General features: G+C 39.6%; 2 protein-coding genes across 7 annotated transcripts; both read left to right on the forward strand.

Moving 5' to 3' along the window:
* Positions 1-51,937: 51,937 nt before the first annotated feature.
* FREM1 (FRAS1 related extracellular matrix 1) lies at positions 51,938-231,523 on the forward strand. 6 transcript variants are annotated; one of them, XM_027549207.1, is made up of 37 exons: positions 51,944-52,503; positions 79,747-80,252; positions 87,751-87,845; positions 90,793-91,094; positions 92,470-92,666; positions 98,715-99,038; positions 101,693-101,801; positions 110,652-110,783; positions 114,029-114,373; positions 121,234-121,376; positions 131,426-131,622; positions 132,340-132,430; positions 133,929-134,096; positions 138,475-138,683; positions 141,048-141,141; positions 146,327-146,579; positions 153,074-153,268; positions 154,330-154,515; positions 159,304-159,500; positions 163,934-164,156; positions 165,313-165,457; positions 170,907-171,048; positions 173,842-174,037; positions 179,580-179,844; positions 187,598-188,012; positions 196,540-196,741; positions 197,420-197,564; positions 207,162-207,291; positions 210,182-210,254; positions 215,937-216,086; positions 217,557-217,795; positions 218,467-218,514; positions 218,869-219,033; positions 219,218-219,346; positions 219,788-219,903; positions 225,431-225,516; positions 228,639-231,523. In XM_027549207.1, exons 2-37 carry the CDS (start codon positions 80,016-80,018, stop codon positions 228,836-228,838), a joined length of 6,543 nt encoding a protein of 2,180 aa, XP_027405008.1. In that variant the 5' UTR covers positions 51,944-52,503; positions 79,747-80,015; the 3' UTR covers positions 228,839-231,523. The 6 variants fall into 6 exon arrangements, with proteins under 6 accessions (XP_027405012.1, XP_027405008.1, XP_027405009.1 ...); XM_027549208.1 differs by having other exon boundaries at positions 51,944-52,261; XM_027549209.1 differs by lacking the exon at positions 218,467-218,514.
* Positions 231,524-246,833: 15,310 nt separating this feature from the next.
* Positions 246,834-250,485, forward strand: CER1 (cerberus 1, DAN family BMP antagonist). The gene is made up of 2 exons (XM_027549214.1): positions 246,834-247,816; positions 249,739-250,485. Exons 1-2 carry the CDS (start codon positions 247,310-247,312, stop codon positions 250,051-250,053), a joined length of 822 nt encoding a protein of 273 aa, XP_027405015.1. The 5' UTR covers positions 246,834-247,309; the 3' UTR covers positions 250,054-250,485.
* The last annotated feature ends 10,644 nt before the right edge of the window (positions 250,486-261,129 follow it).

Raw genomic sequence — 261,129 nt, forward strand, 5'->3', positions numbered from 1 at the left:
TAGGCCGTGGGGTCACAAAGAGTCAGACACGACTGAATGACTAACACACTTTGGGTTTGACCTGGGATCCAATCCAAGCTCCATTACACACTAGCTGAGTGACATTGGGCGAGTTTCTCAGAGCTTCAGTTTTTTCATGACTGCAAAGGTAGCAGTAGTACACACCTGAGAGAGCTTAAAAAGGGGATAGTTTCAGAGCCTGGTTCCTAAAAAGATTTCAAGGATCATCCTTTCTGCTGTAGATGTTGCTTTTCTTTGCAAAGATGGAAAGCTAACATCCATAAAATTAGTGAAGACAAACTAAGAAGAGATGATTTTGTCTTAATAATTGTCCACAGTAAATGGCAGTTGGCTATTTTCTCAATGCAGGGAGCTTCATTCTGTGAACTCCCCTCCTAAATAGTCTTAAAGTAGTCTTTCTGATAATTTGGTGAGTCATGTCTCATAGAAACTAGTTTTAACAAAATACTAAAGTTTCCAATTGTGCTTAAGGGAAAGACAATGAGGAACACTGGGCATGTGCATGATAAATGGTTTCTTAGTTCAGGTTGTTAGGACAAAGTACCATGGACTGAATGGCTTCTAAATGGCAGAAATTTATTTCTCACAGTTTTGAAGGCTGGAAGTTTATCAGGGGGTCAGTGTGGTTGGGTTTTGATGAGAGCCATCTTTCAGGTTGCAGTCTGTGATTTTTCAGTCATATCTCACATGATGCAAGAGAGCCAGTGAGCTTTCTGGGGTTCCTTTTCCATTCATGAGGGTGTTGCTCTCATGATCCCATTTCTTCCCAAAGGCCCCCACCTCCTAACAACATCACACTGGCATTTAGGATTTTAACAATGAATTTTGTGGGGAAACAGGGTGGACGCAAACATTCAGTCCACAACAAATGGTAATTTTGTAACTGATTTGCCTGCATATGGTAGTTTCTCCCTGGAAAGGAAATCATCTATAATAACAGGCCATCTACTGCCTGCTAGATATTTTCATTATATATACCCTTTTCTGATCCGTGAAATACATACAAAAATTAATTCTAAACATTTGCCTGTGACCATTAGCAAGAAATACATTTTAATTAGGTGTGTGTGGCCAGGGGCGGCAAGCGGGAGGAGCTACCCCACGCCCCCACGCCCCCACGCCCGAGGCCAGGGGCAGAGGCCGGGAGGAGCAACCCATGCCCGAGGCCAGGGGCAGTGGCCGGGAGGACCAACCCCACGTCCAAGGAGCCGTGGCTGCGCGGGCCCAGGAGGGCCTAGAGGAGCTATCCCACACTGAACGTCAGGAAGGGTGGCAGTGAGGAGATAGCCCTCGTCCAAGGTAAGGAGCAATGGCTGTGCTTTGCTGGAGCAGCCGTGAAGAGATACCCCACCCCAAGGTAAGAGAAACCCAAGTAAGATGGTAGGTGTTGCAAGATGGCGTCCGAGGGCAAACACACTGAAACCATACTCACAGAAAACTAGTCAATCTAATCACACTAGGACCACAGCCTTGTCTAACTCAATGAAACTAAGCCATGTCCATGGGGCAACCCAACATGGGCGGGTCATGGTGGAGAGATCTGACAGGATGTGGTCCACTGGAGAAGGGAATGGCAAACCACTTCAGTATTCTTGCCTTGAGAACCACATGAACAGTATGAAAAGGCAAAATGGTAGGATACTGAAAGAGAAACTTCCCAGGTCAGTAGGTGCCCAATATGCTACTGGAGATCAGTGGAGAAATAACTCCAGAAAGAATGAAGGGATGGAGCCAAAGCAAAAAGAATACCCAGCTGTGGATGTGACTGGTGATAGAAGCAACGTCCGATGCTGTAAAGAGCAATATTGCATAGGAACCTGGAATGTCAGGTCCATGAATCAAGGCAAATTGGAAGTGGTCAAACAAGAGATGGCAAGAGTGAATGTTGACATTTTAGGAATCAGTGAACTGAAATGGACTAAAATGGGTGAATTTAACTCAGATGACCATTATATCTACTACTGCAGGCAGGAATCCCTCAGAAGAAATGGAGTAGCCATCATGGTCAACAAAAGAGTCCAGAATGCAGTACTTGGATGCAATCTCAAAATGACAGAATGATCTCTGTTTGTTTCCAAGGCAAACCATTCAATATCACAGTAATCCAAGTCTATGCCCCAACCAGTAATGCTGAAGAAGCTGAAGTTGAACAGTTCTATGAAGACCTACAAGACCTTTTAGAACTAACACCCAAAAAAGATGTCCTTTTCATTATAGGGGACTGGAATGCAAAAGTAGGAAGTCAAGAAACACCTGGAGTAACAGGCAAATTTGGCCTTGGAATACGGAATGAAGCAGGGCAAAGACTAATAGAGTTTTGCCAAGAAAATGCACTGGTCATAACAAACACCCACTTCCAACAACACAAGAGAAGACTCTACACGTGGACATCACCAGATGGTCAACACCAAAATCAGATTGATTATATTCTTTGCAGCCAAAGATGGAGAAGCTCTATACAGTCAGCAAAAACAAGACCAGGAGCTGACTGTGGCTCAGACCATGAACTCCTTATTGCCAAAGTCAGACTTAAAATGAAGAAAGTAGGGAAAACCACTAGACCATTCAGGTATGACCTGAATCAAATCCCTTATGATTATACAGTGGAAGTGAGAAATAGATTTAAGGGCCTAGATCTGATAGATAGAGTGCCTGATGAACTATGGAATGAGGTTTGTGACATTGTACAGGAGACAGGGATCAAGACCATCCCCATGGAAAAGAAATGCAAAAAAGCAAAATGGCTGTCTGGGGAGGCCTTACAAATAGCTGTGAAAAGAAGAGAAGTGAAAAGCAAAGGAGAAAAGGAAAGATATAAACATCTGAATGCAGAGTTCCAAAGAATAGCAAGAAGAGATAAGAAAGCCTTCTTCAGTGATCAATGCAAAGAAATAGAGGAAAACAACAGAATGGGAAAGACTAGAGATCTCTTCAAGAAAATTAGAGATACCAAGGGAACATTTCATGCAAAGATGGGCTCGATAAAGGACAGAAATGGTATGGACCTAACAGAAGCAGAAGATATTAAGAAGAGATGGCAAGAATACACAGAAGAACTGTACAAATAAGATCTTGACAACCCAGATAATCACGATGGTGTGATCACAGACCTAGAGCCAGACATCCTGGAATGTGAAGTCAAGTGGGCCTTAGAAAGCATCACTACAAACAAAGCTAGTGGAGGTAACGGAATTCCAGTTGAGCTATTCCAAATCCTGAAAGATGATGCTGTGAAAGTGCTGCACTCAATATGCCAGCAAATTTGGAAAACTCAGCAGTGGCCACAGGACTGGAAAAGGTCAGTTTTCATTCCAATCCTAAAGAAAGGCAGTGCCAAAGAATGTTCAAACTCCCGCACAATTGCACTCATCTCGCATGCTAGTAAAGTAATGCTCAAGGTTCTCCAAGCCAGGCTTCAGCAGTATGTGAACTGTGAACTTCCTGGTGTTCAAGCTGGTTTTAGAAAAGGCAGAGGAACCAGAGATCATATTGCCAACATCTGCTGGATCATGGAAAAAGCAAGAGAGTTCCAGAAAAACATCTATTTCTGCTTTATTGACTATGCCAAAGCCTTTGACTGTGTGGATCACAATAAACTGTGGAAAATTCTGAAAGAGATGGGAATACCAGACCACCTGATCTGCCTCTTGAGAAATTTGTATGCAGGTCAAGAAGCAACAGTTAGAACTGGACATGGAACAACAGACTGGTTCCAAATAGGAAAAGGAGTACGTCAAGGCTGTATATTGTCACCCTGCTTATTTAACTTCTATGCAGAGTACATCATGAGAATTGCTGGGCTGGAAGAAGCACAAGCTGGAATCAAGATTGCCAGGAGAAATATCAATAACCTCAGATATGCAGATGACACCATCCTTATGGCAGAAAGTGAAGAGGAACTAAAGAGCCTCTTGATGAAAGTGAAAGTGGAGAGTGAAAAAGTTGGCTTAAAGCTCAACATTCAGAAAACGAAGATCATGGCATCTGGTCCCATCACTTCATGGGAAATAGATGGGGAAACAGTAGAAACAGTGTCAGACTTTATTTTTCTGGGCTCCAAAATCACTGCAGATAGTGATTACAGCCATGAAATTAAAAGACACTTACTCCTTGGAAGGAAAGTTCTGACCAACCTAGATAGCATATTCAAAAGCAGAGACATTACTTTGCCAACAAAGATTCGTCTAGTCAAGGCTCTGGTTTTTCCTGTGGTCATGTATGGATGTGAGAGTTGGACTGTGAAGAAGGCTAAGTGCCGAAGAATTGATGCTTTTGAAGTGTGGTGTTGGAGAAGACTCTTGAGAGTCCCTTGGACTGCAAGGAGATCCAACCAGTCCATTCTGAAGGAGATCAGCCCTGGGTGTTCCTTGGGAGGAATGATGCCAAAGCTGAAACTCCAGTACTTTGGCCACCTCATGCGAAGTGTTTGACTCATTGGAAAAGACTCTGATGCTGGAAGGGATTGGGGGCAAGAGGAGAAGTGGATGACAGAGGATGAGATGGCTGGATGGCATCACTGACTTGATGGACGTGAGTCTGAGTAAACTCTGGGAGTTGGTGATGGACAGGGAGGCCTGGCGTGCTGCGATTCATGGGGTTGCAAAGAGTCGGACATGACTGAGCGACTGATCTGATCTGTGTGCATATACAACATAATTATATACTTATATATAAAATTAAAATGAAACTTTCAGGAAATAATGCTTACCCTTATGCCATGAAATTCACCCTTGATATTTTCTATCCTGTACCATTTCATTTGATTAAAATGTTGATAGTAACTCAAATGGTGTTATAACGTTCTCTGTGTACATGCATGCTCAGTCAGTAAGTCATAGCCAACTCTTTGTGACCCTATGGTAGCCCACCAGGCTCCTCTGTCCATGGGATTTCTCAGGCAAGAGTACTGGAGTGGGTTGCCATTTCCTTCTCCAGGGTATCTTCCCAACCCAGGGATCGAACCTGTGTCTCCTGCATTGGCAGGCAGATTCTTTACCACTGAGCCACGAGGGAATCTATGACTTGCTGCTGCTGCTAAGTCGCTTCAGTCGTGTCTGACTCTGTTCGGCCCCAAAGACCACAGCCCATCAGGCTCCACCTTCCCTGGGATTCTCCAGGCAAGAACACTGGAGTGGGTTGCCATTTCCTTCTCCAATGTATGAAAGTGAAAAGTGAAAGTGAAGTGTGTAGCAAATTGCATTTTGAAAAATTCTGCCCTGCATTCTAGGCACTGGTATCTAAGTTTGTTTTTTATAGCAGAAAAGACATTCCAAGAGTATGTGAGACTTACCCAAGGCCACATGGCCAGGAAGTGTCAGAGTATGGGTTTAAATCCAGAATTTTGAATTCCATGTTGTTTATACCATACTACGCTGCTTTTTGTGGAATTTTTCGTCTCTTCTTCTGTGTATGTATGTATATTTGTCTCCCAAACACACTTAGCTCTTCAGAGATCTTGAAACCATTTGTTAAGTCAGTACTGGAAGCAATTAAAATAACTCCACTAGACATGAAAAGTACAGCCTCTAGAAATTTTCTCCTTTGCAGGGTTCTCACTGAGCATGCTCTACACATAGAAGACCTGGTCTCTGTTCATGTGTTTAAAAATATTTTATTTTTCTATTCCAAAGTGAGGCACAAATTGCTGGTTGAAACTGAAAAGGAAAATATCTACTTCGTGTTTGCCTTTTATTTTGCACCCACTTGGCCTAGAAAATGAATAAAACCAAGACACTAACGTCAAGAGGGCAATGTTGCACTCCTGGATTCATTATGATGACGTTTTACTGACACCTTAAAGCAAATCAGAGAATAAGACACAGACACATTTTATTGCCTGTGATGTTATTTTTTGGAATTCTTAAAAATAAGTTTGCAAATCCCATGTAAAAATGCCTACTGTGTTTATTAAAAAATGTTTGAGGAATCTGAAAAGACTGTTAAATGGCCTTTCCCCACTTGCGGTTAGATGGAGGGATTTACCTTATCTGTGAGATTTTCCATTGAAGAGTTCCAAGAGTCTGACAAGTTAAAGCCCACCAATGCCTCACAGACAGCAACTACCTTGATAACTCTGCTATGTCCAGCCTGGAGCTAAGCCTTCTAAGTCAGGTATATATTTTAAAATTCTAATTCTAATTCAAGTTGCCAGAATGTATAAGTGATTACTGCAAAGAACTGCAATTTGTTTTGGAAAAAAAAAAAAAGAACAAAAAAGAAACAGAGACTACAGCCTAGATAAAAAAACCTCCATTATGACTGGTTATCCAATCAATCACTGAATAAGTATAAGGTGTTTACAATCGGCTCTTCATAGTCCCAGGTCCTGCATCCATGGATTCAATAAAATACGGATAGAAAATATTTGGAAAAAAATTGCAGAAAATTCCAAAAAGCAGACCTTGAATTTACTGCATGCTGATAACTATTTACATACTATTTTCATAACATTTACATTGTGCTTAGTATAATGAATAATCTAGAGATGATTCAAAGTATACAGGAGGATGTGCCTAGGTTATTATGCAAATACTATGCCATTTTATATGAGGAACTTGAGATACCAAAATCTGTGGATTTCGGTTTCCATGGGAGTCCTAGGATCAGTCTCCCATGGATACTGAGGGATGACTATGTTTTTGTTGGTGTTTAGTTGCTAAGTCATATCCAACTCTTTTGTGGCATCATGGACTGTAGCCCACCAGGCTCCTCTGTCCACGGGATTTTCCCAGGCAAGAATACTGTGGGTTGCCGTTTCCTTCTCAGGGGATCTTCCCAACCCAGGGATCAAACCTGCATCCCCTGCATTGCAGGCAGATTCTTTACCACTGAGCCTCCAGGGAAGCCCAAGGGATGACTGTACTATAAGCTGAATTCTGAGGCAGGCTGTTTATTATTAAAGGAGTACATTCACTGCAAAAGTAATTTCTTTATGCCTCTTCTATTCAGAAAGCATTTTGGGTGATTGGGAGCTTGCTCTGAGTCAAGTTTCTGCTTCTGAGACTTGATCAGTGCCTCTCAGAAGATCACTGGAGGCAGAATTGAGGATACAGTAGAAGTTGATTTCCTTGCATCTCATCTTGTTCAGTGAGTGGTTCCCTGTATGTGTGAGGATGAGAATAATGACTATAAAAATTCACTTTGCTCTGTAGAGTAAGATCCCTTTTCTTAAATCACTAAAGTTCAGAGAAATTTGGGATTGTAGTTATAAACCAAAGTGATCCTAATTACATATAGTCTTTGGGGTCTGTTTATGTGTGTATTTTTGTTCCTTCATTTATTTTTAAAATAGAGACAAATAAAATTAAAAGCTGAAAAAAAAAATCCCTGCCCTCAGGAGCATCTGTTTACTTTTGACATAGTAGTGCTTAATTCAGGGACCAGGTTTCTGGGGAAAACTAATTGTTTCATAGGCTTCTTCACAGAGGTCCCTCTGGAATAAGGAATTCCAGGAAACAATGGGCTACATGTCACAGAGCCCAACAGGGATTTTTATAGGTCCATTGAACCAACCATTATGTTGCAGTTGAGTTTTAGGAACAGGATTAAGAGATCTTTTTTAAAATAAAATTTTGTTGAACATCTGCTTTGTCTGAAATAGACCCTATGAGGGCATAATACCTGGAACACAATAGAAGCCTAATAAATAAGCTTAAAAAATTTTTTTTTCATTTATTTTATTTTTGGTTGTGCTGGGTCTTCATTGCTTTGTACGGTTTTCTCTAGCTGCAGTGAGCTGGGTAGCTTCTTTGCTGCAGTGTGCAGACTTCTCGTTGCGGTGTCTTCTCTTATGGTGGAGCATGGGCTCTATGTGCGTGGGCTTCAGTGGTTGTAGCATGTAGGCTCAGTAGTTGTGGCCCACGGGCTTTGTTGCTCCAAGGCATGTGGAATCTTCCCAAGGCAGGGATAAAATTGTGTCTCCCGCATAGGCAGGTGGATTCTTACCCACTGTGCCAATAAATATGTTTTGAAAAAATGGATGGTTAATTCTTGATCCTAATCTCAATGAAGCTTGAAGTCTAGTGTTATAAACAGACACTGATTTTGAGTGAATCATTTGTTCAATAAGTATTTATTAAATGTCTACTACTGATTGATACTTTTCTGAGTTCTAGACAATAAGATTGTGTAAACAATGACAAAAATATTACCTTTGGGACCATTAATCAGCCTTGAAATTGTGAGTTGACACCTCAGAGTCATAGTAATGTCAGTAATCAATAGCTCTTGTTCAGTGATTATTATGTACCAGCTACCATACTAAATGTTTTACAAAATTATCTTATGTAATCCTCATGACCCTCCTGGGTGGTACTGTTCAGTTCATTTCAGTTGCTCAGTCGTGTCCGACTCTTTGCGACCCCATGAACCACAGCACGCCAAGCCTCCCTGTCCATCACCAACTCCCAGAGTCTACCCAAACCCATGTCCATCGAGCCAGTGATGCCATTCAACCATCTCATCCTCTGTCGTCCCCTTCTCCTCCCACCTTCAATCTTTCCCAGCATCAGGGTCTTTTCAAATGAGTCAGCTCTTCACATCAGGTGGCCAAAGTATTGGAGTTTCAGCTTCAACATCAGTCCTTCCAGTGAACACCCAGGACTGATCTTCCTTAGGATGGACTGGTTGGATCTTCTTGCAGTCCAAGGGACTCTTAAGAGTCTTCTCCAACACCACACTTCAAAAGTATCAATTCTTTGGTGCTCAGCTTTCTTTATAGTCCAACTCTCACATCCATACATGACCACTGGAAAAACCATAGCCTTGACTAGATGGACCTTTGTTGGCAAAGTAATGTCTCTGCTTTTTAATATGCTGTCTAGGTTGGTCATAACTTTCCTTCCAAGGAGTAAGTGTCTTTTAATTTCATGGCTGCAATCACTATCTGCAGTGATTTTGGAGCCCAGAAAAATAAAGTCAGCCATTGTTTCCACTGTTTCCTCATCTATTTGACATGAAGTGATGGGACCAGATGCCATGATCTTCGTTTTCTGAATGTTGAGCTTTAAGCCAACTTTTTCACTCTCCTCTTTCACTTTCATCAAGAGGCTTTTTAGTTCTTCTTCACTTTCTGCTGTTATACTGTTTTAATTGTTATGTCATTTTGTTGTTGAGAAAACTGAGGCTTAGAGAGGTGAGGTAGGTAATATACCCACAGTCATAAAGTGAAGAAGCAGTGAAACTAGGGTTTTAATCTTTGTGGTTTTTTTCCCATTCCTAATTATTTTTTAACCTATAATCTAACAGTAACTCTTTGCAATTAAAAAAGTAGTCTCAGAAAAAAAAACAAAACCTAAGAAAAAAGGAGTCTCATATTTCTTCTCTGAATTCACACTGTAGGTGAGAAAGCAACACTTTAGTGGATGGTTGATTCTGATCCCCCTTATGGACACCGGATTCTAGGCCAATGCCTGTGTTTAGAGACCTTGGATAATATAGCATGAGGTTTTTTTTTATTACTTGAGTTTAATTAATGACTGCTCTTTGGTTAAACCTTAAGAGTCTGTGTAAATCTCATCACAAATGAGACTGAACCTTGTTTTGAAATATTTCTTTTTTTTCCCAAGTACTTAAAGGCTTCTCCTGCCAACTAGAGCTTTTAATTAAAAGTGCAGTGCCCTGGAAAGGATGAATTCTCTCCTGGGCTCTGCTCAGGACCTACTTTTTATAGTCTTGTTGGAGGAGAGAGAGGTTTGTGCAGAGGTTTACTCCGATCCTCAAACACCCACACCACTTGCGAGGGTGGCTGCGGTGTGCTGTTGGGGGTTGAAGTTCAATCAGATCACAGGCTGAAAAAGTTATGGTGCAACTACTGGGAGAGACTATTTGTGACTTTCAATAGTCATGCTTCACGAGAAACAGAGAGAGTAGATTAATAATATTTATCATCCTCAGTGCTGGGCTGATAATTATTTCCTTGGGTTTACACAATCTGAAACCATTTACTCTACCTCAATCCCTCTTTCCCTATCAAAGGTCAAAAAAAAGAAAGGTCCAGCTGAGTTATATTTTCTTAGTATATTTAAAATGGAAGTATTGTTGATGTACAGTATTATTTAAGTTACAAGTATACAATACAGTGATTCACAATTTTTAAAGGTTATATACTCCATTTATAGTTATTATAAAATATTGGCTACCTTCCCTGTGCTGTACAATATATCCTTGTAGTTTATACCATACATAATAGTTTGGACCTCTGCCTTTGTATTGCCCACCCCTCCTTGGGGATTGGTCAGAGTGGTACAGGTATCTCTGGCTCCGCCTCTCCATCCTTTTTCTCTCTTCCTCTTCCGGGCCTTCTGTTAGTCCCTTTCCACTATTCATGTAGAGCAAGAACTTTCTTTGTTTGATGCATAAATGTCTAGTTTGTGTAAGTATCTACCTCATGCAATCTTGAGAGTATGGTAAAATAAAAGAAATAATCAAAAACTTAAGAGTTCTGAAGATGTCAATCACTGGATTGACTTTGTGGGTGGACAGCCTGTGAATCTGACCAGAAACCTGAACTTAACAATTTGTATGGAAAAACAAAAAACCTCGAATAGCCAAAGCGATCTTGAGAAAGAAGAATGGAACTGGAGGAATCAACTTACCTGACTTCAGGCTCTACTACAAAGCCACAGTTATCAAGACAGTATGGTACTGGCACAAAGACAGCAATATAGATCAATGGAACAAAATAGAAAGCCCAGAGATAAATCCACGCACATATGGACACCTTATCTTTGACAAAGGAGGCAAGAATATACAATGGATTAAAGACAATCTCTTTAACAAGTGGTGCTGGGAAATCTGGTCAACCACTTGTAAAAGAATGAAACTAGACCACTTTCTAACACCATACACAAAAATAAACTCAAAATGGATTCAAGATCTCAACGTAAGACCAGAAACTATAAAACTCCTAGAGGAGAACATAGGCAAAACACTCTCCGACATATATCACAACAGGATCCTCTATGACCCACCTCCCAGAATATTGGAAATAAAAGCAAAAATAAACAAATGGGACCTAATTAACCTTAAAAGCTTCTGCACATCAAAGGAAACTATTAGCAAGGTGAAAAGGCAGCCTTCAGAATGGGAGAAAATAATTGCAAATGAAGCAACTGACAAACAACTAATCTCAAAAATATACAAGCAACTCCTACAGCTCAACTCCAGAAAAATAAATGACCCAATCAAAAAATGGGCCAAAGAACTAAATAGACATTTCTCCAAAGAAGACATACAGATGGCTAACAAACACATGAAAAGATGCTCAACATCACTCATTATCAGAGAAATGCAAATCAAAACCACTATGAGGTACCATTTCACACCAGTCAGAATGGCTGCGATCCAAAAGTCTACAAATAATAAATGCTGGAGAGGGGGTGGAGAAAAGGGAACCCTCTTACACTGTTGGTGGGAATGCAAACTAGTACAGCCACTATGGAGAACAGTGTGGAGATTCCTTAAAAAACTGGAAATAGAACTGCCTTATGATCCAGCAATCCCACTGCTGGGCATACACACTGAGGAAACCAGAATTGAAAGAGACACGTGAACCCCAATGTTCATCGCAGCACTGTTTATAATAGCCAGGACATGGAAGCAACCTAGATGTCCACCAGCAGATGAATGGATAAGAAAGCCATGGTACATATACACAATGGAGTATTACTCAGCCATTAAAAAGAATACATTTGAATCAGTTCTAATGAGGTGGATGAAACTGGAGCCTATTATACAGAGTGAAGTAAGCCAGAAGGAAAAACACCAATACAGTATACTGACGCATATATATGTAATTTAGAAAGATGGTAACAATAACCCGGTGTACGAGATAGCAGGAGAGACACTGATGTATAGAACAGTCTTATGGACTCTGTGGGAGAGGGAGAGGGTGGGAAGATTTGGGAGAGTGACATTGAAACATGTATAATATCATGTAAGAAACGAGTTGCCAGTCCAGGTTCGATGCACGATACTGGATGCTTGGGGCTGGTGCACTGGGATGACCCAGAGGGATGGTATGGGGAGGGAGGAGGGAGGAGGGTTCAGGATGGGGAACACATGTATGCCTGTGGCGGATTCATTTTGATATTTGGCAAAACTAATACAATTATGTAAAGTTTAAAAATAAAATAAAATTTAAAAGAAAAAAAAAAAAGAAACCTGAACTTAATTTAATGCTGTGTTGTCGCTGTCTTGAAATTATTAATATTTTTGAACTAGGGAACCCACATTTTCATTTTTAACTGCATTCCACACATCCTAGAATTGGTCCTGGTTAGTGGTTAAACACGCAAGACCATGCTTTTCCCAAGAGCTGTCCTTTAATGCAATGACTGTTGCTGACAATAACATGACTTAATATCCTAAAGATTTACCTTCGTGAATGTGTGTTAGCACACCAAACTTCCTTTCTCTCTGACCACTACAAGAGAGCTAAAAAGTGATTGCCTTGTGATATGTTTGACATACCTGGCTTTTACATACCACAGAGAAATTTGAGCTCCTTTAAAATCAAAGGATCAGTGTTGTTTGAGGATTTACAGCATTTTCAAAAAAACATGCCCTCAGGTTCACCTGCTTTTCTGATCCCCAGGACAGAGGAAATTCTGGGCAGAAGCACTATGAAAATATGAAACGAAGCACCATGGAAATATTATTCATGAATCCATAAATCCCACAAATATCTCGGATGCCTATGAGGTAGGTGCCAGACATTCGCTTGCCCACTGGAGTTCTAATCATGAACAAGACGCACCTGGCCCCTGCCCTCCCCATAGCCCCAGTCTAGTAGAAGGGATCCGATGTTACAGGAGGTGCTGTGAAGAAGAGGTATTAAGGGCTACTGTTGGCAAACCAAGCTTGGGTTTGCTCACCCACATGCGGTTGAGTCCATCTACTGACACCAGGGTGTGGTGAAGGAAAGTGCAGCTTTTATAGCAAGTGCCAAGCAAGGAGTCCAGGGCAGCTAGTGTGGTTTCAGAAGAGCATTTTTAAAGACTAGGTGAGGGAGGGTGTCTCCTAGGGTAGGTGATCAACTCGCGAACATTTCTCTGATTAATGATGAGGGAATAGAGCAGTGTCACAGGGGCTAACATTATCAATCCTTAGGTCTAGGAACTATGTGCCTGTGGTCATCAAGCAGTTAATTTCTTGCCTTTGGTGATGGTTTTAGCATCTGTAAAAGAACTCAGGAAATGTGCATCAGATACTATTAACTAGTGCTTCAGAGAGGAGCTACAGCAGAGGATGTGGGGGAGGGCTCTGTCCTGGAAAAGCCCCATAGGGTCCTGCTTATTTACACTGTAGGGGTACATTAGGTACCCAAAGCAAGTAGGAAATCAAGAAGACTCCTTGAGGAGGGGACTTCTAAGTTGATACCTGAAGGATGAAAGGAAAAGAGGAATATTATCTTCTTAGTGCTGACTTTAGGGGCAGCTGCCCAGAGGTGTGAAGAGACCTTGCATAGAGCTACACTAAAGATGGCTTTCAGGTTAGTTTTTCCTGAGTTTGAGTGTTCTTTTTGCTGCTAACAAGCTGTGTGACCTCATAGATGTGACTTAACTGCTCTGAGCCTGTATTTATCATCTGTGAAATGGGGATAATTATGATATCTACTTCACCTGGCTGTGATAAAGATTGAGGAGTTAATTTTCTCTGAAATCTAGCACAGTGCTTGGCAAAAGTTAAGTGTTAGATAAATATTGGCTGTATTGTTTTAAGACATATTAGCTGTTTTCCCGGCATAGCAGCTGTTATTTTTATGATTAAGACATGAAGTTCTGGAGCAGTACTGGAGAGATTGATTTACTAATAAGCTTGGTTTCTTGTCATGTATGGTTTGGGCACACACTGCTTTTTAGCACCTCACCATATCTGAGCAGCCTTTCTACTGTGATGAAGGAGTTTTCCCTTCTCAGGGGGGATGTGCAGTAGCCTGGGTCCTCAGTAAGACAGTCAGTCAACATATGAGATCTGCTTTGTCCTGGGAGAGCCAGAGGTCTGAATCCCATTCATTGTGTTTAGTTGCATTGGAAACAGGAAATGATGTGGTCATTCTCATAGGATTAAAACCAGGGATCTTTATTAATATTATGGGTATTCAAGATGTTGAGGTCATAGCCCTGAGCAAGAGCTGGGAACCCTTATAATCCCTTTGAACAGCACTGGTTGTGGGCAATTTAGCTGTGGTTTTAGCCGATAGCATCTAAAGGATGCTGAAAACATAAACGTCAGTACTCAGGTCTGTCACCCGGTCTCCTAATTATTACCATCTGTCTTCACTTCATTGATTCCCTGTGACATAGTCATACCTGCTCCACCATGGCCAAACCAGGTCAGCTGGAACAACAGCAAAATCCATGACTATTGTTTGTGGCACTCGGCCTAACAGTCTGCTCATCAGAGGGTTGATTCCTTCCCAGAAACAGGATGTAAGACTGTTTGGTTTTTTTGGTCTAAAGTTTAGAAAAGTTCTGAGCATAGGGCCAGGAACCTTTGGCTGATTTGGATCATCTACTTTGCAGAATTTGTTCTGAAATATCAGTTTCAGTTTCTTGAAGCACTTTGGACTTCCTGTCTGTAGCTGGTATATTTTTTTTTTGCTTCCTACTCATCCACTGATACATAATAAAACTTACATCCAAAGCACTCTAGAAAAAGGAAGCTCTAGTTTCTGCAATCAAGGAGTTACACTCTGATTGCTGAGATGGAACAAGCTCATATGATTGTTAATTTGTGCATCCGTGGCTGATATGTCAGCTCTTAAATCTCTCATTTAATATAATGGAGGGTGGAATTCATGCTGCAGCTTTGATTCATATGTAATTCAAAGGTTTCATTGGTCAAGAATCCAATGGTCTGATTGAGAAGTCTGATTTACCATCTTGCTCAGTAAAATGGAACGATTTAACAATGATGTTGCTGCTGGTGGTAATAACATCTGGGTTGTCTGTTACTTATCTGGTTACATATCTCAGTTATTATATATTTAATCTTCCCAACAACACACATACTATTATTACATTTTCAAAGATGAGGAAGTCATCTCAGAGAGGCTGAGCAATTTACTCAAGTCCACACAGCAAAAAAGTGGCAAAGCCAGGGTTGGAACTCATGTCTACCAGTCAGTGATTTGTGAAACGTGTTGGTTCATAGCTATGTGATGCAGGGCATGGTGTGGACACCTTGAAGTCTATATTTCCTTTTCTGTAAGATGGGCTACAAAGACAATTGGGTTACTGTGAGGATTAAAATTAATATATATATATATATATTTAATATATCTAAAAGGGCTTGGAAACCTGTAGAGTGCTATCAATATGTAACTTTATATTTTAAAGAAAACTTACAGATAATCTCCCAAACACATAACTGGGCTGTTTTATGCCAAAGCAGGGCTTGGCTCCCTTTCTTAGAATTTATTGGTGACAGCTCTGCACATGTTCAGCAACTTCTGTGACATTTGCACCCAGATGAATGGGTCACTCACTGGTCACATTTGAGAAAGTTTTATGGAGCTCATTGGTATGTTAAGCAAAATGCTGGGTGCCGATTACTTCTGCCTTCCTGGAACTTGTGTTTCCCTGGGGGAGGTATTAGGATCGAATCCATAAGCATCCAAGAGGGAAAAGTGCCATTTGGAGGGAAAACAGAGGATAGGCATAATTAAAAGAAAGAGGAGGTAACTTTTGAATAAGTGATGTATAAGCTGAAACTTGAAACTCATCAGTGGGAGTCAATTGAATGCAGAGCAGGCTGCACAATCTAGGCATATAAAAGAGCAAATTTGAAGGCCTCGTGTAAAGAAATACTAATAATACTTAATTATAGTCATTATAAAGCTAACACTTAGTGAGCTCTTTGTGTGCCAACCGACTATACCAAATGCTTTACAAGTATTATCTCATCTTATCCTCAAACACTGTCTGGGGTAGATGCTATTTTTATTCCTGCTCTACAAATGAGAAAACTGAGGCTAAAGAAATGAAGTAACTTATCCAAGGTCATATAGTATGTAGGTCCTGGAACAAGGGTTCAGATTCAGCCAGGATGATTACAAACTCACATTCTAAGCCGTGATTTTGATTCAACCAAATAATAAAAAGTTGGTCAGTCCATCTGCTAGGGCTCAGTTGCAGACAACAGAAACCACTTCAGCTAGTTTGAGGAAGAAAAGATTTACCAGGTACTCAGGGGTTTACAAAATCACTGAAGGAGCTGGAAGGGAAGCTCTTTGGGTGAAAGTCTAGACCAAGATTCTGGAGACAACCTCTTACTCATTGAACCACGGCATTACTTCTATGACTAGGAAAACTGTTGCTGCTGCAGGAAATCAGATCTGGAAACCAGTAACTGCAGAACCGAGCTGATTCTGGCCCAGTTTTGTACCAGCAAAAGAGATGCCTCATTTTCTGCCTCTCTCCTGCTTAACTGGGCTCCCAGGTCATCTTTTACAAGTGCTTGTGATTGGCAGAAGGAAATCACATGCTGGTTTCTAGCTGCAAGGCGATCCAGGAACTGAAGTTCTTAGCTTTCCCAACATGGGATGCAGGGAGGCATGCTAGATGGAAGCGGGCAGTCAGTCTACAGGCTCCAGCTTACCCCTTGGAGTTGGAGTGCAGGAGTCAAGCAGATGATAGATGGGACCATACTACAAAGGCCTTTTGGTCATGTTAAGGAATTTGTATTCTATATAGAATGCAATGGGAAGCAGGGGAGTGGCAAAGTCAGATACATTTTTAAAAAGATTAGCCTGACTGATTCGTGAAAGGTGGATTGGATGAGACAGGACTGGATGCAGGAAGGTTATTTACAGGTTGTAAGATGGAAAGAATTGAACAGATTTGAAATAGGTTTTGGTTATTAAATCAATGTGATATGGTGTTGAGTAAGATATGGGAAGCTGAAAGAAAGGATGACTCAGTTTTCAGGCTTGAAAAACTGGGAAGATTGGGAAGAATTTGCTGAAATGAAAAAGCCTGGGGAGTGCCTTGCTTGGGCAAGTGTTGGGGGAAGAATTGGACAATCAGGAGTTCTATTTTGTATATTTCAAGTTTGAGATTTCTCCTAGACAGACCAGTGGAAATGTTAAATGACGTCTCTGGAGTCCAGAAGATCAGGACTAGAGATAGAAATTTAGGAGTCACTAGCATATTTATTTGGCCTTCCCTTGTGGCTCAGCTGGTAAAGAATCCACCTGCAATGTGGGAGCCCTGGGTTCAATCCATGGGTTGGGAAGATCCCCTAGAGAAGGGAAAGACTATGCATTCAAGTATTCTGGCCTGGAGAATTTCATGGACTGTATAGTCCTTGGGGTCGCAAAGAGTTGGACACGACTGAGCAACTTTCACTTTCACCTTTTTCCAGCATATTTACTTAAAGTGAAGAAACTGGATGGAATCACCTGCTCATAGAGGATGGTTTTAGAGGAGAAGGGGTCAGAGGGTGGAGCCACTCCAGCAATTATAGGGTTAGGATGGAGGAGGTGGCACCAGCACAGGAGAGAGGATGAACCACAGAGGTGGGAAGAGAACAGAAGAAAGTGGGAGGAAGCAAAGGACAGTGATTCATGAAGGAAGAAGTGATCTTTTTATGAAGACAATTGTTCATTCAACTAGACAGAATGGAAAGCTTTGGTGACTTTTGCTATTTTGGGGAGGGCTAAAGAATAAGTTGAAAAGGTTTGTAGGCAACATTTCTGAGAGCCTTGACTGAGAAGGAGAACAGCTGATGTATAACCCAAACAAACTTTTTGGCTGGCCCAATACTTAGGGGACTATGTGGTTAAGGGCAGTTTTTTTCATATGTGTTTTGAACTCACTGGAGCATATAGATGCCAATGGGAATGATCCCATAGAAAGAAAGAGGAGTATACTGCTGGATGGGGAGCTGCAAGGTGAAAAAATGAAGTTCCCTGAGAGGGAGAGAGAGTGTGGGATCCTGGACCACCATCTGAAGTGGCCTTCAATAGTCTCTCTTAACAGGAAGCAATGACAAAGGGGGAAACACAGTCTTGAACAGGCTGGGGATTTGAGGGTAAAGGCATGTTGGAAGGTTTGTGTGTTGGTTTCTGTTTTTCAACTAAAGCAGGAGACAAGTCTAGGATATCAGTCATTTAAGGAGAGTATAATGGTCCCTCGGTCTGAAGAGGCAGAGCTTGAGGTCTGCTGCTGCTGCTAAGTCGCTTCAGTCGTGTCCAACTCTGTGCGACCCCAGAGATGGCAGCCCACCAGGTTCCCCTGTCCCTGGGATTCTCCAGGCAAGAACACTGGAGTGGGTTGCCATGTCCTTCTCCAATGCATGAGAGTGAAAAGTGAAAGGGAAGTCGCTCAGTCGTGTCCGACTCCCAGCGACCCCATGGACTGCAGCCTACCAGGTTCCTCCGTCCATGGGATTTTCCAGGCAAGAGAACTGGAGTGGCCATGAACATCTCTGAGCAGTCCAGTTGTGGAGTGCACATAAGGAAGTGATTACTGGCTAGCCCACTCTCTCCTCTATTGATTCCACCTCATCTCATTCGGGTCACCTCTAACTCCCTCCTCCCTCTTCTCTTCTCCATGTAATGCTGTGAACCTCTCTGGGTGACCCTCATGGTAGAGAAACTTTTCATCTTTAATGTAGATGTTTTATCAATGGTGCTGTATAGAAGGAGAAGTTTTGAAACTACTGTAAAAATAAGACCGATAACTGGAAGCAGGAGGCTTAAGTCCAAACCCTGACTCCAGGGAACTCCTGACTCCAAGGAACATTAATTGACAGGAGCTCATCAAATGCCTCCATACCTACACTGAAACCAAGCACCACACAAGGGCCAACAAGTTCCAGGGCAAGACATTCTCCAAGCAAATTCTCCAGCAACAAAGGAACACAGCCCTGAGCTCCAAGATACAGGCTACCCAAAGTCACCCCAAAACCATAGACATCTCATAACTTATTACTGGACACTTCATTGCACTCCAGAGAAAAGAAATACAGCTCCACCCACCAGAACACCGACACAAGCTTCCCTAACCAAGAAACCTTGACAAGCCACCTGTACAAACCCACACACAGCAAGGAAACGCCACAATAAAGAGAACTCCACAAACTGCCAGAATACAGAGAGGACACCCCAAACTCAGCAATTTAAATAAGATGAAGAGACAGAGGAATACCCAGCAGATAAAGGAACAGGATAAATGCCCACCAAACCAAACAAAAGAGGAAGAGATAGGGAATCTACCTGATAAAGAATTCCGAATAATGATAGTGAAATTGATCCAAAATCTTGAAATCAAAATGGAATCACAGATAAATAGCCTGGAGACAAGGATTGAGAAGATGCAAGAAAGGTTTAACAAGGACCTAGAAGAAATAAAAAAGAGTCAATATATAATGAATAATGCAATAAATGAAATTAAAAACACTCTGGAGGCAACAAATAGTAGAATAACAGAGGCAGATGATAGGATTAGTGAATTAGAAGATAGAATGGTAGAAATAAATGAATCAGAGAGGATAAAAGAAAAATGAATTAAAAGAAATGAGGACAATCTCAGAGACCTCCAGGACAATATTAAAGGCTACAACATTCGAATCATAGGGGTCCCAGAAGAAGAAGACAAAAAGAAAGACCATGAGAAAATACTTGAGGAGATAATAGTTGAAAACTTCCCTAAAATGGGGAAGGAAATAATCACCAAAGTCCAAGAAACCCAGAGAGTTCCAAACAGGATAAACCCAAGGTGAAACACCCCAAGACACATGTTAATCAAATTAACAAAGATCAAACACAAAGAACAAATATTAAAAGCAGCAAGGGAAAAACAACAAATAACACACAAGGGAATTCCCATAAGGCTAACAGCTGATCTTTCAATAGAAACTCTTCAAGCCAGGAGGGAATGGCAAGACACACTTAAAATGATGAAAGAAAATAACCTACAGCCCAGATTATTGTACCCAGCAAGGATCTCATTCAAATATTGAAGGAGAAATCAAAAGCTTTTCAGACAAGCAAAAGCTGAGAGAATTCAGCACCACCAAACCAGCTCTCCAACAAATACTAAAGGATATTCTCTAGACAGGAAACACAAAAATGGTGTATAAATTCGAACCCAAAACAATAAAGTAAATGGCAATGGGATCATACTTATCAGTAATTACCTTAAACGTAAATGGGTTGAATGCCCCAACCAAAAGACAAAGACTGGCTGAAAGGATACAAAAACAAGACCCCTACATATGTTGTCTACAAGAGACCGACCTCAAAACAGGGGACACATACAGACTGAAAGTGAAGGGCTGGAAAAAGATTTTCCATGCAAATAGGGACCAAAAGAAAGCAGGAGTAGCAATACTCATATCAGATAAAATAGACTTTGAAACAAAGGCTGTGAAAAGAGACAAAGATGGTCACTACATAATGATCAAAGGATCAATCCAAGAAGAAGATGTAACAATTATAAATATATATGCAGCCAACATGGGAGCACTGCAATATGTAAGACAAATGCTAACAAGTATGAAAGGAGAAATTAATAATAACACAATAATAGTGGGAGACTTTAATACCCCACTCAAACCTATGGATAGATCAACTAAACAGAAAATTAACAAAGAAACACAAACTTTAAATGATACAATAGACCAGTTAGACTTAATTGATATCTATAGGACATTTCATCCCAAAACAATGAATTTCACCTTTTTATCAAGTGCACATGGAACTTTCTCCAGGGTAGATCACAGCCTGGGCCATAAATCTAGCCTTGGTAAATTCAAAAAAATAGAAATCATTCCAAGCATCTTTTCTGACCACAATGCAGTAAGATTAGATCTCAATTACAGGAGAAAAACTATTAAAAGTTCCAACATATGGAGGCTGAACAACATGCTGCTGAATAACCAACAAATCACAGAAGAAATCAAAAAAGAAATCAAAATTTGCATAGAAATGAATGAAAATGAAAACATAACAACCCAAAACCTGTGGGACACTGTAAAAGCAGTCCTAAGGGGAAAGTTCATAGCAATATAGGCATACCTCAAGAAACAAGAAAAAAGTCAAATAAATAACCTAACTCTACACCTAAAGCAACTAGAAAAGGAAGAAATGAAGAACCCCAGGGTTAGTAGAAGGAAAGAAATCTTAAAAATTAGGGCAGAAATAAATGCAAAAGAAACAAAAGAGACCATAGCAAAAATCAACAAAGCCAAAAGCTGGTTCTTTGAAAGGATAAATAAAATTGACAAACCATTAGCCAGACTCATCAAGAAACAAAGGGAGAAAAATCAAATCAATAAAATAAGAAATGAAAATGGAGAGATCACAACAGACAACACAGAAATACAAAGGATCATAAGAGACTACTATCAACAATTATATGCCAATAAAATGGACAATGTGGAAGAAATGGACAAATTCTTAGAAAAGTACAACTTTCCAAAACTGGACCAGGAAGAAATAGAAAATCTTAACAGACCCATCACAAGCATGGAAATTGAAACTGTAATCAAAAATCTTCCAGCAAACAAAAGCCCAGGTCCAGACGGCTTCACAGCTGAATTCTACCAAAAATGTAGAGAAGAGCTAACACCTATCCTGCTCAAACTCTTCCAGAAAATTGTAGAGGAAGGTAAACTTCCAAACTCATTCTATGAGGCCACCATCACCCTAATACCAAAACCTGACAAAGATGCCACAAAAAAAGACAACTACAGGCCAATATTACTGATGAACATAGATGCAAAAATCCTTAACAAAATTCTAGCGATCAGAATCCAACAACACATTAAAAAGATCATACACCATGACCAAGTGGGCTTTATCCCAGGGATGCAAGGATTCTTCAATATCCTCAAATCAATCAATGTAATATACCACATTAACAAATTGAAAAAAAAAAACCATATGATTATCTCAATAGATGCAGAGAAAGCCTTTGACAAAATTCAACATCCATTTATGCTAAAAACTCTCCAGAAAGCAGGAATAGAAGGAACATACCTCAACATAATAAAAGCTATATATGACAAACCCACAGCAAACATTATCCTCAATGGTGAAAAATTGAAAGCATTCCCTCTAAAGTCAGGAACAAGACAAGGGTGCCCACTCTCACCATTACTATTCAACATAGTTTTGGAAGTTCTGGCCACAGCAATTAGAGCAGAAAAAGAAATAAAAGGAATCCAAATTGGAAAAGAAGTAAAACTCTCACTATTTGCAGATGACATGATCCTCTACATAGAAAACCCTAAAGACTCCACCAGAAAATTACTAGAACTAATCAATGATTATAGTAAAGTTGCAGGATATAAAATCAACACACAGAAATCCTTTGCATTCCTATACACTAATAATGAGAAAACAGAAAGAGAAATTAAGGAAACAATTCCATTCACCATTGCAACGGAAAGAATAAAATACTTAGGAATATATCTACCTAAAGAAACTAAAGACCTATATATAGAAAACTATAAAACACTGGTGAAAGAAATCAAAGAGGACACTAATAGATGGAGAAATATACCATGTTCATAGATTGGAAGAATTAATATAGTGAAAATGAGTATACTACCCAAAGCAATTTATAGATTCAGTGCAATCCCTATCAAGCTACCAACGGTATTCTTCACAGAGCTAGAACAAATAATTTCACAATTTGTATGGAAATACAAAAAACCTCGAATAGCCAAAGCTATCTTGAGGAAGAAGAATGGAACTGGAGGGATCAACCTGCCTGACTTCAGGCTCTACTACAAAGCCACAGTTATCAAGACAGTATGGTACTGGCACAAAGACAGCAATATAGATCAATGGAACAAAATAGAAAGCCCAGAGATAAATCCACGCACATATGGACACCTTATCTTTGACAAAGGAGGCAAGAATATACAATGGATTAAAGACAATCTCTTTAACAAGTGGTGCTGGGAAATCTGGTCAACCACTTGTAAAAGAATGAAACTGGACCACTTTCTAACACCATACACAAAAATAAACTCAAAATGGATTAAAGATCTAAACGTAAGACCAGAAACTATAAAACTCCTAGAGGAGAACATAGGCAAAACACTCTCCGACATACATCACAGCAGGATCCTCTATGACCCACCTCCCAGAATATTGGAAATAAAAGCAAAAATAAACAAATGGGACCTAATTAACCTTAAAAGCTTCTGCACATCAAAGGAAACTATTAGCAAGGTGAAAAGACAGCCTTCAGAATGGGAGAAAATAATAGCAAATGAAGCAACCGACAAACAACTAATCTCAAAAATATACAAGCAACTCCTACAGCTCAACTCCAGAAAAATAAACGACCCAATCAAAAAATGGGCCAAAGAACTAAATAGACATTTCTCCAAAAAAGACATACAGATGGCTAACAAACACATGAAAAGATGCTCAACATCACTCATTATCAGAGAAATGCAAATCAAAACCACTATGAGGTACCATTTCACACCAGTCAGAATGGCTGCGATCCAAAAGTCTACAAATAATAAATGCTGGAGAGGGTGTGGAGAAAAGGGAACCCTCTTACACTGTTGGTGGGAATGCAAACTAGTACAGCCACTATGGAGAACAGTGTGGAGATTCCTTAAAAAACTGGAAATAGAACTGCCTTATGATCCAGCAATCCCACTGCTGGGCATACACACTGAGGAAACCAGAAGGGAAAGAGACACGTGTACCCCAATGTTCATCGCAGCACTGTTTATAATAGCCAAGACGTGGAAGCAACCTAGATGTCCATCAGCAGATGAATGGATAAGAAAGCTGTGGTACATATACACAATGGAGTATTACTCAGCCATTAAAAAGAATACATTTGAATCAGTTCTAATGAGGTGGATGAAACTGGAGCCTATTATACAGAGTGAAGTAAGCCAGAAGGAAAAACATAAATACAGTATACTAACGCATATATATGGAATTTAGAAAGATGGTAACAATAACCCGGTGTACGAGACAGCAAAAGAGACACTGATGTATAGAACAGTCTTATGGACTCTGTGGGAGAGGGAGAGGGTGGGAAGATGTGGGAGAATGGCAGTGAAACATGTAAAATATCATGTAGGAAACGAGTTGCCAGTCCAGGTTCGAGGCATGATGCTGGATGCTTGGGGCTGGTGCACTGGGACGGCCCAGAGGGATGGTATGGGGAGGGAGGAGGGAGGAGGGTTCGGGATGGGGAACACATGTATACCTGTGGCAGATTCATTTTGATATTTGGCAAAACTAATACAATTATGTAAAGTTTAAAAATAAAATAAAATTGGAAGAATAAAAAAAAAAAAAAAAAAAAAAAAAGATGCTCAACATCACTCATTATCAGAGAAATGCAAATCAAAACCACTATGAGGTACCATTTCACACCAGTCAGAATGGCTGCGATCCAAAAGTCTACAAGCAATAAATGCTGGAGAGGGTGGAGAAAAGGGAACCCTCTTACACTGTTGGTGGGAATGCAAACTAGTACAGCCACTATGGAGAACAGTGTGGAGATTCCTTAAAAAACTGGAAATAGAACTGCCTTATGATCCAGCAATCCCACTGCTGGGCATACACACTGAGGAAACCAGAAGGGAAAGAGACATGTGTACCCCAATGTTCATCGCAGCACTGTTTATAATAGCCAGGACATGGAAGCAACCTAGATGTCCACCAGCAGATGAATGGATAAGAAAGCCATGGTACATATACACAATGGAGTATTACTCAGCCATTAAAAAGAATACATTTGAATCAGTTCTAATGAGGTGGATGAAACTGGAGCCTATTATACAGAGTGAAGTAAGCCAGAAGGAAAAACACCAATACAGTATACTAACGCATATATATGGAATTTAGAAAGATGGTAACAATAACCCTGTGTACGAGACAGCAAAAGAGACACTGATGTATAGAACAGTCTTATGGACTCTGTGGGAGAGGGAGAGGGTGGGAAGATTTGGGAGAGTGACATTGAAACATGTATAATATCATGTAAGAAACGAGTTGCCAGTCCAGGTTCGATGCACGATACTGGATGCTTGGGGCTGGTGCACTGGGATGACCCAGAGGGATGATATGGGGAGGGAAGAGGGAGGAGGGTTCAGGATGGGGAACACATGTATACCTGTGGTGGATTCATTTCGATATTTGGCAAAACTAATACAATATTTTAAAGTTTAAAAAAAAAAAAAGAGAACTGGAGTGGGGTGCCATTGCCTTTTCAACTAGAGCAGGAGGCAAGTCTAGGGTATCAGTCATTTAAGGAGAGTATAGTGGTCCCTTGGTCTGAAGAGGCAGAGCTTGAGGTCTAGTTCAGTCCAAAAGGCTGCCTCCATGTTCCCAGACAGAACTCTAATGTGTCTCTTTGTTTGGGTAACCAATGGATCTTTCTGGTATCTGGCCCCGATAAAAGGATTTCTACTCCAACGTGAGTTATCCTTTCCATCTCTAGAAACCAAAACTACTTAGCAAAGCTCATACAGTCATTTCCTTGCTGTAATAAAGGAATGTTAAGTTCTCTTCATTAGGCACATCAGTGCTCATGTTACATGTATTCACTGTGGACATCGGGTATTCACATTTGGATGGAAGAAATATGAATAAATAGAACAATACAATATGGAGTGAGATGAGAAATCCTGGAATGGAAGAGGGGTGAATGCCAGATGTCTAGGGAACAAAAAGTAAACCCAACCCATTTATTTGCAGGCGTATTTTGGCCTCCAGTTTCCATGTTCTTTCCAAAATCTTCAGCCACATTATTCACAGCTTCCTTCTTTCCTGATGGGAAAACTCTTTCTCTGAGAGTGTAGAGAAACTCACTAATAAGAAATATTAGCGTATTAAGAGCAGAAGACAAGCATTTCAGAGAATCTGTTTGCAGTGGGTCCTAACAGAAGAAATGCTTTATCTCCAAGTGGAGAATGAAGATGTCACATCCCCCGAAATACTGAAAAGGAGCAAGTAGGTGGAGGAGGCGGGGTGTGGGCACCCTGCCCCTGCCCCAGGCCAGGTGAAGAAATGGCTTGCAATCAGAAGTTCCCAAGATACTATGATTTAGTGCCCATTAAGAGGCCCCTGTGAGTTGTGATTGAGTGAAATAGGACACATGTTTTGCTTTATAATCCATCTGAAGCCCTTATAAAGGCCAAATGTTTTGGAGGATGTTTTAAGCTCTGGTGAAGATTGTAAGGCTTTAACAGGCAGGAACTTGATTAAAATAGCAGTTCTTGTTTTGCTTCTGGAACTAGAAGAAAAGTGCAACAAAGAAGGGGGGGAGCCTAGGTAGTTATATTTCTTTTGCTTTTTCCAGTCCCTGTCTTATTTATGAGTCAGTTTTTCTTTAGAAACTGTTTCTGCTAGTATGTTTGCAGTTGGCTCGTTACCTTAGCAATTCCTGGTCAGAAGACATCATCTAAAGAGATCTTTAAAACACAGTTTTACTGTGTTTCCTCCTTCCTCTCCTTCATAACATTGAACATCAACTTCTCTGCCCCTTTTCTGAAAATTTGTCATTATTTTATAGGTGGATTTGAAAAAAATCCTATATATTTTAGTGTTTTCTTCCTTCTGTCTATTTCTCTGATGATTGTTGTTGGACATCTCTCTGGGTTTTCTATTTTTTAATTTTCCCCTTTTACAATTCACTTTGAGTATGTTTCTCTTGAGCTGAAATCCGCAGAACCTGGAGACAGGTGAGCTGACGTTAGTTTAGCCTTTTATTAAGGCTAAACTAGGAACTGGGAAGCAGAGCTCATTTCCCCAGCCTCCACCAAGAATGGAAAGGGCTCCTGAGGGCAGGTGGAAGCTATTTTCCACCAGAAGACTCAAGGTCATTGGGATTTCTCCTTACCCTCTGAACCCAGGGCCTCATGACCCCCAAACATCGGGTTCAATTTTAAGAGGATATGAGGTTTCTGGAAGGCTGAATAGGTAATCCTTGGTCCTTTGACATCTGTGTAACCTTTGATGTTTGTGTAACTAAAGGCTTGGCCTTCAGTGAATTTTCTCATTGCTTAAACCTCTGGATGCTTATAAAGTGAGTGTTTGTGTGTATATATATGTTTTTATGATAGCAGTATTATACTTGCAAATTTTGAAAATTGAGTATCTTCATGGGTACAAAGGAAGGAACCCAGAATGGTGGTAGGTGAGCATTGCCACAGTCGAACTCCCTTCCTAAACTTGGTCACCTTTGAGAAGCCAAAGTTGGCTCTCAATAAGAGTTGAAGCAAAGGCCTTTGTTTTACTCTAAGCCCATTCCAGAAATTCCCTAAACATTCCCCCCAATACTCTGCATTTGGAAAAAAACAAGGTGGGTTGGGAATAAATACTGCTGGTTAGGAGAAACAGAGACCATCCTCTTCCTCATGAGGATGTGGTCATGTGAGAACTAATTCATTTTCTCTAACTGCATTTCTTTGAAGAATCTTTTGCTAGAGGTAGGGGTTGGAGGAGAATTTGCTAGTTCACCCAAGAGACGGAGTCTGGGGCTCTGGTGAACATGGCATTTGGCCTGGGCAGCCCTGGTTTAGGCTGTCGAGGCTTAGCTAGGGACACAGACTCCAGGGGAGCATGGAACAGGGTTGCTTCAAACATAGATGGTCATTCTGTGTGGTCTCTGTGACCAGCATTATCATGCTTGGAGCATTTAGACCCTTAGGCTGCAGGATGTGGTCCTCAGCCCTACCTTTGCTCCAAGAAGAAAGGAGTCCTGTCATTGCAGCAACTGGCATATTTGGCTCTGCTGGATCCTCCAGTTCACTCAAGGAGGAACTCTCTTTCCTTGAGTTAGTTTTACACCCAAGTGCCACTTTCTTCCTTAGAATGTGACCATAGATGGATGTTACCTTGGCCCATAGAAGCAACTCTAATATCTGGTAGGCCTGGGCTGGGCACAGAGGTGGCCATTGTTAAATTTTTGAGCTGTAGCTCTTCGTGTCCCTTCTCTTTCTTCCAAGGATGAAACCTCAAACAAATGCCTCCTGCTATTTTAAAATTTATTCTTTGATGGAAACTTGGGAGGATCTGACTGTCAGGTCGTGCTTTCCTTCCTACAAGTCTCTCCTTGAAGCTTTCCTTCCTACATGTCTCTCCTTGAAGGGCTCTATTTTTTAAGAACAGACTCTAGAAACTGATGTTGTCAGCCATGGTAGCCCTGGGACCTCATGGAAAGAAGAGATGAAAGACAACCCTGTAACAGCTGGAGATTGAATAGTAGAAACTTACCTTTTGAAGCTCCACTTCGTTCTTCCCGCCTCTGCATTGATGCCAAAAAACAAAATGAAAAACTGCGACCCAGTATTCAGTCTTCTCTTTGTAAGTAAGTAGAAGACATTCATTACAGGATGATTGATGTGATATTCATTAATGAATTATGTGACTTTCTGCATTGATTTAATTGTGCTCTGGTTCTTTCCATGCTATTCATTGCTAAAGGGATGAAAATATTTTCTACTGATCTTTCCTGGAAAATTCAAATGAAGAGCAGTTTTCTGCATGTGGTCCTGACTGATGCTTCAAACAGTGGTCCTCTACTGGAGAAAGACATGTCTTCAGGAACATGTCTGTTCCTTTCTATGGGATCTCGTCCCTTAATCCAGATGGAATAGAACCTAGTCAGAGGCTCTCAGGGGCTCAGCATTGCTCACAGATCAGCTTTAACAAAACGGAGAGTCTTGGCCCACAGACACCTAAGATAGGATGATGGCCGACAAGCCATGTTGAGGACCTGTTCACCTCAGGTATTCTAAATTCTGCTAACATGCCATTCTGTGGCCCCTAAATTGTGGTGTTTGGGGTTACTCTGGATTCCTCTGCCACATACAGGTGAATGATATGCGAGCTTTGGAAAGGAACCCTGGTCCCCATTCTTCCCTTTGCCTTTTCCAAGCTATTCTCCTAGACTAGATGTCCTCATTTCTCCCTGGTGTTCCCATTCCTGATGTCATTCTGTTTCAATGATTAGAGAAATGGGAAGGAAGCGAAGAAGGGAAAAAACTGAGAACCAGTCTATTCTGTGAGCTGTACCTAGAGTTCCTCTACCTGATTGGTATCATTTTTTTTTTTCAAATGCAGAATTTCACTGAATGTGGTAAAAAAGGCAGAAAAAAATCCCTGACCCCCATACAAAGCAAAAGTCCCAGGACTCACTGAAAGGGAGAGGAAACCAGTCAACACTTTCTTTCATCTGACATGTGTTGCTTTCTCAGGTCATGGGCCACAGGGAGTACATATTCTAGTCTGAGGTTCCAGGCCCCCATCAGAGGGCTATGGGTCAGTCACAGAGGCCTCCTGAGAGCAGATGAGAGGACAGCCCCTCTGCCCCCATCTAGCCTAGCACATCCTACCATCAGCTCGTGGCTGCTAGATATCTGCACCCTTCTCCGGTCCTTCCAGTTTTCCTCAGTATATTATATATACATATACACCCATCAACAAAAAAATTAATCATAGTCAATCTAAGAAAGAAATGGCAAATTTTATTTGTGCTAACCTGAGACTTCTAATCCGGAGACAGTCTTTCAGAAAGCTCTGAGGACCATTTCACCTGTTAGAAATCAAAGGACAGTTACATGAGTTTTTGAGACAAAGGGGTACATATCAAAGTAACGTATTGACAGTCTGCACAGTCCTACAAGGTGAGTAGTGGGTTACTGTGACCCCTTACAGGATTGAGAAAGGAACATTATCTCCAAGGGAGTTATCCTGCTGGTGTCAGGAGGAAATTGCTTTTGTTTTTGTTGAGTAGACTTTCCTGTGTCTCCTAAGGGGATCTAGTTAATGTGTAACACAGATACACATGGCACAATAAAGGGATGCCCCAACAAACAGAGAGAGGATTTCATGTGTAAAGGTTTTCCTTGTCCTGCCTTAAAATGATTTTATTTCATCCCATCTTAGTGCATTTTTCTCTTTACTCCATCTGTAATCCATATATTATCTGATTTCCCTTTACTCCTTAGAGATACAGACTTGAACACCACCATTTCCACAGTCTTTGGAAGTCTAAGGTCTTAGAAATTTTTACTAATTCTCAGGAAACTTTTTTTAAAAAACACTTTTTTTTTGGGAAAATATAATGTAGTTATGGTATAATCATATGTAGAATCTACCATATATTTTATTCGGAAATAGGTCCTACACATTAGATTTATAAGGATCTTGTATCCACCTTAATAATAACTGTTACTGATTTCCTGATCAAAGTCTCTTCTCACTATAGCAGCCACCATCTCCAATTCTCCCTACCTCTCCAAACTTTTCCATTCTCTGCATTTTTTTTTTTAATTTAGAAAGACAAAATACTTTCTTCCAAAATATTGAACTTCTCAAGGATTTAGATCTTGTTGCATTTCTCTCTCTGGGTTGAGGATAAAAGTAAATATTTGCAGGTTGTGCAAAGAACTAAGAATGGCTTGCTTGGTACAGATGGAGAAATGTCAAGGATTCATTCAGTTCTTTCTAGAAGAAGGTGGAATGCATATGTACAAATAGAAATACATATTGAGTAAAATGGGGACTTCTGGTGAGTCTACATTTCCTTTTCCATATGTTTTCTAACTCTGTTAGCTTGCAGACTCTGTTTTGCAATGAAGAGTATCCACCCAAATTCCATCAAATGCTAGCCGTTACGAGTGCCTGCAAACTCCAGTTAATATAGGAAATTGTATGGGATGGGAGAGACTCTGGATATCGCTCATTCAGGAGTTCAATTGGCGTATCTTCGTTTTGTTTTTCTTTCTTTCTTTTTTAAAGAATTTCTTCCTGAATGATAAAACAGGAGAGTACAAGCTCCTGGAAGCAATGAAACCTTGTATATCATGAAAAGGACTATGAGCTAAGATCACATCCTTCATCATGAGTAAAAGGTCTTTGATACTCTCTGTAATTCCTTCTGTGTAATTACACACACAACTCGGGTTTATGGCATATAGAGATTGAATTTGGAGAAGGCAATGGCACCCCACTCCAGTACTCTTGCCTGGAAAATCCCATGGATGGAGGAGCCTGGTAGGCTGCAGTCCATGGGGTCGCTAAGAGTCGGACACGACTGAGCACCTTCACTTTCACTTTTCACTTTCCTGCATTGGAGAAGGAAATGGCAGCCCATTCCAGTGTTCTTGCCTGGAGAATCCCAGGGACGGCAGAGCCTGGTGGGCTGCTGTCTATGGGGTCGCACAGAGTCGGACATGACTGAAGTGACTTAGCAGCAGCAGCAGCAGCAGCAGCAGAGATTGAATTACAATCCTTGGATACATGCTTAAGAGTTTTTGTTGTCTCTATCAGAAAGAAATTTTTAGAGCCTGTGGCTCATGAACTACAGATTTAATAAGTGCTACTAGTGATTCTTTTTTTTTTTCTAATTTTATTTTATTTTTAAACTTTACATAATTGTATTAGTTTTGCCAAATATTCTTTCCATTTGTTTGTGTGCAGAAATGGCTCTGACTAAACAGATTTTTTTTCAATTTCTTTATATTTGTTGAAATAGGCAATTGTTCCTAATTTAACTATAAGAAGAATAATTTCATTTGTATTGTATGAAAAATACATGTTTCTAGTTTTATTATAGCATGTTTCCCAATAAAAATTATTAAAACATGTAGATAATGCTTGCCAGTGGTAATTCAATAAGTTAGAAAATATTTAGGATTATCCTTAAGCTAGGATCTCTAAGTGTATTGAGCAATTTTGGAGGCTGCTCTGCTATACCCTTACCTTCTGTAATACCAGAAGCTATCTAGCTCATCGTAGGTGTCATAATAGATTTGTGGTGTAGAAAAGAGTTTGTACACAATTGTGTGATAGAATAACCTAAAGGGTAGTAAAAAGCTCAGAGAGTCAGCACAAAAATTGTATTAAACTTTTCCAGGAATTCTTTTACTGATGGCATTAAAAGAAAAAAAAGAGGGGGAGACCTGTAAGCAAAACAAACCAAAAGAATTCCTCCAAAGAAAAAAACAAAAATCACCCCATATATCCCCAGCTGCAAAGGGGGATAAGCCATCTGTTGGGTTCTGGCCACATGTTTTCAGTCTCTGCCTCTGTGGTCATGTCACCTGTCCCTCTTGGGTGTCTCTTCTTTTGCCTCTCTCTAGTAAGAACATTCATGGTTGCATTTAGGATTCATCTGGATAATCTAAATAATCCATTTCAAAATTTTGAATTGACCCACATTTGCAAAGTCTCTGTTCCCATATAAGGGAACATTCACAGACTCCAGGAATGATGATGTGGATATTTTTGTGGGTCTTTATTCAGCCGACCCCACCACTCTATCTTTGTTCTCTTTCTTGAACACTAAGTAGTTGGACTGACTCTTGACTTACCTTCTCTCTCCTATTTTCCTCAGATGTCTTTGTGTTCTATCTTCTGTCTTCTCAATTATATTTTCTGAAACTTCTTTTGAAATTTTAGCTTCTCTGGTCAAGTATTTAATTTCCAAACATAACTTCTTTCTTTCTTAATACTGTTTAAAATATAGCATTGTGTTCTTATTTCATGGATATAATATTTCCTCAAATGTGTTGTGGATCTTAGCTATCAGTTTCATTCATATTTAAGAATGAGGCATCTCAAGATCATTTCTGTCTAAAGTTTGTTGACAGGCAAGAATGTGCTAAGACTTTGTGGGTAGTTACTTTTTACTCAGCTGTTAATTTTTCCTGGAGAAGAGACCTTTATCACACATACAAGTTTTCGTCTACTTTTTAAGTCAGTTGTTATTTGTCCATTTGTTTGCCAATTTCCAGATTTTGTATTCATCTCTCATCTGGTATTGTCATCTTTAAAAGAATGAGATAAAATTCACATAACATCAAAGTAAACATTTAAATGTGGATAATTCAGTGCATTTTGTACACTAACAGTGTCGTGCAATCACCATATCCATCTGGTTCCAAAATACTTTTATGATCCCTCAAAGAAACTCCATACCAGTTCAACAGTCACTCCTCATTCCGCCCCACCCACCCCAGCCCTTGGCAACCACCAATCTGCTTCTGGTCACTATGGAGTTACCTTTTCTGAGTATTTCATATACATGGAATCATAAAATATATGACTTCTGTGACTGCCTCCTTTCACTTATATTTAAGTTCTCAAGGGTCACCCACTTTGTAGCATTTCATTATTTTTTATTGCTGAATAATATTCAATTGCATGGATCTGACCCGTTTTGTTTATCCATTCCTCATGAGCTGAGAGGCTCATCTTCTGTCATCTTACTATTCTGTTTGGCTGAGTGGACTTGTGCCACTTTATACTTTTACTGACAATTTTTTTAGGATTTGGAAAAGAAGCAGAGAAAAATATATGTTTACAATCTGCCATATTTAACTGAAAGTTATGCCATTGTTTTAAACTAACCACGCAGATATATTGTGCTTCTCTTGACTAATACATACATAAAAAATTGGGCTTGTACAAAACAAATTGGAATGGGCATTGTTCACTAACAGACCATAATCAGAATAATGTTCAGTTCAGTTCAGTTCAGTTCAGTTGCTCAGTTGTGTCTGACTCTTTGCGACTGCATGAATCTCAGCACGCCAGGCCTCCCTGTCCATCACCAACTCCCAGAGTCCACTCAAACTCACGTCCATCGAGTCGGTGATGCCATCCAGCCATCCCATCCTCTGTCGTCTCCTTCTTCTCCTGCCCCCAATCCCTCCCAGCATTAGAGTCTTTTCCAATGAGTCAACTCTTTGCATGAGGTGGCCAAAGTACTGGAGTTTCAGCTTTAGCATCAGTCCTTCTAAAGAACACCCAGGACTGATCTCCTTTAGAATGGACTGGTTGGATCTCCTTGCAGTCCAAGGGACTCTCAAGAGTCTTCTCCAGCACCACAGTTCTAAAGCATCAATTCTTCGGTGCTCAGCCTTCTTCACAGTCCAACTCTCACATCCATACATGACCACAGGAAAAACCATAGCCTTGACTAGACGAACCTTTGTTGGCAAAGTAATGTCTCTGCTTTTGAATATGCTATCTAGGTTGGTCATAACTTTCCTTCCAAGGAGTAAGCGTCTTTTAATTTCATGGCTGCAGTCACCATCTGCAGTGATTTTGGAGCCCAGAAAAATAAAGTCTGACACTGTTTCCACTGTTTCCCCATCTATTTCCCATGAAGTGATGGGACCGGATGCCATGATCTTCGTTTTCTGAATGTTGAGCTTTAAGCCAACTTTTTCACTCTCCTCTTTCACCTTCATCAAGAGGGTCTTTAGTTCCTCTTCACTTTCTGCCATAAGGGTGGTGCATCTGCATATCTGAGGTTATTCATATTTCTCCCAGCAATCTTGATTCCAGCTTGTGCTTCTTCCAGCCCAGTGTTTCTCATGATGTGCTCTGCATATAAGTTAAATAAGCAGGGTGACAATATACAGCCTTGACGTACTCCTTTTCCTGTTTGGAACCAGTCTGTTGTCCCATGTCCAGTTCTAACTGTTGCTTCCTGACCTGCATATAGGTTTCTCAAGAGGCAGGTCAGGTGGTCTGGTAATGTTATTCCTTATCAAAAATTTATATTCATATTCTTTAACATACTTGAGTTGGCTTTTCAAATAGCCTCTTAAAAATATTTTATTCTCATTTCTTTGTTTTTACTTTTCAGTTACATGTAGTTATACATTATGTCATCATTAATTCTTAAATTAGAGGATTGGCTCTAAAACTGGTTCAAGAAACTTCACTAACTGGAGGAATGAGAGACTAGCATAATTCTGGGTCATAATGGATTCTCGATAGAAACTGTTAGATTTGTTTAATTGGAAATATGACAATGACTTAAAAGATTTTATATATATTGAGTCTTTTATAATTCATTGTCAAAACAATATGATAACAATAATGAAAATCAAATAATCATAAATCAGCCACAGTCTCTCAATTACAACAAATTAGGAGTTTTTAGTGCTCTCATTTGTGGATGTGTGTGTTCACTCACTCAGTCGTGTCCGACTCTTTGTTACCCCCATGGACTGTAGCCCACCAGGCTCCTCTGCCCATGGAATTTTCCAGGCAAGAATACTGGAGTGGGTTGCCATTTCCTACGCCAAGAGATATTCCTGACTTAGGGATCAAACTCGTGTCTTTTGTTCTTCCTGCATTGATAGATGGATTCTTTACCACTGTGCCATCTGGGAGGCCCAGTGCTCCCATCTAGTTCTTAGTTATTGACATCCCTAATACTTGCTTAGTTATAATCATTTAGGTAAATTACAACTCAATATTCTGTTTTATTTCATATATATATCATAAGCATTTGTTTTTATTGCTTTAAAAATCTTCATAATCATCACTTAGTGGCTGAATTGTATTTCATTATATTGGCATACCATAATGTACTTATTCATTCTCCTAAGATTAGGTATTTGGGCTGCTATTAGTTTTGTAGAATAACTGTGAGACTTGAATGGAGGCAGTTAATACACAATTAGAAGGAAAGTGGTTCTACTTATAGATCTTAGGCTTTGTCTCAGACGAGCCTGGGTTCTGTTATTTTGGTTCAGTCACTAGCTTTTATTTATTTTTTAAGTACAGTACTCAATTGAGATCTCTTTTATACACAGTAAAATGCACAAATATCAAATGCATAGCAATGAGTTTTTAGATATGTTTACACCTATGTGACCACATACACTATATCCCCTTCCCCTGAGTATAACCACTATTCTGATTTCTGGCACTATGAATTAATTTTATCTTTAAAAATTCATATAAGTGGAATTGCACAGCATGTGGGTTGTTTGTTTTTCTTCGTATGTCTTCTTCTGTTCATTGAAATGTCTTTGAAATTTGTCCGTGTTATTGTGTATATCAGTTTAGAAGTTTGTTCTTTTTAATAGCTGAGTAGTTTTGCAGAGTAGATAGCCCACAATTTGTTTATTCTTTCTTCTGGTAATGGACATTTGTGTTGTTTCTACTTTGGGGCAATTATGGATAGAATTGTTCTGGTTGCTATGAATATTCTTGTAGAAGTGTTGTCTTTTAGAGACAGGCACTCAGTTCTCTTGAGCCTATCTAGGAATGGAACTGCTGTATTATAAAGTAAGCAGAGCTGGCGAAGTTCACAAGCATGAACAGCATGCTGCAATCACGATACTGAGCAGGATGCAAAACACGCCAAGACCTGACGAGTAAATCTTTTAATCTCTCTGAACTTTAGTTTCATCAACTTTAAAATAAAAATATCCTACCTTGCCTGAAGAGTTGCGAAGATATATACCCTTTATAAGGGTATAAAGTACCTGGCATAGAATGTGGGGTATAGTAGGGATTCACTGAATGGGAGAGGTACTGATGGTGGTGATGATGAAGAAGAAGATGATGGTAATACAGTCCCTGTATATGCGCTGATGGGTAGAGTTGTTGAGTTAAAATATAGAGCTGACCTCTTTCTCTAATCCTTGAAAGAAGTCTGAAAACTTTAAAGAAGGTCCCTTTTGACCTATGACTGGATCTATGGTTTTTAACAGGAAGCCCACATCCCATCCCTGAGATTCTAATTTATTCCTCTGAAGATGGGGCCCTGGCTCCTGTCTGTATTAAATGTTCCTCTGGTGACGTGAATCCACTGTCAGCGCTCAGATCCGCTGCTTAGCAAAAGAATTAATTCATAGCTCCCTGTGTGAGACTTTGCCATTCTTTAGTTCTTCGAGGTAACAGACTGGCTGCATTACTTTTATGTTCTCTCTGCTGACTGTCACCCTAGTCGCATCTGAGACCCTGAAACCATCTTTGAGATGTGTGTCTTATTGGTGCGCTTCCTCCCCTCCTTTTCTCTTGTTTCTCTTATGAATCTCTGGCTGTTGATTGCACAAGATGTGCTTTTGTTCCCCATTTGTTGCTTGGCTTCAGTATGCCGGCTCAGTCTTCTTAAATGTCACCTTCTCAATATTTTCTTCCTATTTCTCCCAGTGTTTTTACTTTTCCATTTAAAACAAACACAAACATGGCAACTCCTGCAGCCTCTGGCAGCTGGCAGTCTGCGTGCCTGGCTGCTCCCACCTTGGAGGTACAGATTATCCTGGCAGACTGCTGAAAGCTGTTGCGGCTTAAGGAGCAGCTGGTTTTTCTTCTCTCTCTCTTTTAAAAAATTTAAACAGTAGTTTACTTTCTCTTTTATTTATCAAATTAATGTATGTTTCCTATGGTAGAAAATTTGGAGAATTAAGTCTAAAGATCCAAAAAACAACTGAAATGATTTGTGCAACTTTCTCCTTTATAGTCAACAACCAATTTCAGCTCCAGCAATTCCTACTTGTATGGCCCTGGGTTACTTCTTTTCCCTGAGTCTGTAGCCTTATATGTTAAAGATGGATGATAACAAAAGCCTGATAGAAAAAATGGTGAAAGACATGAAGGACAACTCACACAAAAAATATAAAATGCCTGTTAAACATATGAAAAAATATTCAATTTCACTCATAAGATAAATGCTGCTGCTGCTGCATGGCTTCAGTCGTGTCCGACTCTGTGCAACCCCATAGACTGCAGCCCACCAGGCTCCTCCGTCCCTGGGATTCTCCAGGCAAGAACACTGGAGTGGGTTGCCATTTCCTTCTCCAATGCATGCAAGTGAAAAGTGAAGTCGTTCAGTCGTGTCCGACTCTTCGCGACCCCATGGACTGCAGCCCACCAGGCTCCTCCGTCCATGGGATTTTCCAGGCAAGAGTACTGGAGTGGGGTGCCATTGCCTTCTCCAAGATAAATGCTAATTAATGGCAAAAATGTAAGGCTTGACAGCACACTTTGTCAGTGAGGCAGGGGACAAGTAGGTGTTCTTCAATATTACACAGCCTTATAGAGGGGAATTTGACACTTCTTACACAGACTGCATTTTGTTTACATTTTGTTCCAATAATCCTGCTGCAGAGAATTTACCCTGAAGATGTATTTTCACAATATGATATATATATGCCCAATATTACTCATTGCAACATTATTCACAATTGCAAAATATTGTAAGTAACCTAAATCCTCGAATATAGGAGATTTTTATTGAACAAAACTATGAAATATTTATATTAAGAAGACCATGCAACTTTAAGAGAGTGAGGATAAATAGCTTCATAAACAGAAGAAAAAGCAAAGGAAAACTGTATATACAGTATAACACCTTTGTATAAGAAACATAGATAATAATAAAATATACATTGTAAGAAAGATCAATCAGAAGTGAATGAGATTGATTACCTACAAGGGATGGGTAGGAACAAGGTAGAAAATATAGGAAAGTGAGTATATTCTCTCATGTAGTTTTTTGATTTTGGGCATCATGCTAATGTTATTTCACTTTCAAAAAATTTGCATCAGTGAGAATATAGTGGAAAAAAACTTTAGAATATAAATAGAAGTAGATGAACCCAACGTTCAAATAAATTAACTCAGAATGGTAAAAAGGAGCTAAATTAATCATCTTTGAACATGGTAATTTTGCTATCATCAGTCAAAAGATAAATTTGAGTTATATGTATTAGGTTAGTTTTTTTGCATTATATGAATTTAGCAATTATGAAATTACTCTCTGTATATGGTAGCACTGAACAGGTGAGTAAATATTAATATACTGATTTTGCTGGTAGCCAGAATTCTCACAGTTAGGGGAAAGGGATATAGACAATTATCTATAGATGTTACAATAGTAAGTGGAAGTTTGATGAATGATGCATTTATACATACTCTCAAAGAATCATAAAAAGGTAACTATAGGGCACAAATCTGGTTGATACTACCTGACGGCTTCAGCCTTATTTAACATCTCCAGTTATGTGGTAAGCTGACATCATGTACCTCTTGATACGATGCACTGAGGAAGCAGTATCACATATATGGTGCTTCTGTCAAATATGAAAGAAAATCTGTGGGGAAATTTCCAAAGCATATGGCCCATGCGCTTAAAACATGTCTGTGCCATGAAAAACAAAAGTTGAGGAAATGCTTCAGATTAGAGACGACTGAAGAGACACAACATCTGAAAGCAGTGAGTGATCCTGGATTGGATCCTGGATTTGAAAAAAATTGATGTATTGGACATTATGGGGAGAAGATCTTGTATTGCGTGAGTGTAATTTCCTGACGTGAGCACTCTCCTGTGGGTGTGAAACAAAATGCCTCTTCTAAGAAAATACACAATGAAGTGCTTGGGAGTAAGGGGACATGATTTATACAAGTTACTCAGCTTGTTCAGAAAATGTATGTACATGTGTGTGTGTGTGGAGAGAGATACACAAAAAGAGAGAGAGAAACATGGCAAAATATTAATTGGTAAATACAAGTGAAGGGTACAGAGGTGTTCTTTGTAGTATTCCTGTAAATTTTCTTTGTGTGAGAAGTTATTTCAAAAGAGTTATTAAAGTTAAAATAAAGACACAATAAGAGTACTTAGGGTATTGGTATAAGGACTAAATTGAATAATCTAAAAAATATTTTAACACAGGGCCTGGCATAGAGGGGAAAACTCAATTAATTGCTAGATATTATTGAACCAAAATGAATAAATCACTATAGTAATATTTTATTACTATAGAAATTAAGTCACTATCAATATATTAACATCAGCACATGCATCAAAACACTTGTTATCAATATTATATTAATATTTGATCTACATATCATTTATTGATAATAGCATTTATACTTTAATATTAATTACTACTACTATCAATATATAAATATTTATTGTTACAATAAATGATTTTATTAAAATAATATACAATAATTATACTTTTTCACTTAAATTATATCATGAGTGACTTTTAATGATATGTGATATTGTTTGTACATTTCACAATGAAAATCTTTTCTAACTTTGAGTGTTTGTTATTTCTACTTTTATTTTTTAATTCTTTTATAAGTAACATTTTACTGATAAGTTTATAAAATAACTTATAAAAACTATAAATTTCTGTCCTTTTTCCTGATTGTATAGGACAAGGAGTAATATTGCAAAGTCAAAGGGACAAACATTTAAAAAACTTTGGTTAGCGGCTAGTAGTTTTCCAGAATGATCTTCCCCTTTCTCTCTTGTACTGGCGGGCTATAAATGTATCTGTTTTATCTGTCCTCATCAATATTGCATGTTATCACTTATTTTACTTTTTAGGAGGAGCTGATTCTTAGGAATTAAACTGGTTCTGAGTGGTAGAATTTTGTTAGTTTTTAAAACTTTCCACTTTATACTTTGTTTATGGTTTGGGGTTTCCCTAAGAAGAATTATCAAAAACATCCCAATGAAATAATTCTTTAAAAAAAAGATGAGCGTAGTTGGTCAAAGTAATAGTGCAACCAGTGTCGACTGTATGGTTTCTATATTCACTAGGAAAATCACCAGGAAAATTAGTTTCACAAGTGCTTGGACCTCAGATTTCCCAGGAGGACAGACAGACATGGATTCAAATCTTGGTTCTTTCATCTACTAGCTCCTGGCTTTGGGCAGTTTATTGGACTTTTCTAAGATTTTGTTTTCTACTGGCAAAGTAAAAACTAAACCACCTTCTTTATGGCGTTTTTGGGAGGGTTAAGGAAGGTAATACAGGAACCGTGCCTGTAACTTACTAAATGCTTTATAAATATTAGTTTTAAAAATTCTCATGCAATTGACAGTGTTTTCAGTTATAATCTTACAGGAAGTGAAGCAGTGAGTGCTGCAAGCTTATAGGTAGTTTCTCTTAATCTAAGTCAGGAGACTATTACCAAGGTGTACCTAAGAAAGGGCATTTTCTGTGAGGTTAAAAGTTGTCCTAGGATTTGGATCCATGACTCCAGTGATCTTAGTTTAATAATACATTGAACCAAAGGTCTGCAGGTCAGATGACCACATCCTAAATGCTTGATTATTATCCTGCACTTGCCCAAGAGAGAGACCACCAAAGAACAACTTTTGCTAATTTGATGCTGACCTAAGACTTTTAGAAAGGAGAACCTTTATTTGGTTTGATTCTGAAAGTAACAAAACTAACAGTTCTATTTGTATTTAAAAATGCTGTCAAACAGTACTTAGATTATTTAGGAATCAGACATGTTGGAAAAGATATGGCCACTTCCAGTTTCTTTAAATCAATTTTGACTTGAGATTAGAATGAAAAAATGTGCAATATATTCTACCACCAAAAGACCTTTTCACAGGGCAATTGTCTGTTTTTAACTGACTGGAAAGAAAATATATGTCCTCCACCGCTAGGTTATCATTGTGAAACTGGATTATCAGTTGTAAAAATGCTCTTAATTTAAGGTTTAAAGGGAATGGATGTTGAAAAATTAAGTTTCTATTTATCTTTCCAGGAAGCAGTCATCATAAAATGCATTCCCTTGCCTCTTGATAGTTAGCAGATGCTTCTACACCCCCACAAAATATGCCCCCAGAGCCTTAGCCTATGAAGTAGGATCTGCCACAAATGTCTGAGGATATTTACTTGGCCAAGATTTATGTTACACATTGAAATCAAGTCTCATCTTAAAGGAAATAATCTATTTGATTAATATTTATGCATACTCGTGAATAATTTGAAAACATATGCTACGAATTTCTAGGGTAGAGTGGTGAGACAATGTGCCAAAAATATGCATTGATGCATAGGCATAGAAATGGAGCTTGTTTTGAAAAAGAAATTCCATTCCTCTTTGGATGGTGGTTTTCTTTCTGAATTCCCTTTTCAATCTGTGGAATAGGGTTCCATTAATCTACATGGATGATAACTCCTTGTAAATGTCGAGATAAATTCAGCTATACCTGAAGATACCAAGGTGAAGGGTCTTTCTTTCTGGGAACTTATGGAAAGAGATGGGAAATTTCTTAGCTACGCTGGTAAATGGCCTCCCTAACTTGTGGTCCAGGAGTGCTCCATGTGGTGGTGGTTCAGGGAATACACCAAAGTGGTGCAGGTCACATTTGCAAATCTTGCTTTATCTTCAGATTCTCCAGTGATCACATGGCTCAACCTGTGACTGGTGATTGGCCTTTCAAGAAGGGAATTTATGATTATTTTTGTGAAAACCGAATTACTGCTGAAATGTTGTGACTTGCATGGAACAGAGTACCGCTTGCTGTTGACTGATCATTCCCATGCAATCTAAGGGCACTTCATTAGGAGACTGAGGGATTTCTCCCTTTCTACTCTTTTGTTTTGTTCTTGGCAAGTAGAGTGTTGCAGCATTCTGTCATAGAAACAGCTCCAAAGCACCAAAATTTGGCAAATTTGTCACCTTCCATTGTAATCATGATGGGGATGGTTTGGGATTACTCTAATTGAATATAAGAAGATCGTTTTAAAACAAAAATTCTTAAATCAATCTCCATTGCAGCCCTCAAACTTCCCTGCTGCTAAGTCGCTTCAGTCGTGTCCAACTCTGTGGACTCCATAGACGGCAGCCCACGAGGCTCCCCCATCCCTGGGATTCTCCAGGCAAGAACACTGGAGTGGGTTGCTATTTCCTTCTCCAATGCATGCATGCATGCTAAGTCACTTTAGTCGTGTCCGACTCTGTGAGACCCCATGGACAGCAGTCCACTAGGCTCCTCCGTCCACAGTATTCTCTAGGCAAGAATATTGGAGTGGGTTGCCATTTCCTTCTCCAAACTTCACTACTTCTCCCTAATTCCAATTTTAATTATACTACCAAAATGACTAGTACATCTGAATATTTTCAAATTAAAAGTTGGAAATGTACACTTCACATTTGACATTTATTGGGAGAAGTCTAAAATGCTCCATGTTAGTTCAAGGCATTGACATATCTTAAAAGTGATGGATAATTAATTAATAAGTGTTAAAAATTATTTTATATTTAGGAATATTTGAAGTCTTTCTAGCAACCTTATTGTTTACCTATGTTAAAGATTCTCCTTGATCCACCTAGTCCAGTTTTTTCAATTTATTGGTATTTCTGTGAGTATAGAAATAATAGAATTTGTCTTTATTGTTTGTATCTCTTATTCCAACTACCCCCAAACTGAAGCTAAGATCCTTGTCTGCTTAAAGTCAGATCACCTTAGTCAGCAAAGAGGATTCAATTTTGTATTTATATGCCATTTTAAATCATGGCATGCCATTAATCTCAAGTAGAAATAGAAGTGTCAGTCATTACCTAATCATCCATTTAAGAAATTAATAATATTATAGGGGAAAATTCATCAAACTGTGCAGAGCATTAGAGAAAAAAGTAAAATTATCAGAATACCACAAAACAACCAATGGTTGATCTCAGAAAATGATTGTAAAATCTGACTTTTAGAATTTAAAAACTCACTTGGGTCTCATAAAGTATTTAACTGCTACCAGTTTGCTGTGTTAAAGAGATGGCTTCTATTCTTTTTACCCAATATATAAGCTTAACATATAGTTCTGCCTCAGAGGATATATGTTTGCTTCTAATCCAAATTAGACCATGCTTACTTTTAGTGAATGCAAAGACAAAATAGACGTCTGACTTTTCTTTATACCCTTGAAGGATAAAGATACTTCCAGAGAATTAGCTTCCCTTAAGAGCCGTTCAGGTTCGGTGAAACTATGTTTTAGAGAGAAGATGATCTTGGTTATTTAGAGTATTTAGATACGATTCCTTCCTTCTGCTTCATGGAAAGTGCATTAGATAGGGTACCATAAACATCTCTATTCCAATCCTAGTCCAGCCAGTTGGACACGAATTTCTCTAGGTCTGTTTGCTCTTCGGTAAAATCGGAAGGATAATGCTTTCTCTATTCACCTCAAATTTTTGAGTATTAAATAAAATCATGAATGCAAATATGGAGTCATGAACCATAACACTATTTGTGGAGATAGGAGAAAGTATATGCTCTGTCATCTTTAATTTATCCCTTGCTTTCCAGAAGCCCTGTTTCCTTTGATTCAATCTTGGCTAATATAACCACAGCTAAAGCCAGACTATTGATCCAGGAATTGTTACATAAGGATATTGCGAATGTTTGCAAGATCAGTAGTTCTCAAACTTTTGGTCTCAGGGTTGCTTTGTACTCTCAAAATTTTATTGAACATCCTATAGAGCTTTCATTTATTTGAGTTAACCTATATTTAGTATATTAGAAATTCAAACTGAGAATATTTAACTATTTAAAGGAACAAAAGTAAATTTATTACATTACCATAAATATCCTGGTGGAAAATATCTATAATTTTGAAAGCAAGAAAACCCCCTGAGAAAGTGGTGTTTTATATTTTTCTGCAAATCACTTTAATGTCTAGCAATACAAAACAGCTGGATTTTCACAGCTGCTTCTGCATTCAATCTCTTGTAACATCACATAGCCTCTAGAAAACTAAATTTTATATCCATGAGAGAATAAGGAAGAGAATATCTTTAATATTGTAAAAATAATTTTGATCTCATGGAAGTCCTGAAACAATCTTGGGAACCCCCAGGTATTCTTGGCTACTTTTGAGAAGTGTTGGCTTAGAAGGTACTTAAAACATACATTCATCCTGCATTGTGCTGAGGGTAAAGCCTATTAGAATGATACCTTAATCTGATTTAGTAACCAAAAGTGTTTTTTTCTAGGCTACCTTTTAAAAACCTGTTACTGATAATCTCCTATGAATTTAATAATTATTCTTTTTTAAAATTGAGAGGTAGTTGAGATATAACACTATGTAAGTTTGTATATAATGTGTTGACTTGATATATTTGTATTTTGTGAAAAGATTACCACGGTAGTGTTAGCCAAACCCTTAACAGTTATTCTTATGGCTAAATATACTAATTTGTTTTCAGGGAACTGAGTTTTCTGTACTTCACTTGTATATAAAGGGACTAAAAATAACTTTTTTTATTGTCAGAGACCTATCAGTACTTCTCTGACAATGGTTTTTTGTATATTGGTAAAATAAGATCACAGACTTATTTATTCAACCAATTTAAGAGGAACACTTTACTTTGACACAAATGTTAAATGGTATTATTATTGTGAGTGAGACCCAGGAAAGTAAGAGATTTGCCTCAAGTCACACAGCTGCCTGCTGGGAAAACAGCAAATAGAATCTGATCTTCCGACTCCTTATTTAGTGCTTATATCATAACTAGTTCTTTACTTTATTGGAACTCTTTACTTTTAGTAGAAGCCAGGAAATGCCTCCACTTTCAGACCACTCAGATTGCTTATTGTAAATGCCTGCACTTTCCCCTCTTAGTACTCATCACATTCTAATTTCTAGCTCACTGTTCATCAGCCACCAGATGGTAAGCTTAATGCAGGCAGAACTCACACCTGCCTCGTTCGCTGGTATGTTCCTGATACATAGCAGAGTCTGGACAGATGTTTATGGAGTGAATAGTGTTGCAATGAATCTGCAGTGAATAATGTTGTAGAATTAGAGTTAGGCTAGGTTTGACTAGACTTGGAAGTTAATGTAATTATTTAAAATCCTGCTTTAAAATCTTATAGCTAAAATATACTTTATAACATAGAAATTTCAGACCTGAAATATACCCAAGAGAAAATAGTACATAGGTCCACCCAAAGGCAAATTCAAGAATGTTCACAGCAACTTTATTCAGATTGGTCCCAACCCAGAAAACCCCCCAAAAGGTAAATGTATAAATAAATTATTGAGTATTCATACAAATGGTATATTACACTATAATAAAAAAGAGAGAAACTATTGGTGAAAAGCATGGATATATCTCACAAAACTTATGTTGAGTGAAAGACACAAGATAATATATACTGTACGACTCTATGTATATTAAGTTCAAGAACTGGCAAAACCCATCTATAGTTATTGAGACCAGAATAGTGGTCACCTTTGAGTTTCACTGAGTGAGGAAGAGGGTGTTGACTGGGCGGGGAAATGAGGGAATCATTGAAGGTGCTGAAAATATTCTCTGACTTGATCTGGGTTGTAGTTACATGAGTGGATGTGAGCATGCACATTCATCATGCTCTATACTTAAGATGAATGTACTTATATATACTTTACTATATATGGCCGGGCATTCTGGTTCTTTCCATTTCTTGGCAACTGTGAGCAATGCTGGTCTAAATGTGTCTGTGCAAATATCTCTTTGAGATCCTGCTTTCATTTCTGGGAGGGGTGTAGATCTAGAAAAAGGATTGTGGGATTATGTAAGTCTATTTTTTTTTTAAAAGAACTTCCATACTGTTTTCTATAGTGGTTCCACCATTTTATAATCACATCAACAGTGCACAAGGGGTCCAATTCCTCCATGTGGAATTCTTAAAGACCATCTTTCCTCTTTGAGAAACTCTCTGGGAATTGTGACCAGAAGTACCATTTTTTACACTTTTGAATGTTAAAAATATACTTATTAGATATAATTTTTCAGAGAAATTTTAAGTTCACAGAAATATTCAATGGAATGTATCACCCCAAGTGAAACATACAGAAATTTTTCTTATACTCACTACCCCAGTACATGCACAGCCTCCCCCATTCTCATATCTCCCACCAGAGGGGTATCAGTACCATCTAGATTATATAGTCTATATTAAGGTTCACTCTTGGTGTTGTATGTGCTTTGGGTTTGGACAAATTGTGAGACATCTGTCTACTATACAGAATAGTTTCATTGCCTTAAAGCTTTTCTGTGCTCTATTTATCCTTCCTATCCCTTATTCCCTTATTCTTTTTTATTGTCTCCATAGTTTGGCCTTTCCCAGAAGTCATATAGTCAGAATAACCCAGTATGTAACCTTTCAGAATGGCTTCTTTCATTCAGAAGTATGCACTTAAATTTCCTCCATCTCTTTTCATGGCTTGATTGCTCCCTTCTCTTTTAAGTGCACCATGTAGTCAAAATAGAAAATAATTTTGTATTATAACTTGCTAAGAGACTCAAACTTAATTATTCCAACCACAAACAGGTAAAGATGATTATGTGATGTGATAGCAGTGCTAATTATCACTACAATGGCAATTAAATTGCAGTATATAAATCTATCAAATTAACATGTTGTACACCTTGAATTGACACTGCATTTTGTGTCAAATATATTTCAATAAGAAAGGGTTCCCATTGCTTTAAAGATTGAAACTGACATCTCTCATGGTGCCTAACTGTCCTGCCCACTGCTTTCCCATCCTTCTTCCCTGTTCCCATTCAGAAAACCTTTCCCCGCTCGATGTTGTCCTGTTGCGTCAACATTCATGGCTCCCTCTTCTTCCTTAGTTGCCCCAGGGTTCTATCTTCTGCTAAAACTAGTACAGAAGATGACTGTCTTCCTTCTGGATTGTAAGCCATAGGAACTAGGCCTGGGCTGCTGGTGGTTTTCTTTATCACAAAAAAGCCTCTATGTACCAGGAGAAAATAAGGTTAATATGCAAATTAAAGCAGAGACGAAGTTTATCAATAGAGAAACAGAGAGCTAATGCTGGATTTGAGCCCCAAGATCCATTCAAGGTATTAGAGTTGTCTAGGTCCAATGAGCTAATAAATGCATGTAAGTAAAAATGTACATTAGGTGGTACATGTTCAATAATTGTTAGTGATCCTTAATCACATCTCAGTGTACAGGCTATTTCTGTTGTCTTGTCGTCTCCAAGTGCATTGTAAGGATTTTGAGAGCAGGCCCTAGGTCTTAGTCATCTCTGCCCCTCCAGGATCAGCACAGTGCCTGGCATATACTAAGGTTCAATAACCCCGTTGAAGATAATTTAATAGATCAGCATGTTCTGATTTCTGTCAGACACACTCATGTGTGACTTCAGCCTCAGCTTTCTAAACAAGTCTGGGGGGGATTTTTTAATAGATTTGTGCCATTTACTCCTGAGAAAAACATCTTTTGCCTATGGGTGTGTTCTGTTACTTTCAGTGTTCACTTCTTGGACTAACCTACCATGATTTTTTTTTAATGTAGCAACTATTTTTACTTTTTTTTTTTGATGCAAAATACATTATCTTTTGAGAGAGTTGGATTTTTTTTTTTTTTTTTTTTTAATCAGTAAGCCAAGACTCCCAACTCCTTGTGTTAGGCCTGGAAAGATAAAACTGTCCTGGTGCTAAGCTTTGAAAGACCAAATCTCTCACAAAGATAGTTGAAATGTAAAACAACTCAAAACTAAATTGTTTATGTTGACTTTGGTATATTTCCCCCTTTTCCTGTAAAAGAAGGAGATAAAAAGTATTCTTGATTTTTTTCATGTTTTTAATTAGGTACATGGAAATCCTAATGTCTGTTTACTTTAATGCTAGTGTTTGAAGCTGTGTTAATTATTAATGAGAAAAGTGCATTCATTCATGCAGTGGAATGAAATGAGTGTTTATTCTGATTTCCTGCCTCAGTGTGGTGGACAAATATGGAAATGATAATGCTAGGAGTTTCCACTTCCACAACCAATAGCTTGGAGTGTGGAGGAGGGGAACCATGTTCGCAAATAGATTCTGTGAAGCACATGTGATTTGAGCATCAGTCCTCATAAAATGAGAGAACTTGAATCTTTCATTCTTTCAGTTCTCCAGCTGGACCATTGGCTCCAAACGTAAAACAAAGCGCTGGGAAAAGGATTTCTTTTGTTATTAACAGCTGTCTTGCTGGGTGTGTATGTGTGTCTATTTAGAAAAGGCTGCCCTTTCAATGTCTCTCCTGTCAGGACACCCTCTTCTGGCACCCTTATTTGGAAGATCTCTTTAAGATATTTTACAGGAAGATTTTTAGATATCTTTTAGAAATATTGAATATTTTTTAGATTTTTTAAAACAAAATCTTAAATAAAATCTTTTCGAGGTGAAAGTTTTATTTTCTTCCTTTCCAATCCTCATGCCTCATCATCATTATTATTTTTTTTACTGTATTGGGTAGGGTCTTCTACAATGTTGAATTGCGGTGATTGTAGCAGGCATTTTCTTTTCTTTCTTTAGTGGTTACTAAAATTTTGCTGTTAAGGATAAGATTTCTCATAGAGGTCTTTGATTGGGTAAAAAGATTTCCATTATGGTCTTAGCTGGCTAAGAGTCTTTTATGTTTGTTTATTTAGTGAACGAGTGTTGAATTTTACTGAATACCACATTTTGGCATTTATTAAGATGATCATATGGCTTTTTTCCGCCTTCAATATATTAAATTGCTAGATGTTTTTTTTTTGAACTGTCATTACAATCCTGAAATAAACCCTATTTGGGTATAATATCTTTAAAAATACACAGGAAGATTAGATTTGAAGGTGTGTTATTTAGAATTTTGCACTTCTGTGTAAAAAAGTGATCTTGGTCTACACTTTTAGAATTTCAAGCAGAGCACACAGCTCTTTTTTCTGCCTTGCTGGGTTTATTTCATTCCCTCTTATTCTATAGCCATCCCAAACTCCGAGGTCAGCAAGTCTCTGCCTCTACAAACTCCCACTACGTTGTGTTTCTGTTCTTTTCTCATACATAAGGGTGTTAATCTTGCTTTCATTTTATTTACTTATTTGCTTTAATTCGATCTATGTAAAGTGGACCCTTCCACTCCTAGCCAATAGTCTTTTGTGTTGCAGCATTGTCTCCCATAGCCACTGGGTTTTATAAATTCAGTGGAGGGACTTCCCTGGTGGTTCAGTGGCTAAGACTCCATGCTCCCAATGCAGGGGGCCAGGGTTCAATCCCTGGTCAGGGAACTAGATCCTGCCTGCTGCAACTAAAGATCCTGCATGCTGCAATGAAGATCAGAGATCCCTCATGTTGAAACTAAGACCCGATGCAGACAGATAAATAAAATAAATATGAAAAAAAAGAATTCAGTGGAAAACCATCTTCACAGTACGATGGATAATACTTCTGTGCTTGGTGTCGTCAGCAAAACTTAAAAGGCACACTATTTTTTTTTAATATAGGCTTTTGGTGAAAGTGTTGAGAATGCTATATTCTACGGCAGTTTAACAAAATTGTACATGTTTACAATCCAAAAAGGTATGGTCATTTCCAACACATGGCATTCTGTATTTTTCATATCACATCTAATCCTAGGGTTAGAAATAGAATGACTTCTTTAAAATGCATTTTGATTCAGTACAAAGTTCAACCACACATGCTTTTAAGGGAAGAATTCTTCATTGTTCCTTTGGCTAAGTTCTTTTAAAACATTCTGGCTTTGCATTTCAACTCATTCAAAGGATACTTTATTAAAGTTGATAACTATATTATTTCAACAGCTGCTATCCACTGGTGGAAGATATGAGAAAGAAGACTCACTTATTTGTATAAGTGGGTACCTCAGATTTCAAGATATTTTGGCTAAACTATAGTTCTGTTTATTCTAATATATGTTCAGCACAAAGTTAGGCCAATCATCATTTGTATAATTAATTTAATGAAAATTACATTTCCTGAAATATGTTGCAATCTGTTTTTGTTGTTTTTTGCTTAGAATGCTGAAGGTATTTTTTTCCCTACAGAAGTGGTATAAAACATTTATTTCTGTTTCCATATGGATCCACAAGTTTTATTTAGCCCAGATATTAGGAGAAGCACATCGATGCAACTACCTACACTCATTCCTTTCTCAACTAATAGCATCTAAAATCATCTTCATTTCTTTGCAGGTGAGATTTTCATAAGCTGGAAAAGTTTTAAATTTAGTCTGAGAACAGGATTGTCTATCACACTGTGTTTCCTGTCATCATTAAGGCTTTATTTCTTGGTTTTTTAAAGATTAGTACATGAATCATACATTGTCACTAGATTTTGTTTACTAATACTTGTGGGTAGTGAACACTGTTTACTTATAGAGAGCTTAGTGGTTCTTGGAGACATTTTCATCCTTTTATTCTCAGAGCAAGAGGGAGGAATAAAGAGATGCTTGAAGATTTTAAATTTTTGGTGACTCTGAGTAAGTGTACATGTACCTTTCATTGCTAAAGTATCCATAAAGCATGTTTTAAAATGAAATAATTGTTTTTGTCTCTCTTTCTTTGTATTCTTTTTCATTTTTTCTTTGCTTTATTCCTTCTTCACATACTTTTCTTCTCTTTCTTCTCCATTTTCTTCTTTCTCCCTCTCATTGCTTCCCAGAGAGAGGGTCTTATGTGGTGACCTTGTTCAGGAAAACCAGTCTTGTCTGAACTGGATTTTCAGTGCCTTGTTCTTTAGGCAAAGGTTTAGAATAACCAGACATATCTCAATGTAAACATTTTCCCCAAAGCAAGATAACACTCTAACTTCTCTATTTATGGTCAATTTAAAAGTTAGCCCAGATACTAATGCTACTATTTTATTTTTTTCTGGTGGAGATGAAACACAGGAAAGCATTTTATCTTGCAGTTGTTAAGGAACAAAGCTTTCACCCACCCACTGAATCCCGCCCAGTTTAACTGAATGCATCTCTGTTGAGAGGACATTTCTTGACCTGTAATAGGGTGGAATCAGTGGGGTCATAAACTATATGCTAATGAGATGAGATTTACAGAATTTTTCTGGGTTTTTAAAAAAGAGCCAGACACATGAAAAGCCTTATAAACTGAAGAACTAAGGTGGTACTTAAAAACAACCCCTAGAATCTCCTCTTTTCCTTTAAAGGCTGTGACTAAAGTTCAAAGAGGCCAGGTCCTCTCCCTCTCCCTCCTCCCTTCTGAATGCAGGACATCTTGTCTGAATTTGAAAAAAAAAAACCCTTTCAGGATGAAAATTTATTTCAGGAGAGATTCAGGAAAAAAATGTTTGAAGAGTTTGAAGGTTTAGGAAAAAAAATGTTTGAAGAGTTTGAACGTTTAGGAAAAAACTTGTGTGAGTATGAGTGTGGGTGGGTATGAGGATGTCTGTGTGTGTACCTATGCATATGTGTGTGCCTACACATATGTGTTTGCACACACATGGGTATGAGGGTGTGTAGATGTGTGTGCTTGCCTGTGAATGCCTTTGTCTGTGTGTAGGTGTGGGTACATGCACATGTGTGGGTGCCTGTGTGTAGTGTGTTGGGTGATTTTGTGGATGGGGTGTGGGTGTGTGCCATGTGTGTGTCTCTGAGTGTGTGTGCCTCTTTGCTGCAGCGGGAGAGGCAGCTTGGGCTCAGCCAGTGGCGGAGCAGTTAGTAGAGAACTAATAGTGAGAAAGGGAGCTGAGGAGAGACTAGGAAGAGACGCCACCGACCTTTAACAAAAGCTCAGTTTTGTCCCTGCGGATCCAGCCGGCAGAAGGGACTGGAGAGCTGTGGCTCTCTGCCAGGGAGGTCGGGCTCCCTGCAAACAGTTGCAGGCATCCTTCATTATGCCCTTTTCCCTGGGAGTCCTGGGCTTGGCAATCGGGAAGTTTTCAAAGCTTCAGCAGTGACTGCAGCCTCGGAGAAGACCAGCAAAGACTGTGGAGTGTGTATGTGAACTTCAATTCTATATTTTCTTATGGGGTGGGTTAATGGATTTTTACTACAAAGAGAGCTAAAACTCAGCTGACCTGAAAGACTGGAATTTCAGCTCTTCCCCTCGCTGGGCTATTTTTCCTCCCCCTTCCTCTCAAAGCCCTTTAAATCAGAGATTACCGGGTCAGTGACTCTTATCCTGCCTGCCTGCGCCAAGGGTTTCTAGCTTTTGACTTGGCAAGGAAAACCACTACCTGTAAGTATCTGCTTTATGTATTTCCTCTCCTCTTGACTGTAAACGTTCTGCTAGAATGCCCCAGAGGTTATTTGTGTGGTAGCATTAACTCCGAGTAATGATACAAGAAGTAGATCAAGTCTGCTTGCAAAAGTTATCATATAAGCTCACAAGGTGGCAAATTGCAGTGTTAAAGAGCCCTATGTCCCCAATGGGAGGCTCTTTATTACATAATACAAATTTATAACTCTTCTCAATCCATCCCCAATAGCATTCACCAGTGAAAAAACATTTTTACATTCTGAATTGTCCCCTTCCTCCGCCCCCCAAATCAGAATATTTCTTTTCAGCTAAACAAAATGGCAAAGAGAAAAAATGCAAAAATTAACAAAACAGATAATATCTTCATGGTATAAAGATACAAAAGTTTGGATGAGATGATTTTTGGATAGCTTTGCTTTAGTTTAGTTATATATATATATATATATATATTTAAAGTATGGTTTCTTTTTTTATGGAGTTGAAAGCCAGTGTTGGAGAGGCAAAGAAATCATATTGTTCTGAAGTTTCTTACTGATTTTTAATCTCTTTCTTCTCTTTATCTGGATTTGGCCTAGAGACTTTTGTGCTGTAGTAAATGATTTCTTTTAGTTGTCATCTGGATCCCAGAAATAATTTTCAAGGCATTTAAGTTTTGTTTCTCCTTTTTTTCAATGGTTGTGTGCAGTCTTGTTGTGTGGTTTGAATTACGAAGCTTAAAAAGAGCATTTCCGGGGGCTGGTTGGAGTTTATGGCCTGGGAATCTTGCTGGAGATATTAACCTCTTCAGGACTATTTTACAGACCTGAGCAGGAGATCCAAATGCTTTACAGGTTTCTGATCTGGAAAAGTGATGTCACCATATTCAGCGCTGCTTAAAGCTTGAAACTTTGCTTCTTAGTCCTCTGCTTTCCTTTGATAAAATTGCCTTCAGAAATAACACTAGGAAAATGTTAACTACTTTCCCTCTTTCTCTTCATCAGAGATCCTCAAAACCCAGTGTCCCTAAGAATCACTTGGGGTAAGGCAGGCACCAAGGCCACACCCCCAGAGGAGTTTAGACTTGGTGGGCCGGGATTGGGGGGTTAGGGGAGATAGGGGGTGGGGGGGCCTCATGCAGGCAAGATCACACTTGGATGAGTGGTGCTTTACATTGTCCTTGGCAAATTAAATTCTTGTCACGTCCTCAGTTAATGTTAAACCTCACACCTAAATAATAAGCTTGAGTGTGAGCTGCTGTTGAACACAGTTACATGAAGCATGGTTTTGCATGCTTGACTGCCAAACCAGAACTTTTAACCAGCTCTCCGGCCATTACATTTCCCATGAGTAAGAAAAGCAGTCAGGGGAAGGTACCCCGATTCCTTGTGTTGGACTGTGTGGTCTGACCTGCTCTGCATGGCCAAGCTATGTTTGTCTTGGAAACTTTAAGCCCAAGGCTATTCTTAGTTCTTTATCAACCTGCTGGGAATCCTCTGCTCGTGGGGACAGATTAGGCTGAGTGGGCTGAACTGAGTTGGATTATTTCTTGGGACCTGTTCAGTAGAAGTATAATTCCTAGAAATCTGTTTTGATTGGACAAACCCACCAGGATTGGGAGAAATAGGAAATGATTCCTCCATCATGTTGAGGTCCTCATTAGACAGCATATGAAAGGAAGATCTCAGCTTCCATCCCTGTCACCAGTGACAATGAATGACATAGTATATTTACAGTAAAAAGAAAATAGGATATGGTCATCAGTGCCCTTTTCTTTTTTTCCTCTCCTCATTCCAGATATTTGTAGGTGCCTGCTACATGCCAGGCTCTGGGCTGGTGCCAAGGATTCAGAAAATCAGTGTATATAATATGGATAGACACTTGGTCTTCATGGTGTTTCGTGTCTTAGGTGTTGCTGACCAATCTTATATGAGTCACCTATTCTTGCTAACCTTCACTTCTGCCATCAATAAAACAAAAGTGTTGCATACAATGCGCTTCCGATATCTTTCTAACTCTGATATTCTAACATTGATGGATATGCCTCAGTCTTCTAAACATAGATATAGAGGGATGAGAGCTTTTCAGTGTTTGCTTTGACCACAGGCCCAAAGATTTAGCTTACTGCTTTTCTTAAAATTTTCAAAAATACCATTTAAGTTTTCTTTCACGAAGAATCAAGACTGTTGATCTAGTGAGTTACAGACAAATGCTACCTTTTCAGAGCACACAGTCATTCTCACAATGGAAGCCTGTAACTCTCTGGAAAGGCTGTTCCCTGGGCTGGGTTACATGGGCCAGCAGCCTCTTATCTTGTCTGAATCTGGTGTTGCTCTGCCTTTGGAGAGCTGGGTGGTCTGAACAGGACTTGCTGGCTTCCATACTTGCACAGCTTGCTCCCTGACCCTTTCATTCAAGTGGTTTGATAGCTTTTGTGCTGCTAGGTGAGAGACTCAAACAGAGACCTTTGAGGGGCTGGAGGAAAAAAAAAAACAAGTCTTTAATTAAATCTAACATTTTTTGTATACTGCAGTTTCTTTTACTGCAGCGAATGGGGCAACATTTCAAAGGGTTCTAAAACTTGCCCATCAAGATAAGAATATCAAAATATAGGCGTGATCTATGTGTTTTTCTGACAAATGTAGCCTCCAGCTGTCTGAAGATACTGCATTTGGATGGGAAAGTGCTCACTGGAGGACAGAGTATAGGGATCTTGCAAAGTTAAGATATTTTTGACAAATCGTTCTTGGCCTCTTGTTGGTAAGTTTAATGGGGAGGGCAAAATAGGCTTTGGTTTCACTTTCATCCCTCTCTTTTTCTGAGTTGTTGATAGGATGTCAGAAGACTCCTTTAGTGCATCCTCAAAGGCTGCTAAGATAGTTTGTCATTCTTTGCTCTCAACTTTGTTCCTGAAACCTTCATATCTGACTTCCTTAGAGATAGAAGCAGATAATGCTCCAGGACTTGCTGAGCTCCAAGTCCTTCCATTGACATGGCCCACCTCCCTGGGATCCTATCTCTGCATCCTGTCAAGTATTACCAGCTGCTCAGTATTTACAGATGCTCCTTGAATTCTTCTCTTACAATAAACAAACCAGGACTTTATCTTATGAGGTTGCACTCAATACCACAGTATTTTCTTTCCAAGGTCTAAATTTCTTGTTAGCACAATTTTTTTTTTCATTTTGTAAATTATAAGCCCAAATCAATGAGTAGTTATGAGAATTCCAGAGGAGATCAGGATTCCCAGATGATTCATCCAAATGTTCAAATGTTTTTGAGTGTTTCTTATCAAATCCTGTTTATTGCCTAGATTTGATTTTATTTGCTTCCGTAAAAGTGATTCTCCTTGAAAAACAACACAGTAACATCCAAGAGCAGTGCTTTAGTTCTGTTTTATATAAATCTTCTTTTTTGCTATCATGTGGTAGGATGAAATATTTTGTCAGTAGGCATTAGTGGCTGTTGGGAAACCAAAATGTAGTGTTTGTAGAGAGCCCTTTTGAATATTAAATCAGAGTGGTATAGTAGAAAAAAAAGAATGGCCTTTGAATAAATTTCAATTGGGTTCCAATCCTAGGCTGTAATGTTCTTTGGTTTTATGATGTTGGCCAAGTTACTTACCAGTTTCCTTGGGAGTAAAATAAATGTGCTGATGCTTACCTTCCCAGGTATTTAGAAGGGCTAAATGACATTTGGAAAGCACCCATCATGGTGTATGACATACGATTGGTTCTCAGTAAATATTTCTTCTTTAGAAGAGGACTAACAGGTATGAAGGCTGGAAAGCATTGAATGTGTGACAAGCCACTCAATTTATAGGTCAAAGGGGAAATGGGAAATAGAGCTTTCTTCCAGGCCTCATAGACTGGGCACGACAGATATCTGTCCACCACTTCCTCAGCCTTTACCTCTGGGCAGCAGCCTTGTTCTCCCTTGATTCCTTCTTCCAGGGTAAGAAGAAGCATGAAACAGATTCATGAGCTCAGAGATCGCCAAAGGGATTCATAGGGAGAGAACAAAGGCAATGTGAAAATCATTCTGTCCTTTTCTACCAGACCCTTCAGAGTTAGAGACTTGTATAGCCATTTCAGATCCATATATAAGGAGAGGAATCACTTTGTTTCTCTGGGATTTTGCTCTATTGTAGCAGGCAGCCCAATCTCAAGCGGGAGTATTTGTTTGACATTTTGAAACTCTCCAGTTGCCCTGTGGTCAGCCTATGAGCTGTCACCAAATGGAAAGTCACGGCCATTCAAACATGTGGTGTGAGTACTCTCTATCCCTCTCTGTCTTTCTTGCTCTTCTAACCAGTTTTTCTTTCAAGTTCAAAGTTTAAACTGGAATAAGTCAGTCTCTCAACTTATATCTATGGACCTCCTCTGCGCCAAGTCCAGTGACCAAAACGAGATAATCTGAATGAGCAGAACAATCATGGTTGTCATCTTCAAAAAGCTTTCAGACTAAGGTCAAAGGCAGACATGTTTTCAGTGACTGCAAATAAACAAATGCCCGTAGATGTGCATTGTGTGGTAAGGGTATTGCGAGATTCTATGCAAGCAGTTCGGAGAAGGCGATGGTACCCCACTCCAGTACTCTTGCCTGGAAAATCCCATGGATGGAGGAGCCTGGTAGGCTGCAGTCCATGGGGTCGCAAAGAGTCGGACACGACTGAGCGACTTCACTTTCACTTTTCACTTTCATGCATTGGAGAAGGAAATGGCAACCCACTCCAGTGTTTTTGCCTGGAGAATCCCAGGGACGGGGGAGCCTGGTGGGCTGGCGTCTATGGGGTCTCACAGAGTCGGACACGACTGAAGCGACTTAGCAGCAGCACCAGCAGCAGCATGCAAGCAGTTAACCTAGTCTGGGAAGTTGAGACCTTGGAGGAGGGGTAGAATTTAGCCAAATGTAATGGTAGGCAGGAGAGGGGAAAGGGCATTCTAAGCAGAGGGTACAGCATGAACAAACCATGGAAAGGCCTGGAATGGGGCATGCCACAAGTTTAGGAAAGAAATGAAAACCTGAGTGACTAGCTTGTCAATGGCAAGGAGGAGGAGTTGTGTGAGAAGAGACGAGAGATGGCAGGGGACAACTACACAGGGAAATCCAGTCTCACAGTTAAAGGGACCCCAGAAAGTACCTAACCGACACTCTCCACTGAGAGAAAGAACCCTTCTGATGTCTGTACCTCAGCCCTTGCTGTTATTGGATGGCTTTGAAAGAAAGTTCTTTCTAAGAGGAACCCATCCTCCTGGTTCTGTGTATGGGAACCACAGAATAAAGTCATTCCTCTGGCAGGTATTTGAAGACAATTTTTTTCATAAATTATTGCTCAAGTAAACCTCTGTCCCATACATATGCAGTTGATGTTTTGGAATGTAAATTTATATGTTTGTGTTTGTTGAAAGTGAACTTGGTGGCTTCAGTTCATCATTCCTGCCTAGGATATACTTCTTGACTATGTCCTCAGTGATAACGGTTAACCTTTCTGGATTTTTGTGAATTGGATAAGCTAATCTCTTTATCTTTGTTTAGAAATTTGGAAAATTGTTGAACCAGAGGGTGCCAAAAGTGGAGCTATGGGCACCACCCAAGATGTTTCTCACAGAAATGTCCAAGTATAAATGAGAAGAACTCAACAGTGTCAATGTGGGCTAATATTCTTGATTTGACAAGAATGCTAAATGCACAGTTCAACTATAATCACTGATTTCATTTGTCAATACAATTTGAATTCATTTGTTGAGTGCATATCACACACAGCAGAGAGTTTGGTCCTCCTGCTTTGAAAAACATAGTCATACAATTGTGTAGGATGTGATACATGCCCCATGATGGGTTTAAGTAAAGTGTGACTTTTCTGCAATAGCAGAAAGAAAATCTTTCCAAATGGAATGATGAGGTCTTGGAACATCTTGAAGGAGGCAGTTCACAAGGCATTAACATGTGAGAAGGATTTTAATAAGAATGGAAGCAAAGACATTCCAGGTAGGGCAGACACCAGGAAGGGCATACAGGTGAGAATGTCCAGCAAGACCCAGTGATGTATAACTGAGGTTGCAGGAGGGGGAGGGCTGTGGTTTGGGGATACAGAAACCTAGAGGTGATGGCCAAAGACCATAGAAGCAGCGATGTAGTGGGAAGCCAGACGAGGTCAGATTTTAAAGAATAGTGTATTTTCAATGATACTATATGACCAAGAGAGAACAAATCAGAGGATGGAAAGAAAAGGAAGAGAAGATAAAGGAGAAAGAAGCATTTGTGAGGTAGAAAGGGAAATGGGAAGTGTATTGAGTCACAGAAGCAATTATGCAGACCGTGTGGGTGGAGGGCATTGTTGGGCACTATAGAGATCAGAATGGACTGTCTGGAGATCGACTGTTCAGAGAAAAGTTCAGTTTGCTGTCTCCATTAGGCAGTCACTGGCAGCCTTTGAGACAGTTATTTCAGTGGACTGGTAGTAATTTCCTTTTAGGAAATACAAGGCTGGTGAAGGAGTGGGTAGAGATATGTTTATTTGGTTGTGCCAGGTCTTAGTTACGGCATGTGGGATCTTCAGTCTTTGTTGCAGCACACAGGCTTTTTCAGTTGCAGCATGTGGAATCTAGTTCCTTGACCAGGGATCGAACCTTGGCCCCCTGCGTTGGGAGTGCAGAGACTTAGCCACTGGACCACCATGGAAGTCCTGAGACAATGTTTCAAGGAGATAGTATCGTTGGTCATGATGAGGTATATAACAGGAAAGGGGAAAAGTAAATGTTTGGTGACTATTATAGCAATAGTCATAATAATAGTGGTAGTAAAAAACACTAACATTTATTGAACACCCACTATGTGCTTAGGTGTGCCCATCGTAATGACCTCATTTTATTACCTCCTTATAGACCCTTTCTCTAAATACAGTCACATTCTGAGGTCCCGGGCATTAGGATTTCAGTATATGAATTTTGGGTGAATGAAATTCAGCCCATAACACCATACCACCATATCAAGGTGTCCTCCTTGCAGTAGTTAGCTGGTCTTCCAAATTCTTCAGATATTACTGCAGCCAAAGAAAATAGAATAAAACCTGTAGTCTCATAAACCCACATTTAAAAATCAGTTTATAATGCACTCTGGATTTCGAGTTTGGCTTCAGGATGAGGTGACTGGGAAAATTCCTCAAGCAGGACTACCTTTGCATTTTCAAAAATCCCGATGGCACCCATTCTGCCTTTTCTTATTTGGCCATAAAGCCACATGGTGCTGATCTGTTTGTGTTAGGAATGAGCAGGCTGCCCTGTGTACCATTTTATATTACAGAGGCTATGTCACTTCAGTCATTGATTGTTGCTGAATCGCTGTATTGGGAACTACTGGTCTTTATTTACTTCTCATGTAGTGAAATTCCCTGGTCTGTGGCTTTATAAGTTGCTTTGATGCTAGGCCCTTATGGTGTATGTACATCACACGCTACGGAATACGAGGGTAGAGTGACTCTGGAGGTCCTCAAGTATCTCTTCCTGCACCACAGTTTGCCTACATTAAGAATACCAATTGATGGTAACTGTGAGCTGATGGAGACATGGCCAGAGATCGTATGGCACTGCATAGCAGCCTAGCTGTCAAGGACAGCTCCATGCTTACAGGTGCCACATCTGAATTGCTAGCTCTGTGGCCAGAGAATTCTGAAATGAGGACTTTAAAACCTAAAACTTAAGACTTCAGCTTTTCAAGATTAAGACTTTTCAGAATTTTTAAGACTTAGACTCAAGACTTTAACATAATAACATGGTAAGGAGCACATGTACCTTTGATGTGCATGCTCAGTCATTCCAATTCTTTGCAACCCCACCAGGCTCCTCTGTCCGTGGAATTCTCCAGGAAAGAATACTGGAGTGGGTTGCCATTTCCTCTTCCAGGGGATCTTCCTGACCCAGAGATTGAACCTACATCTCCTACACTGGCAGGACAATTCTTTACCACTGAGCCACCAGGGAAGCACCTTTGATGTAAGGGTGGTTGAATTTCTCTATTCATTAAAAACAGCAACAAACTATCTTTACAGCAATCTTGTGAAATCAGTATAATGAATCCCTACTGTACAGATGGTGAGAGCAAGGTTGAGAAAGTTTAAGTAACCTATTTATATCACAGACTGAGGTTCTTTCTACACACTAAAGTATTCAAAAAGTGAACAGTTTAGTCAAAATGTTTATCCTTACTTCAAAGGCTTAATTGAGGTCTAACTACAAAGAGATGGGTGAGCTGAAGAGTATGACACAAATGTCATGCAATTTTATCTGTCTTCCTCTTTATATAAGAAAGCGGATCTACTTAAAAAAAGGAATCGACTCCCTTTTCCCCTCAAAACGTAGATCTTTGTTTTTTGTTATTGAGTGAAACAGGCCAAGTGGAAGGCTGGAGAAAGTGGGATGGGTTCCACTGGACAAGATCAAGAAGTTTCATGACCATGTGAAGGGGATGGGAGTTTGGGAAGAATGGATACGTGTATATGTATGACTGAGTCCCTGTGCTGTCCACCTGAAACTATCATAACATTGTTAATCGACTGTACTCCAACAAAATAAAAAGTTTAATTTAAAAAAAGCAAAAAAAAGTGTATTAGGGGTGAGATAATGGCTCTTGTTTTATTGAAGAATTGACTAGAAATAATTGGTACTTTAGGAACACAAAGGGGAATTAGACTTTGGAGTGATGTGAGAGGTTTTTAATTTACAGACCAGAATGTTTGAGTGTTTCTGCTTTGCCTCATATGATTAAGCAGATAGCCTCCAATTCCTTCTAATCAGTAATGACTTTGCAAGTAATGATTTGGGGAAGATCTATTACTTCTTGCCTACACTCAAATGTTCTTTTCTATTACATCTTAAAATAACACACTATGGGAAAAAAAGCATGGAAAAATATTAGCCTTGTGAGCAATAAAATTTATTGCTACAGCATCTGTATTTAACTTTGTCTTTAGAGATTCACAGCAAGAGATACATTAGAATGCAATGAAAACTAGTGGTAGCACAAAACTTACTAGTTAAATTTTAATTTTTTTCATTTTTGACTTTGCTTCCTTTCTAACAATTTTGCTAATTCAGGAAGTCACTCTCTTGTGTCTGTACACCTTATACATACTGGCTTCCTAGTAATGACCCTCCCAGCCAGGCTGTCAGGAATGGTACCTTCCTTTCCTCTCTGGATGTCTGGGATATCTTATCTCCCTCTCCTCTTCTCCATCCCTCCCGTCACCTCCGAACTGGGTCCTGTTTTCCAGTTCTTCCTGTTGCTGGCCTTGGAGGTGGCTCCCCAACCCTAGTCTTACTGCTTCACTCTACTGAGGTGGTTTTCAGACAAGTCAAAGAACCTAGCTTCAGTCGGGCCACAAAAGTTCCTTAGACCTCTTCTTATACTTACAGGAGAAGGAAAGAAAAGTGCAGTTGTTTCCAGCAGCGATTCTCAATCCTGGTTGCTCATTAAAGAAGTTTTGAGTTCAGGTGCCTGGACCCCACCAAGATAAATTGAATCTCAAACTCTGGGAGAGGTGCTTGAATGACGGGGAGGGGAAGTCAGCGATGGGCCTCACTAGTTTAGGGGTGATGCCAGAGGCAGCTCTTTCACTTGGTGTTTTCCATTGTCAACACTAAGGCAGACCACCTTAAACCTTCACGAGGATTGCTGCTTCCTCTGGGCCAGTGGAGTGGGGCTAAAACCAGGAGGGTGAAGTCTCCCCTGCAGCCAGTTCTTTTCCTCAGGTCCTGAGAGACCTGGAGTCAACCGCCACATTGCATACCTCTAGGGGGCGCCATTCACTTTGGGGAAGGCTGTGAAAACAGCACATTTGGCACGCTTGGGGCACAGTTACAACACAGACGTTGCCCTGGAATTTGGTATACTGAACTGAGTGAAACTAAGGGAAGGACTCCCAACGCCTCTGCTCAACACTTTAAACATTCATTTGGTTTCCCATGAAAATCTCTTTCACCATGATGAGTTTATGCAGTGCTGAGTGGCATCACAGTTCGAATTGCATTTGCCAGTTAGTCTGGACACCCATGCCTATGATAAATGTGTTCTTGTGTGTGCATGCATGCTGAGTTGCTTCAGTCATCTCTGACTCTCTGTGACCCTATGGACTGTAGCCCGCCAGGCTCTTCTGTCCATGGGATTCTCCAGGCAAGAATATTGGAGTGGGTTGCCGTTTTAATTCTAGACAAATTATTTGAAAACCAACTTTAAAAAAATAGCTTATTTGTATCTTGGAGACTCTAAGGAAGTATTTTAGCCAAGAATACTTTTGTGCTCTGTGTTTTTCTCCTTTAAAATACTTCTCTAACGTATTGGTGTTCGGTATTGTTTTATACTGCTGTTCTTATATTGTGCGTTGCTTTATTCCCCACCACAGATTTGTTCAACAGTAAGTCATCTAATCAGACTTTCAGATACTTTATTTGCAGCCTGTGATGTTTATGGAGATTTTGTTTTTGAATCAGTACTTGAAGCATTTTTAGTCTCGCTGGCTGAGCGCATCTTCACACTTTCCATAGCCCACCCCAAGTTCTGCCAAAGGAAGCAGATCAAGGTTTGCTTTTGTTCATGCAGTTAAGAATCTTAAAGCAATTAAGCTCCGTGGGCCACAGAGGTATCAGGGACTCCTGCATGTGCAGAAGCTGGGTTGTGTGTCCACACGTGGAGTCTCAATGTGGGAGAGTGTCTTAGGAGCCAGAGAGACTTGATGGTATCTGAGTGGCCCTTGAGAAGCTGGGGACACACAGATCCTCAGAAAGGACAGAGCTAGGCTGCCTGGAGAAAATGACACTCATTTCCAGACTTCAGAACAGGCGCAAGTGAGAAGTTGCTGTGGTTTGTCTTGTTTCCTTTTGGCTGTTGATAGCTCTACACAGCTCTATGTAAAATTTCCTACCTCTGTCTGAATGTTACTGGAGGGTCAGTTCAACCTAAATTATGGAGCATGTCCAAGGATGGCTCAACTAATAACTTTTAGAAAGTTAATAAACTTTAGTTTTTGAGCAGATTTAGTTTTATAGGAAGATTGAGCAGAAAGTACAGAGAGTTCTCACGTTCCCTGTCTCCAGTTTCCCCAGTTATTAACATCTTGGTTTAGTCTGGTATGTTTGCTACAACTGATGAGCCAATAACGATTATCTAAAGCTCATAGTTTATATTAGGGTTCAGTATTAGTGTTGTTTCTTCTGTGTGTTTTGACAAATGTATACTGACATGCATCCACTATCACAGTGGTAACATTTTCAGTGTGTTTTAGGGGAAAAAAAAAACACAACTTTTCTTTGATTGGCCTGGGGTAGAAAGGGGAAGAGAGGAAACTGGCTTTGGTTGAGCTTTGTGTGTATGTGTGTGTGTGTCCTGGGGACCTCAGTTGAGCCATGATATATTTATGTATAATAGTAAATTTAACTGTTTAGCAACCCTGAAATGTATCAGTTATTGCATAGATGAGGAAACAGAGCCCCAGGAAGAGTGAGAACCTTGTTCAGGGAAATGATGGAACCAGGAGAGGTATACCAGTCTGGTAGAGTTGATTCAGAATTTGTGCTGATCACCATTATATTTTCTTTCACTTCAGCTCCAATCCTGCATCAGAAAATTAAGTCCTCTATCCTTCTTCTTTTTTCAGTACTGATAAATCAGAAAGTTGTTTACAAAGTTATTTGTAAAAAACCAAGTATTTGTTAAAAAAAATAAAGTGAACTGTTAAGTTTAAGTATCACAATAGTTTTCTGAATCTCAGTATATAATACTGTGGTTTACTTACCACACTCTGCTTATGTTAATGAATAAAGCAGCATGCCCAAGCAATTTTTTTCAACCTTTGGCAAATCACAGCCTCTTAGGCCCCTATTTCCTCACTTTGACCTTCGGTGCTAGAGCGAACAGCATGAATCTGGGCTCTCCAGCTTGTCTGCTGGGGTTGAATTCCACCTCCATGGTTTATTAGCATTTGCCTTGAACAAAATATGTTTTCTTAGAATCCTTGGAATAGGATCTATTCCATAACTTGTTGTGAAGATTAATGAGTTAAAACAGTACCAGAGGCAAAGTAAATACATAACACATGATGCTGCTGTTGCTGAAGATGATGACATGTACAATTTGGAGGAGAAGCTCCTTCCAGTTCTATAATTCTGTAAATAGGTATAGTCAGGTATAGTGAATGTGAGTGTTTTCCATTCTAAGTTATTCAATTAAAACAAGCTATTGTGAAAATTTGTATGATGCAACCCTCTGACTAAAAGCAAAATGAAAATAAATTATGGCCATTTCCTAATGTTCAGGGAAATACCTCTGATAACTTAAGAAACTTTAATAGTCATTAAGAACAAAACTATAAATCGAGGCACAAAGTCTTTTCCCTCTGTGATCAGTTTTCTCTACCTTTGAAGGTAGTTTTAGTAGAAAGTCTTTGTAAAGAAAGGTTGAATGTCTGGTTTCCAGAGTGCCCTGGAATTCGGATTTCGGATGTAGATTCATTAAGTATGGATTTATCAAGTGCGACCAGAAACTTTGTAGATACCATGTAACCATCCTATATTCCAATCATTTTAATTCTATGGCTAATGTCTCTTGAATGATTTTTCAAATAACCTGGATTTTTAAATTAAAAATGGTTTTCTATAAGTTTGCAAACTTTGGACTTAATGATTTCTTTTTGCAGGAATTCTTAGAGCCTTTAATAAGCTCATATTATACTGTAAATCTCTAAAAGGAGTTTTTGGTATTCTGTGCTTCATGTATATTTGGATATAGAAGACTTTTGTGGAAAACTTTTTAACATCTCCAACATGTGCATTTAAAAAAACACAACTTGCAAACTATGGCCTTTTTCAGCGAGATGGACACTGAAGTGTTGAAAAATTTAAGAAAGGGAACCATCTAATGAGTTTGTGTGATAGTCAAAGATCCATATTTGCAATCCTGTGCTTGATGGTACAGCCCAAGGGGTCTTTCTCTCCATAGTTCTCTGAGTCTGTGCTTCCTTTGACTGAGGCTGAATCTGGCCTCTGTACCCCGACATCAAATTAAATCTCAGAGGTAGACTTTTGGGTGAAGTAGAAAAGAATAGCTTAATGCTTTCCCAGGCAAAGGGGCCACAGTGGACTAATGCCCTCGAAACTAAGTGTCCCAACCTGGAATAGGCAGTGAGGAGTTTTATAGTAATGATTCAAAGACAGCGTGACAGCTCAGGGCATTCTTCTCCTTGGTTAGTGGTGAGGTAGTGGGACTCCGCGTCCTCAACCTTCTGGGTCCAACCGATCTTGGGTCTAAGTGCTGTGGGCAGTTTATGGTTAACTTCTCCCACCTGGTAAGAGTTTCAGTATCTGCAAAACAGCTCAAAGATATTGTCATGAATGTCCCTTGAAGGGGAACCAGGACCCTGCCCCAAAGCTGCACTATTATTTCTTAACTGTTCTTCCCTTGTCTCTGCATCCTCTCCCTTCCCTAATCAGCGACTATTTGAACCTGCCGGTGGAAACTCAGGGAAGGTCACGGTGGCTGAATGAAGCCTATTTCCTGTAATCAAGAAATGGGGACAAAGAAAGATTTTTATGTTCAGTGGCCCCACAAGGTCCTGCTCAATTTCATGATCTGGAGTCAGTTCAGTTCAGTTGCTCAGTCATGTCCGACTCTTTGCAACCCCATGGACTGTGGCATGCCAGGCCTCCTTGTCCATCACCCACTCCTGGAGTTTACTCACACTCTTGTCCATTGAGTCGGTGATGCCATCCAACCATCTCATCCTCTTTCATCCTCTTCTTCCCCTGCCTTCAATCTTTCCTAGCATCAGGGTCTTTTGAAATGAGTCAGTTCTTCGCATCAGGTGACCAAAGTACTGGAGTTTCAGCTTCAACATCAGTCCTTCCAATGAATATTCAGGATTGATTTCTCCTAGGATTGACTGGTTTGATCTCTTTTCAGTCCAAGGGACTCTCAAGAGTATTCTCTAACACCACAGTTCAAAAGCATCAATCTTCGTCGCTCAGCTTTCTTTATAGTCCGATTCTCACATCCATACATGACTACTGGAAAAACTATAGCCTGACTAGACAGACCTTTGTTGGCAAAGTAATGTCACCGCATTTTAATATGCTCTCTAGGTTGGTCATAGCTCTTCTTCCAAGGAGCAAGTATCTTCTAATTTCATGGCTGTAGTCCCCATCTGCAGTGATTTTGGAGCCCCTAAAAATAAAGCATGTTACTGTTTCCACTGTTTCCCCATCTATTTGCCATGAAGTGATGGCACCAGATGCCATGATCTAAGTTTTCTGAATGTTGAGCTTTAAGCCAACTTTTTCATTCTCCTTTTTCACTTTCATCAAGAGGCTTTTTAGTTCTTCTTCACTTTCTGCCATAAGGGTGGTGTCATCTGCATACCTGAGGTTATTGGTATTTCTCCCTGCAATCTTGATTCCAGCTTGTGCTTCATCCAGCCCAGCATTTCTCATGATGTGCTCTGCATATATGTTAAATAAGCAGGGTGACAATATACAGCCTTGACGTAGTCCTTTCCCTATTTGGAATCATTCTGTTGTTTCATGTCCAGTTCTAACTGAAAGGAATATTGTTGGACTAAGCACCTGTGATTTAAGTGAGCTGCATGGCTTAGGAGACATTGCATGGGTCTGGATGTCAGGAGACCTTAGGTTCCAATGCAGGCTCATTTCCAGATTATGGATAATCTTGGTGTTAAAAGGTGATTAAAGATGACAATTTAGGTGATACACACAAACTTAACACTTCATGGAGTGAATAGTCTCCTTTCAGAGAACTGCAAAATGGGGTGAGAAGCTTTTATAAGATAATGAATAAAAACAAATAGAAAACATCTGATTATCTGGGACTGGGTTGACAAAGTCAACCTTCTTTAGGGTAAGAAGGCCCAGAACTGGTGTTTAGGGATTGGCTGACTAAATACACTGAGTTACTGGTCAAGCGGAACATTTACAGGGACATGAAGGTTTGGTTGGCCGACGTGGCATGCTGGGAGGGAGTGGCTCCATCTTGGGCCTTAACAGTTACTTCAACATTGGGTAAAGCCACTTAACTTCCATAGGGCTTCCTTTCTTCTGTAAAATAAATGGGCTTCTACATGAGAAAATCCAGTGTTCGTGGACATAAAAAAAAATAAGCCAAATCTCAGGTAAATAAAGGAATGCAAGTTAAAATAGTGACAGGCTTCAACATTTCACTTGGAAAGTGAGGAACAATTAAAGGGGATGATGTTGAATATCAGCAGGAGCAAGGCTGGTAAAGGGGTAGATTAGTGCCATCTTTCCATATAGCATCATATCAAGAACCTGGCGTGCTGCAGTCCATGGGGTTGCAAAGAGTCGGACACGACTGAGCGACTGAACTGAAGAACCTCAAAATAAGTTGTACATCCTTTGATCTTATAATCCCACTTCCAAAGAACCATCAAAAGGAAAGACCTAGAAAAACAAGCTAATTTAATTAGGAATTTTTCAACACAATCTATTAATCTAGTAACTAGCTCAACGTAACAATGAAATGACTATAGATGTCCATGTAGAGGATGCAGTGCACACATGGAAAGTAAGATCACAAGGAATGTTTAATAATATGGAAAATGCTTAGAAAGGAATGTTATATTACTGAAAAAGAATTACATGCAGCTCTTTTTATAGTGTGGTTCTAATTAAATTTAAAAACTGTGTACATATACATACTTAGAAAACCTAAGGGCGTTTTCTTTGGGTGTTGGGAAAGTGTATTTTTTCTTTTTCATTATGTTTTTATATTTTTATCTTTTAGTTAATGAGTGTGCATTTCTTTTATATACACAAAAGGAAGTTATTTTCAGAAAAAGCTAAATTGATAAATAAAATGAAGGATATAAACTGGTTGATTTCTGAGTGTTCTTGTAAACCACACATCTGTGATTTAGATTACATTTTAGAAAAAAATTGGCAGAATGAAGGAAGCAAAACGTTATAAACAAAATCAATACATATTTTATTGATTTAATAGAGTGGAATTTGGAAGTGGCCTGCTTGCCTTGAAGCCTTTAAACTGTGCTTGTAGTGTTAGGAGTTGGAACACTCAGATGTGGGTAGGCAGGATATCTGTGTTAATTAAATGCTCTTAAAGTAACAGCTACTTCCTTGAGAGAACATTGCCTCCAGTGAAACTTTAACTCCTGCAATAGCCAACTGTTGCTGTCTGGGACCATAAAGGAAATTGTTTAGGGTTTGCATACTGTAGGAAAAAGACCCCAGGGATGGTGAAGCAATAGCAGAGTTTAAGACTTTTGTTGTAAAGCGAAGTGGTATAATATAGCAGTTAAGTGCACAGGTCCTGGAGTCAGTAAATATGGGTTATAATTGTAAGGACACAGACTTGAGTCAAGCTCATGACCTTGGGCGAGTAACTTAACCTCTTGTACTTCATTTTCCAAATCTGTAAAATCACTGCTTTCTAAAACCACTGTCGGAGTTAAGATAATGTATACAAAGTCCTTTGAACAATGCCTAATCCATAGTAAGCACTTAATGTAAATATTGCTTTTTTATGTGATTATGAAGTCATGTCCTTAACTCATGGTTTATTTATCTATAAAATCAGCATGATAATAGTAACTGTTTGTAGGTTTGTTGTGAGAAATAAATGAAAATAAACATATAAAGAATATGTCTCAGTGCTATATATATATATATATATATATATATACACACACACACACACACACACACACAGTAAGCAAAAAGTACTAGTTGTTAAAAAATGAGAAAAGACATTCAGCCTTCCATATCTGTACATTTCATATGTATGAATTTAGCCAATGACTGAAAAATTAAAAAAAAAAAATTCCAGAAGTTTCCAAAAAGCAAACTTTGAATTTGCTGTGCACTAGCAACCCACTCCAGTATTCTTGCCTGGAGAATCCCATGGACGGAGGATCCTGGTAGGCTGCAGTCCATGGGGTTGCTAAGAGTCAGACACACTGAGCGACTTTACTTTCACTTTTCACTTTCATGCATTGGAGAAGGAAATGGCAACCCACTCCAGTGTTCTTGCCTGGAGAATCCCAGGGACAGGGGAGCCTGGTGGGCTGGCGTCTATGGGGTCGCACAGAGTCGGACACGACTGAAGCGACTTAGCAGCAGCAGCAACTATTTACCGGAGAAGGCAATGGCACCCCACTCCAGTACTCTTGCCTGGAAAATCCCATGGACAGAGGAGCCTGGTAGGCTGCAGTCCATGGGGTCACTAAGAGTCGGGCAGGACTGAGCGACTTCATTTTCACTTTTCGATTTCATGCATTGGAGAAGGAAATGGCAACCCACTGCAGTGTTCTTGCCTGGAGAATCCCAGGGACAGGGGAGCCTAGTGGGCTTCCGTCTATGGGGTCGCACAGAGTCGGACACGACTGAAGCGACTTAGCAGCATTAGCAACTATTTATACAGCATTTACATTGTATTAAGGTATGGTAAGTAATCTAAAGATGATTTAAAATATATGGGAGGATGTTGCATGGGTTATATGCAAATGCTATGCTTTTACTACCAAAATATTGATTTTCTCTGCCCACTGAACCTGAATAAATCCTCTGCCAACTGAGAACACAGTAGGCTAGTTCCTCAGGACTGTGCCTCTCTTCCATGGGGAACTGAGAGACTTCATTTAGCCTGGGTCTCCTGGTTTTAAGGTAAATGATAAGACTCAGACTAATAAAATTAAAGTGAAAGTCGCTCAGTCCTGTCCAACTCTTTTTGACCCCATGGACTATACAGTCCATGGAATTCTCCAGGCCAGAATTCTGGAGTGGGTAGCCTTTCCCTTCTCCAGGGGATCTTCCCAACCCAGGGATAGTCCTGCATTATTCTTCTTGCTTTGTTTCAAAACCTTCATAGCTGGCAGCAGGTAGCCAGGTGATTGGGTCCCTTTGTCTCTGGTTTATTGTGGTGTGGCCTTATTTCTGAAATGCAAAAAGAAAGAAAACTACAAGGGGTGGTCTGAGGTGTAGGTAAGCACCAGGTGATGGATGTAATTAGCATAGAATAAAAGACTAATAGGTGCAGATTGTAGCTCCTGAGGAGTGAGGGGGCCAATAGGTGCAGGATGTAGTTTACATGGGGTCAGATTTGTTGTTCAGTTGTTCAGTTATGTTTGACTATTTGAGACCCCATGGACTGCAGCAGGCCAGGTTTCCTTGTCCTTTGTTATCTCCCAGAGTTTATTCAAACTTATGTCCATTGAGTCAGCCATGCCGTCCAACCATCTCATCCTCTGTCATCCCCTTCTCCTGCTGTCTTCAGTCTCCAGCCTCAAGGTCTTTTCCAGTGAGTCAGCTCTTCGCATCAGGTGGCCAAAGTATTGGAGCTTCAGCTTCAGGGTCAGCTTAGTTTTGAGAAAAGCAAACTTTGTTGTAGACACAGATTAGGAACACTTAAAGTAAAAAGAGTGATCAGTCCTGCTCACCATTCTCTTTATCTTCTTTGTTCTCAGGAGAGAAAAGAAAGAAAAACTTGTTCCTCTTTTTTCCTTTTCAATACAACAGTGTCACTCAGGACTTGATCATCATCCTGAAGTTTGGTGTCTGGGGGAGTTGGGGTGGGACCTGGAACCAATCTCCATGGACACAGAGGGACAACTGTACTAAAAATTGTTGAGAAAAAATGTTAGAAGTCGCAATCTATTTCTTTCTTCTCCAGTATTCTATTCTCCCTTTCTGAGAGAATTCTCTCTGGAAAATCCATGAAGGGTAAGATCGCTAAGGATCCTCTTGTAAGAGGTAAGATCTGCTAAGGATCCTTGTGGGATCACTGAACAATTAAAACTCCATCAGAGGTGACGAGCTTCTTGAAAGAGAAGAAACCAGCTTTGGTTTTGTGTATTCTCAGGACTGTTTTTTTTGGGCTTCCCAGGTTGTGCTTTTGGTAAAGAACCCACCTGCCAATGCAGGAGACACAGGGACTCAGGTCTGATCCCTGGGGTCGGGAAGATCCCCTGGAAGAGGAAATGGCACCCCACTCCAGTATTCTTTCCTGGAAAACTCCATGGGCAGAAGAGCCTGGTGGGCTACTGTCCAGGGGGTCGAAAACAGCTGGACACCACTGAGCACAGGGCTGATTTTGTAGTGGCTCAAAAGCAGCTCTCTGATGGAGGAAGTGGAACAAGATCGTGACGATAGAGTACGGAGCACTTTCCCAGGTTGCAGGAGCCCTGATTCTCCCAGGCTCTGCTGTCTCTGGCTGTGACCTCAGGCCAGCTTTAGATTGACTCCTAGTTGCTTGTAACAAGGAGCAATTAGACTTCTTTATCTCTCTCAGGGAAGGAAGGTCAAAGCAGGTGGTGGATCAGAAGTCCTTGGTAAAGTTTGTCTAATTCTTAATTTTCTCAACTATAATGCAAAAGAAGAGAACCACTTTTTCTGAGGTTAGACAGTTGTTTTTCCCTGGAGGCAGTTCTCCTGATTTCTAGTTCATTGTTCCTGGGTGAATCAATTTTTGTCACATATGATTTGGAATCATTTCAATTGTTCTATGGATAATTATATTCAGCTATGAGTTTGTGTTTTAAACTTTTATCCTTGATTCATATAAATTACTTTGAAAATTAATATGAGTAAAATCATGGTTTCAAAAATTCTTTGTAAGTGATTCCATGATGGCTTCTATGTTCCTTCTCACTGACGTCTTACAGATTTTAATGTAGAGCACAAGTCAGAAAATCTTCATTGGTTTTCTTAGCATTCTAGTCAAAGATCTCAAAAATCTCTCTATGTTTTAGTGAGTGGGAATGGATTGATCATGAGTTGGCCATGTTTTACTCAAAATGCTTCTTCTCTATTAGTTTATTTTCTTTCTTAAACACTTTAGGGTACTTGCAGGATCTGAAGCTGTGAGTCATAAGGTAATAACTTCAAGTACAGGGAAGATAAAAGGTTCGGTTGTTTATAGCATCTTTAGTTGGTTGGTAATAACTATCCAGAGTGCTGAGAAGAATATCAGGCTTGTAGGAGCTCTGCAAATAGCACAGCAAGCCAGCAAAAGCTATGATAGATTATTGATGATGTTTCTGTGTTGGGCAGGTATAGGAAGGCGCTTGTATTGTGTAGGTATCGTCGTAAAATTATTCAGAAGAGCAATAGTAAATATGAATCTCTTCAAGGCACATCATTAACATTGCCCATCAAGAATTTCCATTCCAGAGAGAGCCTGAAAGGATAGCTGGGATCCAGGTTTTTTCCTTGCTATGCACAGATTATCTCAGATACATATGATGATATCTCATATACATATGATGCCAACATATGATATCAGCATATTTATGTCAACATGGAGCATACATTCTCCTCTGATTAAACTGAATGTGTAATTATGAAATAAACTGTTGTTGTTCAGTTGGTAAATTGTGTCTGATTCTTTGTGACCCCATGGACTATAGCATGATAGGCTCCTCTGTCCTCCACTATCTCTCAGAGTTTGTTCAAATTCACATCCATTGAGTTGGTGACACTATCTAACCAGCTCATCCTCTATGCCCCTTTCTCATTTTGCCTGCAATATTTCCCAGCATCAGTCTTTCCAATTTCTCTCTACAAAATTAAGTGTTACTAAATCATTTTCTTCAGTTCAGGAAATTTACTAAGAAAGTTTGGGTAAAGAAACCTTTCTGAATTTTTATAAGGAAGAACTCAGAGCAGGGTGGTTTTTCCACTTTGCAAACATCTTTGCACATTTTTGTTGGCTTGTATAGGTATCTTTAGAACACATGATTTCCACATGAATGAAAAAAGGCAAGAGTGGGAAACGGCTTGTAGGAGCATCATTGATTTACAGGGTAACATAAGGTTGTGAAATACTGAGAAGCAGCTGAACTGTACAGGCAAGCAAACAGAATTTGTTTCTATTGCAGCATCAAATTAAGTCCCTCTGGCGAAAAGCCAGTTAGTTTATAAGAGTCCTTATGGAATCTGGCCACCTTTCTGCTTCCTCTTACAAAAATGCTCCCAGTCATTCTGCTGACCCTGAGGTTGCCCACATCAGTGATCAGAGCAAGCTGGGGACAGATGGATTCTGAGGCTCTGACTTGGCCCTATATTGGGGGTCAAGAAATGGAGTTCTCAAGATGTGCCGTTAGGTTTCCTACTGGGGTGTTGTCCTGTAAATCTTGGCTGCCTCTGGACATTGCAGTTTTGTACCAGAGATAAAACAATACTATCATTTTATTTGGTGGAGATAAAACAAATTATCATCTCTGAAATCTTGCTTGATTCAGAATCCTAATTCCCTTTACTATTGTTCTATGGGGTTTTTTTTGTTGTTGTTATTTACTTTTTTTTTTTTTTTTGGCCCTTTTCTTCTCTGTTCATCCAAATCTTTCTTTCTTTCCCCTCCCCTGCCACATTCTTCAAGTAAAAAATCAGAGCAATATTTTCCATGTAATACCTACATACGTGGTTTTGTCAACACCAAGAGAAAAATATAAGAGCAGAATTGGAATATGAATAATATACAAATATAGCATACTCTTTCTGATCTGTATTGCACCTAATTTGGTAGTCCAGTTGACTGAAGGATGCATTTTGTTTGATTTTTGAACTTGAAAATTATTACTCTTGCACTCTTTGTTATCCCCTAATGGTGTTACTTCGGGTTGTTTCTGAAATATTAGGATTCAGTGTTTTACGACTATCTCTGTCTTAGAACTCTGAGGAAGAAAAAGAGAAAATCTGAATGTAAATAGAATATATTTTATTTGACATATACTGAACTTTATTCTGTTGCCTTCATCCAGGACCAAGTTCTGCCATTCTGTTTTTCTTGAGATAAGATTTGCTCTCTTATTCCTTTGACATATTTTATAATAATAGTGTTACATTTACATGGGGCTTTGTAATTAAGAAAATATTTCTGTCACATGAGTGTAGTTCCTCGGTTCTTTGTCTCGTCACAACAAAAATTGGAGTGACGGACATTAAAGCCCTCGACGCGTCACAGCTCTTGGGTCTTGGACAAACCGTGTTATAGTTCTTAGGCAAATCAGTGTTACAGCTCTGTTTTATTTAGAAGATAGCAGGAGAATCCATCCTCAGAGTGTGAGGGCATGCCAACCCAAAGACTCGAAGAGAAGAGAGTGGAGGAGTGCACGGGGAGGGAGAGAGAGTGAGAGAGAGAGAGCGCACACATACGCGGGAGAGAGAGAGTCCGTCAGAAAGTGCTTTGGCTCCTCCTTTTACATGTTTTTTCCTCCCCCTGGGCCTGCCCTATGCAAATTGGGCTTAGCCAGGAGTGCTGTTTGTTCTGCCTGAAGTCTTCACTCTGGTCCTCGGACCTTCCTTGGACCTTCCTTGTCTTTTAGCCACAGCCATTTTGGACTCCTTTTCCCTATTCTACCTACCTAACATTTCTAAATGGACTATTTCATTTGGCCTTTTCTGGGACACTGGAAGAGGCAAGATGGATGGCCCCATTTTTGAAAGAGGAAACACATGTTCATAAAAACCAAGGTTAGAATCCAGATCTTCGGATTCATGTCTACCCTTCCTACATCACTGTGGCACAAGGAGCCACAGAAATAGATTTACTTTTCTTTCTCCCTTTTCTCTTCCTGGTAGATGAACATTAGAATCTTGGTTTTTGACATTATTTTCTGATTAAGGACTTACTAGATAGCATATTTGGAGAAGGCAATGGCACCCCACTCCAGTACTCTTGCCTGGAAAATCCCACAGATGGAGGAGCCTGGTAGGCTGCAGTCCATGGGATCGCTAAGAGTCAGACACAACTGAACAACTTCACTTTCATGCATTGGAGAAGGAAATGGCAACCCACTCCAGTGTTCTTGCCTGGAGAATCCCAGGGATGGGGGAGCCTGGTGGGCTGCCGTCTATGGGGTCGCACAGAATTGGACATGACTGAAGCAACTTAGCAGCAGCAGTAGCAGCAGATAGCATATTGAAAAGCAGAGACATTACTTTGCCAACAAAGGTCCGTCTAGTCAAGGCTATGGTTTTTCCAGTGGTCATGTATGGATGTGAGAGTTGGACTGTGAAGAAAGCTGAGCACCGAAGAATTGATGCTTTTGAACTGTGGTGTTGGAGAAGACTCTTGAGAGTCCCTTGGACTGCAAGGAGATCCAACCAGGCCATTCTGAAGGAGATCAGCCCTGGGATTTCTTTGGAAGGAATGATGCTAAAGCTGAAAGTCCAGTACTTTGGCCACCTCATGCGAAGAGTTGACTCATTGGAAAAGACTCTGATGCTGGGAGGGATTGGGGGCAGGAGGAGAAGGGGATGACAGAGGATGAGATGGCTGGATGGCATCACTGACTCCATGGATGTGAGTCTGAGTGAACTCTGGGAGTTGGTGATGGACAGGGAGACCTAGTGTGCTGTGATTCATGGGGTCGCAAAGAGTCGGACACGACTGAGCAACTGAACTGAACTGAACTGATGATATAGTTAGAGAATGAGTTATTGCCCCATATGCTGTTAGCTAAGAAGTTATAATACTTAGCTGATTAGTGACTAAATGAAATTATTATAATAGAAAAACTTGAAGAATAAGGTGGTTATTAACTGTAAAAGTTCAGTCACAAATAATGAAATAAACCCCAAATAAAAGTGGGTTGCTCAGCTGGTAAAGAATCCACATGCAATCCAGGAGACCCTGGTTCAATTCCTGGGTCTGGAAGATCCATTAGAGAAGGGATATGTTACCCACTCTAACGGATCTTCCAGACCCAGGAATTGAACCAGGGTCTCCTGGATTGCATGTGGATTCTTTACCAGCTGAGCTGGGCTTCCCTGGTGGCTTAGCTGGTAGAAAATCTGCGTGCAGTGCAGGAGACCTGGCTTCGATCCCTGGATTGGGAAGATCCCCCGAGAAGGGAACGGCTTCCCACTCCAATACTCTGGCCTGGAGAAGTCCATGGACTATTCATGGGTTCGCAGAGAGTTGGACATGACTGAGCAACTTTCACTCACTCACTCACCCAACAGTGGCTTAAACCGGAAAGCAGTTCACATTCCCTGTCAAGTAAAATTCTGGAAGAATAGGCTGGTATGGAGACTTTGCCTTGCAAATACCCCGAACACCCACACTCCTTCTGGCTCTCTGCTCTGGTAGCCTGAGGTGTGGTTCTGTTTCTTATGTGCAAGGCAGCCTTCTCAATCTGGGCAACAAAAGGGAGAGAAGCATAAAGATAAACCCATGAATAAAAAGGAAGCTTTTACCTTCATGAGGGAAGTAGAAATGAACAATGTAAATAAGCAAATGTATTATGTTAGTTGGTTATCACTGCTCAGGGAAAGGATCTGGGGATGGAAGCATCATAATTTTAATGAGATAGGTGTGGCCACAGTGTCAAGGTCACATTTGATGGAAAATTTGAAAGGGGTGAGGTAGAAAGAGGGATGTCTAGGGGAAGAATGTTTGTGCCAGAGGGAACTGCAAATGGCAAGGTTGATTTTGGTTTGTTTGAAAAAAAAAGAAAAGATGCTAGTGTGGCTGGAGAAGGGTGAGCAAAGGGAAGACAAACAGGAGATGAGAGAGGTAAGGGGGAAAACAGATTACGTGGTAAAATACCTTACTGGCCATCACAAGGCCTTCAGCGTTCACACTAAGATGAGAAGACGTTGGAGGCCTAGGGCAGAGAGGGGATGTGATATAAGTAACACCTAATAGGAACCTTGGCTCCATGCTGAGACATGCCTAAAGGGGAGGCAAGAGGAGAAGCAGGGAGGTCCAGTAGGATGCTCCTGCAGTCCAGCGGAATTGGTGGTGGCTTGGACCAGTGTGGTAGCAATGGAAACAGTGAGAAGTATTTGGATTCTTGATATGTTTTGGAAAAAAGTGAACATTAAATTTATAATGCTGTACTAACGCATTACTACAAACAGTGGTTGAAAACAACACAATTGATTATCTCACAGTTTTCACTGGTCAGAGTCCAGGCATAAATCCTGGTTCTCTGCTTCAGGTTGTCATCACACTGAAATCAAGGTGTCCACGGGGGTCCCTTCTTATTCGGAGGCTTGAGTCAGGAAGAACCTTCTCCCAAGCTCATTTAGGTTGTTGGCAGAGTTCATTGCTTTGTGACAGCAGAACTCCTAGGGGCATGCTTCTTTAAGTTCAGTCTCTAGCCCACTGGCTAAGAGAGTCTTAGTCATGAGAATGACATCCCATCACCTTTGTTTTATTCGGTTGATTGGACATATCATTAGTTCTGGGGAGGGAGGGAACTTCTGTGTACTAGGAGGCTGGAATTATTGGAGGTCACCCTAAGGTCTGTCCACCACAATGAACAAACAGTTTTGTTTGTTTACTTAGATGTGTGAGGCAAAGAAGAGAACAAATGAAAACCTGAAGTTGCATTTACTGAGATAAAGAAGACCCAGGGAGGGGAGATCAAGAGCTCAATTTTGGCTACAGCAACAAAAACAAAATACTGAGCTGCCTGTTACACATCCACAGGTTGCTGTGTCCTTCTCCAGGGGATCTTCATGACCCAGAGATCAAACCTGTGTCTCTTAGGTCTCCTGCATTGGCAGGCAGGTTCTTTACCATTAGCACCCCTTGGGGTGTGTTCACATTCACCCACAGGGAGATATCAAATAGTTGCATGTATGATATAGAATTAAGAGAAAAGGTGAGAGATATAAATATAGGACTCATTAGCCACATTTAAAATAAGTGGTATTTAAAGCCAAGGAATGAGGTTGCTAGGGAATTGAGAATAGACAGAAAACAGGACTAGACCTGAAGGTCCCCAACATGAAAAAGCCAGAGAGTCTACGGAGAAGCAGGAAGGAAGGGAGATGAGAAGGGAGAAGAGCAGAGAAGCAGGAAGGGAGATGAGAAGGGAGAAGAGTGTCTGAGAGTATAGAGTCCTTGTAGTATCTTTATAGGTTAATTTGATTCATTTCAATCTCAGAAAGCCAAGTTTTTTTTCTTTTGTCTCTCAGTCTGGGGAGACACCTACCCACCCCACTAGCTCTTTCTCTCTGAATGCACTGCTTTTTTGAATGCCCTTAGATGTCAGAGGTTAATGGAAACAAGTTGTGAAAGTTCAACAAACAGTTTGCATTCTTGCCAAACAAGCCAACCTAATTCCGCCTGAGAGTGTACAAGATGGTCTGTGGGAGGGTGGTACTATTTTATTTTGGGACCAACCAAATAGAAAGCAGGCTGCTCTGGGAAGCATGTAACCCCTGGTGTCAGGTGACACAGATCAGGCTCTACCTCAAAAGCAAAGGCTTAAAACAATGACAAGAGAATGAGCCTTCCATTAATGTCCTAGCAGTGGACAGGACAGGCCTTTCTGTCTATACCTTCCGACATTTATTTCCGTGTACAGAAATCATTAGAAGTATTAAAGCATAAGACCTTTCTATGGGCATAATGAACTACCCTTTGTTCACCTAATCATATATTGGAGTTAAAGATATGTTTCAATACCATTTACTTTGGGTTAAAATCATTTCTGTTCTTACAGGACACAGAGAAAAAAAATCATGAAATTCTAAGTGGTTAAAATAGAAAAGAGGATTCCACTTGTGCAAATTCAGGACTTTCTTTGTAATTAGCATTGTAGATGATGTATAAATGCATGTACATCTGCCGTGTCATTAGCTGTGTTTGTTGAAGCTACGTTACTCAATTCCTAGTGCTTGTTACACCTAGAACAAAACCCTAAATGTTCACTTAGAAAAATATATCTTTTCACCAATTTCCACTCAAGCATTTCTTAGGTGTCTTCATTGCCTGGCAAAGTGTGCACAGGTGACAAGTTATTAAGCCTTTTTAAAAACAGTGGGTAGCACTGATTCAGAAATAATCATCTTTTCAAACAGTGGGCAAATAATTCTATCACCTCTCTTGCACAAATTTGGTTACAGTCCTCATCTATCAAGTGAGGAAACAGAAGCAGAGTTTGACAGCTTTCTCTGAAAGCAGGGGGAGCAAACGCTGCCCTTGGCAGTGAGGCAGGCTGCCTCCTGTAAGACCACACAGCTGACATCCTGGTGGGGACCCGCGGAGTCCGGAAGCAGGAGTTACCGCTGGGGAATGAAATGGCTGCATTGCTTTTCACATGGGCCTGGAGGTCAACTTAGTTTATTTGTTTTTAATTTAGCTGAAATTATAGGCTGGTTGAAAGATTCCTTTGATGGTGGGGGTCTTTTGAACGAGTCACATAAACTTTTGGTTTCTTTCTCACTTTCCTCCAACCCCTTGTCCCCTTTGCAGGATTAAAAAAGCACTTGGGAGGTATACATTAATCTTGCTGGCGTTGTCAGAAGTGATCAGCGAGTTTTATTAAAAGCTCTGGGACTGCCTGAAAGACCTCCTTGTCTGAGTTTGAAATGAAAGGGACATGTTAAGATCTTGGGGCACGTTGTCAGGACCCTTCTCCCTGCCCCTTGGACTATGAGCTGACACCCCTGGAGGAAGCTGAGAAGCCCTCCTTTGTTGAAGGGATTTCCCTGGTGAACGGAAACGACTTGGCCCCTGTTGGCATGAGCTCTCCAAGCTGGGGTGGGCTTGGTGCCCTGCTCCTGCTGCTGCTGCTCCCAGGCTGGGCCAGCCCCACCTTTGTCCGTGTTAACCAAGGGGTCAGGGTGATGAAGGGCAGTTCCGCCTTCCTGTCTCAAGATGACCTGAAGTTCACCATCCCCAAAGAGAAAGATGCCTGCAAAGTGGAAGTCGTGATGAATGAGCCAATAACCCAGAGGGTTGGGAAACTCACTCCACAGGTAGGTCATATCTGAGATTTGCTATCTAGCAGTGTGTATGAATCTGAGTGTGTGAGAATGTTAGGGAGGGAGGGCGGAGAGGAGAGAGAGAGAAAAATAAAAGGTCTTCCTTCAAGCTACCAGAGGTGAATGCTGTTAAGAAGTTCAGATTTGAAATGGTGGAGTTGCAACTGGTGGGCATAATACTGCATTGTTTTTTCTATGCAAGGTGAAACCTGTTAAAATTTTTTTGAGGTATAACTGACATTCAACATTAGTTTCAGGTGTACCAGGTAATGGTTTGATATTGGTCAAAACTATTTTTGAATGTTCTTGGCTGACTGTGAATTACAAAACCAACAGGAGTTACTCCTGTTTATGTTAATACCTGTGGTGGAAGGCTGGTTCAAACTAATGGATGGATGGATTTTTAAATGAAAAATACACAAATTGACAAGTCTTTCCAATTTATCCTCTCTATTGAAGATAATGCATGTAAATCTTACTAAGGTGAGGGAATCAAATACCACTCATTTTAGGTACATCAGCACTCTCTGAGAAACTTAGGGGGGAAACAGAGGAAAATGGGGATAGAGAGAGAAAATGAAAACAGGGCCAGCCTTCCAAGGGTTGGAGTGGGCAGTCTCCTGTGTAGTGTGATATGGTCAATCTCTATGGGACTATTACTGCCCCAGATTATCTCACCCTGGCCAGTCAAGGTGCTTTTGGATAAGATGTCAGGGTTCCAGGACAATTTTAGGACACACTTGTACTGCAGAATAGCAAAAATAAAACATGAAGACATTTTTTATCTATCACCATCACTCAAACATTCCCTTGAGTAATGGAAGAGATCTGAAAAAGAGATATGAAGATACTTTAAATAGTCACTGTTCTTCAAAAATGTCCGCATACATTTTTTTTTTCTGTTTAATCATGGCCTTGGAGACCTTGTCATTTAAGGGTATTCTGTGCTGAATCTTTTTGTAGGGTAAAGAGTTATCCTCTAATTCACTGGATTTAGGAAAGCCCGAATTATCAAATATTTGTTTAAAGTAAAAGTTTTTCTCTATACACAGTAGAATATCACTTCCAGTTTTATTACTTGTTCTTACTGTGGTTTAACTTTCCTCTCAATGTAAACAGTTTTGAGAATATTTAACACTGGATGTGACTACTTCTTCTGGCAAAATACATCATTTCTATTTGCTGAACTGTGAGCATTAATGTTCTTTCTATTTAGCTAAAAATAAAAAATCCATCTATTCAAAAGTGATAATAGATGTTGTAAAGAAGAACTAAAGAGACAGAGATAGGGGACTTCCTTGGTGGCTCAGTGTTAAAGATTTGCTTCCAGTGCAAAGAGTGTGGGTTTGACTGATGAAAGAAATCAAAGATGACACAAATAGATGGAGAAATATACCATGTTCATAGATCAGAAGAATCACTATAGTGAAAATGAGTATACTACCCAAAGCAATCTATAGATTCAATACAATCCCTATCAAGCTACCAATGGTATTTTTCAGAGAACTAGAACAAATAATTTCACAATTTGTATGGAAATACAAAAAACCTTGAATAGTCAAAGCAATCTTGAGAAAGAAGAATGGAACTGGAGGAATCAATCTGCCTGGCTTCAGCCTCTATTACAAAGCCACAGTCATCAAGACAGTATGGTACTGGCACAAAGACAGAAATATAGATCAATGGAACAAAATAGAAAGCCCAGAGATAAATCCACACATCTATGGACACCTTATCTTTGACAAAGGAGGCAAGAATATACAATTGAGAAAAGATGATCTCTTTAACAAGTGGTGCTGGGAAAACTGGCCAACCCCTTGTAAAAGAATGAAACTAGAACACTTTCTAACACCATACACAAAAATAAACTCAAAATGGATTAAAGATCTAAATGTAAGACCAGAAACTATAAAACTCCTAGAGGAAAAATAGGCAAAACACTGTCTGACATAAATCACAGCAGGATCCTCTATGACCCACCTCTCAGAGTAATGGAATTAAAAGCAAAAATAAACAAATGAGACCTAATTAAAATTAAAAGGTTTTTCACAATGAAGGAAAGTATAAGCAAGGTGAAAAGACAGCCTTCAGGGTGGGAGAAAATAATAGCAAACAAAGCAACTGACAAAGAATTAATCTCAAAAATATACAAGCAGCTCCTGCAACTCAATTCCAGAAAAATAAATGACCCAATCAAAAAATGGCCAAAGAACTAAACAGACATTTCTCCAAAGAAGACATACAGATGGCTAACAAACACATAAAAAGATGCTCAACATCACTCATTATCAGAGAAATGCAAATCAAAACCACGATGAGATACCATCTCATGCTGGTCAGAATGGCTGCTATCAAAAAGTCTACAAACAATAAATGCCTGAGAGGGTGTGGAGAAAAGGGAACCCTCTTACACTGTTGCTGGGAATGCAAACTAGTACAGCCACTATGGAGAACAGTGTGGAGATTCCTTAAAAGACTGGAAATAGAACTGCCATATGACACAGCAATCCCACTGTTGGGCAAAGACACCAAGGAAACCAGAACTGAAAGAGACACGTGTACACCAATGTTCATTGCAGCACTGTTTACAATAGCTAAGACATGGAAGCAACCTAGATGTCCATCAGCAAACGAATGGATAGGAAAGCTGTGGCACATATACACAATGGAATATTACTCAGCCATTAAAAGGAATGCATTTGCATCAGTTCTAATGAGGTGGATGAAACTGGAGCCTATTATACAGAGTGAAGTAAGTCAGAAAGAAAAACACCAGTACAGTATATTAACGCATATGTATGGAATTTAGAAAGATGGTAATGATGACTCTATATGCGAGACAGCCAAAAAGACACAGATATAAAGAATAGTCTTCTGGACTCTGTGGGAGAAGGCAAGGGTGAGATGATTTGAATGAATAGCATTGAAATAATAGCAATGAAATAATAACATTGAAACATGTATATTATCATATGTGACATAGGTCACCAGTCCAGGTTCGATCCATGAGACAGGGCGCTCAGAGCTGGTGCACTGGGATGACCCTGAGGGATGGGATCGGGAGGAAGGTGGGAGGGGGCTTCTGGATGGGGAACACATGTACACCCATGGCTGATTCATGTCAATGTATGGCAAAAACCACTACAATATTGTAAAGTAATTAGCCAATTAAAATAAATAAATAAATTAAAAAAAAGAAAACCAAAAAAGGAGTGTGGGTTTGATTCCCAGTCAGCGAGCTAAGAGCCCGCATCCCACATGCCTCATGCCCAAAAAACTAGAACATAAAAAGCAGAAGCAATATTGCAACAAATTCAATAAAGGCTTTAAAAATGGTCCACATTCACCCCAAAAAAATCTTTTAAAAAAAGACTGATACATACTAGCTCAAATTGACATCTCTAGATATTCCACTTACCTCCTATGGTTATATCTGATTCTGAAACACATCAGAATTCTATGGAGAGCTCTCATGTTGGGACTATTGCTTATGATATTGTAACTAAGTGTCTCCTTCCAGTTTCCCATGAGCTTTTTCTTTTATCAGTCAGTGATCTTCAGATGGGCATCTAAACAGTGTCAGTTTGTGCTAATGGCCCCAGGTCACACTTGTATTCCCAAGGGTGTAGTAATTGCAACATCTCCCCACTTTCTCCCAACATATAACTTCTGCTGGAAGGTGTGTTTGATTGACGTCTTAAATTAGGGGAAAGGTAGAGGCCTGGGATGGCTTGTGCCTGGAGCCCTGATGCACTAAATGTGATAAGTTGGTGAACATGAATAGGCTCAATAGCAGGCAGTGGAGCCCTCACTACAGGCACTGGGATCAAAAGCAAAACCTTGGGGTTCTGGGGGGCAGCAAAATATAACCCTAATCCTACATGACTGGGGTCCCTGATAGAGCAGGGACTCAGAGCTGTATGGAAAAAAGTGGATGCCTCATAAAGACTGATAATTTGATAATGCTTCCAATCAATATATTTTTTAAAAAATTGTTCAACATTTATTTAGAAGTAAAGCTGACTATTTTGTGAGGGAAGAAGAGAGGAAAAATTCCCCCTGTAGTGCAGAGATATTAAGCTCTGGCCTCAAGCATGCAAAAACAACACCCTATTATTCCCCAGATTCTCCCTCCTTAGAAAGCATTTTGGGGAGAATCTACTGTGACTTAAACCTTTGTGGATATCCTGTCCTCTCCATTCCAAATAGCCTATGACTTCTAAACACATATAGCACTCTCTATGAGAATAATGAAAAAGTCATAATTTTTAGTGATATTTTAATGGTCCTCATCACTTGGCCAGTTCTGAGGCCCTGGAGAGCAAAAAGGGATCCATGTGACCAGAAGTAAGCAAACATTTATTTGGTCACAAGAATCAAGGATTGTAGGAGATCTCTAAGTCATCTCCTTTTCAAACTTTCTCTGATTTTAGGGCAAAAATCCATTACTAGAAAGACGATGTGGAACAAAAACAACATACCTGTCTGGTTTAGGAAAGTCAGCGTTGCAAGGCAAAGGAACAGGGCTCCATACATCCCCAAAGGGTCCCCTAGTGTGCCGTGGCTCATTAAAGGATCATGCTTCAGTGTATGCATACCCAGAGGTACCTCTGACATCTCAAACGAATTTTTCTCATCTAACAATCCACCTGCCAAGGCAGGACTGAAGACTCAAGAGATGTAGGTTCGATCCTTGGATCAGGAAGATTCCCTGGAGTAGGAAATGGCAACCCACTTCAGTATTCTTAACCTGGAAAATTCCATGGACAGAGGAGCCTGGTGGGCTATAGTCCATGGGATCACAAAGACTCAGGCACTATTGAACATGCATACATGAAGTAAATATATTTATTTTCTTAAAATGTGGAGTTTCATTACCTTCTGGACAAATATTAGAGCTTTGTACTGTCAAGAAATTTGTCTATCTGGAAAAACTTTCTCAGATCACCAGGTGATCTTCCTATTTTCTTATTGTGATAATTTGAACAAAACCAAGATTCGTAAGTAAAAAGTGCTTTTTTGAGGAATATGTGCCTGTTTTTAATCCTGGCAGATGCAGTTCTCCCTAGGGATTTATGTCTTATGGAGTTTTTGAAATTAAGCATAACCATGTGCATGCATGCGTGCAAGTGCACGCACACACAAACACACAATGTAAGCATTACTCTTCAGTAGAGCTTACTAGTAAGGTGAAAGCAAGCTTATGTGGGCCCATTCCTAGTCAGATGACTGTATTAACAACACCCTGCTGTGTAATGAGCAGTTTCATGTGATTTGCACAGAAAATGTTTTGTTTAACATCTGTTCAATTAGTGTTTTCATTTCATTACTGAAGTTTGTCTTAGGACCAACAGGTTCATTTTCCTATTGGATATTTGGAAAGGGATTCACTTGGCGCATACCAGTACCTTCTGTCTAGATAACCCTCTTGATATAGTCAATTAGAGAAGGTCGATGGCGATATGTTTTCCTCATGTTTTAGGACAAAACTTACCCCCACACAGCATTCTCACACCTGTCCCAAAGCAAGAAATTTCCTGGGTGGAAAAGCACCACAGTTTAGTGCTGAGCTTGCTCTTTCAAATAGGAAATATAGCGGTAAGAAAATATCTCTCGTTTGAACCAGTTTACTGTCATTAAAGTGAGTAATGAGTTAGGAATGTGTGACAATTTAATTATAAATTGTAATTGAAAAGCAGTTGGAGTGGAAAAAAACAAAGCTAGACAGTAATTAGAAAAGGATTTAGCTCTCCTTTGTTTTGGTTAGTAAATTTATGGACAATTATGGTTGTCGCCTTTTATAAAAGGAAAACATATTATGAAACATAAAACAGATGTTTCTTTTAACAAAGCAGATTGTCTCTTTATTACTATGACTATTTGTCAATGATATGGGGAAGGTCTTTCCTTTATCTCCTTCCTTGTTGTCAGTTAAAAAGAAGAAGCGAAGATGTGTGTAGAACAGGAATGCAAATAAATGATCTCCTCTTCTACAGACTCTTTGCTTCCTTTTTCTGACAGTAAGGAAGGAGATAAAGAAGAGGTCTTCTGATTAGAGTCAGAAAGGATTATGTTTTCTGTAAATGTGTGAGCCTGTACTTAGGTACAGGCTAAGTAGCATGAACTCAGCAGTGATGACATGTAAATACCTCGAGAGTATTTCTTAGTACTCTACCAAGTCAGACTGTACAGCATGAGTGTTATGGTGTGATTGGAAGAGAAAATTCTTTTAAAAATTATGACCCCAGCATATAACAATTAGCAATTTCCTTCATAGTTCTGAGTTAGTGGTACAGTTAATTATAATTCTGCATGAAGAGAGAAAATGTCCTTGACGTTGCTGTTTGTCTCATGAATCATTTCTGTTATTACGTAACTAGTAACCACAGTCTTTTGCAAGTAAATGAGAAACCACTGTGGGTCTTGTTTGGCTTTGATCAAACACAACAGTGTCCATAGTAAGCAGCTTCATCTTTAAATATAAAAACACTGTTTGGAAAGGAAAGCAATAAAAGGAGAAGGAAAAATACACACAGAGCTAATATAGTATGTTGGTATGTGGGTTAAGACATGTCTTTTCCTGTGTACATACAGGTATACCTCCTTAATGCTATAACCCCCTGAAAGGTGTTGGAAAATAATGTTTTGAAAAATGGAACCATATTTTAAATATACTATAAAAAGATAATTATTTAGAAATCATCATTGCTTAATTTATCTGCTTCAGTTCAGTTGAGTTCAGTTGCTCAGTCGTGTCCGACTCTTTGCAACCCCATGAATTGCAGCACGCCAGGCCTCCCAGTCCATAACCAACTTTCGGAGTTCACCCAACTCCAGTGACGCCTCGGGGCTTCAGTGGGGCTGTTGGTCTTCTGACACAGCAGATGCTCTCGCTTCGCCTTCTCGGCGTGTGCCCCACGAGTGGCCCTCCCCGCAGTGGGTGCTGTGCTGTGCACCCCATGTGGGTGTGTGAGCATGCCTCGTTTGACCCTCGGTGGTGAACCGAGGAGTCAGTGATTCCATCCATCTCATCCTCTGTCGTCCCCTTCTCCTCCTGCCCCCAATCCCTCCCAGCATTAGAGTCTTTTCCAATGAGTCAACTCTTTGCATGAGGTGGCCAAAGTACTGGAGTTTCAGTTTTAGCATCATTCCTTCCAAAGAACCAGACTTTCATAATTTAGATATTCTCAAAACAGACAACAGCTATATAAGCAGGAGGGTCATGAACATGGGGCTGGGTAGAGGTGTTGGTGGTTAAAACACACACATATAGGGAATTCTCTGGTGGTCTAGTGGTTAGGACTCTGCTTCCACTGCTAGGGGTATAGGTTCTATCCCTGTTCAGGGAATTAAGATCCTACACAACAGAACATACATACACATACATAATGCTAAGAGAACATAATTTCTCCAGGCCATACTATACTGCTGGAAAAACTAAAAAGTGTACCAATGATTTTCACATATATATCCCTTTCTTCTCATGAACTAGGTCTTTGACTGCCATTTCCTTCCCAATGAAGTAAAATATACTCATAACGGTTGCCCAATTCTTGATGAAGACACAGTGAAACTTAGACTTTACAGGTAAGTGGCACAGGAGTGTTCTTCATTCTTTGTCAGATAACCATTTTGTGTGCTTCTGTTTCTTTGGATAAGATTTCAAACAAGTAAGTAATTAGTAGGAGGAACTGGAGACCTGAATGGATGAGGCAAGAATTGTAGCAACCTTTCAGTTACTTTTATTTATATCCTCTTCCTTGGGGCTTTTCTATGGCAAATTATTAGCCTTCTCCTGTTTCCCTTTAGAGTTCTTGTACAGGTATCTCTGGTCATTCAACTCTCCATTTATGATTAAAAATGGAGATTGCTGCTGCTTAGTCGCTTCAGTAGTGTCCGACTCTGTGTGACCCCATAGACGGCAGCCCACCAGGCTCCCCCGTCCCTGGGATTCTCCAGGCAAGAACACTGGAGTGGGTTGCCATTTCCTTCTCCAATGCATGAAAGTGAAAAGTGAAAGTGAAGTCGCTCAGTTGTGTCCGACCCTCAGCGACCCCATGGACTGCAGCCTTCCAGGCTCCTCCGTCCATGGGATTTTCCAGGCAAGAGTACTGGAGTGGGGTGTCATTGCCTTCTCAGAAAAATGGAGATTACAACCTACAAATTTTTAATGAGAATTAGGAAGAAAATATATTCCAAAAGTGAATGAAATTCTTCGTTTTGATTATCAACTGCTTAGTTTTAAGAAGTGCAATATCTTCTTCTATTTTTAAACATATTATATTTTTAAAAGGTTTAAAACAATCAATTCTGGTGTTGGACAAAGTGACCATATGACCCAGCAGTTCTACTCCTAAATACATATATGTACAAGAGAAATTAAAACATATGTTCACAAAAAATTTACACAAATGTTCACTATAGCATTTTTTGTACATGTCAAAAAGTTGAAATAATCAGTCCGATAAAGGAGTAAACAAGATGTGGTATATTTATACAGTGAAATATTATTTAGCCACAAAAGGGATGAAGTACTGTTATATGCTATAACACAGATGAGCCTTGAAAATATTATGCTAAGTGAAAGAAGTCAAGGTTACACATTGTATAATTTCAGTTATATGATATGTCCAGAAAAGGCAAATTCAGAAAGGCAGAAAGTAGATTGCAGTTGCCAGCTTTTGGAGGTGGAGTGAATGGGGAGTGACTGCTTATAGGTGTAGATTTTTATGGGGGGAGGTGATAAAGTGTTCTGGAATTAGAGAGCAGGATGGTTGCATAGCTTTCTGAAAATACTAGAAACACTGAATTGTAAACTTTAAAAAGGTAAATTTTAGGATTATGTGAATTATATCTAAATAAAAAGTTAATTTAAAACTTAAGCTCATGGTTATGTTATTACTTACTTCATAGAAGCAGCTGAAAATTCAGTGTAGGTGGAGTAGGCCTTATATAGTTTTTTACTTGGCTTTTGTCACTTTAAGAGTATTTGACTAAAATACAGCAGCATGAATTTGCCTTAAGTACTAGAGGAATACTAGTCTAGAGTTTTGTAGCAGAAAGTGAATTATCCTGATCACCCACCATAGGTCAGGCTCATGCTAGGTAGGCTTAGGAAACAAAAGAATGAGGATAAATGGGCTGGGTTTCAGGGCCTGATACAAAAGATGGCTAGATAATTGTGATGCAGAATGACAAGCCAGAAGAGAGGCATGAAGCAAATGCTATGCTCAGAAAATGAAATGGCTCCCAAGGATTCCTTGGGAACTAGGCAATCAGCATATAGGGCTGTTTGATCTTCCTAAGACTTTAAAGTTAACAAACTAATTAGCTTCAGAGAGCTTGTTGATGAATTCTGGCTGTTCCCATTTCTTTGAGTTTCTAAAGGATGAGGTGGGTGGAGCAGCACAGATGAAGTGCAGAGTTAGAGGACCTGTCAATGTTCTTGGTCTTGAGGATTTAAAGTAGAACCATTCAGAGGGATTGGAGGCAGAAAAGCAGAGAGCATGTTTATTGCCCTCTTACCTCATCTCTAGCCCTTTTGGTAAGCTACTTGACCTCTCTAAGCCTCAGTTTCCTCCTCTGTAAAATGGAGTCAACAACACTACCATAGATTCCTGTGAAGACTGAATGATAAACTTTGTAAGGAGTCTAGCATGTGCCTGGGCCATTATGAAAGCACATCAGTGGAGAATCTATCATTGATGCACGACCATCACTTTAATTTTCTCCCTTCAATAAAGAATGGCAGCCCATCAATTTGCTGTATAACTCAGGGAACTCAAAGCAGGACTCTGTAACAACATAGAAGGGTGGGATGGGGATGGAGGTGGGAGGGAGGTTTAAGAGGGAAGGGATCTAGGTACACCTGTGGCTGGTTCATGTTGATGTTTGGCAGAAACTAACAGTACTGTAAAGTGATTATCCTTCAATTAAAAATAAATAAATTTAATCAGAAAAAGAATGACAATCCATCCCTATTAGGTTCTGCAAATATCCAGAGAATGTAATTCCTAAGGAAATGAAGGGAATGGAGGTTACAGTCACTGATCACCCTTTACATGCCACCCACTGAGCTGAGCTTCCACAGCTAGACTGCAAATAACTACTCTTGTAGTGCATTTGTGAAAAGCAAAAAGGGCTTGATGCTTCAGAAACCCCTCACCCCTTCACTCCTAAATTAATAGTCAGTGCATAAACTAAATATGCAGGATACTCTTAAATTGCACACATGCTAGAGATAAAGACTGAGCTCAGAGCAGTCATTAAATACCCGTATTGATGATAGATTTCAGAGAAGGTGTTAAAAGGAGGGCATTGGAAAGGGAAGTAACAGAAAACGGAGTTGACACTGATTTAAGGAGAAGGGAAAAGAACAGGGAGGTGGGGTGTAGAGTATAAAGTAAAATCCAAACTCTACCTGATACACAGATTGTGTGAAAGACAATCTTTAAGCTTCAAGCCAACTTAGTGCCCAAGTATAAAGAAGAACCTGTGCACCAATAATGTTGCCTTTGCTCTGTTCTGCCCTCAGGTTTACTGAGACAGACACCTTCACGGAAACCTTTATCCTGCGGGTCTACCTCCTGGAACCAGACTGTAACATCATCCGCATGAGTGATAATGCACTGGAGGTGTCTGAGTTCTATGGCCTGTCCCGAGTCATTGATAAGAACCTGCTTAGATTTGATTATGAGAGGATGGCCAGCCTGGAATGCACAGTCAGACTGGACCCTGTGGGAACTCACCTGCCAGCCCACGGCCAGTTGGTTCTGGTGGAGCCCCAGCTGGAAGAACCTCGCGGAGATCAGCCACATAGTTTCTTCCCTGAGTCTCGTATGACATGTTTTAATACTTATCTGGATGTTACCAAATCTGCCAGATCTTAAATGGTCATCTTCCATCGTGACAAAGAGTTTTACTTAATAGAATTTGTAGCTGGTTGAAAACATAGATTAGTGGCTAAGAGTGCAGACTTTGGAAACAGAAAAACTTGGGCTTGAAAACTGCCTCTGCTATTTATTTCCTGTGTGATGTTAGGTCAGTTTCTTAACCTAAGTCTCTGAAAAATGGACAAGAATAGTGGCTGTTCCATAGGGTTGTATAAAGGTGAGAGTGAATGAGATCACACACACACACACACACACACACACACACACACACAAAGCAGTTCACACAGTGTCTGGCTCACAGCAAGTGCTCAGTAACTGTCAGCTGTTATTATTAATAGTAAGTAGCAATAGCAGTGATAGCCAGAGTAGCTGGGGAATTTATTAGGTGTTATTAGACTTGAAGCAGGTTTGGGGTAGAGCTGGTAGGCAGGGGATATGGTTTAAATCAGGAAGAGTTGATGGATAATGTTCCTCTTGTTATTAATTTAATTATCACATCATGGGCACCTCCTAGATGCATAATAGTGTTCCAGGCACTGTGGAAAGACCAAGAAATATAAGGGAAAGTCACGGTCATAGTCATACCTGGAATTTGGACAGTAAATTATAGCTAAAGACATGTTTACACATATGTCATCTCATTTAGTCTTCACAGCCTTCTGGGTAAGTATAGAATACCCAGTTTTTACATCAGGGAAGTGTGCAAAAGGCCACTCACATAAGTGGCCTGTGCATATCATAGACTGCAAGAGTGAAAAATACAGTTGGCAGAGACAAAAAGACTATGTACTGGAGAGATGACTGCAGTTTTTAGTGGAGGAGATTAAGTTGGTTCAGGTGGTCAATGAATATTTGAAGAAAGGTTTAGTGAAAAGACTAAATGGACCTGGAAAATAGGCAGAATTCAGATGTGTTTAAGTGGGGAGTGAATTTCAGTGAATAGAATATTCTAACAGAGATTGCATGGTGGCGCTATGGAAGTGGATGCTGTAAACACAGACAAGAGCAGGATTGTAGAAGACCTTCAGTGAGCCTATTTGTCAGAGATGGTCCACCACCAGAAAATGCATCTTATATTTTTTCTCTCAAGCACTTTTTGTGGGTAAGGACCTTGTTAGATAATCAGTTGATTGTTTTTACAGTAAGGAAGTGGCAGGTTTTCAGAATAATGACAACCCAGTCAGTGAATGATTGGCGGGTACACATGAGTGTTCTTTGGTCAGTGAGAGGGAATAAGTGTCTGTGGAAGGGAGGACAGGTTTTTAAAGATAATCACTAAGGTACAAGTGCCTCTCTTAATTCCCTGCTATACATTCTAGAATTGGGAACAGAGCTGAAGTGTCCAGGCGGCAGGTGTACCCTGGGACTGAAGAAAGTCGGAAGTCTCAAAGTGAGTTGTGAGGAGTTCCTGCTGATGGGGCTTCGATACCAGCACCTGGGTTCCCCTTCTCCCAACATTGATTACTTCTCCATCCAACTGGACCTCACAGATAGCAGGAGTAAAATCTCATACAAGGTAGAGTCTATGGCCTTATGTGTCTGAGTCCCCAGCTAAGAGCTGGTTCCCTGGGGACACTTGTGCTGGCTCCCGTGTCAGCGAGGGTTCCTGTATGGTTGTGGGTGGAACAGCCTAATGACTCACTGGAACTGCAGGCTTGTTCTGCCAGTAAGTGCTTAAAACAGGATTGATTTTGCACTAATATCCATGTGTAATTTCCCTTTTCTGGCAATCTTGTAGCTCTACCATTGCAACTTAGAAAGAACCAGAATCAGGTTACATGCTAACCTTTCTCTCCCTTGCCCTTCAATATTCTTCAGTTTCTCATTTTTGCTTTTGTAACTCCTACTCTTTGATTCTTCATTTACTCCTTTATTAGACCCTCTTTTCATCTGTTGGAGGAAATCAAAGGGTCCACACACCCATTCAGCAAGGCCATAGGAAACTGGGAGATAGGGAGTCCTTGTCCCACTGTTAGGGCTGTAGCAGGGCCATCTCCATCTTCCAGGCTCTTAAATTCTCCTTCCCTTTCTTCCTCTTGATCTCTTATTGAAATGATGACAGAAAGTGAAGTCAATCTAAATGAAAGATTGGCATGCTTCTCTACTAACTCAGGTACTCTGTAATGTGTTTATTTGGGAAGCTGGAATGACTATGAACCTGCTAAAACAGTTCAGATCTTGTGCTGATTTAAGACGATCTGAGATGACATTTGTGAAAGACCTCCATCTTTCAGTCTCACTTCTTGCTATGATTTCTCCTAAGAGACCCAGTTGAATGTTGAACATTATTACCACTGCTGCTGCTGCTGCTGCTCAGTTGCTTCAGTCATGTCCAACTCTATGCGACCCCATAGATGGCAGCCCACCAGGCTCCCCCGTCCCTGGGATTCTCCAGACAAGAACACTGGAGTGGGTTGCCATTTCCTTCTTCAATGCATGAAAGTGAAAAGTGAAAGTGAAGTTGCTCAGTTGTGTGCGAATCTAGCGACCCCATGGACTGCAGCCTACCCGCCTCCTCCGTCCGTGGGATTTTCCAGGCAAAAGTACTGGAGTGGGGTGCCATTGCCTTCTCTGCATTATTATCACAGGAATTAATAAAACAAAGAATGATAAATAAATGATTAAACAGGGTTGTAGTATTTTATAATTGAGAACTGGAAAAATTGTGAGGTGGTCTGGTCAAATTGATCAGGTAAATCACTTGGGGAAGTGAGATTTGAGAAGAGATTTAAGTCTGACGTTAATAGTTAGCCTGCCCTTGGGTCTGGGTTGCCTGGATTCAAATGTTTACTTAACTAGCTGTGTGATTTTGTACTTTATGCCTCATTTTTAAGATCTTGCAATGGGCATAGTAGTACTTCTTATTGAGAGGATTTAATGAGGTGATGCCTACAAAGCTTGGCACAAAACTGAACACATAGTAAGGTCTACACGTTTTTTTACTAGTGAAAAAACTCATGTTTTTGGAAACAATTGGTTTAGCCCAAGCCCCTTATTTTATACTGGGGCCACAAAAATTGCATATCTTGACCATACATGCATGGATGAATCAAGACTAAACTCTCAGTCTCCTAATGTTTAGTATATGTTTTCTGTTTGTTTTGACATGAAACTTCTTTGACATTTAATGCTTCCTTATCTCTGTAAAGAACAAAGTTTAGAGCCATTTTTCTTCCTAATTGTTTTTCTTCTTTTTCCTCATGTATTGATATACAGCTTTCTTTGTTGATATTTTCAGATTAGTTTTATTAGAAGTTTCCTCTCTAAAATGACCTTCCTGTATTATTTAGAATTAACTTGTACCATAATCAGTTTGGCATGTCATAAACAAATTCTTTTATGATTATAGTAATATGCTCAATGGCAGAAGCTATTTTTAAAAAAAAATACAGAAAGAAAAAAGTAAGAAAATGGAACTAGGGTATTTCTAATATTTGTATATCTATAAATGTATGTGTATATATATGCATACTCACACACACACATACACAGAGGGGGAGACATGCATACCAGAGTCAGTTTATGGAATTGAATTTATATTATATTTGAAGTTTTGTATCTTGTTATTTTATTATTTTTATGCTGGTATAATCCATCCTCATCAAGAGACTGACTATTCACCCATAATTTCTTATAGATTTAAAAATCGTTTCTTGTTTATGTTTAACTTTTTATTCTGCCTGAAATAAATTTTATCTTATTGTAAAACAACAGAACAGTTTTTTTCCAAGTAGCCAAAATTTTCAACACTATTTGATGAATAATGAACTTGTTTCCCATTGATGTTTTGATTGCTCTGTTGTATAGAAAGATATTATATGTCTGTTTCAAGGCTAGTTCTCTTATTCTTTAGATTTGCCCACTTATTCTTGTGCCAGTACCTTATTAGTCCAAAATAAAAGGTCTAAAATGGACTTTAATATTTTATAGGCAAGTTTCTCCTCATGGTCCTCTTCAAAATTTTCTTATCTATTTTTAGTTCTAGACAAGTAATTAATATTTACGTTATTTTTTTAAGCCCCTAATTATTTTTTATCAGGGTTGGATTAAAATTATAAATTATTTTCAGAAAAATTGGAATATTGGAACGTTTACCATATTGAGTCATCTTTTCCAGGCAGAGGTTATCTCACTTCATTGAGGCAAATGATCTTTGATATGTTTCTGTTAAGTTTGCAGTTTTCTTCATGTCACTTGCGCACACTATTAAGTCCAATACTAGGCAGTTTGTTTTTGTGAAATTATTCTGACTAGTCTTCTTTTCCTCCACTATTTCTTCTTGTTGGTTAGTGATGATAAATAGGAAAGCTATTTCTTGGTCTAATTTTCTTTTGTCTGGCTTCTTTCTTGAATTCAATTATTCTCAATTTTTTTCAATTCTATAGGCTTTTAAAGACTATACTAATTACATCTTCCACTGATGATGATAATTTTTCCTTTCTTTTTCAGTAATTATTCCTCTTATTTTCTGCTGTATTCCCCACTGGCTTGTCCAGAATAATACTAAATACAGTGCTGCTTATCAGAATCATTGTCTTGTTCATTTTATCACTATTAACTGCACACACTGTCCTTTTTAATTCTTCTTGCCTTGAATTCATCTCTCTTTGAAATTCTTTTTTTTTTTTTTAATTTAAATTTAACTCTTTGAAATTCTTATAGTCACATCTGCAAACTCTTTTGGATCATCATTTTACGTTTAATCTTTGTATATAATTTTAAATGCCTCTCCAGTAAGGCAGATATAATTGGATATTTAATTTCAGAATATTTGTCTTAAACAAGAGAATATAGACAATATTTCTATAATAATGGATATTTTTTTCCTATCTTGTTTTATGCTTTCTTGCTAATTAATAAAATCATCTTGCACTCTAGGTTATATTTGTCTTTGTCTTTACTTATTTAATATCCCATTTTAAAATTTAGTTCTAAATTGAAAAAATTCTTTAACCTTTGTTTTTAACATATTAAGTAAAAAATACAGTGAAGTCTTTTGGCTCCTTCATATGTATTATAAAGTCTGATCCTATTTATCCTTTCTCACTGCAATTACCCACCACCAGGTTTGGTTAACATAATCTGCCACTTTAATTCTAGCATATCATCTTTATACCTTATGATACTTAACTTCATCTTGTATTTCAAGTGTACTCTTTTGACATTTGTATCCATTTTGTTAGTGTTTCAAGTAATATTTGTTCAGGCTTAACCTCTAGGTTTAATATTTCTTATTGTTCAGCACCAATCCTTTTAGACTATGATATCCTCATTCTTCATTAAATTATAAATCTTCAAATGCTTTTCAATGGCACATTAGGACTACATAGTCTAAACTCTCAGCGTTATCACTCTTGTTTTTATAAACCACCATGTGGGAGAGAGAGGAGTTGTCACCTTCTGTTTTCTCTTGCTTTTCTCTCTTTCTCTGAGCCTTGCTGGCTAGTTTCTGAAATTCCAGGCTGAGGAGTGGGTGGTTTTGGAGGAATGTTGGAAAGTGAGGTCTTATTTGACCAGGCATCAATGGAATATGGCTTTGTGCTCTCTGAGTTGGGTGGATGTTTCAAGCTTCTTCTTAGTCTCGGGGCCATTTCATTGTTCTCCTGGAGATTCCCCTCTGCAAAGGCCTCTCGTCTTTCCTAGCCTGATTAGTCATTTGCAGTTCCTCCCAGGGCTCCTAAGATATGACCTCCACCTCCAGCTTCTTTCTGTGGAGATTTTTGGCTTCTCACAGACGCACCTAAACATCAGGGACCCAGGTGACCCTAGATCAACCCTCTGTCCCACTTGCTCCATGTCTGAGAGCACTCACATGTTCCCTCCTGCTGCAAACAAGGACTAGAGACTGATCCCAGCACAGATACCATGTTTCTTCTGCCTCTGGCCACTTAGCTTCCTTAGGGATGAGCCCAACATCAATCCCCTGTGTGCTCCACTGGTAAAAGGCACATGTAAGGCTGGTGTGATAGAAGCTTCCCTCCTGACACTTGGGACAAGGAATGCAGCATTGCCCGCCCCCGCCCGCCCTCCTCTCTTCACAGAGGGCATACAGTGAGAGGCATCCAGGCAGTGACTCAGCACAACACAAGGCAACTTCTTTCTGTAAATAAATCTCTTTCTCTTACTTCTCTCAACCTTTTTATATTTTTAGAGTGGGTGGAAGGTTCTAGAGTCTGGAACTGGTTCCAGACAATTTGTTTTGTAAATTCTGCCTATAGTACCTGTCTCACATTGTCTTTGAAACGCGCTCTCTTGGAACTTCAGTTGAGACTAAGCCCATAAGAATTTCATTTTAAACATTCCGTTATGTTCCCCATCCTGAACACATGTATACCTGTGGCGGATTCATTTTGATATATGGCAAAACCAATACAATGTTGTAAAGTTAAAAAATAAAATAAATTTTAAAAAATAAATAAATAAAAATAAATAAATAAATAAAAAATAAAATAGACATTCCATTATGTAAGTATCCAGTGTTCAGCAGTATTGCACTCATGTGGCTCTGATCATTAAGCCTGGTCTCCCAATAACGGCGGACATAAAATTCTGTGATGACCAGTTATCTTCTGCTGAGGATCCTTTCTGCCCATAGCACTTGTTGGGACCTCAGATCCCAGGATGCAAGTTCATGATTTCTCTGGAGAGCCCCACAATGATAGGCTCTTCCTCATAGCTCTCTTACTTGGGGAAGGTGTATTTCTAGCCTGAAGAGTTACTTGCAATTTTGATGACTTACTCCTCACTTGGAGACTCAGGGTCCTAACTAATACATGACCAAGCAAACGTCCTTCAGTTTCACGAGCAGCTATTATAAGGACAGGTTCCTTCATCCTGCCATTGTCACCTTTGAAACCTACAAGAGGTGGATGGGGTGGCCAGGGGAGGTTGGTTGTGTGTGCCAGACACTGCTAGTGCTTTACATTGTTTTTTCTTAAGATTAAAAAACAATTATTTATTTATTTGGCTCTGCCAGATCTTAGTTGTGGCATGCCAGCTCTTAATTGTGGCTTGTGGGATCTAGTTCCCCAACCAGGGATCGAACCTTGGCCTTTTGCATCGAGAATGCAGTGTCCTAGCCACTGGACTGCTAGGCAAGTCCTTGTGCTTTACTTTGGCTATCTCTTGTAATCCTCACGCAGTACTTAGGACCTCTAGGCAGTCCATGTTATAGGTGGGGGAAATCAAGATTTAGAAGTTAAGAAACTTGTCCAAAGTCATATAAACCATATGTGTTGGACATGGAATCAAAAGAATAGTTCCTTCTAATGACAAAATTGGTGCTCTACCTCAACCCTGGCTAAATATTGGAGTCACCAGAGAACTTTAAGAATACCAAGTTGTTTTTTTTTTTGTCTCCTCCTTAGGAAAGTTAAATTAGAACATCTGGAAATGGAATTTGGACATCAGTATGTGATTAAAATCTCTCTAAATGATTCAGATCACTGCTGGATGCACCGTCTAGGCTGTGGCTTTGTGTTAAATATCGTGTGATTTACCCTGCTATTGTATCAATAGCTTCATTTATAGTTTTCCCCTTTATCTTTTCTTTCTTCTTCCAAAGTCAGAGAGTGCGTGGTTGCCTGTCTATATCAGACCTGGAATTCCCAATCAGATTCCAAGAGCTGCATTTATGGCCATGTTTATTCTGGAAGTGGATCAGTTCATCCTGACCTCATTGACTACATCGGTTCTGGACTGTGAAGAGGATGAGACCCCCAAACCCTTGCTGGTGTTCAACATTACTAAAGCCCCACTCCAGGGCTATGTGACTCACCTGTGGGATCACACCAGACCAGTGTCCTCCTTCACCTGGAAGGATCTAAGGGATATGCAGATTGCCTATCAGCCACCAAACAGCAGCCATTCTGAGAGGAGACTTTATGAGGTGAGAGGGAGGAGGGACAAAGCTGCTAGACTCTTTGGTATTCAGAGAGTCATTGAAGAGGCCACTTCTCTTTAGCCTGTAGTTTCCTTGTATGGTCACTGCCTCAGAAGAGAATCAATCACTGCAAATCAGGATGCAAACCAGGCAGGTGATGCAAATGAACAAACCCATCTGGAGGGAGACTGCGGGGAAGTGAGGAAGGAGCTGGCAATTTAGGAAGCAGATGCAACTCAGCTACAGCTGACTGCTGCATGTGAGAATATGGATGGACCCAGTGTTGCTGTAGCTTTCCTTTTTCAAGAAAAGTTGGAAAGCTCTACTTTTTTTTGGTAAAAATATTTCAAGTTTCATAATACAAGTGAATGTTTATGCAAAACTGAAACAGACTCAGACCTAGAAAACAAACTTGTAGTTACTAAAGGGGATAGGGGAGGGGGAGGGACAAAGTAGGGGTATGGGATTAACTGATAAAAACTACTGTGTATAAAGTAGATAAGCAACAAAGATATACTGGATAGTATAGGGAATTGTAGCCCTTTTCTTGTAATAATTTATAATGAAGTATCACCTGCCAAAATACTGAATCACCATGCTATATACCTGAAACTAATATAACATTGTTAATCAACTATACTTCAGTTAAAATTTTCAACTTTTAAACATAGAAGACATTGTAAATTTAAAACATAAAATACCAGCTGCAAAACATTTCTGAGGCCACATTTGGCCCCTAGGTTCACCAATTTGAGAACTCCAGGGCCTCCAACAGCCTTCTTGCATTACATAGACCATTGAAGTTAGAGATGGTCTAACTTCTATTTGTTTATAATTCTTTCATTAATAAATTATTTTATATTATTTTCCATCAAGGTTTTTTACTGGAGTCCTTAATTTTAAGTAATAATGCTTACTCAGGGTAGGAGATTCCATATTCTCATTAGAATGACTCATTTCACTATCACTTTTCATCAGGAATGTTCTCTATCTAATCTAAATCATTTCTGCTATTTCTGCCTCGCTCCTCTTGTTTTGTATTCAATGAGAGTAGAGAACAGCTGGTTACAGACTTGTGCATTACAACCCTTCACAAACTTGTAGACCTACCAGCAAGTTGATTCAAAAATGATGGAAAATTTAAATAAACAGGTTAACACAGACTTGAGTTCAGGTCTATTAAGGAAAATTTGTGTCCCTGGGGTTACCAAATTGCCCTCTGTCTAGTTTAGGCATTTTTAGCATTTAGTCTCAAGGGCAGACTATAAATGCCATACTTTGCCCTTTACTTTTATTTTCTTCACTTCATAATAGTAAGTGGCAACTGGTTTTTTCTTTCCTGTCTTCACTTCTCATTTCTTCCATAGCATGAGGTAATTTCTCTTTAGATGTCCAGTTTTATCTCGCGTTCACAAATAAAGCACTGCTACTCGGTCTGCTTTGTATGTGTTACGTCCAGCATTGTACAATGTAATACTGAAGCAGAACGTGTCCAGATGTGTGCTTTTTTTGGTTTGTTTTGTTAGAAGGTGACTTTCAATTTTCTCAGTGGAGATTTTGCACTTTTCAATTATTTTGGCCGGAAGCCCCCTGGGGTGGGATTTCTGAGAGCAGAGCAATGGCCGGTGCGCTTTAAGCTAGCTGATCCTCCCCTCAGCTGTTACACCAGGTAGTCTGTTCTTACAGGCATGAAAATCCAACTTCACTCCGGTAGGTACTACATTTATCTTAGAGGAAAGCTCCTTAGTGATAGGGCTCAACCTAAAATATGTTTATATTAGACCTCCAAAATGATGTCCCCCATATCGGTATAGTTTCATTGTCAATGTGTGTATTTGTCACTCTTGAATCTCTTTTTTTATGTAGTATTTGCTGATACGGTACTATCTGATTGTCTCTTTTATCCTCTCAAATAGACCAAACATTCTTCAAAAGTAGGTAGCCTGCCTTCCTTTACAGTATTATACCTCATCCTTCTCTTCAGCACCTGGTGTAATTCACACACAGCATGTAATAAAGCTCAAAATGTATAAGCCTACTTATGAGCTATGGAATTCAAGGGAGCAAATAAATATATATTTAATAATACATCTAGTGGGATAGCTGCCTGTAGATCGGGATCTCTGCAACATTGTTGGCATTTTGAATTGGCTAATTTCTTTGTTGTAAGGACTGACCTGGTCATGGTGGGATGTTATTAATAGTAGCCTCCCTGACTTCTATCCACTAGATGCCTGTAGCACCTCCATGGGCATACCTATCTGTGAGACCAAAAATGTTTTCAGATATTCCTGAATGTCCCCTGGGGGGTGAAATCACAGGGGAGAAACACTGCTCTAGATCCCATATCTTTGCGAGAAGCTGAAGTGGTCTGATGCTGGACTGATGTAGTCTCCTGAACAAATGCAGGGACTCATTGCTAGCACATTTGCTTATTTCAGGTTAAGAACTTCATTCATAGAAAAAAAAATTTTAAAACACTGATAAATTAAGGAATAAGACATACAGCTGGAAAAAGTGACATTACGTTGTCAAAAATGAGGTCAGGCAACAACAGAAACCTGAATTAGTTTGCCTCCATCTGCGGTATATATCCAAGAATTAATGGTATTTTATATTATAAATTGTCGATATATTCATATTCAACTGTTTGTTTACAGGTGGAGTTGGAGGTCTATGACTTCTTCTTTGAGAAGAGTGCACCTATTACAGTCCACATTTCCATCAGAACAACAGATACAAATGCCCCGCGAGTGTCCTGGAACACAGGTGAAGTGCAATATAGCAGTCAAACAAAATAGGGAAGGGAAGACAGGAAGGTACTCTGGTCAGTAAAAAAAAAGGTAGCTTTATTCCCATTTTGGAGAAGGCAATGGCACCCCACTTCAGTATTCTTGCCTGGAAAATCCCATGGACGGAGGAGCCTGGTGGGCTGCAGTCCATGGGGTCGCTAAGAGTCGGACACGACTGAGCGACTTCACTTTCATGTTTCTGTATCATGCATTGGAGAAGGAAATGGCAACCCACTCCAGTATTCTTGCCTGGAGAATCCTAGGGATGGGGGAGCCTGGTGGGCTGCCATCTATGGGGTCGCACAGAGTCGGACACGACTGAAGCGACTTATCAGCAGCAGCATTCCCGTTTTACACACAAAGCAACCGAAACCAGACAGGCTATGGGTATCTAGTTGGTTTTCTGGGGTTTTTTTCCTACTGTCAGGGTGAGAAATTTAAATTGAGGATTCTCGTGTCCTGAAATTAAGTTCTTTCCTCTATAGGAGATAAGCCAAATGGTCCCTTTCAGCTGATTGAGGCAAAAAAGTGACTGTGATACTGAGCATAGTTGGACTGAGAGAGAAAAGGTCTCTAACTCAAAATTGTTCAAAGGAATCAAAGAAAGACATAGACTGTAATCCATTATCTTATTTTTAAGTCGGGTTGCATAGACATGAAAATACATAATTAAGAGTTTAAACTGCTTTGTCTTCTTATTTTTAATATATAACTGACTTACAATGTTACATTAGTTGTAGGTATACAATATACTGATTCAATATTTTTATATATTATACTCCATTTAAAGTTATAAAATATTGGCTATATTCCCAGTATTGTACAATATATCCTTGTGGATTATTTATTTTATACTTAGTAGTTTGTACCTCTTAATTCCTTCTCCCTATATTGCACCTCCCCTCTTCCTTTTTCCCACTGGTAATCACTAGTTCTCTGTATCTGTGAGCCTGTTTCCGTTTTCTCATAGTCATTCATTTTATTTTTCAGACTCCACACTTAAGTGATAAAATAGAGTGTTTGTCCCTCTGATTTATTTCGCTAAGTACAATATGCTCTATGTGCATCCAGATGGTTGCAAATGGCAAACTTTCATTCTTTATTATGGCTTAGTAATAGTCCATTGTATGTATAAACCATATCTTCTTTATCCTTTCATCTGTTAACGGACACTTGGGTTGTTTTCGTATGGTGGCTATGGTAAATAATACTGATACGAACATTGGAGTGTAACTATCTTTTCCAATTAGTGTTTTTGTTTTATTCCAGTATACTCGGCAGTGTAATTGCTGGGTCATATGGCAGTTTTATTTCTAGTTTTTTGAGAAAGCTCTCTGCTCTTTTCCACAGTGGCTACACACGTTTTGTTTTTGTTGTTCAGTCGCTCAGTTGTGTCTGTCTCTTTGTGACCCCATGGACTGCAGCATGCCAGGCTTCACCATCTCCTGGAGTTTGCTCAAACTCGAGTGCATTGATTTGATGCTGCCATCCAACCATCTCATCCTCTGTCGCCCTCTTCTCCCGTTCTTAATCTTTCCCAGCATTAGGGTCAGTGTATGAGGTTCCCTTTTCTCTATATCTTTGCCAGCATTTGTTATTTGTGTTCTTTTGATGACAGTCATTCTGAGAGGTGTGAAGTAATATCTCACTCTGCTCTTGATTTGCGTTTTTCTGATGACTAGCGATGTTGAGCATCTTTTCCTGTGCCTGTTTGCCATCTATGTATCCCTTTGTGAAAATGTCTATTCAAATCTTCTGACCATTTTTAAATTGGATTATTATTATTTGCTGTTGAGTTGTGTGAGTTGTTTATGTGCTTGTATAGTCACTAAGTTGTCTTTTCATTTTGTTTATGGTGTCTTTTACTGTGCAAGTTTCCTTTACTATATATTTGCCTTTACTAGTGGATTTTTCTTTTCCTATAGATTCTTACTTCTTGTTGTAGCCCATTCATTCCTTTTCCACTTAGAGAAGAGCCTTTAACATTTCTTTAAGAATTGGTTTAATGTTGATGCACTCTTTCAGTTTTTGCTTATAAGTTTTTTATCTCTCCTTTCATTCTGAAGGATAATCTTTCTGGATAGAATATCCTTGGTTGTAGGTTTTTCCCCTTTAGCACTTTAAATATATCATGCCATTCCCTTTTGACCTGCAAAGTTTCTGCAGAAAAATCCATTAATAGCCTTGGGGGAGGAGGGTTCCCTTGTATGTGATTCTTTGTTTTTCTCCTGCTGCCTTTAGAATTCTCTCTTTAACTTTTGCCATTTTAATTATGACATGTTTTGGTGTGGTTCTCTTTGGTTTCATCTTGTTTCGGACCCTCTATGCTTCCTTTACCCGGAAATCTGTTTCCTTCTTCAGGTTCAGGAAGTTTTTAGCCATAATTTCATCAAATATCCTTTGACCTCTTTTGTTCTCTCTTCTTCTGCTGCTGCTGCTGCGTCGCTTCAGTCGTGTCCGACTCTGTGCGACCCCATAGATGGCAGCCCACCAGGCTCTCCTGTCCCTGGGATTCTCCAGGCAAGAACACTGGAGTGGGTTGCCATTTCCTTCTCCAATGCATGAAAGTGAAAAGTGAAAGTGAAGTCGCTCAGTCGGGTCTGACTCTAGTGACCCCATGAACTGCAGCCCACCAGGCTCCTCCGTCCATGGGATTTTCCAGGCAACAGTACTGGAGTTGGGTGCCATTGCCTTTTCCGCTTCTCCTTCTAGGACCTCTGTAATGTAAATGTTATTATGCTTGATGTTGTTTCAGAGGTCCCTTAAACTGTTTTCAGTTTTTAAAATTTGTTTCTCTTTTTGTTGCTCTGACTGGATATTTTCCATTATTCTATCTTCCAGAACACTATGTCCTTTGTGTCACTTAGTCTGTTAATTATTTCTAGTGCATTTTTCATTTCAGTTATTGTATACTTCAGTTTTGACTTTTTCAAATTTTCTAGTTCATGTATTCTTTCCTCTCAGTTACCATTCTTATTACTAATCTTTAAATTCTTTATCTAGTAACTCATTTATCTCTGTTTCACTGGATGGTTTTATAGGTTTATTTTTTTATTTCTTTCATTTCAAATAAAATTCTCCATCTTCCCACTTTGGTTAACTTTTTCTGTCTCTATAAAATGAGGTAAGAGTTACCCATCGTGGTCTTAAATGTATGTCCTTGTGTGTGAACATCCCTGCACAGTCTGCGCATGTTCCCCATGGATTTCATGGGAGTGCTGGATCTGATATGAACATAACTCATGTCTTTCCTCAGACTGTAGTGGCCTCTATCAACTTGGTAGGTGTTGTGGCCAGAGACCGAGGAGCTAGAGCAAGAGCCAGGTGTGAGCCAGGGCTTCTCTGCTCAGTTGCCAACACCACCACCCTACTGGGGTAGGGCCATGTCCCAAGGTACTGGAGCAATGGCCGTGAGGGTGGGGCCCAAGCCAGCTCTATCCCCCACAACTGGGCACTCTCCTCAGCTATGGCAGCTCTCCTCAGCTCATTCTAGTGGGGACCTGTGCCTCTGAGCAAGTGGGGCTGGGAAGGGTACTCAGCACGGGCCAGGGCATGCACTGAGACAGTTGTGAGAAGCCAGCCAGTGTCCTGAGGAATTTCAATCTTTTTCTATCTTGTATTGGGAGTAAACAAGAATGTGTGGGTTCTTCATGAGTAGAGTCTAGCTCTCTGACAGCCCCGTTGTCAGTCCTACTGGTTTTCAAACCAGCCGAAGGTCTTCCCACCGTTTGACCCCAGGGCTGGTGCACCCAGTGTATGGGTCAAGCCACTCACTCCCCAGGGATATCTTCATCCTTGTAATGCCCCTCCTGTCCTGTGGCCCCTCCTAGGGTGCAGGCCCCCACGTGATTACTTCTATTCCCTTCCTGCACAAATTCTTTTAGCCTTGGTTGCATAAGGATCTTTCTGTCAGTCTTCAGTCCATTTCCAGTGAGAATTGCTCCATGTGTAGATGTATTATTGATGTGTTCATAAGGTGGGAGGGAGAGGGGAGGTAAATTCTGCATCCTCCTACTCTGCCATGTCAATTTCCTCTTGCTTTACCAATGCAGTGTATATATTTAGATCAGATGTAAATGTGAAATGTAAGTGAAGATTTTTTCCTTTCCACTGTTACCATCAATGGCATTCAAGCAGTGTTGGTAGGTTCATTTAACACAGAAAATATCTCTGTCTGATTTAAGTCCTCAGGTGGCAGCTTATATGGATTATCTTTTGTGTGTGTGTGTGTATGTGTATGTGTGTGCTTGCACATGGATAACACACCATGTGTGTGTTTATATATATGTGAGTTTCAGTAGGGATGAACAATATCAGTTGGGCATCCTTGATTTACAATCTGGTTTTCTGTCCTGCTCTACCTATATTTGGGGGATAAAGAGAGAAAAGAAGGACTTGGTGATCTAAAGTTTGATGCTTTCGAATTGTGGTGTTGGAGAAGACTCTTGAGAGTCCCTTGGACTGCAAGGAGATCATACCAGTCAATCCTAAAGGAAATCAACCCTGACTATTCATTGGAAGGACTGATGCTGAAACTCCAATACTTTGGCCACCTGATGTGAAAAGCCAACTCACTGGAAAAGACCCTAATGGGGGGAAAGATTGAGGGCAGGAGGGGAAGGGGACGACAGAGGATTAGACGGTTGGATGGTGTCACCGACTCAATACTCAATAAATATGAGTTTGAGCAGACTCCAAGAGATAATGAAGGAAACTTGGTGTGCTATAGTTCATGGGGTTGCAAAGAGCTGGACGTGACTTAGCAACTGAATAACAGCAAAGTTTAGTATATAGCATGGAGACTTAATGGTCTGCATGTATATGTGTGATTTGAGAAACCTAGGCTTGTTAAGAGCTCCGGATCTGGTTTTCACTACTTTGGATATCAGATTCTTTTTAGAATAAAATTTTATTTATTATGAACTTAACATAAGATCATTGAAAACTTGGAAAGCACAATGAGTTAATGAATAAGTGAATGAAATAATAGTAGTTGGATAAAATTATTCATTACTCCACCACAAAACATAATCACCATCAATATCTTGCTACATAAATTTCTAGTGTTCTTGCTTGCTCCTCTGCTGCATCCCATGATGCCTTGTTCTGTGCTTTACTTTGCACTTTTGACTTCAAAATCCTTATTACCAGCCATTGTCCTCCCTTCATCCCTCCTTCCCTGCCTTCTTTCCTTCTACTCTCTTCTTCTCCCTCACTTCTCTCGCTTTCCTTCTTCTCTCTCTCTCTTTCAGTATTCCTGTATGTCTTAACTCAGGTTCCCTAGCAAAGAGCCCCTGAGGCAGATTATATGCACTAACCCTGTACTGAAATCTGGGGTAAGGGGAAGGGAAGTTGGGAGTTTGGAGGGTAGCAAATAAAAAGATGGTTTGACTGAGCTGGTTGTAGCTTTACAAGAAAATAAAGCTTATAGCTCAATAGTGCTGATGTCTCCAGGAGGAGATGGAAACATTCTGTGTGGGAAGAGTCAGGGAGGGGGTTGGGAAGGGGTGAAGAACCACATGTCAGCATCTTCCATCTCTTCTTTCATCTCAGACAGTTTGCCTCACTGGGGTTAACTTCCCACATGCCTGGGGTTGTGTCACTTGGCTCTTCTTAGCAGTCACTGTACAAATTCCTTGAGTCCCATGGTGTGAGACCTGGCCATGGTCACAAGGAAGGTCATGCCAAAACTTGGTCTGGTGGGCAGTTGAGGGCAGTGACATCAGAAGATGAAGCAACGATGGCGGCCAAGGCTTTAGTGTGTGGGGATTGTGGGAAATTTGTTGGAGCTGCCAGGCTAGAAAGCGGGCAATTGATCAACACTGGGGAAACGGGAAGCTAGGCAGATTTGAGGGGAAGCATTAACGCATTAACTGTGTCTACCAGTACACAGTCTTTAAATTTCATCCACTCGTTTCTTTTTTTTTTTGTAATTGGAGGAAAACTTTTCAAGGTTGTGGTGGTTTCTGCTGTATAACAATGTGAATCAGCCTTAAGTATATATATATACCCTTCTTCTTAATCCCTCCCATCCCACCCGCCACATCCGACCCCCTAGGTTATGACAGAGCCCCAGGCTGAGCTCCCTGTGTTACACAGCAACTTCCCACTCAGTTCAGTTCAGTTCAGTTCAGTCTCTCAGTCGTGTCCGACTCTTTGCGACCCCATGAATCGCACCACGCCAGGCCTCCCTATCCATCACCAACTCCCAGACTTCACTCAGACTCACGTCCATCGAGTCAGTGATGCCATCCAGCCATCTCATCCTCTGTCATCCCCTTCTCCTCCTGCCCCCAGTCCCTCCCAGCATCAGACTCTTTTCCAATGAGTCAACTCTTTGCATAAGGTGGCCAAAGTCCTGGAGTTTCAGCTTTAGCATCATTCCTTCCAAAGAAATCTCAGGGCTGATCTCCTTTAGAATGGACTGGTTGGATCTCCTTGCAGTCCAAGGGACTCTCAAGAGTCTTCTCCAACACCACAGTTCAAAAGCATCAATTCTTCGGCACTCAGCCTTCTTCACAGTCCAACTCTCACATCCATACATGACCACAGGAAAAACCATAGCCTTGACTAGACGGACCTTTGTTGGCAGAGTAATGTCTCTGCTTTTGAATATGCTATCTAGGTTGGTCATAACTTTCCTTCCAAGGAGTAAGCATCTTTTAATTTCATGGCTGCAGTCACCATCTGCAGTGATTTTGGAGCCCAGAAAAATAAAGTCTGACACTGTTTCCACTGTTTCCCCATCTATTTCCCATGAAATGATGGGACCAGATGCCATGATCTTCGTTTTCTGAATGTTGAGCTTTAAGCCAACTTTTTCACTCTCCACTTTCACTTTCATCAAAAGGCTTTTGAGTTCCTCTTAACTTTCTGCCATAAGGGTGGTGTCATCTGCATATCTAAGGTTATTGATATTTCTCCCAGCAATCTTGATTCCAGCCTGTGCTTCTTCCATCCCAGCATTTCTCATGATGTACTCTGCATATAAGTTACATAATCAGGGTGACAATATCCAGCCTTGACGTACTCCTTTTCCTATTTGGAACCAGAGTGTTGTTCCATGTCCAGTTCTAACTGTTGCTTCCTGACCTGCATATAGGTTTCTCAAGAGTCAGGTCAGTTGGTCTGGTATTCCCATCTCTTTCAGAATTTTCCACAGTTTATTGTGATCCACACAGTCAAAGGCTTTGGCATAGTCAATAAAGCAGAAATAGATGTTTTTCTGGAACTCTCTTACTTTTTCGATGATCCAGCGGATGTTGGCAATTTGATCTCTGGTTCCTTTTCTAAAACCAGCTTGAACATCTGGAAGTTCTTGGTTCACGTATTGCTGAAGCCTGGCTTGGAGAATTTTGAGTATTACTTTACTAGCGTGTAACATGAGTGCAATGGTGTGGTAGTTTGAGCATTCTTTGGCATTGTCTTTCTTTGGGATTGGAATGAAAACTGACCTTTTCCAGTCCTGTGGCCACTGCTGAGTTTTCCAAATTTGCTGGCATGTTGAGTGCAGCACTTTCACAGCATCATCTTTCAGAATTTGAAATAGCTCAACTGGAATTCCATCACCTCCTCTAGCTTTGTTTGTAGTGATGCTTTCTAAGGCCCACTTGACTTCACATTCCAGGATGTCTGGCTCTAGGTGATTGGTCACACCATCGTGATTATCTTAATATGTGTGTTAGTATATGATATTTGTTTTTCTCTTTCTGACTTACTTCACTCTGTATAACAGGCTCTAGGTTCACCTTCCTCAGTTCAACTGACTCTAATTCGTTCCTTTTTACGGCTGAGTAATATTCCATTGACTATATGCACCACAACTTCTTTATCCATTTACTGGTTGATGAGCATTTTGGTTGCTTCCATGTCCTAGCTATTGTAAATTGTGCTGCAGTAAACTTTAAGGAAAATGGATATAGCCACTATGGAGAATAGTATGGAGATTCCTTAAAAAACTAGAAATAAAACTACCATATGACCCAGCAATCCCACTACTGGGCTTACACCATGAGAAATCCATAATTCATAAAGACACTTATTTCTTTGAAAGGCTTTGCCCCCTTTCAAGATTCTCTTCAGTCTGTTGACCCTCCAGCTCTACTGGGTAATGGGATTGGGTGATGGTACTACAGCTCCCTGTCTCTAACCACAGTGTTAGTCTGGATTCTGTCTTCTTGGCTCTGAGCAGCACTTCCCTTTCTCCCCAGATTCCCTTCAGCATGCTGGGTCCAAGGAGAAGCTTTTATTGTTAAATTCCTTTAGTTACAAAAGTCCCTTCCTTATTAGTGTTTAGACTAAAACGCAACCTTCATTACAAAGTGTTAGACTTTTCCTGTCTAACACCATTAAACACTCCCCTAGCACAGTAGCTCTGTATTTGTACATTTAATGAATATTTAACCACTTTAATACTCTATCCTGTGGGCTACTTATGCTCTTAGAATTCATGTGTGAAAGCGCTTCTAACTCTTGCCCACTTAAAATATGTGAACACAGCCTTTGAAAAATTCTTGGTGTACATTTTTGAACTAGAGACCGCTGTGAACGTAACATCTGTTATTTCTTTCTAGTATTTATTTTTGGCACCATTGTGCTTCTAAAGGATAGATCATAAGGAACCAGTCATCAGGTTAGAGTTAATATTACTAATAGGAAAAATGTTATTTAAAAGCTAAATTACAGTTTTCTTGAGAAGCTTTTGAAGATACAATTTTTACCTAGTTTTGTGAGTGGTAATTTATTACTCTTGTCTTAAAGTAGTCATCTTGGCATGCTGTAGAACTTTCCAGGACATTTTTGTCTGTTTGTTTGTTTTCTCTTGTAGGTCTGAATCTCCTGGAGGGACAGTCTAGGGCCATCACATGGGAACAGTTTCAGATTGTGGACAATGATGACATTCATGCTGTCCAGGTAGTCACTGTGGATGGCCTGCAGCATGGACGGCTTACTGTGAGAGGTGAAGGAACAAACTTTGTAACTTAGAATCAAACCCAACAATTATTTTCTCCAAAAGCAAATCATATTTAACAGGATATATATGGTATTTCTTGGGCTCCATTTCTCAATGAATTATCATATTCCCTAGGTCCAGAGATTTTGAAACCATTGACTTTTGTAGTAGATGCTCAAATCAATGGGTAACCATTTACGAATGATATTTTATGTTTGAGCCATTATTTAAATCTCAGATTTGCTTTTTGAACCCTTCTAAATATACTCCTTAACTGATGATTTTAGCCCAGTTTAAATGCCAACACCCGCTGGATCATGGAAAAAGCAAGAGAGTTCCAGAAAAACATCTATTTCTGCTTTATTGACTATGCCAAAGCCTTTGACTGTGTGGATCACAATAAACTGTGGAAAATTCTTCAAGAGATGGGAATACCAGACCACGTGACCTGCCTCTTGAGAAATCTGTATGCAGGTCAGGAAGCAACAGCTCAAACTGGACATGGAACAACAGACTGGTTCCAAATAGGAAAAGGAGTACGTCAAGGCTGGATATTGTCACCCTGCTTATGTAACTTATATGCAGAGTACATCATGAGAAATGCTGGACTGGAAGAAACACAAGCTGGAATCAAGATTGCTGGGAGAAATATCAATAACCTCAGATATGCAGATGACACCACCCTTATGGAAGAAAGTGAAGAGGAACTCAAAAGCCTCTTGATGAAAGTGAAAGTGGAGAGTGAAAAAGTTGGCTTAAAGCTCAACATTCAGAAAACGAAGATCATGGCATCTGGTCCCATCACTTCATGGGAAATGGATGGGGAAACAGTGGAAACAGTGTCAGACTTTATTTTTCTGGGCTCCAAAATCACTGCAGATGGTGACTGCAGCCATGAAATTAAAAGATGCTTACTCCTTGGAAGGAAAGTTATGACCAACCTAGATAGCATATTCAAAAGCAGAGACATTACTCTGCCAACAAAGGTCCGTCTAGTCAAGGCTATGGTTTTTCCTGTGGTCATGTATGGATGTGAGAGTTGGACTGTGAAGAAGGCTGAGTGCTGAAGAATTGATGCTTTTGAACTGTGGTGTTGGAGAAAACTCTTGAGAGTCCCTTGGACTGCAAGGAGATCCAACCAGTCCATTCTGAAGGAGATCAGCCCTGGGATTTCTTTGGAAGGAATGATGCTAAAGCTGAAACTCCAGTACTTTGGCCACCTTATGCAAAGAGTTGACTCATTGGAAAAGAGTCTGATGCTGGGAGGGATTGGGGGCGGGAGGAGAAGGGGATGACAGAGGATGAGATGGCTGGATGGCATCACTGACTCGATGGACCTGAGTCTGAGTGAACTCCCGGATTTGGTGATAGACAGGGAGGTCTGGCGTGCTGCAGTTCATGGGGTCGCAAAGAGTCGGACACTACTGAGCAACTGAACTGAACTGAACTGAAAGACAAAATATGTCCTTTTCAATTCTCTGGTTCAGAGAAATGCAGTGAAAAACAGAAAAACATGTTGTTAATACTTTAGTAGTAATTATGCTCTTATGTTATTAGTAGCAGCTACCTTAGTTTAAAAGAAATGGTTTTATAATTATAAGGGTGGTAGTTAACAAAGTAATGGCCCTAATAAAAATATCCATAGTTAATAGTAATATAGTCTATTCCTTGTAATGAGCTCAGAGGAATTAATTGTTATCATCTTAGTTTACCTATTTGTAAAGCAGAAAGAGAACTCTTGTTTACCACTATATGTGATTAGGAATTCTGAAAAAAATGAAATAGAAATAAAAATGATAAATTCTTTTGCCTAATCCTAGGACAATGGGATCTTAGCTCAAGCTGGATGTATAAATTAGGATGGGTATTCAGTTGCATGTAAGAAAACTCCAACTATAGCAACTTTAACCTCAAGAGTTGCTTTCTTCTTGTGACAAGTTACATAGAGGTGGATATTCTGTATTTATGATGCCAGCAGCTCTTTTCTGCCCTGTCAGTGGTCACAGAATGGTACCTACACATCTAGGTTTCTAATGAGCATTAGGAGAAGGAGCAAAGAAAAAGAAGAATAAAAAAAAGCTATGCCACCCAAGCTTGCTCTGTTTAACAACTTTTCCCAGGAGCCTGAAGAAATGAAGTCTAGTTATATCTCTTACCTAGTTACATACTATCCCCTAGGTGCAACAGAGTCTGGGAACCTGAGTATTTTTAAATGGTTATGTCGCCATTCCAAATGAGACTAGGATTCTGGTACTGAGAAGGAGGAGAAAGTGGCTGATGGGCAAGTAACCTGTAGTGTTCACTATACTCATGTTTAATCTACAAAACCATCTGGAGTGGGAAAAGCTATGGGCCATCTGCAGAAAGAATTGAAATATTAGTAGTTTGTGCAGAGTGAAGCAATGTTTATCAATATTATAGAAATGAAGCGGAGAGTCATACCCCATAATGATATTCTGGCTCAGAGGAGGCAGAAAATAGTACAAAGATTTGTTAAGCATTTACTTTGTGCCCAATTGTGCAAAGCATTCTACATACTTTATCGCACATCCACTTTATGAAGCAAGGTACTATTATTCTTACTTTGCAAATTAGAACTTGAGACTAAGAGAAATTGACTTGTCTAAGGTCTAGAAAGTGGCTGAGCTGGCATGTGAACTCAAGCCATTTGCCACCACAACTCAAGCTCTTGGTCATTAAGCCAGTGATTCACAAACATCAGCACACATTAGACTCCTGGAGGGCTTGATAAAACATGAATTGCTGAGTTCCAGTAGCAGAATTTCTGATTCAGTAGGTCTGGGGTAGGGCCTGAGAACTTGCATTTATAATGACATCCCAAATGGTGCTGATGTTGCTAGTTTGAAGCCACTACTCTAAGAAGTGCTGTCGGCTGATAACAATGAATTGAAGAACAATTAATACTTATTGTAGATACACAATGTTTGAGCTCTCTCATTCTTAAGGGGGAATGTTAGGTAGGTATTATTATCTCTGTTTTATATATGGGTCTCAAATAAATTAAATACCTTGCCTAAGCCCACCCTGCTAATAAGTGTTACAACTAGCTAGTATTCAAAACTGGGTCTTTGGAGCCCCAGAGCCCACTAAGCAATCTATGGTTTTTTCCAGGTGAGGAAAGTATTGGCTGCCCTACTTTCCATTTCACACCCGCTCCTGTAGTGCTGCTTTTACTAAACTGCTGCCTCCATATATTTCTCATTCTGCCTCATCTCTGTTCTTTCCATCAGGGGGGAAGGGGTTTCTCTTCACCGTGGCTGACCTTCAGGCTGGAGTCGTTCGATATCATCATGATGACAGTGACTCCACCAAAGACTTTGTGGTCTTCAGGATATTTGACAGCCAGCACAGCATCCAACATAAGTTTCCCATCAACATCTTGCCCAAAGATGACAGTCCGCCATTTCTCATAACAAATGTTGTGATTGAACTGGAGGAGGGGCAGACCATACTAATCCAGGGTTCCATGCTGAGAGCTTCAGACATGGACTCCAGTGATGACTACATCTTCTTTAATATCACGAAACCCCCACAAGCTGGAGAGATCATGAAGAAACCAGCACCAGGACTGATAGGTGAGTGTTGGGCAGTTAAAATCATTTGTGTCAGAATTTGTGCTAAGAGAGACATCAAGTTTATGGGGTAAGATTCTATTATTATTATTATTCCCATTTCACAGATGGGAAGACTGAGACTTAGGTTAAGTTGATCTATCCATCTGGAATCTAGAAAGTTCCAGAACTGGGCCTCAAGGTAACCGTTACACTATGAAATATTAAGTCTGAAATGCAAGGTGATAGGACAAATAAGGTTGAAGAGATATTTTGACCTATTCTAGATTATTCATAAAAACTTTCATGAATAACTTTTATTTACATTTTGTTAGAATAATTTCACAACTACTTTTTGAAGTAGATAGGTAAGGAGCTTGACAAAATAGGCGTCAAGCAGTTTTACCTAAGACTATTTGTCTTTTAAGCTTATTTGATTTTATTTTTAATAGATTATTTAAAGATTGGTATAGCTGATGTACAATATTATATAAGTTTTAAGTGTACAGCATAGTGATCTACAATTTTTGAATGTTATACTCCATTTATTGTTATTATAAGATATGGTTCTATTCCCTGTGTTGTATAATGTATTTTGAAGCTGATTTATTTTATGCATAGTAGTTGACATAGCAGTTAGTCCCTCTTAATCCCATACCCTATATTGCCCCTCTCCCTTCACTCTCTGCACAGGTAGTCACTCATTTGTTCTCTATATCTGTGGGTCTCTTTCTTTTTTTGTTACATTCACTAGTTTGTTTTACTTTTTAGATTCCACATGTAAGTGATATCATATAGTATTTGTCTTTCTCTGGTTGACATTTCATTTGTCATGTCTTTCTCTGGTTGACATTTCATTTATCATAATACCTTTCACGTTCATCTATGTTGTTTTAAGTGGCATAATTTCATTCTTTTTAACAGCTGAGTCGTATTCCACTATGTGTGTTTGTGTGTGTGAATGGCGCATCTTCTTTGTCCATTCATTTATTAATGTCCACTTGGGTTGCTTCCATATCGAGGCAATTGTAAATAGTGCTGCAGTATACATTGGAGTGCACATATCTTTTCAAATTAGTGTTTTCATTTTTTTCAAGTATATATCTAGGAGTGGAGTTGCTGGGATATATGGTAAATTCTATGTCTAGTTTTTTAAGAAACTTTCATACTGCTTACCACAGTAGCTATATCAATTTATATCCTACCAATGGTGTACAAGATTTCCTTTTCTCCACATTCTTGCCAGCATTTCTTATTTGTGTTAGCCATTTCTTAGTTGTGATGGCCATTCTGACAGGTGTGAAATGATATCTCATTTGCATTTCTTTGATGATTAGTGGTATTGAGCATCTTTTCATATGCTTGTTGGCAATCTGTAAGTCTTTTGTGGGAAAATGTCTATTCCAGTCTTCTGCCATTTTTAATTGGGTTTTTGTTACTTTGCAGTTGAGTTATATGAGCTGTTTGTGTATTTTGGATTTTAATCCCTTATTTGTCATATTATTTGCAAATATTTTCTCCCATTCAGGAGATTGTTGGTTTTTTGTTTTTGTTTTTTTTTTGCAATTCAATTTTATTTTATTTTTAAACTTTACATAATTGTATTAGTTTTGCCAAATATCAAAATGAATCCACCACAGGTATACATGTGTTCCCCATCCTGAACCCTCCTCCCTCCTCCCTCCCCATACCATCCCTCTGGGTCGTCCCAGTGCACTAGCCCCAAGCATCCAGTATCGTGCATCGAACCTGGACTGGCATCTCGTTTCATACATGATATTTTACATGTTTCAATGCCATTCTCCCAAATCTTGTTTTTTTGTTGTGGTGATAGTTTCTTTCACTGTACTTTTAAGTTGAACTAGGTCCCATTTGTTTATTTTTGCTTTAGGAGACAGATCCAAAAAAAAAAAACCTCAGTATAGTTTATGTCAAAGAGTGTTCTGCCTTATTTTTCTTCCAGGGGTTTTATGGTTTCAGGTCTTACATTTAGATCTATAGTCCATTTTGAGCTTATTTTTGTCTATGGTATTAGTTCAAAGCACAGATGTGTCCAATTCTTTGTGACCCCATGAACTGTAGCCTGCCAGACTCCTCTGTCCATGGGATTTTCCAGGCAAGAATTCTCTGGGAGATCTTCCTGACCCAGGGATCAAACCTGGTTCTCCTGCACTGCAGGAAGACTCTTTACCATCTGAGCCACCAGGAAAGCCATACGGTGTTAGAGAATGGCCTAATTTCATTGTTTTACATGTAACTGTCCAGTTTTCCCAGCACCACTTATTGAAGAGACTGTCTTTTCTCTACTGTATAGTGTTGCCTCCTTTGTTGTAGATTAATTGCGTATAAGTGCGTGGGTTTATCTCTGGGCTCTCTATTTTGTTCCATTGATCTGTGTGTCTGCTGTGTGCCAGTGTCATACTGTTTTGATTACTGTAGCTTTGTAGTACAGTCTGAAGTCATTGTGTGTCTCCTCCAGCTCTGTTCTTCTTTCTCAAGATTGCTTTGACAATCTGGGGTTTGGTGTTTCCATACAAATTATACAATTATTTGTTCTAGTTATGTGAAAAATGCCCTTGATATATTGATAGGGATTACATTGAATCTGTAGATTGCCTTGAGTAATATGGTCACTTTAACAATTTTAATTCTTCCAGTACATGAACAAGGTATATCTTTTCCTCTGTTTGTGTTGTCTTCAGTTTCTTTCATCGGTGTCTTAATTTCAGATACATTTTAATAACTCTGTACTCTTCTCTCCTCACTGCTTTCGATGTCATGGTGGTGGTGGGTTTAGTTGCTAAGTTGTGTCCAGCCCTTGCAACCCCATGGACTCCTCTGTCCATAGGATTTCCAAGGCAAGAATAATGGAGTGGGTTTCCATTTCCTTCTCCAGAGGAGACCCAGGGATTGGACCTGTGTCTCTTGTGTTGGCAAGCAGATTCTTTACTGCTAAGCCACCAGGGGAGCCCTTTTGATGTCATATATTACATCTAATTGTTTTATGAATCCCTTAACTGCTTATTGTGGATATAGATGATTTTACCACTTTTGGTTTTTAATCTTCCTCATATCTTTGTGTGTGAATGACTTATTAACTTTGTTCTCCATCAAATCTGAACAAGAGTCTTGCTGGGTAGAATATTCTTGGTTGTAGGTTTTTCTTTTTCATCACTTTAAATATATTGTGCTACTCTCTTTTTGCCTGCAGAATTTTTGTTGAAATTCACCTGATAGCTTTATGTGGGGTTCCTTTATAAATTATTTGTTGCTTTTCCCTTGCTGCTTTTAATATTGTCTTTATATTTAATTTTGCCATTATAATTATAATGTGTCTTGGTGTGTTCCTCTTTGAGTGAATCCTGTATAGGACTCCCTGTACTCCCTAAACTTAGACAGCTGTTTTCTTTACCAGGTTAGGGAAGTTTTTGACTTATGTCTTCAAATATGTTGATAGGTTCTCTCTCTCTTCTCCTTCTGCAACTCCTATAATGTGAATATTAGGGTGGTTGATGTTGTCCCAGAGGTCTCTCAAACCGTCCTCATTTCTTTTCATTCTTCTTTCTTTTGTCTATTTAGCAGCAGTGATTTCTACTACTCTGTCTTCCAGCATGCTGATCAGTTCCTCTGTATCATTTAGTCTACTCTTGATTCCTTCTAGGATATTTTTCACTTCAGTTATTGTATTCTTCATCTCTGTCTGGATGTCCTTCATATTTTTTAACTTTTCATTAAAAAAAAATTTCTCACTTTGTGCATCCATTTTTCTCTTGGGTTCTTTGATCATCTTTATAATCACTACCTTGAACTCTTTCTCAGGTAGATTGCCTATCTCTACTTTGGTTAGTTATTCTTATGGGGTTTTATCTTATTTGTTTGAAACACGTTCCTTTGTTGCATCCTTTTACCTAGATTGCTGTCTTTATTTTTATGTGTCTGGTAGGTTAGTTATGCTTTCTGACTTTGGAGAAGCAGCCCTTTGTAGGAGACATCATATGTGTCCTAGCAACACATCCCCATCTCATCACCCGAGTGATATGCTCTAGGGGATGTGTGTGTCTTCCTACTGTGCTGGGCTGACTATGTAGACAGTCTTATATGCTTGGTTTATCCCCTGTCCAGTTGGTTGCCAGGCCCTGCGTTGTGTGGAGGTTGCTGGCTACTGGTTGGTGGGACCGGGTCACAAGGTGGCATGAGTGCTGGCTTATTGTTGGGTTGGGTCAAGATCCAGGAGACTCTGGGGCTGTTACCACCCAATGGTGGGTAGAACCAGGTCCTAGGGCTAGTGTGGCCCACTGGCAGGCAGAGTCCAATACTCGAGTCTAGTTACAGGACCTAGGGGTCCTAGAGCTGGTTTTGCATCCCTGGTGCATGGGACTACTTCCTGATGCTATTGAATGCAGGGTCTGGGGAATCCTGAAGCTTGTGTTGGTTTGCTAGTGGACAGGACCATGGTCCAGTTGGTCAGGATGTGTTTGCAGGCTGCATATCTGTGGTTTTATGCAGTTATTACCTGTCCACTGGTGGATACAGCTAGTTCAGAGGCTAGAGTAGGCTCCCTGGAGAGTGGGTCTGGGGTCCAGGCTATTCTGGAGTTGGTGTCTACCCAGAGATGGCTGGTGCTGGGTCCTGCACTCTCTGGTGGGAAGAGCTGTGTCCAGAGGCAACTGTTGGCTCAGGAGGTCTTAAGACAGCCTGAGTGAGGTTGTGTCCCTACCCAGTTAGTTGCTTGGCCTGAGGCATCCCAGCACTGGAGCCCCCAGGCCTGTGGGCCGGATTGGGGCTTGGTTTTAGCCCTAATAAGCTAGAGGGAGGATTCTACAATGGTGCTTGCTAGAGCCAGTGTCTGTGTGGTAGAACAGGTTCCCAAAAATGACTGCTGCCAGTATCTGTGTCCCCACAGTGGTTACCTCCTGTCTCTCCAGAAGGTTCTCCTTGACAAGCAAGTGGTTCTGACCCAGTTCAGTCCACTTCAGTTCAGTCCAGTCCAGTTCAGTCCAGTCCAGCATAGTCAAGTTCAGTCCAGTTCAGTTCAATCCAGTTCAGTTCAGTTCAATCTCTCAGTCGTGTCCAACTCTTTGTGACCCCATGGACTGTAGCACGCCAGGGTTCCCTATCTATCACCAACTCCCAGAGCTTGCTCAAACTTGTTCATCAAGCCAGTGATGCCATCCACCCATCTCATCCTCTGCCATCCTCTTCTCCTTCTGCCTTTATTCTTTCCCAGGATCAGGGTCTTTTCCAGTGAGTTTGCTCTTTGCATCACATGGCCAAAGTATTGGAGTTTCAGCTTCAACATCAGTCCTTCCAGTGAATATGCAGGACTGATTTCCTTTAGGATGGAGTGGTTTGATCTCCTTGCAGTCCAAGGGACTCTCAAGAGTCTTCTCTAGCACCACAGTTCAAAAGCATCAGTTCTTTGGCACTCAGCTTTCTTCATGGTCCAACTCTCAACATCCATACATGACTACTGGAAAAACCATAGCTTTGACTAGATGGACCTTTGTCAGCAAAGTCATGTCTCTGCTTTTTAATATGCTGTCTAGATTTTTCATAGCTTTTCTTCCAAGGAGCAAGTGTCTTAATTTCTGGCCTAGACTTCTGTCAAATTACTGCTTCTTCCCTGTGTCCTGAGGCATGTGAGATTCTTGGTGTGCCTTTTAAGAGTTACATCTGTATTTCCTCCATGTCCCAGATGGTGCAATGGTAAAGAATCTGCCTGCCAATGCAGGAGATGTAGGAGACCCACAGATCATGGGTCAGGAAGATCCCCTGGAAGAGGAAACGGCAACCCACTCCAGTAGTTTTGCCTGGAGAATCCCATGGACAGAGGAGCCTGGCAGGCTACAGTCCAGGGGTTTACAAAGAGTCAGTCATGACTGAGCACGCAGGCACACACTCTTTTCTCCCAGCTGTCTGGGACTATCAAAAATAACCCTATAGGTCCTCAAAGTCAAATGCCCTGGAGACTCATCTTCCCAAGTGCAAGATCCCTGGGCTTAGACTTAGAGCTCTTAGTCCTTTGAGAGAAACTCTGCACTTGTAATTATTCTCCTGTGTGTGTATTGTCCACCCTGGGGTATGAAACTTGACCATATTGTGATTTTACTCCTTCTACCAACCTTATTGTGGTTTCTTCTTTATAACTTTAATTGTAGAAGATCTCCTCTGTTTATGTTCTGGACTTTTTTACTGACGGGTGTTCTGAAGATAGTTGTAATTTTGGTATGCCCATGAGAGGAAGTGAGCTCAGGGTCTTTCTCTCCTCTGCCATCTTGGCTGACTTTAAGACTGTTTCTTGAAAATATTTTTCTGATGCTAATTTTTCTATATACTAAGGCAGAAGTAGTAACTTTAATTTTTATGCTTTATTACTTATAAGCTTTGATTTTTGTTGTTCAGTCACTAAGTTGTGTCTGACTCTTTGAGACTGACCCCATGACCTGCAGCACATCAGGCTTCCCTTCTTTCACTATCTCCCAGAATTCATTCAAACTAAAGTCCATTGAGTCAGTGATGCCATCTAATCGTCTAAGCTGTCACCTCCTTCTCCTCCTGCTTTGATAAGAGCATTTAATAATGATTCCTCAAACAAACTACTATACACAAAATTGATAAGCAAAAAGGATTTACTGTATAGCACAGGGAACTATATTCAGTATCTTCTAATAATCTATAACAGAAAAGAATCTGGAAAAAAATGAATTACTTTGCTATATACCTGAAGCTAACACAATATTGTAAATCAGCTATACTTAAAAAAATATTCCTTGGGTACATGCAACATACTAGGCAGAAAAAACTTGTAGATAAATCCAAAATTATTTTACCCCAACACCTGGCAGATGGTTACAAAATTATGTGGTATTTTGTGGACTCCATAGGCTATCCAGTCCCTGGCTTCATTCAGAGGGATCTATTCAATGGTATTATTTACTATCGTCACTTTGGTGGAGAAATCTTTGAAGATTCATTTGAATTTGTCCTGTGGGACAGCCACGAACCTCCAAATCTCTCAGTGCCACAGGTAAGAGTCCATCTCTGGACACTTTCTCAAAATCTTGTCCACAGATATCAGTTCTGGAAGATGTTATTAGGAACTCTGTGAAAACAGATTCCAAAGTTTGAGGAGCAATGGAAGAAGCAAAATTAAGTCAATTTCCTTGCAACATAACTGCTTTTTAATATTTACTTTCCCCCAAACTTACGTGAACAGCTTATGTTCACATTGTTCAAACTTGTGAGAAAGTGAAAGTCACTCAGTCATGTCCTACTCTTTGCAACCCCATGGACTATACAGTCCATGGAATTCTTCAGGCCAGAATACTGGAGTGGGTAGCTGTTCTCTTCTCCATGGGATCTTCCCAACCCAGGCATCAAACCCATGTCTACCTCATTACAGGTGGATTCTTTACCAGCTGAGCCACAAGGGAAGCCCAAAAATACTGAAGTGGATTATGTAAATTTCCATGTATGCTGTGTTTCCAAAGTTAGTTAACTATGGGACCCTTTTATGAAGAGTATCTTTAAAAAAAATTTTTTTTTAATATAAATTTATTTATTTCAACTGGAGGCTAATTACTTTATAATATTGTATTGGTTTTGCCATACATTGACATGAATCTGCCACGGGTGTACACATGTTCCCCATCCTGAACCCCCCTCCCATATGAAGAGTATCTTATGAGATTTGCTTGCTTCATAACACTCAAAAAAAAAAAAAGAAAGAAAAACCACTGCTTTATTTTATGTGTAGTGGTTAAAATATAGGCTTTGTAGTTAGACTGTCTTTTTCTCCTGTTCTTGGCATTAACTGACCTGTGCCTCAGTTTCCTTATCTGTAAAACAGATAAAACAACTTACTTATGATGTAATACATATGAGTATGCAAACCTTCTGGCACCTAGTAAGTACTCAGTGAATATATTTGCTTTTATTTATTGTTGCTTTTGAAGTACTAAGAGTTTTATTAACACTCAAGGATTTTATTTAAATATACAGAATATAAAAATAGGCTTAAGGAGCCATCATCCTACAGAAATTACAGAAAAAGAAGGGTCTGGACAGCTATAAAGGGGTAGATTTCTTGTGAGGAGAGGGCAGTTGGTGGTAGGGATGGACAAATGTCTTCTGAAAATAACTGACACACACTGTATACAGTTCTTTTTGCAGGCCTTTTATACCTCTTATTTTAGAAGTTAGCATATGTAGGGGTCTAAGCAAATTTTGAACCCGATCCCTATTGGTTATATAATATCATCTCATAGTGTCACCGTCATTGACATTAGCCAATACGTAGATGATTGCGTTATTTATCTGTCTGCCAGGATAAAGGTAACAAAAGGGGATGATCAGGAGGAATGATATGGATGGCTCAGAAACTGAAGAAGGTAGATGCTTCTTGCTAAAAGAAGTAATGGAAAAATGAATGAGGAAATTCTCAATTCATCTGCTTATTGACTAAAAAAAAATTCCTTTTCATAGAACAGACTCCTCTTTTCATCAATGTATATAACTGTGCCACTTATTGATTCCTTTTTTCTTGAAATCTTACTTGATCTGATAGTCCAAAATGAAAACTATTGGTAGGATTTATTTCTGCATCTTCTGTTATATCCATTCCACTGTGCTATGTTTCTGACTAGCACACCATATCACTTTTAGCAAACTATAGGCCTTTTTGAAAATAGGAAATTCAGGACTACTTTTTACTTTTTGGCTATTGTATATTTTACAGATCATATTTTTCATACTCACAAATATAGATGTCAGTTTTCTCTAGTAAAGACCACAGTCATGAAAATTGTACTGAAATAAAATTATTTGTAAATCTTGACAAATGAGTCAGATTAAATTCTATAGATCCAGTCATGTTTATTCCCCATTATGGTTGTGCTTCTAAGAAAATCATATCATATTTTTCTCTGCTTTTATTTATCTTCTTAATGTATGTTGAGTGGGGAGGGAGAAAAGAAAGAAGGGAAGGGTTGGAAAAAGAGAGAAAGAAAAATAAGGCATGAGGAGGGAGGGAGGGAGAAAGAGAGAAATGGGGAGAAAAAGAATTTTGCTGTTTTCATGTACCACCAACTTTCTGACTCCTAAATATCCTCCAGCTTAGACTTGTGTACCTACATCTCTACCTGACATCTCTACATTTATTTTAAACTCAACATGTTCACAAGACCTTTAGCCTATTTCACTAAAGCTGTGCAAAGCCACTGTAACTGGAATTTCTGTGGTCACCCCTACCCTCTTTCTGTTGAGTTATCTGTATAACTAATCAGTCAGCTAGTATTACTAAATTTACTTGAGAAATTTCTCTCATCTATCTCTACTTGTATGGTTTTGAGAGTTGGTCTGTGAAGAAAGCTGAGCACCGAAGAATTGATGCTTTTGAACTGTGGTGTTGGAGAAGACTCTTGAGAGTCCCTTGGACTGCAAGGAGATCCAACCAGTCCATTCTGAAGGCGATCAGTCCTGGGTGTTCATTGGAAGGACTGATGCTGAAGCTGAAACTCCAGTACTTTGGCCACCTCATGCGAAGAGTTGACTCATTGGAAAAGACTCTGATGCTGGGAGGGATTGGGGGCAGGAGGAGAAGGGGATGACAGAGGATGAGATGGCTGGATGGCATCACCGACTCAATGGACATGAGTTTGAGTGAACTCAGGGAGTTGGTGATGGACAGGGAGGCCTGGTGTGCTGCGATTCATGGGGTCGCAAAGAGTCGGACATGACTGAGCAACTGAACTGAATCGAACTGAATGATCTCTACTTACCCCACCCCACTGTCATTGCTTTTGTTTCAACCTTCATCTTTTTTGAACTAGAATTCAAAATTATTCTCTGAATCTCTCACATGGTCTCTTAAGAATAGAAGCAATTAACCACATCCTTTGAGGAAAATTATTTGAGGACAAATAAAATTTGGATGGATTTCCCTGGTAGCCGGTAGTAAAGAATCTGCCTGCCAATGCAGGAGACATGGGTTTGATCCCTGGGTCAGGAAGATCCCCTGGAGAAGGAAATGATAACCCACCCCAGTGTTCTTGTTTGGGAAATCCCATGGACAGAGGAGTCTAGTGGGCTGCAGTCCATGGGGTCACAAAGAGTGGAACATAGCTAAGTGGCTAAACAACAAAAACAAATTCATTGATACAGAAGCAATATGTTGAGTAGGATTCATCTAGTTGTTTGCTTGTTGGTTTGTTTTCCCCAACTCTCCCTCTTCTGGTCTTTAGCAGTTTTAGCTTCTCTAGATATGGACCAGCTCTCAGCTATAACATCATCTGCTCCAGGAATCCTTCTCTGATCCTCTTATTCCCATTTTCCCAGGTTTGGCTATCTGGTCCTTTTACATGATCTGATACCAAGTTACTATAACGTGAGGCCATTACTTATTTTATTGGATCAATGGTGAGCTCATTAATGACAGGGATTCTGATATATTTATCTCTGTGTCTTAAGATCTTGGTACCTGCCTCAGAGTAGAACCCCAAGAATTGTATGTTGATTTTAAAACTAACTGATTCTTTCAACTTGTAATGAAACTGGGAGGAAATAAGAAGACCCAACCATTTGGCAGGGACTGGGGAAGAAGTGAGATAGGGAGGTAATAAGTGTAAAGCTTTAGTTTTCAATGTTTTCAGGAATTAGCGTGGTGTATAAAAACAAAACAATTATTTTGTATATGTGTGTGCTGGTAAGAGTTTCTATGTTATAATTATATCATCACTGAAACTCTGATTCTTAAGGAATGCAAATAATTACCTGGTCTGTTTGATGATTGCATCTTCCAATTTGTACAAGTATCTAGTCATGTCCAATAGATAAAAATGTATTTCCAATATTCAACAAAATGTAACTTTCAGCTGTTCAACTACAAGACCAGATGAAATGGTTACTTGATTGGAACTTTTGTGATCAGAAGGTTCCTGGGTCACTGAAGATTAAACTCAAGCCCTGGATTTTTTCAGCCATACTGTTAGAATTCTTCCTTTCAAAGGGGCAGGGACCAAAGATTTTCTCATGTAAATTTCTGGTCAAAGCAGGGAGGAAGTTGCGTAAGCGGAGATGCCCCTTACCTCCTCTCATCCTTCCCATGTGGATAGTCCTACTGAGCAATCTACCTACCCATCAACAAAGTGTTAGCCGGGAGCCCCTCTCTCTTTCCATCTTGGTTATAATGACTGTTGCCAAATAAAGCCTCACTTACTCAATTTGCTTGTGAAAAATATTTTCTTAGATTATTAAGTGTAGAGTTGCTTGTATCAGTATCCAAAATACTCATCAGCAGAAGACTGGTTTAAAAGACTATGGTATATCTATACAATGAAATACCATCAAACCAACCAACCAACCAAGAAAAAGAGCAAATCCATAGGAGTTATTATGTATCTTAATTGCGGTGGTGTCTTCACAGGTATATGTGATTGTCAAAACTCATCAGATTATAGACTTAAATTGAATGCAGTTCATTGTATGTAGAGTAGTCCTCAATAAAGCAGACCATAAAAGGAAAATATTTTCTTCTTTATTCTTCTCAGTAGAGAGCTTTATAAAGCTTACACTTGAGGTCTTAGTCTAGGAGAGCATAATGTTAGCAGTAAAATAGAGAGCCGAACATAAGAATAGAAGAAAGAGAACTAAGAAACTGAAAGAAAGGAAGCAGATGCCACAAAGGCCTGTGTGTGAAGTGGGAGGAAGGAAACGTAATGTGACCAGTGGAGAGAACAGGCAGCTGGGATGGGCATTTATCAGAAGTCAGATTGGAGAGTGGAGTGCACAAAACTAGCATTGGATATAATTCCAGTGCCAGAATTTATTTGGTATAATTGTTCTGCTGTTGTGGGTCGTCTGCTCGGTGGCTCTACGGTGGGGTTAATGGTGACCTCCTCCAAGAGGCTTATGCCACACGCTCTGTGACCCAGGTCTGCTGGAATCAAGATTGCTGGGAGGAATATCAATAACCTCAGATACACAGATGACACTGCCCTTATGGCAGAAAACGAAGAAGAACTAAAGAGCCTCTTAACGAAAGTGAAAGAGGAAGGTGAAAAAGTTGGCTTAAAACTCAACATTCAAAAAACTAAGATCGGGGCATCTGGTCTCATCACTCCATGGCAAATAGATGGGGAAACAATGGAAACAGGGACAGACTTTATTTTATGGGGCTCCAAAATCACTGCAGATGGTGACTGCAGCCATGACATTAGAAGATACTTTGTCCTTGGAAGAAAAGCTATCACCAACCTAGAGAGCATATCAAAAAGCACAGGTATTACTTTGCTGACAAAGCTATGATTTTTCCAGTAGTTATGTATAGATGTGAGAGTTGGACTATAAAGAAACTGAGTGCCCAAGAATTGATGCTTTTGAACTGGTGTTGGAGAAGACTCTTGAGAGTCCCTTGGACAGCAATGAGATCTAACCAGTCAATCCTAAAGGAAATCAGTCCTGAATATTCATTGGAAGGACTGATGCTGAAACTCCAATACCATGGCCTTCTGATGCAAAGAAATAACTCATTTGGAAAGACCCTGATGCTGGGAAAGATTGAAGGCAGGAGAAGAAGGGGACAACAGAGGATTAGATGGTTGGATGGCATCACTGACACAATGGACATGAGTTTGAGCAAGCTCTGGGGGTTGGTGATGTATAGTGAAGCCTGGCCTTCTACAGTCCATGCGGTCACAAAGAGTCAGACACAACTGAGTGAGTGAATTGAATTGAACCGAAGTGATAATTATTGTGGATGAAAAATTGCATTGAAAATCTCAAAGGATCGGCTTCCCAGGTGGTGCTAGTGGTAAAGACTTACCTACCAATACAGGAGACATAGAGATGCAGATTTGATTCCTGGGTCAGGAACATCCCCTGGAGGGGAGGGTGTGGCATCCTCCTCCAGTATTCTTGCCTAGAGAATCCCATGGACAGAGGAGCCTGGAGGGCTATAGTCCATAGGTTCGCAAGGAGTCAGACACGACTGAGGTAACTTAGCTTGCACACACACAATCTCAAAGGAAGATGAAGAAGAAGGAATCAGATAGGAATCAAACCTCAGAGCAGAGAAGGGATCAAAAATCCAGGTCCACAAGAAAGGTAGATACTAGCTGGTGGAGTGTCATATTGTGACGTGTATTCTGAGGGTCAAGGTTAGTCACTGTCATTTTATATACTGATTTATTTCTTTATGTTCTGATTTCCCACCAGTCTGTCTGTGGGTGCTTGTGGCCTTAAGTAGACTGGAGGCATGTGAGGAAGGCAGCAGGCAAGAGCCCAGTGACCGGTATGGACTCTAGTTTTCCACTGTGTGGGAATGGCTATTTAATTAGGTCTTTTTTACAACCAGATTTCAGTAAGAATGAGAACAGTGTATTTCTCTATGGAGTTTGTTAAAATTGGATTTTTTCTCACCCACAGAATACACACAGACAGTAATTATTTGGACATGCATAAATATGTAAAGATACATCAACTTAGGCAATCATAAAGCATGTTGAAAAATGGGCCCACCAAGAATTACTACCGGGGTATAAAAAAGCATTGCTTGTACATTCTTTTTGTACAAAGAGCACACTAGAGAATAAATTTGCATAGAAAATGGTCTCTTTGAATGCACAATAAGTATTGTTTCCTTATTAAATCCAGTTTTTCAATTATGTGGAGCCTCACTGATCCACACCATGACTGGGAGGTCCCATAGAGAATTTCTGAACTTTGTAGATTAGCAAAAAACTGTAATTGGAAAAAAAAAAATTATGACATAGATTCCAGGAAACTAGAGAAATGACTGTCATTGTGTGCCATTATTTTGATAACTGGGTTTAGTTTTTAATTATTGAAGTACTTCATAATGGAGTAGTAAATATGCTATGAAGTGAAGTGAAGTGGCTCAGTCGTGTCCGACTCTTTGCGACCCCATGGACTGTAGCCTACCAGGCTCCTCCATCCCTGGGATTCTCCAGGCAAGAATACTGGAGTGGGTTGCCATTTCCTTCTCCAGGAGATCTTCCCAACCCGGGGATTGAACCCAGGTCTCCCTCATTGCAGGCAGACGCTTTACCATCTGAGCCACCAGGGAAGCTGACTTCTCTGACTTCCCTGGTGGCTCAGACGGTAAAGTGTTTGCAGGAGACCTGGATGCAATCCCTGGGTTGAGAAGATCTCCTGGAGAAGGGGATGGCAACTCACTCCAGTATTCTTGCCTTCCCCCCCACCCCAAAAAAAAGGGGCTCAAAGAAATATGCTATATGCTTTTCTAAAAGTGATGAAGAATGGAGATAGGGAATTGATTTATTGAGCACCTATCATCAGGTACTTTCTGTGATGTCAGATATCTTGTTTGATCCTAACAACACTTCATTGTAGTAGCCATTCTTATTATTCCCAATGGGCAGACAGAAAAACTGAGCCTCAAAGGGGTTAAATGATTTGCCCCAGGCAGCAAAAGCTTGTAGGTGGCTGAGCTGATGTTCCAGTCTTTTTTATATTATAGCAAAAGCTTAAACTATGTTTTAATTTTTGCTTTGTATGTTAATTTTAAAAAGGAATTCTCTTCATTTTCAAATTGGTTCTTGTGAACACCACTTTCTTAGAAAAAATTGGCATTGCTGATCTGTGTTTCAGTGACAATATTAAATAATCAAAACCAGGAGACGAATATTAATGCTTTCATGCGTAAGGCTTTCATGATGCCAAGCAAATGTTCCGTTTCGAGGGAGAGTAATTGCTTTCTTCCAACCAGGCATGGATTATTCTAAAAAAAGAAAAAAAGTGATGATAAAAACTGTTTGGCAAAATCTCCTTGCCCTCCTTGCAAGATCTAAAGCTGTGAATGTTTGATAAAACTCGTAACATCACAAACAGGACATGTAGACTCATTCAGTGAGAAAACGTGATAAAGTGCCTCCTACCTACAAAATACCATGCTAGATGTGGTGGAGCTGATATTATGCCTAATTTATAGATAAGAAAATGGACAATCAAAAAAGTTGAATGACTTGTTCAAGATAGTAATTACCAAGTGGAATACTCAGGACTGTCCATGCACTGGCACATTCCATGTGGACTATACTGTGATCCTCCTCTTGTGGAACTTACAGTCTAGGAGAGACCACTTGTAAACTACAAACTAATAATGCAAGACAATGAAATTATAGTGTTTGTCAAGGGATAATGAAAATTTGAGAAAATGAAATCCAACTGAGAAACTGGAAAACATTTCAAGAAGAACCTTCAAGAGTACGAAAGAATCGAGTTGCTAGAGAAAACAGGAGAAGAGCATTCCAGGGTGAAGAAACAGCATGGTCCAGAGCATAGAGGTGTGTCTGGGAACCAGGACTGGGTCTGCTTTGTGCAAGCAGGGTGCTAGATTAATGTTAAAAGGTAGCAGAAGACAAAGTTAAAAAGTGTGTCCAAACTGTGAAGGGTCTTGAATACCATGCTAGGGAGTTTGAGTAATTCTATCCTTCCTGGGTGGTTGTTTAAGATTTCCTTTTTACTTTCTTGTTTTAAAATTTTTTTACTGAAGTATAGTTAAAGTGTTGTTTTAATTTCAGGTATACAGCAAGTGATTCAGTTACACATATTTATGTATATATATTCTTTTTCAGGGGCTTCCCAGGTGGCTCAGGGGTAAAGAATCCACCTGCCCATGCATAAGATACAGGAGACGTGGGTTCAGTCCCTGGGTTGGGAAGACCCCTTCGTGGAGGAAATGGCAAACCACTCCAGTATCCTTGCTGGGAGAAACCTGTGGACAGGGGAGTCTGGCAGGCTATAGTCCATAGGGTCACACACAGTCAGATATGACTGAGCACAACATGTATTCTTTTTCAGATTCTTTTCCTGGATAGATTAAAAACTACTGAGAATAGTTCCCGGTGCTATACAGTAGGTTCTTGGTGGTTATCTATTTTACATATAGTAGTGTATATATGTTCATCCCAGCCTCCTAATTTATCCCTCCCTCGCCTTTCCCCTTTGGTAACCACATATTTGTTTTATATGTCTGTGGGTCTATTTCTGTTTTGTAGATAACTTCATTTGTATCTTTTTTTAGATCTTTAAGGACGTGAATAACCTGATTTTGCTTGTGTTTTTTTAAAGATAAGACTAGAGGTATGGAAAGTCAAGATTCGTTATTGAAATTAGGGCTGATGGAAAGCTGTTACGATGATACAAGGAAGAAATTATGCAAGCTGGAGCAAGATCAGGAATAGTGCGGCTGACAGCTGGGGAGGAGGATGTGGTTACTGTTTCGAGAAATTTCTAAATACAAACTCTAGGACTTAGTGATGTGTTCTGTGTGGGTAGAAAAAGAGGAACCAAAAGTTATGTCAAGGTTTCAAGGAATTATGACAGAGTGGAAGGAGGAAGAGAAAGAGCAGGCTGTTGGTAAAGAGAGATGTAAAAGTAAAACCTGATGCTTTCAAACTGTGGTGCTGGAGGAGACTCTTGAGAGTCCCTTGGTCTGCAAGGAGATCAAACCAGTGAATCCTAAAGGACATCAACCCTGAATATTTATTGGAAGGTCTGTTACTGAAGTTGAAGGCCCACTACTTTGGCCACCTGATAAGAACTGACTCATTGGAAAAGACCCTGATTCTGGGAAAGACTGAAGGCAAAAGGAAAAGAGGGTGGCATAGGATGAGATGGTTAGATGGCATCACAGACTCAGTGGACATGAATCTGAGCAAATTCCTGGAGACAGTGGAGGATAGAGGAGCCTGGCATGCTATAGTCATTGGGGTCACAAAGAGTTAGAAAAGACAGTGGCTGAACAGCAACAACAAAAAATAAAACCAGGAATGTATTTTGTGCATTGTATGCCCATTTGATAGTACTCAGGACTGCATTAAATGTAATTGTGATAATTGTATTCTTAAGATACAGTGAAACATGGATGGAGAATGATCCATTTTTAGCTCATGCTCTTAATAGCTCCTGAACTTTTTCACTGGAAGTGTATTATAAAATTTTTGAAAATCACAGTTGATCGGATGATAGTGGAGTGTCTTTTTTCTGGTGTCCTTTTGGTATTTCAAATTAATGATACAGATAATTTCTCTCCAGGTGGTGACAATCCATGTCACTCCAGTAAATGACCAGCTTCCAAAAGAGGCTCCTGGAGTTTCTCGGCATTTAGTTGTCAAGGAAACGGAGGTGGCCTACATCACTAAGAAACATCTACATTTTATAGATACAGAATCACAAGACAGGGAGCTGCTCTATACAATAACCACTCCTCCATTTTTCTCCTCCAGCCGCAGGTATCTCTATGAAAAGTCATCACTTGGGTTATTAGTTGAAAGTTGTGTTCTAGGATTGAGTTGAAAGTGTCACTGTGTAGTCTTTAGTTCACTTGCTTTGTTAGTCAGACATGAACTTATATTCAGTTCAGCATTAATTCTAATCTCAAACTTGTCTCTGCCTTCTTCAAAGGCTGTGTTAATAGGTAAATGGCCTGCAACTTGTAGTGTCTTTAGCTTAAGTAGGCTGAAAACAGTCTTTAATCCCTTTTTCTAAAGAGAATGCTTTTTTCTTTTAGGTACAATTTACTGAGTCTTCATAGCTTTATTTTTAGATATCTCAGGCTACAAAAATGGTCATATTCTATGATTCCAATCCAGAAAGTGCCATGAATATACCTTAGGCTTTAATTATGTACTAAATGATAGTGAGTAAATGTTTTTAGGATGAGTATCTAACAGCATTTCATTGTAGTTAGATTCCCTTTCATCATGTCAGAGCAGAAATTTTGTACATACTTTTTATAGTTAGGATGAGAATGGCATTCATGATACTAGACTTAAGGCTAGTAAGTCTTAAGTCCCTGCCCCTGATATAAAGAGAGAATATAAAGATGGAACATTTGATTTCTTCTGACATGAGCACTTTTAGCTTTAGAAAATGTGGCTGCAGGCTAATGTGTGACTTAATTTTTACCTGGAAAATTAGCTGATGTGTTCTCTTGTATTTTTCTTTAGACACTTAGATGCTGGGAAATTGTTCATGGTGGACAGCATACCAAGGCTAACCAAGACTCCTGCAGCTCCAGGGTTAAAGTATTTCACTCAGGTATGATGCTATGCTCAAATGTTGACAAACACAGGAAAGTGTCCTCTGAGAAGGTCTGGTGCTCCTAGCATTTTTCTTGAGGATTTTGGCCTTTGACATCCGTCACAAGCAACAAATACCTGATGTCTATATTCTTTCTGCTTGCACATTCCCATTAAGCAAGTGACATGTATTTGAAAATGCTTGATCCAGTTGAATATGTTTGTATAATAAAATCTCATTATAATTCAATAAAGCCTTTTGCATCAACTTAGGTTCCTGGTTTAGGGCTCTGATATAGGGACCTGATGCATATGTTTTCATTCTATCAATTTCAGTTCATCTAATAACCTACATGTTAGTTTCCTAGGGCTGCTATGGCAAAGACCACAGACTAGGTGGCTTTAAAGGACTGAGATGTATAGTCTTACAGTTCTGGAGGCGAGAAGTCTGAAGTCAGGGTGTCAGCAGGGATACCATCCTCCAAAACCTTGTTCATGGGTGGGGTGGGAGTGTCTTCCCTTTTCTCTTCCCAGCAACTAGTGGTTTGCTGGGAATCTTACATTCCTTGGCTTGTAGATGATCACTCCACTCTCTGCTTCTGTCACCCCGTGGCTGTCTTCTCCCTTGTCTCTTCTTATGAGGACACAAGTTATGTAGGATTAAGGGCCACTTTATTCCAGTACAGCCTTATCTTAACTAATTGTATGGGGGACATAATTCAACCCATAACATACTGCTTTCCAAAATCCTTCCTTAACCTTCTCCCTACTCCTATGATTCTATATTCTGAAGACCTGAGTGGGGTGACAGTAATAATGAGTGCTTAGGCAGCAGCTACGCCTCAGGTTCAAGATTCAATATGTTTAAGGTTTAAGGTTCAATATGTTGAATCTCACTGCAGTTTTTGTTCAGTCTCTAAATCATGTCTAACTCTTTGTGACCCCATGGTAGTTAGAAGTGGGAAATGAATATGCCAACCCTCATGATGAGTTCTATTATTTTATTACCTTATTTATTTTATAGATAAGGAAACAGGGGCCTCATAACTTTATTTATTTAATTATTTACTCTTGGCTGTGCTGGAACTTCGTGGCTGCACAGGCTTTTCTCTATTTGTGGTGAGCAGGGGCTGCTCTCTACTTGGGGTGCATAGGCTTCTCATTGCAGTGGCTTCTTTTGTGGAGCTCGGGCTCCAGGGTGCGTGGGCCTCAGAAGTTTAAATAGCTTGATCAATATCACACAGCTCCTTCATGGTGGAATAGGGCTGGAATTCAAGGTTCCTGTCTTTTATAGAGTTGGCTGACTTTAAGCCCTTGCCATAGTTTCTTAATTTCTTTGTTCTTTTTCCTCCCATTTTTAGAAAACGTGATTTGTAAGATAGAGCTTTGTATTGATGATGGGAGTGTTTGCAATGTTCCATATTAAGTTAACCCGATGGGTCTCTTAGCCCCAGGTCTTTAAATGTCTCTGATCCTGGCAGTTGGTACCCACATGTCTGTCTTGATTTGCTTTGCAGCACGCTGTGAACCATATGAAAGTGGCCTACATGCCACCCATGCAAGATGTAGGTCCGCATCCAAGACACGTCCAGTTTGCCTTTTCCGTCAGTAACCAGCACGGTGGGACGCTATATGGGATCTGCTTTAACATCACGATTCTTCCGGTGGACAATCAGGCCCCAAAGGTAGATATCGTGGTTGATATGAAGGATGAAGAGGAGGGAGGACCTAAGGAGAAAAAGATTTTTAAAGACTTACTCGAAATGCTCACTTCTCTTTAGGCTGTTTCCAAGGACTTTTCTATTTTCCAACTACAGTGTAGGGAATACAAGCGTGGGGAGGGGAGTTGTTCACCTCCTATGGGACTTTCTATCTAAAAGGTGAGATTTTCCAGTTGCTTTATTTGGCATGAAAATCATTTGGCATGATTTTCAAAGTTTTATTAAAATCTCTTTCATCCCCTTTCCTTTATACTGAGTTTCACGTGTTGATCAGGGGAAGGAGATTAAATTAGGAGTCTCTTAGCAACCAGAGAGGCTTATTTGCTCTCCCCACAGACTAGCTATGCTGCTCTGTCATCTAAATAAGCGCTTTAATTTTCCAAAATGAATTAAGATGGACCCTTGCATCCTATCCTGTTCCACTCCCTCATGTTTGTTGGGTCTCTCATTAAAACCAGACCACAAAGGCGATGCTACCTTGCACATTCTATCTTCAGGGCTAGGATTCATCATGAGAGTTTGTTCCTCACCTGCCCCCGCCCCATCAGAGTGCTAGGGTTAATGAGTGTGGCTATTCCTAGGATTGTTTTTCTTCCCTCATAAGTGGAAAGACAAAGTGTGATTACCCATTCGTTAGGAACCACCAGGGACTAGAACCCACCCATGTCACATCCCTAAGGAGAGAGGCCACCTTCTCAGGCCCCCACCTGAAATGAAACCAGGAAAGCCTGGATGCTCCCTTTCCTGTGCTCTCCCCATCATCTCTGCACCTGCCCGAAGTTGTGGGGCAGAAGTCTCATGCTGAGGGACTGAGGCACTTATCCAACCTGCACAACTGTTCTGATGAGTCTAAATGATACTTGAAAATAATGAATTGCCCAAATTTCTGTTAGCTGCTGAATGGATAGATGAAATGTGGCAATCCATACACTGGAATATCAATCCTCAACGTAAAGGAATAAAGTACTAATATGTGCTACCAATTGGTTGAACTTGGAAAACATTATTTCCAAGATAAATACCCAGTCACAGAAGACCACATATTGTACAAATCCATTTATATGAAAGATCCAGGATAGGCAAGTCTATAGGAAAACAAAGTAGATTAGTGGTTGCTTAGGACTGCATGGGGGCTTTCCAGGTAGCTCAGCTGGTAAAGAATCCACCTGTAACGCAAGAGACCCTGGCTCGATTCCTGGGTTGGTAAGTTCCCCTGGAGAAGGAATAGGCTACCCACTCCAGTATTCTTGGGTTTTCCTGGTGGCTCAGATGGTGAAAAATCTGCCTATAATTTGGGAGACCTGTGTTTGATCCCTGGGTTGGGAAGATTCCCTGGAGGAGGGCATGACAACCCACTCTACCATTCTTGCCTGGAGAATCCCATGGGCAGAGACACAGCACAGCATAGGAGAAGGTGGGGAGATGGGAGGGTGGGAGCGGGAAGGATTGTGGGGAAATAGGGAGTAATTGCTAATAAAGACAGGGTATTTGTTTTTGTGTGTGAAAAATATTCTAAACTTGATAATAATGGTTACATAACTTTGAATATGTGAAAATACTAAAAGACATTGTCTTTTACACCTTCAAGGGGTAAATTGTATGGTGTGTGAATTATCTCGATAAAATCATTCTGTGTTTGTTTCTGGATTTCTGACTTCTGTAGCTTACCCCACCCCTACTCTGCAGCAGCTGGACAGGGCATGTTCCCCAGTCACCAAAGTATCCATCCAGCTCAGGACACTCATTTACCTCACCGGCCTGACCCCTCAGGCCTCTGAGCTTGCAAGTTTTGGTAGAAGATGGCCCCCCAAGAGGTCACACGAAATAATCTAAACTGGATTCTTTGTCTCCTTCCCTGCTGGGGACCAGATCATGTTCCATGTTGAAAATACAGTTTTGAATGTCTGTGAATTTGATTAGACATTATTCAGATCATCCTTTTCTGTGTATGAAACGCATGCACTGAAATAGCACAGCATCCAAAGAAGCTACTGTGTTTTCCAGAACAATCACAGAGAAGTTGTTTTTTTATGTAAAATATCCAAACCTCTTGCTAGAGAAAGATGATCCGTTGGGAGGAGGGGGGAAACCAACAGAAAGAGTGAAGTGAATAGTTACCTCTGTCATTTGAAGGTAAATGGAATTGTTATGAGGACTTGGGACTCAAGAGGCATAGGGGCTTCTGTATTTTTTCTACAGTGTATGAGACAAATGAAATAGTACCACAGTAACTGAGAATAATAAAATAAAAGTCAAATTAAATGAGTCTCCTCCTTGAAAATAGTCGTGGGAGCTGTTCCCTGATGTTAAAAATCCACAGACCGCTAGGTTGAGTGAAACCATGAGAGAATCTTGATGCCATACTGACCTGAAGTTCCAAAAACCTAAACACTGGGTTAAGGAAGGGACTGGAAGGTGAATGATGAAAAAGTGAGAGTAAGTTAGCCTTATGCTTTTAGTCTTCTAAAGTTGTTCTAAAACCATATGTATTTAAAAATCACTGAATGAGGCAAAGTATATTCCTTGAAATTTAGCATCTTGGGATCTTAATTGGTGTAACTCAGGACAAAACTAGGCTGGCACACATGAACCATGTTTCAGTGATAATAATCCTCTTTAAATGTGAGCTCCCTTTATTTCTTTCTCCTGCTGCTGCTGCTGCTTCTGTCGCTTCAGTCGTGTCTGATTCTGTGCGACCCCATAGACGGCAGCCCACCAGGCTCCCCCATCCCTGGGATTCTCCAGGCAAGAACACTGGAGTGGGTTGCCATTTCCTTCTCCAATGCATGAAAGTGAAAAGTGAAAGTGAAGTCACTCAGTTGTGCCTGACTCTTAGCGACCCCATGGACTGGAGCCTACCAGGCTCCTCCATCCATGGGATTTTCCAGGCAAGAGTACTGGAGTGGGGTGCCATTGCCTTCTCCGATTTCTTTCTCCTACAATCAGTGAAAATATAGGTGTGGCAAATGAGAATAAGACTCTTGGGAAAGGTGGGAGTGCGTGGTTGTAGGGAGAAAAGGCACTTACTTTATGTTTTGCTTTGCTGAAAGAAGTTCGTCTGTTAAAGAATACAAGGCAGCCGTCCCAGGGAGCTTGGTATCATCATTTCTATGACCCAAGGGCTGCCCTTGGGGTAGCTGTGGGTGGCTGGGAGGATGGAGCAGGGTTGTACATGGACGCTGTGATTTCCTGCTCACTTCCCTTTCCTCTGCCCATTTCCTGCCCCCTCACTCCCAACCCCCTTTTCGAGATCTCTCCTTGGGGAAACCTCTCCTTTCTAGGCGTGGCAGCTGCTCTGAAGAGAGTGCTGCTTCCCTGGAGAACATTGTGTCCTCACATTAGCAGAGCAGTCATCCCAGACTGTTCGTGAGGAGCCTTCAAAGCCCATGACTTGTAGCCCAGCTGTATCAACTTGTTTTTGATTCTGTGTAGTAATACAAATTTGAGAAAATAGTAGGTTAAATAAAGTTAACAGATTTTCCTACTCTAGGATCTCAGAGCATGAATATGATTATGAGTCTTATAAACCTCCAAGGTGAAGATATTATATTAATATGTGACTCTTTTCAGGTTGTGTTTGACCATGGAACACTTCTTGCCAATGCCCAAAGTAATGATAAATATCCCCAGTTGTTCAAATTTGCTTTTTACTTTCAAATGAATTTTTATTGAGCAGTGGGTTTTTTCTATTATAGAAAATTATCTTTATGGCTTTAATATTTAAGTCTAATGTTTGAATGAATCTATTTCCTGTGAATTCTTCAGTTTCCAGTCTTCAGTTTTCCTGTTCGACTCCCATCTCTAAAATGCTCACTACCCTAACGCTTAAATGCTCCAATCAGTTACTTAAGTCTTTAAGAATTTTTAGGGTGTAAGAAAACATGGATTCTTTCCCTCAGGAAATTTAATATAGGTTTTGTTCATTTTGTAAATTAAGGTACATATGTGCCAAGCAATGATAGATATGGACATGATGAGAGATGTTATTTTCTTAGTTTAGATACATAGTTTAGATATCATACACTGATGATAAATCTGATTGCTGCTGATAGATCTGATTGCTCAGATCTATTCAGGATCTGAGATCAATGAAATGTAGATGCTTTCAGGTTTCTAGATCCGCCTTGTTTCTTTGTGTCCATCAATGTTTAGAACTGAAAGCATTTAGCAAAAAATATTTTTTAGCCAAGATGTTCATCTATGAGTTTGTCCCCTTTAGAACATTCTTGAAAGTTGGATTGATGTGTAAAGACGATGCTAGAAGTTGTCTGTTGCTTTCATGAGTTCTGTTTTCAGGTACATCTCGTGAACAAGGCTTTAAATGTTTCCTCCTTCTTTCTAGGTGTTTACCAAACCTCTGAGAGTGGCTGAGGGAGGTCAATGTGTCATCAGCACACAGCATGTCCTGGTTTCTGACGAGGACACCAAACTGGACAACATCTACCTCTCCTTGCAGAGTCCACCTCAGCATGGAATGGTGGAGCTAAATGGATTCCCTCTAAACAAAGGGACCACGTTTCCTTGGGGAGACCTCCAGGCCTTAAAACTTAGGTTAGAACATTTCCTGGATTCTTTGTTTTATATGCTTTGGCTCCCATTTGAATCAATTGTGAGGCAGTGTAAGAAGTTTATTCAATTCTTGCAGGAGTAGCAACACGCCACCTAATACACTCAAGGGGCAGTTGAACATTAGAAATAACAACCCTATAGTTTTCCTTCCAGACATTTTCTTCCCCTCCGGCTTGCTGTACTGATGGGAATGATATTATGAATATTTGAACAGCAAAAATTGAGTTGCCATGAATATTAATTTTGCTGCAACAGCACATATCACAAAGGGTAGCAGTCAAACTAGATGAATTGAGTCTGAGCTAATCTATAAGGCTAATCTACATAATTGAATTTGGCTTTCAGAAAACCCAACTTCATAACCCTGGAAATTCTGGGATAGAATTCTGTTGATTGATGTCTTTAGTGTGACTTTTTAATCCATTCTACTGGGGAGGTGATTTGCAGGCAAATAAGTAGGGTAGATTAGGCAGGACACAGACTAGTGCTTGGGCCTCTTATTGTCAGGGATGGAGTAATCCCTGCTTCATAGTTCTGTAGTGGGCCTATAGTATTAATAGTTCCCGTCACCTTGAGGATGTTCCTTTCCTCTGCCTAATGTCATTATGTAAGACACTTAAAAAAGAAAAAAATCTAGTAAAACTCTTTCTCTGCAAAATAATGCAAGATACTCAAACGCAGTTGTCAGGTAGACAGACATACTGGTTAATTTCTTACTTGTACAAATTCAAGTTGCAAACTAGAATTTTGGTCTTTTTGATAAAGTATAGGCCTCAAATGCTTAGTTTTGCATTTGGAAATTGACAAAGAAGGGGGATTTGTGTACAGGAAGAGCATTTTCATCCAGAAGTTTAGTAACACTGTTTTATTTACAGCTTCCAATATCTTAAGCTCTTTTCACTACTCTTATTTTCATTAAAATTTTCTCTCCCCGCCACCCCAAGATCTCAGCTCTTTCCTACCCATTAGAAAGAGAGCTCTGTTTAGGTAATTCTTTCTAGGGAATGAATGATGGATAGAAAAAAGGTACCAATTTTGCCAGCACATAGTTCAAGCATTCTTGAGCTATAGTTCAAGCATTCTTCTGCTGCTGCTGCTAAGTCGCTTCAGTCGTGTCCAACTCTGTGCGACCCCATAGACGGCAGCCCACCAGGCTCCCCGTCCCTGGGATTCTCCAGGCAAGAATACTGGAGTGGGTTGCCATTGCCTTCTCCATGGCTTGCAATTATGTCTTGTTCATTAAACTTCACAGCAACCAAACCTGATAAGGTAGATGGTTCTGTTCTCATATTAGAGTTGAGTTAACTAAGGCATAAAGAGGTTAACTAAGGTCACTTAGCAAGTTTGTGGAAGAGTCTGGTTTTAAAAGAAGTTCTGTTTGATTCCATTGCCGTACTTTGGAATGTGTACTCCTAGACCTATTTGGCCCTTTTAAGGATAATAGCATGGTTAAATTTATTTGAATTAGCACATTATCACATGTCAGTCTACTTTTGATCAGGGAGTGTGACAAAACAAAGCATAGGAGGCAGTGTTGGGAGGGAAACTGGAGGTTGGAGGTGGGCTTTCTCCACCACTGGAACTGAATCCCTAACTGGTGCATGAATGAGTCAGTATCAAACATTTGGCTCAGTTCAACAATTATTTAAAACTTACAGTGTATCACTACAGTAGACTGGAGAGTGAAGTGAAAGTCTACAATTAGACAGTTCCTTTAAGAAACTTGACTGGAGAAGGAAAAGAAAATAGTGCCAAGAATAGATCAAGAAAAAAATATTTTTAAGTCTGAAGAGATTCAAGAATCTTCTTAGGTTGAGAGGGAAAGACCTAGTCATTGGCAAGAGGGAAATGGCAGGAGAGAGGTAGTGAGTAATCCATAGATGAGGCTTCAGGGCAGAGCTAAACTGATTTGTGTAACAGTGTAACTAAAGGGAAGGATTAGCCCTAAAAGCCGGGGAGGAGGGAGAATCACCAGAGTCCTCTCATCGTCCCACTTCTGTCTGTCACTGCTCAGTGTCAGGGTCCCCTTGGCCCCAGGCAGTGTTTTCTGTATGTAGGCAGAGCTGCATCCACTGCTTCCCGTTTTTACAGTGACAACTTAAAGGGCTGCTTTTTGATTTGGGGACAAGTTATGAATGCACAGAACACATTTTTCTTGGGTGGAGCAATTTTACCATCAAGGATGCTTGAATATTTATGTAAGTGACTTCAAGATTATACTGGCATTTTGGTTATATATTTATTTGATTGAACATAGGGCCAAAACCATGGGAAAGCTCTTGTGACAGGAATCTCAGTGCACTCACTGTGGCCTTGAGAGATTAGTGACAACTATCATCCCCACAGATATCAGCATGATGGATCCGAGGAACTTCAGGATGACATAGTACTGCAGGTCACAGATGGCACAAACGCAGCTGAATATGTCCTACACGTTGAGGTATGTAGTAAGTTTCCTCCTTGGTTCCTATAGAAACAAAGTTTTGGGTGTGGAATCTTCTTGGGGTCTCTGATAGAAATGAAGATACATGGTCACCAAAGCAAGAAAGTGCCTGTTTACGTCTTGGAATGTGTCAGGACAGGCAATAGAAAGCAAAAATATCTGGTGAAATGGGCATACTATTTTCTCACTCCAGTCCATTTAAAGATAGGAATGCTCTTCCCTCAAACTCAGAGACTTAATTGAAGAAGAGACTTAATTGGTTCCTTGTATAAATTATTTTCAATATTTCTGAGCTGTAACATTCAAAACTATTTGTTTAGCAGTTGGATGGGTTAGGCTAGCATCATGGGGGTTTTTCCTGTTGTGTGCAAGGAGCCATATCTGTATGCACAATGTGAGTTTTTGTGAATTCCTGTACTGTACATTCCCCTGGCCTGTTTGAGATGATTAATTTCCCCCTTTTGACAAATGAAGGAAAATCTGCACATAAAGGTTGAGTACATGCTCAAAGGCCTGATGGGAACCCCCAAGTTTCTTTGTTGAGTGACTATCCATGTCCACAAGCATAACTCACAGGATTTGCAGATACTTATAGTTAGTGACAAAGGAAAGTCTGCAGAAGACTTACCATGCTTCTTAAAGACCCTCTAATTATTCTTAATGTACCAAATTCTATTTCTGTTACAGTTGGTCAGATCTTCATGCTATGAAACTATTGTTAAAGGTCATAATAATGTGTTTGCAAGATATTTTACAGTTAATAATTAATTTAGAATGATGACACCCATCTAGTGTTTTTAAAAGTACACAGGAAAGGAATTATCTTTATTTTATAGCAAAGGTCTGAAAAAGTTCAATGACTTGTCGAAAGCCATTAACTTGACCATGTAGACCTGGGCTGACCTCTGCACTCTGGTCATCAGGCCAGCATTCTTTCTTCTTCACGACTGCCACAGAGCTCTGTTCACAGGTGATTGTAATTCAGGAGCACTTACGCATGCCAGGTTCAATGCATAGTCCCTTCCTTTCATTTTCCCACTTAGTTCTCATGATGGTCTTAAACCTAGATGAAAAGAAGTATGTCATTTAAGCTTCATAAAGGTGAGTTTTCTTTATTGGTGGACTTTTACATATCAAGAAAGCTTACATTTTTTCCTGAAAAGAAAATTTCTGGTGAAAATCCCAATTCTATCTTCTGTCTGTGACTATCTTTTATCAATGACAATAAGCTGTGCCTCTGAGGAAAAGAATCTGTTTGTGTTACTTTTTAGAGAAAAGAGCATGTCCTTTGAAAGCCAATCAGAAGTTTGGGCAATTTGGGGACAATTATGCATGATTTTTTTTTTTTTATCCAGGAGCAATGTTTTTAATTCTATCACCTTTGGACTTTTATGCATTTGAAAGCGGAGGCTATTTTGTGAACTGCTGCAAGGTGATTATCATGAATGTGTTAGTGAGATTAATCAGATAGGGTCAAGAACGATAATAAAGAGGGTCTTCACTCAATCTACTTTGAGGACTTGAACAGAGATATTGTCCCTTAATAAGCCAATAGTAAATGGGATAGAATGCTGCTAAGTCGCTTCAGTAGTGTCCGACTCTGTGCGACCCCATAGATGGCAGCCCACCAGGCTCCCCCATCCATGGGATTTTCCAGGCAAGAGTACTGGAGTGGGGTGCCATTGCCTTCTCCAAACAGGGTACTAAAAGGGGGTAAATGAAGAAAGTTTCTAAGTGAGTCTCAGTTGTCAAGAAGTTTTCCTGGAGGAGTCCATATGTAACCTAAACATAGAGGAAGCCGGATGGGGAGCGCATGTATACCTGTGGCGGATTCATTTTGATATTTGGCAAAACTAATACAATTATGTAAAGTTTAAAAATAAAATAAAATTAAAAAAAAAAAAAAAAGCTAGGGGAGAACATACCAGGCAAGGGACAGGATGAGGATGCAAAGATGGTACAAAGACCTGATGTGTGTGGAACACAGTGTCTTGGGGATAACAGTGGAGTGGAATGGAGTGACAAAGGCACCCCATTGTATGAGATAAGGTCAGATACCCCAGGAAAGTCCCTAGGAAGCCAGTGAAGCTTCAGTGATAAAGAATCTGCCTGGGGACATCTCTGGTGGTCTAGTGCCTCCTTCCAATGCAGGGGGCATGAGTTCAATCCCTGGTCAGGGTGCTAAGATCCCATATGCCTCCTGTCCAAAAAAACAAAACATGAAACATAAGCAATATTGTAACAAATTAAATACAGACTTAAGAAAAGAGAGAGAGAATCTACCTGCAATGCAGGAGACTCAGATACCATCCCTGGATCAGGAAGATACCCTGGAGAGGGAATGTCAATCCATTCTAGTATTTTTGCCTGGAAAATTCCATGGACAGAGGAGCCTGGTGGGCAACAGTCCACGGGGTTACAAAGAGTCAGACATGACTAACCATGCACAGGCACCCATGCACAGAATGGTGACTTGATGAAAGCCACATTTTAAAAAGATCACATTGGGGACTTCTGTGGTAGTCCAGTGGTTAAGAATCTTCCTTGCAATGCAGGGGACATGGTTAGGGAGCTAAGATCCCACATCAGTTCAGTTCAGTTCAGTTGCTCAGCCCTGTCCAACTCTTTGTGACCCCGTGGACTGCAGCACACCAGGTTTCCCTGTCCATCACCAACTCCCAGAGCTTACTCAAACTCGTGTCCATCAAGTTGGTGATGCTATCCAACCATCTCATCCTCTGTTGTCCCCTTCTCCTCCAGCCTTCAATCTTTCCCAGCATCAGAGTCTTTTCAAATGAGTCAGTTCTTCGCATCAGGTGGCCATTGTATTTTGGAGTTTCAGCTTCAGCATCAGTCCTTCCAATGAATATTCAGGATTGATTTCTTTTAGGATTGACTGGTTGGATCTCCTTGCTGTCCAAGGGACTCTCAAGAGTCTTCTCCAACACCACAGTTCAAAAGCATCTATTCTTCAGCACTCAGCTTTCTTTATGGTGCAACTCTCACATCCATACATAACTACTGGAAAAATCATAGCTTTGACTAGATGGACCTTTGTCAGCAAATTAATGTCTCTGCTTTTTGATATGCTGTCTAGTTTGGTCATTGCTTTTCTTCCAAGGAGCAAGCGTCTTTTAATTTCATGGCTGCAAGTCACCATCTTCAGTGACTTTGGAGCCCCTAAAAATAAAGTCTTTCACTGTTCACATTGTTTGCCTATCTATTTGCCATGAAGGGATGGGACCAGATGCCATGATCTTAGTTTTCTGAATGTTGAGTTTAAAGCCAAGTTTTTCACTCTCCTCTTTCACTTTCATCAAGAGGCTCTTTAGTTCTTCTTCACTTTTTGCCAAAAGGGTGGTGTCAAAGTAGAGAGAATATCATAATAAAGTCCCATATATCAATCACCTGTTCTTAATAATTGCTATCATTTTACCATATTTCCTTCATTTATTTTCTCTTTGCTGAATTATTTTAATGTAAGCCCCAGGTATCATGACTTTAGCCTCTAAATGTTCCAGTATACATCTGAAATTAAAGATGTTTTCACTCTAGCTTTGTCTTGTCATTCACCTATCAACTCAGATTTTCTCACTTTGAACTTGGACTACGCTCCTTTTCCTGTCTTACTTCCTTACTGTGTGTCAGCAGAAGAAATTCATTGAATAAGCTGAATATTGTAGGCACTGTGCTCAGCCTGGGAATATAGAAATGAATAACATAATATCTCTACTCCAAAGAAGTTGGGGCCTAATGGCTCTCAGAGAAGTCCTCCATGATCTGCCAGCATCTCATAATATAATACCTGTATGCCATCTTTGGATAGCCATTTACTTGGTCTGTTCCTTTTGGCTTTACTGACTATGCCAAAGTCTTTGTGTGGATCACAACAAACTGTGGAAAATTCTTAAAGAGATGGGAATAATAGACCACCTTTCCTGCCTCCTGAGAAGTCTGCATGCAGGTCAGGAAGCAATAGTTAGAACCGGACCTGGAAAAATGGACTAGTTCCAAACTGGGAAAAGAGTATATCAAGGCTGTATATTGTCACCTTGCTTATTTAACTTTAATGCAGAGTACATCATGTGAAATGCTGGGCTGGATGAAGCACAAGCTGGAATGAAGATTGCTGGGAGAAATATCAATAACCTCAGATATGCAAATGACACCACCCTTATGACAGAAACTGAGGAACTAAAGAGCCTCTTGATGAAAGTAAAAGAGGAAAGGGAAAAGATCCCACGTGCAGTGGGGCAACTAGGCTCACACACTGCAACCACTGAAGCCCATGTGCTGCAACAAAAACCCAGCATAGCCAAAATAAAAAATAATAATTTTTTAAAAAGATCATATTGGTTGAAGTATGAGGGAAGGAAATACAGGGTTGAGGGTATTCACAGGCCAAACTTGATAAATAAATGTGCAGCATACACCAAGTTGCGGTTGTGAACTCAGAGGCGGACTGTCCTTTATTCCTATTTAGAAAACATACTTTTTCAAATTATACAAAATCTTTTAAAATTTTGGACAGTCACTGCAATCTCATGTTGCTTGTCTTTCCTTTCTACTTAAGGGTTTTATTTTAATGACAGTGAGAGAAAAATGTACTACCACGTTGAAAACTGGTACTGATTTAACAGTTATGGAGTTTCAGAATTAACTCAAAATGTTTGAAATGCAGCTGCTACCTATTATATGTCCAGAGAAACTTCCTGGGTGGCAGGAAGTTGAAAGGAAGGAGAGTTTTGTAATCACCAAGTAATTTTAAATATAAATAACTTTGATGTAGTAAATGTTAATGCTCAGACCACAAGGACTAGGTTTCCTCCAGAATATGCATAGATTGGACGAAGGAGGATAGGGGCTTGGGTGACAGACGCTTTATATTACATTTATTTTTTGTCTGTCTAGAAACAAACGAGAGCTTTGGGTCCCAAACCATAACCATACTGCCCCATTCCTACCTTAAATGTCTCTCATATGGGTCATTTCTTCCAAGATGGTTCATATGGGGAAAGTTAAAAGATACAAACAGCTTGGCCAAATTCCATAGCTATTGTTTTGCGTGTCTGGAAGACTAAAAAAGTCTGTTATTCCAATTATGAGCAATGAGTTACCAGTTGGACAATTTGTCATTGCTTTCTTTTCTCAAAAACATGCATTTTTCGCCCCCTCTGCTTAGGTGTTCCCTGTAAATGACGAGCCACCAGTGCTAAAGGCGGACCTCATTCCCATGATGCATTGCTCCGAGGGGGAAGAGGTTGTCATCACTTCTGAATACATTTTTGCTACTGATGTGGACAGTGATGATTTAAAGCTGATATTCATGATTGTTGGAGAACCTCAGCATGGGACCGTAAGGAGAGCTGGGGTCACAGTACATCAGTTCTCTCAGGAAGATGTTGTCGCAGGGGCTGTGACGTACAAGCACACAGGTAAGTGACAGCATCGTGGCGAGTCTGGGCGTGGGGATGCAACAACATTACAGAGTCTTAGCTCACTTCTTGCTGTGGGCTCTGATAATCTCAGTCTTAATGTTTGTTTCCATTAAAACCAGAGAAGCTGCAGTGGGAGCCCATATCCTATTTTTCAAATATTATCACGATATTCAGCAGTATTTCTAGATCTCTCAGTAATACAGTGAATTTCACAGAAAGAACAAATGTTATTGCTGCTATGTTCCTGATGCTTCCATAGACTTTCGATTCACTCTGGCTTGTCCCCATCCCTATTTTGGTCAATTTGAAGAAGGCTGTTTGGCCATCCCACTCTGGTTCCATATATCATACCAAAAATGCCTGAAGTAGGCTCCCTAAGGTAATTATATTATTAACTTGAGAAGTTTTCTGATTATCAGCTAGTTCCTAAGAAGTAACTGGTCTGCCCCTTTGGTTTCTTGAAGAGCAAAGATGATGTTTTATGCTTTGTGTAACTTGCCCATAGCACCTGACAGTCATGAACACAGATTGAAAATACAGTAAATGCTTGTTTGTTAGCATTGTAGTTACATTTATGGCATTGCATTATATTGCTATCTAGGTGGCATTTGTTCCTTATGTAAAATATTCACATAAAAAATGTTGTCAACATCTGTAATCTACAGATCACAATAGTAGGCATAGTAGACTCAAAGGAGTATAATCCAGACCCTAAGATGAACCCCATTCCCATGGAATAATGATAGTAACACCTCTGTCCTTCATGACATCACTAGCCCTGCCAAATTTGATTTCTGGGTTGGAGGCACTTCCTCAGTAATAATGCCATGGACTTCCTCTAACTAACTTTTATCATACTCCATTACTGTTTCATGATTACTCATCCATATGCCTCTCTAACCTAGATTCCAGGGGGAAGTATGACTGAGTGTGTCAGGCCAGGTGAGTGGTACAGGAAATAAGAGGTGTCAGAATTCAAATCTTTTTATTTGAAAAAACAGAGAAAGAGAATACAAGCAGTGATGTGGGAGGGAATTCAAGGAGGGGAACTGAGATAGCTCAAGTTTAATTTGGACATGGGGAAAACATTTTGAAATAATATTTTTAAATGCACTTTGGAAAAAAACAACTTATTAGGATACCAGTTGCCTCAAGGCCAATTAGTATGACATACTTTGATCACTCCACTAGACATCTTTTTTCTTGAAATAATATCTCTTTATCCTCACTCTGTTAAGTCTTCAATTGGTAAGTCATGTCTTAATCTTTGCGACCCCATGAACGGCAGCATGCCAGGCTTCTGTGTCCTTCACTTCCTCCCAGAGTTTGTGCCAATTCCTGTCCCTTGAGTTGGTGATGCCATCCAACCATCTCATCCTCTGTCACCCTCTTCTTCTCCTGCCTTCAATCTTTCCCAGCATCAGGGTCTTTTCCAGTAAGTCGGCTCTTTTCATCAGGTGGCCCAAGTATTGGAGCTTCAGCATCAGTCCTTCCAATGAATATTCAGGGTTGATTTCCTTTAGGATTGACTAGTTGATCTCCTTGCTGTCCAAGGCACTCTGAAGAGTCTTCTCCAGCACCATAGTTGGAAAGCATCAATTCTTCCATGCTCAGCCTTTTTTGTGGTCCAACTCTCACATCTGTACATGACTTAGAAAAAGTTTTGCTGGCTCTTTCCTTTTCCTGAGAAGTATAGTCCACTTACTCAATGTCTCTCAATGTCAGAGTTCACAAATAGGTGCTTCTTTTTGATTTACCCAAACAGACTATCAGAAAAGTGATCTAGAGACCAATATTATGGTTTGTTACATAACTTTAACATCTTTGAAAGGCTCATTTGCCATAGATACATTATGGGTGAGATGAAGCCATCTTCTCTTCAAGCCTGTGCCTTGTTCCAACAAGTAGACATACTTGTTCCAACAAGTAAACAACAAGTAGACATACGTATAACTCTCGTTTAATGTGATGGCCATATAAGGGAGTGTGAACACATTTTTTTTTCTTCAAAGACCTAGTAGGACTCTGGTACAAATTCTTTCAGATAGACATTTTTGTTAATAAATTAACAGAAATACTGTATTCAAAAAATATTTTATTTGAATGATACTTTTGCTTGTAATGTTCACTCGGTTACTCGGTAGTGATTAGCACTGTTCTAGAATGAATAAAGAGAAACTCAGAATAGGAGCTAAAATTTCAGTGGCCCTGTGCTTACCTCCATACATTGGTTATCAAGATGACCAAAGAACAATTGTTGTTATTGTAGTTTTAGTCGCTTAGTTGTGTCCAACTCTTTTGCAACCCCATGGACTGTAGCCTGCCATGCTCCTCTTGTCCATGGGATTGTCCACTCAAGAACACTGGAGTGGGTTGCCTTTTCCTTCTCTAGGAGATCTTCCTGGCTAGGGATTGAACCTGCATCTCCTGCATTGTAGGTGAATTCCCTACTGCTGAGTCACCAGGGAAGCCTGATAGCAATTGTATCACCATTATTTTATTTGCTTATTTATTTTTGTGATTATGAAAATAATATATACTCATTACAGAAAGCTTAGAAAATTATGATAAAATTTTGAAAAATCACCTTATTTACCTCAGAAAGATAATCACTGTTAACATTTCAGTATTACAATGTTTTCTTTTCCTTTTTCTAATTGTAATTTTTAACATAGTTGCAATCATGTTGTATGTGCAGTTCCTTTTTTCATTTGGATTCTCATCTAAAAATGTTTATTAAAATATTATTAAATGTTACAAAGTTATTGTAACGGTGTTTTAATCATTGAATAATATTTTATGATATAAAATTATTACTAATTTGCTATTCTCCAATCATTAAATATGAGGCCATTCAAAAATTATTTAATAAATACCAGTCCAGTTAACTATTTTCAGTATAAATTGTATCTTTAGACTGTATCTCATTTCAAGGTAAAGAATTCTTCGACCCATTTTGTAGCTGTTTTTTTTTGTGACTTAACACTCAGCCAACTTTTCCAGCTCTTTCTATGAATGTTTCACATGTTTTCCTTATATTGAAATTACAGTTACTGAATGTACTCTGTTCGGGTTTTTGGTTAAGCTGTTTTCATTTCCTAGAATTATTTTTCCATTTCTCTTCCCCACTCCCTCTTCCTACACATCTTCTCTCCCATCTCCCAGTTCTCTGCCTTATTTGCCTTATAAACCATTCATTATTTAATGCTCAGTACAAAGTGAGCAAGGCCATCTGGAAAGATTTCTCTGACTTTCCCTGCCATGAACATTCTGCCCCCCATGCCATCATCAGCCTATGCGCTCATCCTTCTTCACCCTCAGCACCTAATGCATAATAAGCAGGCTGAGATAGATGAATGTTCCATTTAATAGGTTAAAAATGGCTTTGAGTAGCAATTTCATATGGTTCCACTTAATATATACACACATCTGTGATAATCTAACCAGACTGCATTTCTTTCCCTCCCATTAGACTGTGTCCCCTCCTGACATGTAGTAGGTCTTTGAACATTTGGTATTTTTTTGAACTGTCTCGACATTTTCACCATGTCTGTCTTTCCCTCCGCTGGAGCACACAGAACACTAATTTTCATACAACAAGCATTAAATAAGTATTTATCAAGTGAGTATTACATAAAAAAGCTTTATGCCAATTAATTTTTTTATAAATATGAATAGATGAGTGGTGTCTTTCCCCCACTTTTCCTAAAGTAGAAGGCTGATTGTTTGATTTTAATGTCTCAACTTTATTCTTTTTTAAAAAATAAGCCCAGTCTTCTCATTCTTTAATCCTTTGGTTACTCAGTAATATCATTTTGAATATTTCCTTGTCTGCCATTTTTTTATTGGAATAATTGGTTTATAATGTTTGTTAATCTCTGCTGTACAGTGAAGTGAATCATCCCCTCCCTCTTGAGCTTCCCTCCCACTGCAGCCCCCGATCCCACCTCTCTAGCTCATCGCAGAGCACCAAGCTGGGCTCTCTATGCTATACAGAAGCTTCCTACTAGCTATCTGTTTTACACATGTAGTGTATGAATGTCAATGCTGCTTTCTCAATAGGCCCCACCTTCTCTTTCCCCTTCTGTGTCCACAAGTCTGTTCTGTACATCTGCATTTCTATTCCTGCCCTGCAAATACTTTCATAAGTACCACTTTTCTAGATTCCCTACATATGCATTGGTGGTGTTGTTCAATTGCCCAGTCGTGTCTGACTCTTTGCATCTCCATGGACTGCAGCATGCCAGGCGTCCCTGTCCCTCACCATCTCCCGAAGTTTGCCCAAGTTCATGTCCATTGCATCGGTGATGTCATCCAGCCATCTTATCCTCTGACTCCCTCTTCTTCTGCTCTCAGTCTTTCCCAGCATCAGGGACTTTTCCAATGAGTCAGCTGTTCATGTCAGGTGACCAAAATATTGGCGCTTCAGCAAAAGTCCTTTCAATGAGTATTCAGGGATGATGTCCCTTAAGATTGACTGGTTTGATCTCCTTGCTGTCCAAGGGACAGTTAAGAGTCTTCTTCAGCACCACAGTTCGAAGGCAATAATTCTTTGATGACCTGCCTTCTTTACAGTCCTGTTCTCACAACTGCGCATGACCACTGGGAAGATCATAGTCTTGACTGTATGGATCTTTGTTGGCAGAGTAATGTCTGATTTTCAACACACTGTCTAGGTTTGCCATAGCTTTCCTGCCAAGAAGCGATTGTCTTCTTATTTCATGGCTGCAGTCACCATCTCCAGTGATTTTAGAGCCCAAGAAGATGAAATCTGGCACTACTTCCACCTTTCCCTCCTTCTCTTTGCCATGAAGTAATGGGGCCAGATGCCATGATCTTAATTTTTTAATATTTAGTTTTAAGTAGGCTCATCACTCTCCCTCTTTACCCTCATCAAAAGGCTCTTTACTTCCTCTTTGCTTTCTGCCATTAGAGTGGTATCAGTTGTATATCTGAGGTTATTGATGTTTCTCCTATCTGTCTTGATTCCAGCATATAACTCATCCAGCCTGGAATTTCTTATGATGTGCTCAGCATATAGTTAAACAGAGTGACAGCAGACAGCCCTGTTGTACTGCTTTCTCAATCCCGAACCACTCAGTTGTTCATTCAGGGTTCTAACTGTTGCTTCTTGACACGCATACAGGTTTCTCAGGAGACAGGTAAGATGGTCTGGTATTCCCATCTCTTTAAGAGCTTTCCACAGTTTGTTATGATCCACACAGTCAAAGGCTTTGGCGTAGTCAATGGAACAGAAGTAGATGTTTTTCTGGAATTCCCTTGCTTTCTCTATGATCCAGTGAATGTTGACAATTTGATCTCTGGTTCCTCTTCCTTTTCTAAACCCAGTTTGGATGTCTGGAAGTTCTTGGTTCATGTAGTGCTGAAGCCTGGCATGCGACATTTTAAGCATGACCTTACTAACATGGAGATACATGCATTAATATTTGTTTTTTTCTTTCTGATTTACTATACTCTGTATGACAGACTCTAGGTTCATCTACATCTCTACAGATGACCCAGTTTTGTTCCTTTTTATGTTCTGTGTCATTTTTTTAAACAGGTGCAATAATTCCAAGTACAGTGCTCTATAGATTTGACCAATGTGTCTTGTGAAAAGTGAAGTTATTCCTGATCTCGTGTGCCCTAGTCTCATGGAAACTTCAAACATAATTGCTTCCCTCTTGACACTTTTAGAGAAATGTATGAAAATTATCAAAAGCATGTCTACATAACTTTTCTGCCTCCCTGGATAGTAAGCATTCTTACTTCTGTGCTGTTCATTAGTAATCCAAGAATAGATTGTCCTATTTACTGATAAAGTATCTAGTCCTCATATTTTCTTCCTTCTTCCTCTCACAACTTAAGTTGGGACCATTTTGAATCCTATAGATGGAAGCTCTCAAGAGTAAAAAGAAGATGAAAATTAGGGTCTCTTCTTATCCAGGTGCTGTTGCTATTTTGCTAACATCTTGACTATATGTAATGAAGAAAATGCTGAAGCAAGTGACAAAGATGTGGGTTATCTTTGTATTTCACCTATTCAGCTTCTTCTGCAGTGAGTGGTTGTTCAATTAAGGTGGTTAATGCAAATGTGAAGACAATGACTGGAGGGACAGGGTGCCTTCTGTTTTCCCTGTGGTTGGTCCTAACACTAATAATATGGGAGAAGGGTGAAGCCATCCTGAGTCCAGCTTTGTGTCTCCCTTGTTCATTTGTGAACTGTCAGACCCTTGTTAGCCCTGTTTTGCCCCTCCATATGGTGATAGATGGCTGGCAGGGTTTTCACCAGAGGCAACAGATGGGCAAGCATTTCTGCATTATTTTCATGACTCTATTTAATTTCATAGTAATAAAATTGAGTTTCACATTTTAACCACGTAAGTTCCTTTCCTTGCCATTCTATGCGTGTATAGGAAGTCTAAGGTGATTTCATCTTGGTATTCTGCATTTTTTATAAGTCATCTTTCAGCTGTAGTTGTGTCTTCCAGGTGGTGAGATTGGCCTGATGCCTTGTTTCGACACCATTACATTGGTGGTTTCGGACAGAGAAGCTGGTCCTTTTGTGAATGGCTGCTGTTACAATGGACCTCATCCATCTGTTCCTCTTCATGAGTCCTTTCCAATGTATGATCTCAACATCACAGTGTATCCAGTGGATAACCAACCGCCTTCAGTTGCCATAGGTGGCCATATTTTTTTCTCTTACGTTTCTATTATCTCACCTAGTCATACCCGTGGTCCAGTGAAATAATGCCCTTTATTATAGTCAAAATAGAAAACCACCATACAAAATTGTCTCTAATAATTGTCTCAAAACAAACTTGTGGAAACCTCAGATCTGTGAAAGATTATAGGGAAAAAGGAAGAACTTGTTTAAAAATTTAGATAAATCCATATGGAGAGAGAATGCAAGTGTGTGTGTGTGTGTTTTAAAGTGAAGACAACATTGTAATCCTCAGATACTCTGTTTTTATTTCACATGGGAAAGTATCACTTACCTGGTAGAGACAGTAATTTATTTTATCCATAATAATTTCTATTGGAATAGAATGAGATTACCAGTGGGACTATTTATATATACGTAACCTTATTTGCTTTTTAGGAAGTCATCTCTTCGTAGGCACAATGTACATGTTCTGACTCTCAGAAAAGAAATGCAAGCATATGTATGAATGTTATTGTAATTTGCAAACTGTCTCCCAAGCAGTGTTCTGGAAAGGAAGCATTATCCCCACAGAATAATTAAGCACTACAGCATAAAAAAAATGCTCGTTATGAGCAATTCATAATAGTTCTCAGGCAATTAATGCTCTGACAAACAGAGGTAACAACTGATCTTGAAGAGTATATAAACCACATTCAGTGGCTTATCATTAAAACATTTTGGCAATTCTTATTTTCATTTGTCACTTCTATAGAGACACAGGGGAAATCAGAGTTCCTTGAGAATGACTAAAGGGCTGTACTGGAGCATTTAGTATTTCTTCTAACTTTCTGTAATAGTCTGGCTTTCTTAGACAAGAAAAAAATATAATTCCATAAGTCAAATTAAATTCCACCGATTACCTCTGAATATTTTCACCATAAGGAGAATTATACTAAAGGAAATGAACATCTCCCATGGAAGTACATTTGTGTATAGGAGGCATCTCTGAATTGGAGTTTCAATCACTCCCTTTTGTCCTCACTATTCTGATTAGAGGATTTCACAGTAAGTCATAATTGTGTTATTGTTTGTATGCAGGTACCACATTCGTTGTAGATGAGGGCTTCTCAGCAGCCCTTACTGTTAACCATCTGTCTGCCACTGATCCTGACACTGCAGCAGATGACTTGGAATTTGTTTTGGTTTCTCCTCCCCAGTTTGGCTACCTTGAAAACACACTCCCTTCTGCAGGTTTTGAAAAGAGCAATATGGGCATCAGCATAGGTAAGTCATGGTTTTATGTCCAGCAATAATCAGCCTTTGTTTGAGACTCTCATTGATTAGGTTGTGTTTAATAACTGGGTTAGGACTTAAAAAATGTTCAAAGTACTACACTTGAGGAATTATTATTATCACTGATACTTTCAAATACTGTTGTTTTTCATTCTAATTTTTCATTTAAAATTTACCATGTATGGGAGTTTCAGTTCAGTTCAGTTACTCAGTCATGTCTGACTCTTTACTACCCCATGAATTGCAGCACACCAGGCCTCTTTGTCCATCACCAACTCCTGGAGTTCACTCAAACTCATGTCCATCAAGTCGGTGATGCCATCCAGCCATCTCATCCTCTGTCGTCCCCTTTTCCTCCTGCCCCCAATCCCTCCCAGCATCAGAGTCTTTTCCAATAAGTCAACTCTTCGCGTGAGGTGGCCAAAGTATTGGAGTTTCAGCTTTAGCATCAGTTCTTCCAAAGAACACCTAGGAGTTTACTTCAAAATAAATGGAAATTACACTTGTGGAAAATTTAAGGATAAATACTGAAGAAATAATGTTTTAAAAGGCCCCCATAGAGAAAATGACAGCAAACAAAGCAATGGACAAAGAATTAATATCAAAAATATACAAGCAACTCCTGCAGCTCAATTCCAGAAAAATAAAACACCCAATCAAAAAGTGGGCCAAACAACTAAACAGACATTTCTCCAAACAAGACATACAGATGACTAAAAAACACATGAAAAGTGGCTCAACGTCACTCATTATCAGAGAAATGCAAATCAAAACCACAATGAGGTACCATTTCACGCCAGTCAGAATAGCTGCTGTCCAAAAGTCTACAAGCAATAAATGCTGGAGAGGGTGTGGAGAAAAGGGAACCCTCTTACACTGTTGGTGGGAATGCAAACTAGTACAGCCACTATGGAGAACAGTGTGGAGATTCCTTAAAAAACTGGAAATAGAACTGCCATATGACCCAGTAATCCCACTGCTGGGCATACACACTGAGGAAACCAGACTCGAAAGAGACACGTGTACCCCAATGTTCATCACAGCACTGTTTATAATAGCCAAGACATGGAAGCAACCTAGATGTCCATCAGCAGATGAATGGATAAGAAAGCTGTGGTACATATACACAATGGAGTATTACTCAGCCATTAAAAAGAAGACATTTGAATCAGTTCTAATGAGGTGGATGAAACTGGAGCCTATTATACAGAGTGAAGTAAGCCAGAAAGAAAAACACCAATGCAGTATACTAACGCATATATATGGAATTTAGAAAGATGGTAACAATAACCCTGTGTACGAGACAGCAAAAGAGACACTGATGTATAGAACAGTCTTATGGGCATATCCATTTTCAATACGAGAGAAACTGGGTTTACAATTAGTTGTGTTAGTAGAATGAATAGGAAAAATAAGACACCACTCAATGCTGCCTACAAGAAACTCACTTCAGCTTCAAGGGCAGACACAGGCTTAAAATGAAGGGATGGTAAAAGATATTCCTTGCAAATGGAAACCGAAAGAGAGCAAGGGTAGATATACATAAACTAGACAAAATAGTCTCTTAAGTCAAAAGTATAACAGGACACAAAGAAGGTCATTATATAATAATAAAGTGTTAATTCATTGAGAGGATATAATGGTGGTAAATGTATATGCATACAATATTGAAACACTTAAATATATTAAGCAAATACTAATAGAACTGAAGAGGGTAATACTCAACAATACAATAATAGTAGGGACTTCAGTGTCCCATTTTCAACAGTGGATGAATCATTTGGATGGAAAATCAGTAAGAAAACATTAGACTTGAACTATATATTAAACCAAATGAACCCAACAGACATACATATATTCCATTCAACAAAAGTAGAATGCACATTCTTCTCAAATGCATAGGAAACAGTCTCTGGGATAGACCATATGATGAGTCACTAAGGAAGTCTTAACAATTTAAAAAGATAAAAATTGTACCAAGTATCTTTTTTTTTTTTAACCACAATGCCATGAAGTTAAAGTCAATAACTAGAGATAACTAAAAAATTGCCAAATATGTGAAAATTAACACATTCTTGAATAACCAATGGATCAAAGATTAAGTATAAGAAAGAAATTTTAAAATCTTAAATAAAAATATAAACACAACATAGCAAAATATATGAAATGCAGCAAAAGCAGTGCCAAGAGGAAAGTTTTATAATGATAAGTGCTGCGTTAAAAAAGTAAATAACCTATAACTAGCAAAGCAAGAACAAATTAGGCCCATATTTAGCAGAAGGAAGGATATAATAAAGACCAGAGCAGAAACAAATAAAGAACAGATAAACAATGGGGAATGTTAATGAAACTGAGTTGATAATTTTTAAAAGATAAAGGAAAGTGGCAAATTTTAGCTAGACTTAACAGTGAAAGTTTGAAAAATTTCCCTCTAAGAACAGGAACAAGACAAAAGTTCCCACCTGCATCACTCCTATTCAATATAGTACTGAAACATCATAGCCAGAGAAGGAAATAAAGGGTATCCAAACCAGAAAGGAAGAAGTAAAGTGTTTCTATCTGCTGATAATGGGATATTATATATAGAAATTCCCAATGACTTCACCAAAAACCATTAGAACTAATGAACAGATTCAGTAGTTTCAGGGTACAAAATCAACACGCAAAACTCAGTTGTATTCCTATGCATGGACAATAAACTTTCTGAAGAAGAAGCAGAGAAAGCAATCTCATTTATAATAGCATAAAAAACAGTAAAATATATAGGAGTAATTTTAACCAAGGTAGTGAAAAATTTATATACCAAGTATAAGACATAGAATTGGTGTCTTGATGAAAGAAATTGAAGAGGACACAAACAAATGGAAAGACATCCATGTTCATGGGTTGAAAGTGTTAATATAGTTAAAATGTCCTTATTGCCCAAGGCTATCTGTAGATTCAGTGCAATACCTATCAAAATTCCAATGACTCTTTTTTTTTTTAAACAGAAATAGAACAGATTATCCTAACGTTTGTATGGAACCACAAAAGACCTCAGATAACCAAAGAAATCTTGAGAAAAAAGAGCACAGTTGGAAGCATCCTACCTGCTAATTTCAAACTATTATTGCAAAGCTATCATAATCAAAGCAGAAAAAAAATAACAAGCACATAGATCAACATAACCAAGTAGTGAGCCCAGAAATAAAGCCATACATATATGGTCAACTAATTTTTAATGAGGGAACCAAGAAAATACAATGGGCAAAGCATTCTTTAAGAAGTGATTTTGGGGAAAATGGACAGACACATTCAAAAGAATGAAACTGGACCATTATCTTACAACACAAAAATTAGTAACTCAAAATGGATTAAGGTCTTGCATATGAGACATGAAACCATAAAGCTCCTAGAAGAAAGCATAGGCAGTAAGTTCCCTAACGTGGGTCTGGTGACGATTTTTTTAATTTGACACCAAAAGCAAAGGTGAAAAAGCAAAATACCAATAAGTGGGACTACATTAAAATCCTTCTGCAGAGGAAGAGAAACAATCAGTAAAACGAAAAGAGTATCTTTAGAATGGGAGAAAGTATCTACAAACCACATATCTGTTAGGAGATAAAATCTAAAATATATAAGTTACTCATACAACTCAAAACAAAAAGCTAAACAAACTGATTAAAAAATGAGCAGAGGACTTGAATAGACCTTTTTTTCAGAGAAGACATACATGCTTGTATCAAATCAACGTGTCTTACACGTTAAACTCACACAGTGATATGTGAATTATGTCTCAATGGAGTTGGAAGAAAGATTAATGTATTAAAGATTTATTGCATTAATTGCAGTTTCTCCTGCGGGGAGACTTAGGGTGGGGGCCTTAGTTAGCTCAGTTGGTAAAGAATCCGCCTGCAACGCAGGAGACCAGGATTCAGTCCCCGGGTAAAAAAGATCTCCCGGAGGAGGTCATGGCAACCCACTCCAGTATTCTTGCCTGGAAAATCCCATGGACAGAGGAGCCTGGCAGACTACAGCCCATGGGGTTGCAAGAGTCAGACATGACTTAGCGACTAAACCACCACCTGTGACTTAATACACAACACAGAGCGTTTTTATCTTTTGATTTAAGTCAATATCAGAATACCGTAATAGCAGGTCAGTTAATTTCACTCATTCCTTCCAGTTGCTTGCTATGCAGTCAAGTAGGCTGACAATAGACTACCATCCTGGTGGCTCAGATGGTAAAGAATCTGCCTGCCATGCAGGAGACTGGGGTTCGATCCCTAGATGGGGGAGATCCCCTGGAGAAAAATGACAACCCACTCCAGTATTCTTGCCTGAAGAATTCCACGGACAGAGGAGCCTGGTGGGCTACAGCCCATGGGGTTGCAAAGAGCTGGAGACAACTTAGCGATTAACAGGCAGACGATTGATGAACTCTTGATTTGCCTTTATATGAAAGAGATAGTTCCTTTCTTGTTCAAATATGACAAGAACTGCTCAGTCTGGAGCACTGATTTTAATCAAGGGAAGGTCTAAAGTCCCTACATCCTAGTTAGCAGTTACAGCCCTTCTGTTCTCCATGCAAATTTTAATTCTTCCTTGTAATTGATGGATATGTTTTTATGTTGATGGGTATAGTCATTATAGAAGTCCCTGATGACCGATCCTTAGGTCAACTGCTATGATCTCTTATTTGCTCTGCTGAGAAACAGGCTATTGGGTTAAGGATTAAGGACCAGTAGAATGGGAAAATATGTTTTTCTTATTTACCTGCTCCATTTTGGTGTGCTCTAGCTTCGTTTCAGTGGAAAGACATGAAGGCTTTACATATTAACTATGTGCAGTCCAGGCATCTGGGGATGGAACCAACGGCTGACAAGTTTGTGTTGTATGTCACTGATGGGAAGCGACGCTCCATGGAGATACCATTTTACATTATAATCAACGCTACAAATGATGAAGCTCCTGATTTTATAGTGCAGAATATTACTGTAAGAAAGAAATTTGAATTTTTAGTCTCTGTTTATGATTTTCTAATTTTTATTTTCACCTAATCTATTTACATTGGTCTTTGTGCACTTAACACATCAAGTTAATGAGTAAAGAGGGCAGTAACCTATGTTATGTAATGCAATCACTTGATAAATATTTTTCTAATAGTAATGATGATGGTCATGATAATAATAATGGCTAACAGATAGTAATTGCGTAGTTTAAATTATAGTTGTCTGTATATAGAAAGCAGTACTTGAGTAGGTCCTGTTCCAAACCCTTTACATGTGTTCATACTGAATCCTCATAATAGGCTTTTAAAGTGATGGCGTTATTATTGCCATGTTATAACTGCAATAAATGAGACTAAAAAGGTTAAGTTAGTGTCCCCAGATCACAGAGCTTGGCAGTAAGTAAAAAGTAGGGGATTTGCACCCTGGTGCTCTGATTCCATAGCATGCTACCTTAACCAGTGCTACAATAGCAAGGACTCTTAATTCACAAACTACAGGCACCTTTTTTATACAGCTGTTTATAAAGATATATGACAGGAAAAAAATACAATTTCAACCATTATTTTTGTGCAGTTAAAAAATGTCATTATATTGTATATTTGTTAGTTTTATTTAAAAATTTAGAGATAGCTAAAATAGCCTAGCATATCACTGCTGAGACAACTGTTGTCTTAAAAAAATAATATATGTGGTTAAACAAGTTAGAATGTTGTGAAACTTACACAGTGAACTATGAAATTCTCCCTCTTTAACAGTCCCTATGCATGGTCACTCCCCATCCGTTGAGTTTTCAGTAATTTCCACCAAAGTAATTTGTGTCCATGCCAATGATATGTATGTATGTATGCATATGACTTTTCTGTATGTTTTCACCTACAAATCAGAGATCATTAATATAACCTCAGTTCAGTTCAGTTGCTCAGTCGTGTCTGACTCTTTGCAACCCCATGAATTGTAGCACACCAGGCCCTCCCTGTCCATCACCAACTCCTGGAGTTTACTCAAACTCACGTCCATCGAGTCATGATGCCATCCAGCCATCTCATCCTCTGTCGTCCCCTTCTCCTCCCGCCCCCAATCCCTCCCAGCATCAGAGTCTTTTCCAATGAGTCAACTCTTTAAATGAGGTGGCCAAAGTACTGGAGTTTCAGCTTTAGCATCATTCCTTCCAAAGAACACCCAGCACTGATCTCCTTTAGAATGGACTGGTTGGATCTCCTTGCAGTCCAAGGGACTCTCAAGAGTCTTCTCCAACACCACAGTTCAAAAGCATCAATTCCTCGGCGCTCAGCCTTCTTCACAGTCCAACTCTCACATCCATACATGACCACAGGAAGAACCATAGCCTTGACTAGATGAAACTTTGTTGGCAAAGTAATGTCTCTGCTTTTGAATATGCTGTCTAGGTTGGTCATAACTTTCCTTCCAAGGAGTAAGCGTCTTTTAATTTCATGGATACCCTACTTTCTACTTAAAAAAACCTTTGATTACTATATTTTCATATTTTCATATAAGCATATCATTCTTTTTAAACAATCCTAATTTTTATACAATTACTTAATCCAGATTTACTCATAACATTCTGATTAAATGAATGAGTACTGGTTTTGGAATATGAGGGACTTGGTGTTGCTGTTTAGTAGTCATAGGGTTCTGGGTAAGTTATTTCTCTCTGTGTTTTTGTTTCCTCATCTGCAAAATGTGTATCAGATCTTCCTTTAGGGTGGCCATGACTATCATGATGATCAGGCACATTTTGCTGTTGTTCAGTTGCTAAGTCATGTCTTACTCTTTGCAACCCCATGGACTGTAGCACCCCAGGCTCCTCTGTCCTCCACTGTCTCCTACTGCTGCTAAGTCACTTCAGTCATGTCCGACTCTGTGCAACCCCATAGACGGCAGCCCACCAGGTTCCGCTATCCCTGGGATTCTCCAGGCAAGAACACTGGAGTGGGTTGCCATTTCCTTCCCCAATGCATGAAAGTGAAAAGTGAAAGTGAAGTCACTCAGTTGTGTCCGACTCTAGCAACCCCATGGACTGCAGCCCACCAGGCTCCTCCGTCCATGGGATTTTCCAGGCAAGAGTACTGGAGTGGGGTGCCATCACCTTCGCCTGGAGTTTGCTTAAATTCATGTCCATTGAGTTGGTGAAGCTATCTAACCATCTCCTTAGAAAATTCTTATTAAATAGGTGTCATTCATGTTAGTCTTGTTACGTCTGTCATCTTTTTCCAGACATTGATCAAAGTTGCTTTGAAACCATTATTTTGCCTTATTTTTCACTAAAAATCATCAACTTCTAAATGCAAAAATCTTTATTTGATTTTAATTTTCTGCCAAGTCTTAATGGTATATAAGACTTAAAAGGATGAGACTTAAAAGCCAGCTCCTGCCATTCCTCTTCTGTTGGCACATGGATTTCTCCAGAGAGCACTTCAGTAATTATGAGAGAGAGAAGAAATTACAAATGACTCCTTCTATACCTACCTCTATTTTCTTGTATCTATCTCAGGTTGGAGTTTCTGAAATAATTAGGCCACTGGGAATTTGTCTCCTGCTCTTCTCTGAAAGTAATCATGCCTTTTTTCTCTCCTGTGAATTGCTTACAGAGGCTGTTGAAGAGTAACAAATATGGAGCCCCATGTGTTATTGGCAGAGCTGGCTTTAAGCTTCAAGTGATTTTTTAAAATAGTCATATGTATTTTGCTTTCTTGTGGAAAAGTGTATTTATTTTATAGCTAGCTGGGCTTCCATCACGTTGTGCTGCAACTTGTAGCACAAAAAATTGAGATTTTAAAGTTATTATAATCTATTTCAAAGCTGTCTACTAGTGAGTTACTGTGTTTTATGTCTATTTATCTAAACCTTTTTATTTATAATCTCAATACATTATTGAATGTGCAAAGAAGAATCTCACATCTTTTGGATAAAATTTCCAAGTCATCTTGTGAATGAATTTACCATTTTGTAAATGGGAAAGGCTGCTGTACCACGAGTCCAGGAGTCCCGAGCTTTATAAAGAAAGATGATTAGAACATCTTTTTTAGGTTGCTTTATTAAAGTTTTTGGAGAAAAATGCAAGTTACTATCAAAGATGATTCCCTACTTCTATCACCGTGCATTAAATTATTATGCCATCTCAGTTTTTAAAATGTAGGCCAGATAAAAGGGAACCCGCATAATTTTAGCCCAAATGTCAGATATTATGATTCTTGTTATGTACATCCAAGTAGTTGTAGGAAGGCTCTTTTCAAAGTCCTGAAGAGAGGCTGAAGAGAGAGTATTTTCACAAGTCTAAAGCCCATGTCTTCTTCAAACGTAAAATGTCCACTTAGCCACAAAGGCATTCTTGGATTCCTCCACCCTTTCCTACTTCTTGTTTATTTGTATTTAGTAGTGCTATATATTTTTTCCTTGTCTTCTAATTGATGATGAACAGGCCATCACCGTCTCATTTGGACTTTGATTCTTTAGAATATTCACATTCTTACAGTGATTCTGTACGTGCCCAATAAGCAAATGCTAAACTTATATACTAATATTATTTAGATCTTGCTGTATTTCACAGTAGGAAGCAGAAATACTTTTTTGTTCCCTTGCTATGAGAAAAAGAAGATGAAGATGAAGATGACTAAGTACCATGTTAATGGTACAAATGTTTCTAAATAACTAGATCCTACAGGAAATAAAAAACATTCAGTTCTCTTTATGCTTAAAGGATTCTGAAACTTGAAGTGGGAAGGGGGGTTGTTCAGGCAAATTAGTGGTGTGAGGACAGAGAAGAGATCAGGGACCCAGCATTAAACTACATACTGTTGTGTATCCAGGAGCATCCTCTCAACTGTGGTTGACTGTAATCGAGATACAGCAGTGTTTGCTGCAATGACAAAAATTAAAAACACCTATCATCCTCCAGTGTGTATAGCAGATATTTATGCCATTTGTAAAGCAGAAAAAAAGAACTGTGAGAGCAACAAGGTTCAGAGGTTAAAATGGCAGGTGAGGACAGCCAGGGTCTACACCCAGTTTTACAACTGAACTCTTTGACTTCCAGAAAGCAAGCATCCTTTTGGTTGCTTTAGTCCTTGATCTTTGAATTATGAATCATATATATGAGATTATATATAATATATATATGTGTTTATATATATATCCTTAGTCCTTCATGGAAATGGATAAAGTACTTTGAAATCTTCAGAAAAACACTTGAGAAAGATGAGTAGATTTCTTATTGTCTTCTAAGGTCATGTTAAACTAGCAATTTCTTTTTAGGACTCATTACAGACAAACCTCATGGAAAATTTGTGACGATCTCTTAACATTATTATAGGATATTTTAAAATTATTTTTTGAGCTTTTTGCCAAAAGAAAGACAGGTCTCATTTCACATGCCGCTGACTTCTCTTGTCTTTGTTTAGGTGTGTGAGGGTCAGATGAGAGAGCTGGATTCTTCCATCATCAGTGCTACTGACCGGGACATTCCCAAGAACCCCTTGCTGTTCAGTATCACCCACAAACCGCGTCATGGCCTCCTCATCAACAGGGCATTTAGCAGAAACTTTTTTCAATATAAGCAACTAGCCAACCCTGGCCAGAAGCATGAACTTGTCTACAACTTTTCCATGGAACTTCTCAAGAATGGTATATCATGTTTCATTTCAATGTGTTTGTTGTTGTTGATTTAATAATTTAACCCAGAAAAGATAGTAATAAGTCACAGAAAGAGGAATTGAAGAAATGGCCTTCGCCTGTATTCATTTATCCCTCAAGGGTTTTCTCTGGGCTCTGGATTAATGCAGAACCTGAAGTCGCAGCTAGACAGAGTGGGTAATTGAAAAAGAAATAATATCTTTTCTTTCACCTTAAGAGCATCAGTAAAAATAATATTTGTGAATTTTGGTATTTTACCCCAAGGTTTTAATCACATAATAAAAAAATTCCTTTTTAAAACAATCGAGATTATGGAACTAAATTTGAAGAGATTTGTCTGTCAAAATCTCCACATTTGAAACAAATATAGAACAACCTATAACAACTCATTATTCTCTGAGGTGATAATGTGCTCTTTAAGGAAATGACACATTGAAATAGCAGCCTAAAGGATTTTTTCATTACTCTTTTTGAAAAATTGATCTTATCCCATTTGCTCATGTGCTCAGATGTATCCAACTCTTTGTGACCCTATGAGGTGTAGCCTGCCAGGCTCCTCCGTCCATGTGATTTTTCAGGCAAGAATACTGGAGTGTATTGCTGTTTCCTTCTCCAGGGGATCTTCCTGACCCAGGGATCAAACCTAAAACTCTGTCAAACTGTTTTCCAAAAGTAGCTGCATCATTTTACTTTTCTACCAGCTACATATGAAAGTTCCATTTTTTCCATGTGAATGTTATATAGGCTTTAAAAATAGTTTTTATTTAAGTTTTGATTCACCTAAAATTTATTTGATTGTTGGCTTGAGGTAGGGATCTAAATACAAATTCCCCTGAGTAATGAACTAATTTTTTGTTTCATTTAAATACCCTGTCACCATTGTTCTCTTCAGTGTATTGAATAATATATTTTTTCTCAATGACTTTAAGTAAGACCTTTATCAAATACTAACTTATTTAAATAGGAACTTTTAATGAACTAGGAGGGTACTCTTACTTTATAAAATAGTTTGATTTTACCTTATTGTGCTGATTAATGAGCTCATGATAATAGCAATGCCTTGGAAATTAAAACAAATTATTGCGACAGATTTTGAAATGGTTTAATCATAAGAAAGATTTACTTTCTCTTTTTTCCCTTTGTCCAGGAATGAGGTTGATGTATGTGCATGATGATTCAGAGAGTCTTGCTGATGACTTTACAGTCCAGGTGTCAGATGGGAAACATAAGATACTTAAAACCATTTTTGTAGAGGTCACCCCAGTTAATGATGAGAAACCAATGCTGAGCAAGTAAGTTACCTGAAAAGAGTCCATTTGAGATTCTATAGGAAGTTCTAAGGTCTGGAATACTAGATGCAAGTGTAATGTGTTTCCTCCAGAGAGAAGTCTTTAACAACTCCTGCCTGTTGCAACTTTCCCATGGACTTAAGCACCTAGAACCTTCCGTGCAAATGTTAGTTAACATAGCTCCTCCTTAAAATTTCTCAAATTAGCCTTTAATTATTTGGTTTTCCTCTAAAAGTTCTATTTAGTTGTCAGTAATTCAAAATGACTATACATACAATACAGAATGAACAGTGTACTAAATATTTAAGCACATGCACGTGTACACGTACATACAAACAAGAGAGTAATTAATAAATAAATTCAACTAAAGTGTGATCATACAACTGAAGACAGTCCTTACTGTGGGTTTGGTTAAGCTTTGAGCTAAGAGTGGCTGAGGGAAATATATTGCCGTGATTTTTTTCACCTTCATATTTCATTGTCCTCCAGTCCTCTTCTGTGTTCCATAGGGATCAATACCCTGTTGCCACCTGAGGTCAAGATGATCACCTTTTAAAAATTCTGTACTGATATTATTCATTGCAAACTTTCTCAGGAGCTGATCAGTTTGATCATAGCTACAGAATCTTCATCTGTTATATTTCTTTAGTTCCAGCCATTTCTCTTATCATTGGCAACTGTAGAGAACTGTCCAAGGTCAAAACTTTAGGAAGCTCAACTTTCTAACGTCCTGGATCGAGGGAGTTGTGTGCGTCTTGGTACCTCTTTGACCATGTCAATGGTGTAGCATGATGGGCATTGAGTAGATAGTCTAAGTTTTTATTAGGAAGTGAACAACTTCTTGATAGTGTGTAAACTCCCAAAGTCTCCTCACTTTACAGAAAAGAAACAAATCCTTTCCTTATCTTGCTGTTTCCTTATGGCCACTGAGGTCCTTGGAAAGCATTATGGGAAATGCTGGAGATAATTTTTTGAGAGTTTCATCTCAGACATCAGATTGACTAAGAGTATTCAATAAGAAATTTTTGTGTGTATGTCCTTAGGATTTGTGTATTTATAAAAATTAAAAATTTTTTTCAAATCGTGTTGATTTCTGGGCTTATAACTCATCTTCCTTTTGAAATGTTTTCCTTTTTTAAGGAATAATTATTTGTTTAAATTTATTTTCATTGGATTATAGTTCCTTTACACTGTTGTGTTCCCTCGTGGCCCAGATGGTAAAGAATTTGCCTACAGGAGACCCAGGTTTGCTTCCTGGGTTGGGAAGATCCCCTGGAGAAGGGAATGACTACCCACTCCAATATTCTTAACTGGAGAATACCATGGACAGATGAGCCTGGCAGTCTACAGTCCATGGGGTCACAAAGCGTCAAATATGACTGAGTGACTAAAACTACTTTCTACTGTACAGCAAAATGAATCAGTGATACACATACTATTTCCATATTTTCTAGCTGGAATTTTGGATTGGTATAATCTTGATTTATAAAATTGAATATTTGAAAGATATTTTGGTAGTAAAGAGCCTCCTTTCTGATGACCTCACTTCATCTAAGAAAGAGGGAGAGAGATGAAAAATGATGTTTATTAAATGCTTTCTATACAACAGTGTGCTGGATTTGTTCACATATATTTATTTAAATCCCCACCAAAATTGTGTCAAGTAGCTATTGTTTTCTTCACTAAGATAACTGAGCCCAGAAAAGTAAATGACTTAAGGCACTCATTCAGTCTTATCTGATTTACTATTTCTTGCTAGATTCTTGCTGTTAAACCTCCTGGCATAGCTTCATCTACAGAATCACCAAAGTTCCTTCAGCCCTGCTTTGAAGTTTCTCCTTTTTTCCCTTCTGTTCTTTTCCCTTCCATATGTGTCCTTGAGCATATCGCCTCTTGCCTTCTCTCAGAACATGCTCCATTATTTTTTCTCAACTGCATCTTCCATCTCTTCCCTTTTCATTCCTTCTGCTAACAAGACATGGGGATATAGTTAATAGTGAAGGGAGCAAATTCTGGAGCCAAACTGTCTTGATTCAGCCACTTATGGGTAGTGTGATCTTGGGGGAAAAAGAATGTGAAAGTTCTGGTCCTTCAGTCATGTTCAACTCTATGGACTGCAGCCCGCCAGGATCCTCTGTTCATGGAATTCTCCAGGCAAGAATACTGGAGTGGGTAACCATTCTCCTCTCCAGGGGATCTTCCTGACCCAGTGATCAAGCTCAGGTCTCCCATACTACAGGCAGATTCTTTACCACTTAAGCCACCAGGGAAGCCCTGATTTGATATTGAATGTATTATTTAACCTCTTGCTACCTCTTTGTCAACCTCTTTGTAAATGAGGGTAATAACAGTATCCTTTTCATGTGGTTGTTGAAGGGGTTCAATGAATTAAAATATGTAAAAGTATTTGAAAGGCTGGTTAGAACCTAGTAAGTTCTCATAAATGTCAGTTATTATCATTATTGCTAGCAGGTATCTTCGTTTTAGACTGCATTGATGACCCAGTCCCTCATTCATTTCAGTGCCAAACTGTTTGAAGAAATAGCTTGTGCTTGCTTTTTCCATTTCTGCCCACTGTCTCCAAATCTAATGGCTTTCCCACCAAATCTAATGGCTTTTCTCATCTGGCTGGACCTTGTTAGTGCATTTGACACCATTTCTTTGGTATTCTTTTTAGATGCTATAGTCGGTGGTTTTGACTCGTGGGGTTGAACCCCCTTAGCCTACATTTGATTCTAGTGATGGAATATGCCCTACACCTGTCCATACCCTCCTGAAGTACCTGTTGCTGCTGCTGCTAAGTCGCTTCAGTCGTGTCTGACTGTGCGCCCCCATAGACGGCAGCCCACCAGGCTCCCCCGTCCCTGGGATTCTCCAGGCAAGAACACTGGAGTGGGTTGCCATTTCCTTCTCCAGTGCATGAAAGTGAGAAGTGAAAGTGAAGTCGCTCAGTCGTGTCCGACTCTTAGCGACCCCATGGACTGCAGCCTACCAGGCTCCTCCATCCATGGGGTTCTCCAGGCAAGAGTACTGGAGTGGGGTGCCATTGCCTTCTCCGAAAGTACCTGTAGTGCTCTGCTTTTCAGCCTCTGGGCAGCAGTGGCTCGTTCAGCCCCTGTCCTGGCACAGGGGAAAACACTCTGAGGACATTCTCCACCTATGAGAGGTAGTAGATAATGTAAGGGTCCCAGCCTCCCATCCTTCAGAGGTAAAATTTGTGGCATTTTCGACGTGGCTCTTCAACAGATCCCCAGTAGGACTGAGTCCCATAGCAATCTTAACTGCTGTGTTGTTGCCCTTTCCTCCTCCCCTCCCTCTCACTTGTTCTGAGGTCACTTCCCAAATAAATTACCTACACTGAGCCTTTGTCCCTTTCAGGGTAACACACTGTGACACACTTTCTTCTCTCTTGAACGCTCATTTTCTTGCCATTTCTTTCTACCAGACTCTTTATCATCTTCATTGTATTGGGTTCCTGTTTCAGTTCATCTATTTCTATTAAAAACACCACTGGGAATTCCCTGGTGGTCCAACGGTTAGGACTCCATGCACTCACTGCCAGAGGCTGGAATTCAATACCTGGTCAGGGAACTAAGACCCACAAGACATGAGGTCAAAAATAAATAAATAAATAAAATCACCACTAATCTCCATGAGTCCCAAACCACCATTCTAATCTCTTAGAATGATGTTGATCTTGGAGAGACAGCAATGAGTGTTCCTGAAGAAAGATCTTAGTCTCTTGCCCCAGAATTGAACCTGGGTAGCCTGGATGAAAATGAGGAATCCTCACCACTAGACAAGGGTCTAGAGGCTAGAAGCAAAGTGACTCTGGCTCTTATCCTCAGTGAAAAATGCATTTCTCAAGGAGGCCAAAACTAAAAACAGGTACAAAGTTTATTATCAGAGACACAGTATAGCATGTGGGAGAGCACATAGAGAATCGTTTTGTGTGTTTAAGAGTGAAGCAAGGCAGAAATACACACCTGTAGAGAAAGAGTGTGTGTCCACCCTAATGAGGAGGAGTGCAGTAAGGGGGTGATTTTAAATCACTAATATAGGACAGTACTTCCAGATCTTTGTTTACCTTTGGCTAATTATCTTGTTTCTTTTCCCATATGTGACCTGTTCAAGGATTCTCCCCAACATGTGTGCGCACCTTTTTACTAAGATGGATTCACTGCAGATGCTTGTGGGTACATGTTCACACAGTTGGTGCCCCCTGCCTTTTGACCACCAAGGAGTCTTCCTGCATTTGTGCAGAGAAGTTTTCCTTGACCTCGGGATTGGTCCTCTTGTCTCTTTACTTCAGCAGAGCTCAGCTTCTGCCACTAGCTTTGTCCTTGGAGTGTCTGGGTGAGAACAAAGCTGCAATTTTACTCCAGTTGACAAACAGCAGCTGTTCAGCCCAGGGGCCTATCTATCTCCTAACTCAATGGTATTATAGTCTCTTATAAAGAGGAAAGCAAAATTTGCCTCCTACTACCAGGGAAGATGTCAGTTCCGAGGAGGCAAGAGAAACCTAGTAAGGTTAGAACTATGGTGTTTGGGCTTTGACTTCTCAGCAGAGGACTGGAAAGCTGTTGAGAATGGTCAGTTTGCTACAAAAATGTCCTTGGTCTTAATCCCAAGGAAACTTCCCAGTTTTTCTCAGAAACAAAGTGTCACAGTTAGTTCTTGTGTGATGACCAAAACCAAGAACAAAAAGCAACAGGTGGAAAGAAATCCCTTCTTTACTTTGGTGAGACCAGGGAAAATGGCAATATTGGCTGTGAAGGTGGTCACCCTTTACAGGACACATGAAACCACGGTAGCGGTTTCTATGGTAGAAGTAACAGCTGCTCCCTGCCCCGGCCTTCTCTTCAAGATGCCAGGAGTTGACCAGGCAGCTGTGGCACTTGGAAAAGATGAATTGCTGTGAAAACAATGCTAGTTACCCAGAAGATTGTCAAGGAGAAAGAGTAATGTAGAGGGCTACAGATTGCCTAAATATCACCAAATTCATTATGGTCTATCATAAAGGGTACTAGAATACCTGTGAGTAAGTCTTTTCATCTTTTTAAGTTTCTATCTATAAAATTAGAAGGAGAATACCTAGCCCACTAACTTCATGGAGCTGTTGTTATATTCATATCAAATAAAATTTTGGAAAAATAACAGTTTATAAAATAAGTTTTAATATAAAATTATAAAGTTCTATACATGTAAAGAGGAGTAGGTAATTACCTCGTGCCATATTCATCAATCCTGGCTAAATATTTTCAGGACTTTCACAGGTAAGGTGAAATGAGAGCTTGTTTCACAAGACTGACTCACCATTTTTAGTACTTTGGAGACTGAAAATCATTCCCTAATTTTTGAAGGTTGAACACTGTAATAGTCATTATGAGTGTCCCCTGTTAAAGCAATGTCTGCTGTTTCGGTATCAACCCAGATATCTTCTTTTTTACAGGAAGGCTGAAATTACAATAAATATGGGCGAAACTCGTATTATTTCTAGTGCTGTTCTCTCAGCCATAGATGAAGACTCACCCAGGGAGAAGGTTTACTATATATTTGAAAGAATTCCCCAAAATGGGCAACTTCAACTTAAGGTTGGTCGCCTTTTTTTATTTTTCAGATTGACTGTTAACAGGTTTAAATTTTTTCAATGCACAGATTTGCATAACTTAATTTATTCTGTCATAATCATATTTTGCCCAAAAGTAGAAATTTTAATTTTCCTATTTTGGAGTGAACTCACACTATTCTAAATTTACTTACTCATTTCAGGGTAAATTCTACCAAAATCAAGGTTTTTCACTGCTCATTTCTCCTTAGGATTGTACCTAAATTGGAGGATAGGAACTTACTGGGGAAAGCAAGTTGTCTAGTTTCTGATGAGAATCAGGCATACTTTGAGATATCTTTATTTCCATCAGATTTTTATTTTAAAAAATAGGCTTTATTTTTTAGAGCAGTTGTGAATATCAACAAACTGATTCTAAAGCTTATCTGCAGAGGCAAAATATCCAGGATAGCTGACACAATATAGAAAAATGAAATTGAAGGACTGACACTACCTGATTTCAAGACTGACTTTATAACTACAGTAATCCAGACAGCGTATGTTTGGTACAGGAATAAACAAATAGATCAATGGAACAGAATGAAAGTAAAAGTGAAGTCGCTCAGTTGTGTCCAACTGTTCTGACCCTATGAACTACATGTAGCCTGCCAGGCCCCTCCATCCAATGGAATTCTCCAGGCAAGAATACTGGAGTGGGTTGTTATTTCCTTCTCCAGGGGATCTTTGCGACCCAGGGATCGAACTCGGTCTGCCACACTGCAGGCAGACTCTTTACCATCTGAGCCACCAAGGCATCAGAAATCTCTATTTCTGAGAGTTCAGAAATAGACCCACACAAGTATGGCAAACCAATTTTGACCAAGCAGTGGAGAAAAGATAGTCTTTTAACAAATGGTGCTCACCAGACTAGTTCAGACTTTGTATGTGATGCCCAAGGATCAACTCAATACAAATTACAGATCTGTCACTTGAGAAGGTCACTCAAGTAACTCATCAAAATGTCTATGTGATTATTTGAATGCTTAATTTTTAATAAAATGTAGACACAGCCTGAGAATAGCAGCAAGGATTTATTCTGTGGGTAACAGCTTGATTGTCTTAGATTGTGGGCACCATAGAGAATCGAAGTGAAGAGAAATCACTGATTTAAACTGAGGTGCAGCTGTGGCCTTATTTCATTTCAGAGAGTAATGAAGCAGAAATGCAGTAAGAGCTCACACATTTGGGTGGCATGGGAGCGAAAGTGTTTTTGGTTATGTAAAAATCCAGATGGGTCCAGGTTCCCAATATGGCACCATAGAGTGCTCTCCCAGCTCCCTAGGGGTTCTCCAAGTCTCTCCAAGACCAGGGACCCGGCCTCCTGGACTTTCTCGTGCATCTTTGTTTTCTTGTTGACTTTCTTGCGTTTTACCCCCCTTGAGTCCAACTCTTATTTTCTTCCTCTTTGGGGGCTTGCAGATGGATTTTGTCAAGTCAAAGCTCACACTTGGGAATGCAAGTAGGGAATTAGATGGAGATGAGGGAAAGCAAAAGGTATCTTCTTCTGTATTTACTTTCTGGGAAAAGACCATAAAGAAAAAAGTTACATAGATTACAGGCTGTCTGGTTTAAAACCTGAAAGAGTGTCTGCTTTAAAAATTAAATTTTCAAATAAACCTTATAATACAGACAAACAATGAACCTAATTATTAGAATATAATTAACTTTCACCCAGTGAGAACTGGGGCAGAGCATACCTATGTGTGAACATCAGCTGGGCATAACCATTAAAGAGGAGGGAACTTTATCAAATAGAGTGACAAAAGGAAGTGGTAACATGGTGACGGGGAGAGGAGGGCATGTGAAATAATGTGTCAAAGGAAATAAAAAACAAATGTTTAAATTTCTGTTATTGTCTCTTAAAACATAGGAAAAGCACTTGATAATATCATACAGTAAATTTCTAAGATGACGGTTTTCTTGAATTATGTCCGATGACTTTTATAAGCCACTCTTAGGGAAAGCTATGCATCTTAAGAGAATAACAACAGAATTATTAATCAGAGACAGATTTATTATTACTGTATTTTCTAATACTCTCAGTTGTTCTCCCTCAGCATAAAGACCTCTTTTCATTGAAAATGCCACAATTTCTGCACTGAGTTCTGTATAGAATACATGCTTAACTAATGCTGGGTTATTTTTAGAAGAGTATAATTAACAGTAAATATATGATATTTGTAGTTATTTTTGTGCTGACTCAGGATATAAATGTAGGGAATAATAGAAGTTTTGATCATTTTCTTTGGTCTTTAGGAAACCTGAAAAACATAGGGACATTAAATACACCCATTCTATTTTGTTTTATCTACTTCAGATAACTCCAGTGACAAACTGGTTTGAAATACAGGTTTTATTAATTGAACAATGGTATGATCTAAATGATCTAAAAAGAAAAAAGGAAATCCCAAGTGAAACACATTTAATTTTTAAAGAATTAATTCCAACAGCTCAATTACCCACCTGCTCTCATCAATTGAAATATTTAATCAGCTATGATGGCTTATGATAAATACCTTAGTAGCACTGCAGTTGAATTACCACATGACTTTGCCAAAAATTCTTTGCTTAGAGCTAGTTTTTTCCCCAAGGTCTGAAATTATTTTAATACATTTATTTCAATGGAAAATATGAGGTAGAATGGCAAAATAATGGAATATGGGGTTTCCCTGAAAAATCGTTTATATTGGAAGTTTTCAGAGGATACGGAAGATGTCCACTAACACATCTTGGGAGGCGGGGGAAACCTGGGCCGCTGACTAATTCTGGCATCTTTCAGATAGGGAGGGACTGGGTCCCTCTGTACCCTGGCATGAAATGCACTCAAGAAGAAGTGGATTTGAACTTGCTGAGATATACACACACCGGGGCCATGGACTCCAAGAACCAAGACAGCTTCACCTTCCGCCTCTGGGACGGTGACAACAGGTCACCGGCATTTGACTGTCACATCACCATCAAGAACATGGGGAAAGGTAGAGCATTTCTGTCAGGCTTTATCGGAACGAACTCGTACGGCTGACGTGCGCTGCTGTAAACCTCTCCCATCTTCTCTCCCTCTCTTTCTCCTTCCCTCCTTTCCTTTCTCCCTTCCATCTTCAGACTTGAAATTCCATCAGTTATGATTTTATCCGTGGGCTCCTCACTTGTTTTCCCTGGTTTACAAGAGTAGCCAATTCATGTGTTAGTTTCAATATTTCAAAAAGCCCATTAAAAATCCAGCCTTGTCTGCAATATGGCTGCACAGGTTACTTTAATTGTCAAGGTTTTATGCTTTAAGGAAAATTTTACAAATCAATGTGCCACCCTAGTTTTATCTTCAGGAATTGAATGATTACTTAAAAACAGAATTTGAAAGGGAAAAGATTTCCAATACAGTAATGATAAAGGAAATATAAATGAATGTATTTTTTAAAAATTTAAAATAATACAAAGAAATTTTGTTGTTGAAAAGGTTGAAAGTTGTTACTCTTTTCACTTTGGAAGTGCTAACACATACTCTTTAGGGATGAGGGAAAATGCTGTAAGATAATAAGCTTTTCTGTTTTAAAAAAAATGTATTTTGTATTTATTTGGCTGCACCAGGTCTTTGTTGGAACACACAGGCAGGATCTTTAGTTGTGGAGAGAACTCTCAGATGCAGCATGTGGGATCTAGTTCCTTGATCAAGGATTGAATCCAGGTCCCCTGAATTGGGAGTACAGAGTCTTAGCCACTGGGCCAGCAGGGAAGTCCTGATAGTAAGCTTCTCTTGAATTAATTAAGCAGACCATTTGCATGATGGGACTCAACAGCACATAAATGGCAGAAGGAGGAGAGCAAAAAAAGTACTGAAAGCTCAGCAAGGGAGCGAGTAGGTCTTTGATTCTCAACTGTTACTACTGCACACTTTCGCTTAGAGCTTGTGTGAGGAGAGTAAAGATCCTATCTCATTCATCTGTATAGTCCAAGATCTATACATTCTCAGGACCAAGCGAAGTCTTAGATCCTTAGTACATGCTTGATTGATAGATTAACAGAATGCTTTTTTTTTTTTTTTTGCCTTGGCTACCAGAAAGCTCAGAGCTAAATTAAATTGGATGCTTAGGTACAGTAAGTTTTACTTCATGTATGTGGTAAAATTACAGCTGTCCTGAATTTTTTAAAACAAATTTTAATCCAGATTGACTTATTTGGTTATTTTTTTTGAAGGAGAAGACTATATATTTTATTTACTTATTTTATTGATGATACATAATAAGTTCATGTACTGTACACATTTATTTCTCTTTGCAAAAGTAAGACTACATTCTTCATAAATACTTGTCCAGGCAAAATGTAATGCAAGTGAAGTATCTGGGCAGACAACATATGTATTTGGGCAGCAGACTGTCCTGTCATTCTTAGCATGGTGCATTCCCTGGGGAGCACAGAAGTATTCTGTTCCATGCACCCACCTGGGGATTCATTCTACCCAGGGGCTTCTTTGTCTCTGAAAGGCTCGGAGTCACTTTGAGAATGAGATGTGGATGACAATGGACTTCCCACACGGTGCAGTTGTAAAGAATCCTGCTGCCAGTGCAGGAGATGCAAGAGACATGGGTTTGGCCCCTGGATCAGGAAGATCCCTTGGAGGAAGAAATGGCAACGCACTCCAGTATTCTTGCCAGGAGAACCCCATGGACAGTGGAGCCTAGTGGGCTACAGTCCATGGGGTTTCAAAGAGTTGGACATGGCTGTGCATGCACACATGGGTATGTGAAGGAAAATGGGAGAATTTCACGGGCTAGGCTTGGAGGTAGGGTACTTGCCCTTTGTACATCCTGGTGGCTGAATCACCTTAAGGAGTCTGGGCAGTGGAAACTGGAACAGTACATCCAGAAGAAAAAGTACTGAGGCTGGTGAGGTCCTCCCTAGTCTCTGCTACAAGTGGCATGTGATTATTTTCTAAAAGGATTTGTGAAAACTTAATCAAGTAGATACAGTAACCTGTTGAAACTTTCAGTGGTTCAGAAGCTTTTTTTAAAATTTGGTGGTATTTTTTATCTCTGTACAGAATCCTATCCTTCCTTCTTTCCTCCTCCTTCTTCACTGCTTTGGTTTTTTCCCTTCCTTCCTTCTTTTGGAGGAAATTTTCTTAGGTTGCAGTATAACTTTATAATCAGAATTGTTCATCTCTAAATGAAATTATACTGAATTGTTAGACTAAATCAGACCCTAACATTAGCATATTTGAACACTTTTTGGGAGCCATTATAAATAACGTTATGCTTTCCCGTTGTGCCGTGACTTCTGATTTGCATGGTGGCAGAAATGACTCGGACATCTTTGAGAGACGTTTGGAAGGACATTGCCTATAGTTGACCCTCATCCATACTCTGACTAATGTGAAAAACAGTGCTGAAAAACTGGGTTCAGGCCAAACCTAGATATTTTTCCTCCTCTCAGCTCTATCCTCTGTTCTTCATCCTGTGGGTGAATTTTGTTTCCTGGCTTTGTTCATTCCTCTTTCTTCTTTGATGTATTCATCTTAACTCCCTCAGAAGCATCTGCGGCTCAGGTTTTGATGTAGAATTAGGTTGACTGTTGATTCTACATTGAACTTAAGTTGCATTTTGAGTTAAAAAGCATAATATATAGAAAAGACGAATTTGATCATCTAAAACAGCATTTCCCAGTCATGGCAATATCAATATTTTGGGATACGTAAGTCTTTGTTGTGCACTATAGAATTTTTAGCAGCAGAAAACAGAGAAGAACTAAAGAGTCTCTTGATGGAAGTAAAAGAGGAGAGTGAAAAAGTTGGCTTAAAACTCAACATTTAGAAAACTAAGATCATGGCATCTGGTCCCATCGCTTCATGGCAAATAGATGGGGAAACAATGGAAACAGTGAGAGACTTTTTTGAGGGGGTGGGCTCCAAAATCACTGCAGATGGTGACTGTAGCCATGAAATTAGAAGACAGTTGCTTCTTGGAAGAAGAGCTACTAACCTAGACAGCATATTAAAAAAGAGAGACATTACTTTGTCAACAAATGTCTATCTAATCAAAGCTGTGGTTTTTCCAGTAGTCATGTATAGATATGAGAATTGGACTATAAAGAAAGCTGAGCACCACAGAATTGATGCTTTTGAACTGTGATGTTGCAGAAGACTCTTGAGACTCCCTTGGACTGCAAGGAGATCCAACCAGTCCATCCTAAAGAAATCAGTCTTGAATTTTCATTGGAAGGACTGATGCTGAAGCTGAAACTCCAATACTTTGGCCAACTGACATGAAGAACTGACTCATTGAAAAAGACCCTGATTCTGGGAAAGACTGAAGGCGGGAGGAGAAGGGGACAACAGAGGATGAGATGGTTCGATGGCATCCTGATTCACTGGACATGAGTTTGAGTAAGCTCCAGGAGTTGGTGATGGACAGGGAAGCCTGGCATGCTGCGGCCCATGGGGTCGCAAAGAGTTGGACACAACTGAGAGACTGAACTGAGCTGAACTGGTCTTTACCTATTAGAAGTTAGTCATTGTTCAGTTGCCAAATTGTGTCCAACTCTTTGCGACCCCATGGACTACAGCATGCCAGGCTTCTCTGTCCATCAAGAACTCCCAGAGCTTGCTCAAACTTATGTCCTTTGAGTCGGTAATGCCACTGAACCATTTCATCCTCTGCCATCTCCTTCTCCTGCCTTCAGTCTTTCCCAGCATCAGGGTCTTTTCCAGTATTAAAGAGAGTAAACAAAAATAGTGAAATGTTTGAGTGTGTGCTCTTGGGTCAGATGGCTTGGGTATAAATTCTAGCTCTATCTTTCCTCATTGTATAATCATTTCCAAGTTGGTAACATTTGTACACCTTAGTTTCCTCATTTATAGCCTAGACGCATGGCAATGGCTAATCACAGTGTTGGTGTAAAGTTTTAAGAGTCTTTCTCCCTTACTTAGCACAAAGTTGAAACTCAAGGGTATTTTAATTATGATAATTTTTTTATGAACCTCAGGTGAACAAAATTTGATATAACCTTTAGTTTATGAAGCTCTGTATCCTTTGTGTGTGATCAACTTCTTTGCTCATTCAGACACTCACTCATACAGTCTTTTAAATACACATAACAGCACCTGTGCAGCCACCATACATACAAGAACTGGAATATTAACAGTATCAGAATCTACCTATCTACCCGTTCCATCCTCCAGAGAAAACCACCATCCTGAATTTTGCGTTAAGTTTATTACTTTGGTTTGTAGTTCTCTGGGACTTGCTCACTCAACTGATACATGTTAATAAGCTACATCTGTGTGACTGCGTGTAGCTGTAGTGCATTCATTTTGCTACTTTGCAAAATTCAGCTGTGTGAATAGGCCACAGCTTGTTTATCCATTCACCTTCTGAAAAGGCATCTGGGTTGTCTCCAGTATTTTCAGTTCCAAACAGAGCTGCTGTGACCTTTCTAGCACAGACCTCCTGGGTACAAGTGCACATGTTTCTCTCCAGCACACCACTGGAGTGGCATCACTGGGTCTAGGCATATGTGAGTATCCAACTCTTTACAGAATAATTCTAGGCTGTGTACCAGTTTACGCTCTAACTAGAACTGTATGCAAGATTCTACATCCTCTTCAACACTTGCCGTCTTCAGCTGTCCACATCTTGCCCTATCAGAGTGATATGAGATGGCAATTTATTGTGATCTTGATCTGTAGTTCCCTGACTATTCATGAGAATGAGCATATCTTGCATCTTTATTGGCCTTATGTCTTGCCCCTTCTCTGTGATATCTGCTCATGTCTTTGGCCAAATTCTTTGATTAGTCCCAGTCATAGAAACCTTACTATATCATATTAGGGTGTTTTGGTTTTTTTTTTTGTCACTTCTTAAGTATTTTTTTATTGGAGTATAATTGCTTTACAATGTTGTGTTAGTTTCTGCTGTACAACAGTGTGAACCCCCTCTATGTGTACATGTGTACATATATCCTGTCCCTCTTGGACCTCCTTCCCAGCAACAACCCCTCCATCCCACCCATCTAGGTCACCACAGAGCACCGAGCTAAGTTCCCTGTGCCATTCAACAGCTTCCCCACTAGCTATGTTTTACACATGGTAGTGTATGGGCTTTCCAGGTAGCTCAGTGGTAAAGAATCCACCTGCCAGTGCAGGAGACACAGGAGATGCAGGTTCAGTCCTTGGGTTGGGAAGACCCCTGAAGGAGGAAATGGCAACCCACTCCAGTATTCTTGCCTGGAGAATCCCATAGACAGTGGAGCCTGGCAGGCTACAGTCCGTAGCGTTGCACAAAGTCAGACACTGCTGAGCACCTAAGCACACCTGCCTATGCATGTTTGTATGTCAAACCTAATCTCCCAGTTCATCTCTCTCTCCGCTGCCCCTCATGTCAGCACATCCCTTCTCTACACCTCTGTCTCTATTCTTACTTATCCTAGAATTGAGATTTTGATTTCTGCAGTTTGGCCTTTGCTTTTTAGCTTCACTATGGATGTTTTATTTTTCAAATTTTGACCACCATCTCTTCTGCCACACAGGTGATATTGTCATCCTGGCAAAACCACTTGTGGTGTCTAAAGGTGACAGAGGTTTCCTGACGACCACCACTCTCCTTGCTGTGGATGGAACAGACAAGCCCGAGGAACTTCTCTACGTCATCACCTCCCCGCCGCAATTTGGCCAGGTTGAGTACGTCCGCTATCCTGGGGTCCCCATTACAAGCTTCAGCCAAATGGATATAGCAGGACAGACAGTCTGCTATGTAGATAAGAGCACGACAGCTGTCCACAGAGACGCGTTCAGGTGAGCCCTGAGGAAACTTTTCAGAACACCTTCTTTGAACGAATGCTTAGAAAGACAAAGGCAGGGAAAAATATGTCCTTTTCCAGCTCGGGTATAAATCTGCTCTTCATCCATTGCCTCAATGGATGAGAGAGAAGGGTGCATAATTAAATTAACAGTAGTAGCCAGGCAAGAAATCAGGGCTTGTTTTTTAAAAATAAACACCTAAGCAAATCTCCATGCAAGCTGTTCAGTGAAGAGACATGTGAAGACCTGAGGATCTCCAGTAATGAGAGATGTGGCAAAGTAATTTACCTCTTCATTTGAGTCTGTTTTTCTATCCAAGGAAAAGAAATTTGCTAGTAAACATTTGGCATAAGCAAACAGTGCCTTTTGATACAATGTGTTTGGGTAACTATATCATAAATCATGTTGTCATAAAGTGGATCATATTTCCCCATAGAAACAGTGTTATAATTGGGGGCTGTGCACCTGTTCAAGGATTCTGTATCAAATAAATCACTGGGAGGAATAACAATCTGTTGAAAAGGCAAAGATACAACATTAATGAAAGTCTACATTCATTTAAAATACTGAAATCTGTTTCCAGTCACATAAAGCAAGAAAAACTCTAGAGGGTCTATCCTTTAGCAGTTATCAAAACTGGCTGAACTTGGGGTTCTTGATAGAAATACAGATTCCCAGGGCTGGGTTGAGAACCCAGAAATCCTGGACCAGCCTTTGGGGGACCTTGGTACACATCTAACCCTGAATTCTCCAATTAAGAAAGAGGCTCTGAGAGCGTTGATTTATCTTCCATACACACAGGGCTTCTGTCCTCCACTATGATTTTTGTCATGTCAGAATGCAACCTTCAAAAGAATGCTATAAAATAACACAACTGTAGCAGACTCCTATGTTATTTGACAGGCTCCCATAAACTATCAAGTACACGGATAACCCGTGTCCAAATGCCACTCTCCTCTATCGTATATCTTATCTAATTCAGTATGTCTGCCATGATAAACAATGTTTAAATGTCAATAAAGATTATTTTGCTTGCCTTTTTGGTATTTGGAATGATGATTTGAAAAGATGAGTTGTATAGTTAGGTAAAAAAAATCCAGGGAAGTGTAGACTAATACCTCCTTTTTTTCTTTAGACAAATGTTCTTAACAAGCAGATGATCATTTGGTGGCTCACTATCTTAATACCAATTCAGTGCTTGAGTGTTGCTAGGTGTCAACTAAAACATCAGAAGTGAGGATTACTTTTCACACTGATTCCTTGGCTTGGGATACGGTACAGTCATGAAAGCACGAAATTGGGGTCAGTTCTGTCTTTCATGACCCACATCTCTGGTTTTCCTCAAGTCATTCCTTCTCCTGTGCTCCTATAAACCCTTCTGTAAAAGGAATGAAGCTCATAGTGGCTATGTCAGACTTGTTGAGAGCTTTAAATGAGCTTATGTGTAATGTTCTTAATATGGAATCTAGAAAAATGATACTGATGAACCTATCTGCAGGGTAGGAATAGATGAGCAGACATAGAGAATGATTTTGTGGACACAGTGGGGAAGGGGATGGGGGACGGACTGAGAGAGTAGCATTGTCAGACATACACTACCGTACAGAAAATAGATAGCTGGCAGGACGCTGCTGTATAGCACAGGGAGCTCAGCTGGATACTCTGCGACAACCTAGAGAGGTCGGACGGGAGAAGGGGTGGGAGGGAGGCTCAAGAGGGAGCAGGTACATGTATATATATATATATGGCCAATTCATGGTGTTGTACGGAGGAGACTAACACAACGTTGTAAAGCTATTATATTCCAATAAAAAACCCAAAACACGGCACATAGGAAGAACAAGATAAGTATTGGTTTCTATTATGAATATTAGATTTCAATGTTTATTTTAATGTTAATAATAATGTTTCTATTGTTTTTGTTATTCTTGTAGTTATTGTTTACCATATTCTTGACTTGGCCCCCTTTTTTTGTTCTCCAATCTTTACAATACCAAGATTAATCTTGAAGGAAGGAAGAAGTTATAAAGAGCAATATGATTCCTTTTTTCCTGCTTATTAATGGAGGGTGGATGCTTATTAGCTTAGCGCAGGTATATCAGATTCAGGGTTTTTCATTTGACACCCATTTCTGGAACTTCTTTTTCCTGTCCGTTCCTATTTGCTTCCATCCATGCCTATGGGAGAGTCTGCTGAAGACATTCATGACTGTATTGGAGAAACCAGAGATTCTGCTGGTGAAGCCAAAGAATGAACACATAAAGATGTTGAGAAATAATGATTAGGCCTTAATTAGATGGTAGTGATGAGCTGAGAATAAAAAACGGTATCTCTCTCTAATTCACATCCATAGAGAATCATACTTGAGGGTGTTTATAAAATCATTCATCCCAGGAGTTTCTAAGTCTCTAGATTCTCAGGAGAGTTACCTGAGAGATTTACAAAATTTAAATTCTTGGGCCTCACTGCAGAGAGACAGCCTTAGTAAGTCCAGTTTCAGGCTTAGGAATCTGTATTTTCAAAGCTCTCCAGGTGCTTCCGATGCCGCTGGGACTAGCCATGTCCAATCCAGTCCAGTGCATTGTTCCCAGTGTGTTCTGAGGCATCTGAGGGTTTACAGGAGCCTCTGAGGTCCTCTCCCAGACAGCACATGAAGGGGCTGAATTGATGGTGTTCTGCAGCTCACATCTCAAGTTACTAAGATAACTTTGTTTAGTTTGTTGGTGGTTTGACTTTTAGTTTGTTTTGCATAGAGAGCTTCTGGGCAAGGTTTTCATTTAGCAGAAACTCTGTGACTCAATTTTGTAAAATGAGTGATTAGTACCACCAATGCTACAAAGATGCAAAATGATGTTGGCTGGTACAGAAAGGAGACATTAAGTAATAGAGATTCGAGAGTGAGAAACTCCTTTTTAATACTCTCAATCCTTCTGTTTGCAGAAGGAAGTCTCTGGCGGCCTGTGCTCATATGTCCTTAACAGCTCTTCAGTATGGACTGTTTTTCCCTTTTTAGCAAAGAGCGTACAGGCCTCAGGCTCCAAGCCATTGGCCAACAACATCTAGCGTGAATGAAAAACAGTTGGTTTCTTGTATTTATTTTTGTGGTGTTTATGGTGATTTCGTTTTTATGAGTGAAAACTTTGGTCTTTTAGTCGTTAAAAGGTTTCTTTTCAAGTACATTTATTTAAGAAGAACAATGAGTTGATATAAAGCATAATAAGAGTACAAGTAGTACCAGAAAATGGCAAAAATTGTGAAGGTGGTGTTTGAATGACTCAAGATTAGGAAACAGGTTCATTGAGACAATAAACAGCAAGGGTAGGAAAATACTGATTTAATCCAGCCCCTTCATTTATGTGTAAGAAAGCTACTCTTGATACACCTGTAATGGATCAAGCAGTGTGTGTGTGCATGCTAAGTCGCTTCAGTCATGTCTGACTCTGTACGACCCTGTGGACTGTAGCCTGCCAGGCTCCTCTGTCCATGGGATTCTCCAGGCAAGAATACTTGAGTGGGTTGCCGTGCCTTCCTCCAGGGGATCTTCCCGACTCAGGGATCGAACCCTTGTCTCTTATGTCTCCTGCCTTGGCAGGTGGGTTTTTTACCACTAGTGCCACCTGAGAAGCCCCATCAAGCAGTGTCCTAGACCCTTTTTACTCTGAAGCCTTACACCACCCCTTGAGAGAGATGTCTTGTTCCCATTTTATGGGTGAGAAAAGTGAGTCTCGAAGAGGCAAGAAGTCACCTAAATTGACATAGCTGAGTATCAGAGCTAAATTTGGGCTGAGATCTCATTGTGGAGAGATCTGACTGCACTAAAAACCTTGTGGAGAATCTTTTCTTGTGGGAAGGACCCTTCTCCATGTGCGTCATTCTGATGTTTGGCCAGCAGTTTTGCATATTTATAATGGAAGAGCCTCACATCTGCTGAAGACCCTTGTTTTAATCTTGTCATTTCACTAACCCAACCATTGTGTTGTTTGTCAGGTGGCGTTCAACCAAAGCTGAAAGGCTGTTTTTTTAATGAAAGTGTGATCATGGTGCTTTTTAAAAATTAAATATATGCAACCAATCTAATCACCTAAATTTATGTTGCTTGCTGTTAAATCTGGCAAGGAATTTGGCTGGGGAGAAGAGATAAATTCTGTGGCAGAGAGCTTCCCTCCTCCCTTCACTTTTTAATGTAAGCTCTGGCAGCATTAATTAAACGGGGGAGTTTAATGGTCAGATTTTACCTTCTGCAAAAATATTTTGTGAATCATAAATTTCTCCTGTATTGTTTGGTGCTGCTGGCCTGGAAGAAGGATTTGGCAGCACATTCTGGGACAGCTGACACCAAGTGATTAGCAAGCTGACTTCAGCTGCTGGCAGCCGGGTTCTAAAAGAACATGCTAATGTCCTCCATTTTGACATGCCGGTTGGACTTTTTTTTTTTTTTTCCTGAAGAACTGGCTCTATTTATGATTCCATTTTTATCTTTTAAATGCCATGACAGATGGCAGATTCTTCAGCCAACTCTATTGCCAGGAAATGCAGAAAGCTTGAAAGCACCATGGTAATGGTGAAATCAGGCCAGGCAGGCACCCCACACAGATCTGAGAGTCATTCCCCAAATTTCATGAGACAGTGGTCATCTTGGCTGCATTTCCTCTCAGGGGGAGCATAATAAAGGGAATTAAACAAAATGGACCCACAGAAGGACCTGCCACCTCAACACCACTGGCTTCTTAAGCTTGACTGGATGCCATAATAGCAATGGCACTATTGTTATAAATCTTGGAAATCTATTTGGAAGGTTTCTTCTGAGGGGGATGGTGTGGGCCATTTGCAAGATCATCTGGTCAACGTTTACAGGCACAAAGCGTTGACCTTGTCGCACTGGTTCTGCTAGGCTTTTTTTTCTTTTGACTGGGAATCCAACCAGGGCCAATTCACCCCGTCTCTCACTCTCTCTGATAATATTCTCTGCTTGTGAATAGTTTGCACTGTTACTTGTGAATGTGGAAAGATGTACTTGATCCAGTCATGTTGGGACATTACATCCTTTTGGCCACTGGCTTGTTAGCTTTCTGTCCGTGCAGACAGCTGCCTGAGCGTCCCAGCTGGGAACACCGGACTCAGGAAACATGTTTCTTATCTTAAATGGTCCCTAACCCACTCACCCTCATTCCCCTCTGCCTGAGGGCAGACTGCTGATTTTCATTGTGGTCAGATGCCCATCAGAGGCAGAGAGGAGTCTAAGATGGACTGCCTAGATCATGAGAAAACTTCAGTGGCCTCGGACAGGTCACATGTATGTGGATAATGCAGCCACTTTGAGACTGAGCTTGGGGCACCCAGTTGGGCATTTTTGGAATTTAGTCTCCAGAGGAGAAAGTCAGAATCAGATACTCAACATGGCCACCTCTGATGCGCCCCTGGCAGCTTCACCTCCTTGCTCCTGATGGCTGTCCCTCCCCTTCTCTCCTATTTTCTTTTTCTTCCTTCTCCACCGGTATTTGACATGCCTACATGTTCCCTGGCTTAAGTCTGTACTCAACTATAAATTGCTAATTTAAAACTCTCCAAAGAGCATGTTTTTATATAGATAGCCATTTTATATTGTGAAAGAGGGCAAAGTTGAAGGCATGAAGTGTGTTTCTGGAGAGGTTGCATGAAAATGGAGGCCCTGAGAGGATGCCTAGTCTCCAATTTTTACCTCTGCTCAGATAGACTCCAGGGAGGAAACATGACAGAGTTAACCAGAAAACAATAGAGTAAGGGCATAATTCCATGAAAAGCATCCCCTGAGAAACAGACTATGATTTTTGTACCTAAAAATGTGTATCACCTGATCTTTGATATTGTCAAGGTGACTAATAACTTAAAAGGTGAAGAGCATACACAAATATTTTTTTCTCAGGTGTGATTTTTTTTTCTTCTTAAAAAATAATAGATTTTGCAAACACTCCATGATCCAGCAATGAAATTACCTATTTGCTTAGGATATATTTATCCAAACATATTGTTTTGTTTTAAGGAAACTATGATTTTGTTCCATCTACATTTCTAAAGTTGATTCCATATTCTTGTTTGAGCTATGGGGGGAAAAGAAACCAAACAGGTTGTGTTCTTTACAAATCAAGGTATGTGACATGTCCAAAAATGTGTTTTATTTTGAGTATTTCACTTAGCAGTTTTAACTTTTTGGACGAGGATTCCTTTTCCATGCATCGCATCCTATTTTCCTAGTAGGCAGTCTTACCAGCTTGATAATTAGAAAGCTCAAAAATGTTAGCCTAGCCTTCAAAGCAAAATCTGTATCTGCCAAACTCATCTCCCTGTAACTTCTGATCCAGCTGCTCTTGTCCCTGAGTCCTTTGCCTCAGGCAGGCTGGCAGACTCATCACGCTCACACAACCTGGTTTCATATTCCTTCATGTTCAACAGCAAAGCATCAACCTCTATCCCTGAGAGATAAGATATCTTTTGTAGAGAATAAAAAACTTGGTAGTCACATTTGTCAAATTTATAAAATAAATATAATCCCCATATCTTCTCTAATTTTAAAAAAGAACCTCCGAAGAAAATTCTTTTATCATTCAGTGTTATACACACTACAGTGTTGTAGGAGATTTTTACATCTGTGGAACATAAGAGTGTTTCTATCCCCCATGACTGTTTCAGAACTGGTATGTGGGAAAAAAACAAATAGACACAATTCCATGATTGTTTTGAAGTGCGTTTCTTTGGCCAGTGGTGAATGTGTCAATTCCATTTGAGATTAGTGATTTCCTAACTTTTTGGAGTTTCAATAGCAGATTTTGTTGGCTTAATTTCATCATAGTCTCAATTGTCCTTTGTATAGAAATTACACATTGAAATGTTCTAAGGGTGATTTTGGTTAGTTTAATTTTGAGATTGTCGGTGTGGGTGGAATGTGATTTAGTGATCAATGTAATCAGAAGCATGCCGTGGTGTCACAGAGCTTCAAGTGTAAGAAACATCTTGCTCAGCTTGGATTTGTGTCATTTCAGTTTTCTCTTCTAGGTCTGCAGTGATACTTAGGCACCATGACTCTTTCTTAGTGGATTGTTAAACCAGCAGTCACTAAAATGGCAAGAACAGAAGGTGTGGAGTCAGAGGACCTGGGTGTTGGTCCCAGTTCTGTCTCCGACCTGCCTTATGATCTTCCATGTTTCTGAATCTTTCCACTCTAATTTTCTTTTCTTTAAAGCAGGGCAATAATCTTTGTCCAACACAACTCCCCCATATCTTGTCATGGGCAAATGAGGAAACAAACAAAAAAATATGTGAATTGAGTGAATTAGCCAAATTCAGCCTACTCAGTACTTTATTGGATGGGCTTCCAATGATCAGCCTTAAGAACTGAGCCTATTAAAATCTCACAAAGAAAATACAATTGCAAAAGAGTCTGGGCTATGAAATTCCTATTTGGGGCAAGAAATGACACTAAGTATTGACAAGCCTGAGAAATATCATTGGCACAGCTAACCTGCCCCATCCCGGGAATCTACCATCCATGCTGCTGAGTAATACTTGGGGGGTTAGAATGGTCCATGTATGCATTGTCTAGTGACTGGTTTAATGGACAGAATAGTGTCTTCCTGAAAGATCCGCTCTTGAGCTTTCCTTCACATCCCAACACAATATGTCCTTGAGTAAAGGTGTGTATTGTTATCATTTCATTCCAATAGATGGTGACACAAGAATCCATGTTGAAGGCTGCCTTGCCTCTCTTTGCCAGATTCATCGTCAGCAATGGACTTCAGACCAAGCCTGGGATTTTTGAGATCACACTGGAGACTGTGGACACAGCCTTACCCGTGGTGACCAGGAACAAGGGGTTGAGACTGGTTGAAGGGGCCACGGGCCTGCTCTCCCCTGACCTCCTGCAGTTGACTGACCCTGACACTCCAGCCGAGAAGCTCACCTTTCTTCTGGCCCAGCTCCCACGGCATGGCCAGCTCTACCTGCGGGGGATGGCGCTGATCCCACACAATTTCACTCAGCTGGACGTGGACAGTGGGCATGTGGCCTATCGGCACTTGGGAGGGGATTCTTGGACTGACCACTTCACTTTTGTGGCCACGGATGGGACGAACCATGGCTTTCTTGTAGATGGGAGAGTGTGGCAAGAACCTGTATCATTCACCATCCAGGCAAGTATAACAAATACGCATTTCATGGCCAGAGATAAGGAGAACACGACTTCCGGGCGAACTGTTTCCTTTCCTTCCTACAGCATGCCAGGCACTAAGCAAAGCACCAAGCATGTTAATATGAACACAAAACAGATGTGCTGCCTGTGTGCAAGATAATGATTGACCTTTGGAGTCAGTGGTAATAAACAAAGGACCAAAATACATTTGGAGACAGACACCTAGGTTGGAATTTCTGCTTTCAGTGTTTTCAAAGCTGTGTGAACTAAAAAGAGTTTTTTGACTCTTCTGATTCTACAAAAAAACATGCCTTACAGCATTGTGGTAAGACTTACACAAGATAAGGTATCTAAGGTACTAGCATGTTGCCTGAAGTATATTAGGTATTCAGTCTCTTATAATTGCTTTTATAATATCTAACTATACTTTTATAATGATGCTTATTGGCCTATGTTATCTACTGGCGTTGTTGTCGTTCAGTTGCTAAGTCTTGTCCGACTTTTTGTGACCCCATGGACTGCAGCATGCCAGGCTCTTCTGTCCTCCACTATCTCCCGAAGTTTGCTCAAATTCATGTCCATTGAGTCAGTGATGTTATCTAACCATCTCATCCTCTGCCGTCCCCTTCTCCTCTTGCCCTCAGTCTTTCGCTGCGTTAGGGTCTTTTCCAGTGAGTTGGTTCTTCACATCAGGCTGCCAAAGTATAGAACTTCAGCTTCAGCATCTGTCTTTCCACTGAATAGTCAGGGTTGATTTCCTTTAGGATTGAGTGGTTTGATCTCCTTGCAGTCCAAGAGCATTTTAATGGTTAACTATAATTTTAATGGTTTTCAATTAAACACCTGAAAACTTATGAAGCTACATCAGTATTACCCATGTATTGATGAGAAAAATAATTATAGAATCTACAATTTTAAAGTGTTAACTGTAGGTCAGACCCACTGTATATAAATCTCATTTAATATTCATAAAAATCCAATGAACTGAGTTTTATTGTCTCCATTTTATAGATGTTCAGAAGTTCAAAAATTAAACAATTTGGTCAAACGCACATAAAGAGCTCCAGTCTTCCTGATCCCCATGCTGTGTCCTTTCTGTGGTACTGTGCTGTCACAGTTATGTTGACTGTTAAGATGATTCTTGGAGGGCATAACGTGTTTTTCTTTTTTTAGTCAAAACACATCAAGTATATTCTGGCTCTCAAAGCCTTGAATCCACTCTCCTTGGATACAGTTCACCCTTTTCTACATACTTCCACCAATAACATAAAAGATGTAAATCTGTCTTAATGCAGAATACATTCTGATTATATAAAATAATAATAATTTTCCCTTGCTCTTTCATCTCTGTCTTAGTCAGGGATCTCCAGAGAAACAATCAATAGGATTATATAATTTATACACATATAAATGATAAAAGAGAGAGGAAGAGAGAAAGACTGATTTCTGTTTAGGAATTGGCTCATGCAATTGTGGAGTCTGACACATTCCAAAATCTACGAGGCAGGCCAGCAGCCTGAAGATTACGGAAGGAGTTGATGTTACAGTCTTGAGTCCAAAGGCAGTTTGGAGGCAGAATTCCTTCCTCTTCAAGAGACTTCAGTCTTTTTTTTTTTTTTTTTTTAAGGCCTTTAAATGATTGGATGAGGCCCACCCACATTATGGAGGGTAATCTGCTTTACTCAAAGTCTATTCTTTGAAATACTCATCAATCTAAAAACAAATGCCTTTACAGGAACATCTAGCTTGACCAAACATCCTGGCTAAATTGGCATGTAGAATTAACCATCACAGTCTTTATGTAAAGTGAGATCTGAGGATGAAAGTGGGGAGTTATGATAACACGGAGTGGATACAAGATGAATCTTTGACTAAAAGGAAGTCTAGAAAGTGGAATGAGATTATGATACACTGGGAGAAGAGAGAAGGTGTTGATATTATTGGTAGAGTATGTAAGAAATACCTTGTGCATAGTAAAGTTAATTTCTTTTTTTATTACATGTTTTAATTGTTGTTAGTTCTCTCCCACTTTTCAGTCAGTTCATATTTTTCTTGACTCCTGACTACCCCCAACCCCGTGCTATGTAGAGAAATGTCATAGTACTACCCAACCTGGAATAATGTTCTGGTCTATCTGGAGAAGGAAATAGCAACCCACTCGAGTACTCTTGCCTGGAAAATCCCATGGATGGAGGAGCCTGGTGGGCTACAGTCCATGGGGTCGCAAAGATTCAGACACGACTGAGCGACTTCTCTTCACTTCACTTCTATTTGGTTACAAATATGTAGGAATTGTCAATTCTGAATGCCAGTGTAAGAGTTCCCATCTACACTCCAGAACAGGGAGGGAAAAGGGGTTAGAGTTTGAAGAGAGTACCAGAACTTCAATCAAGTGTCTCCCAACATCAAAAGTATCTTATAGAGTGTGGTTATTGCAAGAGCCTTATCTCTTGAAGTTGTAGACTTAACTGATAGGGAATTATTGAATACATGTTGCAAAAGTTTTTCATCAAAGTACAAGGTTTTTCTTGCCTTTTGTGTAAACAAAACAAATAAAAAAACCTCAGAAGGAAAGCCTCAAACTTTCTCCCATAATTTCCCTGAACTTCCTGATGTCTCTGAGCTGAGAAGTAAAATAACTCAGGAACTGACTGTAATGTAGTCATTACCATCTGTAATGCAGAAGAGGTGACCTCCTCAGTCTCTTGCTTTTAAGAGCTCTTTCTGGCAAGAAAATATGACATTGGCCACCACTGAGTGATGAATTAGGCCAAATGGTCAATACCAAAATCAGATTGATTATATTCTTTGCAGCCAAAGATGGAGAAACTCTATAGAGTCAGTAAAAACAAGACTGGGAGCTGACTGTGGCTCAGATCATGAACTCCTTATTGCCAAATTCAGACTTAAATTGAAGAAAGTAGGGAAAACCACTGGAGAAGGCAATGGCACCTCACTCCAGTACTCTTGCCTGGAAAATCCCATGGATGGAGGAGCCTGCTGGGCTACAGTCCATGGGGTTGCTGGGAGTTGGACACGACTGAGCGACTTCATTTTCACTTTTCATTTTCATGCATTGGAGAAAGAAATGGCAACCCACTCCAGTGTTCTTGCCTGGAGAATCCCAGGGACGGGAGAGCCTGGTGGGCTGCCCTCTATAGGGTCGCACAGAGTCGGACACGACTGAAGCGACTTAGCAGCAGTAGCAGCAGCAGGGAAAACCACTAGATCATTTGATTTAGGTATGACCTAAATCAAATCCCTTATGATTATACAGTAGAAGTGACAAATAGATTCAAAAGACTAGATCTGATAGACAGAGTGCCTGAAGAACTATGGACAGAGGTTTGTGACACTGTATATGAGGCAGTGATCAAGACTATCCCCAACAAAAACAAATGCAAAAAGGCAAAATTGCTGTCTGAGGAGGCCTTATAAATAGCTGAGAAAAGAAAAGACACAAAAGGCAAAGTAGAAAAGGAAAGATATACCTATTTGAATGCAGAGTTTCAAAGAATAGCAAGGAGAGATAAGAAAGCCTTCCTCAGTGATCAATGCAAAGAAATAAAGGAAAACAATAGAATGGGAAAAACTAGAGATCTATTCAGGAAAATTAGAGATACCAAGGGAACATTTCATGCAAAGATGAGTGCAATAAAGGACAGAAAGGGTATGGACCTAACAGAAGCAAAAGATGTTAAGAAGAGGTGGCAAGAATACACAGAAGAACTGTACAAAAATATCTTCATGACCCAGATAATCAGGGTGGTGTGATCACTCACCTGGAGCCAGACATCCTGGAATGTGAAGTCAAGTGGGCCTTAGTGGGCATCACTACAAACAAAGCTAGTGGAGGTGATGGAATTCCAGTTGAGCTATTTCAAATCCTAAAAGCTGATGCTGTGAAAGTGCTGCACTCAATATGCCAGCAAATTTGGAAAACTCGGCAGTGGCCACAAGACTGGAAAAGGTCAGTTTTCATTCCAATCCCAAAGAAAGGCAATGCCAAAGAATGCTCAAACAACTGCACAATTGCACTCATCTCACACACTAGCAAAGTGATGCTCAAAATTCTCCAAGCCAGGCTTCAACAGTACATGAACTGTGAACTTCCAGATGTTCAAGCTGGATTTAGAAAAGGCAGAGGAACTGGAGATCAAATTGCCAACATCCTCTGGATCATCAAAAAAGCAAGAGAGTTCCAGAAAAACATCTACTTCTGCTTTATTGACTATACCAAAGCCTTTGACTGTGTGGATCACAACAAACTGTGGAAACTTCTGAAAGAGATGGGAATACCAGACCACATTACCTGCCTCCTGAGAAATCCTGCCTCCTTTATGTAGGTCAGGAAGCAACAGTTATAGCTGGACATGGAAAAACAAACTGGTTCCAAATTGAGAAAGGAGTACATCAAGGCTGTATATTGTCACCCTGCTTATTTAACTTATATGCAGAGTACATCATGAGAAACGCTGGGCTGGATGAAGCACAAGCTGGAATCGAGATTGTTGGGAGAAATATCAATCAATAACCTCAGATATGCAGATGACACCACCCTTATGGCAAAAAGTGAAGAAGATGATGAAAGTGAAAGAGGAGAGTGAAAAAGAAGATGATGAAAGTGAAAGAGGAGAGTGAAAAAGTTGGCTTAAAGCTCAACATTTAGAAAACTAAGATCATGGCATCTGGTCCCATCGCTTCATGGCAAATAGATGGGGAAACAATGGAAGCAGTGAGAGACTTTCTTGGGTTGGGGAGGCTCCAAAATCACTGCAGATGGTGACTGTAGCCATGAAATTAGAAGACGGTTGCTCCTTGGAAGAAGAGCTACTAACCTAGACAGCATATTAAAATGGAGAGACATTACTTTGCCAACAAATGTCTGTCTAATTAAAACTGTGGTTTTTCCAGTAGTCATGTATGTATGTGAGAGTTGGACTATAAAGAAAGCTGAGTACCGAAGAATTGATGCTTTTGAACTGTTGTGTTGGAGAATACTCTTGAGATTCCCTTGGATTGTAAGGAGATCCAACCAGTCCATCCTAAAGGAAATTAGTCCTGAATATTCATGGGAAGGACTGATACTGAAGCTGAAACTCTGATATTTTGGCCACCTGAAGGGAAAAACTGACCCATTGAAAAAGACCCTGATTCTGGGAAAGATTGAAGGTGGGAAGAGAAGGGGACAACAGAGGATGAGATGGTATGATGGCATCACTGACTCAATGGACATGAGTTTGAGTGAACTCCGGGAGTTGGTGATGGGCAGGGAGGCCTTGCATGCTGCATTCCATGGGGTCGCAAAGAGTCAGACACGACTGAGCAACTGAACTGAACTGAAGTAAACTGAATCTCCTAAACATAGGTGTACCACTTATGTTCCCAAACTGAGTAACTGAGGGCAAGGCTACAAGACTTAAACACAAAACACAGTTGTATTTTATTGACACCAACAGGCACTGATCTGACATTTATTTTGTAGGAAATCATGTCTGTCTGTCTCAGACTCTGCATCTTTTTTTTAATTGAAGATTTACAATGTATTAGTCACTGTTGTACAGCAAAATGATTCAGCTATACATATATTTACATTCCTTCTTTCTTAAGGTATTGTTTTCCATTACGATTTATTGTAGGATATTGAATATAGTTCTCTATACTATATAGTAGGTCTTTGTTGTTTATCCATTCTATTAATATATATTAAAGCTTACATCTGCTAATCCTAACCTCCCACTCCATCCCTCCCTCAACCCCTTCCACCAGTCTGTTCTCTATGTCTGTGATTCTGTTCCATAGATAGGTTCATTTGTGTGGTCTTTAGATACCACATATAAGTGATACTACATGATATTTGTCTTTCTCATTCTGACTTACTTCACTCAGTATGATTTCCAGGTCCGTCCATGTTGCTGCAAATGGCATTATTTCATTAATTTTTATGACTGAGTAGTATTCCATTGTGTGCCACATCTTCTTTATCCATTCATCTATTGGTGGACGTTTAGGTCTTGGCTATTGTGAACAGTGCTGCTATGAACATGGGGCACGTGTATCTTTTTGAGTTATGGTTTTTTTTGTGTTGCTGACCAAAATTCTGCAATCTCGGTGCAATGATTTCTGAAGTCTTTCTTAGAAGAAGATGGGGGTGGGGGTGAGGGACAGAGGACCAGTGTCACTGCTTCCTATGCAAGTAAGCGTGACATAAGTTTTAGTAAATCCAACACAAATGGCTATAAGGATATAGCCTTTTTTTTAAAAAAAGTCTGTACTCTAATATTTTAAAATGCTTCTGGTATCCTGAGCCAAAAGACCTGCTTTTGAAGAAGAAACTAGAAATTTAGGATGGATTTTAACAGAGTAGGACCAAAGACCCAGCAGGGGCCCCAAAGACCGAAGTGTAGGTATTAACATTTTTAAAAGCAAATGATTACGGCAGGCCTTTATTCCTTTTATAATACTTCTATATTTAAGGAAAATATAACTTAAAAACCCCGTACACTCAGTGTATTTACCAACTTTGAGGATTACTCACATGTCTTAAAATATCTTTATTTTTCCTCTCTTGCCACTGACTGTACTTCCTACTAGTCACCCTGGAGCTTCTTCCCCAAAAGGCCATGATAACTGCCTCCCCATCTCACAGCTCTGAGGGCACCATCCTCACTTTTTTAGGAAAGGAGAATGACTATAACCTTTGAAACTGTGTGTTGCTACTTCAGCTTACAAAATAATTGTTGTTAAAAAATCCATAAACTACAGAAAAGGTCTAGACAATAATTCATTATCCCACTGTGATCAGTGGCTTGCTTGCAGTCTTTTATTGAAATAAAAAAGAGATAATATTATATGTACTATTAAGCATATTACCTGTTTCCAATCATAAAAATTTCCACATGTCATTAAATCTTCCTTGATAACATAATTGATAAAGGCTGCATGGCACTCAATCTCAGGCAGAGATAATTTATAATTCCCCTGTAGGACTTCCAAGTTTTATGGAAATTTTTAGTATTTGCTATTACAAATTATATTTTAATTAATAGTAATATATATATTCTTTGTCTATTCATCTATTTCTGTAGGGTATACTCGAAAAGTAGAAATTTTGAATCACAGTATATGCACATTATTAATATATATATATATCAAGTTTATCTCCAAAAGATTTTCACTAATTGGCATTCCTTCCAACAAAATATAAAAATGTCTATTTCTTCAAACATTTACCAATGTGAGGTGTGATTGCTTTTTTATTTAAAAAAGCAGATTGCCAACTTAACAGAAAAGTATTTCATTGTTTAAAAAGTCCATATATAGAAATACTCAAAGTTATTTTTCCCCATCTGAAGATAAATGAACATGTTTGTACACATGCTCCCAAAATTTTGTCTGTGTCTGTGTGAACATATATATGTATTTGTTTTGAACAAAAATGGTAGTTGTCTCCTATTCTGAAACTTTCTGATTTTTATTTTTTATTGGTTAACACTGAATTGTGGGGCTTTATTTTGTTACTAGTTTATCCCATCTCTTTTTCTTATCAACAGATGACTGGTAGTTTATTATATAAACACACACAAAATATATGGTCTTATTGTGAACACTCATTTTTTACTTTGCTAGAATTACAATAGTTTCATTTGGGGATAAAGTTAAGATTTGCGTGATTAGAAATGAAGGGAACAAAGACTGTGTTCTTGTACCTGTTTTGTGGTACCAGTGATGAATTATGCTAATTCTGCCAAAAATGTTCCCTCCGTAACCGATGAGTCATTTCTAATGACGCCATACCATATGCGAATGAGGTCCTTTGTAGTGTCTGAACTTCTGTCCCTCTTTCACGCATGAGTAATTGCCCATCACAGCCTTTACAAATTGAGTCTACCTGTTTGGTTACCTGGTTCTGTCTATCAATAAAACAAATACTCAATACCTATAGCTAAGCACCTTCCACTTTTTTTTACTGAAGTATTTGTACTGCTATTCAATATTTTTGCTATTTAAACCAAGACACGACAAAGAAAGTTTCAGTGTATTTGTAGACCTTTATAGCATTGCTTCTGTAAATTATCAAACACTGGGAGAAGGGGGAAATGCTTTTGTAGAACTAATATTAAGTTTGCAATACAGTTCCTGGGTCAGTTTTAATGTATTCATCCAACAAGTATTTCTTGAGCTCCTGTAATGGTTGGGCATTTTGCCAGGTGCAGGGACTAGTTGAGGGGAAAAAAAGACACGGTGTCTGCCCTCAGGAAGCTTAGGTCTAATGGGGGAGCCAGGCAGTGGGCAAATAAATAAAGCTGAGTCAAAGCTTCCAACAGAAAGTTAACCTCTCTTCTGGGCTCTATGGTATTTGCTGAAGATATTGTGAACGAGGTAGCTTTTAACAGAAGTTAACCAGTGAGGAGGATAAGGAATCTGAAATTCAGGAGAGTTTGTCATTGTTGAACTATTTAAGCCCCGGTGTTGCTTGGGAATGAGAAGGCTTTGCTTAACATTGTGTGTGATTATTGATCATTCAGGTGGACCAGTTGGACAAAGCGGCCCCCCGCGTCACACACTTGCATTCCCCTTCTCAAGTAGGGCTCTTGAAAAATGGTTGTTACGGGATTTACATCACCTCCCACGTGTTGAAGGCATCAGACCCCGACACTGATGATAATCAGATCATCTTTAAGATTTTACGAGGCCCCCAACATGGGCATCTGGAGAACTCAACGACAGGTACTGCCTTCCTTAATCCTTGCTCATTTTAAAATACTCAGTGGTTGGCAATCTAGAAGGTAATTTGTAATTAAGTTCAGGCCCATTTGGTAAATACTCCCCAAGGCTTACTGACAGATGCAGTTTATAAATCAGTATCCATGCTAAAGAGGATTTAAAGCTGAATTTTCCTAAATTCATCTTGAGTGGGAGAACTGGATACTGATACACAACTGTTTATTATGTATAACTTTTTTTCAATAGCTAGATTGTAAAGTATTCACAGAAATACATTGTCAGGACCAAATCCGAATTTGTGACCCATTTTCTTATATCATGAATTTCTGAGCTATGTAAGTTCATTAAAAACAATTTTTTGATGTAAGTTTTCTCTGAATTGTATGTTATTTCTACTTTATGAAGATAATGATCACAGGATGGCACAGAATTTTAGATTTTATTGCTAGATTTTCCTATTCACTCTCTGTTTTCATATTTAAGGTACAATGTTTGAAACAAAGTAATTTAAGTTAATTGACTGAGTTTTAAGATGGTTACATTTTATTGATTTCTTTAAAAGATTTACTTTAAATATTTTAAAAGAAGAGTTTAAAAATAAAACAGCCATAAATATTGTATCAGCTCTTATCTAATATTTTATTTGATTACTGATGAAAATCATTTACTTCTTTTTTGTAGGTGAATTTATCCATGAGAAATTTAGCCAGAAGGATTTAAACAGTAAGACCATTCTTTACATCATAAACCCATCTTTGGAAGTAAATTCAGATACCATGGAATTTCAAGTCATGGATCCCACAGGGAACTCTGCCACTCCTCAAAGGTAAATTCTTTTGCTTATTTAATACTCCTGCATATAATGTCCAGAATGTATCTGATGAGGAAAGTAAAATGTTCTTTTTTAAACAGAATCTAAGAGGACAAATTGATAGATGATTTCCCACGCTCATAGAATTTATTTTGGAAAGAGAAACTTCTATTGTCGCTGTTTAGTCACTAAGTCGTGTCCAACTCCTGCTTCCCCATGGACTGTAGCCCTCCAGGCTCCTTTGTCTGTGGAATTTCCAGGCTAGCATACTGGAGTGGATTTCCATTTTCTTCTCCAGGGGATCTTCCTGGATCAGGGATCAAACCTGTGTCTCCTGCATTGGCAGGCAGATTCACTACCACTGAGCCACTGGGGAAGTTTAAACTTCTGTTGTTGATAATCACAGAATATGGGAGTGTTAAAAAGTTTAGTTCTTTGGGGCTGGGTCATTCATTTTATGCATGCGTTTACAAATGCACATCCTTTCACACCCACAGAGGTTTCTGTCTTGACAATTCACTGGTATCCAGGACTGGGCTTGTAGGCTTATGTACAAATTATGCAGCAAGAGGTCACTCTAGGACTGTGTTATGACCCACCATTTCCTAAATCTACATTTCTAAAATATCTAGAGAATGAGGGAGTTAGGAAAGTTTAGCAAAATATCTTCTCTTCCCCCCAAACCCAAGCAATTACTAGCGACTCCTTTTGTAAGTTATAAACCTAACATGGGTAAGGTGAAGACAGTGTAGTGTAAAAGAGGAAAAAAGACTTGGGGGAGGTATTAAGTAATACTTTGAACTTGTGTCAAATATAGGACCCTCAGAAAAACCAGAGTATCAAATCCTCAAAATTAACCATATTAACAGACCATAATTTCACTTACCAGGTCACTATTCTAGATTTTTTTAAGGTACACCTTGAATAACAGCTATTAAATGATTGCAGAAATCACAATCCAGTTCTCCATGTTTTTTTTTTTTTCCCCAAGTTTGATGCCCTTCCCACTCACCTCAGAGAAAAGTTGTTCATTTATTCTAGTTTTAGTATTGACTCTATCAAACCACACACCATAATGAGCACAGCTTCTTATGGGGCTTTTGTGACAGAGTATGGACAAAGAAAGACAAGAAAATTGAGAAATTCACCTCTGATCTCTTCATTTTTGCTTTTTCTTTCTGATCCTGGATTGTAGTCCCAGTATCTGCCAGCAGAGGTCTCTGTGGTCATTGCTAGAAAAATGCATCTTTACCAAAACCTGTTCTCAGAATTGCACCTCTATTGCCTGTAATATAAAAAAAAATCTGGTCCAGATTTTTATTGAGTGGCTACTATAGGCCAGGTGCACAGTATAAGCATCTGGGAAATAGGTGTGAGCAAGGAAGAACTGGACCCTGACATGAAAATTCAATCATGACACTTTAAAATTAAAACAGATGCCCACTTGCCATTAAAATGCTCTTGCCTCAGAAAAATGGCTCTTGGGATTATAATCTTTATGGAAAATAAGTTACCTACTTGCAATTTCAGACAAATGTATTCAATTCTCAAGAATTTTTAAAAAAAAATCCTACTCAAAAATATTAATAACTTGATTTCACTGCTTTTTAATAGTTCAACGTATAAACATAAAAATATTGATCAGACTTGCTACTGAACTAATGCTGACCACATGGGAACACAGAAATAGAACTAGATAGATATTGCTTCACCCGCAAACTTCCTTTTTTCATTGGCCACATCTTGCAGTATGTAGAATCTTAGTTCTCCAACCAGGGGTCAAACCTATGCCCCCTGCTTTGGGAGCACAGCATTTAACCACTGTATCACCAGGGAAGTTTCTACATATACCACCCCCCCCCCCCCTCCTGCCACCAGTTCCTCATTGTAACCAAGGACACTGCTTTTGAAGATAATTTATGATTTTGAATAATTTTCAAGTTTATTTCAGAACCTCAGAATTTATAACTTTACTTGAGACTTTTAAAATAGACTCCTACTTCTACTAGATACCTATTTTCAGGTACCTATGCTGAAGATGTTTCTAATTCAGCTTGTAATGATTGGAGTCAGTGGAATATAATGCAAAATATGTCCACTGAGAGTTAATCCCCAAATAACTTTGATTTGATCCAACATATGTTAAGTTGTTTTCTCTAGAGTGGGTAGAGGGAAAAGCAGGTAGAAGTTACTAAGCACTTATCTTTATAGGTTTTGAAGGATATAGTTGTCTCTAACCTCATTTGTAAGTAGTTACTTTGTGGAACAAGAAGAACTATTTTTTTCCAGTAGGAAACAATGTTATGAATAATGATCTGTCTTCCCAGGGCTAGCAGGAACCTAGCTGCCTGTATAGAATAAATCACAGGCATTTACACTATAGCTTTCTGCTCTACTTCATTGCTCTTCATTTAATCATCACAACAACCTTTAAGTTAGGTACCATCATAATCCAGAATTTACAGGTGAGGAGACTGAGGCAAGGAGATAGGAAGTGACTTTTCCAAGCTCATATAGCTCATCAGAGAAGGAGCTAAGATTTTGGTACAGAAGTTATGACTCTCAAATCCGTGGTTTTCCTCACTGCATTAAAGGACTTCTTGCCCACTCTTAATGAGTGTGCTCTACTGGCCTAAGGGGAAAGAAGCAACAGACTCAGCTCCATATTTTTCTCCAATCTTTGGCCATCAAAGCAACAAGAAAGGAAGAATACTTACTCCTCAAGGAGCTTAAATGTAAATTACAGGTCTCAATATGAGTGTGTACTCCATGGCTAATGAACTGGGGATAATGGGATAGATAATGTACGGTAAACCACTGGACTCAGAGCCAAAGAACAGGTTTGGGCTTTGACTTTGCCACTGACCTAGGTCAAGTGTTTAGTTATCTTAGTTATCTCATCTGTAAATTAGGGGCAGTATTACAATTTATTTAGAGGAACAAATGAGGTAAAACACGTGGGAGCATCTATTTAAAGTCCTTGACAAACATGACCTGCGGTGGTGATTACTACTGTTGTGCATTCATGTGGGGGACAATGATTGACTGAATAGTATTCCAGAGGCCTTTGGTAGCCAGCTAAAGCCCATAAGTTAGAAATGGACTCTGAGATGTTCACAAAGTGAACAATCCATATTCTTGTTAATAATCTGAATGCAGTGAACTTTGTGTTCTGGTTTGGTTTAGGATTAATAGGTTAATAGTCTGTATATTTCAAGGGGTGAAAACATTCTGCAATGAAGCTAAAGGGACTGGTGGATGCAATCAGGAGCAGAAAGGAGGCTCTTTATAGAATAAGGAGGACTCATGTTCAGTGAGAATTGTCCCGGAGTCTTGATTGCTCATACGTTTTTGCTATGGCAGCATTTCTGTAGTGCATCAGTCCTAAAGGGTCAATAGACTTTCCATTAGAAATGGTGTTGGGAAATCTTGATGTGATCAAGTTATTATGACTCACTAATGCATCACATTGCCAAAGTCACAAAGATGCGTGTGTGCATTGGGAATCTTCAAGAGAGGGATATAATATGCAACATATCTCAATATGATTTGATTATAAAACCAAGACCACCCTGCCCCAGAATAGCTCATGGCACAAGCTTTTCATGCAATATGTTTAGGAGACATTTGTAAATAGAAGTTACTATAAAATGTTGAAATCCATGGGAATTTGCATCAAAATTTAGATTTGGTTAAGTGCCTAAATTTCAGGCACTGTGCTAGGTGCTTTCACATATGTTTTCCGTTTTAATCTGCAAAGCAGTTCTCTGAGGGTGATAAGGAAATCAGGTTCAAAGCATTTAAGTAATTGGCCAGCAGCCACTAAGTGAATAAATGGCAGAGCCCACAGTGCACCATGACCTCCTGACCTCAGTGTGAGTGCTCATCTTCTCGGCCCATGCCTTAGCATGCCGTTCTCATGTCCAGTGTGAATCTCAAGATGGTCTGCCTCCCACCCAAACTCTGTCACATAGGACCACATCATTCATCAAAAACACCTTTGTAGACCACAGAATGTAGCTGACGTCTGACCAAGGCAGTCTCTTAACATGCATTCAGTGTTGACCTCTTTCTTGCACCCACTGCAGAAAAGGTGAGCTTCAAAACGAAAGCTGACCCCTGCTGAAGTTCTTCATAATTCAGTGGCTGCTTCCCCAGCTGCTCCATGATTCCAAGCACCTTGACCCTTCTCCTCCCTAGCAGGCGAACTTAGAAATGCTTTAACAACTTTTATGAAACACGTTATAGGGAAAGAGGTTGAAACTCTTGGTTAGGTAAAGCTTTCACGTTACTTGCAAGCCAGAAGTTAAAGTATTTGTCTCTAGATTAGATCTAAGAAACCACAGAGGAAGGAAAGGGAAATAGGCCTTATTAAGTACCCACTGTGTACAGGTGCTTTATACGTATTAACAAATTTTAATTTGACATGAATGTAATTTCCCTCATTTTACAGATGATGAAAATTGTGGTCCAGAGAGACTGAGTAACTGACCATAATCACACACTAATAAGTGGTTATGAGATGTGTCTGACTCCAAAGCACTTGTTTGGGGTACTCACTATGCTGCTTCCTGACTAAGCACCGTTTCCCCATTATCATGAGAGAAAGACAGAAAGGCAAACACAGGTGTTCATAGCATTTTTATGGAGCTTAATAGCATCCTCTTTGAATTGATAAGTCTTGGATTGAATACTTAGAAAATATTTTTTAACATTTTGATTTTCTTAAGTCATATGCTACTTGATTATAAGTGAAGATCTAGTTATAAGAATAATTTAATCACCATTTTAGCTACTATAAAATCTTTCACTGAGAAGCTCAGAGTACTTAATGAGTGTTCATTAAGGTTCATTCAACCTCTTTGAAGTACAGACTTATTATTATTGTACTTGGGGAAGTGAGGAAACTGAGGCAGAGAGCAGCCAAGTACCTTTTTTACATTTGCTTGTTAACCTGGATTAATGTCCCAAATCCCAAAATAAAGTTTGATTCCAAATGATTCTTTTGGTTCATTGTTCCTTCATATAAATGAACCAAGTAGACACAAAATGGTTAGATAGCATCACCGACTCAATAGACATGAATCTGAGCAAACTCTGGAAGATGGTGAAGGACAGGAGAGCCTGGCATGCTGCAGTCATTGGGGTTGCAAAGAGTCAGACACGACTTAGTGACTGAGCAACAACAGCCACAAAATAGAATATCAGAAAGTGTATATTTTTGACTCTGCTTCAACACTCTTGACTATTTGGTCCAGACAATTCTTTGTCGTGGGGCTTGGGTGGAGGGTGAGTTGGGCGTCCTGTACATTGAAGGGTATTTAGCAACACCCCTGGACGACACCTACTAAACACCAGTATCCCCTTCCTCCCATTGTGAAAAATAAAGCTGTTTCTAGATACTGTCAAATGTTGAGAAGCATGAATGTGCCTTAGAAAATAAGACATCATGCTTTATGATAGAATGGTCGTTTACCAATGCCATCTTTCTCTCAAGCTAATACAATCCAATATGACCTAAAGAATCCAGAATAAGTCAGGGCTAGAAAAAAACATGTGAAAACATCTGGCCTAGAGATTTTCTTTTCAAATTGTGTGAAATATGTGAATAGGCTGGGAAGAAAAAACGTTTCAGTGGTCAATTTAGCTTTTCAAATAGTAGGTTAAACGAAGTTCATTATTTCCTTGAGCAAATATTTATTGAGCACTTACTATGTCCCAGTCACCCTACAAGGCACTTGGTGATACCTCAATGAACTGCAGACCTTTAGTACCTAAGTGAATTAAATAGTATGTTATATGTACTTTGGAAATGAGAGTTAATCAGATTAAAGTGGATCACACATGCTGGACTTTGGAGGTGGATCGCTAAATTGGGTAATTAAACAGTTTGTCTTGTCTTTGACTGAAAGAAGAACTGGAAGTCTCATCCCATTTAATTTCTTTTTCATGTGAGATGTTATATCTTTTTATTATATATGCTGGGTACTGTTGCCTTTATTTTTTAATTTTTATTTTAATTAGAGGATAATTACAGTATTGTGATGGTTTCAGCCCTACATCATGAAAGACATAGGATGGAGGAATAGAAATTAAATAGTCTGGGCATACCCCGCAGACTATGTCTTTCATTCATGACAGTTGTTGAGAACCAAAACTTGGCTTATAGATTAAATAGACTTTTCCATTGTGATGAGTCTGTGAAATCACTTCAGGAAGGTTTCCCGCCTGGGGATGACTTTCCCCGTGACGGACATTTGGAAATGTCTGGAAACAGTTTGATTGTTGTAACTGGAATGGAATGGCATGGCTGCCTCTAATGGATCTAGTGAGTAGAAGCCAGGGATGTTACTAAACTTTTTTTTTTTTTTTTTTTCGCCTGCACCCCATAGCATGTGGAATCTTAATTCCCTGACCAGAGATAGAACCTGTGCCCCTGCATCAGAAGGCAGAATCTTGACCACTAGATCAGTGAGGAAGTCCCCACTGGGAGACATCCTACGGTGCACAGGACAGCCTCCCACCACAAAGAAACCTGGTCCCAAATGTCAGTAGTTCCCAGGCCAAGAAATCCTGACCTCAGGGCTTGAGGAGTTTTTGCATCCTGCTGACTCACAATGATTGCCATGTGGGTTTCACAGAAAGTGTGTCTGTAAACTTCAGAAGAGGGGGGTCATTAAAATGTGAAGATGTGAACCGACCCCCATCTGCTTGACACCTCCCAATCCAGAGCTTTCCACAGTTCTCTAATGGGCTTCTGCATCTGGTTATCTGCATGATAGCAAACATCTATCTGTATGGCTTCTTGTAGGGAGAATTCCCAGGCGACTGACTACATCTCTAACTTTTCTTTCAAGTGTTTGTGTTGAGTTTAAGCAACTGTAGGCTCAGTGTAGAAAGGCCTTCTTAAATACAATACTGTAGAAAACAAAAAAACACTTTCAAAGCATGTGTCACACATATCCTCTGGGTATGCAAGTGCCTCATGATTTAAATATTTTTCTGAAAAATATATAGCCTGGCTTAAATTTCATAGCTTTCAAATAGGCATTTATTGTTTGTAGGGAATAGTTATAAGAAAGTAAAATAGAACATTGTGTAATTATAACCTTAACCTCTAAGCATCATGCAGCATTCCAATGATGTATCAGGGTGATGTGTGCAGGTTCCCAAACACCAAAACCCTTAATGCTTTGAAACTGAATGTCACTCTGCATGATCCCCTTATGGATCTAGATCAGCAATCAAATCACACTTCATTTTAGGCCTCAAGGTCATCTGGACCTGCAGAGTGACACTGATGAATTTTTGCTGGTCGTGGTTAGCATTAGCAATACATAGATTCTTAGAAGATTGAACCTTGAAACTCATTTGAACCTTACACAGACTTAGTTGAAATCCATCTCTGTGTATTTATTTCACTGGTTCCCACTGCTCCCTTTTCCTTCCTGTTTTATCTTTCTGTTTTCTCTTCCAATCATTCTTGTTGATTTTGTTCCCCTTTCTTATCTGGCTGGATCCTTGAGGAATTCTTTGCAACATGTTATTTCTATTGGCATTTATAACATCCGTGTTGCTTGTTATCTTATGATTCTTTAAGCATTGCCATTTCTTTCTTTCTTGATCTGTCTCCTGTCAGATTTGAAATCGATTTCATCAAGGCCCATGAGGTTCCCAATATTATTTAATATAAGTATCCTATTTTCATGTCAAAATTTTGTGAAGCCCAGCATGCCAATAACAATAAATGTCACGTCTATTGATTGAATAAACATATATGAATACAAATTCTTGAAGCTCTAGAATAAGTCCATGCTTCCACACTACCATTGTCTCACTGGCTGCTGGTCGGTAGAGTAGAACACAGTGCTGTTGAGTTTGTTTTGCTAGTGAACTTAATATATAGGATGTGGCTGTGACACATGATTGGTGCAAGGACATAAAGGGTTGATTAGAGGACAAACTTATTACTCTCTGTTAGGAATAATCCCCAGGAATGTGTGGCGTGTTCTTTGAAATTTGTGAACTCCACGGTCTACTCGGTAGCACCCAGAATTTCTAGCTCTGCAAAGAAAAACACTGTAAGAAGTAAATTTAAAAGTCTAGAGGAAAGACCTGAATCTAAGTGGAAGTTTGGGAATACAGTAAGGCAAACTCTGAGGGTTTTATGAATGGAGAGTGAAAGGAAAATGAATAAAACCAAAAAAAATGGAAGCGACTTAAATGATCATAGTGAAGACCATTCATGTCTTTTATGTTGCTGCCAGTTACAGCGGGTAAAAAAATGTAAGGAAATCTTTGAAGAGAACTGTTCAGGTGAACCATTTCAAGTTTTCTCACCTCAAAAAGGGAAATATTTCAGGATAAAGATAAAATTGTAGCCCACTGCTTGAGCTCAGATCACAAGAGTCATGGAGAACTTTAGTTGGGAAGAAGAATGGTAGAGAAGGAACAAAACATTTGGTTTCAGATTTATGCTAAGGACTCTATCTCTGCTGTCTGTTAGCTTTGTCATAGCATTTTGCCTTCAAGCTAGTTATTTAACCTCTCTAAGCTCAGTGTTGGAGAAGGCAATGGCAACCCACTCCAGTACTCTTACCTGGAAAATCCCATGGACGGAGGAGCCTGGTAGGCTGCAGTCCATGGGGTCACTAAGAGTCAGGCACAACTAAGCGACTTCACTTTCACTTTTCACTTTCATGCATTGGAGAAGGAAATGGCAACCCACTCCAGTATTCTTGCCTGGAGAATCCCAGGGACGGAGGAGCCTAGTGGGCTGCCGTCTGTGGGGTCGCACAGAGTCGAACACGACTGAAGCGACTTAGCAGCAGCAGCAGCAGCAAGCTCAATGTTCTTTTCTGAAGAAAAGGAAAAAGACAAAAAAATACCTCTTTGTATTATGAGGATTAAAGAAGTCAGTTTCTATCAAATTTCGGACTCACTAGACATAGTGTGGAAAAAAAGACCATTCTGTCTTCATCAGGTTTATTCAGTTGTATCGCTGCAATCAAGCTATATGTTAGTATAGTCCTTGCACATACACAGAGGAGGGATGGGTAAACCTGTAAAATACATGCACATTCTAATTCCTAAACATTCCTCAAAGACGTCTTGTTATTAAACTGAACCTGAGTTTAGAGAAGATCTGTGCCTGGAAATGATCTTGTTGTACCATTGAAGGAGGTCAAAATATAGGAGAGAAGTTTCATATCAATGTCCTTTCCAAAAATGAACGTCTCCTTGAACTTAACCACCTGCTCCTTTCCCTTCCAAACACTCTCAAATTTGAGTCCCTTCCTTTATCATGGATAACTGCACACCTTGGATAGACTTTTAATCTTATTTCTACATTCATAAAATAGAATTCTAATACATGCTCTGTCTACCTCACAGCAGCACTGAGAGTAACGAATGAGATAATGCTAGTAGATGTTCTTTGTGAACTAAAAGGTACCAAACATATGCAAGGAGTTTGCAGCACTGGTGTAGGTTGATGAACCACTTTTTTCTCCCAGTTTGGACCAGTGGTTGCTTTATACCCAGCAGAGGAGCCCCACAGGCTTCCACTTTGCATTTCTCATGATTTTCTTTTTTCTTTTCTTACATGCCTAGTTTGGAACTGAATTGGTCTCATATTGAGTGGTCGCGGACTGAATATGAGGTCTGTGAGAATATGGGCATGCTACCCTTGGAGATTACCAGAAGGGGATATTCCATGGATTCAGCCTTTGTGACTGTACAGGTAACAACTCTAAACTATCATCTTTCAAGCTAAAGCCTAGGTTGCTGGTTGGTGCCTTTGACTATTTCCTTAAAGAAACTCAGAGTAACTGAGGAAACTTCAAATTGCAGGAGTGTTGCTCTGTTCCAGAAAGTCTAAGTACAAAACCTCTTTGTCCCTCCATCATTTATCAAGATACATTAGCTCCTACATATTCTATTTCTAACCCATCTTTAGTTTTAAAATCTGGTCTTTAACTCTTGAAGTTTGATTTCATAAGATCTACCCAACTTAGTGAACTTGGGCCAAACTCTGCTTTGGAAAGGAAAGTTGTCTGCAAACTTCAGTCCCTGTATGGCTTTCTCTTAGCATGCACCAAGATCACCTATGGTCTCAGTGGATGAGAAAAATCAGGGATTACACCTATCTTACGCATCACCCAAGTCATGCAAAATTAAGAGGCTATGTAGCAATAGAGGCAGCCTGAAATATAAGAAATTTTCAATAATTAATTTTGGACTAGTCACCTGCTATTTCTTTCCACTGACATGGAACATGGAGCACAACCATGGCTTCTAGAATGGAAAGGTTTTTAAGAAGTCTCTAGAAAAACTGCACATTGGGAGAATGAGAGCATGAAAAGCCTGTACATACTAATGCTGGTAAAGACTTCCTCCTCAATCTAAAGGGGGGGAAAAAAAGCAGTGATATTAGGTTCTGGGGGGAAATGCCATCTCAGTGAAGTCTCAGTTACAGTAAGTTCAAATCAGCTTCAGAACCTTGTGCACGTAGATTATACTATATACCAGACTCAGCATTTATCTTTCCAGTGGGCATAGGTTCTGTTTTCCTGACCTATGGGTGCTTTATGATTGTTAAAGGATCAGATAACTTGATGTCCCCTATAACTTCCCAGTACATTGGTTATGGAAAAAGAAAGACTGCGTGGTGGTTTCCTAATAATCTGGGCCTCCAGAGAAAGCACCATATGCTCTAGGCTGGAGTTTTGGGCCACAGAACTGTTCACCTTGCCAGGCAGGAAGAAAAGACCTGGTGTGACAGGGAATCTTTTGTCTGCTGAAGCTGAGCACGCACAGTAAAGCTGCCAGCTGTGTCTGCAGGCCTTTCTCAAACAGCCTGAGTCTTTCAGGGACCACTCTGCCCACAGCACAGCCTGCCACTTTAGACCAGAGCTGATTGGCTGCTTAAGAAAGTGCTTCTATCCTCTGTTGTTGCCTTGGTTTGAATCACCAACCTGCACCCGACTGGCTGCTGCAACCACTTCACCTTAGCCCATTTCTTTTCCCACGTAGGATTCTGTGAACTCAGTGGTGGTAAATACTAGGTAATTGCACGTGCAAGAACCACACGGGGAAGTGTAACTCCCAGCATATGGTGGGTACAGGTGTACAATGGGCTGCCTTTCCACAGGGAAAGGTTGTTCGGGAGGAGCCTTGGCATCATAGAGAAAGGGCAAATAGGGGCTTAGGAGGCAGTGCTCTTCTTTTTTTTTTTTATTGGAGTATAATTGTTTTACAATGTTGCATTAGTTTCTGCTGTATAACAAAGTGAATAAACTCTATGTATACATATATCCCCTCCCTCTTAAGCCTTCCTCCCTCCCACCTGCAGCCCACTCATCTAGGTCATAGCAGCAGCAAGTTGAGCATTGTGTGCTATATAGCAGCTGTCTGTTTCACACGTGGTAGCTATCTATTTTACACATGTTAGTGTATATATGTCCATGTATCACTATATCTAGCTGGTTTACAGTGGTAGTGTATGTATGTCAAAGCTACTCTCCCAGTTCGTCCCACCCTCTCCTCCCCGCACTGTGTCCACATGTTGGGTCTCTACATGTGCATCTTTATTCACCTGGCAGTACTCTTCTTGAGCAAAGCATTTCCACTGCAGACCACTGGCAGATGTTAGGGGCTTTGGTAGAAATGGAGATCACATCTGAGACCAAAGAAATAGCAATTTGTGCATTTTGAATTGTGCCCTTCGTCCCTTGTAAGAAAGTGAAGGAATGAGTAACCCACTTTCCCAAACATCTCATTCAATGACCTCTTTTTCAAACCAGCTGAAGCCTCTTTTTCGAACTCTTTTCAACCATGTTTCAAACTAAATATGTGTTCTTCACATATATTTAGGCTCCTCGGGGGAAGTTAAGGGCACGATGTCAGAGTCCTTAAATCGTCTCTGTCCTTCAGCCCCAGGAAAGGGGAACAGGGGAGCAGCCAGTAGTCTCTTTAGATTAGAGCAATTTTTTTTTAACAACTTATTTGAAGGAACTTCTAAAGCCCTGAGTTCAGGGTTTGGTGGCCTCTGTGTGGCTGTTCCCCAGGTCCGTCATCCCCACAGAGTGCTCATTCCTGTCTGTGAAGGGGAATGGCTTCCTCCAGACAGGAGAATGGACCGGACTTGTTTTCATTCATTTGGTCCGAAGGCTGCGCTCTGAGCTTGCGGGATCCCTCCAAGTGACTGACAGAGCAGCCTTCTATTTGTCAGGAGAGCCCACTTTTTCTTCTCTCCTCTGTCCCCTTCCTTTCCTCCAAGGCGCAATTTTAGGACCATGTTGGGGTAGAGGGAAGGCTATGGAATAAAATGGTATCTGTAGCAAAGAGAAAAATATTGTTTAAAATTCACGTTACTTTCTCCAACAACTGAATTATTTATAAAGGAGAAGCCAAAAAATAAAAAGTTTTATGTGTCCTTCCATTGATATTAGTCTAGGGAAAAAGGTAACTTTAAGGAAGATGGATCCAAAATGATGTATTATAATAAAAGATAGTTTATGTTAGGAACAGATTTAAGAACATGAGTTAGTCTAGTATGAGATTAGACTCAGCATTTCTCTATCACAGCATATTTTTGTTAAAAGAATGTCTTCTCTTTTTTCCCTCTTGAGGTCAACCAAGTGTCAGCTACAGTTGGAAAGGATTTCACCATGACTCCATCTAAGCTGGTGCAGTTTGACCCAGGTACGCTGTGTGTCTACAGTTTGTTTCATGTTTTTGTAAGACAGTCTAGAGATTGTGGAAAAGACAGACTATTATGCAACTTCAGCCAACTAGAACTCCTCAAGGAACAGTATTACCTCGCTTCCAGAGAGATCAGTTTGGCCTTGAGGTTTTGTGCTTTGTATTTTATTTTATTACTAGTGGATATTTATTTTAAATGAGATGAAAGATCATAACAAATAAAATGTATAAAATATTAAAGCAAACATCCAAAAATCCAGAAGAAAGGCCATTTAAAAACATGATTTAAAGGTCTGACACAAAGCCGAAATAATGTAATTGCCTCATATTTTGATGGAAAATTTCAGAATGTTATAGTCATGTGGATTCCTAAAGGGCATTTCTAAATTATCTGTCTTGGAATAGCTTGATACGAGCAGCTTTCAGGGAAAACTATTATTTAATTAGATAGCACCTATTTTGCTTTAGGCCTTTGGAAGAATTTTGCTTGGTGCAAAGTGAGTATAAAAGCATGGAGCCTACTCTCGTAGATGTTCTATGCTGTGCTGTGTTTTGTTGCTCAGTCATGTCTGACTGTTTGTGATCCCGTGGACTGTAACCCGCCAGGCTCCTTTGTCCATGGAGATTGTCCAGGCAAGAATTCTGGAGTGGGTAGCCATTCCCCTCTTCAGGGGATATTCCTAACCCAAGGATTAAACCCATGTCTCCTGCATTGCAGGTGGATTCTTTACCATCTGAGCCTCCTCAGGGAAGCCTGAGAATACTGGAGTGGGTAGCAGGGGAACTTCCCTACCCAGAAATTGAACTGGGGTCTCCTGCATAGCAGATGGATTCTTTACCAGCTGAGCTACCAGGGAAGCCCCCACAGATGTTCTAACCTTTGGGAAACACAGACATGAGAACAACTCATTGATAGAGTGCATTGAGACTCCAAGGATGAGCCACTGTTCTGGCTGAGGAAAATCCTGGAAGACTTCTTAGAGGAGATAGCAGCAGAAGAAGGGGATTTAGCCCAAAAGACATACTTTTGGCAACTGTGCCTGGTGGGAGCACCAAGGTAGAAGCCATGCCCCCTTTCCCTGGCTGCTAAAGATGGGGGCTGGTAGCTCTCCCTCACTGTACTGCATGGTTCTCTCTCTTACCGTCTGTGTGGGATAGACCTCGATCACCTGCCCGGGGGTGAATGGAAAGGCTGTGAGAGGCAGCCAGGGCTTGAACCTTTGCGCTCTTCTGCAGAGGATGTGTTCTGTACTCTGAGAGTCGGCCACCTGATCAAAACTTTTGCCATTGTCTGCCACTGACCCATGACGTTTTGGCAAAGGCAAAACAAAATTGCCTGAATACCACCACCACTCCAAAACTGATAACTTACTATTAAACATAGAAAAGAATGCCTTTCTGCAGTTCAGGCTTCCCTGGTGGCTCAGTCAGTAAAGAATCTGCCTGCAGTGTGGAAGAACCGGGTTTAATTCTGATGTTGGAAAGATTCCCTGGAGAAGGGTTATGGCCGCCCCCTCCAGTATTCTTGCCTGGAGAATTCCACGGACAGAGGAGTCTGGCGGGCTACAATCCATGGGATCACAAAGAGTCGGACATGGCTGCAAGTTGTATGATGTTAGGTGACTATATTTGCTTGCTGGGGCTGTCTTAACAAAGTATCGCAAACCTGGTAGCTTAAAAACAGGAATTTGTTTTCTTACAGTTCTGGAGGCTAGAAATTCAAGATCATGATGTGGGCAGGGTTGATTCCTTCTGAGGGCTGAGAGGGAGTCTGCTCTATCCTCATTTCCATGATCTGATGCTCTGCTGGAATCCCTGGGCTTTCTTGGCTTCTGCTGTATCACCCGATCTCTGCCTTTGTCTCAATCGGGTGTTCTTGTGTGTGTCTGTGTCCAGATTCCCACTTTTCATAACAACACTAGTCATAATAGATTAGGAGTCCACTCCACTCTAGTATGACTTCATGTGAATTGCATCTGTAATGCCTTTATTTCCAAATAAGTTTAGGACTCCAATGTAGCAATTTCTGAGTGACACAACCTATTAAAAAAGAGCCTCACATTTCACATGCAGCAATCTCTGATGCTGGAAAGGATTGAGGGCAGGAGAAAAAGGTGTCAGAGGATGAGATGGCTGGTTGGCATCACTGATACAATGGACATGAACTTGGGCAAACTCTGGGAGAAGGTGGGGGACAGGGAGGCCTGGCATGCTGCAGTCCATGAGGTCGCAAAGGGTCAGACACGACTGGGCGACTGAACAACAACAACCCCAATATTGCTATTGGCCTCCTTCCTATGATGCTTAAGTTTCTGATTTGCCTCAGTGTGTTCCTCAGCCTGACCACCCTTGGTGAGAAGAACTATTCCTATTACGTATTGAAGTTTACCCTTGAGTTGCCACAGGCACTGGTTCTGATAAACCTCAAGGCGAAAGGACGTGATACATTTGCATTGTGACTTGTATGTACTCAGATTAAGGCAGGTTCGGTCTTTCCACTTTTTGAGAGGCAAGAGTCTTTGTTGTTTGTCATCTTTATTACTCGAGGTCTGTTTGTGACAAGATCAGGAGTGATTTGGGCTTTGGGTGGATTTTGAGCAGTCCCCTTGCAGGTTCCTCCAGGTAAGAGAAATACCCATTTTTCTGGAAGAGTTTGCATGCTGTTTTGAGTAGATACTAAAGACCTCTGGAGGCTCTAAATAGTTAGAAGTTTAGAGATTATTTAAACATTTGAAGAAAATAAGTAAATACAGTTTATAAATGAAACAGCACTTGGCTGCTCATTGTTTTGGAGCTCATTAGCCAGAAACTTTCATAAACTGATATCTTCCTTTAGAAAATGTTACATTTCCCCCTGTCCACTGATCCTGCAAATACTTACTTACTCCCATGTTGTTAATCCTTACCTCTTTCAGATCTGATGTCTTCATCCCCATTCCCACCCCTTTTACCCAAAGTAATCTGTTCATTTCTTTAAAAGCAGCAGTTTCTATGATTGGGGAAGAAACAGAGATTGAGAAATCAGAGTGAATATTTTAAGGGTGGCGAGCTCTTGGAGGAAGCTGAAGAGAAAATGAGGGACTTTTTAAAGCCCTAGTGATCTATACTCACCTTGCGGTTTTGCGCCATATCGAAAACAAACCCTGACTACTTGGCATCCTGTGATTGCGTCTAATCTTGAGTCAAAGTGCAAATATTCTTAAGAAAATGATTGTTTTCCTTTAAAATAGGTGTTCTTGAAGGCTTTGCTGCATTCTTAATTGAGACTTCACTGTGCCCTAAGAGTCAAAATGTTTTCCAAAGGAACAGCTCTCTCATGTGGCATTTGCAAAAAAAAAAACATTGAGAAAATGTCTTTCAATAGTGAAATCTGTTTTACAGGAAAATATCCAGGAATTAACTCACTCTGTAAAGTGGGCTCTGTCTGCATAACCTGACACTTCTCTTTCCTCTTCAGCACCTTTTGTTTATGGGAACAGGGGGCCAGTTCAAGCCTTCTGAAATTGTTTATAATCACTGTGCTTTCACAAATACTTTGCACCTTGAAGGTGGGAGAGGAAGGAAAAAGAAAGACTAAGAAAATTCTTATTTCTAACCTCATTAACCAAAAAAAGTAGTTCCTATGTGCACACCTGGTAGACATAGAAACAGAGTTGAAATGCAGGCAAACAAATCAAAAGCACTTCAATGAAACTTTGAATAGCTTTTCTCTAATTATATGGTTCTACTCCATAAAGGTTTAAAAAAAAAACTTTAAGGGGTTTTCTTTAAAGGTGGGAGGATGGGGCTACTATAATTTTAAAAAAAATTCTTAAAATAAGAGGGCAAATGGTTGAGACTTGGAAAAAAACTTTTTTGTATTGGATTTTTATTTGACCACTGCTTAACTTTATGGGCTTTGAGAGTCAAAACAGCTCTCTAATTATTAAAAGTCCTAGTATTCATATGCTTTCTTCATCGTCAAGTCTTTTCTCTTCATGCCAGTTTATTACAACAGCGACCTATGTGGACTCCCAACTTCTAGCTTCTTTGCTCGCCTGCCTGGGCCCCTAAATCTTCCCACGTAACACTTTTCAGTTTCAGTTTTCTAAGACACCCATTTTCAAGAGCCTTCCTTGTTGCCTGTGGTTTAAAGTCTGAATCTGACCACCTCGGGTCCAGGGCTGTCTGCAGTCTGGCTACAAGATGTCAGTGCTGCCTTTTCACCTCTCTTCCCTGGCAAGACTCCTCTACTCCAGCCAGCTATTCTGCTCAGCCCTCCTGATTAAGGCCTCTGCTTTGCTCTCTGACTTTGCTCATGTTGTTTTCCCATTCCACCCTCCTGGTCTTTCCAACTCTGGAGCCCACATACGTGTAGTATTTATTGTCTGTTCTGTATCTGTTGGCAGATGAAAACAATGAGAAAAGAATTCAGATTTTTACATGAGAATGCTAGAAAAAACATGTTTAACTATTTATGTAGATGAGTTCATGGGTGTGCCAATGCAGGAGATGCTGGTTTGATCCTTGGGTCAGGAAGATCCCCTGGAGGAGGGCATGACAATCCACTCCAGTATTCTTGCCTGGAGAATCCCATGGACAGAGGAGCCTGGCAGGCTACAGTCCAGGGGTTCGCAAAGAGTCGGACACAACTGAAAGACATAGCACATAGAAATACAAGCACTTGAATAGCTGATGAGTAAATGATCCAGAATAAAGTTTCAAAACTTAGCTCTTGAATCTTACACCATAAGTTTATTTTTCCCCCTTAAAATTGAGCCATCTTTTTCCACTAAACAATACTTTCTTTTCTTCCTGCCAACTCTTTTTCTTCTAAATAAATCCTTGGGGTGGATGTCCGGCTATTCATGTCATGGAAAATGGTCAAGATTTGACAATCTCTGAAGTTTCTTCCAACATTAATTATGTGTTTCCGGGGTTGCTTTGCATCCCATCTGAGTGGTGACAGGATGGCTGGAGATACATTTGTAACATCAAAACTGTTTTGTATTAAGTTCGCAAAGTTACTGTGATCCAAGCTTGATTGTAACTCCATGAACAGAGGCAGACAGAAAGAGAGAGAGAAAAAAATTTGGCTCCATCTATTTCTAGAACCCCTCAGCCTATAAATTCTCCACAGGAGGATATCAAACTCTGGAGTATTACATCATCAGAAAAAGCATTTGTGGGCTACAAGTATCTCAGGAAGTAGGGCAGCCGATGGAAGCAGCTGTCGTTAGAAATCAATCATTTCAAGGGTTCCATGAATAGCGTGGAGTACCATCCAATAATCACTTCTGACTGCATCAACATCTTAAGATTTTTCAAACTATTAAGATTTTAAGATTGCAGTACTTGTTTATTCTTAAGATGAGAAGGGGCAGGTCAGGAAAAAATTCTCAAAGAAAAAAAAAGTCTTGGGGTCTCAACAGCTCACCATTTTTTGTTCATCCCTTCCCTAATGCAGCTTGCTTTTTTTTGTTACAGTGTTTGCATTTAAACGGAATCATCATTGTCCAGGAACAAATGTGGTCTTTTAATATTATTTGGGAGAACAGCACGACTTCAGCAAGTTGGTTGCTGTACAATGGCTCACTCAGGCTACTGCAGTCTGGCTGCAGACATGTTAATTAATATATTTCGCTGACACCTAGTTGATTGAAATAGCAATTAAAGAGTAATTAAAATGTTTACTTCTTGTAGGAATGTCAACTAAGATGTGGAATATAGCAATTACCTATGACGGATTAGAGGAAGATGATGAGGTCTTTGAAGTAATTCTGAACTCCCCCGTGAATGCGGTTCTTGGCACAAAGACAAAAACTGCAGTGAAAATTTTGGACTCAAAAGGAGGTATTCTTTTGATCCTCATCTTGAAATCACGAGGAGTCTTGGCACTGTAGCTGCTTACTTTCAACAGCCAGCGTGCTGGATAACGCTTTCAAATCAAAATGCTTCATTTCTTGTCAAGAAAGCAACCTCAGTCATGATGTAGGCCCTTTATTCTGCTTTCTGCTTCATGTGGCTTTCCTCCTGCTAAGAACGATCGTTTGAGAAAAGCAACAAGTCAGTGCCTCATTGTTTTTTTTCCCCTACCCGTTTGTTGTTCTCACCAAGGGGGAAACAATGTTGGTGAGAATCTATCGACAATTATTTCCCTGCCCCGAGTTTGTAGGGCTGTAATTACCTTCCTCTGTGGAAGAGAGCTCTTAATGCCTAAAATCTGAGCCCTCGCTGTAGTGTGACCACGAAAATTCTGAGGGAGGAAGGAATGGGAGGAAAATAGATGTGAAAGGTGCAGCTGGCGTGGGGATTCAGGAGCAGCTGGAGAATATTAATGAATAACCTTGGGTTGCAGAGCCAAACAGGTCCTGGATGGTATATGCGAAAGAACAACCTGTGAACTAAATAAAGATCAGCCAAAGTCCTTGGTACGCTGACTTTTTCCTGCCAAATACCCTCTACTTATTCGTCTTTTTAGCATTTGACAAGTGTCCAGTTACAATGCTTAGTCTTACACTCCAGTTTTTACACCGGTCATGCCCTATGGGCCATATATTTTTCTTTGCTTAGTTATCTCCACTTCTCTTTCTCATTCTATAATAAATATAGACACTTTCCTCTTTCCTTTACCATACTCATATTTCCACATCTCTTCACACCACCTTGCCTCACCAAAGTCTTTTTTTTTTTCCAGTAGACTTTTCTGGTCACAGTAAGTACATACATAGATGAAGTACACACTTGACAGATGAAGTATAAGGTATCCAAACGTGCTTCTGGGTTTAGACTTTTTTCATACTAACTGGCAATATTTTTAATCAAAGGAGAGCCATTAAGATTGACTGAGTCTTTGCTCTAACAGTTGAAGTCTCATCTGAATAACTGTTATCTGATTTCACTAACATCTTCCAACAATTCCAGTTTCTACCTATGGAGACTGGGGAGAGGGTGAACAAGTAAAAGTGTTTGTGGAATGATACTTGATCAGGGAATAAACCCAATGACACGGAGGAGTTCTGTTGATATGAAATGAAGGCAGTCTATTTCCCAAGTAGATGGGATGATTATAAAGTCACCACAGTGATTTTCATCTGTGGCTTATGAATGAATTTCATGACTCATAATCACGCTGTAGATGTGCAGAAGGGCATAGCTTTCCTGTATGGAAACTGATGAAGAGAAAAGGGGTTTCTGGCAAATGGCAGCAAGACAACATCTGGTGGGAAAATCATCCATCTGAATTTAATGACAAGCTTCGTCGATGTGATCACTTATCTGTTTGTGTAAAATGGACTGACCTGCCGTTTTGTGTGCCACCAGGGCAGTGCCATCCTTCATATGCCTTCAATTCAAACATGCCCAGTGCATGGGAGAAGGGCATTTGGCACCTGCTCTCCCCAGGGGCTTCCTCACCCACCACTTCTGATTCCTTTCATCTGGAAAGAAGACCCCTTCCAACTTCCAAGCAGCTAGCGGTCACCAGGGGTGACGCCCTGCGGGACTTTGGTTCTGAAGATCTTTCTCCAGTGAAGCTTAGGACCCGAGGGGATGGCAAAACAGTAAGGATGGGGACCTCCTGGGTTTTGATGTGTGGAGTGCATATGAAAGGGATCAAAGGATCTTAGTAAGTAATCTGGAATGCTGAGGAAGCTGTTTTGCTTCTTACAGTGAATGGGGGCCATAGACATTCTCATGGTTCCTTGGACCATCGTGAAGTGGCTTTTACATACAAACATCAGCATAGTTCATTAATTGTACTGGCTGAAGTGATAGATATTCTGACTCATCGCTATGATTTCTGCTTTGGTTCCTTTTGTGATCAAGACAGATAGGGAATGACTCGTGGTCCTGAAAAAGAATGAGATTATTTGGGTGTAGAAACCATGGCTTTGAATTTACTAGCATAGCATTCTCACCAGGCATACACTCATGAGTAAGTGTGTGTGTGTGTGTGTGTGTGGTGTTTCTTGGACCTCTGTGCACTATAGATGTACCAAAAAAACAAGGATGTCTTTTCTAACTGGGACGAAGAATAGATGAGTCAACACTGATAAGTTGTGATTAGTCCAGTGACTTTTTAAAAATTCCCATTATTTGGGCTTGGAAACTCTTTTAAAAATATGTTTAGAAATTTTTAGTTACTAAAAAATCTTATTGGAAGGGTTTTGCCCTATTATGAATTATTATTCAAGCCAATTTTGTTCCTGTTTATTTCCTCTGTTGATTTCAGGTTCCTCCATCCTCTGTTTATAAAAATAGAACAGACATCATCTATAACGTAAGCGTATATACTGTGTAAGCAATGCATGTGATCAGTCCCTCAGTCATGTCCAATTCTTTGCAACCCCCAGGCCTGCCAGGCTCCTCTGTCTGAGTCTGAGAGGATTGCTAAATTTTTTGTATTTTATGGATGCAAAATATCTAGTGAAACTACCTTTCATAACTATTATATTTATATATTTTCCTTACAATCCTGTTTGAATTTTGTTTAGAGGCTTGGGTGGTCAGGAAAACATCCTTTTATCTCTTTATCTTGATCCAGTGTTTGGATTGCCTGTTTTTACAACAAATGTTTTTGTTTTCTGTCTTGTTGTTTGTTTTGTCTTCACTGTTGTTTGCTGATTTCCTCAAGTATCATGGGGTGATTTCCCTGAAACTGGAAGATGACGGCTCCCCAGCTCGCAGAAGGAAGGCCAATATATCCTTTATTAGTGAGCCCCAAAAGACAACCAAAGTGGCAGAACCGCCTCAAGCCGATAAGGAGGAATCCACAACCGGCTCACACTTCCCCAGACAGGTATGAAAATCTCTTCACTTCCTACTCTCCTTACAATAAGCTGTTTCCTGAGCTGAAAAACAGCCTTCAAGTTTGGGGATAGTTTTCTCAGTTAAAACACTATTCAGCAAATGATGACCTAAAAGAGGTAACAGTGTGATCGGTTTACAGGGTGTCAGATCTAAATTACCTTTCCTTCCCATAGGACCCGTTGCCCTCATTCCCAAAGAACTGCACACCGGAATTAAAGGGACTCTTCCACTTTGAAGAAAGCCTCCAAAAACTGTACAAGTGCGATGGAATTGCCTGGAGATCCTGGAGCCCCCACACCAAGGTGGGACACAGGCCGAGCAGCCACATCCCTTTTCTTGTAGCAAGTCCCATCATAAGCCAGGAGAGGGAGAGGAGGCGCCCTGTCCACTGCTGTTTCCTCTGCCTACTGTGTTATGCTTTGAGGGGGGAAGAGGAAAAGATGGCCAGTTGATGCTTTAAAAATCACAAAACACAGTAGTTAAGCACTACAATTTAAAAAGAGGCTTACTTATTTTATTCAATTATTATAATGTTAAAAGGTGTAAAACTAAAACATGGCTGACTTTACCGTGTCCCATAAGAAGCCATTGTGTTTCTCAAAGTGGAGAATGGGGATTAGGGCTGACCTCCTTTCTAGTGACAAAATTATTTTCGTTAGAGGACTCACAGGATTCTCTATGTTGAGAATAGACTCTAGGTTGTAAAGACCATTATGATGTGAGCATGGACAACTATTTTTCAGGAGGTGGAAGATAAATCCTGCCCAGCTGGGTGGCACCATCATTCAGGCTACTGCCACTCCTTGATCACAGAGCAGAAAGGCACGTGGACTACAGCTGCCCAAGCTTGCAGGGAACAGTAAGAAGCCCCATTTCTCATTTGGCTGATGCTTCTTTGTTAATGTTTCTGTTTTCCTCATGGAACTCTAGTGTTTCTTCATTCATTCAAGTGTTGAGTGTCTAACATCTACCTGGCTTTGTTTTAGGAGCTTGGAGGGAGTTCTGTAGTTCAGAACAGATTTGGGCTGACCTTAATGATGTTTCATAGCTCTTTTATGATAAACTGTGTCTATGTCACAGTTTTATTTTTTAGCCTCTCCATCTCAAACTTTTGAAGAAAGTCAGGAGATTGTCTCAGTCAGCAGCATGGCAGAGTCTATCATTTATTAATTAAATAGGAATCCCAGCCCACTGATTTGGAAATATATAACAATGAAAGATCTCATAGCACCAAGCCTATAACAATATAAGAGGCACTGATGGTTATGAAGCCAGACAGGTTGGACAAAGTGCAATTAGATAACAGAACACTCAATGAAAGATAACTTGTGGTCAAATATTGACAAAATTTATCCATTTACTCTGCAACATCGTCAGTCTCTGTGATTTTAGCCATTCTAGTGGGTGTAAGTGGATGTTTTATTATGGTTTTAATAGATACTAATGCTACTCCAAAATTGCTGATTTATCCCTCTCCCTTTGATGCTTTGATAACCATGAGTTTGTTTTCTGTGTCTGTGACTCTATTTCTGTTTTATAAATAAGTTCATTTGTATTATTTTTTAAATTCCATATATAAGTGTCTTTCCTTGGCTTACTTCACTCAGTATGATAATCTCTAGGTCCATCCATGTTGTGACAATTGGCATTATTTCATTCCTCTGTATGGCTGAGTAATATTCTATTGTGTGTATGTTTTCTTTATTGAAGAGACTATCTTTTCTCCATTGTATATTGTTGTCTCATTTGTCATAGATTTAATTGACCATAAGTGTGTGGGTTTATTTCTGGGTATTCTATCCTGTTGCATTGATCTATGTATCTGTTTTTGTGCCAGTACCATACTCTTGATTTCTGTAGCTTTATATTATAGTCTGAAGTTAGGGTGTATCATTCCTCAAACTCCAGTCTTCTTTCTCAGGATTGTTTTGGGTACTTGGAGTTTTTGTGTCTCCATACATATTTAATTTTTTTTGGTTCCAGTTCTATGAAAGATGCCACTGGTAATTTGATAGAGGTTGCACTGAATCTGTAGATTGCCTTGGGTAGTATGGTCATTTTAACAATATTGATTCTTCCGACCTAAGAACACAGTATATCTTTCTACCTGTTTGTCATCTTCAGTTTCTTTCAACACCTTATAGTTTTCTAAGTACAGGTCTTTTGCTTCATTAGGTATCCCTAGGTATTTCATTCTTTCTGATGCACTAGTAAATGAGATTATTGCCTCAAATTCTCTTTCTGATATTTTGTTGTTAGTGTACAGAAATATAACAGATTTGGGCAATTAGATGGATCAATAAAATAAAAAATATATCAGGAGACTAATGCAGGGTTAGCAAAATGATGACATCAATAAGATTACCTTAAATTGCCATGGTTTCATAACAAATGTTTTTTGACACCAAAAATCTGGAAGATCATAATCACAGAATAATGATATTAAGAAATACATACATAGGTATTTTGTTCTGCAGTAAACTATTATAAAATCTAGTATAAGAGTGATGGAAATTTTCTATCTCCCCTATTAATTTAGGGGGATTGGCGACCATATTTAGCAAATCAAACATTATGTAATAAGCAGTTTCAGAATTAATTTTTTCATATCTTTGTGAAATTAATTTTGTAAACTGGTTTCAGGGAATTGCTTTAGACTATTGTACTGAGACCTTTTTTAAGATGTACAACTGAAAAAATTTTCAGAACAAGAGAAAGTTTTTAGGGGGCAACTGGAGATTTTCCATCATATTTTAGAAAGTGACTCATTATCTATCAGTAATATAAACTATTTTGAAGTGTATGTTATGTATGTACCATATTGCTCCAGAAATTAAGGTATCTATCAAATACCACTTCTGATGGTATTCCAAGGTGTATAAGAGGTAAAGAAAAAATATTTGCTATGAGATTTTTAAAATATCATAAAAATGCTTCAAATTTTCTAATTTTAAGTGAAGAATAGGTATAAATATTTGACCTGATGACTTTTGTATGATGCTTCAATATGCATTTTATTTCAAAAGGACAAGAAAAATGATTATCCTAAGAACAGTTAAAAATAGAGGCATTTCAGAAAATATCTAGCAGTAGGTTAAAAACAAACTAAAAGATTTGGATCAGTCACTTTAAAAGGAACATTTTTGAATGGCAAGCCTACCTCCTTAGTATAATTTTCCTCTGAACCCCAAGACCTCCTCTATCATTCAACATGTTTTCATTCATTCTATGGGCCTCTGCTTCCCTTCACCCATTACTTTTCAGGTTCATTTGATCCTCTTCTTCTCTAACCTCTTTGCCCTGAACAATGAATATTCCCCTGGGAATTATCAATTCTTTCTATGATATAAAATTAATAGTTGCAACATGTTATAACTTGGCTATTTACTTTCTCATGAATACTGTTTAGGAGATGGTTTTAGAGTCTATAATTAGAATTAATACATATCTAGTGTGTTTTTTAGATCTCAGGGACCATTTTTCAATTCTGATTTATATTTCCTCAGGCTCTCTTGCTACCTGATGGTCCTTTACAGATGGTCATTCACAGCATGCATGTTTCAAGAAGCACAGCAAATTTTACTTTATCCTTTGCCCCTAATCAGATTGCTAACTCAACTCAATCTTTATCTCCTTTCTCCTTTCCTCCCCATTGGTGTTTTATTATTTTTTTAGCCCAGAGGAACCAGACTCCGAGATTAGGTATTTCTTGAATTTGCATATCATAATCTCATCTGCTCACTTCCTTAGGCAGTCACTGTACATTTGGTAATTCTATTATTATAGATCATTATCTCTGAAACCATTTTGGTTTCCCACAGGAGTGTCTGGAACCCCTGCTGACCTGTCCTTAAAGAGTTGGTCTAAAATATATCTATATTTAATCAAAAAGTTCTAACGAAGTAGATGTTTACTTCTAAAACTGGAAAAATTCAGGGTTATGTTTTTAATTTTACACTTTGAATGTCTTCAGATTTCAAAGATGTCAAAAGATTTTTATTTGTATGTTTCTCTATATTTTACTTTTATATCTCTATAGTATATCTGTATCTATATGGTTAATTTTCTCTCTTTTATTTGTATATATATGGGAACAAAAGGAAATGATAGGCATTTTTATAAAATGAAAATGCCTAAATATTTATTTTTGTAAATAACTGTGGCCTAACATTTTACCTATTCTAAACATAGCTCTCTTCTCCTCTTGCTCTTGCTCTTCTCAGAGCATCAATAAAGAAATCAAACTTACACTTGAGCAGCTAAAATGGATTTTGCCAAGTCTTATTTTAAAGATAGTTTCAAGGATCTTAAAGCAGAAGTAGGTGTTAAATGTCCTTGAATAAAATCTATTCCTTCCTGATAAAGACTCTGAGGCTGAAGTTACATCCATAAGGAAATTGGGGACAGAGCAGGAAGTAGAACCCAGGTCTCCCACACTCTAATATGTCACATTAATTGAAACAGCCCCTCGAACCCTCCCTTGGGCTATTTTTAATACACATTTTATATTCTGTGTTTTAAACCCTCAGCACATCAGAATTGCCATATTGGATCTGAGGGAGAGGGAAGAGAACTGGCTATCATGTCTGTTGTAACTGTCAGACAGAAGCCACAGTAAATAGAAACGTCGGAACCAAGTCACATGACCTGAATCCAGCACCATGAGGACATTCAGAGAAGTAGAAAAGTGCCTACATATCTCAGAAGGCCTAGGAGTCATCACTGCATTATACCATACGAAAGGATGGTATTAGTAGGAAAAATATCATTAAGAGATAGATTAAATTATGTTCACCATACATGATCTGGAAAAGCATTCAGAAATGAATCTAAAGCTTGGATAGTTGTAGGTAAAATGAAAAAAAAATTCAGTTCAGCAACATAAACTTGTGACAAGTATGTATTACTAATCATGGTTCTTGACTTTTAAAACATCAATAGATATTAACTAGGCAAGAAGCGTGTGGTGATTTTTTCCCCTTTTTTGTTGTTGAAACTTTTTGTATCAAAAAAGAAAAGAAAAAGAATATATCTATTGGCTTTTTGCTTAGAGTATTTTAGAGTTTTAAATGAACACTGTTGGAGAATTGGGATCAAATATTGCTTATAGGAATGACTTAGCTAGCTGCAAAAATAACTCATAAAGAATTCTTACGCCTGTTAGTGTCTGTCACGAAAAAGACAAGATATAACAATTGCTGGCAAGGATGTGGAGAGAAGGAATCCCTTATTGTTGGTAGGATTGTAAAATGGTACAGCCACCATGGAAGAATATTGAGGCCCCTCAAAAGTTAAAAATAGAATTACAGTATGATCCAGCAATTCCGCTTCTGGGAATATGTCTAAAGGAAACGACAGTACTCTGTTGAAAAGGTGAAAAGGTATCTGCACCCATGTTTATAACAGTATTTTTTTTTTACAAAGTGAAGACATGGAAGCAATGTAAGTGTCCATCAACAGATGAATCAAGTTTGTGGTTTTAAGAAGTGAGGAATTTGGGGTGGGAGAGTTGGATGAAGGTAATCAAAAGATATAAACTGCCAGTTATAAGATAAAGAATATGGCTGTGATGTGTAACAGGATTATTGTGTGATAGATGTGAAAGGTGTTAAGAGTAAATTCTAAGAATTCTCATCATAAGGAAAAAACATTTTTTGTTTTTTGTTTTTTTTTTTGGTAACTATATGAAATGGGTACTAACTAAACTTACTGTGGTAATCAAATTTCACAGTTTATGTAAGTCAAGGCACTACACTGTAAACTTTAAACATATAAAAAATACAACTACATTTTGGAGAAAACGTTTATATGTATTTGTAAGAACAGGTGCTTTAATTTCTTCATAACATACAAAGGTTTGCCAGTGAGGCTGACCTCCTTTCCCTGAGCAGGATGAAAAAGAGTCACATATATTTGGGGATTTGACTAAACACATCAAGCTCAAAATGTTGGCCTCCAGTAAGTTTATCTGGTAGCTTGGGTTACTTTACTAATCAAATTAACCAGGTAATTGCCAAATTTATGCAATTTAGAGATAAACTTCCCATGAGAGGGGTCATTTTTTGACATTAAGTAATTAATCTATATAAGTAAACAGCTGCTGATCTTCTGAAAAGGATTTGTGCTTTAAAGCCCAGATATTATAATACAGTATCACTTCTTTACTGTTATCTACCCCACCCTGTGACTTAGCATGGATGCAAGCACCCCCTCCCCCACAGATATTCATTAATATAAAAAAATGAGTATTAAAATCTTGGAAAGTTCTTTCTACATATATACCAGTTTTCTAGATGAACTAGCTTTGATTTCCATTATGCATCTCACATCAGCTGAAATGCTGAACTCCGTGTCACTGACGCTCTGACTTTTCTGTTTGTATGTAGTCACCAAGGCAGCCTTGTAACTGTCATCTCCAGGCAGCACATGAGATGGCTTTGGGACATCAGTGGAAGAAAGCCGTTTTGGATAGGCAAGTATCTGTGTTACCCTGAGGAGGGAGGCAAGACCACAAAGAGAAGGTCTCCCTTCCATGGGTCAAATAATTGTTGTCTACGATAATAAGCAATGGTTAGATGGTTAGACAGTCTATCTTTTGAAACTCATAAATGTTATTTCTAAAGGCAAAAAATTTAAAATAGTTGTAAGTAGGGAATGGTTTAATAAATTATAATATAGCCATATGAAAGAATATTAAATATATAACAATGCCTTATATTTATAGATTCATTCAACAATGGATGCATATTATATATAAAATATGTAATGTACTGCATTTGTGGCAAGGTGCTAAGTGAAAAACACAGTCTACAGTCATATGAAGCATGAAATAATTTAGAATAAAAAAGTATATATACAAGTGATATATATACACATAATATATACTTATCAGTTCAGTTCAGTTGTTAAGTCGTGTCTGACTCTTTGCAACCCCATGAACCGCAATACACCAGGCCTCCCTGTCCATCACCAACTCCCGGAGTCCACCCAAACCCATGTCCATTGAGTCGATGGTGCCATTCAACCATCTCATCCTCTGTCATCCCCTTCTCCTCCTGCCTCAATCTTTCCCAGCATCAGGGTCTTTTCCAATGAGTCAGCTCTTCGCATCCGGTGGCCAAAGTATTGGAGTTTCAGCCTCAACATCAGTCCTTCCAATGAACACCCAGGACTGATCTCCTTTAGGATGGACTGGTTGGATTTCCTTGCAGTCCAAGGGACTCTCAGGAGTCTTCTCCAACACCACAGTTCAAAAGCATCAATTCTTTGGTGCTCAGCTTTCTTTATAGTCCAACTCTCACATCCATACATGACCACTGGAAAACTCATAGCCTTGACTAGACGGACCTTGTTGACAAAGTAATGTCTCTGCTTTTTAATATGCTGTCTAGATTGGTCATAACATTCCTTCCAAGGAATAATCGTCTTTTAATTTCATGGCTGCAATCGCCATCTGCAGTGATTTTGGAGCCCAGAAAAATAAATCAGCCACTGTTTCCACTGTTTCCCCATCTATCTGCCATGAAGTGGCATTCTTTTATTGACATAAAAAGAAATAAGCCAAAGAGTTAGAAATATTTTTTTATCTCTGGTTAAGAATTATAGCTAATCCTAATTTTATCCTTTTTTTCTAAAGTTTTAATATTTTCTACAATTTTAACAGTAGTCACAAATCTTTTCAAGCCACTTTAGAAACAGAATTCTCAGGATGTCCTAAAGTAAATATTCTCACCATCTCTTCAAGATACTGTATTTAAGGAAATAATAATAAACCCACTCGGCTTCTTAAATTCTCTGTGATACTCAGTGAGTGTGTAATTCTGAAGTCATCTGAGAGTATTATGTGAAGGCTAGAAGATAAATCTTCTCTATGTCCACAATGACTGATGTCAACTTTCTAATCCCACAAAGTTTTGGGGCGTAGCATCACCTGATCAGTAATTCACAGAAACAATCCAGAAGGAGACAAGTCATTCCCAATCAAAAGTACTTCATTTTATTCTACCCCAAAATATCAAATGAGAACCAGTGGGGAGAAGGTTACATGTTGCATAACAAAGACCATTTTCACAGTCAAATTTGGTTTGTGAGCTGCCAGGTAATCCTATTGCACAGGATTCTTTTTTTTTATTATTATTCTATTGTTTTAATCTCTATTCTAAAAGAGAGTGACGAGGGGAAAATTTTTTTTATTATTTTTAAATTGGAGTGTAATTGCTTTACAATGTTGTGTTAGTTTCTATTGTACAACAGCATGAATCAGCTGTGTGTATACATCCCCTCCCTCTTGAGGGACCCCCATTTTACCCATCTAGATCATCACAGAGCATTGGGCTGAGCTCCCTGTATTATAGCAGCTCCCCACTAGCTAGCTATTTTAAACATGGTAGTATTGGCACCCCACTCCAGTACTCTTGGCTGGAAAATCCCATGGACGGACGAGCCTGGTGGGCTGCAGCCCATGGGGTCACTAAGAGTCAGACGCGACTGAGCGACTTCACTTTTACTTTTCACTTTTCTGCATTGGAGAAGGAAATGGCAACCCACTCCAGTGTTCTTGCCTGGAGAATCCCAGGGATGGGGGAGCCTGGTGGGCTGCCGTCTATGGGGTCGCACAGAGTCCAAGATAAATAAAGACACAACTGAAGTGACTTAGCAGCAGCAGTATATATATGGGGGCTTCCCTAATAGCTCAGTGGTAAAGAATTTACCTGTAATGCAGGAGACCCAGGTTTGATCCCTGGGTTGGGACGATCCCCTGCAGGAGGGCATGGCAGCCCACTCCAGTACTCTTGCCTGGAGAATTCTATGGCCAGAGGAGCCTGGCAGGCTACAGTCCCATAGGATCACAAAGAGCTGGACACGACTGAGCAGCTAAGCATAGCACAGAACACAGCACAGTATATATACATCAAATGCTACTCTCTCAATTCATCCCAGGAATGCTTCCTTAAGAAAAATTTTAAGAGCTTTGTAACATTGAAGTGTAATTTGAAAAAAAAAAAATTGCCAGTGGGAGTAGAGAGGCAAATTGAGAAAAGCTGCTTTTTATTAGAACTGTAGCAGATTAAAAAAATCTTAAGCTCCAGACTAAAAATAATACTTAATAAGCTACTTTCAAATATGATACCCAAGAATCACAAGGAAGATAAATAGACAGGAGTATATCTGTTTCCCTGTGACAGGTATTCTGCCTGTAGGAAGTATGAATAATAAGTGCCATTTATTAACACTTCTATGTCATGAGCTTTATGTGCATTATCTTATTTAATCCTCAACATAGAGCTAGTTCTACTTAGATATACATTTCTGAGATGAGAAAACTAATACTTGGAGAACTCAGAGAGGTTAAATAACCTGCCCAGATATGTTCACCTAGCAAGTGGTTGAAGCTAGGATTTGGATTCCTACCTGGCCTTACACCAAAGCCTCATAGTCTCAGGGTGTCTTAGAGGATTCCCAGGTCCCAGTCCATGCTTTAGAATGTAGGCTCACAATTGCATGTGATTACTGAGCTTAGAACAGTGGGTTGATATGACATCCAGTTGTAAAAGTAATAAAAATCATTTGGCACCCTTCTTTGGTTCATGTCAGGTTTGAATGACCAAGTGCGTGCTGGCCACTGGGAGTGGATTGGCGGTGAACCTGTGACCTTCACCAACTGGAGGAGAGGGCCCCCGCAACGTTCAAGGCATGGCAAGGACTGTGTTTTGGTTCAAAGGCCAGGAAAATGGCACACAAAGGACTGTAGGAAGGGAAAATCTCACAGTTATGTGTGCTCCAGGAAACTCTAACTGGCCCTACAAGTATCCACTTGGGATGTTTTTATCTATTTATTTCCAGGATTTGTGCATAGTACTCAATAGAAAACAGAGTGTCATGACTGATGAGGTACATTTCTTCTATCCAAGTGTTTGAAGGATTCTATCTAGTAAAGAAAAACAATAGTTCGAGGAAGATTGATAAATGAATGTTTCTTAGAGGAAAAGTTAAATTTTTTGCATCTCAGTACATTTTGAAATAAATCCTCAAGGTATTATGTGGTATAAATTTGGTTATTCTGGAGACTTCATATTTCAGTCAACAGTAATTTCATGGTCCTTGGATTTTTTTCCCCAATACTTCAAATGAACACATTCTGAAATCTATATTGCAGGTGCTTCCACCACTTCCATCTGAGTGAGGCTTACCCTGCCAGTTCATTAAATCAAGGTTGAACTGCAAAGGGTTGCTTTGTCCCTTTGGAGTCCTTTCAAATGTGAAAGCTGAGAGGCTGTGGATAAAAAGGAGAATTCTCTGTGGTGAAAAAGGAAGGCTTTAGATGGAAGAATCTGGCAGATGGAAGTTCATCTGCAAAGCTGTAGTTCAGGTAAGAATTCAGGGGTTACCTGTCCTTCAGAAGTCTACCCATCACTTCCCACGAGACAGAGCTCCTTTTCCAGTAAGATGGTTGTGCCATTCTAAAGCGAACAATTGGATTTCCCCAGCTTTACAGATTCAGGAGACATTTGAAGCAACATGAGCCTCTGTTCATCCATGCTTGTAGTACTGAGTAGCATTTCTCAAGGACATTTGGAATAAAAAGCATATATGGATGATGGTTAACATATGGAAGAAAAATATGGCTTCCTCAAAAGTGTCCCAATGAACTTTGCAGATGAATAAAGAAAAATAGTACTAAAAACAGAGTCCTTGAAAGCCTATATTCTCAGAAAGGATTTTGATATAATTTTGAGTCCTTAAATATTTAATATGTGTAGAATTGCCATGTTAACCTGATCCTCTAATGAAAAGGTACCTTATTAATTTATAATGGCAGCTGAATGAAACATTTTTGTAGCAGTAAAGCATGTTGCAGCCTTACAAGAACTCCCTTCTGAAATCAAAACTTAATTACAGGAAATTAGAAATTTATTTCTGAAACATTTACTCACAATTTTCCTCTTTTCATAATCCCTGAAAAATATGGTTGTGTCCCATGTAACTTGCTATTATGAGTACCAGAGTCACTTCAGAATCAAAACAGAGCTACCAAGCAGATCGAAGTTTTGGTGTGTATTTTATTATAATAATACCTTGAGAGAAACTAAAAGTGACTAAAGAAATTCAGTCTCATTTTTTGGATATAAAAAACAAGCGTGTTTTATTTGTACTTGTTTATCAAGATTTTGGTTAAAATAAATATTTACAAAGACAGATTGGAATGAGATTTAGACATTCTACTTCTTATAAAATTCCAACATCAGTGTGGAGTCAGGAGGCTCCTTACCTTAGGTATCACAAGTAGAATCTGAATTGCTCTGATATAGAGGTCTTCCATATGACACAAGCAGTTTCTGGTGTTGAATCAGAAGGTGTAAACCCATTTTCTGTATTAGTTGATGGCCCTTCTGATCCATGGGCCTCTGCAATGTTGAAAGATGGGATGCTGAATAAAGAAATAAGGAGTTGTTTACCTGAAGGATTGTGTCCTAGGACGCAAAGTAAATGGTCAAGGAATGAGGAATTCCTAGATCTGTATTGACTGGAAATCCAGAACCATGGCAACTGTGTAAACCTAGTCAGCGTGGTAGGTTTTATTATACATTTCTGCCGTGTCAGTGATATTAAAATGTAATTGCAAATGTTAGCACAAAGAGAGAATGCTTTGATTTTTATAGCAACTGAAAGAAATACTAGAAGAATGTTTAAATCATTCCTGGTCATGAAAACATTAATCAAGTGGTAAAATCCAACTAACTGGAAGAAGGTACAAATAAAAATTCAAGCAAGTGTGGGTGCTGAGCAATATGTGGGTGCATGACCTTCATCTCCTTCTCATGACTGGGCTTTGACTGGTGGGGGAGTAGTAGTAAATGATCATCATGGTTCTCTCCACCTTGATTGATTATTGTCATCCTTTAGGTTACGGTGGGAGTGGGAAGGAAGGAAATGGAGTAATGGTAATGATAGAATGGGAAAGGGAGATGATAGATAAGGGCAGAGTGGAGAGAAGGATTGAGTAGGAAGAGATGGGAGTTGATTGGTAGCTAAGAAAGACAGAATCAGAAAGAAAGACTTGAATGTCACCCAGTTCTTCTCTCCAGATTTGAATACTGACTCAGGAAAAGTCCCATATAATCCAAGGGCATTAACCTAGCTCAATAATGTATAGCTCTTCAGAATCTTGTGACTGTTGGTCTTTAACAAAACATACATATATGTAGTATAAATCTGCTAAACATAAACTCAAAAACATATGACAATTATTCCATCTTCTTCCAAGGGGTGGTAAAAATGAACCAGGTGGTATTTATTTACATTTTTGGGGTTTATTTTTAAGACAGCCAAAAAGAATATGCACATATTTAACAGTATGGTTCTGTATAATTTAAACCATATACTAGTGCTGATTAATTTCTGTGACAAAGCAGCATATTAATTGTACTGTACCTACTGTTATACCAAAATTAATAAAATAAGCTATTTCTAGTTCTGAATTACTATTCCTTTAGTGTTTAACATTTTATATTTATTTTACCCATTGAAGAAGAAATGGAGAAAAAAACTGAACATGTATTTTTCATCCTTACTATTTGGATCAGCCTTTCATTTTATAGCTTCCATCCATTTATCCATCCATCCAGTCATCCATCCACCATCCATTCAACAAATATTGACTGTGAAGTGCCTGATACTGTTGTAGATACTGGATATATGTAGTGGATGAGATAGAAAGTATAAAATCATGGTATGTATATATAAATTTCTAATAGTTGTTTTTAAGCATGGAGCTTTTTAAAAATATATATATATATATCAAGGAGAAAGTCACAGTGGAAGTCATTGATTGCATTATCCCTTTTCAGAATCGGAGGGAAAGCCACACTGATACAAAGAGCTCAGACCATCTTTTGTTTTATTTCTCAACTGATTAAGAAATTGGTGTGAACTTCCTGAATTTATAATCAGGTCAAGGTGTTATTGATAACAACTGTTTCAAATTTCCTATCTCCAGATCAGGTTAGGAGTGAAAGATTTCAAATCTAGCTAATTAATTTTGTTACAATTATTTTTTCCAAATAGACAAGCAATGTGTGTCTCTGTGTCTTTGAGATTTCTGGAGTAACAGGAATAAGGAAGAGAGATCTTTGATGCCATCTCCTCTAATATTATACGGCAGAAAGGACCGAAGTCCTCAGAAGTTAAAGTGAGAAGAAATCAGCACCAGAGAGCTACAGTCTTCCAGATTGTAGGCTGGGTCTCTTCTAATTATTCCATGTGTTTGTTATCACTCTGAGCAAATGGTTTATTATATTCCAGTAAAATACCTTTCAATGGTGAGTTCACCATATACCTGAAAACATTATTCTAAGTAAAAGAAGATGGACACAAAAGGCCACGTATTGAGTGATTCCCTTTATATGAAACATCCAGCTTAGGCAGAGGATTGGTGGAAGGGGAAATTGGAACTAACTGCTTATGGGAACAGGGTTCCTTTCCGAGGGAATGGAAGTGCTCTGGAATTAGACGATGGTGATGGTTGCACAACACAGTGAATACGCTAAAAACCACCGAAGTGCACACTTTAAAATGGTGCATTGTATGTTATAGGAAGTATATCTCAATAAAAAATTCTATTAAAAATCACCACATAAAAATGTATTTTAGAAAACTATAAATGGGTTGAGGTATTAGCTGTATGTTTATGCAATTCATCCAAGATACTTTTTCCAGTCTTTGCCCCAGGTCTCTCTCAGGTTTTTGTTTATTTGTTAATACAGTTGGTTAAGGGAAAGAAAATGCTGATTTGACAGAGTTTTAAATTTACAGTGCTGCTTTATTGATCTTCCTCCTCTTTCCCCCCATTAATCATGGGAGAACAGTTATTGATGGCGGCATGTGTCTGGACGCCTGTAATATCCAGAATGCCTTGATTTTCTTAAAAGTAATTTTATAAGTCTTTAGAACAGGATTGTGCAGGAAATGAATATACTGTCCTCATAACTTACACTGTTCGTTTTGAGCAGTTTTTATGGGTCTTATATATTCTGCTAGGCAATAAAATTTAGTTTATCTTAAGACAGAAAGGAACAAAAATCAACTGACACTTCCATTAAAGGCCTTATGGTAACCTGCAATACTTTTTCCGAGCAATGAAGTATATGAGTTCACCTTTTGCTTCTATTCCCATCTGTATTTTTGCTTCCCAAAGGCGATCAATCCCAACTTACCCTACAGAAGAAAAATGGAAAAAAAAAGATACATTGTCCTAAAACTAGTCAAAGGAAAGCTGGAGTGGCTATGTTATCAGAGTAAATTTTAGAGCAAAGTATATTATCAAGGATAAAAACTTACCATTTGAAGGAGTCAATAAATCAAGAAGACATATTTATGTATCTAATAACTAAGTTTAAAAATACATGAAGCAAAAACTGAGAGAAATGTAAGGAGGAATAGACAAAATCTCTAATTATAGTCAGTAATGTTAATACCCCTTTCTCAAGGATCAATAGAACAAGTAGGCAGGAAATCAGTAAGGTTATAAAAGTATGGACACTGTTAACCAAATTAACCTCATAGACATTTATCGAACACTCCACCCCAAAACAGCAGAATATACGTTCTTTTCAAGTTCTCAGGGAACATATACCAGGGCAGGCCATATTCTGGGACATAAAATGAGTCTCAATAAATTTTTAAAAATTCAAGTCAACAGCAAAATTCTGTAACGCAATTATCCTTCAATAATAAATAAATTAATTAAAAAAATTCAAGTCATACAAAGTATGTTCACTGGCGACAATGGAATTAAATGAGAAATCAATAACAGAAATATCTCTGGAAGACCCTTAAGTGTTTGGAAACTAAATTATAGACTTCTTTAATGCAGGAAGTAAAGAAGAAATCAAAGAGGAAATTAAAAAATATGGTAAACTGAATGAAAATGGAAACACATCAAAGTTTGTAGGCTACTATTAAAGCAGTACTTATGGGGAATTTTATAGCACTAAATGCCTATATTAGAAAGGAAGAAAGTATTAGCCTCAGCTTCCACTTCAAGAAGAGAGAAGACATGAGTAAGGAAATGAAAAATATCAGAACAGAAGCCAGTGAATAGAAAACAAAAATCAGTAGGGGAAAATCAGTGAAACCAATAGCTGCTTTTCTGAGAATATTGATGAAGTTGGTGAATCTCTAACCAGACTGATGAGGAAAAGATGAGAAGAGGACACAGATGGCTAATGTCAGGAATGAAAAGTAACACCAGGTGACAGCACTGTGTATTCTATAGCTACTAAAAGAAAAATAAGGGACTGTCATGAACAACTTGTATCAACAGACAACTTACATGGTCAAATTCCATGAAAGAGAGAAACTCTGAAATCTCAATCAAGAAAAAATAGGTAACCTGAAAAAACTCTAAAACTATTGCAGAAGTTGAATTTGTAGTTTCTTACAAAGAAAATTCCAGGCTCAGATAGTTTTACTATTGAATTCTACAAATATTTAAGAAAGAAATAGTTCCAAACCTACAAAAGTCAGAAATTCACAGAGTAAAGAATATTTTCTGACTCCTTCTCTAAGGCCAGTGCTACTCTGACAAGCAAATGACAACAATATTATAAGAAAAGAAAACTACAGATCAATATCCCTCATGAATATAGATGGAAAAATTCCAAAAAAGTTTTTTTGCCAATTAAAATCCAACAATGCATATAAAAGGATAATACATCCTACCCAAAACACTGTTTAAAAAAAAATGATAGGCTATGGACTTGGAGAAAATATTTACTATGCATAAATCTGATAAAGACTTGTGTGCAAACTTTATTTTTTAAAATTCCAATATATAAAATATAAGAATAAAGAGGTAGAATATTTGAACAGATACTTTACCAAAGAGAATATATAGATGAAAAATTACATGAAAATATGTTTTCCTATTAATTAGTCATGAGCACAGAAGAATTGGTGCTTTTGAACTGTGGTATTGAAGAAGACTCTTGAGAGTCCCTTGGACTGCAAGGAGATCCAACCAGTCCATCCTAAAGGAGATCAGTCCTGGGTGTTCATTGGAAGGACTGATGCTGAAGCTAAAACTCCAATACTTTGGCCACCTCATGCGAAGAGTTGACTCATTGGAAAAGACTCTGATGCTGGGAGGGATTGGGGGCAGGAGGAGAAGGGGATGACAGAGGATGAGATGGCTGGATGGCATCACCGACTCGATGGACGTGAGTTTGGGTGAACTCCGGGAGTTGGTGATGGACAGGGAGGCCTGGCGTGCTGCGATTCATGGGGTTGCAAAGAGTCAGACATGACTGAGCGACTGAACTGAACTGAAGGAATTATAAACTACAGTTGCAATAAGATAGTACTACTCTCTACTAGAATAGCTAAAATTAAAGAGGCTGACTGTACTATGTGTTGAAGGAACTAGAGCTCTCATACATTGCTGGTGGAAATATAAAATAGCCCAACAACATTGGAAAGAAATTTGGTGGTTTCTTCAAAAGTTAAACGTGTATATGATCCAACCAATCCACTCTTAGGTATTTATCCAAGAGAGAAAAATGCATATCTCCACTGAAAGACTTGTACATAAACATTCAAAGTAGCTTTATTTGTAACAGCCAGAATTGTCAACAACCATCTATTATCATACGAATGGATAAATAAATTATAGCATATCCCTATAATGAAATACTATGCAGGAGTAAAGCAAATGAGAACTTTCTACAACATGGATAATTGTTCAAATATTTATGCTGAGTGAAAGAAGCCTGACAATAAGAGAATACATAGTGTATATGTACTCCACTAACAGAAAATTCTGGAACATGCAACATAATCTATGTTGACAAAAAGGAAGTGAGGTGTTATCTGGAAATGACCGAGGAAGACAGGAAAAGACAGAGGAAGGGATTGCCAAGGGACCCATAGAAAGTTTAGCAGGGGATGGATGTGTTCAGTATTTTGATTGTACTGATAGTTTCACAGATGCACACATATATACATATCCAGCCTGCCAGTTTGGGAGATGTAAGAGACACGAGTTCGATCCCTAGGTCAGGAAGATCCCTTGGAAGAGGGCATGGCAACCCAGTCCAGTATTCTTGCCTGGAGAATCCCATGGACAGAGGAGTCTGGTAGACTCTGTGTGACATAGCGTTGCACAGAGTCAGACACAACTGAAGTGACTTAGCACATATGCACCCACACATATATGTATGTATGTGTCAAAATCTGTCCAGCCATATATTTTAAATGCATGTTGTTTATTGTATCTCATTTATCCTTCAATAAAACTGTTTAGAGAAATAAAACAATGAAATAATGTCTGCAACATCATGGAAAAGTTTCAAAAGAAAAGGAAAGCTATATGAACTGTTGTTGTTCAGTAGCAAAGTTGTGTCCAACTCTTTGTGACCCCATGAACTGCAGCATGCCAGGCTTCCCTGTCCTTCACTATCTCCCAAAGATATCTATTTCAGGGCAATACAAATTGGAACAAATTTATATGATTTAAATGTCCAACAACAGAAGAATGCTTAATGGAATATTCTGTTGCTCCATTAAAATAATTCTATTGTACAAAGTTAATTTTAAATAGCAGAGTTTAAAATACTGTGTGTACAAGTTTAATAGCCATATTACAATAGGCAAGCTGACAAGGGTGAAAAGCTTTATATAGTTTTACATCTCAATCCCACCACTGCCTAGCTATGTATTCTAACAGGTTTCTTATCTAGAAAGTGGAGGTAATAATAACTTTCTAAAGAAATTGTTGAGTGAATTAAGTGTGAAACTATGAAGAATATGCCTGGATCATACTAGGCATTCAATAAAACACATCTTTGTAAAAGTTGAAGAGCTGTAAGTATGTGTGTGTGTGTGTGTGTGTGTGTGTGTGTGTGTGTGTGTGTGTGTGATGCACAGTACTTGGAAGAGGGTGACAATTTCAAACAGTAAACAGGGGAAGAGAAGCAGGGGTGGGACAGCTGGGGTTTTGAAGTTCCATGTTACCAGTGAGAACATTCCCATGTTTTAGGACACTTTGTTGAACATAGAGGTGTTTCCAGCTGTTGGAAGAACCTAGAAGACTGATTTCTTTCTTTTTAAAACTCCGGTGTGCCTTGCTTTCATGCATGATCTTTTTTTAAAAATTGGAATATAATTACTTTGCAGTGTTGTGCTAGTTTCTGCTGTACAATGAAGTACCCATATGTATACATATACCCCCACCCTCCAGGACCTCCCTTCTACCCCGCAATCCCACCCCTCTAAGTCATCACGGAGCACTGAGCTGAGCTCCCTGTGCTATAGGGCAGCTTCCTACTAGCTACTTATTGTACACGTGGCAGTGTATTGAGGTCACATCTGATCTCCCAATTCATCCCACCCTTCACTTTCCCCGACTGTGTCCAGCCTCCTTGACCACCCACATCTCTACAAATGCAGATCTATTATACCCAAATCTAATTATAAAGAAAGAAAAGTTAGGAAATAGCTTTTCCACTGACAGAAACGATTGTTTTGCTAAAAGATTGTTTACTGGAAAGGACTTGGGTGATAGTTATTTTCTAGGAATGGTTCCCCAGTGAGGCCGTATTCTCAAAATTCCCTTTTATATTCAGTAGGTGACACACTTGCTACATATATTGAGGATTCATCAGGGCCCGAAAGAACACGTGTGTTGGTTGTTTGTGCATGCGTGCTTAGTCACTCAGTCGTGTCTGACTCTTTGTGACCCCATGGACAGTAGCCCACCAGGCTCCTTTGTCCATGGGGATTCTTTAGGCAAGAACACTGGAGTGTGTTTCTATGCCCTCCTCCAGGAGATCTTCTCAACCCCGTGTCTCCTGCATTGGCAGACAGATTCTTTACTGTCTGAGCCACGAGGGAATGTCCCACTAAATGGAGACAATGGTCGTTTGAAGTGTATGGGAGTCAAGAAAGATTCGCCTAGAAGCTGAAGGACAGAGAAGTTCAGCTGAGACTGACATCCGGGAAGTCACCTTCTTGCCTAAGATTTCCCACTGAGCAGAATCCTTAGGTCATGTGGGTGACTAGCCATGGATAGCAGGCCTCTAAGAGTTTCAGATTTGAGTCAAGAGTTGAACTTTTGCAAACGTGACGAAGGCCTGCCCAACTTTATAGCAAACTCAGGCCCAGGGTCAGGTACACAACAGAAGGCAAGCCTTACTGGAAAGTTCTGCTTTGCTTTAGCACTTTATTCTCATGATTTTTCAGTTTGTCTCATGCCACCTTATTACTTAATTCCCACACCTCGGAGGGAAAAATGTGTAATATTTTAATATTTATGTTACAGATACTTAACATTATGGTTCTGCATAGGTGTTGCCAAGATGGCAAAGCCAACCTTTATTTATAGAGGGTAGAAAATATAAATCTGTCTAAAGTCTTTCATGAAAGGAAGGTCTTAATATTTCCAGGGTTGGTTTTGGTGCCTACTCTTGGAGAGGTTTAGAGAAGCCTTGTCAGCACAAGGTGCCATTGTTTTAGCTTTCCTATCCATGGCTTGCCTTTCTTTTCCCCAAAACTTCCCTCTCTTTTGGCAACTTCTCTTTACATTCTGTCCTACATTTGGCCTCGAGACAGTTGAAAGCTTTGCAAGTTGATTTTCCGTTCCCATCTGAATTTTAGCTTAGCCGTGGAACTGTTTTCCATGTGTTTTTAATCATTTGTCCATGTGTTATGAGCTTATAGGGACAATATGGTTCCCTCAATCTGCCTGCATTGTAAAAGCAGAAACTGGCAAGGTGGCCAGTGGGGGAACAGTTTTCAGACAGATGCCCCCTACACTCATTTCTGTTGGTGATACACCATCCCCATCTTCCAACTAGAGGAAAGCAATTTATGAGCTGTGTAAAGTTCCCTAACACAAGAGTTTGCTGGCCTGAAGTTGCCTTTTCTGGGAGTATAATCATCTTTCAGAAGAGATTTGCCTGGGACCTGTGGCTGGTATGACAATGTTCAAAGACCTATTCTGAGACTGTGGCCAGGTTGGAAAATAAAGTTTTACTTTGAGTCTTCTCAGATCTAGTGGAAATTTGATTTTAAAATAAAGTCTAAACACAGAGAATTAAAGATAAGCTCTCTAGGACAAAGTGATACCTCTTAGAAAGTAAAGCATGACAAGGACCCATGGCAGAAATTGCTGTCCAAAATTTTTCCTGGATTTGATGTGTTGAAGCCAACATTCATTAACCTAAGTGTAGAGTGAGGCGCCAGGAAGGGGAAAGAAGCAGAAAAACGCATCCAGCAAAATTCCTGTTCTCCAAGTTGCTGACTGTGCAGTCTCCAGCAAACATCGACCTCGCCTCTGAGGAGCCTCTGAGGAAGACACACATGCGTTCAAATGGAGCCAACGCCGAGGAATCACTAAATGGCAGGGTAAAGAAGGAGCTGCAAATAAATCCTGGTGTTCTGGGTGAGGTGAAAGTGAAGTGAAAGTGTTAGTTGCTGTCATGTCCCACTCTTTGCTATCCCATGGACTGTGGTCCACTAGGCTCCTCTGTCCATGGGATTCTCTAGGTGAAAATACGGAGTGGATTGCCATTCCCCTTTCCAGGGAATCTTTCCAACCCAAGGCTCAAACCTGGGTCTCCTGCACTGCAGGCAGATTCTTCTCCATCTGAGGTACCAGGGAAACCCTATGGGTGAGGTGACTCTTAGTAAAACTTCTATTCACCAGAAAGCTGGTTCAATGACAGGTCAGCTCCTGGAGGTTAAGATTTCAGGTTTCTCGTAGCTCTTTTGCCCACTCTGACCTCCCATTCTTTCACCATTTTATTTAGGACCAAGTTCCTAAGAAATGAGTTTAATGTTGCAGAGCATTCCAGTAGCTACACGGAGTCATGGGTGATCCTGGGAAGAAAGATTTAAAGGAGTGCTGGAGCAAAAAGCTAGACTTCAGTGGGTTGATATGTCCGCGGAAGTGAGGAAGTGGAGTTTGGGCTTGGACAATTTTTTTCCAATATTTGCCTGGGAAGGCAGAAGACACCACTGAAGAATAGAACCTGGAAATTGCTGTGAAATCAAAGAGGCATTTTTAAAAGCTTCAAAACAAGCACACAATGAAGACTAGAGAATTATAGATATTCATTCATTCATTTTAAACAAGTATTTTTGAACATCTACTACAAGAAAGACCTGAGATGGTGACTAATAAAGGCAGAACCCCTGCTTTCGTGGACTTCAAAATCCAAACTGGAGACAAATATTAAATGTTCACACAAGTAATTATTCAACTGCAGTTCTGCTGGCACCATTATAAGGATGAAGCAGAAAACAAATGCTGTGGAAACAATTGAGAGAATAGAAGCCACAGAAAGTTGGCCTGAGAAAGTGGAATCTGACATTCAGTCTAGAGGTGGAGCAATTCCTGGGGATAAGAGGGGTCAGAATGTAAAGGGGGTGGAGAGGCCTGTTGAGTGGAAGTTACCAGGCTGCAGTCAGGGTGTTGAATAGGACATCATGTAACACTGACGGCAGGTTATTTGTTCAGACCCGTCCTGAATTTACCCAGGATGCTGAAGTGCATCCTGAAGTCACCCAGGCTGACAATAGGATTTGGGGTGAAGAGAAAGGCAATGAGCCAGATGAGGAAGGCAGGACAGGCAGGATTGTTTCTGGCAAGGTTTAGGGACATGAAGTCAAGTCCCTGAGATCATGTTGCTTATAAACTGTAAGGGCAGAGCCAGGAATCAGATAAAGTTTTTCTGGCTTCAAATCTGAAGCCACTTCCACTTATGTTACTCTCTCTCAGCTTTCTGCAGTGGAAGTTGATGAGGGTAAATTTTAAGAAATGGCAAGAAGGTGATGACAGAGGTTTAGGATCAGTGAAGACATCCTGGACTGACTATAACTAGAGGCTGTGGGTGGTGAGGGATGGATGGATGGTGGAGGGTGGGGCGCAGGGGGGCCTCGGCCGCCTCGGCCTACTTTTCAGATTTATAGGAACCCTCTCTGCCATCTTGGTAGGTAGCTTATTTGTCAAATTTAGGTATTGTCCATGACTTGTGCATGGTAATAGATACAACTTATTTGTCAAATTTAGGTATTGTCCATGACTTGTGCACGGTAATAGATACAACTTATTTGTCATATTTAGGTATTGTCCATGACTTGTGCACGGTAATAGATACAGTCCCAGTAGCAAAAAATAAAATGCTTCCTCATGGTATGGGAGTGATTTGGACACAGAGCAGTAAGTTCGCTGAAACTCAATAATCTGACCGTAAAAGGCAATGCTGGAATCAGTGCCTCAATGTGGAAATAGAGAAGTTTTATAATATGGTACACCATTTGGTATTTGTCCTTTTCTATTGGCTACATTTTTTTTTCTTCAAGTGGTGTATTAGTTTGCCATCGCTGCCATCACAAAGTACCACAGGCCTGGTGGCTTAAATGGTGCAGATTTGTTTTTTCAGTTTTAGAGGCGGCAAGTCGAAGTCATCGTGTTTGTAAGATTGCTTCCTTCTTTCCTTGGCATGTAGACAGCCATCTTCTTATGTCTTCACGTGGTCTTTCTTCTGTGTGTGTCTTTGTCCCAATCTCTCTTTTTTTTTTTTAATGAAGACATCGATCTTACTGGTTTAGGACCCACCATAGTGGCTTCACTTTAATTTAATTACCTCTTTAAAGGCCCTATTTTCAAAAACAGTCACGTCTGAGGTACTGGGGGTTATGACTTCAACATATGAATATGGGCAGGGGGGACACAAGTAACTTTTTTTAATAGTTTAATCTTTGTTCACTTATGCAAAGGTTTTTAATTAAAATTTGGCTTAAATTTCCACTTTCCCTGATGTCCATCAGTGGCTCTTGCACATTAAAGTATTTTAATTTAAAATTTTACTTATTTGTTTTATTTTAAAAGATTGACTATAAATAGTTGACAACAGTGATGGCCGCATGGCAGGACAGCGGGCCTGGGAGGTCAAAGGAAGGCTTACCTTTTATCATACAACTTTTTTTATGATCTCAATCTTGTTACTATACCTATGTATTACCTAATCAAAAATAAAATAAAATATTTGCATGACATGTACTGTACTACATTGTGCAATCTTTATTTGCAAATATTTATCAAGTAAAGTGAGCAGAAACACAGTCCACTGTGCTTTGGGACCTGAAAGTCCCCCATCAGTATAGTATTGGTGTCTGCCTTGGTTTTCCTTGTGTAACTCATTTTGGATAAACTCCCTCTAGATTGCAAACTTCACTAGGCTTGGACAAGGACACTCTTGCTAATTTATCCCCAGGACCTAGCACAGAGTTGACACTCAGATATATTCTGTGTGAATGAGTGTATTCATGAGTCCGATAAATGAAAGCCCCTCCTTTGGAGATAAAGGACTTCCTAATGTTTTCTTCCTGTAGAAAGTGGCAGGGAAGAGAGTGCAGGGGGAGAATTTTATGTTTTAAATAAATTACTAAACTAAATCATGATGATAAAGGGTTTAAGGCGAAATCACTCACTCTTAAACCTTAAATTTGCTGCCTTCCTTGTTCTTTGGTAAAGGAAAGATTCTGCCTTCTTCTGAATTCTTTTGAAATAATCTAAATTCCGATGGTCCTGTTGCTACTCTATATTTTGAAAAGACAGATAGTTGTGAAGCAGTGGCATGTGCTCTAAACAGATTTCCTCCACAAATCCATCCACCCAGATTCCCCTTTCTGTCGCTCTGTTTAGCCCTAATGCCTACCTCCTGCCCGAATACTGCCTCTCACCTTTTGTTGATTTAGGTGTGGGATTTTTAGAAAAGAACTGTTTTCCCTTGGAGAGCATTATACTGCTTTTAGCTTCTTTCTGAGAGTCTGAAAGAGGGACAGAAAGCATGTCTGTTACCGTTCTCTCACAGACACGCTGGGGAGCTCCTGAAGACAGCCTAGTGCCCACACCAACAGGCCAAGTGGAACTCAGAGTTCAGGTCATGCCTAGTACAAGTTGTCAGTGGAAAATAGTACAATTTCACTCTCTGGCTCACACACAGGCGTGAGGGTGGTCTCAGGAAGCAGACCTAGGCAGGCTTGGGCTCATGAGATCTCAGGCCTGCCTTCTGCTTTGGCATTTGCTCCTAAGGACATCAACAATTTGCGGGGCTGTCTCCACACCACAGCTCCCTGCTGTGTCTGGAGACCCCCTCCACACCTACCTCCATTTGGTTTCATCCAAATTGGGAGATCACTACATGCTTATATCACCAAAGATCCACAGAGGCAGCATATTTTTTGCTGAAAAACTCCACAGTGTTTCTGTTTTGGAGAATAAGCTGTAATATATCACATACACAGCTTTAGCACAGAGGAAAGGACACAGTGGTGAATGTCTCCTGCCCTTAGCTGCAAAAGCCAGGGTTGAAGACAAACTTCCACACTATTGTACTCATCACAGAAGGCTTTACTTCACTAGGTTTGCTTTCAGGATACTTACACATTTCTCAACAGGAATAACAACAGCAAAAGCAAATGCTCCCTGAGCAGTCCTTAAGTGGCATTTATAAACGCCAAAATTAATATCAGAAGAAGAGGAGTTTAGGACTAAATAAAGGTTAAATATGGATAACTGACATTCCTACAGCTAAAAAATAAAGTTATCAAATGAGTGAAACCACTAGACTACTTGAGGGCAGAAACTAAGTTTTCATCATTTTTTAAGGCAATGGCACCCTACTCCAGTACTCTTGCCTGGAAAATCCCATGGATGGAGGAGCCTGTAGGCTGCAGTCCATGGGGTCGCTAAGAGTCGGACACAACCGAGCGACTTCACTTTCACTTTTCACTTTCATGCACTGGAGAAGGAGATGGCAACCCACTCCAGTGTTTTTGCCTGGAGAATCCCAGGGACGGGGGAGCCTGGTGGGTTGCCGTCTATGGGGTCACACAGAGTTGGACACGACTGAAGCGACTTAGCAGAGTGTCTAATATGATGCCTGGCCCACCAAGTGACCCTTCTATAAATTTAAACTCAAAAGAAATTATTTTAACTGTATCCTATGTTCAGAGACAGGCAACCTGAGACTCCAAGGAGAATTTCTGGAATAGACTTTAGTCTGGGAAAATGCTGGATACTGTGATTGATGGCAGTGGAACTTCAGGCACTGAAGAGTAAAGTCTAAAAGGAATTAGGAGCCTAGAGGAGTGGGAAGGATGCTTAAGGGCAAGGGAGGGAATATATGTATACATGTGGCTGATTCACTTTGTTGTACAGCAGAAACTAATGCACCATTGTAAAGCAATTATAGTTTAATAAGATTTTTTTAAAAACTGAAAATAAAAAAAAAGGAACCAGGAACATATCATAGATAGCTCCCACAACATATTTATAATTAAATGGCCAGCTAATATAAATTATACAATTAGAGTGGCCAGTTCTGAGAGGTCTATTGCACTGGATGGCTGAGGGAAATTAAGAAATTCAAGCAGCAGGCAATTTTTTAAAAATACTCTTAAAAATGACAAATACTAATGTTTATTTAGTAGGGATCAACTGTACCTTAATTAATACTAGCATAGGTTCTCTGGGTATTTGGTACAAGTAAAATACATCTCTTCTGATTAGATTTCTGGAAAAATGATGGTTCATTTAAAAAAATTCATTATTGTAGGTAAAAGGATTTATTTGAAGCTTTGTCTGTTAGAAAACTGTGGAAAATTCTGAAGGAGATGGGAATACCAGACCACCTGACCTGCCTCTTGAGAAACCTATATGCAGGTCAGGAAGCACCAGTTAGAACTGGACATGGAACAACAGACTGGTTCCAAATAGGAAAAGGAGTACGTCAAGGCTGGATATTGTCACTCTGCTTATTTAACTTATATGCAGAGTACATCATGAGAAACGCTGGGCTGGAGGAAGCACAAGCTGGAATGAAGATTGCCAGGAGAAATATCAATAACCTCAGATATGCAGATGACACCACCCTTATGGCAGAGAGTGAAGAAGAACTAAAGAGCCTCTTGATGAAAGTAAAAGAGAAGAGTGAAAAAGTTGGCTTAAAGCTCAACATTCAGAAAACGAAGATCATGGCATCTGGTCCCATCATTTCATGGCAAATAGACGGGGAAACAGTGGAAACAGTGGCTGACTTTATTTTGGGGGGCTCCAAAATCACTGCAGGGTGATTGTAGCCATGAAATTAAAAGATGCTTACTCCTTGGAAGGAATGTTATGACCAACCTAGATAGCATATTCAAAAGCAGAGACATTACTTTGTCAACAAAGGTCCATCTAGTCGAGGCTGTGGTTTTTCCAGTAGTCATGTATGGATGTGAGAGTTGGACTATAAAGAAAGCTGAGTGCCGAAGAATTGATGCTTTTGAACTGTGGTGTTAGAGAAGACTCTTGAAAGTCCCTTGGACTGCAAGGAGATCCAACCAGTCTATCCTAAAGGAAATCAGTCCTGGGTGTTCATTGGAAAGACTGACGTTGAAGCTGAAACTCCAATCCTTTGGCCACCTGATGTGAAGAGCTGACTCATTTGAAAGGACCCTGATGCTGGGAAAGATTGAGGGCAGGAGGAGAAGGGGATGACAGAGGATGAGATGGTTGGATGACATCATGGACTCAGTGGACATGGGTTTGGGTAGACTCCGGCAGTTGGTGATGGATAGGGAGGCCTGGCATGCTGCGTTTCATGGGCTTGCAAAGAGTTGGATACGACTGAGCGATTGAACTGAACTGAACTCTTAGAAATCAGGGATAACTATTAAGAAGAACAGTAGTTCTGGAAAAAATATTCCAATGGGTCACTTCTTAGAAAAAAATGATTAATCATTACTGAAAAAAAAGAGGTTATGTTCCAGGATTATGTATGTTACTGAAAGCAAGAAATATGATGATTGAATTAAAAGGGGAGAAAGGCAAACAGGTGTTAGGTTGATTCCCAATGGAAATACTGTTCAAATATTGTAGAGGGCTGATGGAACTAAATTCTGAGGTTCTTTTTTGTGGAAATGTTTCTTTCTTACACCTTTGTCGATTTATAATGTTTTAAAATGATAGTCATCTAACAAATTTTCCTTTGATCCCTGAATACTCGTGTTTGCCTCCATCTTTATTTAACCTGGTCATCAATTATTGCAGAATAAAGAAAATGATGTGGGCCAGCCAGCTTCACGCCCCAGAGCTATCAAACCTGGTTCATAGAATCCACGTTTTCAAGTCTGGCTCTTTGTTTTCAGAAAAAAAAAAAAATGTCAGTAGGGTGGCTAGAGGGAAAGACATTTCCCCCTCCTAACCGAGGGCTAATGAGCTGTCAGTCTATTACTTAGAATCCTGTTGAGAGATTTGTGTGAACAATTGAAAAAGTTTATCTGATGATTAACCAGTTGTGAGATTTAGCACCAAGTATTTGATTCTTAAGGTGAGGGGATTACTTGGGAATTGTGAGTTTCCATGTGTGGAAAAGGAGACTATACTCCCTTTACTGTTACCATGCAAAAATCAACAACCCCAACTATATCTCAGTAATAGGAGCGTCCTTTTCTCAATGAACGTAACATTCCTCTATTTCTTCCTTTCTCTTTCTTACAACTTTTATGTATTTCTTTGGCTGCTCCTGTGTGTGTGTGTGTGTGTGTGTGTGTGTGTGTGTGTGTAGCCTAATAGCCTGAACTTTGGTTAAACGTATATATTAATTTTTACCTGATACACTTCTCTCTTAAAGAGGAGAAGGAGGAGAAGGGGACGACAGAGGATGAGTTGGCTGGATGGTATCACTGACTTGATGGACATGAGTTTGAGCAAGCTTCGGGAGTTTTGGTGATGGAAAGGGAAGCCTGGCATGCTGCAGTCCATGGGGTCACAAAGAGTTGGACACGACTGAGCAACTGAACTCTCTCTTAAAAACATGTCAGTTCTATCTCAGCACAAAGCAGATGCACCACAGATGTTAGCTTACTCTCGCCCTAATAACAGTGATGGGAAATCCAGGCAAAGACGTGTTGTTTTCACTACTACTGCTCCTTAAATCTCAGACGATAAAGTGTCAGCTAATTACCCCCTGGGTCCCTGGCTTTCAGTGGAGCCTTCTAAAATACACAAAACCAAAATGAAGACAGAACACTATTAGCACTCCATAATTCAAGCAAACAAGAGATGTGTTTACTCTGCCTGGCTACTGACCACCTGCCTTCCCATCCCACAAGGCAGGTATCCATATATAGCATCTCCCCGGTCACAGTCCTGCAGGGAGTGAACCTCTTTCTGGGCCTCACAGTCTGTGAATCTTCAAGAAGCGGGCCCCGACAGCATGCATGTTCTCTTCCTTCAGCTGCTGGTGCTCCTGCCTCTAGGGGAGGCTGTACAGCACGGGGGTGGTCGCCAGAGGCAGAGTTCTATCTCTCTCATGCTCCTAGAAAGGAATCGCAGAGAGCTCTCCATGGGCACTCAGGAGGAAGCAGAGGAGAAGCCAGATCTGTTTGTGGCCGTGCCACACCTGATAGGTGCCAGCCCTGCAGAGGAGGGCCAGAGGCAGAGAGAAAAGATGCTGTCCAGGTTTGGGAGATTCTGGAAGAAGCCTGAGAGAGAGCTGCACCCATCCCAGGGCTTGGTCAGTGAGCAGATCTTCCCTGGGACTTGGGGCCTCACTCAGCCCAAGGGTAGGATGCCGACGGAGAAATCTCCTCTCCGGGAAGAAGCCAAGAAATTCTGGCACCACTTCATGTTCAGAATGAGTCCAGCTTCTCAGGGGATCATCCTGCCTATCAAAAGCCATGAAGTGCATCAGGAGACCTGTAGGACAGTGCCCTTCAGCCAGGTATTTGTTCTGGGTGGGGGCGGGGATCCAGATTTTCAGGAGGGAGTGGACAGCTGGGATGGGTGAAAAGCAGGGGACGAGTGTGCCAGGAGTCTGAGTCTCACCTAATTTCCAGATTTGGTCCCTGGACCTTCATCATGGGATTTGGCAAAGTATGCTCATATTCCCTAAATTTCTTTCTAACCTTGGAAATGCTGCAAAGATGGTATGATGGTACTGCTAATGTTAGTAATCATTCATATTGATCACACAGAGCCTTTTTTTTTGTTTGTTTTATTTATTTGTTTTTAAACTGGTGTGGTCTATCTGGAGAATTAATTGACTGTCCCTCCAGTTACGAAATTGGGAACTTAGAGTGATCACCAGAACTTCTCCCTAGCTGCATCTCTACACTCTATTAGACATGGATGAGCAAGTGGGTTCCATCTGCAGATAAGTGGGATACATTGGACTCCTCCCCATACTTGCATGTATGATGGTCTTAATCCCTGTATTTCACACCCAGATACTTCATAGGTCTATCAACTATGTCCAGGTTGTTAGACAGAAGTTGCCAGATTATTTCTAGCATTACCATAGCAAAAATGATTTAATACAACAGATTTTCTCATAAGCTTTCAAAAAGTAATCTTGATGTGAAATCACATTTCCTCCCCTTAGAAATGCCTGTCTTCCAGTTCATGTTGTGTTGGCTGATTTGTGGTTAGGATGATTGATTCCACACTATTAAGACCAGGGAGCATTCTACTATCTGCTTCCTCCAGTTGGTCTGGCAAAGCCCACACTCCAAATGTTAGATTAAAATTGAGAAATTGCATCAGGTCCTTAAACACAGAGATACTGAACCAAAAGCAATGCAGGGCAGAGTAAAATTTTACAGTCCAGTAAAGCTACCCAATTAAGCAGGCAGTATTATAAGGTAATTGACTGTGCAAGGCAGTTAAATATTCTGAAAAGGCAAGGATACGTAGCAATGACAAGTCAATGATCAAATAATAATGACTGCTTTGTTGGCCCATGTATAATTAGAAAATTGCTCCTAAGAACCGGGCAATCAAATTTCCTTTGAACCCTTATTTTGAATTCTATTGCTAATCAAATTAAGAGTAAGGTGTTTGGCTCATATATTTTGAAGGGCACATAAAGCTAGGTGTCTGGGGTTACGGGAGAGGCAGAGATGATGTCACACAACATGATTTAGAGGTGTAGGTGCTGCAACTTTACTCCATGCAACTTTAATAAATTTGAATGTACTATAAACACTGCAAAATAGGACAGATTAAACTCTTGATGTTCTGATCTGTGAGCTTTTGAACAAATATGTATTGAGAATTTATTATGCACAATGCACTGTGAAGAGTAGAAGGGTAAGACACATTATTGACAAGAAGCGAGCCATTAGAATTTTTCAGACCAGTAACATCAAACTTAGAGTTTGGCATTCAAGTGTAAACATTTTCCATATTACCTTAGGTATTTCCTACAGGTTAATTTATTAATTTACCCAATAAAAGAAATTTAGTTGAGGTAGCTCTATGCTCTTAAGATACCATCACTTGGATATTTAAAATGTATCCAACATTGGAAAGATTTTTAAATTTTAGTCTAAGTTATCCTCAGGCTTGGGAGGGCCTCCATGGTGGCTCAGATGATAAAGAATCTGCCTGTAATAGAGGAGAACCAAGTTCACTCCCTGGATCGGGAAGATCTCCTGGAGAAAGGAATAGCAACTCACTCCAGAATTTTGCCTCGAGAATTCCATGGACAGAGGAGACTGGTGGGCTACATACAGTCTGTGGGGTTACAGAGTCGGACATGACTCAGCAACTAACATCCTCAGACTTAATAGTCTAGAGCTTCTGTATCATGTATGTTAAAGAAATGACTCAAGATAATTTAATGGAGATGTGTTTGCCTTTTAGACTATCACCCATGAAGACTGTGAGAAAGTGGTTGTACAGAACAACCTCTGCTTTGGAAAATGTGGGTCTCTTCCTTTTCCTGAAGCTGCGCAGCACCCCCACACATTCTGCTCCCACTGCCTGCCTGCCAAGTTCACCACGAGGCACTTACAGCTCAATTGCACCAACCTGGCCATGGTGATCAAGGTGGTGATGCTGGTGGAGAAATGTCAGTGCATGGTGAAGACAGAGCATCAGCATGGCTACCCCGCACAGGCTGGCTTTCGGGCAGAATTTCATGTCCAAGATCCCTTTATCCCAGGATTTTCAACATAAAAAAAAAGAAAAGCTATTTTACTATTATCAGGAAAATTACTGATTACTCAGTCTGAAATGTTAAGTGGGTATATAATATTTTAAGAGAAAGATGGTTTACAAAATAGTTGTGAAAATGAGTTAGAGGTCATATTTATTTATCCATTCATCAGTGCACATTTGGGATCTAGTCTCGACTCTGCCACTAATTGGGTATAGCATGTTAATGAGCTGCAGAAGCTTTTTCCCCAAGTTTTTCATCTATAAAGAAGGGACTTGAACCAGACGATTGCTAAGGTCCTTTCTGCTACTATTATTACATGATCTATTGTCTACAAGTTTTGGTAAGAGCCCTCCATCTGAAGATGGAAAAGAAATAAACTAGACCATAAAATGGGTTTCTTTAATAGCTTGTCAAAGCATCAGCAAATATATATATATATATATATATACACATATATATATATATATATGTATATATATATATATATATATATGCATCTGAGCCACAGTCAGCTCCAGGTCTTGTTTTTGCTGATTGTTTACAGTTTCTTCATCTTCAGCAACAAAGAATGTAATCAATTTGATTTTGGTATTGACCATTTGGTAACGTCCATGTGCAAAGTCGTCTCTTGTGTTGTTGAAAAGGGGTATTTGCTATGACCAGTGCTTTCTCTTGGCAGAATTCAGTTAGCCTTGGGAAAGCTGGAGAAGATTGAGGGCAGAAGGGAAAAAGGGCATCAGAGGATGAGATGGCTGGATGGTATCACCAATGCAACAGGCATGAACTTGGGCAAACTCCAGCAGATGGTCAGGGACAGGGAGGCTGCAGTCCATGGGGTTGCAAAGAGTTGGGCACAACTGGGCAACTGAGCAACATATGTATGCATGTATGCATACATATCTATGTGGTATTTGTAGAGAAGATTCCTGATCCTTGTAGCTGTCTTTGCTCTCAGGCCACGTTTTATTTGACTTTTATCAGATGATTAAGTAGGTCCATAGGTAGAAGGAGTTTGGAGTTTGGTTGCCTCATTACTTTTTATACTTCCCATATAAAATTCGTAATGTCAGGTCTCTAGCTTTGAAGAAGGAACACAGATATTACTTTTAGTGGTTTACATACGGATAAGGAACAATCAATTATCAGTAAACAAACTAGTGCCTAAATTATGGGGAAGGAAAATATATGATCAGTATCAGGTTTAAAGGTTAATCCAGAGATGTTGATGCAAATAACCAAGGAATTTCTGTAGATGTCAAATAAACCACAAATGATTTAAATTTAAAAAACAATTTACAGGTGAAATCCTTTTCCTCATGCATTTTGGTTTAGGTAGTTTAGTAATGGTTCTGTGTTCATATGACTGTGTTTGTGCTACTGCATAAAAAAACTCTGTTACAAATTTTATTTTGTAAATGCCACAGTTGCAAATTCTGAAAAGATTCCAAATATTTTAATGTATTAAATTTTCATGTATGATGCATTCTGGGAAATATTATAGCATTCATTTGTCTTATATTTTGCCCTTATTTGTTTTACCTCTCCCATAATTTAAAGGCACTATTGGGAGATTATCTAGTAAGAGTATTTCTGAAATGGCTTCATAGGTTAATGACACTGGTCCAAGTGTTTCTTTTAACACTGCAAACCGCTTTCTGTTAAGGTCCTTCAATCAATGCCTGTCAGTCATTTCTCCTGTGTGTATTTATTTGTATGAAAAGCATGCAGAACTGACTTTCCTTAACCATATTTCTTTTTCTAAAATCATACTTTAAAAATTAATCTTAAAAATGATATTATTTGAATCCTTTTACTTTCAGTGTACCCAAGAATGTATATCTTGGAATAATAATTATTTTTCTAAAAAAGAAATTAATGTCTATTTTAATTCTATTCCTCTTTAGTCACACCATCTAACCTGGTGTTCTGAAGAAACAAATGCATTTATATTTAGTGTATACTCTACAACACATCAACACAATAGAATACATGCTACAGAGATATACATGCAACATTTATATTAGAATATATTATACCCTTCTGTGGTCAAAGACAACCTAATTGGCCAAGATATGGTCATACGGATAAAACTGTTAAGCATTAACGATATCCCAGCTGGTCAATATATTTTGGTGCCAAAAGCTATTGAGCAGCTGTCTAGTTTGCCATTGCCTCACCCTGATTATGTAAACCCATCTCTGCCAATTGACTATCTTTCTCCTCCTCACACACTTGCAAATCCCTTTTATCTACCCTTGCAAATAGACTCTCCAGCCCAAGCCCCAAACAATCATCAGCTTTATTCAAATTCTGCTCTGCCCTTTCTTCATGTGTGAATTCAAGATGAGCTAGTTGATGGTTGTAGCAGAGGTCACATTCAAAGAGTAGCAGTATGAAACTCACGAAATTGCCCACATTCAATGATTTTTATTTACAAAAAAGGCAGTCTAACTGTTTGACATAATACACGGCAGCACAAGAAACAGAGGAAACACACAAATATTGAACAATCTATTAAGTGCCAGATACTGTCCTGAGTCTTTTACATAAATTGTATAATTTAAGTCATGTGTAAATACATAAATAGTACAATGCTAACAAGAATCAGATGAGGTATGTAAATACCCTATTTTGTAGGAGAGGAAATTAAGCCTAAAAATTTTAAGCAACTTGACTAAGATAATGTGAGGCATATTTTCTATTTATATTGAAATGTTTGCCTATTTGCTGTTTGTCAATTTAGACTTAACTCCTCTAGGTCTCTTCCCTATAGCTCTCAAAGCTAATTTCTTTTTACCTCTGGTCTAGCCCTCATGTTTGAAGGACAGTGATGTTATCTCTTGAAAGAGAAGTCATCCCTAGGTCAGGTTTTCAGCCAAGCATTGCCTTGACTTAAGAGGTGGTCATGGCAAGCCCCCTTCCTCAATTTTGGTCTCGTTTTCCTCCTGTATAAAATAAGGCTGGTAATAATTACTTCAGAATTACCGTGATGATCAGGTTTAGGTAACAGCACATCAGAGAGCTTTGGATCCTATAAAGCTAGGATAAATTCACTCTTTTCTATTCAGACTTTTATTTATTTATTTATTTTCATATTCAGACTTAAAAAAAAATTGTTTTGAGACATTTAAAGGACATAGAAAAGTGCAAAAAGCAATACAACAGACCCGCAATTTCCCACTACCAGAATAGTTAACATTTTGTCGTCTTGTGCTTCTTGTCTATTTTCTTAAAAGTATGAACCACTTCACATATACATCTTCTCTAACTACCCTGCTGATGTATCCCCCAAGTCCCTGAGCACTCAATACTTACCCCACCCCCAGTCTTGTTTACACTTCCAATACCTTTTAGATTTTTGTAAAGGTACATACACATCCATAAATAATGCATACTATTTTTGTGTATATGTTCCTTTACTCAGCAAGTATGTATTTGTCCACCAGTTCTGTGCACGATAGAGCTGTAAGTCTATAGCTGTGTCCACAGCAAGGAAAGAAGTCAGACAAGGTCCCTGGTCCTATAGAGTTCATATTCTACTGCAGGGAGACAAGCAACTTGAAAATCAATCAATTCATTAATCAACTGAAATGGAAAAATATCAGATGGTTATAAGTGATAAAAAATAAAATAGGCAAGTGTGCCAGAGGTTAATTATGTTAGACTGAATAACCTGTGAAAGTGTGACAATAAAGCTGAGTTTTTAATTACTACAAACATGATATTGTATATAAATTGCTCCATGGTTACTCCTTTCTCCATACAGGATTCCAGCTTGTTTTTACAACAGTTTTTAGAGGCGTTTTTCTATACTATTTTATCTCTGTTAGGAAGTAGGACATTAAGTATTCCCTACAGGGAGTGGTTAACTTAGCTTTGATAATTTATTTTTTTGGTGTGTATAGTCTCCTTAACCTGTCAGTTTGATTCTTAATTAAGAATGTTATGTGTTCTCTGAATTTTCACTGATAATTTATGCTGTACATGACATTATTTTGAGGACCCTCAGATAAGCAAACATAGATAAAACACATTTCCTCCCACCTTGTAGCTTATAATATAGTAGCAGAGATAATATATGCAAATTATAAAGCAATAATAGTGAGCAAGTCCTGTATATTATACATCTTTGTTAGTCTCCCATTTCTAAAGTTTTATATATTACATTATTTTAAAATATTATTAGATATATTTCTTTTTATTTCTTATATAATAGTATTATATATTTACATATTTTGAGATTTTTATATATTTGTATATATTCAGGAACATACACCTACAATGTATAATTTTAATATTTTGTAAGGAATAAAAACTCAATACTTGTAAAGACAAGTGAACGAATTTTGGGAACTACTCTTGAAAAAAGGTCTGTGGGGTACATAGGGTGGGGAACTTGGAATGGCAGCCAACAAGTCTTAAAAATGTATTTGATAGACTGTGGGGAGTTTTTGAATATTTCTGAGCAGATTAGATGATATCAATTTACAAAGTAGATTCAGAGGGCCTCATGACCCCCCAAAATGTGCATAATTGTTGTGGTTATGGACACACTTCAGGGGAGATCATCTAGAATTTTCCTGAGCTTCTACAAGATTTCCATGAGCCAAAAATTTTAACAGTGGAGCCGGTCAGTTGGAATGGAGAGAAAGCATGGAGGCCAGAAGAGCTGGAAGAAAACTTAGAAATCATGTTCACAAACCTCTTCCGAGCGAATCTCAAGAAAGTCAAGTTTCCATTTCAAGAACAGAGGAGGGGTTTTAAATATACATCAGTGGGTCCTCTTCACCTTGTTTAATGTTCACTTTCAGGAGCTGGCAATGGTGAAATGGGTGAGTAATCATACCTTAAGCAAAGGAATGGACTTTCCTGTAATACGAGTTTTCCAAAGCCAGGCCCTAGTTTATCCACCCACGTTTCCGGGAGAGAGCTCAGATATTCATTTTATTGCCCTGCTCCCTCCGTTTTCGTTTCATTCCTCGTCCTTTCCTCCAAAAGAAACAACCAGTGACCCATCTCTGGGTGTGGACTTGGGTTAATGTTTCTCAAGGAAATGGTCACAATTTCCTCTTGTCTACCAGCTAAGGGAAACACGCCTATTTATGTTCAATATCCCAGGAATAAGAGTTTCCAGTACATGACTCTTTATGTCACAGTTCCAGTAATCAAGGGAACCTGCATCCTGCCTAAACCCTAGACAAGAAATAGGTAAAAATTTAAATGGATGCACAGATTTTACCTCTTACAGCTGTTCAAATAAAACACTAAAAGGATGCCTCCATCAACGGCCCTGGGATCCATTGGATTTAGCAATCTTTGAACATTAAAAAAAATAATGTCCTGGAGCGTCTCAGGACCATGAGAATACAGGGTGAAACTATCACTGAAGGGCCTCCTCCATGTGCAGAGATTGAAAAAAGAGGTTTTATGCTCTTCATTCCCCTGCGCTATGGCCGTGGCTATGCTAAGTCACTTCAGTCATGTCCAACTCTGTGCAACCCTATGGACTGTAGCCCTCCAGGCTCCTCTGTCCATGGGATTCTCCAGGCAAGAATACTGGAGTGGGTTACCATGCTCTCCACAAGGGGATCTTCCTGACCCAGGGATTGAACCCATTTCTCTTATGTGTCCTACATTGGCAGGCGAGGCCTTTACCACTAGTGCCACCTGGGAAGCCTCCTAATTCCCCTGGCCATTTGCAAAGGTGACTATGAGTCCAGGCATAGCTCTAAGGAAAATAGTTCAAAGCAGGTGGAATTTTCTTTGGTGTCTACTTTTCCTCCTTTCTGCTTCACCCTTGAGCTCCCTTCCCTCTCTCACCTTGATTCTAGGATATTCAAATTGTCTACAGTTGCCCAGGGCTCCTAATTCATGTGCATTCATCTGTGTAGCTCATCCAGTTAACATCTATTCAGAATGAATTAAACATCAGGCACTGAGCTGACCCACTGTGGTACCAAGATGGCTATGACAGCTTCCTGCCCTTGAGGATACCGAATTTACCAACTAGAGAGTTCAGATTTCATGTACAGGTAACTACTCCTTCACCTTGGCTGTGTGTTAGAATGGTCCATGAGCATTTAAAATACAGAAATTCTGTTCCAATAATTAGAGGTAGGCGTTGGGGATATCAGGCAATTGTCAATATATTTTTAAAGCTCTGCTGGTGATCTTTCCACCAGGGCAGATAATGAGTAGGTGGGAGCTACTGCAGAATTCTGGTCACAGGAACTCTGAACACTTGCTCAGGTCTCTTCTTGAATTAGAACATCATGCTGTTCTCTCAGTCCTTCTTGAATTAGAACATCATGCTGTTCTCTAAGTCCTTCTTGATCCTCCGGTTTTGTTGTTCTCCAAAACTCTAAGTTCCTCAAATTTCATTTTCAGGCAGCTTATGAATAGCAGTACCCTTGCTCAGTTAGCTAAACTGCAGTTTTTGCCCAGAGGAAATAGAGGTGTTCAATTGAATTTTCTTTCTCCCCCAAATCATTGCCTCTTTTTCTAATATACCTATTACACGTACTCCTCTATCAGCATTTAACGCTATAATTCATTAACTCTCATGTTTTATCGTGCCTCAAACTACATCAGGTGTTCACAAGCAAGGCTTTTTTTTTTGGTTTCACACCCAAGGCATCTGATTCACTGGGTTTGGAATATGTTCTGGCATCTAAATTTTTTCCACTTCTTTATCATGAAGATTTTTCAAACATACAAAATAGTTGAAAAAAATAAGATCCCAGAACACGTCCACAGCCTCCACTTCAGTTGAAGCGACTGTTATGTTTGCCATATTGACTTTATCTTTCCTTTCCATTTGTGTGAATGTGCGTAGATGTGTGTTCACTACATATTTTTATACTGTAGGCCCATTCGAAAGTAAATTGCAGATATCATGACGTTTCACCCTAATTCTCCAATATGCATCGCCCAAGAATGAGGTTATTTTCCTACACAATTAAGGACAATAATATCATTATCACCCCTAAGAAAATTAACAATATTTCCAAAATGTCATCGAGTTATTTGCAGTTTAACAGTCACCGTCTGGATCTTGCTCTCTCTCTCTCTCAAGTACAGAGCTGGAAATTTCAGACTTTATGATAGGCTCAGGGAGGAGATCTCAGGGGAGCAAGCGGGACTTATGAGACAGCCCCAATAAGTCTTGAGTTTGCTCTGAGTAGATTTCACAAATCAGGACAGAGATCCTCTGGAGCAGTAAATGGCAACCCACTTCAGTGTTCTTGCCTGGAAAATTCCAAGGTCAGAGGAGCCTGGTGAGCTACAGTCCATGGGGTTGCAAAAGGTCAGATACAACTGAGCACATATAAACGTAATGTCTGGCCAGAAGGCCCATTCCACTTGACACAAGGCCTAAGAGAAGCCAGTCATATGACGCCTAGGGTACACTCCCACATGCTGGCCTGAGCTAGAAGGAAGGAGAAATGTTCTCTCTGGCCCTGGGAAACTTCAAAGAAAATCCTCCTGCCTTCATGTTTACAGTAGAAGTCGGGTGATGAGTGTAGAGAAAGGCATCTACAATCATTAACTACATACCTAGTTTAAGGCATAAGATCAGCTTCCGTGGAAATGATCAGTTGAATGATTCTTTGCTGTGATTAAAGCTGCTTGACGTTGTGGCCCCGCGTCAGGCTTCAGGAGAGCTGTAAGAAACAGAGATGGTGGGAGTTGGAGTTTGATACTTCTTCACACTCTCTAATATTGCCTCCATAAAAATAGCATCAGCTGTTGCTGCACATGATATAATATTAACATGCTCCTTTAATATCTACAGCATACCCGTAAAAGACTTTGATGATGACAGTTGGCGATTTCCGTGCAGTTAATGAATGACAGCACACGGTGATCAGATTGCTTCAGGAAGGAGTCTCTCAGAATGCTGGTATTCACAGAACCAGACCACAGGATGAATCCTGGGTGCAGGACTTTCTAAACCTAAGGCTGACCCATTTCTTTGTTGCCTATATTGTTCTATAGGGTCATATCTCTAGGTTTTCCCCAAACAGCAGAAGTGGACTGGGAAAAGGTGAAGGGAATAAGGGGGTTGCTTGCTAGAATAGGTATGAACTTAGGACAGACTTTTTGTTTTTGTGATGCAGTTACAGTGAAAGTGTTTTTTTTTTTTTTTTTTCTTGTTATTGTTTAGTTGCTAAGTTGTGTTTGACTCTTTTGTGACCCTGTGGACTGTAGCCTGCCAGGCTCCTGTGCCCATGGAATTTTCCAGGCAAGAATACCGGAGTGGGCTGCCATTTCCTTCTCCAGGGGATCTTCCTGACCCAGGGATCAAATTCTCATCTACCTTGACGGGCAGATCCTTTACGGCTGAGCCACCAGGGAAGCCCACAGTGAAAGTTAACTAACTGCTTGATTAAGAGAGCAAAGAACGAAGACATGTGTGCCTATGGTATGCATGTCTATCAGTTTGGCAGGCGTTGCTCTCCAAAGCAGCACAGGTATTTAAGAAACTGAAGATGTGGTCAGTGTATTCTAGCTGTTCATTAATCTTTCACCATCTCTTGCACTGAATTCCTCAATTATGCATTTGCTTGCTTCATGCTCTTGCTTCATGCTCTTCATACATTCAATGAATGTAACACTCATTGCCTATGGAATTTTCCCTGGTATCTCTGCTATTCCACCCATGTCAACTATATTTTTACCACTGAAGGCCGTGGCTCCCTGCTGTAGCACTGCAGGTGTCAAACGGTGAGATATCAGGTGTCCTCTTTTTTTTTTTTAATCTATTAGATGTAGATTCCATGAACCCAGATCAGGTCCATTGAGTTAGTAGGCTTGGAAACCAACAAAAGTTAAGTCTCTAAAGTGTTTTACAGCCATAAACATGATTATGCACAACAGCCGGAAGTACTATTTTCATTACCTCTGGCACCTAGGTTTTCTTTGAAGGACTCAGAAACGATGTTCTTCTCCTAGTCAGCAGTCTCTCCACATGAATCACATGGGCTGTCCCTTTCGGTCTCCTCATCACCATTCCTGGTGCTAAACAGGCTCATGTTTTCTCTCCCTTTCAGAGAGCCCAGCATCTCCTGGGCTTCCCTTGTGGCTCAGTTGGTAAAGAATCGCCTGCAATGCAGGAGACCTGGGTTTGATCCCTGGGTTGGGAAGATCCCGTGGAGAAGGGAAAGGCTACCCACTCCAGTATTCTGGCCTGGAGAATTCCATGGACTGTGTAGTCCACGGGGTTGCAAAGAGTCAGACACGACTGAGCGACTTCACTTTCAGCACCTCCTGTTCTTGTTTTTATACAAAGATGGGAGACATTCAGTTTTAACCCTTAGTTTTCCTCCTGTCCCCATCAAAATTTCCTGCTTGGTCATCCTTTGGCTCTTCTTTGCTTCTAACTGAGAATTAAGCAACTGTTTCTTTTCTGGCAGAGATAGCCCTCCTCTTTGGACCCTTGATTTTCCTGGTGCTCTTGCCCTTCACTTTGTTCAAGTTTCCAATTCTGACTTGTATATTCTGCTTCTCTGTTTTTATGGTCTTGTCAGTTTTCTCCATCTCTTTTTGCTATTTTCTTCATAATAACATCTCTCAAAGAACATCTCACTCCGTCTTTCTCCCATGATGCAAAGAGGTCAGCATCATCGAAACTGCCCTATTTTTAATATGTTCTTTGCATTGAATCAGGGCAGAACTTGCCATTGTCTTTCTAGGCCCATTTTATTTCTGTCTTGGAACTCTGTTAATCCTGTTTACTTAGAATAAGCTGTTTTCTGAAATACCACTCACAAAAATAGTTTTCCAAAGGAATAAAAAGCCTTCTACTTCAATCCACGTTTCTCCAAAGGCTCGGGGCAGGCTCTGCCCAAAGCATCGCTTCCTCCCATGTTGGAAGAATCCACGTGGGAAACTGCTGAGGATGGCAGCTACTTTGCTGTGCCTTTGACACAAAAAGAGAGACCTCTTTCCTGAAGAATCTTGACTGTTGAGTCCTGACAACATGTGGCTTTCATTATCAAACGGGCTCTTAAAACTTACTCAGTCCAGGACTACCAGGAACAAGTCTGTAGCATAACAAAAGCAGATTTGTTGCCTTGGAAAAAGGGAGGACACATCAGAGGAGTGCCTGCCACTAGGCTGGTGGGTGGAAGAAAGCATCTTTGTGAACTGGGCTTTTACTGAAGGACTCTGAAGATGGTCTGAGGGAAGCAGGGATCAGTTTCCAACTGGTTGTTGTTCTGAGGTGCGATTTGAAAAAGAGGGAATTTACTAGGAATTGGGTGTTGTCAGCCAAGTGAAAGTGTCAAGAAGACTGAGCAATTGGGTATCCCTGCTGCTGCTGCTGCTGCTGCTAAGTTGCTTCAGTCATGTCCGACTCTGTGCGACCCCACAGATGGCAGCCCAACAGGCTCCTCTGTCCCTGGGATTCTCCAGGCAAGAACACTGGAGTGGGTTGCCATTTCCTTCTCCAATGCATGAAAGTGAAAAGTGAAAGTGAAGTCGCTCAGTCATGTCCTACTCATAGTGACCCCTTGGACTGCAGCCTACCAGGCTCCTCTGTCCATGGGATTTTCCAGGCAAGAGTACTGGAGTGGGGTGCCATTGCCTTCTCCGTAGTAAGAAATGAAAAGAGCACGTGGTCTGGGGCATTATTGTAATTTCTAACTGCTGCATGACCTTGGCAGAAATAGTGTTTTCTATTAACGTTGCAGCTGCCTTCATCTGTGTCTGTCCTCCCAGCCTGATTAGTGGCAGGGCTTTTTTTTTTTTTTTTTTTCCTCTTTTCAGTCCAAGTTAATTTTCGCTCTTTCAATTCCAAATAGATTTTAACTCTTTCAGCTTCGTAGACTCTAAACTCACCTGATCATTCACTGGGATACATTTCCCCACCTAAACAGTTGTAAGCATTTTACTTCATCTTGGTTTAAATTAGTAGGAACTTCTAGAGCAAACATCAAGCAACTTAAGAGCTTGAAGCAAAGTCATGTGGCTTCACTCCTAGGTTCCATTTTAGGATATTTAGAGTTTTCCATATGCCCCAGACCTCCCCACAACTTTTGATAATGCTACTGCCCTCGAAAAAAGTCTTTCCAGAGTACAGCAGGTCTATT

The sequence above is a fragment of the Bos indicus x Bos taurus genome, chromosome 8 (assembly GCF_003369695.1).
Source record: "Bos indicus x Bos taurus breed Angus x Brahman F1 hybrid chromosome 8, Bos_hybrid_MaternalHap_v2.0, whole genome shotgun sequence".
Taxonomy (NCBI): Eukaryota; Metazoa; Chordata; class Mammalia; order Artiodactyla; family Bovidae; genus Bos; species Bos indicus x Bos taurus.

Coding starts and splice junctions, on each gene's coding strand:
- FREM1 (XM_027549207.1), top strand. CDS start 80,016: ATGAGCTCTCCAAGCTGGGGTGGGCTTGGTGCCCTGCTCCTGCTGCTG. Junction 153,269..154,329: donor ACCGCCTTCAGTTGCCATAG/GTGGCCATATTT, acceptor GTTTGTATGCAG/GTACCACATTCGTTGTAGAT. Junction 225,517..228,638: donor AAGAAAGCCGTTTTGGATAG/GCAAGTATCTGT, acceptor GGTTCATGTCAG/GTTTGAATGACCAAGTGCGT.
- CER1 (XM_027549214.1), top strand. CDS start 247,310: ATGCATGTTCTCTTCCTTCAGCTGCTGGTGCTCCTGCCTCTAGGGGAG. Junction 247,817..249,738: donor GGACAGTGCCCTTCAGCCAG/GTATTTGTTCTG, acceptor TTTGCCTTTTAG/ACTATCACCCATGAAGACTG.